The following is a 277,364-nucleotide window of genomic DNA, read 5'->3' as shown; positions in this document are numbered from 1 at the left end:
GTAAGAGAAAGGGAGAAGGGGCAAGGCAAACATTCTGGAAGTATATCTCACCGGGGGCCATCGGAAGCAGATCTTTCTTTCTTTCTTTCTTTCTTTCTTTCTTTCTTCCCTCTTTCTTTTCTTTTTCTTTCCTCTTTCTTCCTTTCCTCTCTTCTTTCTTTCTTTTTCTTTCTTTCCTCTTTCTTTTCTGTCTTTCTTTCCTTTCTTTCCTCTTTCTTTCCTTCTTTTCTTTCTTTCTCTGTTTCTTTCCTCTCTTTCTTTCTTTCCTTCTTTTCTTTCTTTCTTTCCTCTCTTTCTTTCTTTCTTTCTTCCTTTCCTCTCTCTTTCTTCCCTCTTTCTTTTCATTCTGTCTTTCTTTCCTTTCTTTCTTTCCTTTTTCTTTCCTTCTTTTCTTTCTGTCTTTCTTTCCTTCTTTTCTTTCTTTCTTTCTTCCTTTTCTCTCTTTCTTTCTATCCTCACTTTCTTTCTTTCCTTCCTCTCTTTCTTTCTTCTCTTTCTTTCTCTTCTTTGTTTCTTTCTTTCTTTTCTCTTCCTTCCTTCTTCCTTCCTTCCTTCCTTCCTTCCTTCCTTCCTTCCTCTCTCTCTCTCTTTCACACATACACACACACACACACACACACACACACACTACACATGCATGCCCTTTTGGAACTCACTTTCCTCCCCTGTAACCTGAGGCATGTGAACACTGTGGATAAACTCTCTGCAGGGCTGGATGAAGACCGTGGGAGCATCTGGTGAAAGTGTCAGGCATGAGGCAGACATCAGGTTTCCGTTCTGACCTGATGTCAATCTTTATCCCTTAGACTAGACCTATCCTCACCCAAGTACAGTGGAGGCTCTGTGGCCTCGAAAGGATAAAGAAAGAGAGAGAAAGGCTGGGGTGGGGGGGGCAGTCTAGGGATCCTGGGTTCAGTGCCCCAGGGAGAACCTCCGCCTCCCCCCCTGGGGGGCCTGGGACCTGGGGAGCTTAGTGGCAGAGAGAAAGAAGGCCAGAGTTTCTCTGTTGCAGAGTTTGCTTCAGCAAGCCGCACCCAGGGGTCTCTCCTCCTATTTCTATCCAGGGAAACAGGCCCCGAAGCCCTCAGATACACCCAAAGTGGAAAATTTATCAACACACGGAGACATCCCAGGCAGATGATGGGATTTTGTGTGCAGCTGAAACTAAGATTGTCTGGGCTCTTGATTTTACTTGGGGAGAGGAAGGTGCGAGAGAGACGACGAGTTATGTTCTGTGACGGTATCTGTGACAGCTCACCAGCAGGGAACCGGAAGGGCTGAAGCCACCTATGCCCCCAAGGCTCCCCTGCTTCCCTGGGAGAAGGGGAAAGAGAAAGGAGGGGAGGGGGTGGGGCACCTCCCCGGAGACTCCACTTCAGTATGGGGTTACTGGTGCATTCAGGGCACCTCCAGATGGGGTGCTGGGAGTAGAGGGAGAAGGTGGCTGGGGGAGGGAGAGGATGTGGGGGGAGCACTTACCAGGTGTCCCAAGGACTGGACCTGTAAGAGAGAAAAGCAAAGATCAGCCTGGAGTTTAGATCTGATGATTCATCATTACAAAGCATCCCCTCAAAAAAAAAAAAAAAAAAAAAAAAAAAAAAGCCCCCTATGCAAATCCCCTTAACTTCCTTACCCTTGGCTGTCTCTGTATTGTCCCTGTCTTTACTGGTTCAGCTGTGTGTTACTAAAATCACCTACACAAGCAGGCAGATGGATGTTTCTATAAATTTGCGGTCACCATATTCAAAAGGACACTGAACTGTCATTCTGAAATTTTTTTTTTAATTTTCTTTTTTCATGTTTATTTATTTTTGAGAGAGAGAGACAGAGACAGAGACAGAGACAGAGCCTGCGCAGGGGAGGGGCAGAGAGAGAGAGACACAGAATTGAAGCAGGCTCCAGGCTCTGAGCTGTCGGCACAGAGCCGGACGCGGGGCTCGAACCCATGAACCCCATGAACCGCGAGATCACCACCTGAGCCAAAGTAGGGCGCTTAACCAACTGAGCCACCCAGGCGCCCCTCTGACAATTTTCTCCAGTAAATTTGCTCTGCTGCCCAGTAACACTCATCTTTTCTCGCTGCCAAAACTTCCCTGCCCTCTGCCTTGGAACCCTTCTCTCCTAAAGCCCGACTCCTTCCTCCGTAATTCACAGAAAACAAAAGCTGGTAGGAAACCTCACGCCTTCCCCCAGCTCAGTCTGCACCTCTGTCCAACTTCCCTTCTCCCTGTTCTCTGGGCAAAGCCTCCCTGCGTCTCTCCCTGGTCCATCTCCAGGCTGTGTTGTCATCTCTGTCACCCTGGCGAGCATTTCCCTCTCTCTGTTACTCCCATCCTCTTCTGCATCATCAATTTCTCCTTCTCAGCCGGGTCTGGACCGTCAACGTAAACATATCCCAGGATCTTTCATTAAAAGAAAAAAAAAAAAAAAAAAAAAAGCTTCTCGCTTGATCCCACATGCAATTCTAAAAGCGTTGCTCTGCTCCCTTTCAGAGCCAGATTTCTCAAAAATGTTTTTTTCCCCGTGGGCCACCCTCGTTTCTACTCCTTCCATTCACTGTTTCGTTCGCCGCAGCTGGGACTCTGCCGTTGCCGGTTCGCTCTAACGTCTCTCTCCCGTTCTTCCCCCGCGAAAGTGTACGTCTTCACTATCTACCCGGTTAGCCAAGCCTGGAAACTGCAACTCGCCTCTATTCCCCTCCTTCTCCCAAGCCCCCCACCCCCTTTCACATCAGTGAATCTTGTTGATTCTGCTTCCCGCTTAGGCCTGGAGTCTGTCAGCTTCACTCCGTGCCCGTGACTGCCGTGCAGGTTTAGGTCACCACCAGCTAGGCTCAGGTCATGATCTTATGGTTTATGAGTTCAAGCCCCATGCTGGGCTCTCCACAGACAGCTCGGAGCCCGGAGCCTACTTCAGATTCTGTGTCTCCCTCTCTCTCTGCCCCTCCCCTGCTTGTGCTCTCTTTCTCTCTCTCAAAAATAAATAAACATTAAAAAAATAATAATAAATGGGGCGCCTGGGTGGCGCAGTCGGTTAAGCGTCCGACTTCATCCAGGTCACGATCTCGCGGTCCGGGAGTTCGAGCCCCGCGTCAGGCTCTGGGCTGATGGCTCAGAGCCTGGAGCCTGTTTCCGATTCTGTGTCTCCCTCTCTCTCTGCCCCTCCCCCGTTCATGCTCTGTCTCTCTCTGTCCCAAAAATAAATAAACGTTGAAAAAAAAAATAAAAAAAATAATAATAATAATAAAAGTATCAGATCGTATAACAACACTCCCCTGCTTGCAAGCCTTCAAGGGCCTTCCTTTGCTCTTGAAATAAAGTGTACACCTTTATGAGGCCACACAGGGCGAGGGCTCTGCTCCCCTCTCCCCTCCCATCTTGAGGCCCTCTTCCCCTACTCACTGAGCTCCTCTTTAGATTCCTGACACTTGGGGCTTTTGTGTAAGCTCATCCTTCTTCTCTAGATCCTACTTCCTTTTTCTCTTCCAATGGCTAGATCCTTGCTATGCTCAAAGTCTCAGCTCAAGGTCACCTCCTCAGAAAATACTTTCCCTATCATCCTGTTTAAGTGGGCCGCCCTCCCTTCTTCCCCACAAGGATTTTTCTTATAAGAGTCTCCTGTTTACATCTTCACGGCCCTTTCCGATTTATATTTACGCCTCTGTGTTTGCTTACTTGTTGTTTATATCTCCCAGGAGAATGTAAGCTCAAAGAGGGCGGTAGCCATATCAATTGTATTGGCCAAGGCTCTGGAAACCGCTTATTGAATGAGTCTAGGTGGGAAATAAGAGGGGCCACGGTCGTACTGACAATGGGAAGTGAAGAAGATACACACACGAGAGAAATTTAAGAGGCAGAACCGGGGACGGTAATGTAAGCGGATGGCTAGGAGAAAGTTACTCCCGCTCGCACAGGTCTATGTGTTAGGAGGAGGTGTGCATTCGTAAGGAAAAGATGTTAAGTTGAGTTTGAATATGCTTTGTTTCTGAGCTGGCATGTCAACGTGGAGGCGTCCAACCGGCAGGTGGAAATACGCAATTGCAGTTGACGCAAACAAGAGGGATAGGTTTGGAAGCTGTTGACGTAGAGGTGAGAGCTAAAGACCAGCGTGGGACTGGCGAGAGGGACAGTGAGGGACAGGAGGTCAGAAAAAGAAGTAGAGCCCACGAGGAGGGGAAGAGGAGAAACAAGAAAAAGATGAGAAGAGCAGAGGGAAGTCATCGGCCATTTATTCATTCCACACTCAACAAATGGTAGGGAACACACCCTCGGTGGAATCATTGTAAGGGAGACAAAGACCGCGTGCTTTAGGTCAGGAAGGCCGGCTGTCTTATTCATTGGTAGATCCCCAAGTCGTAGAACAGGGCCTGTACATAGTATGTATTTAATGTTTCAACAGGGCAGTTTGTGGAATCTGCGGAAATTCTGCAGGAAACGCAACGTACACATTGCCTGGCTGTAGAGGAAGATCCACTTGGGGCAATGGGAACATGGTTAAGAGGGTAGAATTGGGGCTTTATTGGGGCGCCTGGGTGGCTCAGTCGGTTGGGCGTCCGACTTGGGCTCAGGTCATGATCTCACCGTTGGTGGGTTTGAGCCCCGCGTCAGGCGCTGTGCTGACAGCCTAGAGACTGGGGCCTGCTTCGGATTCGTGTGTGTGTGTCTCTCTCTCTGCCCCTCGCCTGCTGGGTGCTCTGTCTCTATCTCTCTCAAAAATAAATACACATTAAAAAAACAAAGAAAAAAAAAGAAGGGAGGCTTTATTCAGTAGAGCAGCACTGGAGGCGTTTCTGAAGTGCCGTGACTCAGCTGTGGCTGTACTTGAAGAGGTCATGGCCTCAGTGTCAAGCATGGATTCAGAGTAGAGGAGACAAGAGATTCGAGGTGGGGTCAGAGGCCGTTCTAAAAGTTGAGTTATCGAGTGACGAAGACCTAAATGTGGTGGCCCAAGGAAGAACGGGAAAAACGGACCAAACCGTCGGTGACTTAGCAAAAGGACAAACGGGAGAAAACATCAAGTGTCGCCCAGGTGACCTGCGCGTCAGTAGCACTGTCAGCAGAGAAGCATAGCCCCTCTGCAAGCCTGAGCTTCTCCCTGTGAAAAAGGAGACCGCCCAGCGCCCTTTTTACATGCTATGCCCCTTCAGTCCATTTTATCCCGCTCCTGAGGGAACACTCTCTCTTTCTCACCTCCACCCCCTATCCCAGTATCATTCAGCACTGAGGGCCGAGGGCTCCCAGAGATGCCCAGATTTCATTATCAGTCAGAGTCCCTGACTTGCGGGGTCTGGGGCCATCCTGAGGCGTATCTGAGGCTGGAAACTCTAGCAGTTGAGCTTGGAGAGACAATCCCGGCAATAGAGCTCCCCTAGTTGGTCTCCCCCGACTTCTGCCCAGCCGGCACCATCAGTCTTCGGCTCTCCATCTTGGCCTAGGACTCCGGCTTTCTCCACGATCAGACCCAGGACCTAGCCCCGCGCGTGTGTGCAGTACAAAGAGGCATGCGTGGTTTCTCTGGTCCTACGATGGGCGATTCCAGAATTGTCCAGGTTGGGTGTTCTCTGAGCCCCTGTTCCCTGGATAACCCAGACCCTCTTGTGCTCCTTCCCAGGGAGATCTGACACGTGAACAGAAGAGGCTTCCGCTGCCTGAAGTGGTTTCAGGGGCACAGAGAATGGCTATTGCTTCCTCCCTACCCCTTGTCTCAGACAGCCTTAGCCCTCCCGCCTGAGATCTGGTCCCTGGGAAACACAAATTTCTAAGGAAGAGAAACGTGCTGGCCACTCATTAGTCACTCAAATCTAGGTCCCTGGACTTTTCGGGTGTAGTGAGTGGCAGAGCACCAGTGACCTGACTGCCCCGGGGATCCTGGGCAAAAGACACTGAAAACAACCACCAAAACTGCCAGTGTTCTTGTTTGCCAAGGCCAGCCGGGTTGTCCGAGCTTGATCTTCATCAGCGGGCCTTCACCCTCCTCGTTTCCTTGAGGTGCTTCCCGTGCCACCCCTCATCCTCGCCCGACCTCTGCCCAACCAGGGTGGCAGCAGCTGAGGTAGGAAAGTGCACCTGCCTCTGGGGACCCAGACTCACCCAAGAAGAGCAGAGCTGTCCACAGTAGCATGTCGCCCAAAGGGGGGCAGGGCACACACTCGGCTCGGTCCCTACGGGCAGCAGGGAGGGGGCGGGTTGAAGGGATCTGCATCAATTCCTGGCACACGGTGGCCCTGGCAGCGCCGGCGTGGCAGTCCCAGACTTCTCTCGAGGCCTGACCGATTCCACCCCGGGGGAGGACAGACCAATTCTGAAGTCCCAAAGAGGAAGTGAAAAGAAATGTTGTTTTGCCATAGGCCCCTCCCCTTCCACCCTTTTTCCTCTCAACTGTTCCCTCCCAGAAGATTCGGAGCTTCCCAGAATGGATCTGGCCCAGCCCAATTCCAAATTCACAGAAATTTCAGCAACTGGGAAACAACTTCTTCCTCTTCTTTTGGGACACAGCCGGGCTCAGCCTCTGGGAGCAAGAGGGGAATGGCCACCCAAGCTCAGCTCAGACCCTCCTATCTGTTCCCAGGTCTTTAGAAAAAGCAGTGGAAAAGAATGTGGAGTCAGTCTTCTCTGACTTCTAGTTCCATTTGGAGGCCCAGGCGCCCACCATCATTCGATTTTCTTCATTATCCAATCCCTGACTCACTCCTGGATGGTGGAGCAAAGAACAAAGAGGTGTGTCAGGTGGAATCAGGATGATGATCCCCGTCCCCTTATTCCCCTTGGACATGCGTTCTTTTGCTCGTTCCTTCAACAGGGATCTTTTGAGCACCAAGCTGTGCCCTGGTTCTTTATCTTCGCCACCCTCATTCCCATCCCTGTCCCTGTCACTATGGCGAAGCAGCACGGGCCTTGGAGCTAGATAAGTCTAGTTTTGAGTGCTAGGTAGCTTCTCAGAACCTCAGATAGCTCGTCTGTAAAGACAAAGGTAATCAGGGGCACCCGGGTGGCTCAGTCAGTTAAGGGGCTGACTTCGGCTCAGGTCACGATCTCCCGGTTCGTAAGTTCGAGCCCCACATCAGGCCCTGTGCTCACAGCTGAGAGCCTGGAGCCTGTTTCGGATTCTGTGTCTCCCTCTCACTCTCTGCCCCTCCCCTGCTTGCACTGTCTCTCTCAAAAATAATAAATAAACATTAAAAAAAGAAGAAGAAGAAGGTAATCAGGACTACCCTTCAAGCAGAATTTCCCAGGCTCAGTACTTTTGATATTTGGGGCCATACGGTTCTCACGGGGAGGGCCTGTCCTATACATTGTAGAATAATTAAGAGCACCTCTGGCCTCTACCAGCGAGATGCCAGGGGCCACCCTAGTTGTGAAAATCAAAATGTCTCTAGACTTGGACAAATGTTCTCTCAGAGGCAGAGTTGCCCTGGGTTGAGAACCACTGCATCCAAGGTTCTTTTGGAAGAGAAATGAAAATTGGAGGGCTAGCCAAGTGCCTGGTGCATCATGAGTACCCAATGAAGGCTAGTTTCCTTTTCTTGCTTTCTATCACCATCCTCATCACCGTTTCATCCCCAGAACATAAGATTCTCTTCTCAGGGCCCTTTCCTGGGGCCTCTTTCCCAAATGCCCTCACAGGAAGCAAGCTTTAATACTCAAGGAAATAACACCATCACACCTCTTCTCACACCCGTAATTTTCAGAAACCTCAACAGCCTCAGCCCATCAGCTGCAGGCTTTTACTACTGGCTTCATTCAATTCTCCTAACCCCAATCTATTTCCAGCCCTTATCTGATTTTCAGGTGAATTTCTTCCCCGGTGACAAGACACCAATGATCGGACATCAATACTTGAAACATATCATTAGAAACCAATCAGGTTAATTTGTATCTCGAGACTCACAAAATGGAAGCCCCCCTGCCAGTGGCCTGGCCCACGTCACAAAATCTAAATCTAAGTCAGCCTGTGCTTACAGGAAACACCTGTCAAGGAAACTTCATGTACACCAATCACAATCTATCTACGTGGCTTTGGCTAGCTTTCCATATCCTAGAAAAGAGGGAACTGTCGGCCTTATAGGGAAATCTCCAACCTTCCAGCTGATCAGGCCATTTCCTAGTTGCCTCTTCCAATGATCTATAAAACTCACTGTTCCCCCAAATCCCTCAGGAAGAGTGCTCTACTGCTTGTGAGGTCTTGTACTCCCCCAACCCATGGAATGTTTTCCCTTAAATAAAGGACATTGAACTTGTTATTAATTGTTTTAGTTTTGTCATTTGGGGGTCTTGCCAATGAGGATGGGAGCCCAAGACCGTTACTAAGAATCTGGGGTTGGTGCCTAGATGCGGGCGAAGGTCTCCACAGAGCCGTTTTCATTCCCTGCCTCTTTGGCTGCTTTCTGGGATCTCCGGCAAACTTCCTTCCAGTTGAGCTCTGCCTGTTTCATACGCTGAATTCTTCAAGTGTGTTTGTTCTACTCCTTCCAGGAGGAAAATCAGGGTGTGAGAGACCGGATTTTTCACGGTGAGACATAGTGAGCCACCATATTTGGGTTTGGAGTCCACCTCATCTCCAAGGGAAGTGTCTTTCGGAGGTGCTGATAGGTCTCAGGGACGGTGCTCAGGCAGCCTGAGACAGCAAGTCTGGTTGAATTAAGGAGGATTATTTCAACAAGGGAAAATAGTGGGTCTTCTTCAATCAAAGAAAAGTGTGATGGGAGCCATTAGGGGGACGTGCAAAGCCTCAAGGCAAGTCCACAGCATAAAGAGTTGGAGGACTTAAGGAAATAAACAAAGACCAAAAATGTGGACCTTTCTGGTGGACAGCACATCAAAATCTAAGAAGACACAAGCAGACCACTGAAATTCACTAGAGGGGCACCTGGCTGACTCAGTGGGTAGAACATGTGACTTTTGATCTTGGGATTGTAAGTTCGAGTCCCCCATTGGGTGTAGAGATCACTTAAAAATAAAATTAAAAAAAATAAAATCCATTTGAGTGTCTGCCACTATAAAGAAATATTCTTGGAGGTGAAGGTGGGAGGATAATCTTTGTAAAAAGGATAAGAGATCTATTGCTAATGAGAATATTTGAAGCCAAAGCCACAAAATTAGTAGCCATAGGTCAAGGTCTTAAAAGCCATTAGAGCACTTACCACCCAAATCTAAGGTTCCCATGCTAGCAGAAGTTTGGTCATGGAACAGTTTAGACCGACACTAGGTCACCTGCTAACCCAAGAAAATTCCCAAGCACTGATGTCTGCTGGACAACACTACACAGCCCTCAACCCAGTGGCACATCCTTCTCGGTTATTAACTTGGCTCCGAGAGACCCACGCCTTGGCTAACGAAATGGGATCCTCAATTTGCAAAGGATCAAGCATTGTCGCCTGCCAGCACACCTGCGTCTTTGATGTCTGAGAACCACGGTCCTAGAAGCTGTAGACATCTATAAATAATGGCGAAATCTTACTAAAACACACGAGAAGGACCACAGCTATTCCGGGAAACATTCTAATAAGGCAAGAGCACTCATTTAAGAAGTGCTCTTGAGGGGCACCTGGGTGACTCCGTCAGTTAAGTGTCGGACTTCAGCTCAGGTCATGATCTCACGGTTCGTGGGTTTGAGCCTGGAGCCTGCTTCGGATTCTGAGTCTCCCTCTCTCTCTGCCCCTCCCCAGCTCCCCCTGGGTGTGTGTCTCTCTCTCAAAAATAAATAAACATTAAAAAAAAAAAGAAAAAAAGAAAGAAAACAAGAAGTGCACTTAAAAGTAAGGTTTCCAACTCAAACAGAGTGAGCTACCTATTTTTTAATTAATTAGTTTCTTTATTTACTGAAAACTAGATGTTACAGTTCATTCCATCTTCATAATTACAGACCTTACAAGGCAAATAAAGCAAACTCTTCTCCCGTTTAACCAGGTGCAGCATTTGGGCACTTTTCTGATAACACAGGTTGGCCTAATTCATCGGCCTGGGTTGAAAGCTGGCAACCACAAATCTTTGCAACGTAGGATGTTCCTCCACAGTGACTCCAAGGATCTTAACTCCTCAGCTACACTGTGAGCTCTGAAATGGTTTTCACTGCAACATTTTTCAAGCTTTCACATCTTAACCTGAAATCTGACCCCTCGTCTTACGGCAGGGAACTCTGTTCAAGCGGTCTTCCTGTTGGCCAACCCAGCCCGCCAGCGATCTTAACAGTGATTATGTACAAATACAGCCGTGCTCCCGAGCGCTGATTAAAACTTGTGCTGGGATCCCATTTCAGAGCATCAGCTCCCTGAGGGAAAAGAGAGATCCAACCAATTGCTTCCATGAGTCATAACCCCAGTACCGTGTACCTAATGTCCTTTGCAGCAAAACTCAAGAGGTCAGGCAATCTTCATCATCTGACAAGTTTATCAGTGTTTCCATACAAAGGCCATTCGGAGCTGATCCCAGACCAAGCACTGCAACCACCATCCCAAGAAATCATTCCGTTTTAGCACAAAGAGTGCCTGCAAGATGCCAGAGTACGCGAGAAATCATCTCGAAGCAAAGAGTGATGGTTCATCCTCTTACAAGCGAGAGGAAATCCAGGAGGAAAGAAACCTCCTCCCTCCTAAACTCCTCATTCACACTGATGGCTACTTTCACAGCCTTAACTGATGAAACCCAGTGCCCTCTACTTCCTGATTCAAGGAGTCCATTTTTAAGGCGACCGTCAAGGTCAAGAAGAACTGTGATCTATGAATTCTAGTTCTTCAATGGGAAGCTCCTTCTCCATTATCGCTTTCTGAACACATTGCTGGTAGCGCTTGGAGAGGTTGGTGCGAGGGTCCCCAGAGCCGTCCCCGTTGAGGAACCTCTCGGCAAACCAGTGATTAAAGCACTTATCTTACGGGTGCTTCCTGTCCGTGCAGGCCTCCCCTGCGCTGTTCATGGTCATGGCGACGGAAGTGCTGGGCTACCTATTTTAATTGGCGTGAAGAAGCTTCCAAAAGTCTTCAAGATTCGAAAATAACTTCGTTGAGAGATTCACTGCAAAAGGCCAATGAAAAGTTAAGGACATAAGAGGCATCTAAAACAAAAGACTGTGAGACTAGCGTGACTCCCCTTTTTCACTCGAGTATTCACACCCTACTCGTTCCTTATCCGAATTGCCTTCCACTCTGAAAAGACTACAAGGCCATAAACACGAGCCTGACAAGGTAGTGACCTTAAGGACACCTCCCGTATCTACCCTCAGAGGAATTCTCCAGTAAATTGCTATCAGTTATTCCCTTAAATAGCCGAGGGGAAACTAAAATTAAAGTTAGGGGTGTCTGGGTGGCTCAGTCGGTTAAGCATCTGACTTTGGCTCAGGTCATGATCTCAGGGTTTGTGAGTTCGAGCCCCGCGTCGGGCTCTGTGCTGACAGCTCGGAGCCTGGAGCCTGCTTCCGATTCTGTGTCTCCCTCTCTGTCTGCCCCTGCCCTGCTCACACTCGTTCTCTCTCTCTCTCTCTCTCTCTCTCAAAATAGTAAGTAAACATTAAAAAAATTTTTTTTCTTTAAGTTATTTTTAAAAAATTAGTGGAGGGGCACCTGGGTGGCTTAGTCAGTTGAGAGTCTGACTCTTGGTTTTGGCTCAGGTCATGATCTCATGGTTCATAGGATCGAGCCCTATGTCAGACCCTGTGCAGACAGCTCAGAACCTCCTTGGGATTCTCTCTCATTCTCTCTCTCTCTCTGCCAAAATAAACAAACTTTTTTTTTTAATTAGTGGAAAACCTTTCCAAATTCAGATAGATAATGGAGCTACCCTTGACTTTAGATCGCTCTCAGTCTAGAATCTGCAGATGGGATCTTGGGGAAACTGGCAAAAACTGGCCAAGAGTAAGAATTTTTTTTTTTTTTTTTTTTTAGAGAGAGATGTAGGGGCTTGATCTCATGACCCTGGGACCATGACCTGAGCCAAAATCAAAAGCCAGATGCTCAACTGATGGAGCTACCCAGGCGCCCCAAAGAGTGAGAATTCTCATCCGAGTCAGCTCTCCTCCATCTCTGTAGTGCCTGGCCAAGAGAAGAAAATACAATTTTGCATTGTCTTTTCTTTTCTAAATTCAGTCTCCTGTGACTTTGGTTTGGGGGTATCCATTACTTCCCAAATCTTTCTTTCTCAGGAGCATCTATTGCCTTCTTGTTTGTTTTGTGTCCTGAGAACTTCATGTGGCAACTGTAAGGTTGGAGGCCCCCAAAATATGGCTAGACAGAAACATGGGTTGCCCCTGTCTCTAGCTGGGGTCTTTCCAACTGCTGCCAGCTCTCAGAGAATTGTCTAAGTCCTTCTTTTGGCTGTCTTTGGGAGTGGCTCTGGATCTTGGGAGGATTAATACCTTTTGCACCCTCTTTGGGGGTGCCTCTTAGGTCCATGGGATTGTTTAATATTGCAGGAACAATGGGGTGCCTAGGTGGATCAGTTGGTTAACCTTCCAATGCTTGATTTTGGCTCGGGTCGTGATCTCAACAGTTTGTGAGTTTGAGCCCCATGTCAAGCTCCACACTGGCAATGGGGAGCCTGATTGGGATTTTCTGCCTCCCTCTCTCTCTATCCCTATCCTGCTCACTCTTTATCTCTCTCTCTCTCTCTCTCTCTCACTCTCAAAATAAATAAACATAAAAAAAAATACTGCAGGAACATTTACAGTTTGTCCTAGCTGAAACCGGACAAGATATTTAAGTAGCTCTATGATCAGAAGTTGACTAAATTTGAAGCGGATAATCAGAGCCCAGTAGAAACTTTGTTTTTTTCCTAAAGATGATGTATTAATTTTGAAGGAGACAGAGAGACTGTGAGCGGGGCAGGGGTAGAGAAAGAGGAAGAATCCCAAGCAGGATCCCTGCTGTCAGCACAGAGTCCATGCACGGCTCCAACTCACGAACTGTGAGATCATGACCTGAGCTGAACTCAAGAGTCGGACGCTTAACCCACTGAGCCACCCAGGTGCCCCCCAATAGAAACTTTACATACTCAGAGGAGAAGAAAAACATTCCACAACAAAGAACTGTAAATCTAGAACATAGGTTCTTCTGATTTCTAAATTAGTTGAGATCTTTTTCCTGATATAAAGAAGCAAATTGAAGAAAATGTAGTTGGCCTAGTGGGCCAGCCCTTTAAATGTCATTCAGGTTGCAACCCAATTCTCTGAGGAATTAAAAACAGCTCTTTTTGTCTTGTTGAATCTTTCAAGAACAGAAATTCAGCTCTATGAGCAATTCAAAGCCCACCTACCCTTTTGCTGATTCCAAAACTTCCTCTATTTATTTCAAAATGTTTGTGGGTATTGTCGAATTCTAATTTACGGAATGGAAGTCATTCTTGAAGAAACTTGCATTCTTTCCCTGTGCTTTCAAGATAGAAAATTCTACCCACTCTTCTCTAGGAACCCTTATCCGAGCTAGCTCTGTGAAATGTAAGGTTTAGGAAAGCAACTCTTTTTTTTTTTTTTTTTTTTAATTTTTTTTTTCAACATTTTTATTTATTTTTTTTGGGACAGAGAGAGACAGAGCATGAACGGGGGAGGGGCAGAGAGAGAGGGAGACACAGAATCAGAAACAGGCTCCAGGCTCTGAGCCATCAGCCCAGAGCCTGACGCGGGGCTCGAACTCACGGACCGCGAGATCGTGACCTGGCTGAAGTCGGACGCCCAACCGACTGCGCCACCCAGGCGCCCCTAGGAAAGCAATTCTTATCAGAAAAAAAAAAAAAAAAAAAAAAAGAAAGAAAAGAAAGAAAGAAAAGGAAAGGCTATTTGGAAACTAAGCAAATGAAAAATCTTTAAAGTTTTCACAAATATTAAGGAAAAGTTTAGGGGTGCCTGGGTGGCTCAGTGGGTTAAATGTTCGATCGTGATCTCACGGTTCCTGGGTTTGAACCCCACATGGGGCTCTGCGCTGACATTTTGGAGCCTGCTAGAGATTCTCTTTTCCTCTCTCTCTCTGCCCCTCCCATGCATGTTCTCTCTCTCTCTCTTTCAAAATAAATAAATAAACTTAAAAAAAAAAAGTTTCCAGAGGCGCCTGGGTGGCTCAGTCAGTTAAGCGTCCGACTTCAGCTCAGGTCATGATCTCACAGTTTGTGAGTTCGAGCCCTGCATCGGGCTCTGTGCTGACAGCTCAGAGCCTGGAGCCTGCTTCAGATTCTGTGTCTCCTTCTATCTCTGCCCCTCCCCCACTTGTGCTCTGTCTCTCTCTGTCTCTCAAAAATAAATACATGTAAAAAAATTTTTTCCAAAATCTTTTCGGTAACTTGAAATCTTAATGTCGTACTAAGATAAATTAAATGATGGGTATCTGTTGCCTATCCAGATCATTTCTAAATAAACTACTGAAACGTTACTTCCTGAACAGAGGTTTATCCACTTTTGGCTTCCTTTTACAGAGTAAGTACAGGTGTCTGGGTGTAATTAGTAAACATGGTTGGTGCCACATTGAGTGAGGAAGAAAATGCTAGAAATTATGAAATGTGTTTGTAAATTTGCCAGTGCAAAGAATGCTAGCCTAACAGTCCACGATTGTTTACCTCTTAGTTTTCACTAAGAATTAAGGATTCTGAGGGTTAAGAATTCTAATTAATATATGTAGTTAAATCCACAAGAAATAATAAGGGAAACATCTCTAAGCAAGCAAAGTAGTATGTGTTTTTGGTAAGAAGAGGTATGAGAGACAGAGATGTTTTTGTTAAGAGAAAAAGAGAGTAAGCTTGTCCTAATTAAAATAATTGTTCCAAAATGAGAAAGAGGAACAAACAGGACAAACTTTAAATGGAGATAAAAAATGTATAGAAGACTTATGGAAAATGAATCTTGGGAAAGCAATTTTAGGTGTGGTCAAGCCGGCTAAGATTGGAATGGGTCTATTTAAGTTTTGTTTTGTTTTTTGTGTTTTAAGAATTTTAACGTAGGAACACCTGGGGGCTCAGTAGGTTAATCGTGTGACTCTCGGTTTCGGCTCAGGTCATGATCTCACGGTTTGTGAGTTCGAGCCCCACATTGGGCTCTGGGTTGATGGCGCGAAGCCTGCTTGGGATTCTCTCTCCCTCTCTCTCTGCCCCTCCCCGGCTCTCTCCGTCTCTCTCTCTCTCAAAATAAATAAATAAAGTTTAAAAAAGAATTTTAATATAAAAAATACACCGATGCAAAATTAGAATTTGGCTTTCTCTTTGTCGAAAATGTAGCTGGGGTGCAGGTGTACAAGAACAGCAGGCTCTGGGAGTCCCAGACAGACCAGATCCGGCCACCCGCCCCTGACAAAATCCAAAGGCAGAGAGTTGAGTACTGGTAAAAGAAGAAAAGGAATTTATTTCAGTGAGGCCACCACCAGGAAGACAGCAGAGGAACGGCTCGAAGACGGTCTCCAAAGTGCTGAAAATACTTCCAGGTTTATATAAGGAAAATGTGGGACAAAGATGGGGGAGTACATGCATGTGGGCAGTCAAGGTCAGGTGCATCATTGTCTTAGGTTCAATCTCAAGCTGCGTCTTGCTGGCTCGGGGCACTCCTGATTGCTTGAGGGGTAGTTTCAGTTCCCATCACGGGAAGCTTTGCCCGCAAGGTCTTTTGCCAGAGTTGAGTTGGAGAAGCATTTCATCAATTAGAAAGTTTGAGGTCAAAGTGAAGGTGGGTGAAGTCCTCTTTCAAAAGGACAAAGGTTCCTTGGACTCTTGGTCAGCTCCCCCCCTTTTTTTTTTTTTTTTTTTTTTTTGATGGAAGTATAGTTGACACACAATGTTACATTAGTTTCAGGTGTACAACATAGTGATTGGACAAGTCTACACTACGCTATGCTCAGGCAGGTGTAAATACCATCAGCCGCCATACAACACTATTGACTATATTCCCCGGGCTGTATCTTTCATCCACATGACTTATTCATTCCATAGCTGGAAGTCTGTACCTCCCATTCCCTTTCACCGATTTTGCCCTTCCCCCTACTCCCTCCCCTCCGGCCACCAGCAGTTTGCTCTCTAAGGGGTCTGTTTCTACTGTTTGTTCATTTGTTTTGCCTTTTAGATTCCACTTATAATTGAAAGCATCTGATATTTTTGTTTGACTTATTTCACTTAGGATATTCTCTAGGCCCAACCATATTGGTCTGTTCTTGGTAAGAGCTGTGAAAGATTTTTTTTTTTTTTTTTTTAGTTTTGTTATTCTATTTGAGAGAGAGAGAGAGAGAGAGAGAGAGAGAGAGAGAATCTTAAGCAGGCTCCACGCTCAGCAGACTGTGACAAGGCTCCATCCCACAACCCCAGGATCATGACTTGAGCGGAAAGCAAGGATCAGATGTTCAACCCACTGGCCACCCACGCTCCTGAAAGTTGTTTTGTTTTTTGTTTTTTTTTAACCTTTTGGGTAATCTACCTGAAAAGCAATGATGTTGTGTCTTACCAAAATAATTTCCTGTGCTTCGTATTGTCTTTTTCAGGTCTTTGATTACTTAAGAAAATTCAGTCTTCTCAATATTAAAAGAGCTAAGTATTGGGGCCCCTGGGTGGCGCAGTCGGGGGCGCCTGGGTGGCGAGTATTAGCTCTTTTATTATTTTATTAAGCTCAATAATATTTTATTAAGAGCTCATAACTATGTAACCTTCCATATTTGCCTTTAAAATCTTTTATTGTCACTTTCATTAAATAGGTAATTATGTATTATTTCATAATGATCTGTGATTTTTTTTTTCAACGTTTATTTATTTTTGGGACAGAGAGAGACAGAGCATGAACGGGGGAGGGGCAGAGAGAGAGGGAGACACAGAATCGGAAACAGGCTCCAGGCTCTGAGCTGTCAGCACAGAGCCCGACGCAGGGCTCGAACTCACTGACCGCGAGATCGTGACCTGGCTGAAGTCGGACGCTTAACCGACTGCGCCACCCAGGCGCCCCTTTGTGATTTTATTTAGTCAAATGTTCAAACCCTTTGCCATTTTGACAACTTTTCTAAATCATTCTAAATAGAGTCTTTGTGATTTGAGATTTCCTACAGGGTCCCTGGAAACCTCAAAGGACTTATCACCTCTGTGAAGGAGCGATATTAAACTAATCAGGCTTATTTGGTATGTTAAGTTATATGGGAAGCATTGAAAAATAAGAAGTGATGTTAAACCTTCTTAGGTTATACGCATGTGGATCTATTTACTGATTTAGGTATTCCAGAAATTGTTTAAAGGTTCTAGAAATTTGTCAGTAGTCTCATTGTTCAGTTATTACCCTAAATTATTTTTTGCCACAGAAATAACTACACTTGCTTGTGAAATGAACTCTCATCAGATCTTTACCCACGGGCATTTTTAAGTTTTTTGGTCATTTACAGGCAATTACTGTTCCAGTCTGATGCTTTTGTTACTGAACGATCTATCACAGCCACTAACTCAGGAAATGAATGAGTAAGCCCTGGTGCACTGCCCTAGCTAACTGCTCCAACTAGGGGAATGAATCCCAAGGGCCCTGGACAAATCAAGGTCACCTCTCCTGTCTGGGTTTGCCAAGACTGTGTCCTAACAAGCAGCCAAACTCATCACTCAAGAAGACAATAATGCAACAGATGAGGTTTGGGAAGAGAAAGGGGAAAATTGGTTTTGGTGCCAGCAGCCAGGGGAGGTGACAATCAAGCCTTCCCAACCAACTGCTTCACCTACAAGATGGACACCTAGAATTTCATAAGGAGAGGTGGGGGGGAGGGGCAGTACATACAAGAGAGCAGGCCGAGAGCACATGATCATGGGTGGGGGTCAGTATGTGTTCTTGATCATTGACCAGGAAAGGGGTGTATGGGGGTGGTCTTCTAAGCATCTCTTGCTATCAGGGCTTTTCTGGCCTGATGGTTGGAATGTTCTCTGGTCCTTGCAAATACTTTCATCAATGCCTCAAGAAAGTGCAATAAGAAATGAGCACAATGGGGGGCACCTGGCTGGCTCAGTCAGTGAAGCATATGACTCTTGATATCAGGGTCCTGAGTTCAAGCCCCACACTGGGAAAAGGAGCCTACGAAAGAAACAAACAAACAAACAAACAAACAAAAATGCTCAGTTAGAGCATGAATTAAGTAGTCTTATTTGTTTCTGTTTTTAAATGTTGGGATCTACTTTTGAGCAAGAGAGTCCCTAACACTTTTACAAAAGTCAGACTCATAGAAAGAACCCTACTAAGAATTCTTGACTACTAATGATGGGGTTTTGGAGTAGTGGGGGTCCGGAGCTGATGGCCAAGAAAAAAGACGTCTTTGGTGCAAAAAGGTGATTTTATTAAAGCACAGGGACAGGACCCACGGGCAGGAAGAGGGACACTGGGGTAGTGAGGAGTGACTCATTATATACTATGGAGTTGGGGGAGGTAAAGGCCAAAGGGTAGCCTCTACAAGGACTTTCATATGCTAAAGAGGACTCAAAAGATGCCAGGGGTTTTGCTATCGTCAAGCTAAGGTTGTGTTCCCTCTAGGAAGGCATTAACATTACCGCAGTAGGGGGTTCCTGGAGAAATGTTCTCCTCTGTTTTTGCCTCAAGTATTTGTCACTGGGCTGCCAGTTATAAGGAAATTTAATTTCACCTGCCATTTCCTTCTTGCCTTGGTTCCCCATATCACGATGGAAGGGTGAGGTTGGGTTTCTGGAGATTAGGCGATTGATAAGATTGCCTTTTTCTTGTAATTTACCAAGATATTTGTAAACTGATGGAGACCCCAGTGCTCCGTGACTGTGATCTCTGATCAGTTAACCATGTTTTCCCCTTTCCTTTGTTCCTGGGCAGCCAGGAGAGCCTGAGGAACGTCACACCTGGGGTGGGGGGCTTTGTGTTTGCGGGTGACTCCTCGCTGCCACCGTTGCCAAATTACAAAGTGTTGAAATTTGAGTGTATATTTCACAACTGAGGGAGGCCCCACCTGACATCTGGTCCTCTACAAATGCCAGAGACATCAAAATCAAGCTCATGAGAATGAGAACATGCTGACACCACGACAGGGACTTCTTCCGCCCAAGACATACCCAGGGTGGGTTGTCCCACGGCTTCAACGACTACAGAGACGGACACAAAATGAGTAGCAGGCAAAAGCTTATTAGAGTGTAAGGTCAGAAAGTAAGAGTAGGAGGAAAGCTCACTTTACAGTGTGGACATTAGAAAGTGAATGCCCGAGGATCACAGGCCATGGGCCTCGTTTTGGAAGGTTCTGGTCACAACCCCTTTCCCTTCCCCCTTGTTCCTTCTCAGCTCCTACCCTTATTGGCTGGATAACTCTGGGTGCTGGGTTGTCCATTCCTGATTGACTGGTTTCCACTGTAGGAGGAGTGACCTATGGCCATACTTAGGTCTTTCAGTCAAATTCCTGAGGGAAACCTGAGGGGGAGTAGGTGGGGTCTGTTACATTCTTTTTTATTTTTTTTTTAATTTAGTTTTTTATTTTTAAAATTTACATCCAAATCAGTTAGCATGTAGTGCAACAATGATTTCAGGAGTAGATTCCTTAGTGCCCCTTCCCCATTTAGCCCATCCCCCCTCCCACAACCCCTCCCGTAACCTTTATTCTCTATATTTGTGAGTCTCTTCTGTTTTGTCCCCCTCCCTGTTTTTATATTATTTTTGTTTCCCTTCCCTCATGTTCATCTGTTTTGTCTCTTAAAGTCCTCATATGAGTGAGGTCGTATGATTTTTGTCTTTCTCCGACTCATTTCGCTTAGCATGATACCCTCCAGTTCCATCCATGTCGTTGCAAATGGCAAGATTTCATTCTTTTTGATTGCCAAGTAATACTCCGTTGTATCTATATACCACATCTTCTTTATCCACTCATCCATCGGTGGACATTTGAGCTCTTTCCATACTTTGGCTATTGTTGAAACTGCTGCTATAAACATGGGGGTGCATGCGTCCCTTTGAAACAGCACACCTGTATCCGTGGATAAATCCCTAGTGGTGCAATTGCTGGGTCGTAGGGTAGCTCTATTTTCAGTTTTTTGAGGAACCTCCATACTGTTTTCCAGAGTGGCTGCACCAGCTTGCATTCCCATAGGGGCCTGTTACATTCTTAAGAGGAATCTTAAGCCTGAGGGAGTCAGACACTCCCAGCATTGTTCCAAAATAAGTGTTTTTCCCCACCCAGGGACCTCAAATCCTAATCCTTCCCTCTCTGCCTATTTTATCCTATCTTTTCCTATCATAATGCTATCATCTGTATTTCTGGAGCTCTAGCAAAGGGGGTAACCTATATGATTTTTGGGCTTGCCACCAAAGACCACACTTGGTCCACGATGCTGCTGATCCTGTCATTCTGCCCATTAAAAACTTCTCCTTGATTTCCAGTGCTTCAGTTTAATGGACCAAATGAAGCCCTTTCTCTGATGACTGAGCATGAGGCATGCTGAGGGGCCAAAGCACAAACTAGCACCCCACCCCATCCCCACCCCTGGTGGGGTCTGTGTGATGGGCCACTCCTGCTACCCAAGAACAAAGGAAAGGGGTTTAAGTGCTTGCCATGGTGATGTGGGAAACTAAGGCAAATGAAAAATTAAATTCCCTTACTGTCTAGATTCCATTGACAAGTCCTTGAAACAGGCAGAGTGACCTCCCTCTAGGAGCTCAGCTGCAAAAAGGATGACACTTTGCTAGTGGCAGAAGAAAACCTTGGCTTAATACTGTCCCAACCTTGAGGATCCTGTAATTCACTTCCTTTATTTCAACTGCCCCAGGTTATATGCTGGCAATCATGCTCCAAGCTTATGCCCCCCTCCCCCCCACCGCCCCTCATATGCATCTGGAGGGTCTCAAGACTGAGGTTTCATTAAAGGTGATAAATAGTGTTTCTCCACCAACAGCTAGCCCCTCAAGGTCCTGGAATCCTTGCTTCCAAAATTCCTTAGACTTAATCTATCCCTGACCCTCTCCCAACCTGAAGGTATATAATGAGTTACTGTCACAACCTCAGTGCAGCTCTTCCTGTCCACGGGTCCTGTCCCCGTGCTTTAATAAAATCACCTTTTTGCACCAAAGACCTCTTCAAGAATTCTTTCTTGGTCGTTGGCTCTGGACCACCCCACCATCACTCCAAAACTTCATTATTCTCTATCATGTCAGACTCCCTAAAATAAAGGACATCAAACTTGTTCCTTCATTGTCATTTGACAAAATAAAAGCATAGAGTAATATATAGTTAACACATTAAGAGACCAAAACTAATAGTTATGTAAGCATATGAATGCTTACCGGGGAGGAGGGATTTTACACATATTATCCTTAACACAACAATTTCAGAAGGTAAAGTATATCATCCTCTGCACATGAAGAAACAGTTAAAGGATAAACCGAGGCATATTAAAATGTCTTAGTTTATTTGAGCAAAAATCAATTCCTGTTGGGAATCTGGACGTGTTTTGGAGCAGTCCACCGACAGAAGCTTGGGGAAAGACTTCTATAGAGAAAAGGTGATAGCAAAGCAAGGTAATCATTTTATTGGCTCTCGCTTAAGCAGTTGCATTATTTGCAAAAGCCTAGTTGGCTGTTGTTGATTTTTTGTGAAGGGGAGCAGAATATGTCGCTCCAAAACATGCTTCTTTAGCATAAAGATTATCTTGAGCTGGTTATTTTTTTTTTTAATTTTTTTTTTCAACGTTTATTTATTTTTGGGACAGAGAGAGACACAGCATGAACGGGGGAGGGGCAGAGAGAGAGGGAGACACAGAATCGGAAACAGGCTCCAGGCTCTGAGCTGTCAGCACAGAGATGATTTAAAAATCAGGAAGTCCCCCCCCCCACCTCCCCCCACCAAAAAGTCAAGAAATTCCAGTGATTTCAAGCATGGATTTTGGAGACAGACAAACCCAGATGATCAAAAATCTCATCCTTGCTAGCTGTGTAATCTGTAAAAAAAAAAATTTTTTTTTTACACTTTATTTATTTTTGAGAGAGAGAGAGCACAAGTGGAGGAGGGACATAGAGAGAGAGACAGAGACAGAGACAGAATCCGAAGCAAGCTCCAGGCTCTGAGCTGTCAGTACAGAGCCCGATGCAGGGCTCAAACTCACAAACTGTGAGATCACGACCTGAGCCAAAATCGGACGCTTAACCGACTGAGCCACCTAGGGTCCCCGAGCTGTGTGATCTTTGATATGTTATCTGATGAGGAAGCAGAAGGCAAGCTGAGGGCCAAGCACAAGCTAACAACTCCCCACCTCCAGGTAGGATATGTGTGATAGTCCTCTGGCACTCCTGACTGCCCAAGGACAAAGGAAAGGGACAGAAAACCAATGGTTAACTGATAGAGCTCACAGTCCTTCGGAACATGAGACTCCTTCAGTTTATAAATATCTTAGTAATATTACAAGAAAAGGGCAATCGTATCAATAGCCTAATCTCCAGGAACTCCTACTGTGTTAACAATAATGCTTTGCTAGAAGAAAGACAACCTAAGCTTGACAATAGTAAGGTCCCTGGCATTTTATGGGTCCTCTTTAGCATATGAAAGTCCCTCTGGAGGTTTCCCTTTGGCCTTTACCTCCCCTAACTCCACAGTATATAACCAGCCACTGTTCACAACCTCAGTGCAACTCTTTCTGTCCGGTCCCCATGCTTTAATAAAATCACCATTTTTGCACCCCAAAGACTTCTCAAGAATTCTTTCCTGGCTGTCAGCTCTGGACGCCCATCACTCCAAAATCCCATCAGTCATAACTGTCATTAAAGGACCGGGAGAGTCTAGTCTACTGCTTCCAGTGGGGAACATTATCTATGGACCCACTTTGGAAAGGGCCAATTAATGCTATAAACTCCAAGGACCCCAGTGCCAGACACTCTCCGATTCTGGCCACTTGATACAGAAGGTGCTCTTTGCTCTTCTCTGCTTGGCTGGGTTTTGTTTCTCTTCCTCTTAATACTCTGACCACCCTTTTAGTGGATCCCCGTGATTGTTTTATCAGTTCTCTCTAGGGTTTCCTCATTACAGCCACTTCCTTAAGAACTGAGCCACCCTATGCAGCACTACAATCAGCTGCTGATCCAAAAGAAGAGAAAGCCTGGGAGGAAAGACAGCCAGAAGGGAAGAAAGGAGAAAGAATAACTGAGTTATGGAGACTCTGGTTTGAGGTATCTCGGCCAGGTCCCCGCACTAACCTCACCTGTCTACCCCAGAAACTTCCTCTGAGAATTCATGTCTTTGTGCTAAAACATTGTCATCTTTAACAACCTCTTAGAAATGCAAATGCCCTAAGCTAAGTGGGTCATTAACTTCAGAGTATGCATTTGTTTACTGTTTCCCAAGGCAGCAAGGTACTGAAGAATTTTGATGACAGGAGAAGGAACTACTATGACAGAAAGGCTATTTCCCAGGAAGCTGAGAGCCATGACAAAGTGGCGGGGGGGCTTAGACAACAAAAGGCTATCCCTGGGGACCTAAGTTAGGAAGGAAGAGATGAGACCTGATTTTAGACCTACCTTTCCCACTCAGTGGTCTTGGACAAGGCACTTTGCTTCTCTGGACCTCAGCAGAATGAAGGGAATGGACAGGATGCTCTTTATCAGATAGGACTTTTGCAAATATTCTCTTCCAGTCTGTGACTTGTCTTCTGATTCTCTTGACAACATCGTCTGTAGAGCAGAAGTTGCTAATTTTAATAAAATCCGTCTTGGTCGATTCTTTCTCTAATGGAGCATACTGCTGTGTTACATGTAAAAAAGTTATTATATCCCAGGTCATCTAGATTTTTCTCCTTTGTTGTCTTCCAGGAGTTTTAAAGTTTTGCATTTTACATTCAGGTATATGGTCCATTTCATGGGCAGGAGACACAAAAAAACTTCCATGTTGTTCCGCCATCTTGGCTCCTCTCAGGTCAATGGTCCATTTTGAGTTACTTTGTGTGAAGGGTTTTAGGTTGGGGGCTAGATTCACTTCTTTGTAGGTGGGTGTCCAGTTAGTTGTTCCAGCACCATTTGTTGAAGAGACTCTTTTTTTCTCCATTGGATGGCTTTTGCTTCTTTGTCAAACATCGGTTGAGTGTATTTATGGGTCTATTTCTGGGCTCTCTATTCTGTTCCATTGATCTATTTGTCTATTCTTTTGCAAATAACTAGATGTCCCTTAAGAGTTCTTGTTCTAACCAGTTCTTCCTATTCATTGACCTATATGTTAATGAAGATACACGTGGACTTATATTGGGCAGGAAACGTTTCCTCTACCCTACAATATTCTTTTGGTTAGTCTAAGAATTAATTTGACGTGCAACAGATTAACAGGGGAAAATCAATTTAATTGCATTCATACAGGGGCTCCATCAGGATAGGAGGTCCCCAGTCAGTCAGGCAATTAAGTCTTATATGCCATCCAGAGCTAAGGAGAAAGAGGTAAGGGCCTGGAACTTCATTTTTTTTTTTTTTTAACGTTTACTTATTTTTTTTGACACAGAGAAAGACAGAGTATGAATGGGGGAGGGTCAGAGAGAGAGGGAGACACAGAATCCAAAACAGGCTCCAGGCTCTGAGCTGTCAGCACAGAGCCCTACACGGGGCTCGTACTCACGGACCGTGAGATCATGACCTGAGCCAAAGTTGGACGCTTAACTGACTGAGCCACCCAGGCGCCCCGGGTCAATTCATAAGGGAAGGAAGTCAATTCATAAGAAGATGAAAAAGAGTACATGTTTTGTAAACAAATATCTGCTGGACATACAGAAACAATGGAACGTAACTTCCTCCCTGTGTACCCCTAAATCACATCATACTGTAATCCTCTATGGTGTTATGTTGGTAGCTCCCTTTCTGGAGAAGATCCTTGGTCTAAGTTCCTTTAGGCAGTTACTGTAAGATCAAAAGTTCTTCTTGAGCCTTTGGTTTCTTAAAAGTAATTAGCCTACAATTATCCACAGGCCAAAGAGACTCATTTTGGGGCGGTGAATTTTGCTCCTTTGAAACTTCTCCAAAAAGTTTCTTAGTCCAGAGGCTAAGTTGGTAGATGATTTCATCTTGCTGAAAGAGTCTCTTAGTCCTGACAACAAGTCAGTTCAGTTAAACTCATTTCAGAAGGCAGCGATGCAGGTATGCTCCCAAAGTTAGGCCAATGGTTCAAGTAATCAGGTATTAAATAAGAGACATTTTTATGGGGATAAAAGAAAAAAACATTAGTTAATGATTAGAGCAAATTATCAATTCAGCTTCTGAGTGCTGAAGGCAGCCAGTTGAGATGACTTTTACGTGTCCATCTTGAAGCACCTCTAGACAGAGTGAGAGCAGGCCGTGTCAATCTGGCATGAAGATTATCCATACATGAGCTGTTGTGGTGATTTCTCTAAACTTTATGTTAAGTCATTCATATTTCGTTGGTAGGGCTTCAGGTAAAAGAGTAGCTTCATTTCCTGATGATTTCAAGTCAGATGGGTGAGACAAAAATTGAAAGAATTAGTTTGGAGAGTTGTCAACAGACATTAGAGGCCCCTGGTAGAGTCGGGATCTAGTCCAGTTTACAATGAACAGTATCAGAATCTAGTAATCCCAAAGGTGTGCTACTGAAACATTTTTCCCCTCCATAATCACCTCAATTTCTGGCAAAGATAAACAAAGTAAGACCAATCTATTTGCAACATAAGTCTAGTTTCAGCAAAGTTGGCCTTTATTATTTGCATAATTTTATGATTTGCATAATGCTTTATTATTTGCAACAAGAATGGCAGTTAATCATATAGGCTGCAACTTCTCATAAGGAATCTCCGAATTAATCTTCTGATCTCGAGACCAAGAAGCCAAGCCAAATACTTGCCATCAGACTTCACCTGCAAAATTTATAGATTTGGGTTCATTCCTCTCTTCCCAAGGTCCCTGAAATATCCTGAGATTCCTGCACCTGCCAGGAAGTGGCATTCTTTACTCACCTGGTAAGCTGCTGGGAACCCTGTAAGCAAGGTATCAGGCCAGTATTTCCAAAGGACTTCACTGGCTCCATAAAGTCAATCTTAGTTCCTTAAAGCTCTCTGACCACATCTGGGTCTATAGACATCTCTCTCAAAGAAGACATTCCAGTCAAAGCCTTGGTAATATAAGCAGTATTTCCAATCGTGTTCTGTTCCAAGGAGAATAGATTCTCATATGCAAATAAATATATTGGCATAAAAATAAGAATATTCACTAGGTTTTCCAATTCTGGAGGGGTCCAGAGGGAAGAAAAAGATAAATGTTTCCATTCTGCTTACAATTTGCCAAATTGCTATAAGTCATAGTTAGTTTAAGAAGAAAAGTTTTGTTATATCTGAAAAAACAAAAAATTAAAGAACTGTAATGCCTGAAGTTCCAAAACCTCCCACGAAAGACCACCAGAGTCGTAAGTCAAAGCCAAGCGGCAAGGGTCGTTTATTGCAGGTTCGAACCTGGACCTCTGCGCACTCGTTGCTGGTGACGCTAAGAGGCCTCGATCAGGGCTGGTACAGCGTTTTTATAGACAGAGACAAATAGCACAGGTGAGGTTTCAAATTATGAGGGGCCTGATTAGTTGATTTTAAAGTAAGGACATTTGTTGTTCTCTGATTGGGCGTCCTTTGTCTGTCCTTTGGCGGGAAGGCTTTGTCCGTTACTTGTGGCGGGAGGAAAAAAGGGGGAAGGGGGTAGGTGAGGAATGTGCTAAGCAAGCAGGTTTACAGAAGCGAGAAATGCCGGTTAGTTTATGTACAATCACTCATTCCATTACATATCAGACTACGTTTAGGAAGGTTTACAACCCATTCTACTACACAGCGGGTTACATTCAGGAAAGGTCTCACAATGCTCGTAGCAAACAGCAAGCAAAACAGACTTCTCAGCAATTGTATTTCTTATCAAAGATCCATAATAAGCAGAAAAGAGAACCTAGCTTTAAACTAAGGTAGGGCTGTCATTTGGATTGTTCCTTTCAGAACCAACAATATTTGAAACAAAAAGTCATAAAAGTTATAATCATCCTCAGTCTATTCAGTCCCATGTAATTAATTCTTGTTCTCCTTAAATCCATTTTTTCCCCATTATTCCATTTTCTGGAATACTCAGTTCAGTTTCAAGATCTTTTTTTAAAAAATATTTGTTTGTTTGTTTATTTATTTATTTATTTAGAGAGAGAAAGAGAGTGTGGGGGAGGAACAGAGAGAGAGGGTGAGAGAGAATCCCAAGCAGGCTCTGCACTGTCAGCCTCATAAACTGTTAGATCATGACCCGAACCAAAATCAAGAGTTGGATGCTTCACTCACTCAGCCACCCAGGTGCCCCCAGTTTCATAATCTTAAAGGTGTTTTCTAGCAATCCTTATCAAAATAACACCAGCATTCTTCACAGAGTTACAACAAACAATCCTAAAATTAGTATGGAACCAAAAAAGGCCCCGAATAGCCAAAGCAATCTTGAAAAAGAAAACCAAAGCCGGAGGCATCACAATCCTGGATTTCAAGATATATTACAAAACTGTAATCATCAAGACACTGGCACGAAAACAGACACTCAAATCAATGGAACAGAATGGAGAACCCAGAAATGGACCCACAAACGTATGCCCAACTAATCTTTGACAAAGCAGGAAAGAATATCCAATGGAATAAAGACAGTCTCTTCAGCAAATGGTGCTGGGAAAACTGGGCAGCAACATACAGAAAAATGAACCTGGACCACTTTCGTACACCATACACAAAAATAAACTCAAACTGGATGAAAGACCTAAACATAAGACCAGAAGCCATCAAATCTTCCAGGAGAAAGCAGGTAAAAACCTCTTTGATCTTGGCTGCAGCAGCTTCCTACTCAACACGTCTCCAGAGGCAAAGGTAACAAAAGCAAAAGTGAACTATGGGGACCACATCAAGATAAAAAGCTTCTGCATAGTGAAGGAAAGAATCAGCAAAACTAAAAGGCAACCGACAGAATGGGAGAAGATATTTGCAAATGACATATCAGATAAAGGGTTAGTATCCAAAATCTATAAAGAACTTATCAAACTCAACACCCAAAAAACAAATAATCCAGTGAAGAAATGGGCAAAAGACATGAATAGACACTTCTCCAAAGAAGACATCCAGATGGCCATCCAACACATGAAAAAATGCTCGACATCACTCATCATCAGGGAAATACAAATCAAAACCACAATGAGATACCACCCCACACCTGTCAGAATGGCTCACATTAAAAACTCAGGCAACAACAGATGTTGGGAAGGATGCAGAGAAAGAGGATCTCTTTTGCACTGCTGGTGGGAATGCAAACTGGTGAAGCCACTCTGGAAAACAGTATGGAGGTTCCTCAAAAAATTAAAAATGGAACTACTCTATGACCCAGCCATTGCACTACTAGGCATTTATCCATGGGATACAGGTGTGCTGTTTCAAAGGGACACATGTTTATAGCAGCCCTATCGACAGTAGCCAAAGTATGGAAAGAGCCCAAATGTCCATTGATGGATGAATGGATAAAGGAGATGTGGTATATATATATACAATGAAGTATTACTCGGCAATCAAAAAGAATGAAATCTTGCCATTTGCAACTCCACAGATGGCACTAGAGGGTGTTATGCTAAGCGAAATTAGTCAGAGAAAGACAAATACCATATGACTTCACTCATGAGGACTTTAAGAGACAAAACAGATGAACACAAGGAAGGGAAACAAAAATAAAAACAGGGAGGGGGACAAAGCATAAGAGACTCATAAATATGGAGAACAAACAGAAGGTTACTGGAGGGGTTGTAGGTGGGGAAATGGGCTAAATGGGTAAGGGGCATTAAGGAATCTACTCCTGAAATCATTGTTGCACTATATGCTAACTAACTTGGATGTACATTTAAAAAGTAATTAGTTAATTAATTAAAAAATAAAATTAAAAAGAATAAAAAATTTAAAAAGGTGTTTTCTAGGGGTGCCTGGGTGGCTCAGTCAGTTGAGCGTCTGGCTTCAGCTCAGGTCATGATCTCATGGTTTGTGAGTTTGGGCCCCGTGTCGTCGGTCTCTGTGCTGACAGCCCAAAGCCTGGGGCCTGCTTCGGATTGTGTCTCCCTCTGTCGCTGCCCCTCCCCCGCTCAAGCTCTGTCTCTCTCTCTCTCTCTCTTTCAACAATAAACATTAAAAAAAAATTTTTAAAGGTGTTTTCTAGGTTCCATTTCATGAGTATCCCTTAAGATGAAGCACTTTTTCAGGAATTCTTTTGTAAAATCATCTGAGTAAAAAAGTAAATGTCTGTAAATAATAAAAGACTTAAAACTGGCATAAAAGTCTGATTACAGTTCATTATAATGCAATTGCTGAGGAAATTTAGTTATTTCTGTGACATACAATATTTTCAGACAATAATTAGATTTATGACTGATAATGTTATACATATCACATATCATAATTTTAGGAATTTTATAGAATATCTAGAACATTTATATTGATAATATTTACCCACACAGCATAATCTAAGAAGGTTTTACGTCATTTATTTGACAATGTTTCCCATGTAATGTAACATATCAAATAAGCCTACTTAGTTTAATAGCTTTCTTCTATAAAGAGAGAGAACAAATGTTTTGGTTTTTTTTTCAAGGACCCTCTGAAAAAAGTTATTCTCAGGTTTAAAAAAAAAAAAAAGCTTCATTTAGGATTTGATTTTTTGGAACTTTGTGAAAAATATTAAAAAGTTGGGGTGCCTGGCTGGCTCAGTTAAAAGGGCATAAGATGCTTGATCTTGGGGTCATGAGTTCAAGTTCCACACTGGGTGTAGAGATTACTTAAAGATAGATAGATAGATAGATATAAATAAGTAAGTAAATGAACTTAAATAAATATGTGTGTGTGTATAAAAGTTTTAAAAACAATCAAATGGGATCATAAGTTACTATGTAGTACTAATGATACTTAGTTATCCATTTAACCATGGTGACAAAGATTTTGCAGGCAAACACAGAACATTAAATGGCTGTAAGAAGGGAAAACGTAGGTCTTATAATATTGAGAAGATTCAGTTTTCTTAAGAAATCAAAGACCTGATTAAGACCACATGAAGCACCAAATATTATTTTGATAAACAATTTTTTTTTGTTTTCTGGGCACATTACTTTAAAGGCAAAGAAAAACCCTTCATAATCTCTTGATATTAAGAGCAGACCAATAGTCCAAGAAAAGTTTGTCCTCCTAACCCATAGAAAAACCAAATTTGGAGGTGCCTGCTGGTTCAGTTGATAGAGAATGCAACTCTTCATCTTGGGGTTGTGACTTCGAGCCTCATGTTAGGTGTAGAGATTCCTTAAAAATGAAATCTTAAAGCCAAATTTTAATTTTGTACCAGCTTACTTTTGACATTAAAACTCATTACTTTATTAAATTCATTCCAATATTAGCCAGTCTTCGAATTTTATGACCATACATAAAATTTACCTTCAAAGATTTCTTGCCCATAAACCTTCTTCAACTTATTTATTTATTTATTTTTTTTGACATTCAGATTTTGTCCTTTCTCTTTCCCATAACCAGTTTTACTTTAGGACAAGTTTTCTTTCTTTTCCCTCGACAAAACAAATCGATATCTTTTTCTTATCCTACTTTAATTGTACTATTATTTCTAGTAGTTTTAACTACATATATTAATTAAAATTAACCCTTAAAACTGTTTTTAGGTATGTATACTGGTGCGGAGAACAAAGGCAAAACAAATACAGAAGAAGTTAAGGTTTCTTATAACTTACAGCCTAGTGGCGAGTACTTGAGACAGAGTGACCTTCCTCTGAGACTTCAGCTGCCTCAATGTGAATACTTCCCTAAAAGCAAAAGACAACCTTAGCTTGATCTTAGCCCAACCTCCAGGATCCGGTAAGTCTACTTTAACATATGAAAATCCATTTGGAAACTTCCTTTATCTCTACCCCCCAAGATATATATTGGTCATCATCCTCCAAGCATAGGGTCCCCTGATACACATCTGAAGGGTCTCATGACTAAGGGTTTACCAGACAGTAGGAAATGACCTTATCCTAACAACAGCTTGCCCCTCAAGGGGGGGAAACCTGGCTTCCAAATTCCTCAGAGACTCAAGCGTCCCTAACCTCCTCCCAACGTGAAGGTATATAATCAGCCACTCCTCACAACCTCAGTACCTCTCTTTCTGCTCTGGATCCTGTTCCCGTGGATTTTTTTTCCCCCAAAGAAATATGATTTTTAATTGTACTCAGTTTTCATCGTACTCATTTGTTGTGTGTATATTAAGTTCTATAAAATTGTATAACCAGTCTAGTTTCATGCATCCACCACTGCCATCAAAGTACTAAACAGTTCCAACATTAATCGAATCTCTCGTGTTCCCCTTTTGCGACCACACTCATTTTCCTCCTCTGTTCTGCAAGCCATAAACCCCAGCAACTCTTACTGTGTCCTTTTTCCAGAATTTTTTCATTTCAAGAATGTTATATAAATGGAATCATACAGCATGTAACTTTTTGGGATTGGTTTTTTTCATTCAGCAGGATTCTTGGAGATTCATCCAAGCGGTGGCCTATACGGATAGTTTTTCCTGTGGGTAGTATTCCATGGTATGTATTCACTTGTTGAAGGATCTCTGGGCTGATTCCGGTTTTTGGCTATCATAAATAAAGCTTCTGCGAACGTTTGTGTACAAGTTTTCGTGTGAAGATACGTCTTCATTTCTCTGGCATAAATGTCCAAGGTGCGATTGCTGGCTCATCATATAGTTGCATGTTTAGTTTTATCAGAAACTAGATTTGGCTGTACTATTTTGTCTTTCGACCAGCCACAGGTGAGCGATCCAGTCTTTTCATATCTCTACAACTGTTTGGTCTTGTCATTATATTTGGTTTTAGTCATTCTGGTAAGTGTGTAGTGATATCTCATTGTAGTTTTTTTTTAATTAAATTTATTTTTTTAATTTACATCCAAGTTAGTTATCATATAGTGCAACAATGATCTCAGGAGTAGATTCCTTAATGCTTCTTACCCATACAGCCCGTCCCCCTCCTACAACCCCTCCCATCAACCCTCTGTTGGTTCTCCATATTTAAGAGTCTCTTATGTCTCATCCCCCTCCTTGTTTTTAATTATGTTTGCTTCCCTTCCCTTATGTTCATCTGTTTGGTATCTTAAAGTCCTCATATGAATGAAGTCATATGATATTTGTCTTTCTCTGACTGACTACTTTCGCTTAGCATGATACCCTCTAGTTCCATCCATGTAGTTGCAAATGGCAAGATTACATTCTTTTTGATTGCTGATCAATACTCCATTGTGTGTATGTATATATATATATATATATATATATATATATATATATACCACATCTTCTTTTCCATTCATCCATCGATGGACATTTGGGCTCTTTCCATACTTTGGCTATTATTGAAAGGGCTGCTATAAACATGGGGGTGCATGTGTCCCTTCGAAACAGCACGCCTGTATCCCTTGGATAAATACCTAGTGGTGCAATGGCTGGGTCGTAGGGTAGTTCTATTTCTAATTTTTTGAGGAATCTCCATACTGTTTTCCAGAGTGGCTGCAGCAGTTTATATTCTCATCCTGTGCTTTAATAAAACCACCTTTTTTGTGCTAAAGAGTTCTCAAGAATTCTTTCTTGACCATTCCCTCCCAAACTCCAAGATTTTACATCATATGCCACAACATATAATTATTGCTAGAAATGTTCATCTAAAATCTTGTTCTCCTTACATCTATTCAATGTACTGGTTATCAATAATTATCCCTAAATTACCCATGAAGGGACACCTGAGTGGCTGAGTTAGTTAAGCGTCCAGACTCTTGGTTTCGGATCAGGTTATAATCTCGGTGGCTCATGAGTTCAAGTCCTGTGTTGGGCTCCACTCTCACAGTGCAGAGCCTGCTTAGGATTCTCTCTCCCTCTCTCTCTGTCCCTCCCTGCTTGTGCTCTCTCCCTTTCTTTCAAAAATAAATAAATAGACTTAAAAAAATTTTTTTAAATAAATTACCCATGAAAACTTCATGAAACATTAGACAAAATCAGCCATTGTTTTTTGCTTTGTTTTTGGCTGACAATTTTGTAACAGAGATAATGTAGACTTGTAACTGAAGCAATGTGAGTTCACTCCTTGGTGAGTTAGAAACTGCAAGTTGAGGTGTCCCACAAAGAAAACTTTCATTTGCCACAACTAAGGAGATCACAGGGAATGGTTTCCAAAGCTATGACCTTGAGAGAGGGTGAATGGATTCCTTTGTTTGGAGTTAGGATGAATATTTAGATAGGAAGCTTTTGTCATAAGGTTGCCCGTGTACCTTAAAATAATCCTAGATCCTAGAACTTGAATGCATCTGGGTTAGTTTCTAAGTATTGTTAAGATTTAGAAATGCCTAACTTATAAGGTCAATTCAATAGAACTCTTTTAGAATTAATTTTAGCAATACCATCCAGTGGTTTAAAAAAACAACAAAAACCTTGTGGCACCTGGGGTTGCCAACTTAGCAGTTGGCTAAGCTCAGGTCATGATCTCGTAGCTGGTGAGTTCAAGTCCCATATGTCTCTGCTGTCAGCAGGGAGCCTGCTTTGGCTCCTCTGTCTCCCTCCTCCACTAACGTGCACACACATGCTACATTCTCTCTCTCTCTCAAAAATAAACATTTAAGGGGCGCCTGGGTGGCGCAGTCGGTTAAGCGTCCGACTTCAGCCAGGTCACGATCTCGCGGTCCGTGAGTTCGAGCCCCGCGTCAGGCTCTGGGCTGATGGCTCAGAACCTGGAGCCTGTTTTGGATTCTGTGTCTCCCTCTCTCTCTGCCCCTCCCCCGTTCATGCTCTGTCTCTCTCTGTCCCAAAAATAAATAAACGTTGAAAAAAAAAATTTTTTTTAAATAAACATTTAAAAACATTAAAAAAAAAACAACAACCCATATCTATAATGTACATACATATAGACACATACAGAGTTCTTATAGCTTCTGTTTCAAAACAATATAAAACACACTAGCTTATAAGTACTAGTTGGAATAAACATAATTTTACTCACTCAGATGGCTGGTCTTTTACTTTTTGTAGAGAAGACTTTTAAGATTTATATTTGTCTGTGTAAATAATCTTAAGGAGGCTTTGGTGTAAAGTTTGGGCACAACAACCCTTTATACAGTTTGTAGTTTTGAAAATAACTTTTTTCCTTTCCTTTCCTTTTTTAAAATTTAGTCTTAGGTGAGTATGGGCATTGTTTTAGATACTTCTGTCATCAAAATCTAACCTTTATGCTTTGGAGCCAAAATATAAAGCAAAGACAGAGAATGGGTATAAAGAAGGGAGATAGGGACGTCTGGGTGGCTCAGCCGGTTAAGCATCCGACTTTGGCTCAGGTCATGATCTCACGGTTCATGAGTTTGAGCCCCGCATCAGGCTCTCTGCTATCAGCACAGAGCCTGCTTCGGATCCCCTGCACCCCCGTCTCTCTGCACCTCCTCCGTCATTCTCTCTTTCTCTCTCTTGAAAAAATAAATAAACTTGAAAGAAATAAAAAAAATAAAGAAAGAAGAGGGGCACCTGGGTGGCTCAGTCGGTTGGGCGTCTGACTTCGGCTCAGGTCACGATCTCACAGTTGGTGGGTTTGAGCCCCGCGTGGGGCTCTGTGCTGACAGATCAGAGCCTGGAGCCTGCTTCGGAGTCTGTGTCTCCCTCTCTCTCTGCTCCTCCCCTGCTCATGCTCTGTCTCTCTCTCTCTCAAAAGTAAATAAAGATTTTAAAACATAATAATAAAGAAGGAAGATAGTAGGTTGCTTTGCTGGGCAAAGGAGTTTGCAGCAGGCTAAGACTGCTGGAGGGAGGGACTGGGGTTGGGAGGTTTAGAGGGAAATACAGGATCTAGCTGGTTTCAACAGGAATTGTGTGTGTACTGCTAACCTCCTCGGTCCTTTTCAGGGTGGTACTGGGTTCCTGAGACAAAAGGTAAGAGAGGAGGAGGGGAGGCCTGAGGAAGAGAGGGTAAAGTTTACACTAAAACCGTGCTTCACTGAAGGATTCATGCAGCCATTTTGATTTTTGTTCAGCTTTGTGTTTTAAGTGAGAAGGAAAGCTGGTAAATGCGAATAAAAAGGGCCAGCCAGATGTCTGAGGCTTCTGCAATCTTGCTTGTCTCTTGCATAGCCAGCAGCCAGGAACCAGAAGCTTGACTATACTAGTCCCGCCCAATGTGGGAACACATATGTATAAAAGGTCAGTAAAACCCAAGCCAGATGCTCAGCCTTTGGAGGTGACTCCGCTGGGCCGGAACCAGTGCAAAATAAACAGTCTTTTCTGATTCCCCGAGTGCTTGTCGCTTGTCTCTTCCTGGGCACCGAGTATTTGCTATAATATAAGTGGTTTCAACTTCTGGAGTGTTTACATTTCAAAGGTATGGTAACATTTTATATGTTCAAGGACAGAAAAAGAACATAAGTCCCTCCAAGAAGTACTTTGGTTTCCTAAGGTCATTGATTTACAAATCCTTGTGATGAAGTTTTGGGTGATGGTGCGGTCCGTGGGGTCCCGAGCCGAAGGCCAAGAAAGAATTCTTAAAGACATCTTTGGTGCAAAAAAGTTGATTTTATTAAAGCATGGGGAGAGCACCCAAGGGCAGGAAGAGCTTCACTATAAGTGTGGGGGGTAACCAATTTATGGAGTCCAGGGAGATAAAGTCAAAAGGGAGTTTCCAAAAAGACTTTCACATGCTAAAGACTTACTGGAGGCCTTGGCTAAGGTCAAGCTAAGGTTGTTTCTCCCTCTAGCAAAGCATTAACATTAAGACAGTAGGGAGTTCCTGGACTTTAGGCTCTGAGGGGATTGCCTTTTTCTGGTAACCTGGTGGAGACTTTTATCAGTTTGACCATTTGTTTTTTGTCCTTTCCCCTTTGGACACTTAGTTGGGAGTGTCCAAGGAGTATCATGCATGGCCCTCCTGGTGGGGTGGCGGGGTGGGGGTGGGGGGCTACCTTTCACTTTGCCCCTCAGCCTGCCAGATGTTGGACTGCTTCTAGGGCTGCCTTTGTTTTTTGTTTTGTTTTGTTTTGTTTTGTTTTAGTTTTAGTTTTGCACAGCTTTGTAAGATCAGGACAGGTGCTCTCAAATTTCTTTTCTTTTCTTCTTTAGTGCAGGGCAATTGTAGTTCCAATGCCCTGAGTTTGTTTTTTTTTGTTGTTGTTGTTTTTTGTTTTTTTTTTTGTTTTTACAATATCTGCAAATGTCTGAAAGCCAAGAGGAAGGGGTCTGAGTGGACTTCAATTTTTGTTCTATGCCTAATTTCTGTTTTCCATCTTGTTAAGGGAGTCCCTAAGCCCAGCTGTTACACCAATAAGACAATTGTTTAGAATGAGAGCTCTCCAAAAAAATTTTTTTTCTTTCAAATACAGCTAATTTAAAGGATCCATCATCTGGCCATTGGTGAGTAGGATCTTATATCAATCTCAACAAGCCTTTTTATGGCTTAAGCAAAGGTATCCTCCAAGAGAAGGCAAAAATGCCGACTTCACAAGATCCAGAAAGTTCACACCCAAAGATAGTCTAAGAAAGTACAGGCAGTAACTATGAAGGGCCCTATTCTAAACAACTGTTTCAAAACACAGGAAATCATGTGTTTTCCCTCCTTTTGAACAGAATAGAGTGACTAACCAAGTTAAAAGTTCACCACTCCCCCACCCTTTTTTGATTCCCTAAACTTGGGTCCACAACCTATTCCGCTGCTTGCCAGCTGATGGAGACCAGAGAAGATTCTCACTGATCATAAAGTAGACTAAAGAAACCAATGACCAACCCTGGGAGAAAGATCAATAGAAAATATTTACAACAAATTTTTACCAGAGTTGCTGTACCCAAGGAACCAGTTTCAGAAATATTTTCTCTTCCTAATCTAAATTTAGATTTTAAAAAATGTACTCCTACCACTGTCACTTCGATTAGACCCTGCAGGCAAATTTTCAGAAGAGGGCCTTGGTAAGAAGTCTCACCTGAGCAGGTTTTATCAGAAGTCCCAGGATCTCTCCGCTGTAGGAATCTTGGGGCAGTGTCCAGTCAAAGTGTATCCTGGCAACTACACTAACTTTGGGGTAAGGAAAAATAGTCCCCTACTCTACGGTAGTCTTTTGATTGGCCTCAGAGTTACATTGATATGCGACAGATTAACGGGAGAAAATCAATGTAATTACATTAATACAGGGGCTCCATCAGAATTGGTGGACCCCAGGCAGTCAAGAAATTGAGGCTATCCAGAGCTAAGGAGAAGGGGGTAAGGGCCTGGGACTTCAAAGAGAAGGAAGTCAATTCATAGCAAGATGAAAAAGAGTAAATGTTTTGTAGATAAGTGTCTGCTGGACCACACAGAAACAATGAGACATAGGAATTTTAACAAACCAGCTTTGCTAATTTCCTCCCAGTCTACCACCTCTAGTTCATATTATATTGTAGCTCTTTATGGTGATAGGGTGATAGCTCCCTTCTCCAAGAAAATCCTCTGTCTAAATCCCTTTTAGGCAGTTAGTGTGAGATCAAAGGTTCTTCCTGAGCATTCTGTTGTTTTTTTTTTTTTTTCAAGCTTATTTATTTATTTTGAGAGAGAGAGAGAGAGCATGCAAGTGGGGAAGGGGCAGAGAGAGAGAGAGGGAAAGAGAGAATTACAAGCAAGCTCCACATGGTCAGTGTGGAGCTAAGATCCCATGAACCATGAGATCGTGACCTGAGCCAAAAACAAGAGTTGGGTGCTCAACCAACTGAGCCACCCAGGGCACCCTGAGCCTTCTGTTTCTTAAGATTTGCTAGCATAATCCACATGCCAAAGAGGCACATTTTAGGATACAAATTTCATTCTCCTATGATTATTTCCAATTTTACCCAGTACAGATTCCAGACTCAACTTTCTCTTTAACGTTGATTCCCAATTTTCCATAACCTGTCAGGAACAAGAGAGAGCTGGGATCCTAGATCACACCCAGGCAGGCTGCCTTCTGGGGCAACAAACAGAAGGATGGGAACTAAGATATAGTATACTCTAAGTGCTAAATAGGGTGCTGTGCCAGGAGGGAAGATGTATACCACCACCTGGACAGAAAGCAGAAAAGTCAGTAGCTAGAGAGGCTCACTCATGAGGTTTCTAGAGCAGAAGTACTGGAGCATGAAGAATCAGAGACAGATGGAGGTGTGGTGGGTCTAGACTCCGTTTGGAACAAATCTTATCAACACTAAGGCCCCACCAGTCATTTTTCTTGTGCATTGACTAGAAGATTGCTAGGAAAGGACAAATCTTCAAAGGACAGGAATGTAAATGAAAGAGATCTCTCCTGATTATAGCAGTTGAGGGAAGTTGCAAATATGAAACGTATGTTGGGGGCACCTGGGTGGCTCAGTCGGTTGAACATCTGTTGATTTTGGCTCAGGTCATGATCCTAGGGTCATGGGATCAAGCCCCACATGGTGCTCCATGCTGAGTGTGAAGCCTGCTTAATATTCTCTCTCTCTCCCTCTGCTCCTTTCCCCAACTTGTGTGTTCTCTCTAAAGTAAATAAAATAAAATAAAAGGTACATTGTTGCTCATTGGAGACACTTAAGAAAAAGTCCCTCTAGGGAGTCTCAGTTTATTAGTCTAGAAACCGAGAAAAGTCATTTTGTACGAAAAGATAGTGGGAGTTGCCTGCTTAGCACCTGTGCTTTCCTGTGGCCCCTAGTCTCAGCAGAAGCCCCAGAAGAAGAGTTTACCCTGGTAAAGGTACAGAGCAGGTGGAAAGGGTAGAGGGAACTTGTGCCCTGGCAGAATTGCAGAAGTGAAGCTGGTCTTCTGGAACCACTGGAGGGAAATGATACTGAGGCTAGCAATAACACCAAATGCTGAGCAAGGGATAACTTGCCCAAAGGGAAGGGGTTAACTAGAAACTGAGTGACTCAGTTAATACCCAGTACTCAAGCCCTATGATTCTATGCTCATAAAAGAGGTGCGGGAAGGGTGGGAGGGGAAAATGAAGGAATAAAAAAAGACAAGAGTCTCTGTCCTGAGGAATTCTCAGTATAATGGGGAAGAGCTAATACATGCCAGAGACAGATATAAAAACAGCAAAAATACATCCTCTCTTTTACCCGTATTAGCAGAATACAAGGGAACTTTGAGTTTATGACTAAATCAAAAATTGAGGAAAAATATGAGTAATTAGAAAAAAACATGATTATTGATTGTACAGCCAAAGAATTTCATCCAAAGGGTTTTGATTTTGGACACATCTGCAGGTTAGCTGCAAGGTAGGTCTGAGTATCAAGCAGTAATAACATAAATGTGAGTAACACTGAAGAACATGGTAGCTAAGAGAATGGCTTGTGCCATAAAGGGTTGGTGGGGGGAGGGAGTCATAAAATTAACATTATGCTTATATTACAAACAACATAGCCTCAGGGAAAACAAATATCAATATCCCATGTGGTGAGTACTTAGCACAGGAGAGATTTCAAACTGAATGTATAGTGGTGAAAAGAACATATAGAAAAGCCTGCCACCATAGCATGGCTCCTGCTTGCATAACTCCCTAGTCATAGATGGGGAATAACTCTTAGTCACTTTGGATGAGGACTTTGAAAACACACCCTTTCTAGATAGAAACATGAAGAAAAGAACAATGAAGATTCAAAACAACCAGAAGGCAAGCAATAGATGGCAGTAGTAAGTCTTTACGTGTCAATAATTACTCTAAACACAAATAGGTTGAATTCACCAATCAAAAGGTACAGAGTGGCTGGATAGATGTAAACAAAACAACAAAACAAAACAAGACCTGGCTCAGTCAATAGACTATGTGACTCTTGATCTCAGGGTTGTAAATTCAAGCCCCACATTGGATGTAGAGGTAACTTAAAAAAAATAAAATCTAAAAACAAACAAACAAACAAACAAACAAAACAAGACCCAACTGTATGCTGCCTACAGGAGACTCATTTCAGCTCTTAAGACACATATAGGCTCAAAATGAAGAAATGGAAGAGGATATTCCATGCAAGAGGGAATCAAAAGAAAGTGAGCATAAGCATTCTTATATCAGACACAATAGACTTCAAGCCAAAGACAGTAACAAGAGACAGAGAAGGCCATTACATAAGGATGAAAGGGTCAATACAAGAATATATAAGTCATAAATATATATGCAGTCAACATTAGAGCACCAAAATATATTAAGTAAATACCAACAGATCTAAGGAAAGAAATAGACAACCATACAATAATCCTAAGGGACTTTAATACTCCCAGTCAGCAATAAATAGGTCATCCAGACAGAATATCAACAATGAAACCTTGGAATTGAACCATATTCTAGAACAAATGAACTTAACAAGTGTATACAGAGCATTCCATCCAATAGGAGCAGAATATATTCTTCTCCAGTGCACATGGAATATTCTCCAGGATAGATCATATGATAAGACACAAGGCAATTTTAGCAAATCTAAGAAGATGGAAAACATACTATCTTTTCTGAGCACAATGGAATGGAACTAGAAATCAACAACTGAAAAAAATGGAAAGTTACAAATGTGTACAAATTAAACAACATACTTCTAAACAATCAATGGGTCAAAGAAGAAATCAAAAAGAAATAAAATTTATCTCAAAACAAATGAAAATGCAAATACACCATACCAAACTTATGGGATATGGCAAAAGCAGTTCTAAAAAGAAAGTTTATAACAATAAATGCATATATTAAAAAGTCAGAAACGTCTCAAATAAATGACCTAATGTTACACCTCAAGGAAATATAAAAAGGACAAATTAATCCCAAAGTTAGCAGAAGGAAGGAAATAATAAAGATCAGAGTGGAAATAAATGAAATAGAGATCAGAAATACAGTAGAAAGGATCAATGAAACTAAGAGCTGATTCTTCAAAAAGATAAACAAAATTTACAATCCTTTATCTAGACTAACCAACAAAAAAGAGAGAAGATTCAAATAAATAAAATTAGAAATAAAAAGAGACATTACAACTGATACTGCAGACATACCTAAGATCATAAGAGACTCTTATGAACAATTATATGCCAACAAATTAGATAACCTAGAAGAAATGGATACATTTCTAGAAACATACAACCTACTAAGACTAAATTAGGAAGAAATAGTAAATCTGAACAGATCAATAACAAATAAAGAGATTGAATCAATAATCAAAAACCTCCCAAGGCACCTGGGTGGCTCAGTTGGTTAAAAGTTTAATTCTTGGTTTTGGCTCAGGTCATGATCTCACGGTTTGTGAGTTCCAGCCCCACATTGGGCTCCATGCTAACAGTGTGGAGCCTGCTTGGGATTCTCTCTCTCACTCTCTCTGCCCCCCTCCCCCACTCGCTCTCTCTGTCTCTCTCTCAAAAATAAATAAATAAACTTAAAAAAATTAAAAAACAAAGAAAACACACACAAAAAAACCCCCAAAAAAAACCTCCCAAACACAGAAAATCCTAGAACCATATGACTTCACTGGAGAATTTTACCAAACATTCAAAGAACAATTAACAGCAGTCCTTCTTAAACTCTTTCAAAAAGTTGAGGAGAAGGAGATACTTCTAAAGTCATTCTATGAGGTCAGCATTGCCCTATACCAGAGCCAGATAAAGACACAAGAAAACTATTGACCAATATCCCTAATGAATATAGATACAAAAATCCTCAACAAAATATAAGCATACCAAATTCAAGAACACACAAAAAGGATTATACATCATGACCAAGTGGGATTTATCCCTTGGATGCAAGGATGGTCTAACACATGCAAATCAACAAACGTAATATATTGCATTAATAAAATGTAAGATAGAAATCACATGATCATCTCAATAGATGCAGAAAAGACATCTCACGAAAGATAGCATTCTTCCATCATAAAACCCCTCAGTAGATTGAGTAACATACCTCAACATAATAAAGGCCATACATGACAAACCGAGAGTTTACATTCTACTCAATGGAGAAAAAAATGGAAGATTTTCCTCTAAGATGAAGAGGAAGATAAGGATTCCCACTCTTTCCACTCCTATTTGATATAGTACTGGAAGTCCCAACTATATCAACTAGTCAAGGCAAAGAACTGAAAGGCATCCACACCAAGAAGGAAGAATTAAAACTGTTGCTATTTGCAGATGATATGTTTTGTATTAGAAAGTGCCAAAGACTCAACCATAAAACTACTTGAACTAATCAATGATTTCAGTAAAGTTTCAGTATACAAAATCAACACACAGAAATTAGTTGCATTTTTATACACCAATGATGACACATCTGAAAAAGAAATAAAGAAAAATATCCAGTTCATGTTAGTATCCAAAACAACAAATACTTAGGAATAAATTTAACAAATGAAATAAAACATCATTCAACTAAAATTACAAGACTTTCCTGAAAGAAATCAAAGAAGACATAAACATATGGAAAGACATCCCATATTCATGGATTGGGAGAATTAATATTGTTAAAATGTCCGTACTATCCAGAGCCATCTACAGATTCAATACAATCCCCATCAAAATACCAATGGTATTCTTTAGAGGAATTAGAAAAGGAAAAAAAAAATTCTAAAATTTGTATGAAACCTCAAGAGTCCCTAAACAGCTAAAGCAATCCTGAGGAAAACAAAACTGGAAGTATTATACCTCCTGACTTCAAACTATACTACAAAGCTACGGTAATAAAAACAGTACAGTGCTGGCACAAAAAATAGATACATAGACCAAGAGAGTCCAGAATTATGTTTGTATGGTCAACTAATATTCAACAAGGCAGTCAAGAGCACACAACGGAGAAAGGCTAGTGTCTTCACCAAATGATGCTGGGAAAACTGGATGAACACATGCAAAGTGATGAAATTGAACCCCTATCATGCACGCTCCCAAAAATCAACTCAAAATGGCTTAAACATAAGACCTGATAATATAAAACTCCTAGAAAAAACTGTAGAAGTTCCTCAACATTGGTCTTGGCAATGATTTTTTGGATATGACACCAAAAGCAAAATTCAACGGATGGGACTATATCAAACAAAAACTTTTGCACAGCAAAAGAAACAATGGACAAAATAAAAAGGCAACCCACAAAATGGGAGAAAAATTTTGCAAACCATATATTAAGTAAGGAATTAATACCCAAAATATATAAGTAACTCATACAACTCAACGGCAAAAACAAAACAAACAAGCAAGCAAACAAAACAAACAAACAACAACCTGATTACAAAATGGGCAGAAGAACTAAGGAGACATTTTTCCAAAGAAGATATCCAAATGGCTAACAGGGACATGAAAAGATGCTTACCATCACTAATCACCAGGCAAATTCAAATCAAAACCACAATGAGCTGTCACCTCACACCTGTTAGAATGGCTTTCATCAAAAAGACAAGAGATAAGGGTGCCTTGGGTGGCTTAATTGGTTAAGCATATGACTCTTCATCTCAGCTTAGGTCATGATCTCATGATTCCTGAATTTGAGTTCCGCATTGGGCTCTATGTTGATGGTGTGGAGCCTGCCTGAGATTCTCCCACTTCGTCCATCCCTCCCTCATGTGCTCTCTCTCTCTAAAAAAAGTAAATTAATTAAAAAAAGAAGAAGACAGATAAAAAGTACTGCAAGGATATGGAGAAAAGGGAATACTTATACATTGTTGGTGGGAATGTAAACTGATTCAACCATTATGGAAAACAATATGGAGGTTCCTCAAAAAGTTAAAAATAGATTTACCATATGATTGAGCAATGCCACTTCTGGCTAAATACCAAAGGAAATGAAAAAAGAATTTTGAAGAAATATACGTACTTCCATATTTACTGCAGCATTATTCACAATAGCCAAGACATGGGAACAACCTAAGTGCCCATCACTGGATGAATGGATAAAGACGATGTGGTGCAAACACACACAGACATGCGTGTGCGTGTGTGTAAATGTGTGTGCTCATGCACAATGGAGTAATATTTAACCATGAGAAAGAGGACATCCTGCCATTTGTGACAACATTGATGGACCTTGATTGAGCACATTATGCTAAGTGACATAGAGAAAGACAAGTACTGTATGACATCATTTATATGTGGAATTTTAAAAAGCCAAATTTATGAAGACAGACAGTAAAATGGCAGTCACGGGAGTTGGAGGTTGGAGCAGATGTTTTGTTTTGTTTTTTTAATTTTTTTTTCAACGTTTATTTATTTTGGGGACAGAGAGAGACAGAGCATGAACGGGGGAGGGGCAGAGAGAGAGGGAGACACAGAATCGGAAACAGGCTCCAGGCTCTGAGCCATCAGCCCAGAGCCTGACGCGGGGCTCGAACTCATGGACCGCGAGATCGTGACCTGGCTGAAGTCGGACGCTTAACCGACTGCGCCACCCAGGCGCCCCGGAGCAGATGTTATTTAAGGGTACAAACTAGACAGAAATATTGTATTATAATCATCAAACTTGATAAGAGACTAGAACTTAATTATTCCAACTGCTAAGGAAAGGATAATTATGTAATGTGCTAGAGGTGACGATCACCACTATAATGGCAATCATATTACAATATATAAATGTATGAAATGAACATGTTGTATACCTTTAATTTATACAATGCTATATGTCAAATATATTTCAAAATTTTAAATATTTATTTATTTGTTTTGAGAGACTGGGGGAAGGGCAGAGAGGGAGAATCCCAAGCAAGCTTCGGGCCATCAGCACAGAGCCTGATGCAGGGCTCAGACTCACAAACCATGAGATCATGACCTGAGCTGAAATCAAGAGTCGGACGCTTAACTGACTGAACCACCCGGGCACCTCTCTTAGCTTTTTAGATTATCAAGTCCTGTGAGGAACAGATATCCTCACCTAATTCCTGTGCCTGCATGCATCATGCCTGGTCCTTCTGGTGATTTTTCATTTTGGACTTGGTCATTTTGGTTCAGTGGTATAAAAACAGCTTCAAAAACCAGCCACCTTAAATTACTTTAATTAGAAACACACACACACACACACACACACACACAACGCCAGATAAGATTGAGACTCTTTCTTGAACCCTTCAGAGATCTGAGGCAAGAGTTTCTTCCAAACAGAGCTAGGACAGAAGTGCTCACCAGCAACAGAGTGTAGGGGGACGAAGGGGCTGCCATACAAATGGGTTAGAAAAGTTCAACTAAAAGTTTAAACAAATTGCTAAAACCCAGGTGTGGCCAAGAACTGAGAGCTGCTGATGCAAGCGCCATTCACACCCGCTTCCAGGGTCTTCTCTGTGGATTTCACCCGATGCTCATGAAGAGAACAGGAGCAGAGAGGGAAATCAGAGAAAGCCTCTCTGGTGACACACGCCTAGATAACAGGAGCACTGTGGGAAGGGCATGAAGCCCTTCTCCCTGACCCCTTCTCCCTAACGGATGACAGATACCCTTCCATCACTAGAAGAAGGGCCCAGGGCATAGGTGAAAAACCATTACACCTGAGGAGGAGAACAAAAAGAAAACTTCTACCCCTGGGGGAGGGCCTCCAAACCATCCCAGGCCCAGACCGTGAGAAGGCTTCTATCATTGGAAAGGGTGCAGGATTATTGACAGGGTCCTATTCGCAAGATCTAGGGACAGAGAGCTGGCCTAAGACTGAGGCAAGTCCGGCATGACAGAGAAATCCCTGTCCCCACCTCCCAGGCTAACAAGTCCTGAATAAGAAGCAGACACACCCTACTCTGTGGAGAGACCACCTGAGGTGCAGACACGTAGGAAAGCCTAAAGTGGAAGGGGGAGCAGAAACATTGAGAAAAACCCTCCAGGAAAACCAGCCCCGTACCTCAAGCAAAGATGACACTAGAATAGACACCAACCATAGCAACCAGAAAATCCAAGCCCGGGTCTACTCCTGACAATTGCCTCAGTCCTCCACACTTAACAGAAGAAGGGGTGCTCATTTCCAAGCGTAAATAGCATTTACTCCAGTCTCTATGGTCCTATATATGATGTGCAGAATTCAATGAAAAATTATGAAACTCTGAGACGCCCGTGTGGCTCATTCGGTTAAGCGACGGACTTCAGCTCAGGTCATGATCTCAAGGGTTCGTGAGCTCGAACCTGGCACAGGGCTCCATGCTGTCCCCCTCTGTCGCTGCCCCTCCCCTGCTTACACTTTCTTTCTCTCTCAAAAACAAATAAACATTAAGAAATAAAATAAAATGGGGCGCCTGGGTGGCTCAGCCAGTTAAGCGTCCGATTTCAGCTCAGGTCATGATCTCACGGTTTGTGGATTCAAGCCCTGCATTGGGCTCTGTGCTGACTGCTCGGAGCTTGGAGACTGCTTCGGATTCTCCCTCTCTCTCTCTCTCTGTCAAAAATAAAATAAAAACATAAATTTTTTTAATAAATAAAATAAAAATTATGAAACTATATTTGCGCCTGGTTGGCTCAGTTGGAAAAGCATGCAACCCTTGATCTTGGGGTTGTGAGTTCAAGCCCCATGTTGGCTGTAGAGATTCCTTAAACAAATAAAAACTTTAAAAAAATTATGAAACTACACAAAAATACAGCCCTGTCAAAAGACAATGCAGGCAAGAGAAACCATCTTAGAGATGATCCACATGCGATACTATCAAACAAGAAATTTAAAATAACTATATGTGGGGTGCCTGGGTGGCTCAGTGGGTTAAGTGACTGAATCCTGATTTCGGCTAAGGTCATGATCTCACAGTTTCGTGGGTTCAAGCCCTGCGACGGGCTCTGCACACTGAGCGCCTGGAGTCTACTTGGGATTCTCCCTCTCTCCCTCCCTCTCCCGCACTCACGCTCTCTATTGCTCTCTAAATAAATAAATAAATACACTGTAAATAAAATAAAACAGCTATAAGTAGTATGTTAAACGCTTCTGTTACATGCTCTGGTGGAAAACACAACAACTTGCATGGAGAGATAAGGACTTGCAACGGAGAGATAGAAACTGTAAGAACAGTCAAATGGCAACGTAAGAATATTGTGAACACAACAGGAGAGAGGAAGGAATATATTCCACAGGCTCCTTCATGGACTCCATACAGCTGAGAAATAATCGGTGCCTTGAAGATGGGTTCATAGGGGCGCCTGGGTGGCGCAGTCGGTTAAGCGTACGACTTCAGCCAGGTCACGATCTCGCGGTCCGTGAGTTCGGGCCCCGCGTCGGGCTCTGGGCTGATGGCTCGGAGCCTGGAGCCTGTTTCCGATTCTGTGTCTCCCTCTCTCTCTGCCCCTCCCCCGTTCATGCTCTGTCTCTCTCTGTCCCAAAAATAAATAAATGTTGAAGATGGGTTCATAAATACTAGCCAAAGTGAAATCCAAACTGAAATTCAACAGGAAAAGAAAGTAGAAAAAAAAAGAGGTAGAACAGAACGTCCAAGAAATGTGGAACAATATAAAATGGTCTAATATACGTGTCATTGAAATTCCAAAGAAGAGAGAAAGAATGGGGCCGAGGAAACATTTGAAGAAATAACAGATCAAACCAGAGATCTAAGAAGCTGAGAGAACCATAGACAGACTAAGCATATACACACATACGCATGTGCACACGCACACGCACACACATACACACACACCCCAACACATCTGATCCAAACTCCTACAAACCAAAAATAAAGAGAAAATCATTAAAATGCCAATAGACTTTTCTTTTTAAAAATCCTAGAGAGAGGAGCGCCTGGGTGGCTCACTGGGTTAAACATCTGACTCTTGATTTGGGCTCAGGTCATTATCTCATGGTTTTGTGAGCTTGAGGCCCAAGTTTGGAGAATGCTTGGGATTCTCTCTCTTCTCTCTCTCTGTCCCTCTCCTGTTCACACTCTCTCTCTCTCTCCTTCAAAACACAATGAGATATCACTATATGCACAGCTGATGGGCTAAAATTAAAAAGATTGGCAATACCCGTATGTACTTCAATTAAAAACAAAACAAAACCCAAATTGGCTAACAGTTGGGGTTACCCCTCCTCAAAATCCTTCAATGACTTCCCATTGCCTTCAGGATGGGAGTCCTTCAAGATGGACCCTTGTTTTGTTTTGTTTTTTAATGTTAATTTATTTTTGAAAGAGAGAGACAGAGCACAAGTAGCGGAGGGAGAGAAAGGGAGACACAGAATCCACGAAGCAGGCTCCAGGCTCTGAGCTGTCAGCACAGAGCCCGATGCAGGGCTTGAACCCACAAATCAAACTCATGCACCACGAGATCATGACCTGAGCCAAAGTCAGACGCTCAACCGACTGAGCCACCCAGTCGCCCCCAAGATGGACCCTTCTCAATGGCACCTATACCCTTCAGGGTAGCACACATAGTGTGAGACAGCTTATCTATCACTGGTGTCCCCACCCCAAGGCTGTGCTCCACGAATACCAAATGTCTTGTTGTCCCCTCAATCTGCCATGTGTTGCCATGTTTTTGCCCATCCCGTTTTCTGTGAGCAAAGCTATTTTGCCAACCCATACTCCTTCTTCGAGGCCACTCCACGAGTGGCACACAGCTAAATTCTTGTTTGCCAGAGGAGGAGTCATCTAAGAGTTGCAGACTCTCCAGGGGCTTCCCTCCCTTCACAAAGATCTCTCCCGTCCCGTTCATGGATACATGAAGTGTCGTGTGTTGTATTTTGGGACCACTGGGGTCATGGAAACTGACTTTTTTTCTCCGAGCTGAGAAATGTAATCTGTCAGTGGCTCTCTACTGCCCTCTGTTGAAACAAAGTGGACAATGTGAGTCTCTTCTGCCGGACAAAGATCCCCAGTTTTCAAGAAGACTAAAAGATCTGAGTGAATGGTTTGACACCAGTGACAGCCAGCCAAGGGGCCAGGGAAGCAAGAGTGAGTCAGGTTCAGAAGCAAGAAGAACCAACCAGAGGACGCTCTTGCTTTAAGCCACCTGCTCTGCCCTTCTTGAGTGACTCTTGACAATGACATTCAGAAATGGTCTTGCTTTCATTCATCGGCACTCTGGCTTTAGTAGTGAGGGTAGGATTTGAAATTGTAGCAGGAAGCTAGGAGGTAGAACCCAATATTTAAGGTCTGCAACTCAGATAAGCTTTGACCTCCTGCTCAGACCAGCTTGATACAGACTTAACTGTATCAAGTGCACAGGTCTCCAGCGAGGGTGAAGATTCAGGGAGGTAGGAACACCGTCCTAAGCCAAGCATGCTGCGGGCTACTTCTGCAGAGAGTGAATCTGCCCCACTCAGTAGCAAGTAAATACTTGCCCAGAACATTCGAAGCATTGTAAACAAGTTTCTAAGCGGTTCAAAATTATCTTCTCATCCCTGGAAATCCATCTACCTCAAGGCCTCAGCAAATAAGGGAATCACTTCTATGGCTCCCAGTTAATTTCCTAAAGTACAACTCAGCTCAAGTCTCTGCCTCTGGTTCTAGCCCAGCCCTCTCCTTCTAGCCCATTCCGACCACTCACTGGTATGTCCCACAGGCATCCCAAGCCCAGAGTCTCCACATCTGGACTCATCACGTCCCTCCAGCTCCATCCTGGCTAAATTTCTTCCCTTCATATTTCCTACCTCAGGGAATAGCACCTGCTAAGCCAGAAATCTGGGTATCATCGTGGCTTCCTTCCTTTCTTTCAGAACTCGCATCCAGTCTTACCAGTTCTCCTTGCTGACTAGCTCAACCCCACCACCATTACCTTAGCAAAGGAATTCAAAGCAGGATTTTCAAGTGATATCTGTACCCCGTGTTCATTGCAACATTATTCACAATAGCCCAATGCAAATGCCCATCAGCAGAGAGGCAGAGGCATATTCATTCAATGGAATCTTAGGCAGTCTGAAAAAAGAGGGAAATCTTCTCGCATACGACATCATGGATGAACTTCAAGGACATTAAACTAAGCAAGTAAGCGAGTCACAAAAGGACAAATACCGTATGATTCCACTCATAAGGAGTATCTAAAGTGGTTAAAACCATAGAAGCAGAAAGCACAAAGGTGGCTGCTAAGGGCTTGGAAGAGGAGAGAGGGAGAATTAGTGTTTCATGGGTAAAGAATTTCCGTTTTGCAAAATGCGAAAATTCGAGAGATCCGGTATACAACAGTGTGAATAGATTTAATACTACTGAACTCTATACTGCAAAGTGGTTAAGGTGGTAAATTTAATGCTATGTGTTTCTTACCACATTTTTTTCTTAAAATTAGGAGCATAATAAGGTAAGTTGTTAGACCACTGTCAAAACTCACAAATGCGTTTCAGAAGGATCACAGAGTGAGTCACAAGAACCAAGCTATAGGAAGGGCCCTTGGGTGGTTCAGTCGGTTAAGCGTCCAACTTCGGCTCAAGTCATGATCTCGTGTGGTTCATGAGTTCAGGCCCTGCGTCGGGCTCTGTCTGTGTCTCTATCTTTGCCCCTCTCCTACTCATGCACTCTCTCTCTCTCTCTCTCTCTCAAAAATAAGTAAGGAAAACATTTCAAAAAAAGAAAAAAGAACCAAACTATAAGCAACCCAGAATACAATAGAACTGAACAGTGATCAAATTCTCTGAAGGAAGAAAGATTTCTAAGCCTGGATGGCGGGGGGGGGGGGGGGGGGAGGGAGAGGAAAAGATCCTCATAAAACTTTTTTTTTGAGAGAGAGAGAGAAGGAGCAAGTGAGTGAGGGGCAGAGATACAGGCAGGGCTTGCCAGAAGCGGGGATCCAATTCTTGAACTATGAAATCGACTTGAGCCAAAGTCAGATGCTTAACCCACTGAGCCACCCAGGAGCCCCTCCTAAAACTTTTTAAATTTCTCAGTAATACAAAACTAAAACCAGCTCTAAATAAACTACCAATTGCAATCTGGAAAGAAAAAACATTTTAATTAATACCCCAAAGAGGTATTTTTGTTCTATAAGTAATTAAAGAGAAAAACATAGAGTTTCGAGAACTAGGTGGGATGGGGGAGCCAACAGACATCCAAAGACATTTGATTACACAGACATTAAATGCCTAAATGTGCCAGACACTGGCTTAAGTGTTTCCCACCTAATGGAAATATAAAAGAGGAAACACAGCCAATAAAATACACGGGAAATGTTCACTCCTACTAGTCATCACAGAAAGTTAAAATGATGAGATCCCATTTCTTGTCTATGAAGTTACCAAAGATTACGAAAAAGAATGTGAAAACAAATGAAAGCGAGAGAGAGAGAGAGAGAGAGAGAGAGAGAAACCCAGAAACGGATGATACAGAACACACTGCTGGTCACCAGAGGGGAGGTGGGGGGACCGGGGAAACAGGCGGTCGAAATGAACAGCACATTTACCTTATGAGCACTGAGTGATATAGACAATTGTTGGATCGCTATGTTGTAGACCTAAAACTAACATAACGCTGTATGTTAACTATACTGGAATTAAAATGAAGAACTTAATTTAAAAAAGAAAGTGATTGAATGGATTCTCATAGATTTCTGAATGGAGTACAAATGTACAGAATTGTTTTGGGGGCACCAGGGAGGGGCTTCAGTTGGTTAGGCCTCCCACTTTGTCTCAGGTCATGATCTCGCGGTTCGTAGGTTCAAGCCCCGAACCTACGTCGGTTCAAGCTGTCGGGCTCTGTGCTGACAGCTCGGAGCCTGGAGGCTGCTTCGGATTCTGTGTCTCCCTCGCTCCCGCCCCTCCTCCACTCATGCTCTGCCCCTATCTCTCAAAAATGAAAAAAATATATAAAAAAAAAATTTTTTTTTTAATTTTTTTTTTCAACGTTTATTTATTTTTGGGACAGAGAGAGACAGAGCATGAACGGGGGAGGGGCAGAGAGAGAGGGAGACACAGAATTGGAAACAGGCTCCAGGCTCTGAGCCATCAGCCCAGAGCCCGACGCGGGGCTCGAACTCACGGACCGCGAGATCGTGACCTGGCTGAAGTCAGACGCTCAACCGACTGCACCACCCAGGCGCCCCTAAAAAAATTTTTTTAACAAAGGAATTGTTTTGGAAAGAAACATGGAAGCACTATAAGAAAGCATGGAAGTGTGCAGAGCTACGTCACTACGAACATGGCCTTTGGAAATATGCCAAAAAATAAAATAAAATGAAATCTTGCTGCTCTTTGCAGAACTCTTGAGAATACCGAAAACTAGAAACAACCTAAAAATGTACAAATTCTAGCTTTAAGTTAACTGCTGTACAACTACACTAGCTGGAGTCTTCCTAAACACTAAGAGAGAGGTGTCTCTCTGCAAGTGCTAGAAAGTTCCACTCAAATGGCTTAAGCAAGAAAGAAATCTTTTATGATCTCACATGTCAAAGTTGTAGGAAGATGGGGCATTTCCAGCGTTGGTTACGCTATAACTCAGTCATGTCACCAGTAACCCAGATTCTTCCCTCTTTGCTTTGTTATCGTTAGCCTGTCAGCCACTTCCCTCCCTCATGGGAGCAAGACAGCAGCAGGTGTACCCAGCATCACACCCACAAACATCATCATATCCAAAGACTGACAGAGAATTCATTGCTTCTTGTGTTCCACGGTCCCCCCAGCAGGTTGCCTCCGGAGGGTTCATTGTCCAGAACTACGTCACATGTTCGGTCCTACGTCCATCACCGGCAGGGGGAGTGGTTCTCAAAGTGTAGTTCTTGAATCTGCAGGGTCAGCATTGCCTGGAAACTTATTAGAAATTCAAGCTAAGGGGCGCCTGGGTGGCTCGGTGGGTTAAGTGTCCGACTTCGGCTCAGGTCATGATCTCACAGTCTGTGAGTTTGAGCCCTGCATCTGGCTCTGTACTGACAGCTCAGAGCCTGGAGCCTGCTTCAGATGCTGTGTTTCTCCCTCTCTCTCTGCCCCTTCCCCACTTGTGCTCTGTCTGTCTCTCAAAAATAAAATAAAAACATTTTTAAAAATGCAAGTTAAATACAGGGGCGCCTGGGTGGTGCAGTCGGTTAAGCGTCCGACTTCAGCCAGGTCACGATCTCGCGGTCCGTGAGTTCGAGCCCCGCATCGGGCTCTGGGCTGATGGCTCAGAGCCTGGAGCCTGTTTCCGTTTCTGTGTCTCCCTCTCTCTCTCTGCCCCTCCCCCGTTCATGCTCTGTCTCTCTCTGTCCCAAAAATAAATAAATGTTGAAAAAAAAAATTTAAAAAAAAAATGCAAGTTAAATACAGAAAACAAACTGACGGGTGATGGGGGAGGCAGAGGGGAGGGGAAAATGGGTGATGGGCATTGAGGAGGGCACTTGTTGGGATGGGCACTGGGTGTTGTATGTAAGCAACGAATCATGGGAATCTACTCCTGAAACCAAGAGCACGCTGTATCCACTGTATGTTAGCTAATTTGACAGAAAATTACATTTAGAAAAGAAAAAGAAAAAGAAGGCAAATTCAGGGCTCCTGGCCAGCTCAGTTCACAGAGCATGCAACTCCTGATCTCAGGGTCGTGTGTTCAAGCCCTAGGTTGGTGTAGAGATTTTTATTTTTATTTATTTATTTATTTTTTAAATTTTTTTTTAACGTTTATTTATTTTGGAGACAGAGAGAGACAGAGCATGAACGGGGGAGGGTCAGAGAGAGGGGGAGACACAGAATCCGAAACAGGCTCCAGATTCTGAGCTGTCAGCACAGAGCCTGACGCGGGGCTCGAACTCACGGACCGCGAGATCATGACCTGAGCCTAAGTCAGCCGCTTAACCGACTGAGCCACCCAGGCGCCCCAGTGTAGAGATTTTTTAAAAAAATAATAAGCAGAGGCACCTGGGGGGCTCAGTCGATTAAGCATCCAGTTTCAGCACAGGTCATGATCTCACAGTTCTCTAGTTCAAGTCTCGCGTCGGGCTCTGGGCTGACAGCTCGGAGCCTGGACCCTGCTTCAGATTCTGTGTCTCCCTCTCTCTCTGCCCCTCCCACGCTCTCTCTCTCTCTGTCTCTCTCTTTCTCTCTCTCTCAAAAATAAACATTAAGAAAAAAATTTTTTAATAAATAAGTACAAAAAAAAAAGAGAAAGAAATGCAAATTCCCAGGCCCCACCTCAATCAGAAAATCTGAGAGTCAGGCCTACTAGTTTGTATTTTAACAGGACAGCCAGATGACTCCGATGTAGATCAAATTGGAGAAGTACGACTTGGACTGATGAAAAGTCACCTCCTGAGGCTGGTAAGAGGTTGAGCTTCCCCTAAAGCTCCTGGCCTTCGTATTTCTGAACAAAATCATGTTCTGTTAGCAAGGGAGAAACAGCGGTGGGGCTGGCCGACTTCTTACCAGAGAAATCCCGTTCTGGTGCCCATGATGAACTGAGTCTCTTAGAAATAACAGGTCAAAGTAGTGACACTGCCTCTTCCTTTCCACACATCCCTCAAAAATATTTTTGTAGCATTTTCCCCCTCCCACTACCTAGTAGGGTGTACCTATGTATATGTGGAATTACTGTAAAAAAATCTAGCATGTAATACAATATGTAAACAACATCAGCAAAAATGAACAAAATATAAATATATGTAGGTAGGTCTGCGCCTCCATGAATCTGAATGCACAGGGAAAGTTCTGGAAGAACACAATAGACGTCTGAGTGGTTGCCTCTGAGGAACGCGGTACAGGTCATTAGAAGTCACTTTCACTTTTGCTTTCTTACCTTCTGAATTGTTTTGCTTATCCCGCAGCAAGAATATATTATAGCTTCGCGTGCATATTTTCCAGCAGAAAATGTTTAAAGCAAACAACGACCAGACACATCGTGGAGAGGGACAGGGACTGAATCCCTGGGGATGGTTCTGGGCTCTGCTCACACTCCTGTGGATGCCTCCAACCCCCCCTCATCTCCAAAGGGATGGCACCCAGTAACCAAACAAAACCATTTCCATTTCTTTTTCCAAAACGTTTCTTTTTTGGTGTCGCCTTTTGTTTTCCTAGGTAGTGACTAGTGCGTGGGTGAGCGAAAGCATGAGTTCAGTTTTTGTAACTAATTTTTAAATCTTAGAGGTATTAATCTGTTAGCTTTGCTAGAAAATTCCCTTAGCTCCTAAAAGTTGTCCAGTGGCCTTTGTTACGATTTTTTTTTAATGTTTATTTTGAGAGAGAGACAGACAGCGTGAGCAGGGAAGGGGCAGAAAGAGGGAGACACTGAATCCGAAGCAGCTCCAGGTTCCGAGCTGTCAGCACCAAGCCCGACACAGGGCTTGAACCCATGGATCATGAAATCTTGACCTGAGCCAAAGTCCAGAGGCTCAACCCACTGAGCCACCCAGGCGGCCCTCCATTAGGGTTTTTAGAAGCCAAAGCCTGCTGCATTCTGCGGTGTCTGGAAATCACATGGGAAGCCAGCATATTTAAGATAGAAGAGGGCTAGACATAATCATTACCTCATTTGAGGAAACAGAGGTTTAGGGAAGAGAAGTGGCTTGACAGCCAGCAGTGGTCATGCTGAAACCGAAAACTAGATTTCCTTCCTCCTTGGCTAATGTCCTTCCCATAACACGGCAACGCCTTCTTTTGAAACTTTAAATGTACAGGGGGACTCTAAGCATGTTCTGACATCGGATGAGAAGGTAGGGCATTTATAAGTCACTCTAGCAGATAACATCGAATTTCTGGGACACTCTTTTATGTCAATAAGCTATATTATTAAAAAAAATTTTTTTAGTTTATTTACTTTGGGGGGGGGGAGCAGAGAGAGAGAGGGAGAGAGAGAGAGAATCCCAAGCAGGCTCCACACTGTCAGCGCAAAGCCCAATGCGGGGTTTGATCCCATGAACCGTGTGATCATGACCTGAGCTGAAGCCAAGAGTCGGATGCGTAACCGACGGAGCCACCCAGGCGCCCCAATAGGCTATGTTATTTATTTTTTTTCCAACGTTTATTTATTTTTGGGACAGAGAGAGACAGAGCATGAACGGGGGAGGGGCAGAGAGAGAGGGAGACACAGAATCGGAAACAGGCTCCAGGCTCCGAGCCATCAGCCCAGAGCCCGACGCGGGGCTCGAACTCACGGACCGCGAGATCGTGACCTGGCTGAAGTCGGACGCTTAACCGACTGCGCCACCCAGGCGCCCCAAGGCTATGTTATTTTAACGCGCACGGCCAAAGTAACAGGCTGTAGCCTAAGGTCGCGCCACAAAGTTTTATTTCCTTGTGGCTTCCCCCTGCCCTTGCATCGATGACTTCCTGTTGTTTGGAGGTGACCCTTACCTTTCCCATGACTTCTTGTATGTGTCTCTGTAGGTGTGTCCGATTCCAGGCCTCTGTGTGCCTGTCCTGTTATGTGTGTGTTTTCCGTCTACATTTGAGACTCAGTGTCTGTGAACTCAGGTAACTTTCCTGCCACCTTTTACCTCTCCAGGCTGTTTCGTTACCTTCTGTTCCCATGACATGTCTTCCCACCGCACTCTCTGCCTTTCCCCTCCCTTCTCTGAGTCTGCCCTTCTCTGAGTCTGCCAGTTTCCTTTCCTATTTCTTTTCCTAACTTTTCCTAACTTTGTGGGACGTGTAACGGTGAATATTTTCTTTTTTTTAATTTTTTTTTTCAACGTTTATTTATTTCTGGGACAGACAGAGACAGAGCATGAACGGGGGAGGGGCAGAGAGAGAGGGAGACACAGAATCGGGAGACACAGAATCGGAAACAGGCTCCAGGCTCTGAGCCATCAGCCCAGAGCCCGACGCGGGGCTCGAACTCACGGACCGCGAGATCGTGACCTGGCTGAAGTCGGACGCTTAACCGACTGCGCCACCCAGGCGCCCCTTGTAACGGTGAATATTTTCATTAAATGACTTTGATGTCTATTGCAGTCGTAGTTCAGAGATTACTGTATTTTGCTATTAAAATGAACCGGTAGAATATTTCCTTAAAAGGCCATTAAATTTCCTTTTGCCTCTCTGTGGGCTTTCATTGTTCATTTCTTGGCAGACCAGGGATGCTTAACAAAAAAGTGAAGGAGTCATCTTTCCTCTAGTTGACGCTCATTAAGACGGAATCCTTTAGGGGCGCCTGGGTGGCGCAGTCGGTTAAGCGTCCGACTTCAGCCAGGTCACGATCTCGCGGTCCGTGAGTTCGAGCCCCGCGTCGGGCTCTGGGCTGATGGCTCGGAGCCTGGAGCCTGTTTCGGATTCTGTGTCTCCCTCTCTCTCTGCCCCTCCCCCGTTCATGCTCTGTCTCTCTCTGTCCCCAAAATAAATAAAAACGTTGAAAAAAAAAATTTAAGACGGAATTCTTTAACCAGAGGGGCTCTTGGCAAACATATAATCTACGTTCTTAGCTCATGGACCTCAGAGACTGAGATCTGGTAAGATTCAGTGCCTTGTTCCAGGTCACATAAACAAGGTCCACAACTCCTGGCTTCCCTGTGAATAGTTTCTCTTCTTCCTTAAATGCCAAGTTTTCTCCCTTACTAATTAGGAGGTCTTTCCAGAAAAAGAGGGGTTTTTTAACGCTTATTTTTGAGAGAGAGAGAGAGAGAGAGAGAGAGAGAACACGCACATGCATATGCAAGCAAGGGAGGGGCAGAGACAGGGGGACAGAGGATCCTAAGTGGACTCCAGGCTAACAGCAGGGAGTCCAATATGGGGCTCGAACTCACAAACTGTGAGATCACGACTTGAATAGAAGCCGGATGCTTAACCAACTGAGCCACCCAGATGTCCCTCTTCTTTTTAAATGTTTATTTATTTACTTTGAGAGACAGAGAGAGAGAGAGAGAGGGAGAGAACAAATCGGGGGAGGGGCAGAGAGAGACAGGGAAGGAGAGAGAGAATCCCAATCTCAAGCAGGCTCCACGCTGTCAGTACAGAGCCCAATGTGGGGCTCGATCCCATCAACTGTGAGATCATGACCTGAGCCGAAATCAAGAGTCGGAAGCTTAACGGACTGAGTCACCCAGGCACCCCAAGAAAGAGAGTTTTTTATTCTTTTAGTTGGTACTCGGCAAATACCTGCGTGTCCATTAGGATACCTTCCTCTGCAAGCAACAAGCCCTGACTTAAACAGGCTTAAACAACAAGGAAATGTATCTCAGATTATGACAAGTCTAAATTGGTTGCTTCGGAAGTTCAGCGATGTCACCAAGGCCACATTCTATCCCTCCCCTCCCTCCTCTCTGCCCTCCTTGGTATTTTGGCTTTGGCCTCATGCTCGCTATCCTCACAGTCTTAACAACAGCTGCCAGCAAAACTTAAGACATCATGGGTCCTCGTTCACAGCCAGTGGAAGAGAGACACCCTCTCTCCCAAATATGACATAGAAAAGCCATTCCTTTCTGCCTGAATGGATCTTTTGGACAGTGTCCCCTCTGCCCCCACTTAACCAATAAAAGCCAGGAGAACGCTACACCCTCAGTGGCTTAGACCAGTCGGGAGACACCTCTGCGTACGGGGCGATGCCAGTTCCTGAATAAAATCAGCACTGTATCGGGAAGGAGGAAGGATGGCTATTGGGTAGTTCTACCCCCTCACTGTACGTTGTATTAGACTTGTGAAGTCAACTGACTCAGAGCGATTTTTGAGTGGCAAAGAACTCAGAGGTTACCGTGGATTCAAGTTCAAGACGTCCTTGTTCCCTAGATGTCTCAGCATCGTACTGTAGCCCCGAGATAAGACAGTGCTATGACACACACTATTTCTTTGCTGCTATAATCTTCCCCAAACTTTTGAGTCTGGGACGAGAGTCATGGATAATGTCTGTCTGGCTTTCTTCTTTCCAGTTCACATCGACTACCTCCCTTCTTCCTGTGACTATTCTTTCTTTTAAATTTTTTATTATTTTTTTTCCAAAAAAAAATTTTTTTTTTTTACATTTATTCATTTTTGAGAGGCAGCGAGAGACAGAGTGTGAGTGGGGAAGGGGCAGAGAGAGAGGGAGACGGAATCCGAAGCAGGCTCCAGGCTCCGAGCTGTCAGCACAGAGCCCGACGCAGGGCTCCATCCCACAAACTGCAAGATCACGACCTGAGCGGAATCATGAAATCGGATGCTGAACCAAGGAAGCTACCCAGGCACCCTGGGAGAATCTTAAGCAGGCTCCATGGAGCCGACTCAAGGCTTGACTTGAGCCCCGGGGATCATGACCTGAGCTGAAATCAAGAGTCGGACACTCAACCGACTGAGCCACCCAACCCTCTCTGTTTTAAATATTTCCACTTTAATCACCAGACCCTCGAAGGATCAGGAAATCCCCAAAAAGTTACTAAAGCGGCTGGTTGCGACAGTATTGAAACATCGCTACAAATTCTTTGACACTCTTTCCATCGAGAGGTGGGATCTATAGCCCCTACCCTTGATTCAGGATGGGCTTTTAACTGGTTTTGTTGACAGGTGAACTGGGGAGACTCCAGGCTCCGGGGCTCACCCCAGCCTGTCCCAAAGATGTCGCTGAAGGTTTTTGGTCTCTTCATGAGAAAAAAATTCAAGGACAGACACACCAGTGAATGAGTGACAAAATGGGGACAGTTTATTAAAGTGAAAAAAGTACACTCTCAAGGTGTGAGAGCCGGAGAGCTCGAGAAAGAGAGAGCTGCTCCCCCTGGGGTTGAGTTTCTATCTTTTACTGGTAGTTGTTAACTAGGGGCTAGACTATTCATTTCTTGGTGTGTGTGGTGCAAGGTTTGACTATTTTCTTCCTTATTTGGTCAGGGGTTTTCTGCCGTGGCACCCGCTATCTGGGGCTTGTCTGGTTTGACCCGGCTTCCTGGGGAGTACTTCGAGCCTCTGACTTTCCCCCCAACCATTCATCATAATGGCCATTAAGAAACTTAAGTGGCCTGTATACGAGTTTGCCGGAAGCCGAGCTATCCAACCAGCCTGATGGCGGGGCCCGGGCGGGTGGACGGATCGGGACTGTATGCCGCCCACCGACAGCGAAGCTTCTTATATTCCTGCTTTTATGTAATTTGGCCTTAATAAAAGTACCTGGGGAACTGTCTGTTGGAGAATTGCCCTCCACAGGCCCCCTGGGAAAAGAACCATCGGGGAAAGAAAATAAAGTTCCGCAAGGAAATTGCGCGGCCCTACATTTAGCCCTTGCCACCCCCTATAAAGACTCCTCTACCTGAAGGAAGGATAGCCTCCTACATTTCCCAGCCAAGGAAGGAACAAATAAATGGATTTGAAAGCCCCACTCCCGCAACAAAGGAGTGTATCTATGGGCACAAATTACTCCAACCCCTAGGCCCACTTGGCCCCCAGGAGGCATTCCAGATGATGACTGAACCTAGTCAGTACAGAATGGTACATTAGTTCCTAGGTGCATTGTCTCTCTGAGAGTGTGTAAGGCGTGGGTTCCTAAGGCCCTCTTGGCCCCCTTCTAGCACCTTGGACCCAGGCGAACACTTTTGTTCCCCAAACCACCAATGGTTTGGGGAAACAGCTAAGAGGTCATGGCCCCGTAACTGTTCCACTTGAGGTGTTGAGAGATAGATGACCTTTCATGAAAACAGCAAAGCAAATGCTCTATAGATTATGGGTAAACGTAGATACATAATGAAAATAATGTAAGAAATTAATCAATAAGCAAAGGGCAGGAGGGAACCTTATGAGAAAATAACCACGTTATTCCTTAAGGGGTGATTACACATAGGAACATTTTTAGAATTAGGTAACGCCAGAAAACACAGATGACGCACGCTACAAGGAAATTGCTAACAACTATAATGCCACGTTTGCCACAATAAAGCGGCCACTCTAACCCGCTGCTGTGGTCTGTGTCCATTTTGTTTTTGTTTTATTTCATTTTCACTTTTCCGCCGACGCCGTTCATCCTTCGGGAACCCCTGGCCCCACTGGAGCTGGCCTCCAGCACAAATTCAAGTCTTTCACTTCAGGCAACAAAACAAACGAACAAAAACAAAACTCCTTGTCTTTCCTTTCTTTGATCCCCTCTAGTTACCATCTTCTGGTCCTCCTTTCCTACCGTATCACTCAGGACTCTTGACTGTAAGCAACTGCATCAGAATCTAGACATACTAAGGAAAGGAAAGGAATTTATTGGATGGCAACCGGAGGCAGGTCAGCCTGTCCCACCGCTGTGATGATTAGGACCCAACCGTCTCCTTCCCTTAAGAATGCATCTTCCCGACACGTGAATAATGTCACGTCTTCGGGATTCAGCATCCCAGAAGAGACAGGTTGGCGAAGCCTACGTCACAGGTCTGCTCTTTGACTTCCTGTATTAGTCAGCTCAGGCTGCTATAATACATATATGGTCTGTAAAAATGCCACAGGCTGGGTGGTTTACACGGTTCTGTTTATGCCCACAGAAGGCATCTGTGGGAGGAGGGAACGCTTTAACTGGATCACAGAAGGTAATTGCATGTTCAGCAGGCAGGTTTGGAGGGAAATAGGCATTTCAGGCAAACAGAGAAGCGTGACCACAGATGGAAGGAAAAAGGCTGGCGTGTTCACAGAGCTGGGTACATACAGTTCCACGAGGTTCGTGAGTCCCACAAAGGAGAAGTGCAAGTGGAAGGGCGCCAGGTTTCAGATGAGTCTGGGATAGAATCTCAACTCCCTCCCTTACTTAACCCTTCTAGGGCCTCGGTTTTCATATCTGTAAAAGGGGGCTAACAATAGCGGTGGTAACTCCGAGGTGAAGCCTAAATGAAAGCCTAAATGAAACAATGTCTTCAAAGGCACTGGTTCCATATCCGGACGCGTATCTACTGATTGCTATTAGAAGTGCAACATGGAGGTTGGGGCCGTCCCTGGTGATCTGAATTAGGATGACACCCTCGTCCCTTCTCCTTTAAAAGCCCGCGCTTCTCCTTTGTGGTACTCATAATACCTGTGAACCGTAAGGACTCTGAGGGCAGGGAAACTGTTCCTCTTTGTTTGTATTGTATCCTCAGCATTTAGTGCAGTGACTGAATCATACTAGGCACTCGGTATTCATTGGGTGATCATGGAGGACTTCGTCACGGTGAACAGTCTATACCTTCTTAGATTGCTGCCAGAATAATGTTCTTAAAATGAAACGCCAGTCATCAACACTCAAAGCTGGGGAATGACATGATCAGTTTCACGTATTGTAACATTTACTCTGGGGGCATCTGGGGGGCTCAGTCGGTGAAGCTTCCGATTCCTGGTTTCCGCGCAGGTCATGATCTCTCAGTTCCTGAGTTCGAGCCCCGAGTCGGGCTCTGTGCTGATAGCTCAGCTCCTGGAGCCTGTTTCAGATTCTGTGTCTCCCTCTCTCTCTGCCCCTCCCCTGCTAGCACTCTCTCTCTCTCTGTCAAACAAATAAACAGTAAAAAAATTTTTTAAAAACATGTAAAAAATATCCTGATAATAGTCCAATAAATAGATTGGAGAGGAGAGAGATTGAAGGTGGAAGGAAAAGTTGGGAAGTTATTTTAACAGTTTAGCTGAGAGGAGATTCGCCATTGACGTAGTGGAAATGCAAGGGAAGCATGCAAGACAGGTGTGAAGAAGGTAGAATGGACAGGATTTGGACAAGGGATTGGCTGTGAGGGTAATAGACAAGGAGGGGTCTGGGGGTGATGCTCAGTCAGCTTTTTGATCTGCCTGATGAGGAGGAGGGTGGTACATTTCATGGACCTAAGAAATAGAGGAAGAGGAGTAGGCTTTGGGTGGGGAGATAATGACCTCAGCTTTTGACATTGTTGAACTGGAAATAGCTGTGAGTTTAGGTGGAGACTCCCAGCAGGCCGTTGGACACACGACCCTGCAACTCAGGAGGCAGGTCTGGACAAAACACAAGGTTTATGAGGCACCAGCATGGTGTTTTACACTTTTAACAAGAGCTTCAATCCTTTACCTAAGAAAAAATGCAAATAAGTATACACATAAATTTCCTTGTGATTTAAGAAGTCCCATGTGAAGCCCATGCAGAGATCCTAGGTTAAGATAAAGTAGGGGTAAGATTTCTCTGATTATCAGAGAGAGAAAAAAGGGGAGCTTCAGGGAGGCAAGGAGGGAGATGGGAGAGGAGGGGCAGGAGATAAGGGGAAACAATGAGAGAAACTTGGCACAGCAACTTTCATAGGGTGAAAAGGAAGAAAAGCTGACAAAGGAGATTGGGTAGGAGGGGCTAAAGAAGAGAGGAGAACAGGGAAGCCGGGGCTTCCGTATTAAGGGAGAAGTCAACCATATTAAGTGCCGTAGAAAGCTCAAGAAGCTCTTTCAATGAGGCAATCCAGGAACTATTCATGACCTCTCCCTGAATAATTTCAGGGGCTGGGGTGGGGGGACAGACACTTGATAACTTTTGGTTGAAGATTGAATAGAAGTGAAAAAGTGTGTGTGTGTGTGTGTGTGTGTGTGTGTGTGTGTTTATTTATTTTGAGAGAAGTGGGGGGAGGGGCAGAGAGAGAGAGAGAGAGAGAGAAAATCCCGAGCAGGCTCTGCATTGTTAGTGCAGAGCCTGACTCGGGGCTTGATCTCATGAACTGTGAGAGCATGGCCTGAGCTGAAACAGAGTCGGATGCTTAACCTGCTTAACCTACTGAGTCACTCAGTTGCCCCTGAAAAAGGGTTTTAATGAATTGCTACTCCCTTTAAGAATCTCTGCTATGAGGGCACTTGGGTGGCTCAGTCGGTTGGGCCTCTGACGTAGGCTCGGGTCATGATCTCACACTCCGTGAGTTCGAGCCCTGTGTTGGGCTCTGTGCTGACAGATCAGAGCCTGGATCTTCCTTCTGATTCTGTCTCCCTCTCTCTCTGACCGTCTCCTGCTTCTACTCTGCCTCTCTCTCATATAAATAAACATTAAATTTTTTTTTAAAAAGAATCTCTGTTATAAAGGCATCATGGACCTTTGTCCTGACTGTCCAGGGTCCATATCAGCATCTTATCCCCCCCTTGAGGAAGCTCCCACTTCAAGTAGTCTTAATAGAAAGTGGAGACTGGTTTCTACTGCAGAAACCAAACAGGCCACATCCCCCTTTTCCCTACTTGGACCAGTGTTATGTGCTAAACTGTGTCTCCCAGAGATTTATATTTTGAAGTCCTAATCCCCCAGTACCCAAGAAAGTGACGGTATTTGAAGATAGAAACTTTGAAAGGTGATTAAGTTAAAAGGAAGTCATTAAGATGCATCCTAATCCAACATGACTGGTGCCCCTATGAGAAAAGGAGATTACTGGGGTGCCTGGGAGATGCCGTCGGTTGAGTGTATGACGTTTAATTTTGGCTCAGGTCATGATGCCAGGGTGGTGGGATTGAGCCCCGAGTCAGGGTCCACGTCGAATGTGGAGCTTGCTTAAGATTCTCAGTCTCCCTCTTCCTCTGCCCCTCTCCCCTCTCCCCTGCTCATGCTCTCTCTCTCTCTCTAAAATAAAATAAAATAAAATAAAATAAAATAAAATAAAATAGGGGCCCCTGGGTGGCTCAGTCGGTTGAGCATCTGACTTTGGCTCAGGTCATGATCTCTCAGTATATGAGTTCAAGCCCCATGTCGGGCTCTGTGCTGACAGCCTGGAGCCTGCTTCGGATTCTGTGTCTCCCTCTCTCTGCCCCTCCCCCGCTCATGCTCTGTCTCTCTCTGTCTCAAAAACAAATAAGCATTAAAAAAATTTTTTTTAACAAAATAAAATGAAGAGGAAATTAGGACACAGACATGCACAGAGGGAAGACCATGTGAAGACATAAGGAGACGATGGTCACCTACAAGCCAAGGAAAGAGGACTTGGAAAAAAACCAATCCTGTCTACACCTTGATCTCAGACCGCTGAACTCCAGAGCTATGAGAAAATAGATTTCTGTTGTTTATAGTCCCCGTGGCGCATCTGGTGGTCTCCCCCTGAGAAAATGTGAGTCCTGGGGTGGGGGTGGGGGGATGATAACTGATTGACCTCGGTAATCTCAGAACCTTGTGCTGTGGCTGGCGTTTCAACGTTGAAGGCAAAGTAAGGGAAGAGAAGAAGCCGGAGAGGAAAGAACGAAAGGAGAAAAGAAAAGGCAAAAAGATGAGGACAAACACTCGAGTGTAAGAGATCCCAAGACTATCTGTGCTTAAAAAAAAATGTGCATTCTACCCACACCATAAAAGTAGCCCTTACAACCTCAGGCTGGAGCTGAGGCTTGTTCAACGAGTGCTTCATGCAAACCTGCAGACCGCTTCCCACTCTTGCGGTCCTCCTGTGCTCTCTCCTTCCTGTCCAGCCCATTTTCTGCAGCTAGCAATTCATTCCTCCCTCCATTGGAAGACCACGGACAGAAGCTGAGTCAGAGGCGAAAATGCAACCGCAAAGAAGGAAAGCTACAGTGAATGCCGTGCGCCACGACTCACGTGCCCGAAAGCCACTCCGACAACTATGAGGAACAGAGCGCGCGCGTGGAGGGTGTCCCCTTCGGCCTGGGAAGCCTTCCGCGGCCCTGAAGGCACTCTCTGCGGTGGGTTTCCCAGATAAGGACCTGAAGTGCCAGGAGAGGTAGCTAGCTGGATACTAATCTGGATTTTGCGAGGTGTAAATGTGGCACCTGAAAGGGAGCACCAGACCTGCTGCCTGGTGCGTTTTCACTGTTGATGCTAAGCACACATCGAATCCCAGGGGCCTGCGGCGGAGAGGTTGCTGCAGAATGCGTGAAGGGGGCGGGTGGATGGGAGGGCGGCCCCAGTAAACTCCACCTGGGAGCAACAGGAAACGAAAATCAAGTCCTGAGAAGTGGTTTTTAATACGACTTTGGAGCGGGGAGGGGCACTGGTCCAAAGCAGAGGTCACAGGCTCCTGCGCCGGCCCCGCCTCCACGCCACCCCTGTCAAACATCGTATCTGTCTGCTGTTCACCTCCCAGGCTTTCCCGCGGCTTTTAGACGCGAGCCCTGTCCCAGATGTCCAGGAACCCCCTGGGGCCTTGGCACTGCTAAGCAGAGCCATCTGATGCTGTGTCTGGGACCAGGATTTAAGCGAAGCGGGGGTGGGAGGGGGAGGGCACAGAGGTAGGCACGGGTGTTGGGGGTGGGGCGCGCTCGGGAAAGCAGAACAGGTTAGCGATCTCACGACTTCCGGGCCACAGCGCCTCCACCTTTTCCAGGCAGGAGCCCTGGGAAGGTGGCTACAGGCTCCCAGAGCAGCCCAGAGGGTCCCTGACGGGCTAAGCTCACCTGAGCTGCTGTGACTCAGCCCACCCCTGGTGTGGTAACGGTGGGTTGAAGGTAAACAGCTCCCGGCCTCCTCTCCTCGCTGCTTTCCCGACCGGTCCGCCTTTCCTGCCTTCCCTTCAACCAATCAGTGGCGTCTCAGGGCCCCGTTTCTGTCTCACCGCCCAGGTTTCCTTTAACAGAAGGTGTGAATCTCATGGTCAAATTCACCCTAAGAAGCGCATTACAGACCCCAAGGCACATGCTTTTTGAATTTTGAAAAATACGTCAGTAGAGAGATCGCTGGGGGGACCGACACACTTCTAGGGGTCTGACGGTTTAAATGACTGCTTCCCGTAGGCAGGCAGGTCCAGGCTGGCTGGAGGCAGGTCTGGGCCAGGCGGGAGAGTGACAAGGTCTGAAGTAGAGCACCAGATCCCTCAATGAATGCCCTCCCTCTTGAGTCTCATCCCCAGGGTCACGACATCTTGTTCTTGGCACGGAGTAGATCCAAACCTACCAGGTGGGGGAAAAGCCTTGAGATTTACTGGGGCGCGTTCGGACAGACCCTGTGTCACTAGACGCTTAGCTGTAGACCTATGTGGGCCAAAGGGGGAGCCTCCCTCAGCTCCCCTTCCAGGCTCTTCTCCTCCTCTTCCTGCCCTATCTTGGGGCTCACTGGTCAGAATTCAGATTCAGAAATCAGATGACTTTCTGGGAAAAGGAACCTAGAGAGTAATGAACTGGGAGTGTGGGGGAGGAGGGTGAGGGAAAGACTGTTTACTTCCTCTTTGAGTCAGCTCTATCCCTTCAGAGCTCAGCGCATCTGCAGTGACTTGTTCATTCTACCGTGGCAGCATGTGGCGGCTGCTGTCCCCGACAGCCCTGCTCCTTCTGGGTAAGTCAGAGTCACCTTCTGGGTAAGTCAGGGCCACTCTGGCTGATGGAGAAGCTCAGGACGCCCTGGGTTCAGCAGATCTCACTTCTCAGGTCAGGGAAGGGAGCCCTCCCAAGGAATAAGACCCCTTACCCCATCTCTAGCACTAGATTTAGTTCCCAGGGCAAACATTTGGGGGCTAAACATGGGAGCCCTCTGAGGTGGGCATAACCAGGAAGTAGAGGGGGCCTGTGAGGTCCCCATGCCCTCACCCTGTGGGGTCTCAGCTTCCCTATCCGTAAGATGAAGACTGTGGACCAGATAGATGCTCTTTAATTTCTGTCTCTTCCACTCCGACATTCTGGGCTTGCCCGCTAAGACTTTTAATTTCCACCCTTTTGGCGGGGGACATGGGTTGAGGTTGTTTCTATGGCTTGATTCAGGGAAATTCAGGCTGTACCCTTATTTTGGGAGTTTGACTAGGGACTAAGGAGTAAGGATACGGTGTTGAAGACAGGGACTTGGCTGGAGTGGAGAGCAGGGGGCACAGACACGGGAGAACAGAGGGCGGGCAGCGGGACAGCTAGCCATGTATACGCCTTGATTCCTGGCAACACTGGACTCTCAGGAAAGGGATGGGCTAGGGAATCTACACCCGCTCCGGCCGCCCTGCTCTCTGCCTCTGCTCAATATTTGTTTCCCTCTTTTGTCTTGCAGTTTCTGCTGGCACGCGAGCTGGTGAGTTGGCTTTGTGCCCTTGGATTGATCAAGCGAGGCACATATGTGGCGTGTAATGGCCACAGGGTGTTGGGAAATGCCTTCCGCCTGGGAAGCTGTTGAGGGTTGTCAGGGGCACTTCCCCCCGCGCAGTGGGGCTTGGCGCTAGGCTTCTCTGGCTACTTTTCCTCAAGATAAGGAGAGGCCAGAAATGGGACTAAGCGCCCTGAAGCCAAGATGCTCCAAGTCTGAGTCACAGGCCAAGGCTGAGTCGCCAACGGTGGGTTTGCAATGGGCTCCCTCTGGCTCCGAGCATCCCCGGGGAGTGCCAGCGTAGGGCCTGCTCACCTCCTTGCCCTGACCCACCTTCTCCTCTCCTGGCTCCTCAGCAGACCTCTCGAAGGCCATGGTGGTCCTAGAACCTGAATGGAACAGGGTACTCGTTTTGGACAGTGTGATTCTGAGGTGCCAGGGGGCCTACCCCCCTGGGGACAATTCCGCACAGTGGTGGCACAATGAGAGCGTCATCCCCCATCGGGACCCCAGCTACTCCATCGAAGCTGCCAGAAGTGAAGACAGTGGCGAGTATAAGTGCCAGACGGGCCTCTCCGAAGCCAGTGACCCGGTGCAGCTTGAAGTGCACACTGGTGAGTAGGGGAAGGGAAAGGAGGGAATCTCCAACAAAGGGTGAAAGGGGAGATGCTGAACGACTCGGGGAGAGCCAGAAGATGTCATTCTTGAGGGTTACAACTGAGATGAGAGCATCTGTGGTCCCCCTGAATGATATCAGAGTTGTGGTTCTAACCATAAGCGGGCCTCCGGCAAAATGTCAAAACCTGGGGGGTCATGGGTACGGGACCGCTGCGGGGCACAGTCCCAGCCACTACGGCTCACGTAGGACGCGCCCGGTACCCATGGTGTCCTCCGAAGGTCGGCACCTGACACCGGCGCTTGATAATAGTTACTGAATAAAGTGATGAATCTGTTTTCCTGTGAGCTCCATTTCCTTCTTTTTTTTTTTTTTTAAATTTTTTTTTTTCAACGTTTATTTATTTTGGGGACAGAGAGAGACAGAGCATGAATGGGGGAGGGGCAGAGAGAGAGGGAGACACAGAATCGGAAACAGGCTCCAGGCTCTGAGCCATCAGCCCAGAGCCCGACGCAGGGCTCGAACTCACGGACCGCGAGATCGTGACCTGGCTGAAGTCGGACGCTTAACCGACTGCGCCACCCAGGCGCCCCAAGTTTTTGTGTCATCTTAATGCTTTCTTTCCTTCTTAATCATGGAACACTTTACTTTTAGCTTTATTTTTGTGAAGTTGTCCAATTAAAAAAAAATTTTTTTTTGATGTTTATTTATTTTTGAGAGAGAGAGAAAGAGCAGGGGAGGGGCAGAGAGAGAGGGAGACACAGAATCGGAAACAGGCTCCAGGCTCTGAGCCATCAGCCCAGAGCCCGACGCGGGGCTCGAACTCACGGACCGCGAGATCGTGACCTGGCTGAAGTCCGACGCTTAACCGACTGTGCCACCCAGGCGCCCCGAGCTCCATTTCCTTCTGACTCTCAGACACACCGCGCCCTAAGCTCTCCTCCTAACCTTCCTAACCGCCTAGGGTCATATCTAGCCCCTTCCACCCCCCATCAGGGCCCCCTCTCTCACTCACTCTTCAGCGCAAATCACCTAGTGGAGATACATGTACACTGAGCATGGCATGAAAGTCTTTGTGTGTTGTTTACAGCGTCCAGGCATTGGAAGCAGGTGAGGGGAGGTATTTCCCAGGGATCTGTCCTGGTGGCCCTGGAATCACACTACCTAGCCTGGTGCCTGCAGTGTCGCCTCGCAAGCCTGACTACTTCCGAGGCTCAGTTGCCCACCATGTGTGGATGGAACAAGGCTGGAGGGGGGAAGGAGGGCCTGACGGAGGTGGGCTCGCAAAGCGTTTCACGGAACTGGGCCTCTGGAACTGATTTTGTTTTTAATTTTTTAATGGTTATTTACTTTTGAGACAGAGACAGAGCACGAGCCGGGGAGGGGCAGAGAGAGGGAGACACAGAATCTGAGGCAGGTTCCAGGCTCTGAGCTGTCGGCACAGAGCCCGATGTTGGGCTCAAACCCACGAACCGTGAGATCATGACCTGAGTCAAAGTCAGACGCTCAACTGACTGAACCACCCAGGTGCCCCTGGAGCTGATCTTTGTGGTTCCTTAGCCCCTGCCTGTCACGCAGCTGACATGGTCGTCACACTACAGAATTACAAGGAGGCATGTCTCTTACTAATGAGGTGAGAGGTGGCCTCCATAGACCAAATAAAAGGGGGAATTATCAACAGGACGTAAGAGAAAAACCAAGTCTGAGAATTATAAATTTGCCTTGAACCTTGATCTAGAAACTGGCTTTAGAAGGCCCGTCAATGAGGGGCACCTGGGTGGCTCAGTTGGTTGGGCGTCTGACTTCAGCTCAGGTCATGATCCCACACAGAGTTCGTGAGTTTGAGCCCTGTGTCGGCCTCTGTGCTGACAGCTCAGAGCCTGGAGCTGCTTCAGCTCTCTCTCTCTCTCTCTCTGCCCCTCTCTCTCCCTCTCTCTGCCCCTCCCCTCTCTCCCCCTCTCTCTCTGCCCCTCCCCCACTCACACTTTGTGTCTCTCTCAAAGATAAATAAACATAAAAAAAAGGCCTGTCAATGAGGACCATATGAAAATGAGACTATGAGCATTAACTTCACCAGGCCAACTCTTGATTATCATTGATTGTTATTACTCCACTTACCTCCTCCTCTGATAAGTCCTCTTTACTTTTTTGGAGATCACCAGTCTCTCTCTCTCTCTCTCTCTCTGCACACAATTAGATATACACACATATATACGTACATATTCTTATAACCATAATCTTATGATAATAATGATGTATCTCTTCACCGAAAAAGTAAATGGATATATGGGTACATCGTCTTTTGATAAATATCTCTTGATAAGTAATTAAGGTTACTTTCTGTTCGGCAAATCTCCCAAGGAGAGAATTTTTGTGTTCTACCAATTTTGTGTAGCGTAAGGCAGCAGACTCTTTTTTTTTTTTTTTTTTTTTTTTTTTCAACGTTTATTTATTTTTGGGACAGAGAGACAGAGCATGAACGGGGGAGGGGCAGAGAGAGAGGGAGACACAGAATCCGAAACAGGCTCCAGGCTCTGAGCCATCAGCCCAGAGCCCGACGCGGGGCTCGAACTCACGGACCGCGAGATCGTGACCTGGCTGAAGTCGGACGCTTAACCGACTGCGCCACCCAGGCGCCCCTCTTTTTTTTTTTTTAATTATAGGAACTTTTATTGTCCTGTTCTTATTACAAAAGTCGTTTGGGTTCAATCTCAAAACTATGTAAAAGAAATGAAAATAACCGTAGTGCCATCCCTCAGAGGAAACCCCTGTTAATATTTCAGCGCATTTTCTTTCTTTTCCTTTTTTCTGTGCTTCTGTGCTTTTGTATTCTGTCTTTTTCACTTAGCATTATCTCGTGACTGTTTTCTTGTGTCATTTTAAAATTTATCTGCAATGTCATTTTTCATTATTCAGGTCAACCTCCTGGCTGTGACTGTCGTGTTCTCTCTGTGTGAAATCTGGTTACTTGGTGACAGAGTTGTGAAAACAAGTATCCTGGTGATGTAAAAATTTTCTCTCTAGCAGGCTGTGCTCAGTGATGAGGGCCCTGGGGCCCTTCAGAAAGTAGCAGTTACCATGAGCACTACCATTCATGCCCCTCTTTCCCCTCCTTGACTTTTTTTTCTAAGCTATTTGAGCTTTTATTTTAATTTTTTTAAGTTTATTTATTTTGAGAGAGAGAGAGAAGTCACGTGTATGCAGGTGCGCGTGTGAGTGGGGGAGGGGCAGAGAGAGAGAGGGAGAGAACGAATCCTAAGTGGGGTCTGTGCTGTCAGTGCAGAGCCTGATAGAGGTAGGGCTCGATCCCACAAATCCTGAGCCATGATCTGAGCCGAAGTCAAGAGTTGGGCACTTAATGGGGCTCTGGGTGGCTCAGTCGGTTAAACGTCCAACTTCAGCCCAGGTCGTGATCTCATAGTCCATGAGTTCGAGCCCGTCATCGGGCTCTGTGTTGAGGCCTGGAGCCTGCTTCAGATTCTTTGTCTCCCTCTCTTTCTGCCCCTCCCCTGTTCATGCTCTCTCTCTCTCTCAAAAATAAATAAACATTAAAAAAAAAAAGAGAGAGAGAGTTGGGCACTTAACCAACTGAGCCACCCAGGCGCCCCTCCCTTCCTTGACTTTTATTTTGAGTTCTCCTTCACGATTTCTGTAGCAACTCCCGTGGCCATCCAGTGACCTCACTCCTGACTGGCAGGAGTCTTCGAATATTCCTATAATTATCTATCCTTTCTGAAATCTACCTTTCCTTGGATGGGGCAAATCATTACGTTCAAGTGCAACGTTTACTCTTTGATCTAAAGCCTACGGCGGCTGCTTATCAGCTGCCATAGCAAACCCCAGCACAGGCCTTAAGGACCCTGTGGATAGCTCCTCACCTACCTCATCACTTAAGTCCCTCAGCTCTAACCTTACGGTTTGACGTGTGCGTCTCTCTTTCCCATTGGACAGAAAGTCTCGGTGCGACTTGAGTTCTCCTGCGGGGCCCAGTGGCCTTTTTCCCAAAGGGAGCTCTGCAGGGATGGCTCCCAGTCTGGCCCTCCGTGACGTCCCAGGATCTGGGTGGTGTCTCCTTGGGAAGGTGTTTGCTCTCATCGCTGAGGCCTCCGGGGCCTGTGGTCTCGATGTCTTTCAGGCTGGCTGCTGCTTCAGGCCCCCCGCTGGGTGTTCCAGGAGGGAGACACCATCCAGCTGAGGTGCCACAGCTGGAAGAACAAGACGGTACAGAAGGTTCAATATTTCCAGGACGGAAGGGGCAAGATGTTTTTTCATAAGAATTCCGACTTCTACATTCCGAAAGCAACGAGCAAACACAGTGGCTCCTACTTCTGCAGGGGGCTTATCGGGAATAAAAATGAGTCATCAGAGGCTGTGAACATCACAGTTCAAGGTGAGGCTGTGCAGCCCTAAGAGGGCCCAGAGCCCCCTGTGCGTGGGGTCTGCATTCACCCTGGGAAGACGAGTTCAGAGGATCCTACGCTTTTTGCTTTGCGTCCTGATTATTGCCGAGGCTTCTTTACGAGGGGTGCTGAGGGGCGTCATTCACTCTGCAATGTGACGGCAGGAACGGAAACCGCGTTTCCTTCCCCATAAATGCACCTGTCCTCACTGACGCCAGTCAAACCATGCCCGCAAGGGTATGTGTGCACATGACGCTGGCCATCTTGACCTGCCTTCCTGTCCTCTCCAAGCCCAAGGCTTAACCAGGAGCCCACCTGGTGGGAGCCTCTCACCCCCTCATGGAGAGGGCCTAGAGACGGGGTTCTGGTTTTGTGGCTCATTCGTCGTGTGACAGTGGGCAAGCCACTTAGTCTCGCTGAATGTCAAGTTCCCCTTCTGTAACAAGGGCGAGTTGACATTTATTGGGCAACTTCCGGTGTGTTGGACACTGTGCCAGGTGTTTCCTCACAAGCACCCAGTGACTCTTGACAACAACGTTAGGAGATCACTAGCTAGTTTGGAGTCTACTTTACAGATGCAGAGACTGGGGGGAAAAGGAGCAGGGGGGGGTGGGGGGAGGTGGTGGTGGTGCAGGGAGCGGGAATAATGAACTTTTCTCCAGGATCATCCCCAAGATTCAAAACCTATGTAGTTAACCACTGGACGAAATGAAATAATTGGACAGACACCAAACTTCTGCCTTAACAACTGTCATCTTTCTCACCCCTGTGCTTCTCCCGTTAGGTCCACCAGTTCCCTCCACCTCAGCGTTCCTTCCACATTGGTACCAAATCGCTTTCTTCCTGGTGACAGCGCTCCTATTTGTAGTGGACACAGGGCTGCATGTGGCTGTGCGGAGAGACCTTCAGGGCTCCGTGAAGAAGTGGAAGGACGGCAAAGTCACGTGGAGCCACGGCCCGTAGGACAAACAGGGGCAATAAAATCAGCACCCCCGAACCTCTCTCTGGATTCACAACCTCGTCGTCCCCAACAGGCAGCTCTGGGGGCAGCGTCCGGGCTGAGGGTCCCTCACCCCACCCACTCCATTTTCTCTCGGTCTCCGCTGGGAAGGCAGGGCTGGCGACCTTCAGGTGCCCACAGTGACGCCCCAGTGAGTAGCCGCATCCCTCAGAACTGAAGTCTCAGAGCCACCCAGATGCTCTCTCTGCACGACTGCCCTGTCACAGCGATGCGACAATGCAGAATCTGGATGGTGACCCAACATGCGAACGTTGTTCTTAAATAAGCGAATATGTAGGTAAGAGAATTATGGCCGAGGGCCAGCTGGCTGATGGTCTACATTTGTTGTAGGCACACTAAAACTCCTTCCAGACAGATCGTGGGGGCTGTGGAGGGTCTAGGGGAGACGGCAGAACCAGCGAAGTGGGTGACTGAGAAAGAGCACGGCAGTCCAGGACAGATCAGAGAAGACCCCTGTCTTCCGAGGATATGAGCCATGGTGTGGGTGGCAGAAAGATCACAGAGGTGGTATAGAATTGAGTTTTTCAGGGGGGCCCATGCCAGAATTGGGATGGTCTGTGAGCATATAATGATGGACCCTCTTGATGTCATGAGTCGAAGATGGTCCTGGAAGGAGGTTGGGGATTGGAGGGTGTTGGAAAAGAAAGCACAGAACAATCCCTACGTCCGCAGGAAGGAGGGCAGCATGGCTGTCCCAGATTGAGCTCAGTGAACAGAGCTATCTCGGGTCTGAACGGAGAAAACATGGCAGGAAAGAGTCCACTACAGCTGCTCAGGAGGCAGGACATTTGGCCAGGATAAGCCACAGAGAGAGGAGAGGCAGGGAACAGCGAACCAGCTTTCTGCTTCAGTATCTAATTCAGGTGCGGTTTTGTTTGCATCACTCACCAAACAAACCTTGGCTAAGCGATACTCTATGCACTCAGGTCTGCTGAGTTAAGCTAGGAAAGTTTGAAATCCCTCCGCCTGTCAGTGACAATTAGTAAGGGTGGGGTCACCGGCATTGCTTGTGGAAGAAAGCTTAGCGATCTTATTTCTTTGTACAAGCTTTAAGCACATTTCTTGATTCCAATAAAGCATTTTACAAGATGTTGCGCGCTACTCTCAGCCAGAAGATGGAAAAACCGTGGTAATAAGACCTGATAATAAAAACCCATTTTCCCTCCTGTTGTCCGACATTCTACCAGGGATTAGTGTCTAAACTAATCATGTGTCTAAACTAAATCATGTCACTGCAGCTCATGTGAATCAGCCAGTGGCAAATTCACCAGTCCTGCTGAGGCAACGGGCACAGGAGACTTTTATAGGTGGTGTGGGATGGGAGTAGGGGAGGGGGGAAAGTTAGAAGCAGTTCCAGAGCAGGTGCTGGGCAGGAGAAGGCACCCCTGGGAAGGAGCCAGGGGCCTGGACAGAGGTATAGGGGCAGCCTAATTGTTATGAGCCATATGCCATAGCTCATAACTGAGTGATGAGCTATAGGTCAAGTTATGAGCTATAGGTCAAGACGACTCAAGCTTGATGTATGAATATCGGATGAGATTCAGACATAAGGCAGGTGCACTGGGAAACTCTGGACGTCCACCTCACATCTCTTTAGGGCCTACGATATGCCCAGCTTGAGTCCAAGTGCTGGAGACAGAGATGCAGAGCACAGGGTCAGTCCCGGGAGAAGTCTCCATTCTAGGGAGAAAAGCCTTGAGGAGAGAGTGGAGAAAAGGCTGCAGTGTTCTTGTGGTGGTGAAGGAGGAGTTCGCCAGGCAGGGAGGAGGAACGCTGAAGATCCGTGGGCAAAGATTCCAAAGCCAGATTAGGGTTCAAGAAGGCGGTTCGGCTCTTTTCCAGTGTAAAGAGCCAGTGAGGGAGAAGAGGGAGTTCAGGGGCCAGATCATCAAAGGCACGGCCTTCCAAGCAGAGGAGAGCGCCTCCGGGCCCCCAGCCAGCTTTGGAGGGATTTCAGGCAGAACGAGTTTTAGGAAGCCTCTCAGGCAGTTCTGTGCAAGGAAGGGAGAGGGGAGTTGAAGACAGGAAACTGCCTAGAAACCTAGGTAGTTGTTGCAGTAACCCAAGGGGCGGTGGGGGTGGGGGGTGGGGGACTAGATAGTGAGGAAGTAAGTGGCAGCGAGGCTGGAGACGCAGGTGCCTATTTTAAAGATATTTAGAAAGCAGACTCTCCAAAAACTGGCAACCAGTCGGACGCGGCATGACTAGGGGCCCAGGCTCCGGACGAGCCCGTTTGATGTTAGGCAATACAAGGTCAAAGGCGAGGCAGGCACAGGTTTGGTCACGAACTCACCTTCGGATTACCAGTGCTGGCTTCCTTTGGTCGCCATTTTTAGAACAATTTCACGAGGCAGTTTTCGTAGAACTGAAGTCAAGCGGCTAAAATTCTCACTCCTGACCGCAACCCTACCCAGGCGGACCTCCTGCTAGGAAACCCGGGCCACAGGGGCGAGGGACGAGGGGCGAGCGAGAACCTGGCCACGCGGAGGATGCCCTGCGGCTTCCGGGAAGAACACCCACGCCCACGGTTCAAAAGGGTCAGGCCCCGTCCCTGGGTGGGCTCGAACCACCAACCTTTCGGTTAACAGCCGAACGCGCTAACCGATTGCGCCACAGAGACAGGCGGAAGCCAAGGCCTCTGCCAACCCAATTCACCGAAGGAAAAAAACTCGGCCGCGCTTTCTGCTTCGCCCCGAAGCGGTGCTCGGGGCTGGTGTGGGAACCCGGGGGGCGGTTCCCTTCCGGCGCGCCGGCTGGCCCCAGCCAAGCAGGCCTTTCCCCCGCGCTGCGGAGGCACCTGCCTAGACCTGGGACAGGCCTCGGTGTGCACCCAGATGATGCTGAGAAGCCGCAGCAGCCCAGCTCCTTGGGCAGTCCAGAACGAAGTCTCTCTGTGCGCTCGCGAGTTCACTCGGCTTTGCTCCCGGAGGTACAGTCGACTTTCCTGCTGATCTAGACGATTTATGCGCTCGTGCCTGGGCGAGTGCTAACTCACAATCAGCTTGCTATTGTGAATGTTTAAAATACCGTATCACGTGTCCAGTCACGCCCGGCGAAATGTAACGTCTAAGCAAGGAAGCCCAGTAGAACAAGACTAATCTCCAAGCCCAGCTGCTTTTGAAAGGTTTCTACTCGTGCATTAGGCACCGGGACAGAACACAGAGTTTGTAACTGCCTGTCATTTAAAGACTCTCACACTGGCAAATCCAGATCTAAATATACGAGGGCAGAGACCCCTCATCCAACATCACCAGCACAGGGATCCTGGTCAGTGCCTGGCCTCTTCTCTGCAGCCCGGAGGGAAGCTTCTCTCTTGTTCTTGGGTCATTTCGCAGCCCCAGGCTTCCTGAGTCACATCACCTCCGCCCCTGGCCCCCGAACCCCTCTACCAAGCCACACCTCTGACGCACCCAGGCACCCACAGGCAGCCCTTCTCTGTGGTGCCAAGTCCCCACCCTCCGCCCAGAACCTTCTCTTCCTTCTACACCTCTGCGCCCTTCTCAGTGGATTCCAGTTTGGGTGCAGGTCGGTGTCCAATGCTCTTCAGAGAATGAGAATACACAATACCCATATAGGCCCAAATTATGTGTGTGTGTGTGTGTGTGTGTGTGTGTGTGTGTGTATCTCAGAGAAGTTTGCCAAAAGAATTTTATATTGAGATTACCTTTTTTTACACTTTTAAGTTTGTTTTAAAATGTTCCTTGTTTTATACAAAGCAGTGTCTGCGGTTGTTTTATTAATTTCCTAATTCAGCAAAATTAAAAGTTGGCAATTCTATATTGGTCACCAACATTTTAGGGGAAATTCTACTTATCTGCAAAGTCCAAGTTTGGGAACCGCTACTCTCACCTTCACCTGTTTTTTGGATTGGCAGAAGAAATTAAAAATTACTTTCCAGGGGCGCCTGGGTGGCGCAGTCGGTTAAGCGTCCGATTTCAGCCAGGTCACGATCTCGCGGTTCGTGAGTTCGAGCCCCGCGTCAGGCTCTGGGCTGATGGCTCAGAGCCTGGAGCCTGTTTCCGATTCTGTGTCTCCCTCTCTCTCTGCCCCTCCCCCGTTCATGCTCTGTCTCTCTCTGTCCCAAAAATAAATAAACGTTGAAAAAAAAAAAAATTAAAAAAAAAAAAAAATTACTTTCCAGTTTATTCTAAACACACATACATTTCCCATGTTTCGCTTTGCAAGTACAAGACAACAATCTAAAAGAATGCAAAAAAAAATACAAGAAAAACTGAGTTATTAAAAAAGAAAGTACAGGGGTGTCTGGGTGGCTCAGTCGGTTGAGTGACTGACTTTGGATCAGGTCGTGATCTCACACCTCGTGAGTTTGAGCCCTGCATCAGGCTCTGTGCTGACAGCTTGGAGCCTGGAGCCTGCCTCAGACTATGTGCCTCCCTCTCTCTCTGCCTCACCCCACTCGCATTCTGTCTCTGTCTCTCTCAAAAGTAAATAAATATTAAAAAAAAAATAAAAAAGAAAGTACAAAATGGGATGATGAAATAAATCCAAATATATCAGTAATCACAATAAATATAAATGGAGAAAATTTGCCAGTGAGAGTGGATTTTTTAAAAATATATTTTATTCTGTTTTAGGAGAATGACATTAAAACAGAAAAAAAAAAAAACACAGAAAGACTGATTGGAAAAGAATGGAAAAAGATATGACAGGAACAGTCTAAAAGAAAGTTGGCACATAGCTAAGTAATACCAGACAAAATAAAGTTCAAGAAATAATGCATCATAAGGGATAAAGATGTCGCCACATGATGATTCAAGATTAAACTATGATAAACATATAACAATTCTAAATACATATGTATCTAATAAAATGGATGTTAAAACATAGAAGCAAGAATGATTAGACCTCTGAGAGAAAACTGACAAATTCATCTATAGTTGATTCTTTAAATTCTACAGTGAGAGAATTCAACTTACTATTCTCAGCATTCAATAGGTCAAGCAGGGGAAAAAAAATTAAGCATATGAACACAATTAACAAGCTTGGTTGAAAATATATATATTTAGGGGCGCCTGAGTGGCTCAGTTAGTTGGGCCTCCGGCTTCCGCTCAGGTCGTGATCTCGCTGCCCGTGGGCCCAAGCCCTGCATTGGGCTCTGTGCTGACAGTTCAGAGCCTGGAGCTTGCTTTGGATTCTGTGTCTCCCTCTCTCTCTGCCCTTCTCCCACTCGTGCTGTCTCTCTCTCTCAAAAATCAGTAAACATGAAAAAAAATTTAAATATATATAATTAGAAGTCTGCAACCAATAATTTTTGGCTACATAGTCTTCTCAAACATTTGCAAAAATTCACTTTATTATATGAAGCCATAAAACATGGCTTCATGGAATTGGCACTATTTAGAACACATTCTTTGAACATAACGGGATTTAACTTAGAAAGCAACTACAAAAAAAACCCTTTTCAAGCCCTCATATATGTGGAAAATTTTCAAACGTACGCTTTAAAAATAATTCATGGATCAAAGAGAAATTGAGTGGAAATTGAAAAATGCTTAGATCCGGTCGCCTGGGTGGCTCAGCCCGTTGAGCCACTGACTTCGGCTCAGGTCATGACCTCATGGTTTATGAGTTCAAGCCCTGCGTCCGGCTCTGTGCCGACAGCTCGGATCCTGGAGCCTGCTTCAGATTCTGTGTCTCCCTCTCTCTCTCCCCTCCCCCGTTCATGTTCTGTCTCTCTCTGTCTCAGAAATAAATAAACATTAAAAAAAAAATTAAAGAAAAGAAAAATGCTTAGATGGAGTAGTAACAAATATATAACATACCCAAACTGTTGATTGTTCAGGGTTTTACATGTGCACCAGGGAAAAGGAATGCTATACCGACCTTCGATGCTTAGCATACGTATTGCACGGGATCTACGGGTCAATAAATCTGCTAGAAAAACAACAACGACGACAACAACAGAAAACTTTTGGAAGACAGTTAATCCTGTGACAAGGAGGGAAATGTATAGACGGTAACATTCTGATCGGTCAGTGCCATACCCGTTAACTCCCCCTCAGAAAGAATCGTCGTCTGGGTTCTGCTTTGGCTGTCCCTAGACTCCAGAAAGCCAGTCCCCATGCCACTGCTGGCCGACTCTAAAGAATTCTACATGAGCATTGCCAAGAGGCAGCTCAATGCCTCCCAACCTACGGGTCCAATTTAAGCCAGCCTACTGCAAGTCCTGGTGATAGGACTGTCCCGTCCCAGGACAGGGCCACCCGAACCCTGGTCCAGTTAACAAAGGCCCAGTGTCAGTTTGGCTCCCCGGCACTGTGGCTGTATGCTACCACTCATTACTACTCAGTAGTCACCCTTGCCTGTGGCCACTTGTGGGAACCACAGCCTCCACCCAAACTTGGTACCGAGAGTCAGGAAATAACAGAGACAACGGGCAGGCAGTAACGGGTCACACAAAGTATCAGCCACATGTTGTGGCCTCTGCTGGCCGTCCTGTGATAGGATGGAGACTGGGACGCAGACTGGAACATAGGGGAAATTGGGGGCTAACAGGGGACGGAGGGGCAGGTGCCCCTTTCCCCCATCTGTATTGTGGTTCGCCTTCATTTCATGGAACAGGTTTGTTTGTTTTTCAAACCCCAAACATCCTCCCACCGCGGGTAATTGTTTTAGTAATAAAGAAGATAATTAATGCTTGCTCATTGCCAGACACCATTCTAAACACTTTTTAACTCATCTGAGAATTATAATCGTCATCATTACCCCCTTTTTCATATGAGGAAACTGAGAGAAGGGAAGCCAAGTTCAAACACGGGAAGCACAACAGAGCCCACGTACCTCACAATCCCGTTAGTTGCCTCATCCAGCCTGATGACACATATCATTCCAATAAATGACTATTGTGTGATAGAGAAAACAGATCTAAACAACCCTCAAACAGTATTTCAAGGGCTGGAAAAAAAAAAAAAAACTTATCACGATTGCTGTTAGCTTAACAGAAGATGTCAAAGGATTCAGTATCCTAATTTTAGGAAAAAATTTTCAGCTCACACAGGTCACTGCATGACTATCAATGTATTGGACAGAAAGTGGGGGAATTTGACGCAGGTAAAGCAGGGTTCAGATAGAGGCATCATTTAGCCAGTGACAGCTGTATCAAACAAAACCAACAATTATTAAAAATCAAACAATTTGGAGATGATTTGAAAGGTTAAATAGGATTTGCACGACAACTTACGTTGCCTGGAAATCGGTTTTATGAGACGCGTAAACACACAGATCTATACGTGCAGTTAAGGACTAGTGGGGAACAGTTGAAATACAGAATCCTCCTGAAATACAGAGTCCTGAAGAAACAGACTCTAGGCTAACTTCCAGGAATTGCTCCCCAAACTATTCTGTATATCGGGCTACCACACTACCCAGCAAAACCTGCTATAAAACAAATTAAAAAGCTTCCCCAGTCTCCGGTCTCTGGCTCCAGAACACGGGCTGCGTTGGCCACTATTTACACCACCCAAATTGTATCCCCGTGTCTCTCCCATGTAACTCAGTTACAAATCAGATCTCTCTAAAGTACATCTGGTTGGTGGAACGTAAATCCTAACCAGAACCCCCGCTGCAAAGGAATCTAGGAAATGTAGATTTTAGCTTCCCAGCCTCAATAGCACAGAAAAGCAAACCAGAATGGTACGGGACTGGGTGCTGAGCAAACCAGGGGACATATCCACTACAGTGAATAAACTGAAAAGCAAAAATAAAATAAAACCAACTCCAAATTAAAACAAAAGCAGAGGGGGGGTGGCGCAGTCGGTTGAGCGTCCGACTGCAGCCAGGTCACGATCTCGCGGTCCGTGAGTTCGAGCCCCGCGTCGGGCTCTGGGCTGATGGCTCAGAGCCTGGAGCCTGTTTCCGATTCTGTGTCTTCCTCTCTCTCTGCCCCTCCCCCGTTCATGCTCTGTCTCTCTCTGTCCCAAAAATAAATAAACGTTGAAAAAAAAATTAAAAAAACAAAACAAAACAAAAAACAAAAGCAGATAACGTTTCCACCTCCACCTCTGATGCGGGACTATTAGTTACTGAGGGGATGAAACGATCTAAAGAACTATGTAGTCTTGGGCTACAGTTGTGGGTATATTGTGATAATATATACCTTGCCACCAAGGATCTGTGCAGCTTTTTGTTCTTAAAAGACAACCCGGGTGCGGGAGGAGGGAGGGGTTCCAGGTCCCTGTGTTGGACTCTTCCCAAATTCCTGTGGAAAAGATCCCAACAGTGGAACAGAGAAAAGTTTATACCATCCCGTTGATCCACGATACCTAAGACAAAGCATGCAATCTACTGGGTTCGTGATAAACAGCTCATAATCCAAGATGGAGTCAAAACTGTCTTGGAAATCAGATCGGGGCACCACTCACATAGCCAAATATCAAAAACATGAACAAGAAGAGACAACAAGGGACAGCAGCCTAAGGGACTGTAAGCCATTGACACCCAGTCATTCACAGTATCCGGGAGGAAGCTTGATATCTTCTGGTTTCACGTTTAGCTCATGGACCCAAGCTGGGACTGGAGTCAAGTGTGTCCCAGAGTTTTTGTGTTGTCTTCTTTGAGAGGGATGGACGAGTTAGTACCCATCAATGATGTCATTTCAAATCAGTGGTTGAGGGGTGGGCTATGCAATGAATTGAATGGAGAACCACCAGGTGGAGGGATGGGAATAGAGTTATACTTACCCATGTTACATCTCAAAATGGTTTCAAAAAGAATTAAAGGGATAATACCAAAAAAGCAAAAGGAAACACTTAAGAAAATAAAGCTAAAAACTGATCTGGTATTGGGGTGGGTGAGAGTTTTCTACTTATGAAAAAAGTTAAGAAACTACCAGGGAAAGTGTTTGTCTCCATAAAAATTAGAAACCGCTGTTCAAAAACACTATGAATACAATTAAAAAGTAATTCCTTTCCATACTGGTGGGGGAGTTTGTGTGGTACTAACCACTGTGCTCATAATAATTATAAACTCTGGACAAATTAAAAAAAAAAAAATCTATAAGGCACTGGAAAGCGATCAAAGGAGATCGAAAATAAAGAACATTGTATATGTTAACTAACTTGGATATAAATAAAATTTAAAAATAAAAAAAAAAGAAAAGAGGATTCAAGCTATGGAAGGAGGAATCATAAGGGCAGGATCCTCGTTCTGAGGGCACTCTCCAGGAAATGAGACTCGGGCACATAAATTCAGGCAGAAAACCAGTCTTATACCTGATGCATTGAGGCAAAGTTGAAGGCTGCTGGACTGGCTGGATATTGAAGGAGCAAATCTCAGAGAAGAGATAGCCTGATTCCGGAAAACCAAATCTGCAAATAAATCTCTCCTATCTCTGGCTTACCCTCCAACCAAGTATCTACCCAGCATAGATTTCAGGGAGGCCATGGTGAAAATCATAGCCGGAGGGTAAAAAGAGTACCAGGCAGAGATTCCAAGAGCTCCTCCACCAGAAGAGAGAAAAACTGCCACAACAGAAATGTTCAAAACTAGGAGATTCGTTGAAGAAGCTATAATGTGGCCATTTAATATAGCACAACGAAGCCATTAAAGTAACGTTTTAGACTAACATTCAATGAATATAGAAATATTCAGATTTTTAAGTAAACACTCAAGCAGGTTAAAAAACAGTACGCACACCGTGATTCCAACTTGGCATTTAAAAAATGCCAAAGGGGGCGCCTGGGTGGCTTGGTCGGTTAAGCGTCCGACTTCGGCTCAGGGCATGATCTCACGGTCTGTGAGTTCGAGCCCCGCGTCGGGCTCTGTGCTGGCAGCTCAGAGCCTGGAGCCTGTTTCGGATTCTGTGTCTCCCTCTCTCTCTGCCCCTCCCCTGTTCATGCTCTGTTTCTCTCTGTCTCAAAAATAAATAAACGTTAAAAAAAATTTAAGTGCTCGCTTCGGCAGCACATATACTAAAAAAAATTTTTAAAAAATAAAAAATGTCAAAGAGCTAAGCACACAGCAAGAAATTAACAATGGGGATTCCCTGGGTGATGGAAATATGGGTGCCTCTTAGTCTTTTGCGGTTTGCTTATTTCCCATATTTTCTAGAAGGACTATATATTACTCTCATATGCAGGAAAAATGTTGTCTTTTCTAAAAATGAGCACATACTGTGCCCCAGGTGCTCCGCAGGGCACTACATCAAAGGACTTGAGAGCCGCAAAGGGTCTCAGAAACTGTAGCTTGGCTTCTTCACGTTACAGATGAAGAATCCGAAGCCCCGAGAAAAATGGCTTGCGCAGAAGCACACAGCTTCTTAGTGACAAAAGAGCAGGTGTTCTGATTGTCAGGCCAGTGCTCCCTTCTGTGGGCACAAGTTGGTCGTAGTAAGGCGGCGCAAAGAGTGCGAACTTGAGAACGCTAGCTGGCCACAGCTGACTAGCAACAAGCCCGGGAGGAAGAAAGCAGGAGCGCCTCCTGAGTCCTGGGTGCGGGAGACCGCAAGGTGGAGAGTGGACATTTGGAATACAGAGCTCAAGGCACAGCCTGGATCCCGGGGTTCTCCTCCAGCGGGCAGCCCGAAATTACGCGGATGGGAGAAAGTTACACCCAGTGGGAAGCCTCTTTCAGTGGTAGATCAGGTGGAAACTCGCTTCCAGAGTGAAGAACCAGGGTCAAAATAACCGCAGGACCCGTACTCTTGCCCATCAGCCACGAAATTCGCATGTGACGAGCATACTTTTGGAGAGAATCTGAAATCATTTAGGAATAACTTCTATTTCTCCAGTAAGAGAGAGTGTAGAAACAAGGAAGTGGGGTGGGAAGGAGGAAAAAAAAAAAAAAAAAAAAAAAGGTTCCATAGTCTCCCCGTCGGGGAATCGAACCCCGGTCTCCCGCGTGACAGGCGGGGATACTCACCACTATACTAACGAGGAAAACCGCAAAGTGGGTTCCCAAGTCATTGTTTACAAACTTACTTCTAACTTGCCAGGACAATTTCTTCCGTGAAACGTTACTGGCTGCTGGCAACGCTATGCCTTTTTTACTGCCTCGATTGGCGCGTCGCAACCGACGCATGCCGAATGCCCTACATGCAATCTACATTTTCTTGCAGCCACATTAAAAATTAAGAAACGGTGGCTTTTAATACCACATCTCCTTTAGCCCAAGATCTCCAAAATATTGTTTGGACGTGTAACCAATATGAAGATATTAGAATTTTTTCATACTTCGTCTTCAAACCAGTATGTATTGGACACTCAACAGACAGCAGGTTGCACACTCGGGCGTTAAATTTTCATCGGAAAAACTGGATGCGTACTTAGATTTCATAACGTTTACAGTTGAAAAAGGGGATTCATATGCCCAAGTTGCTCCCAGCGTACTTAGACTTTCTTTCTTCAGTGGCTGAACTGGGTGTCCATTTATTGACTTCTAATTATTTAGTTTACTGTCGTACCTGCATGCGCAGTTCTCCCGACGCACGCGCAGGGCAGCCGCACGGACCTCGCGCACCTGCACGCAGGGCCCTCCGGAGACCCGGCTCCCGGCGCTCGGCACTCGGTACCTGGCACCCGGCGTCGCGCAGGTTCCTCCAGAGGTGGCAGCGGGGAAAGAAAGGAGGGGAGGAGCGGCAGACAGGAAAGAAAGCCTTCCGAGTCGGACACTGGACCCAAACGCGGCTGGGAGGAGAAGGGGCTCCGCAGCGACAGATGAGTCCGGGAGAGAAGGCAGTGCCCGCGGTTCCTAGTTTGGGTTTAGGATTTAAAAAAAAAAAAAAAAAAAGCATCCCGTGTGGCTTTTCTCGGGAATAGGAAAAGAGTTGCGTTGGCCGGGAATCGAACCCGGGTCAACTGCTTGGAAGGCAGCTATGCTCACCACTATACCACCAACGCTGACGTTCGCAAGTCCTGAAAATTTTCTATATAAGGCAAATGGAGGCCGTGGCTTCTCGGACCACTGTGTTTCACGATTCTGAAGTGCGTGGAGCTTTCCCTTAGCGAAAATGGACCTCGGCCTTACTCCTAGTCTATCCTCCAGCTACGGACAGGGACTGGAGGCCGGGGCAGCGCGGAGCCCAGCAGGAAAGTAGACGCCTCGCTCGGCCCAGGGATTTTTCCCGCCCCCTGCTCTCGTCCGCGCTCCCAGCTCTGCCACTGGGCTCGTCCCAGCGCTGGATCCGCGGGGCGTGGGATTCGGTACCGACGATTTGGGACGGAGGGTCTGAAGGAGACCGGCCGGCAAGGGGCCCACCCTGGCGAGATTCCGCCGCGCTAGAGGAGTGATTGGAGGGCTCAAAAGGGCGAAAGTTAAAATGGATCCTTACTGTTTAGGATGGTGAAGTAGGAAAGAGGAGTCGGAGACAGTTTTATTTTCCGTGCTTTGACAAGGATCCCATGGGGAGTTCTAATTTTATATAAAACAATAAATACAGCTTTGATGTATGTTAATGGCATGATACAGTACTGTAGAATAATACTAAAGGAAAATAAGACAGTAAGAGACGCGAAGTCAGGATGGCCGAGCGGTCTAAGGCGCTGCGTTCAGGTCGCAGTCTCCCCTGGAGGCGTGGGTTCGAATCCCACTTCTGACAAAGTGATGCTTTTACTTTTTTTTCCCCACCAACAAATAGAATTGAATTCACGGAGAAGGGAGTATTGATTAATCGACACCTCTTTGTCCTGAGTATCTACGTATGAATATTATGCTTCATTGTAAATATGAAACAATCTATTTTTTTCTGTTATAGGCAGGAGACTGGTCTAGGAAATCAGGAAACAATTGACACTAAGATCTATCCCTAACTGAAAAAAAAAGTGTTTCTGCCTTAGACTCCGTCCTCTTGGTACCTATTTATCCACTCCTTTATCTAACAACAATATATTGAGCCCTTCCTATGTGCCAAGCATATTAGGGCAGGCCGTTCATCTGTCGCAGGGTGGACTGGGGAGACCCCTTGGCCCTGAGGCCTCCGCGCAGCCCCTCCCTGGGATGTCACCGCAGGCTCTTAGGCTCCTCCCAAGAGAAAAATCCAGGAACAGACCAGACACTGGTTGAGCAGTGCTGGAAAAGAGATCGTTAAAGGGAGAGAGAGTGCACTCTCCAGATGTGAGAGCAGCCCGCTCAAGGGAGAGCAGGGCCCAGGGTTTGGGTCTCTATCTTTCATCGACAGTTGTTTACCAGGCGGTGGAATATTATTTGGGGAGGGAATTTCTTTGGGAGCAGGGTTGCAGGCCTTCTTTGTCTTGGGCCTGTCTGATTTGATTTGGCTTTCTTCCGGCTTTAGTTTTGGGATGTTGCCAGGACAGGTATCTGACTTTCCCCATAGCTGACCCTGACTCCTCCCTTGCTGGCGTCCAGACATGGGGTTGAAACCCGACTACCTGCTTGCGCTAAAACCACCACCAACTCTAATTCAGTAGGTTTGCTGTGTCACCAAAACCCAGGAAAATAAATCAACAGAAAAAATCTGGGAAAGTAATACAGAGGAAAGTAAACTTGTGGAGTTGGGTGTTTCGAGAGCTCCTTTTTCCTGAAGGTCACAGATAAGATGCTTTCTGATAGGAGGAGGAAGTGGCTATGAAAAAAATCTTGTTGCCCTTTTGGGAAGAGGGACGGGCTGTCAAGCTGAATGTGTGAGGTTCACAGGTGTGAGATTGGAAGGATCTCTAGGTCAATCGGTGAAATTGGTGAAACTTTGCCAGACAAACTGCATTCTTTGTTATTTACTAGACCAGACCGTGACCTCAGGAAGCTGCCAGCAGTATAGTAAGTACACTGAGCTGGTGGGAGGCTTAGGTGAATACCTAGGGGCTTATTAGAAATGCAGGTCGCAGGCCACAACCTCAGACCCACCAAATCCAAAGTTCCTAAGGTCTCCAGGTGATGCACACGCATCGGAAAGCTTGAACAGCACCGATCTAATTTAGGTGCCTTTGCACAGGCTGATCTTGAACTTGGACTACCCTTTCCCTTGCTTCTCACCAAGGCAGTTTCAGATGAGCACTCACACTATGTCAGACACCGCGCTTAGAACAGAAGGTGTCTACGCTAAAGCCAATGGCAATGCATTCAGACATGTAAAAAAACAAAGTGTAACCTTAACCATGTGATCAAGGTCACAGTCCCACTGATCGAATTCATGGAGATGGGCACTTCTTTTTTTTTTTTTTTTTTTTATTATATGAAATTTATTGTCAAATTGGTTTCCATACAACACCCAGTGCTCATCCCAAAATGTGAGATGGGCACTTCTTAAAAACCTCAGTCTAATCATGAAAGAATATCACATAAACCCAAATCGAGGGACAATCTGCCAAATACTGACCAGTGCTCTTGGAAATGTCAAGGTCATGAAACACAAGGTTGGGAAACTGTCACAGATTGTCGGGAATGATGTACAAAACAAAGGCAAAAGAAAAAAATTAAATGTCCTTACTACCTACAGCCCATTGATAAGGCCTTGAGACAGGCAGAGTGACCTTCCTCTGGGAGTTCAGCTGCCTTGAAGTTGACACTTTGCTAGCGGCAAAAGGCGACCTTAGCCCAACCCCACAGGATCCTGTCTAACATATAAAAATTCTTTTGGAAACTTCATTTTCGCTGCCCCCCAAGATACATGTTGGCAATCATCCTCCAGGCATGTGGCCCCCAGATATACATCCGAAGGTTCTCACGACTGAGTTTTTTTTTTTTTTTTTTTTACTAAACAGTAATGAATGACCTTTTCCTAAAAATAGGTAGCCCCCCTCAAGGTCCTAGAAACCTTGTTTCCAACATTCCTTAGAGACTTCTGCTATCCCTAATCCCCTCCCAACTTGAACTTACATAATCAGTCACCTGTCACTACCCCAGGACAGCTTTCTGCCCACGGGTCCTGTCCCCATACTGTAATAAAACCACCTTTTTGCGCCAAAGATGGTTCAAGGATTTTTTTCTTGACTATTGGCTCTGAACCCCAACATTTTCCACTTCAGGGAAGATATGGTATCCTGGATTGGCTTCTGGAAAAAAAAAATTAGTGGAAAAACATGAAATCTGAATAAAGTCTATAGTTCACTTAACTGTATTGTACCAATGTCAGCTTCTTGGTTTTGGTAAGTGCACCATGGTTACGTAAAAATCTTAACATTAGGGGAAGCTGGGTGAAGGATATATAGTAACTTTCTTAACTGGCTGAGCCACCCAGGCACCCCTGGATATATAGTAACTTTCTGTAGTATCTTCCCAACTCTCTGTCAATCAAAAGTTATTGCACAATAAAAAGGCCCTAAAAAACAAACAAACAAACAAAAAAAAACCCCGAAACAAAAAACACTTGAAAGTGGCTGCCTGTGAGGAATTGAGAGTAGGGCAAGAAAACGCTGTTTTTACATTAGAGGGATTGTAGCAAGATTTCATTTCCAAGTACTGGGCATGTATTTTGATTTAATTTGTTGTAATATTTTTGGGGAGGAACTGGGTGACATGGTTGTTATTACACTAATCAAACTATGTTAAAAAGAAAACGACAGACCCAAAAACAAATAATCCAGTGAAGAAATGGGCAAAAGACGTGAATAGACACTTTTCTAAAGAAGACATCCAGATGGCTAACAGACACATGAAAAGATGCTCAACGTCACTCATCACCAGGGAAATACAAATCAAAACCACAATGAGCTCTCACATCATGCCTTTCAGAATGGCTAAAATTAACAACTCGGGCAAGGACAGATGCTGGGGAGGATGAGGAGAAAGAGGAACATTTTTGCACTGGTGGTGGGAATGCAAGCCAGTGCAGCCACTCTGGAAAACAGTATGGAGGTTCCTCAAAAAATTAAAAATAGAACTCCCCTAAGACCCAGCAATTACACTACTAGGTATTTATCCAAGGGATACAGGTTTGCTATTTCGAAGGGGCACATGCGCTCCAGTGTTTATAGCAGCACTATCAACAATAGCCAAAGTATGGAAAGAGCCCAAATGCATCCACGGATGGATGAATAAAGAAGATGTGGAATGAATAAAGAAGATGTGGCACGTATATACAATGGAGTGTTACTCGGCAATCAAAAAGAACAAAGTCTTGCCATTTGCAACGACTTGGATGGAACTGGAGGGTATTATGCTAAGCGAAATTGGTCAGTCAGAGAAAGACAAATATCATGTGACCTCACTCATATGAGGACTTTAAGAGACAAAACAGATGAACAGAAGGGAAGGTAAGCAAAAGTAATATAAAAACAGAGAGGGGGACAAAACATAAGAGACTCTTAAGTATAGAGAACAAACTGAGGATTGCTGGAGGGGTTGTGGGTGGGGGATGGGCTATAGGGGCAAGGGACATTAAGGAGGACACTTGTTATATGTGGGGGATGAATCACTGAATTCTACTCCTGAAATCATTACTGCACTATATGCTCACTAATTTGGATGTAAATTTCAAAAAAAAAAAGAAAAAAAGAAAAAAAAGAAAAAATCAACATACATCAAAAGAAGAAAGAAAGAAAGAAAGACAGACAGAAAGAACAGGTCCAAGGTGGAGCCACTTATGCTGGGCCAAGTCACCAAACTGGGGCTTAAATTCTAACCTAATTGCAGTTTAAACCTCTCCCTGAAATTTAGTCTTAACCAGTCAGTCAGGAATTTTCCAGTCTGCACCAATTAGGGTAAGAAACCCCGCCCTTGCCCCTAAGGGAGGGTGACCTTATCTGGAGCAATCCTTTCTTTTCTTTTGCTAATAACTTGTCACCCCACCCTCCTGCCTATAAAAACCTTCGATTTTTTTTTTTTTTTTTTTTTTTTTTTGTAAAAGGCCTCAGAGTTCCCCTTGACTTGCTAGAATGGACATTGGCCAATTCTTGAATCACTTACAAAAGCCAATTAGATCTTCAGATTTACTCAGTTAAAATTCTGTCCTTTGACAACTATATACAATATAGAGATGTCTTATCAAGGATGCCTGAGCGGCTCAGTCGTTTGGGCCCCCGACTTTGGCTCACGTCATGATCTCACTGCTTGTGAGTTCGAGCCCCTCTAGGGATCCGGTGACAGCTGAGATCCTGGAGCCTGCTTCGGATTCTGTGTCCCTCTCTTGCTCTGCCCCTCCCCCGCTCGTGCTCTGTTCCTCTCTCTCTCAAGAATAAATTTTTTAAAAATTAAAAAAAAAAGATGCCTTACCAGGCATACAAGAAATAGTCCCCAAAGAAACTAAACCATTAACAACAGTCTCATTCAAAAGTAGATGAAGTAGTGTGTTTAAATCCCTCTATGGAAAAATAGATCCCATACAAATGAGAGGATCTGAAATGTTTTCGCAACACAAGACAATTTTCCTTCTTACACCTTGTATATGTTTTAAAGAGAGAGAGGGAATATGTTGTTGGAATGCTAAGAAACTATCTTAACCCTGTGAGTGTTAGAATAGGAAGTTACTTAAGCTCTGACAGGATACCTGGAGGCCAGCAACCAAGAAGCTGTGGCAGGCTGTGCGAAGGTCAGAGGCCTGTCCAGGCAGCACTCCACAGGAAGCCCCATCAAAGCAACAGGCCCAAGATAGCAGATACCATAACAGGAAATCCCTGACCAAATTAGGAAGAAAAAGCGGGAAACCCTGCTTCCTGCCCCAAGTGATAAATATTCTGCCCCCTAGTTAACAACTGTCAATAAAAGATAGAAACCCAAACCCCACCTCTAGAAGGCACTAGCTCCCTCTCTCTGTCTCTCTCTCCACCCGCCCTTGCTAGCCTGCTCTCAAATCTCAAGAGTGTACTTTTCGCTTTAATAAACTTTCCCACTTGTGTCACTCGACCTCTGTGTTGCATGTCTGTCCTTGGATTCATTCTTGTGACAAGACCAAGAACTTTTGGTGACTCCTTCAGGTCTGACTGGGTCAAGGCCCCAGGGCCCAGGGTCTCCCCAATTCACCCAGCAACATGGGTATCATTCCTCTTGGGAAGTCCAAGTTGGAAGTTTGGAGGAAATTCTGGGAAGGGAAAGTGTAATATAGAATGTGTATGTGATGTCATCTTTCCTGGGCAAGTTCTCTCAGTGTGAAACCAGCATGGCCAGCACTAAGCCCAGGTGCAGGAAAAGAGAGCAGTTAAAAATGGGAAGTGACAAGTATGGGGCCAAGTGGGTTGTTCTGCAATCTCCTCGTCACCCGCAAGAGGCGCCCCTGAACCAACTGTAATGCAGCCTTGCTCTGGCCAAACCTGCCTGCAGTTCTGAGATAAAAGTCTATCTTCCCGTTGCTCACAGGAGAGACCCAGTGTGGACTGGGTTAATTGGGAACTAGCTGATGCAAGTTTATCCTTGCTCTCATATCGGCATTTGCTCAACTGGCAGTAAAATTGAGCCCGAAGATACTTCCCAGCTTCAGCCACGTGCTATAAAAAACATGTATCAGTGAATAATATAACTAATAAATAAAATATATACCTTTTCTCTCCAACTGTGTTCTAAAGGAATAACATAGCCAATTTCACGACATATTGGGAAGTTTTGATAACAAGTAGAGTCATGGCCTGTTTGTGAGGTGACAAGGCACAGGCTCTAGAATCAGGCAGGACGGGATTCTCAATTCCAACCTGCCCCTCCCCCACAGTTAACAGCTATGCGACCTTGAGTAAATTGCTTAACCTCTGTGAACCTCAGAATCCTCATCTCCCCAAAGAAATAAAACCCTGTGATGTTGCCGTGAGGATTAAATTAGATTGTGTATGTCAAGTACCTGCTACATAGTTGACACGCAACTAAAATAATTAGTAATAGCTAATATTTGTTGCTCATATGCTGTATGCATAACTTTCTTTATCATTTGTTACATGTACTAATTAACTGAACCCTCTTACCAATCCTGAAATAGGTCCTATTTCATCATCATCCCCTCTGTATAGAAGGAGAGACCGAACCTCGGAGAAGTGGGGTTTTTTTTTTTATGTTTTTTTATTTGGGGGTGGGGGGGAAGAGAAGAGAGAGAGACACAGAATCCGAAGCAGGCTCCAGGCTCTGAGCTGTCAGCACAGAGCCTAATGCAGAACTCGAGCCTATGAACCATGAGGTCATGACCTGAGCCGAAGTCAGACACTTAACTGACTGAGCCACCCAGGTGCCCCCAAACCTTGGGAAGTTTCACTTCCACCAGATATAAAGGAACAGAGCTGAAAACCTAAGCAATCTGGTTTCAGTATTGCTATTATGATACAGGGCTGGCATCATTATTATTATTATTAATCATCACCCTTAGGGCCCATCAGCAGAAACCAGAAACCTCTCACACACAAGATCAATAGTAACTTTAATTACACCCCTAGATGTACTCTCCAGAGACAGGATACTCTACATTCCAGAGTCCAGGACGTGGGGTTTATTCTCTAACACAACATAGATAGGGGCACGTAAGGGTCTCAGTCAGTTAAGCCTCAGACTCTTGATTTCAGCTGGGGTCATGATCTCACAGTTCTCATGGTTCTCATGGATTGTGCGTTCAAGTCCCAGCATAGGGCTCAGCAATGTCAGTGTGGAGCCTACTTGGGATTCTCTCTCCCTTGCTCTCTATCCCTCCCCCACATGCTCACGCTCTCTCTTTCTCTCTCAAAATAAATAAACAAGCTTAAAAAAGGAACAATGGATAAAGTAACTCGATTAGAGCCAGCTAATTATCATATAAACTATCTTGTCAGTGTATTAGGACATACAGACAGACAAACTAAACTAGAATCCCAATACAGGATTTTTTTTAATCTTAGGGACACACATGGGAACCTTGCTGGGACTTAAAGTTTCTCTCCATTCTCTGCTTTTCCAACTCTCATCTCCTTTCCTCTTGCAGCAGATAACTCACAGCTCGCTCCTATCAGCCCTCAGACTTCAGTACCCACTAGACATGTCTGCCTCAAACTCTCCCTTAGCCTGTTTTCCCCTGTGGAAATCACACGCACAGGCTTGTGAGTTTTCTTCACTTCCTTCCTTCAGCACCCACCCTGACATTTTCTGCTTCTGAAAGCCTTGCCTCTTTATGTATTTAACTGGACTGAAAACTAAGGAGGAGTTTTAAATGTTTATTTCCATGTATGTTTCACAAAAAAACCCATATATTAACAAAATCCATACATGCAGGTAACAACAGCACCAAAGTAGGCAAAAGCAATGTTGAAGTGCCACACAAATGTTAATAATGATGACTTCTGCCCGTCTGAAATGGGAGAGAAAAGGATTTTAACAAGCGACACGGGCACAGACCTCAGTGGTACACCACTGCGAGAAGAAAGCTCCCTGATTGGAAGATTCCTCTGCACTCCCATTCTTCAAGTTCAGGGCAGGATCACAGAAGACAGAGGTCCCACAAGCCCAGGCCTTACCATCACAGATGACCTGCCAGGAGGGACCATTCAATCAACCTGCTCAGTGAGGAGGCCACTACGGGGGGGGGGGGGGGGGGGGGGGAGGGGGGGGAGGCTCCCCGGCCAGTGTCAGTTCCACAGCGGCTACCCCCAGGGACACATAGGGCCTGGGGAAGGTGGGGTGACAGACTTTGCTCCAGCTCCCTCTTCTGATTCTCATAGTCCTCCTTCTCTGCCAGCTGGTTGTGCTCCGGCCAGGCAAGGACTTCCCGACACTTGTATTCTGTGCCTGTCCTCTTGGGAAATCTTCCCGTGATTCCGTCGGAACTCCTTCCCAAGGCGGCTCACCAACCTGTCGTCGAGCCCTCCCCACCCAGTCTCAGGAGCCTCGAAGACACCCGCGTCGACAGCGAGAATGCATACGGTCGAAGGTGCTCCCACCCAGGTCGAAAATGAGCGCATTTTGCTCCCCCTCGCCGCGCTGATCAGCCCGTCTGAAATGGTGGCCGCCGTGGCCTTGTTGATGATCCGCAGCCCGTGGCGCCCCACGATGGCACCGGTGTCCTTGGTGGCCTGGAGCTGCGGGTCGTTGAGGTAGGCGGGCACCGTCACCAATCTCCTGCACCTGGCCCAGCACCATGGAAGAGACCTCCTGGGGGTAGGAGGACGTCTCCTGCCCCCGGGGGGGACACGCGCACCCAGGCCTTGCCACCCTCCCTCGGCCCCCTGCAAGGGTCAGTGCTTCAGGTCCGCCAGCACCGCCGGGACCGCGAACCTGCGCGCGTGGTGTCCAGGCAGGTGGTGCGCCGGCTTCTTAGCTCCGCGCGCACCAGCCGCGCGCGGTCCTGAAGGCCACCTAGCTGAGCGCTGGGCGCGTGCCCTGGTCGTGGGTGACTGGCAGCCGCCACCCCGCCTCCCTGCAGCACGCCGACCCACGAGCACGTGGGGCTAGGGTCGGTGCCCACGGCCACTTCGCTGGTGGTTTCTCGAGGGCCGCATCGGACGCCTGAGCCCTTGGGACTCCGGGCTGCTTGGCTCGGCCTCCAGGAGCCCTTCATCCCGCGCCGTCGCGCCGCCTGCAGGTTACCCGCTCCTGGCTCGGCGTGGAGGGGAAAGTTCCAGCTCCTCCCCGCCGGCCCGAAGCGAGATCCGAAACCACTTCAGGTCGCAAATCCCCACGAGGACAAATGCGCCCCCTGGATGGTTGATGAGCCGGGAGAGCCGAAAGCGTGTCATCGTCATGCCAATAGAGCCTCAGAGTCAGGACTTTAAATAGCTTATGTTGTTGTTGTTCTTTTTTGAGTCCTAACGTTCTCTGTCTTGGAACATAAAGACAATATTTTCAAACTGGTGACTCAGCGGTGACTCAAGAAGGAGCCTGATTCACATCGTGGAACGGAGCTCGGGACAGAGATGAAGCTAAAGGATGCCACCACCGAACATCAGCAAAGAGCATTGGTGGTTCAGTGGTAGAATTCTCGCCTGCCACGCGGGAGGCCCGGGTTCGATTCCCGGCCAATGCAACGCAGCCTTTTGTTTTCTGATCCAGTCGTTTTAATTCAGTCTTTTTCTATTCTAGGATTTGCAACACTGAAATAACCGAAACCAGCTAGCTGAAGCCTGCATTGATTGGATTTGAATCCCCTCGTTTATCAAGTCCCTTTCCTCTGACGGGCGAGGGCGGGAGCAGGGGCGGGGCCGGGGAGGGGGAGGGGCGGCCGGAAGGAGGATGTGCCTGAACTGTGGGAACGCCCTCCTCTTGAGCCACGTCCTTGTCGCTGGCGTCCCGAGGGGCATCGTCCCAGAGGCCTGCTGGAAAGGCTCTGCATGACAAAAGGAGGAGACTTTTCGAGACGCGAGGGTAGAAATGGAGGAAAGAAAACAAAATGTCCTTGTCATTTGCCCGACGGCGAATGGAACCTGACTGTCCCAGGTGGCAGGCAGAGACACTAACGGCTACACTAAACAGGCGCAGCGTCTCAGGGCTTTAAGCTTCAGTAAAGTTGGCTGTTTTGCAATATATTGTTATTTGCCTAACTCAAAGGAAACCAGTTTTTTAAAAAAGAGAAACCGAAAACCTGTGTCCCATAAGTGGCTATTTTCTCCTCAGGCCCGAGAACCCTGTGGAAAGCTCAGGGGGCCCTTGGAAGGAGGTGGGAGTCAGGATGCAGAGGTCAGTCCAGCTTCTGGACGGGGTTTCTTAGTCAACCTTCTCCCGGTGCAGTGCTGCGAAGGAGCAAGGTTTGCTGCTGGAGAGATCAGCTATACTGGGATCAGTCCAGGTGATCGGTCCAGGAAAAAAAGGGAATGTGGGAAGAAGTGTGCAGTGAATGCCTCCCATAGTGGAAAAATCAAACCATCCTCAAAAAGGAGAAAGCTAGTCTATAGCCCCGGAAGAAAGAAGCCGTCAGCTTTAAGTTCATTCCCTCTTAGAGTCTAGGCCGGTCCGGCCTGGCTGTCACACTCTGGACACTTGTAGCCAAGGGTCTGCAAGAGGGGCGCCTGGGTGGCGCAGTCGGTTAAGCGTCCGACTTCAGCCAGGTCACGATCTCGCGGTCCGTGAGTTCGAGCCCCGCGTCAGGCTCTGGGCTGATGGCTCAGAGCCTGGAGCCTGTTTCCGATTCTGTGTCTCCCTCTCTCTGCCCCTCCCCTGTTCGTGCTCTGTCTCTCTCTGTCCAAAAATAAATAAATGTTGAAAAAAAAAAAAAAAAAGGGTCTGCAAGAGAAGGGTCCTCACCTCAGAAGGAAAGGTGGCCTGGCTTGGGATCTCTGTCCTGGCCTGTTCAGGGACTGTCTTGTCCAAGTTCCTCCAGCATTCTCTCCCAGCCCTCAGCAACTCAAAACCCCACCCACCCACCCCCCAGAGTTCCAGGTGTAGGCCTAAAGTAAGCACCTCTGTACCTGGACATGACCCACACAGTACATCACAGGTACTCTTCCAAAGTCATTTCACGTCTTTACTTTTTAATTCAGAAAAATTTCCAATATAGAGGAGCGTATGTTGCTGTGCTGTCTTCCCCCATGCACTGAAATATATCCACTTAACGTTTCGTAACTTAGCTTGAGTGTCTTTAGACGTAGAACAGATTTTTTAAGCAATAACTTACCTGGACATCATGAAGTGGAGGGATGCTTGTGATACTGAGCGCACTATCAATACTGAGCACAAAAAGCAAGTTGTCGGGGTGCCTAGGTGGCTCGGCCTGTTGAGCGTCCGACTTCAGCTCAGGTCAGGATCTCATGGTTTGAGCCTCGCGTCGGCGAGGAGTGTGGACTATATCGTTTATACAGGACTTTCTAGGTTTACATTTCTGATGTCAAACGCTGAAGAATTTTTATTGAGTGCTTTATCATGTGCCAGACACTCTAAGGCATAAGGCAGTGAGCAAATTCAAAGGCCCTGCTCTCCTGGAGCTGTCGTTCTGATGGGAGGCAGGGTAGTCAGGCAATACACAGCTAGACAAGGGAACATAGGGTACATCGGTTGGCAGGAAGTACAATGAGGGAAAATAAAGCAGAAGACAGGGATTAGGAGATGGTGAAGGGGTGGGTTGGAGTTCTAGTGAATGATCAGGGAGGCCTCCCTGATAAGGTGACATTTGAATCAAGGCCATGACGAAGCATGATGTGGATATCTGTAAGGAAGAACATTCCAGAAACAGAAGTTAACATAAGCCCTGAGCAGAGGTCTAATTGGTATGTTCAAGGAAGAGCAGTAGATGAGGTTAGACAGTGAGGTCAAGATCATGGATCACGTCGTGGAGCCCTGCAAAGCTTTAGCATTTGTTCTCAAGTGCAGGGACAAGCTCTTGCTTAGTTTAAGCAAGGAAGCAGCAAATACAACGCACATCTTAGAAGGACCACTTTGGCTGTCGTGGTGAAAGCAGACTGTAGGGTGGCAAGGGCGAGTGTAGGGAGACCGGTCGGAAGCCTGTGCAGTAATCCGAGGGAGGGACGACAGTGGCTTGGACCCACTTGCTGGTGGTAAGTTTGCTGGACTTATTTTGAAAGCAGAAGCAGAATGTACTGAATTTTCATCTATTTGAGGAGCCTCTGTCTAAAATCTGTGAAAATACATTTGCCGTGAGTCCTTACAGAACTGGGTGGGCTGAGACCATGCCTTGATCTTCAGAAACCCAGTGAAGGTGGGGCCTGTTACCGGTTAGGTCTGGAGATCACAGGCTCTTTTTTTTTTTTCCTCTGGAGGCTAATGGGTGGTGGAAGGCTCCTTAGCCAGGTTGCTGTCAGAAGAGGGGCTAGAGGAGGAGGAAATCTATGTCCTGAACAGATGCTTCTACTGATGAGGGACGATGGGGCAGGCTGGGGGCAAAGTACAGGCTCGCACGCACCCCCTTCCAGGTGGGATGCTTGTGACGTTCTGCGGGCACTCCTGGCTGCCCCAGGACAGGGGAGGGGATGGAGAACAGATGGTTGGATGATAGAGTCTCCATCAGTTTACGGGGATCTTGGTGGATTGTGAGAGAGGGGCAATCTTATCAATGACCTAATCTCCAGAAACCTATAGACTCAGTTTCCTGGAGCCCTAACATCACCCTCCCCTCCACGGTGGTGTGGGAAACCAAAGCAGGAGGAAATGGCAGGTAAAATTAAATTTCCTTATAACTTGCAGTTCATTGACAAATACTTGAGGCTGGCAGAGTAGAACATTTCTCCAGGAACCCCTACTGTCTTGATGTTGATGCTTTGTGGGAGGGAAGGGCAGCCATGACTTGGCAATGGCTGGGCCTCCAGTGATCTGTGGGTCTTTGACATGTGGGGACCCCTTTGGAAACTTACGTTCTGGCTTTGCCTCCCCCAAGTCCAGAGTGTAGGGCCAGTCACTCCTCATAACTCCAGAGCAGCTCTTTCTGCCTATGGGTCCTGTCCCCGTGCTTTAATAAAATCACCTTTTTGCACCAAAGATGTCTTCAAGAAATCTTTCTTGGCCCTCAGCTCCGAATTCCACCCTCACCCTAAAACCCCATCACGACCAGTGCTGTTATACCTTGAGAGGAGAGGCCGTTTGCCCTGAGGGCCCTGGCTCCATTTGACTTTACAATTTCTCCAGTTTCCCTTTGAGCTTTGAAAGTCTCTCTGCACAGAAAAAGATGGTTCCGTGTCCACTGCCACTGCAGAAGTCCCATCAGCAAGCAAAAAGTGATTTGACACCAAGGTGGAAAAATGAATACAATTGCTAGACCTCACAGGGGAGGGATGGGGAAAATGAGTTATTCAGTCAGAGATTTGGAATAAACAGGTCCCCTGTGGGGGAACCTTTGTGAAGTCACTCAAGCCAGGGGCTAAGGCCAATGCCAATGGCATTCAGGGAGCCCAGGATGTCTTCAGAGGTTCTCTTCTTCTCTCTGACTTCCCAAATAAAGCACTGGGTCAGCATTTCCCAAAGGGTGACAGTGGGCCACATCTGGTCTGAACGACACTGATAAAAGTTACAGAGGAAAAAAGATTTTGTGGTTATCAAGGTTTGGCAAATGCCTTATAAAATTTAGTTTGAAAGTTCTCTTTGCAATAAGGCTTCTTGAAGCATTTAATGGGCATTATGAATATACAAGGAGAGGAACAGTGTATGCAGAATGTCTGCATTATTTTGACCACAGAGCCCTTCATTCTGAAAAACCTCTCTCAAGGAGTTATGTGGCTGGGGAACAGCTTTTGGAAAACACTGAATTAGGGAATCCAGACCAAATCTACAGATATTCACTTGCCACGTCCTCTGAGCTCAGGACTGGGTGGTACTCACTGGCTAACACTGGTGAGAAAAAAAGACCCCAATGATTAGACAGCAACAGCTAACAAACAAGATGGACTCCCTCCTGTCAAGGGAAAGCACCTAAAATTGTAATCAGGCCAAACGACTGTGGGAAACAAAGCCAGTCACCGTGTTAGAGTAGGCAGTTAGTTAGGTTCTAGCAGGATGCCTGGACGTCTGCAACAAGAAAGTCGTGGCCAGCTAGGGGGAAAGTCAGAGGCCTGTCCTGGCAGCACTCCACATGAAGCGGGATGAAAACAAACAGGCCCAAGATGGCCGATACCACGGTAGGCAACACCTGCCCAAATAAGGAAAGAGAGGCAGAAACCCTGCATCCAAGAAATTCCTGCCCCAAGTAATGAATATTCCACTCTCTAGTTAACAAGTGTCAATAAAAGAACGCCCATCCCCACCCCACCAATGACTCCTCCCATATACTAAGAGAGCCCAGGGTTTTTTGTTGGTTGGTTGTTTTTTTGGGGTTTTTTTTTTGGGGGGGGGGGGTTGGCTTTGGGTTTTGGGTGTTTTGTTTTGCTATTAGGAAATGAAGTCAATGGAATTGATAAAGAACCTATGAAGATTGGTTGTTTTTGCAGCCTTCTGGGACAGACTTTGCAGAAGCAGAGCTCTTGACATGACAGTGTAGAAAGTAAAGAAACTTGCTCTTTGGCCTCAAGTAGAACTTTAAAGGTATATGTGCTAAATTCAATGTGTAAGTGTGTGATGAGCAGAGGAAGAGAGATCTATCCCTTCCAGAAGATCCAGAGCCTTTATGTGCACATATCTCCTAGAGCCTTGCTCTGTTGCCTCAGATTAGACAGAACTGTGTGTATCCTGGGCTTGAATTTTTTTTTTAATTTTTTTTAACGTTTTATTTATTTTTGAGATAGAGAGAGACAGAGCATGAATGGGGGAGGGTCAGAGAGAGGGAGACACAGAATCAGAAACAGGCTCCAGGCTCTGAGTTGTCAGCACAGAGCCCGACGCGGGGCTCGAACTCACGGACCGCGAGATCATGACCTGAGCCGAAGTCAGCCGCCCAACCGACTGAGCCACCCAGGTGCCCCATGGGCTTGAATTTTTAATAATGCCTCCTATAAGATTTCCTGGCCACCTACCCCAACACATTTATCGGAACTTATAGAAAATTCTATTCAGCATTCCAAGGTTGGGAGTGGCATTTCTGAGGCATCAGAGAGCACTCTGTCTATGCAAGATCTACAGTGGTTTGAGGATTAAGACAACCTGTGAACAAGGGCAGGAATACAGGTGGTGTGGTTCATGCTCATAATAAGAGATACAATATCTTCCCCCATTTCAGAAAGTTCGCGAATGTTCGGAATTTTCTCTGAGGTAGGAAAGTTGAAATGTCTGAGCATGATTGTTTGTCCATGGAAAGGAGTATCTTTTTTTCCTACGATATATGTAAAAAAAAAAAAAAAAAAAAAAAAAAAAGGAATCATAAGACTAAAGAGTTAAAGTCCAACCCTTCATTTGTGTAAGCGAGGAAACCATAGTCCAGACAAGGGCTGTGAGTTGACCCAGGGCATCGCTCTCTCTTTTTTTTAATGTTTATTTATTTTTGAGAGATACAGAGACAGAATGCAAGTGGGTTGGGGCAGAGAGAGAGGGAGACACAGAATCTGAAGCAGCCTCCAGGCTCTGAGCTGTCAGCACAGAGCCCGACACAGAGCCCAATGAGGGGCTTAAACCCACGAGCTGCAAGGTCATGACCTGAGCCGAAGTTGGACGCTCAACTGACTGAGCCGCCCAGGAGCCCCCAGGGCATCTCTCTCTTCAGCGCTAAAACCTAGGTCCCCTGATACCTCCCTGTCTCATTCTCTCATCTGCACTTACCACTTATAGGTTATTCTGTCCATTTCTCTAATTGTCTCTTTCCACAACTCAAGAGTAACATCAACAGACTGAATTCTCCAAGGCAGAGATCCTAATAGATACGTAACACTTATTTTAGCTGAATTACATAATGGTAATAAGATGCTCTCTATAATTCCTAGAACAATGTCATTGTTCATGATTGAATAATATGGCATCTGTTTAATTTTCCTAAAGCAAAATCAAGCACACCTGCCCAATAGGATAGCTCCCATGGGATCAGGATGTGCGAATAACCATCCATGTTGCCAGCAAAAATGTCTACGGCTAGAAGTTTGTGGATTTGAAGGGCAGATTTAAAAACGTGCTCAGGAGAGAGTATCAAGTGTCAAAGTCAGAGAGTTCTTCCAAATAGATCATCAAGAGGACCTGAGTTTTGAGAGCTAGATTACATATAAATGGGAGAGTGTTCTAGGTAAATATCAAAGGCAGGACCAGTTGCTGTTTGCTAAACAGAGATTGACTTTCCGTATTTACTAGGGATGTAGTAGTAAATGGGTGGAGTAGATAGGCATCACCAGATAAAGGACTAGGAGCAGAAGAAACAGCTCTCCGGTAAACCTGATGGGATCCATTTGTTGCTAAGTATACCCCTAGAGCAATGTTGTCCAGTAGAAATGTAATGTGAGCCGCACATTTAAATTCACATATATAATAGAGCATTTTGAAAAGTAAGAAGTGAAAAAAGGAAAGGTAAAAAAAAAAATCATCTCTTCCCTAATGGGGATGATCTCTCTAGCATTTATGAAATTGTAAGTATATACTTTTTACAGTATTTTTCACAATACATCCAGACCCACGGGGGACAATAGGTAATGTCAATATCTATTTTCAATAGGTAACGTCAGCAGAAACCTGACACGCGTGCTCCACTCCCTGCGCCCCGCTCCTAGATAGAAGAGACAGCCCTCTGTCTTGCAGGTTGGAAAAGCCCTCTCCTAACTCCTTCACTCTCCTCCCACCTCAGGGCGGCCAGGGCCTATCATTACCCAGGAAGGAGGGAGCTCACGTGATGACCAACGACCAATCAGATGCTCTTTGAAATTGAACCGCGTTGCAAAAGCTTTAGGTAGGTTACGGCAGGTCTTTAATTGAAAGAGCTTTTCAAATCATCCACGTTAGGTCATGTGAAAGTAAAACAAGCCATCTGAGAGAAGGAGACGGGAAGGATTGGAGGACGGAAAGGGGAGAGAGTGAGAGAGCAAGAGAGAATGAGGGAGTTGGTCGAAACTGGAGAGAAGTAGAGAAACAAGCGAGTGGTCACGTCTTCGAATCGTGGCTTGCCAAACACACTTCCAGTCTCGCTTTCAGCCGGCTCACGTCATGCTTTTTCTCCCGTCTTTAAATAGCTTTGAGGTTTCCTCTCATTGGCTTACAGTCGCTATTTAATCTAGTTCGAGTGGGTTTCGTTTTCTTATAACCAACCTTCATCCCTAGCTGAGGACAGTCATTTAACACCACAGGGAGAATCACCTTCTCAGGCTGGTGGTTTCATCAGAGGAGACAAAGATCCAGGATGCTGGGAATGCCAGCAATTAGGGAGAGGGCCAGTGAGAAGACAGGGCAGCTCAGGGAAGGGTTGGAAGGAGAGTAATAAAAAGCAATTAACTGACAATTTTGCTGAGGGCTCACCTCATACGTTTGATGATTGGATAGCTATTTCCTTCTTCTTCAGAGAAGAAGTCAAATAAATGATTTATTCTTACAGACTTTTGTGCTACAGTTCACCTCCACCGTAATTCTTTACTGTGATCTCATCACAACTCCTTATGTGGTCACAATACACACTCCAGAGGGGCAAGGGTAGGAATAGGTATCCGTTCCATCATAGGTGTGGGGAGCTTGATTCTATTCTTGTTGCCTTAACTGTGGAAAAGTTTCCTCTGGGGGTCTATATCACCTTAGCCGCCATGCCACAAAATAAGGAATGTGCTTGTTGTTTTGTTTAAAATGGGATTGCTTGATTTTTCAGAAATTTGTACATCTGTTCTGTAGGGTGTTTGAAGAGGGCAGATTCAGGGCCTTCTCCAAAAGGGAGTATTTAAAAAAAGGCACATATAAAATTAATTTATAAAATTTTAATGTTTATTTTTGAGAGAGAGACAGAGACAGAGAGCAAGCAGCAGAGGGGGCAGAGAGAGAGGGAGACACAGAATCCAAAGCAGGCTCCAGGCCTCTGAGATGTCAGCACAGAGCCTGACACAGGGCTCGAATTCACAAGCTCGAGATCATGACCCGAGCCGAAGTTGGACACTTAACCGACTGAGCCATCCAGGTGCCCCTAAAATTAATTTAATAACATATTTTTTGAATCCAATGTATTAATTTTTTACAAAGTTTTTAATTATTTTGAGAGACAGAAAACAAGCTAGGGAGGGGCAGAGAGAGAAGGAGAGAGAATCCTAAGAAGGCTCCTCAAGGTCAGTGGAGAGCCCTACGTGGGCCTCAAACCCCCAAACCATGATATCATGACTTGAGCCCAAATCAAGAGTTGGACGTTTAACCCACTGAGCCACCCAGTCGACCCCAACATATTAATTTTAAATAGCTGCCATAATAAAATACCATGAACTGACTGGCTTGACCAACATAAATTTATTGTTTCACAGTTTCAGAGGCTGGAAGCCAGATCAAAGTGTCATCAGGGTCATGCTCCTTCTGAAGATACTAGAGAAGGATATGTTCCAGGCCTCCTTCCTAGCTGCTGATATTTCCTTGCTTGCAGCAGAACTCCAAACTTTACCTGGTGTTCTTCCCCCCTGAGTATGTCTGTGTATTTGAATTTCCCCTTTTAATATGGGTGAGTAGCATCCATATTGATGACGGGTGAGTAGCATCCACATTGTATTAGCAGCCCACTCTACTGCAATCTGACTTCATCCTCATTACATAGGAGAGAGACATCCTATTTCCAAATAAGCTCCCATTCTGAGGTCCTGGGACTTAAGATTTCAATATACAGATTTTGAGGGGACACAATGTAATCCATAATATCCAATATACCCCATACAATGCTAATTCAATGTATAATTGGTATAAAAACATATGGATGTTTTACACTCTTGTCTTCATATTGAGTCTTTGAAATTGAGTGTGTATTTCACACTTACAGGATTTCTCAGTTTGGACGAGCCTCTTTTCAAGTGCTCAATAGCTGCATGTGACTAGTGGCTACCATCGTGGAAAACACAAATATAAAACATTTTTATAATCGCAGAAATTCTAGCAGACAGCATGCTCTAGAAAACAAAAGTACTCAGTGGTGGCAGAAAGCAAACCAGTTGTTGCCTGGAGGGGACAAGAAGGGGGAGATTACAGAGGGATGTGAGGAAACATCAAACCTTACCAAATAGTGCACTTTTTAAAAAAATTTTTTTAACGTTTATTTATGTTTGAGACAGAGAGAGACAGAGCATGAATGGGGGAGGGTCAGAGAGAGGGAGACACAGAATCTGAAACAGGCTCCAGGCTCTGAGCTGTGAGCACAGAGCCCGACGCGGGACTCGAACTCACGGACCGCGAGATCATGACCTGAGCTGAAGTCGAAAGCTTAACCGACTGAGCCACCCAGGCGCCCCCAAAATAGTGCACTTTAAATGTGTCCATTTTATTGCATGCCATTTATACATCAATTTAAAAAATTAATGGTAAAAACATTTAAAAACATTTTTAAAATAAATTTCATTTATTTTGAGAAAGAGAGAGAGCATGAGCTTGGTTGGGGCAGAGAGAGAATCCCAAGCAGGCTCTGTGCTGTCAGCGCACAGCCTGACGTGGGACTTGATCCCACAAACCACAAACCATGACCCCGTTAAAATCAAGATGCGGACCCTTAACCGACTGAGTCATGTAGGCCCCCTAAGCACCTTTATTTATTTATTTATTTATTTATTTTTTAATTTTTTTTTTAATGTTTGTTTATTTTTGAGACAGAGAGAGACAGAGCATGAACGGGGGAGGGTCAGAGAGAGGGAGACACAGAATCGGAAACAGGCTCCAGGCTCTGAGCTGTCAGCACAGAGCCCGATGCGGGGCTCGAACTCACGGACCGCGAGATCGTGACCTGAACCGAAGTCGGCCGCTCAACCGACTGAGCCACCCAGGCGTCCCCCCTAAGCACCTTTAAATAAGACTGGGGGACAAATGAAATGAGCCCCTACTTGCCATATTATTGTATTTTGAATTTCGAGAGCTTCTATGAAAATAATTATATGATTTATGATTTTTCATGATTTATCATTTTTCATATTATAAATTCACTATGGTACAATTTACTTTTTTAGCATGTAATTTGTATTAGTTATCTGCAGACAACTGATATATCGTTAGCTTGTTCTCTACGGAGCACATGTTATATTACTCCAAACCTTAGCAGCTTCAAAGAAGAAACATGTATTATGTCACAGCTTCTGGAGTGAGGAATCCAGGAACAAGTTAGCTTCAAGGTTTCTGCTTCCGCGTCCTCGTGAAGTCGCTGTCAAGCCGTTGCCTGGGCCTGCAGTCACCTGAAGCTTTAACTACAATGGGGGGCCCAATTCAGAGCTCGTGTGGGTGGTGGTTCACTTAAACCCTGTTCCTCCCTCTTTGGGCCACTCCTAGGCTGCCTGTGAATCAGCGCAAAATGTTCACTGGCCTTCCCCAAAGAAAGTTATGAGAGAGAAAGAGAGAGTGAGAGAGAGCCCAGGGTGGAAACCATAGCGTTTTCTAAACAAATCTTAGAAGTGACATACTTACATTTTGGCTATGTTCTGTCATTCACAAAGACAAATCCCACTACAATGTGGGAAAGGACTGTGGCGGGTTTGGAAACCAGGAGGTGGTGATCATCAGAAACTATCTTACAAGCTGACTACCACAAAAGTATAACGAATATATGTACTTACCTACTGACTCTTTTAAACAGTTATATTGTGTTGTATATTTCATAAACAAGTTCTTAGCTATGAATATGGGGAATATTGCCTAGTTTTCTAGGACACCAATAATGAAGTAATGAACAGACAACTTTGCCCACCGGTGCAAATATTAAGATAAATTCCCACAGTTGAACTGCTTGATAAATGATAAACACATTTAAAATTTACATAGATCCAAATTTTTCTCTAAAAACTTTGTACTATAATTTGACTTCCAAAAGACTGGGTGATATGGACCACTTCCTCGAATCCTCACCAACACTCTTTCTCAAATATTGCAAATATTCAGATTCTTCTCTGTGTCCCTTCGCCTTGCAAGATAAAAATGTTCCTTTCCTCCGCGTACAAGGAGGGCACATTTCACAGGAGGGTTTTACTTTATTTTAGCTTTATGCCCAACAGGCTAATATTCATTACCCTGAAATTGAGAGTCATGTGCTCTACTGGCTGGGACCGCCAGATGCCCCAACAAATATCGATAAAAGCTAACAAGGCTAAAAATATGACAAGCCAGAGACTGGCCATATAGAAAGGCATGAGGTCAAAGATATAACGTAGAATATTAATTCCAAGACCTAGATGGCAATTACACAAATGATATTTAATTCCTAGGGCTTCCAAAAATATTAATCACAGTGAGACCTTAAAACAACAGAAATTTCATCCCACACAGTCTTAAAGGGCTACAACTCAAAAATCAACGTGTCAGCAGGAGCATCCTACCTCTAATGTTCGGGGAAAAAATTATTTCTAGGAGCGACCAAGCTTTGGTATCACCCACGATTCCCTTGGCTGTTAGAATTTTAATTTATGTATGACTCGATAATCAATTTCCCAACCTGATGCATGATTGTCTGTGGTGGAAATGTCTCTTTACAAAAAAACTTGAACATCAGGAGAAGATATATACATGACTGAGGAGAGACTTGGAACATATCCAGGCTGGGTGTAAGGCAACGTGGGGAGAGGCAACTGTTAAAAGTGAAACCAGGGGTTGGGTGGGGGGGGGGGGTGTGCTGCTGATTGGGGGTAGCGCAACACAGGTGGAGGAAGCTATTTCTGGGTACCACGCTGGCAACGGTGCCATAGGATGGAGAGTATGGGGCCTCAAATTGAGTAACACCATAGATAGAGGACCTCCCTGTCCCCAGGGGTCTCTGCCCCCTCCCACCTGCGTGGCCACTGGGTTTTCCCCCTCCATTCCCAATGTCTCACTCTCTCTCACCTCAACTGCCTGTGTGCTGGCAAACCGCCAGTGCCAACATTCCCTTTCCCTCCACCAACTACCTGAGCCCAGGGTCAAGCTCTGCGATTCAGCCAGGCCTAAGACCACCGAGAGATGGGGACTGATGTGTCAGGAGAAAGACTGAGGTGTGCAATGGACTTGGGAGGCATCCACAGAAGAGGACGGGTACAGGGGTAGATAGAGGGACTAACGGCGCCTATCATGGCCAGGCGCACGCAACGCGGGATGGGAAACTAAAAAGTGCAACTGTGAAGAGTGAGCTTGGGGCGCGGGGGGGGGGGGGGGGGGGGGGGGGGTTGGGAGGGGGTGGGGGGGGATGGAGGACGACGCTCATCGGGTTGGGGGTGGGGCGTGGAGGTGAAGAAAGGGACCTCTGGGTAACAAGCTGGCCCCTTTGCCATAGGATGGAGGTGACCGACGTGTCCTGCAATTGGAATAAGTTAGCGACAAGTGCGCCCAGTCCCCCGGGGTGCCTCGACCGCCACCCACCTGCCTGGCTGCTGGGTTGTCTTCCCCCGTGGCTCCCACGGCACCTCCCCGCTGTCTCACCTCCATTGCCCCGGGGGGGTGGGAGGGTGGGGGGGTCCGGGCCGTGCCCGGATGCCTCTTCCCTCCTCCACCTCCCGGGCACGGCGGTCGGACTCTGCGCTTGCATCGGCGCCCAAGACTAGCGTGCCCGTGGGGTCCGCCCTCCGTCGCCGGGGAGAGACGCAGCCAGCCAGGTCGTGGCGCTCCCGCCCCGCGTGGGGCAGGGAAGCCGCCCGAGAGGTCGCAGGCCCGAGGGGGGCTCGGCCAGGTGACGGGACTCAGGGCTGCGCGTGGCTCACCTGACCCACGCGCCCGGCACCGTCACCGCGGGCACCTCAGGAGGGAGGACAGGATGGCTCGTCAGCCTGGCCAGCTAGGAGCGCCACCGGAGGGGGCGGTGGGGGTCCCAGCACACTCGGGGGGCAGGGGCGCCTGCGCACACTGGTGGTCCCGGCGGGGGACAGAGGCCGCCCCGGCCACTCGCGTCTCGGGCTGTGGAAGCGAAGGTGCCAGGCGAGCGCGTGCGCGGGGGGCGAAGGGGAGAGGCGATGCCGAGGGCCTCCGGTGGGCCAGCCAGGCCAAAAGGCTCGGAGGGGCCGAGGTGGCAGGGCGAGGCTGGGGCCGCCCGTCGGGGCGTGGCAGGTGGCCTTGTGTGCACCCCTCCATCGTGGCGGCGGGGCCCGCGACAAGCTAGCCAGCTCTGGCCTGGCGTGCTGGCGTGGGCTAAAAGGGGGTGGTGCGGGTGCACTGGGGACGGGACGGTGGGGGGCTCGGCTCGGCAGGCCGGCCGGCCGGGAGGGGAGGCCCCGGAGGGCCAGAGGAAGAAGAAAGGCTTCCCTGACCGGGAATCGAACCCGGGCCGCGGCGGTGAGAGCGCCGAATCCTAACCACTAGACCACCAGGGAGCGACAGGCTGCGCGCCTGGCCTGCACCCCCTGGACCCAGCGCCTCCATTCCACCCACGCGGCTCCGCTTGGGCCCCGAGGCCCCTGCCTCTGCACGTCCAGCCGCCCGCCGGCCCGCTGGCAGCACCCGCAAAACGCTGCGCGCCGGCCGCCCTCGCACCCGCACGCCGCCTCGGGCCACGTGCCCAGCGCCCAGCGCCCAGCGGGCCGGCACGCCGTCCCCCACCGCCAGCGCCCGGCGGGCCTGGCCAGGAGGGCCCCGGAGCGGCGCAAAAGGTCGGCCGGCTGCGTTGGCCGGGAATCGAACCCGGGTCAACTGCTTGGAAGGCAGCTATGCTCACCACTATACCACCAACGCTGCACGGCCCGGGCCGGCCCGACGCGGCCGGCCCAGGGTGCGCTCCGTCGCCTTCTCGCCTTGGCGCTCTCTCGTCGTCGCCGCCGCCGCCGCCGCCGCCGCCGCCGCCCGGCGCAGCCCTGCCCCGACGTCCCGCCCGGCCGCAGCTCTGCCCGGCCACCACGGGCTCCGGCCACCCGGCGCCCCAGCCTCGCCCCTCCGACTCAGCTGCGCCGGCCGGTCGCCGGGCACGCCCGCCCGCCAGCCCACCTGCCGGCCCTGCGCCCCGCGCCCGGCGCCCACCGCCGCCCGCCTCTGGAGGGCGCTCTGGCCGCCTGGCCGCTCTCGGGCCCTCGGAGGCCGGCTGGGGGGCCCCGCCACGTCCCCGGCCCGGCGTCTTCCGCGTCCTCCGCGGCCCGCAGCTAGCGGCCCGGCCCGGCCCGGCCCGGCGCGGGAAGGAGCAGAGGGGGCGGGCGCCAGGCCACACCACCTCCCGCATCCAGACGGGACCGGACCCATCTGCCTCCCACCCGAGCGACACCCACGGCGGCTGCGCGGCTGGGCGGCACGTCGCCCAGGAGCTCGCTGTGGCTGCCGCCGGGACCACACGAGGCCCCGGCTGCGCGGTGGCGACCCAGCGTCCGGCCTCGAGCCACGCAAAGGGCTGGGGCCGGTGGACCGTGGGCAGGCCGGGCACGCGCCGCCGGCCGGACGACGGACGGCCGAGAAGAAGCGCCCCTGCCCCTCGGGAGCAAGAGGCGGCACCCAGAGCTGCGCAGGCCACCAAAAAGGGCGTCTTGCCTCCCCGTCGGGGAATCGAACCCCGGTCTCCCGCGTGACAGGCGGGGATACTCACCACTATACTAACGAGGACGGCGGCGGCCGGCCACCCGGGCGCCCGACCCCTCTCCGGCTGCCTCCCCACGCCTGCCCCTGCCTGCCCTCGACGCCCTGCCCTGCACGGGCGCCCGGCACGGGCCACGCCCCACCCGACCCCAGCCCCGCTTCGGCCCCCTCTCCCGCACGGCAGCCCCCGGCCCCGACTCGGAGTCCGCCGGGACCCGGGCCCACACACGGACCCGGACGGCGCTCAGTACTCCCAACGAGCGCTGCCTCTCTCTCGTCTGCCAGGCGGGCATCGCGCCGGGAGAAACGGCCCCAGACGGCAAGCGGGGCTGCGAGGGCGAGGAAGGCGGGGTGGGGAGCAGGGCAAGGGGCGCCGACGCTGGACGGGGCCTGCAGGGAGCTGGGGGTGGGGGTGCGACAGCGACGGGAGCCGCGCTGGCGGCGGCGGCGGCGGCGGCGAGGCGGCTGGCCGTGCTCCTCCGGGGCCGCCGCGCGTGTCTCGCCCCTTGCGCACCCACACAGCCGCCAGCCGGGCGCCATGACGGCCAAGGACACCAGCGTTAGCGCCGCGTCCCAGCCAGGCCAGCGGCGACGCGCCCACACCCGCCGTCAGGATGGCCGAGCGGTCTAAGGCGCTGTGTTCAGGTCGCAGTCTCCCCTGGAGGCGTGGGTTCGAATCCCACTCCTGACACGCCCACCTTTTGGCCCGCCCCATCACAGCAGCCACGCCACCCGGGCCTGGACCACACCCTCTCGCGGCCGCGGCCCGCCTCGCACCCGAGCACACGCTGCCCAGGACCGAGCTCCAGCCCCTCCACCCTCGCCGCCTCGGGCTCTGAGCGCGCGCGCGCGCGAGCGCGCGCACACACACGCACGCACTCCCCGGCGACTGGAGCGCCTTTCCCACACCCGCAGGCTTCGCTGACTTCGCACCTGCTGCTTTCTGGAGGCTCTTTGGTCCTCCTTCTCGCCTATTCCCGCCCCTGCCCTCCTCACCCCGGCACTCGCGGACCAGCCCAGGCTGCAAAGCTCCCCGCGCTTCCCGCTCCCACTTGTGGCCGCTGGACAGCGCCTGGCTCTTACAGCCAGCCGTCCGCTTCCGCCGCCCCCGGGAACACGCACCCACCCCACCGTCACCCCGTGCTTTTCCCCCGGCCCTAGTCCGTTCTCTGCACACCCTCCCGAGGCGGCCCACACGATTCTCCACCTGGGGGTCTTCCCCTGGCCACACCTACCTGCCTGCCTGTCTGCCTCCCGGGAGCCATACAGCCCAGCCGGCTGCTGGCCAGGCGGCGGCGTGGACCCCTCCCTTCTGTGGGCCTGACTCACGAGTCCAAGCCGGGAAGGTGGGTGGAGGGAGCAGTGAGCGGAAGCCCTAGACCCCCCCAGGCCATCCAGCCGGGCGCCACAGCGCATCTCCTGGCTCCGGGAGGCAGCCTGCCGGCCACTCCGCCCCAGCGTTCCTCCCGGATCCAAGATCGCCCTCCTGGCTCCCAACCTGTCAAGGCACCGAGCCGGACCCCTAGGGAGAGCCGCCGGCCAACGCGCTCAGGCCTTTGCTCTCTTGGCCCGAGACGCACTCAGAGGCGCCGGCGGGGCTACCTGGCCTCTAACTCCGACAGACGCCGGCGCGAGCGCAAACACACACACACACACACACACACACACACACACACACAAAGACACACAGCCCACCCATCTCCGCCCCCGGGCCCCACGGCTCCACACACGAGAGGTCCGTTCCCCACCCCGTCCGCCGGGACACACACTGCACGCGCGAGAAAACCATCCGCCAAAGGGACTTTGGCTCGGGGCTGGGAGCAGCTGAAGGCAAGGTCCCTCGCCTGCCTGCACCTGCCACAGATGGCTCCGGCTGTTTGGGGTTCGGGCGCTGGCCAGGCTGGGTCCGGCTCCTGGCTGCCTCTGGGGACACGGGCAGGCTGTGGCGGCGGCCCTGGACGAGGGACAAAGCACAGGATGAGCCCAGTCCGCCTCCGTGCCTTCCTCTGCCCGGACGTCCGCGCCGCGCCGCGCCGCGCCGCGCCCCAGGGGCTGGCTCTCCGCGTGCCTGGAGCCTGTCTTGCAGACTGCCCGCCTCCTGCTCCCACGGAGAAGACGCTCACGCTCACGCTCACGCTCACTACTGGCGGGGACCGGCAACGGAGGCGGCCGGCGCCGCTGGGGAAGCCCTCTGTGGGCCACGTCCGTGGGTGCATGGGTGGTTCAGTGGTAGAATTCTCGCCTGCCACGCGGGAGGCCCGGGTTCGATTCCCGGCCCATGCAACGCGCCATCCCCTTTTGGCCCCGCAGCGCCAACTACGCGCTACGCTTCCTCTCTCCCACCTTCAGAGCCCCTGGCCAAAGCCACCTCTGCTCCTCTCTGGGGGCCCGCCCACGCCCCATCCCGTCCCCGCCCCTGCCGCACAATCCCTTCCTCCTCCCTGGCTCGCTCGCTCGCCCTGGGGACAAAACTCCGCCCGCCCGCCCGGGAGCCAAGGGCCCATCCGCGCCCGCCCAGACACCTGCCTTGCCCTTCTCTTTAACGACGCTCGCCTCGCTCCAGTCTCCCGATTCGCTGCAAGGAACGCATCCACGCACCAACTCGCGCTGCCACCCACACGCTCCTCCCCTTCCCTCGGCACCACCTGGCGCCCCCGCCCCTCCCACCAGCCCCTCCCCCCCCCCCACACACACACACGCTCTGTCTCACTCTACCCACACTCCAGAAATCCTCCCCTTTTGCACAACCGGCAGAAACCAAGCTGCCACGCCTAGGTGCGCTATACAGCCCATCCTGCGCGAGGGTCGCTCACAGACTCCAGGTGGCACCGGCACCCGCACCCGCAAGACCCCAGCGTGCCTAACGTCATGGTCGCGCAGGCCCTTGATTCTCTGCCTCCCGCTTCGCCGCCGCGGTACCGTGCCAACGCGGCTTCCTCTTCCACCGCTAGAACCACCCACGGCACCAAAGGCCACCACCGTCCTCCATCCCTCTCCCACCCCGACCTCCACCTCTCCTCCCCTCCACACACACCCACACGCGCACACACACACACGCAAAAGCAAGGACTCCGAGGAAACTTCCCGTGGGCACGGCCGCCCGCGGCTCCTCCGCACCGCTGCAGGGGGCTTGTCCGGTTGAAGCGAGTGTGCCCCAGCAGGTGTACGCGGCGCACCGGCTGACCGCTCGGCCTCCAGAGGGGACACCTCTGATCACAGAGCAAATCCCCGGCGGACAGGGGTGTCCAAGTTGGGGCGGGAAGGAGACTGAGGTGTGCGATGGACCTTGGGAGGCATCCACAGAAGAGGAGGGATACAGCCAGGGGTGGACAGAGGGACGGACGGCGCCTATCATGGCGAGGCACAGGGCGAGGCGGGATGGGAAACTGTGCAAAGTGCAACTGTGAAAAGTGTGCGTGAGTTGGGGGGGGTGGTGGAGGACGCCCCTCATCGGGGGTGGGGCGCGGAGGTGGCGAAAGGGACCACTAGGTGACACGCTGGCCCCTTTGCCAAAGGATGGCAGGGACCGACGTGTCCTGCAATTGGAATGACAAGTTGGCGACAAGTGCGCCCAGTCCCCCGCGGTGCCTCGACCGCCACCCACCTGCCTGGCTGCTGGGTTGTCTTCCCCGGTGGCTCCCACGGCACCTCCCCGCTGTCTCACCTCCAGTGCCCCGGGCGGGGGCGGGTTCCGGGCCATGCCCGGATGCCTCTTCCCTCCTCCACCTCCCGGGCACGGCGGTCGGACTCTGCGCTCGCATCGGCGCCCAAGACTAGCGTGCCCGTGGGGTCCGCTCGCCGTCGCCGGGGAGAGACGCAGCCAGCCAGGTCGTGGCGCTCCCGCCCCGCGTGGGGCAGGGAAGCCGCCCGAGAGGTCGCAGGCCCGAGGGGGGCTCGGCCAGGTGACGGGACTCAGGGCTGCGCGTGGCTCACCTGACCCACGCGCCCGGCACCGCCACCGCGGGCACCTCAGGAGGGAGGACAGGATGGCTCGTCAGCCTGGCCAGCTAGGAGCGCCACCGGAGGGGGCAGGGGCGCCTGCGCACACTGGTGGTCCCGGCGGGGGACAGAGGCCGCCCCGGCCACTCGCGTCTCGGGCTGTGGAAGCGGAGGTGCCAGGCGAGCGCGTGCGCGGGGGGCGAAGGGGAGAGGCGATGCCGAGGGCCTCCGGTGGGCCAGCCAGGCCAAAAGGCTCGGACGGGCCGAGGTGGCAGGGCGAGGCTGGGGCCGCCCGTCGGGGCGTGGCAGGTGGCCTTGTGTGCACCCCTCCATCGTGGCGGCGGGGCCCGCGACAAGCTAGCCAGCTCTGGCCTGGCGTGCTGGCGTGGGCTAAAAGGGGGTGGTGCGGGTGCACTGGGGACGGGACGGTGGGGGGCTCGGCCTGCCGGGAGGGCAGGCCCCGGAGGGCCAGAGGAAGAAGAAAGGCTTCCCTGACCGGGAATCGAACCCGGGCCGCGGCGGTGAGAGCGCCGAATCCTAACCACTAGACCACCAGGGAGCGACAGGCTGCGCGCCTGGCCTGCACCCCCTGGACCCAGCGCCTCCCTCCATTCCACCCACGCGGCTCCGCTTGGGCCCCGAGGCCCCTGCCTCTGCACGTCCAGCCGCCCGCCGGCCCCACGCAGTCCCCCCGGCCCGCTGGCAGCACCCGCAAAACGCTGCGCGCCGGCCGCCCTCGCACCCGCACGCCGCCTCGGGCCACGTGCCCAGCGCCCAGCGGGCCGGCACGCCGGCCCCCACCGCCAGCGCCCGGCGGGCCTGGCCAGGAGGGCCCCGGAGCGGCGCAAAAGGTCGACCGGCTGCGTTGGCCGGGAATCGAACCCGGGTCAACTGCTTGGAAGGCAGCTATGCTCACCACTATACCACCAACGCTGCACGGCCCGGGCCGGCCCGACGCGGCCGGCCCAGGGTGCGCTCCGTCGCCTTCTCTCGCCTTGGCGCTCTCTCGTCGTCGCCGCCGCCGCCGCCGCCGCCGCCGCCGCCCGGCGCAGCCCTGCCCCGACGTCCCGCCCGGCCGCAGCTCTGCCCGGCCACCACGGGCTCCGGCCACCACGGGCTCCGGCCACCACGGGCTCCGGCCGCCCGGCGCCCCAGCCTCGCCCCTCCGACTCAGCTGCGCCGGCCGGTCGCCGGGCACGCCCGCCCACCTGCCCGCCCTGCGCCCCGCGCCCGGCGCCCGGCACCCACCGCCGCCCGCCTCTGGAGGGCGCTCTGGCCGCCTGGCCGCTCTCGGGCCCTCGGAGGCCGGCTGGGGGGCCCCCGCCACGTCCCCGGCCCGGCGTCTTCCGCGTCCTCCGCGGCCCGCAGCTAGCGGCCCGGCCCGGCCCGGCCCGGCGCGGGAAGGAGCAGAGGGGGCGGGCGCCAGGCCACACCACCTCCCGCATCCAGACGGGACCGGACCCATCTGCCTCCCACCCGAGCGACACCCACGGCGGCTGCGCGGCTGGGCGGCACGTCGCCCAGGAGCTCGCTGTGGCTGCCGCCGGGACCACACGAGGCCCCGGCTGCGCGGTGGCGACCCAGCGTCCGGCCTCGAGCCACGCAAAGGGCTGGGGCCGGTGGACCGTGGGCAGGCCGGGCACGCGCCGCCGGCCGGACGACGGACGGCCGAGAAGAAGCGCCCCTGCCCCTCGGGAGCAAGAGGCGGCACCCAGAGCTGCGCAGGCCACCAAAAAGGGCGTCTTGCCTCCCCGTCGGGGAATCGAACCCCGGTCTCCCGCGTGACAGGCGGGGATACTCACCACTATACTAACGAGGACGGCGGCGGCCGGCCACCCGGGCGCCCGACCCCTCTCCGGCTGCCTCCCCACGCCTGCCCCTGCCTGCCCTCGACGCCCTGCCCTGCACGGGCGCCCGGCACGGGCCACGCCCCACCCGACCCCAGCCCCGCTTCGGCCCCCTCTCCCGCACGGCAGCCCCCGGCCCCGACTCGGAGTCCGCCGGGACCCGGGCCCACACACGGACCCGGACGGCGCTCAGTACTCCCAACGAGCGGTGCCTCTCTCTCGTCTGCCAGGCGGGCATCGCGCCGGGAGAAAAGGCCCCAGACGGCAAGCGGGGCTGCGAGGGCGAGGAAGGCGGGGTGGGGAGCAGGGCAAGGGGCGCCGACGCTGGACGGGGCCTGCAGGGAGCTGGGGGTGGGGGTGCGACAGCGACGGGAGCCGCGCTGGCGGCGGCGGCGGCGGCGGCGGCGAGGCGGCTGGCCGTGCTCCTCCGGGGCCGCCGCGCGTGTCTCGCCCCTTGCGCACCCACACAGCCGCCAGCCGGGCGCCATGACGGCCAAGGACACCAGCGTTAGCGCCGCGTCCCAGCCAGGCCAGCGGCGACGCGCCCACACCCGCCGTCAGGATGGCCGAGCGGTCTAAGGCGCTGCGTTCAGGTCGCAGTCTCCCCTGGAGGCGTGGGTTCGAATCCCACTCCTGACACGCCCACCTTTTGGCCCGCCCCATCACAGCAGCCACGCCACCCGGGCCTGGACCACACCCTCTCGCGGCCGCGGCCCGCCTCGCACCCGAGCACACGCTGCCCAGGACCGAGCTCCAGCCCCTCCACCCTCGCCGCCTCGGGCTCTGAGCGCGCACACACACGCACGCACTCCCCGGCGACTGGAGCGCCTTTCCCACACCCGCAGGCTTCGCTGACTTCGCACCTGCTGCTTTCTGGAGGCTCTTTGGTCCTCCTTCTCGCCTATTCCCGCCCCTGCCCTCCTCACCCCGGCACTCGCGGACCAGCCCAGGCTGCAAAGCTCCCCGCGCTTCCCGCTCCCACTTGTGGCCGCTGGACAGCGCCTGGCTCTTACAGCCAGCCGTCCGCTTCCGCCGCCCCCGGGAACACGCACCCACCCCACCGTCACCCCGTGCTTTTCCCCCGGCCCTAGTCCGTTCTCTGCACACCCTCCCGAGGCGGCCCACACGATTCTCCACCTGGGGGTCTTCCCCTGGCCACACCTACCTGCCTGCCTGTCTGCCTCCCGGGAGCCATACAGCCCAGCCGGCTGCTGGCCAGGCGGCGGCGTGGACCCCTCCCTTCTGTGGGCCTGACTCACGAGTCCAAGCCGGGAAGGTGGGTGGAGGGAGCAGTGAGCGGAAGCCCTAGACCCCCCCAGGCCATCCAGCCGGGCGCCACAGCGCATCTCCTGGCTCCGGGAGGCAGCCTGCCGGCCACTCCGCCCCAGCGTTCCTCCCGGATCCAAGATCGCCCTCCTGGCTCCCAACCTGTCAAGGCACCGAGCCGGACCCCTAGGGAGAGCCGCCGGCCAACGCGCTCAGGCCTTTGCTCTCTTGGCCCGAGACGCACTCAGAGGCGCCGGCGGGGCTACCTGGCCTCTAACTCCGACAGACGCCGGCGCGAGCGCAAACACACACACACACACACACACACACACACACACACACACAAAGACACACAGCCCACCCATCTCCGCCCCCGGCCCCACGGCTCCACACACGAGAGGTCCGTTCCCCACCCCGTCCGCCGGGACACACACTGCACGCGCGAGAAAACCATCCGCCAAAGGGACTTTGGCTCGGGGCTGGGAGCAGCTGAAGGCAAGGTCCCTCGCCTGCCTGCACCTGCCACAGATGGCTCCGGCTGTTTGGGGTTCGGGCGCTGGCCAGGCTGGGTCCGGCTCCTGGCTGCCTCTGGGGACACGGGCAGGCTGTGGCGGCGGCCCTGGACGAGGGACAAAGCACAGGATGAGCCCAGTCCGCCTCCGTGCCTTCCTCTGCCCGGACGTCCGCGCCGCGCCGCGCCGCGCCCCAGGGGCTGGCTCTCCGCGTGCCTGGAGCCTGTCTTGCAGACTGCCCGCCTCCTGCTCCCACGGAGAAGACGCTCACGCTCACGCTCACGCTCACTACTGGCGGGGACCGGCAACGGAGGCGGCCGGCGCCGCTGGGGAAGCCCTCTGTGGGCCACGTCCGTGGGTGCATGGGTGGTTCAGTGGTAGAATTCTCGCCTGCCACGCGGGAGGCCCGGGTTCGATTCCCGGCCCATGCAACGCGCCATCCCCTTTTGGCCCCGCAGCGCCAACTACGCGCTACGCTTCCTCTCTCCCACCTTCAGAGCCCCTGGCCAAAGCCACCTCTGCTCCTCTCTGGGGGCCCGCCCACGCCCCATCCCGTCCCCGCCCCTGCCGCACAATCCCTTCCTCCTCCCTGGCTCGCTCGCTCGCCCTGGGGACAAAACTCCGCCCGCCCGCCCGGGAGCCAAGGGCCCATCCGCGCCCGCCCAGACACCTGCCTTGCCCTTCTCTTTAACGACGCTCGCCTCGCTCCAGTCTCCCGATTCGCTGCAAGGAACGCATCCACGCACCAACTCGCGCTGCCACCCACACGCTCCTCCCCTTCCCTCGGCACCACCTGGCGCCCCCGCCCCTCCCACCAGCCCCTCCCCCCGCCCCCGACACACACACACACACACACACACACACACACACACACGCTCTATCTCACTCTACCCACACTCCAGAAATCCTCCCCTTTTGCACAACCGGCAGAAACCAAGCTGCCACGCCTAGGTGCGCTATACAGCCCATCCTGCGCGAGGGTCGCTCACAGACTCCAGGTGGCACCGGCACCCGCACCCGCAAGACCCCAGCGTGCCTAACGTCATGGTCGCGCAGGCCCTTGATTCTCTGCCTCCCGCTTCGCCGCCGCGCTACCGTGCCAACGCGGCTTCCTCTTCCACCGCTAGAACCACCCACGGCACCAAAGGCCACCACCGTCCTCCATCCCTCTCCCACCCCGACCTCCACCTCTCCTCCCCTCCACACACACCCACACGCGCACACACACACACGCAAAAGCAAGGACTCCGAGGAAACTTCCCGTGGGCACGGCCGCCCGCGGCTCCTCCGCACCGCTGCAGGGGGCTTGTCCGGTTGAAGCGAGTGTGCCCCAGCAGGTGTACGCGGCGCACCGGCTGACCGCTCGGCCTCCAGAGGGGACACCTCTGATCACAGAGCAAATCCCCGGCGGACAGGGGTGTCCAAGTTGGGGCGGGAAGGAGACTGAGGTGTGCGATGGACCTTGGGAGGCATCCACAGAAGAGGACGGATACAGCCAGGGGTGGACAGAGGGACGGACGGCGCCTATCATGGCGAGGCACAGGGCGAGGCGGGATGGGAAACTGTGCAAAGTGCAACTGTGAAAAGTGTGCGTGAGTTGGGGGGGGGGTGGTGGAGGACGCCCCTCATCGGGGGTGGGGCGCGGAGGTGGCGAAAGGGACCACTAGGTGACACGCTGGCCCCTTTGCCAAAGGATGGAAGGGACCGACGTGTCCTGCAATTGGAATGACAAGTTGGCGACAAGTGCGCCCAGTCCCCCGCGGTGCCTCGACCGCCACCCACCTGCCTGGCTGCTGGGTTGTCTTCCCCGGTGGCTCCCACGGCACCTCCCCGCTGTCTCACCTCCAGTGCCCCGGGGGGGGGGGGGGTCCGGGCCATGCCCGGATGCCTCTTCCCTCCTCCACCTCCCGGGCACGGCGGTCGGACTCTGCGCTCGCATCGGCGCCCAAGACTAGCGTGCCCGTGGGGTCCGCTCGCCGTCGCCGGGGAGAGACGCAGCCAGCCAGGTCGTGGCGCTCCCGCCCCGCGTGGGGCATGGAAGCCGCCCGAGAGGTCGCAGGCCCGAGGGGGGCTCGGCCAGGTGACGGGACTCAGGGCTGCGCGTGGCTCACCTGACCCACGCGCCCGGCACCGCCACCGCGGGCACCTCAGGAGGGAGGACAGGATGGCTCGTCAGCCTGGCCAGCTAGGAGCGCCACCGGAGGGGGCAGGGGCGCCTGCGCACACTGGTGGTCCCGGCGGGGGACAGAGGCCGCCCCGGCCACTCGCGTCTCGGGCTGTGGAAGCGGAGGTGCCAGGCGAGCGCGTGCGCGGGGGGCGAAGGGGAGAGGCGATGCCGAGGGCCTCCGGTGGGCCAGCCAGGCCAAAAGGCTCGGACGGGCCGAGGTGGCAGGGCGAGGCTGGGGCCGCCCGTCGGGGCGTGGCAGGTGGCCTTGTGTGCACCCCTCCATCGTGGCGGCGGGGCCCGCGACAAGCTAGCCAGCTCTGGCCTGGCGTGCTGGCGTGGGCTAAAAGGGGGTGGTGCGGGTGCACTGGGGACGGGACGGTGGGTGGGGGCTCGGCTCGGCAGGCCGGCCGGCCGGGAGGGGAGGCCCCGGAGGGCCAGAGGAAGAAGAAAGGCTTCCCTGACCGGGAATCGAACCCGGGCCGCGGCGGTGAGAGCGCCGAATCCTAACCACTAGACCACCAGGGAGCGACAGGCTGCGCGCCTGGCCTGCACCCCCTGGACCCAGCGCCTCCCTCCATTCCACCCACGCGGCTCCGCTTGGGCCCCGAGGCCCCTGCCTCTGCACGTCCAGCCGCCCGCCGGCCCCACGCAGTCCCCCCGGCCCGCTGGCAGCACCCGCAAAACGCTGCGCGCCGGCCGCCCTCGCACCCGCACGCCGCCTCGGGCCACGTGCCCAGCGCCCAGCGGGCCGGCACGCCGTCCCCCACCGCCAGCGCCCGGCGGGCCTGGCCAGGAGGGCCCCGGAGCGGCGCAAAAGGTCGGCCGGCTGCGTTGGCCGGGAATCGAACCCGGGTCAACTGCTTGGAAGGCAGCTATGCTCACCACTATACCACCAACGCTGCACGGCCCGGGCCGGCCCGACGCGGCCGGCCCAGGGTGCGCTCCGTCGCCTTCTCTCGCCTTGGCGCTCTCTCGTCGTCGCCGCCGCCGCCGCCGCCGCCGCCGCCGCCGCCCGGCGCAGCCCTGCCCCGACGTCCCGCCCGGCCGCAGCTCTGCCCGGCCACCACGGGCTCCGGCCACCACGGGCTCCGGCCACCACGGGCTCCGGCCGCCCGGCGCCCCAGCCTCGCCCCTCCGACTCAGCTGCGCCGGCCGGTCGCCGGCACGCCCGCCCGCCCACCTGCCCGCCCTGCGCCCCGCGCCCGGCGCCCGGCGCCCCGGCGCCCACCGCCGCCCGCCTCTGGAGGGCGCTCTGGCCGCCTGGCCGCTCTCGGGCCCTCGGAGGCCGGCTGGGGGGCCCCGCCACGTCCCCGGCCTGGCGTCTTCCGCGTCCTCCGCGGCCCGCAGCTAGCGGCCCGGCCCGGCCCGGCCCGGCGCGGGAAGGAGCACAGGGGGCGGGCGCCAGGCCACACCACCTCCCGCATCCAGACGGGACCGGACCCATCTGCCTCCCACCCGAGCGACACCCACGGCGGCTGCGCGGCTGGGCGGCACGTCGCCCAGGAGCTCGCTGTGGCTGCCGCCGGGACCACACGAGGCCCCGGCTGCGCGGTGGCGACCCAGCGTCCGGCCTCGAGCCACGCAAAGGGCTGGGGCCGGTGGACCGTGGGCAGGCCGGGCACGCGCCGCCGGCCGGACGACGGACGGCCGAGAAGAAGCGCCCCTGCCCCTCGGGAGCAAGAGGCGGCACCCAGAGCTGCGCAGGCCACCAAAAAGGGCGTCTTGCCTCCCCGTCGGGGAATCGAACCCCGGTCTCCCGCGTGACAGGCGGGGATACTCACCACTATACTAACGAGGACGGCGGCGGCCGGCCACCCGGGCGCCCGACCCCTCTCCGGCTGCCTCCCCACGCCTGCCCCTGCCTGCCCTCGACGCCCTGCCCTGCACAGGCGCCCGGCACGGGCCACGCCCCACCCGACCCCAGCCCCGCTTCGGCCCCCTCTCCCGCACGGCAGCCCCCGGCCCCGACTCGGAGTCCGCCGGGACCCGGGCCCACACACGGACCCGGACGGCGCTCAGTACTCCCAACGAGCGCTGCCTCTCTCTCGTCTGCCAGGCGGGCATCGCGCCGGGAGAAAAGGCCCCAGACGGCAAGCGGGGCTGCGAGGGCGAGGAAGGCGGGGTGGGGAGCAGGGCAAGGGGCGCCGACGCTGGACGGGGCCTGCAGGGAGCTGGGGGTGGGGGTGCGACAGCGACGGGAGCCGCGCTGGCGGCGGCGGCGGCGGCGGCGGCGAGGCGGCTGGCCGTGCTCCTCCGGGGCCGCCGCGCGTGTCTCGCCCCTTGCGCACCCACACAGCCGCCAGCCGGGCGCCATGACGGCCAAGGACACCAGCGTTAGCGCCGCGTCCCAGCCAGGCCAGCGGCGACGCGCCCACACCCGCCGTCAGGATGGCCGAGCGGTCTAAGGCGCTGCGTTCAGGTCGCAGTCTCCCCTGGAGGCGTGGGTTCGAATCCCACTCCTGACACGCCCACCTTTTGGCCCGCCCCATCACAGCAGCCACGCCACCCGGGCCTGGACCACACCCTCTCGCGGCCGCGGCCCGCCTCGCACCCGAGCACACGCTGCCCAGGACCGAGCTCCAGCCCCTCCACCCTCGCCGCCTCGGGCTCTGAGCGCGCGCGCGCGCGCGCACACACACACACGCACGCACTCCCCGGCGACTCGAGCGCCTTTCCCACAGCCGCAGGCTTCGCTGACTTCGCACCTGCTGCTTTCTGGAGGCTCTTTGGTCCTCCTTCTCGCCTATTCCCGCCCCTGCCCTCCTCACCCCGGCACTCGCGGACCAGCCCAGGCTGCAAAGCTCCCCGCGCTTCCCGCTCCCACTTGTGGCCGCTGGACAGCGCCTGGCTCTTACAGCCAGCCGTCCGCTTCCGCCGCCCCCGGGAACACGCACCCACCCCACCGTCACCCCGTGCTTTTCCCCCGGCCCTAGTCCGTTCTCTGCACACCCTCCCGAGGCGGCCCACACGATTCTCCACCTGGGGGTCTTCCCCTGGCCACACCTACCTGCCTGCCTGTCTGCCTCCCGGGAGCCATACAGCCCAGCCGGCTGCTGGCCAGCCGGCGGCGTGGACCCCTCCCTTCTGTGGGCCTGACTCACGAGTCCAAGCCGGGAAGGTGGGTGGAGGGAGCAGTGAGCGGAAGCCCTAGACCCCCCCAGGCCATCCAGCCGGGCGCCACAGCGCATCTCCTGGCTCCGGGAGGCAGCCTGCCGGCCACTCCGCCCCAGCGTTCCTCCCGGATCCAAGATCGCCCTCCTGGCTCCCAACCTGTCAAGGCACCGAGCCGGACCCCTAGGGAGAGCCGCCGGCCAACGCGCTCAGGCCTTTGCTCTCTTGGCCCGAGACGCACTCAGAGGCGCCGGCGGGGCTACCTGGCCTCTAACTCGGACAGACGCCGGCGCGAGCGCAAACACACACACACACACACACACACACACACACACACACACAAAGACACACAGCCCACCCATCTCCGCCCCCGGCCCCACGGCTCCACACACGAGAGGTCCGTTCCCCACCCCGTCCGCCGGGACACACACTGCACGCGCGAGAAAACCATCCGCCAAAGGGACTTTGGCTCGGGGCTGGGAGCAGCTGAAGGCAAGGTCCCTCGCCTGCCTGCACCTGCCACAGATGGCTCCGGCTGTTTGGGGTTCGGGCGCTGGCCAGGCTGGGTCCGGCTCCTGGCTGCCTCTGGGGACACGGGCAGGCTGTGGCGGCGGCCCTGGACGAGGGACAAAGCACAGGATGAGCCCAGTCCGCCTCCGTGCCTTCCTCTGCCCGGACGTCCGCGCCGCGCCGCGCCGCGCCGCGCCCCAGGGGCTGGCTCTCCGCGTGCCTGGAGCCTGTCTTGCAGACTGCCCGCCTCCTGCTCCCACGGAGAAGACGCTCACGCTCACGCTCACGCTCACTACTGGCGGGGACCGGCAACGGAGGCGGCCGGCGCCGCTGGGGAAGCCCTCTGTGGGCCACGTCCGTGGGTGCATGGGTGGTTCAGTGGTAGAATTCTCGCCTGCCACGCGGGAGGCCCGGGTTCGATTCCCGGCCCATGCAACGCGCCATCCCCTTTTGGCCCCGCAGCGCCAACTACGCGCTACGCTTCCTCTCTCCCACCTTCAGAGCCCCTGGCCAAAGCCACCTCTGCTCCTCTCTGGGGGCCCGCCCACGCCCCATCCCGTCCCCGCCCCTGCCGCACAATCCCTTCCTCCTCCCTGGCTCGCTCGCTCGCCCTGGGGACAAAACTCCGCCCGCCCGCCCGGGAGCCAAGGGCCCATCCGCGCCCGCCCAGACACCTGCCTTGCCCTTCTCTTTAACGACGCTCGCCTCGCTCCAGTCTCCCGATTCGCTGCAAGGAACGCATCCACGCACCAACTCGCGCTGCCACCCACACGCTCCTCCCCTTCCCTCGGCACCACCTGGCGCCCCCGCCCCTCCCACCAGCCCCTCCCCCCCGACACACACACACACACACACACACACACACACACACACGCTCTATCTCACTCTACCCACACTCCAGAAATCCTCCCCTTTTGCACAACCGGCAGAAACCAAGCTGCCACGCCTAGGTGCGCTATACAGCCCATCCTGCGGGAGGGTCGCTCACAGACTCCAGGTGGCACCGGCACCCGCACCCGCAAGACCCCAGCGTGCCTAACGTCATGGTCGCGCAGGCCCTTGATTCTCTGCCTCCCGCTTCGCCGCCGCGCTACCGTGCCCACGCGGCTTCCTCTTCCACCGCTAGAACCACCCACGGCACCAAAGGCCACCACCGTCCTCCATCCCTCTCCCACCCCGACCTCCACCTCTCCTCCCCTCCACACACACCCACACGCGCACACACACACACGCAAAAGCAAGGACTCCGAGGAAACTTCCCGTGGGCACGGCCGCCCGCGGCTCCTCCGCACCGCTGCAGGGGGCTTGTCCGGTTGAAGCGAGTGTGCCCCAGCAGGTGTACGCGGCGCACCGGCTGACCGCTCGGCCTCCAGAGGGGACACCTCTGATCACAGAGCAAATCCCCGGCGGACAGGGGTGTCCAAGTTGGGGCGGGAAGGAGACTGAGGTGTGCGATGGACCTTGGGAGGCATCCACAGAAGAGGACGGATACAGCCAGGGGTGGACAGAGGGACGGACGGCGCCTATCATGGCGAGGCACAGGGCGAGGCGGGATGGGAAACTGTGCAAAGTGCAACTGTGAAAAGTGTGCGTGAGTTGGGGGGGGGTGGTGGAGGACGCCCCTCATCGGGGGTGGGGCGCGGAGGTGGCGAAAGGGACCACTAGGTGACACGCTGGCCCCTTTGCCAAAGGATGGCAGGGACCGACGTGTCCTGCAATTGGAATGACAAGTTGGCGACCAGTGCGCCCAGTCCCCCGCGGTGCCTCGACCGCCACCCACCTGCCTGGCTGCTGGGTTGTCTTCCCCGGTGGCTCCCACGGCACCTCCCCGCTGTCTCACCTCCAGTGCCCCGGGCGGGGGCGGGGTCCGGGCCATGCCCGGATGCCTCTTCCCTCCTCCACCTCCCGGGCACGGCGGTCGGACTCTGCGCTCGCATCGGCGCCCAAGACTAGCGTGCCCGTGGGGTCCGCTCTCCGTCGCCGGGGAGAGACGCAGCCAGCCAGGTCGTGGCGCTCCCTCCCCGCGTGGGGCATGGAAGCCGCCCGAGAGGTCGCAGGCCCGAGGGGGGCTCGGCCAGGTGACGGGACTCAGGGCTGCGCGTGGCTCACCTGACCCACGCGCCCGGCACCGCCACCGCGGGCACCTCAGGAGGGAGGACAGGATGGCTCGTCAGCCTGGCCAGCTAGGAGCGCCACCGGAGGGGGCGGTGGGGGTCCGAGCACACTCGGGGGGCAGGGGCACCTGCGCACACTGGTGGTCCCGGCGGGGGACAGAGGCCGCCCCGGCCACTCGCGTCTCGGGCTGTGGAAGCGAAGGTGCCAGGCGAGCGCGTGCGCGGGGGGCGAAGGGGAGAGGCGATGCCGAGGGCCTCCGGTGGGCCAGCCAGGCCAAAAGGCTCGGAGGGGCCGAGGTGGCAGGGCGAGGCTGGGGCCGCCCGTCGGGGCGTGGCAGGTGGCCTTGTGTGCACCCCTCCATCGTGGCGGCGGGGCCCGCGACAAGCTAGCCAGCTCTGGCCTGGCGTGCTGGCGTGGGCTAAAAGGGGGTGGTGCGGGTGCACTGGGGACGGGACGGTGGGGGGCTCGGCCCGGCCGGCCGGGAGGGGAGGCCCCGGAGGGCCAGAGGAAGAAGAAAGGCTTCCCTGACCGGGAATCGAACCCGGGCCGCGGCGGTGAGAGCGCCGAATCCTAACCACTAGACCACCAGGGAGCGACAGGCTGCGCGCCTGGCCTGCACCCCCTGGACCCAGCGCCTCCATTCCACCCACGCGGCTCCGCTTGGGCCCCGAGGCCCCTGCCTCTGCACGTCCAGCCGCCCGCCGGCCCCACGCAGTCCCCCCGGCCCGCTGGCAGCACCCGCAAAACGCTGCGCGCCGGCCGCCCTCGCACCCGCACGCCGCCTCGGGCCACGTGCCCAGCGCCCAGCGCCCAGCGGGCCGGCACGCCGTCCCCCACCGCCAGCGCCCGGCGGGCCTGGCCAGGAGGGCCCCGGAGCGGCGCAAAAGGTCGGCCGGCTGCGTTGGCCGGGAATCGAACCCGGGTCAACTGCTTGGAAGGCAGCTATGCTCACCACTATACCACCAACGCTGCACGGCCCGGGCCGGCCCGACGCGGCCGGCCCAGGGTGCGCTCCGTCGCCTTCTCTCGCCTTGGCGCTCTCTCGTCGCCGCCGCCGCCGCCGCCGCCGCCGCCGCCGCCGCCCGGCGCAGCCCTGCCCCGACGTCCCGCCCGGCCGCAGCTCTGCCCGGCCACCACGGGCTCCGGCCGCCAGGCGCCCCAGCCTCGCTCCTCCGACTCAGCTGCGCCGGCCGGTCGCCGGCACGCCCGCCCGCCAGCCCACCTGCCCGCCCTGCGCCCCGCGCCCGGCGCCCGGCGCCCACCGGCGCCCACCGCCGCCCGCCTCTGGAGGGCGCTCTGGCCGCCTGGCCGCTCTCGGGCCCTCGGAGGCCGGCTGAGCGGCCCCGCCACGTCCCCGGCCTGGCGTCTTCCGCGTCCTCCGCGGCCCGCAGCTAGCGGCCCGGCCCGGCCCGGCCCGGCGCGGGAAGGAGCACAGGGGGCGGGCGCCAGGCCACACCACCTCCCGCATCCAGACGGGACCGGACCCATCTGCCTCCCACCCGAGCGACACCCACGGCGGCTGCGCGGCTGGGCGGCACGTCGCCCAGGAGCTCGCTGTGGCTGCCGCCGGGACCACACGAGGCCCCGGCTGCGCGGTGGCGACCCAGCGTCCGGCCTCGAGCCACGCAAAGGGCTGGGGCCGGTGGACCGTGGGCAGGCCGGGCACGCGCCGCCGGCCGGACGACGGACGGCCGAGAAGAAGCGCCCCTGCCCCTCGGGAGCAAGAGGCGGCACCCAGAGCTGCGCAGGCCACCAAAAAGGGCGTCTTGCCTCCCCGTCGGGGAATCGAACCCCGGTCTCCCGCGTGACAGGCGGGGATACTCACCACTATACTAACGAGGACGGCGGCGGCCGGCCACCCGGGCGCCCGACCCCTCTCCGGCTGCCTCCCCACGCCTGCCCCTGCCTGCCCTCGACGCCCTGCCCTGCACAGGCGCCCGGCACGGGCCACGCCCCACCCGACCCCAGCCCCGCTTCGGCCCCCTCTCCCGCACGGCAGCCCCCGGCCCCGACTCGGAGTCCGCCGGGACCCGGGCCCACACACGGACCCGGACGGCGCTCAGTACTCCCAACGAGCGCTGCCTCTCTCTCGTCTGCCAGGCGGGCATCGCGCCGGGAGAAAAGGCCCCAGACGGCAAGCGGGGCTGCGAGGGCGAGGAAGGCGGGGTGGGGAGCAGGGCAAGGGGCGCCGACGCTGGACGGGGCCTGCAGGGAGCTGGGGGTGGGGGTGCGACAGCGACGGGAGCCGCGCTGGCGGCGGCGGCGGCGGCGGCGGCGGCGGCGAGGCGGCTGGCCGTGCTCCTCCGGGGCCGCCGCGCGTGTCTCGCCCCTTGCGCACCCACACAGCCGCCAGCCGGGCGCCATGACGGCCAAGGACACCAGCGTTAGCGCCGCGTCCCAGCCAGGCCAGCGGCGACGCGCCCACACCCGCCGTCAGGATGGCCGAGCGGTCTAAGGCGCTGCGTTCAGGTCGCAGTCTCCCCTGGAGGCGTGGGTTCGAATCCCACTCCTGACACGCCCACCTTTTGGCCCGCCCCATCACAGCAGCCACGCCACCCGGGCCTGGACCACACCCTCTCGCGGCCGCGGCCCGCCTCGCACCCGAGCACACGCTGCCCAGGACCGAGCTCCAGCCCCTCCACCCTCGCCGCCTCGGGCTCTGAGCGCGCGCGCGCGCGCGCGCACACACACACGCACGCACTCCCCGGCGACTCGAGCGCCTTTCCCACAGCCGCAGGCTTCGCTGACTTCGCACCTGCTGCTTTCTGGAGGCTCTTTGGTCCTCCTTCTCGCCTATTCCCGCCCCTGCCCTCCTCACCCCGGCACTCGCGGACCAGCCCAGGCTGCAAAGCTCCCCGCGCTTCCCGCTCCCACTTGTGGCCGCTGGACAGCGCCTGGCTCTTACAGCCAGCCGTCCGCTTCCGCCGCCCCCGGGAACACGCACCCACCCCACCGTCACCCCGTGCTTTTCCCCCGGCCCTAGTCCGTTCTCTGCACACCCTCCCGAGGCGGCCCACACGATTCTCCACCTGGGGGTCTTCCCCTGGCCACACCTACCTGCCTGCCTGTCTGCCTCCCGGGAGCCATACAGCCCAGCCGGCTGCTGGCCAGCCGGCGGCGTGGACCCCTCCCTTCTGTGGGCCTGACTCACGAGTCCAAGCCGGGAAGGTGGGTGGAGGGAGCAGTGAGCGGAAGCCCTAGACCCCCCCCAGGCCATCCAGCCGGGCGCCACAGCGCATCTCCTGGCTCCGGGAGGCAGCCTGCCGGCCACTCCGCCCCAGCGTTCCTCCCGGATCCAAGATCGCCCTCCTGGCTCCCAACCTGTCAAGGCACCGAGCCGGACCCCTAGGGAGAGCCGCCGGCCAACGCGCTCAGGCCTTTGCTCTCTTGGCCCGAGACGCACTCAGAGGCGCCGGCGGGGCTACCTGGCCTCTAACTCGGACAGAGGCCGGCGCGAGCGCAAACACACACACACACACACACACACACACACACACACACACAAAGACACACAGCCCATCCATCCCCGCCCCCGGCCCCACGGCTCCACACACGAGAGGTCCGTTCCCCACCCCGTCCGCCGGGACACACACTGCACGCGCGAGAAAACCATCCGCCAAAGGGACTTTGGCTCGGGGCTGGGAGCAGCTGAAGGCAAGGTCCCTCGCCTGCCTGCACCTGCCACAGATGGCTCCGGCTGTTTGGGGTTCGGGCGCTGGCCAGGCTGGGTCCGGCTCCTGGCTGCCTCTGGGGACACGGGCAGGCTGTGGCGGCGGCCCTGGACGAGGGACAAAGCACAGGATGAGCCCAGTCCGCCTCCGTGCCTTCCTCTGCCCGGACGTCCGCGCCGCGCCGCGCCGCGCCGCGCCCCAGGGGCTGGCTCTCCGCGTGCCTGGAGCCTGTCTTGCAGACTGCCCGCCTCCTGCTCCCACGGAGAAGACGCTCACGCTCACGCTCACGCTCACTACTGGCGGGGACCGGCAACGGAGGCGGCCGGCGCCGCTGGGGAAGCCCTCTGTGGGCCACGTCCGTGGGTGCATGGGTGGTTCAGTGGTAGAATTCTCGCCTGCCACGCGGGAGGCCCGGGTTCGATTCCCGGCCCATGCAACGCGCCATCCCCTTTTGGCCCCGCAGCGCCAACTACGCGCTACGCTTCCTCTCTCCCACCTTCAGAGCCCCTGGCCAAAGCCACCTCTGCTCCTCTCTGGGGGCCCGCCCACGCCCCATCCCGTCCCCGCCCCTGCCGCACAATCCCTTCCTCCTCCCTGGCTCGCTCGCTCGCCCTGGGGACAAAACTCCGCCCGCCCGCCCGGGAGCCAAGGGCCCATCCGCGCCCGCCCAGACACCTGCCTTGCCCTTCTCTTTAACGACGCTCGCCTCGCTCCAGTCTCCCGATTCGCTGCAAGGAACGCATCCACGCACCAACTCGCGCTGCCACCCACACGCTCCTCCCCTTCCCTCGGCACCACCTGGCGCCCCCGCCCCTCCCACCAGCCCCTCCCCCCCCCCCACACACACACACACACACACACACACACACACACACGCTCTATCTCACTCTACCCACACTCCAGAAATCCTCCCCTTTTGCACAACCGGCAGAAACCAAGCTGCCACGCCTAGGTGCGCTATACAGCCCATCCTGCGGGAGGGTCGCTCACAGACTCCAGGTGGCACCGGCACCCGCACCCGCAAGACCCCAGCGTGCCTAACGTCATGGTCGCGCAGGCCCTTGATTCTCTGCCTCCCGCTTCGCCGCCGCGCTACCGTGCCCACGCGGCTTCCTCTTCCACCGCTAGAACCACCCACGGCACCAAAGGCCACCACCGTCCTCCATCCCTCTCCCACCCCGACCTCCACCTCTCCTCCCCTCCACACACACCCACACGCGCACACACACACACGCAAAAGCAAGGACTCCGAGGAAACTTCCCGTGGGCACGGCCGCCCGCGGCTCCTCCGCACCGCTGCAGGGGGCTTGTCCGGTTGAAGCGAGTGTGCCCCAGCAGGTGTACGCGGCGCACCGGCTGACCGCTCGGCCTCCAGAGGGGACACCTCTGATCACAGAGCAAATCCCCGGCGGACAGGGGTGTCCAAGTTGGGGCGGGAAGGAGACTGAGGTGTGCGATGGACCTTGGGAGGCATCCACAGAAGAGGACGGATACAGCCAGGGGTGGACAGAGGGACGGACGGCGCCTATCATGGCGAGGCACAGGGCGAGGCGGGATGGGAAACTGTGCAAAGTGCAACTGTGAAAAGTGTGCGTGAGTTGGGGGGGGGTGGTGGAGGACGCCCCTCATCGGGGGTGGGGCGCGGAGGTGGCGAAAGGGACCACTAGGTGACACGCTGGCCCCTTTGCCAAAGGATGGCAGGGACCGACGTGTCCTGCAATTGGAATGACAAGTTGGCGACCAGTGCGCCCAGTCCCCCGCGGTGCCTCGACCGCCACCCACCTGCCTGGCTGCTGGGTTGTCTTCCCCGGTGGCTCCCACGGCACCTCCCCGCTGTCTCACCTCCAGTGCCCCGGGCGGGGGCGGGGTCCGGGCCATGCCCGGATGCCTCTTCCCTCCTCCACCTCCCGGGCACGGCGGTCGGACTCTGCGCTCGCATCGGCGCCCAAGACTAGCGTGCCCGTGGGGTCCGCTCTCCGTCGCCGGGGAGAGACGCAGCCAGCCAGGTCGTGGCGCTCCCTCCCCGCGTGGGGCATGGAAGCCGCCCGAGAGGTCGCAGGCCCGAGGGGGGCTCGGCCAGGTGACGGGACTCAGGGCTGCGCGTGGCTCACCTGACCCACGCGCCCGGCACCGCCACCGCGGGCACCTCAGGAGGGAGGACAGGATGGCTCGTCAGCCTGGCCAGCTAGGAGCGCCACCGGAGGGGGCGGTGGGGGTCCGAGCACACTCGGGGGGCAGGGGCACCTGCGCACACTGGTGGTCCCGGCGGGGGACAGAGGCCGCCCCGGCCACTCGCGTCTCGGGCTGTGGAAGCGAAGGTGCCAGGCGAGCGCGTGCGCGGGGGGCGAAGGGGAGAGGCGATGCCGAGGGCCTCCGGTGGGCCAGCCAGGCCAAAAGGCTCGGAGGGGCCGAGGTGGCAGGGCGAGGCTGGGGCCGCCCGTCGGGGCGTGGCAGGTGGCCTTGTGTGCACCCCTCCATCGTGGCGGCGGGGCCCGCGACAAGCTAGCCAGCTCTGGCCTGGCGTGCTGGCGTGGGCTAAAAGGGGGTGGTGCGGGTGCACTGGGGACGGGACGGTGGGGGGCTCGGCTCGGCAGGCCGGCCGGCCGGGAGGGGAGGCCCCGGAGGGCCAGAGGAAGAAGAAAGGCTTCCCTGACCGGGAATCGAACCCGGGCCGCGGCGGTGAGAGCGCCGAATCCTAACCACTAGACCACCAGGGAGCGACAGGCTGCGCGCCTGGCCTGCACCCCCTGGACCCAGCGCCTCCATTCCACCCACGCGGCTCCGCTTGGGCCCCGAGGCCCCTGCCTCTGCACGTCCAGCCGCCCGCCGGCCCCACGCAGTCCCCCCGGCCCGCTGGCAGCACCCGCAAAACGCTGCGCGCCGGCCGCCCTCGCACCCGCACGCCGCCTCGGGCCACGTGCCCAGCGCCCAGCGCCCAGCGGGCCGGCACGCCGTCCCCCACCGCCAGCGCCCGGCGGGCCTGGCCAGGAGGGCCCCGGAGCGGCGCAAAAGGTCGGCCGGCTGCGTTGGCCGGGAATCGAACCCGGGTCAACTGCTTGGAAGGCAGCTATGCTCACCACTATACCACCAACGCTGCACGGCCCGGGCCGGCCCGACGCGGCCGGCCCAGGGTGCGCTCCGTCGCCTTCTCTCGCCTTGGCGCTCTCTCGTCGCCGCCGCCGCCGCCGCCGCCGCCGCCGCCGCCGCCGCCCGGCGCAGCCCTGCCCCGACGTCCCGCCCGGCCGCAGCTCTGCCCGGCCACCACGGGCTCCGGCCGCCAGGCGCCCCAGCCTCGCTCCTCCGACTCAGCTGCGCCGGCCGGTCGCCGGCACGCCCGCCCGCCAGCCCACCTGCCCGCCCTGCGCCCCGCGCCCGGCGCCCGGCGCCCACCGGCGCCCACCGCCGCCCGCCTCTGGAGGGCGCTCTGGCCGCCTGGCCGCTCTCGGGCCCTCGGAGGCCGGCTGAGCGGCCCCGCCACGTCCCCGGCCTGGCGTCTTCCGCGTCCTCCGCGGCCCGCAGCTAGCGGCCCGGCCCGGCCCGGCCCGGCGCGGGAAGGAGCACAGGGGGCGGGCGCCAGGCCACACCACCTCCCGCATCCAGACGGGACCGGACCCATCTGCCTCCCACCCGAGCGACACCCACGGCGGCTGCGCGGCTGGGCGGCACGTCGCCCAGGAGCTCGCTGTGGCTGCCGCCGGGACCACACGAGGCCCCGGCTGCGCGGTGGCGACCCAGCGTCCGGCCTCGAGCCACGCAAAGGGCTGGGGCCGGTGGACCGTGGGCAGGCCGGGCACGCGCCGCCGGCCGGACGACGGACGGCCGAGAAGAAGCGCCCCTGCCCCTCGGGAGCAAGAGGCGGCACCCAGAGCTGCGCAGGCCACCAAAAAGGGCGTCTTGCCTCCCCGTCGGGGAATCGAACCCCGGTCTCCCGCGTGACAGGCGGGGATACTCACCACTATACTAACGAGGACGGCGGCGGCCGGCCACCCGGGCGCCCGACCCCTCTCCGGCTGCCTCCCCACGCCTGCCCCTGCCTGCCCTCGACGCCCTGCCCTGCACAGGCGCCCGGCACGGGCCACGCCCCACCCGACCCCAGCCCCGCTTCGGCCCCCTCTCCCGCACGGCAGCCCCCGGCCCCGACTCGGAGTCCGCCGGGACCCGGGCCCACACACGGACCCGGACGGCGCTCAGTACTCCCAACGAGCGCTGCCTCTCTCTCGTCTGCCAGGCGGGCATCGCGCCGGGAGAAAAGGCCCCAGACGGCAAGCGGGGCTGCGAGGGCGAGGAAGGCGGGGTGGGGAGCAGGGCAAGGGGCGCCGACGCTGGACGGGGCCTGCAGGGAGCTGGGGGTGGGGGTGCGACAGCGACGGGAGCCGCGCTGGCGGCGGCGGCGGCGGCGGCGGCGGCGGCGGCGAGGCGGCTGGCCGTGCTCCTCCGGGGCCGCCGCGCGTGTCTCGCCCCTTGCGCACCCACACAGCCGCCAGCCGGGCGCCATGACGGCCAAGGACACCAGCGTTAGCGCCGCGTCCCAGCCAGGCCAGCGGCGACGCGCCCACACCCGCCGTCAGGATGGCCGAGCGGTCTAAGGCGCTGCGTTCAGGTCGCAGTCTCCCCTGGAGGCGTGGGTTCGAATCCCACTCCTGACACGCCCACCTTTTGGCCCGCCCCATCACAGCAGCCACGCCACCCGGGCCTGGACCACACCCTCTCGCGGCCGCGGCCCGCCTCGCACCCGAGCACACGCTGCCCAGGACCGAGCTCCAGCCCCTCCACCCTCGCCGCCTCGGGCTCTGAGCGCGCGCGCGCGCGCGCACACACACACACGCACGCACTCCCCGGCGACTCGAGCGCCTTTCCCACAGCCGCAGGCTTCGCTGACTTCGCACCTGCTGCTTTCTGGAGGCTCTTTGGTCCTCCTTCTCGCCTATTCCCGCCCCTGCCCTCCTCACCCCGGCACTCGCGGACCAGCCCAGGCTGCAAAGCTCCCCGCGCTTCCCGCTCCCACTTGTGGCCGCTGGACAGCGCCTGGCTCTTACAGCCAGCCGTCCGCTTCCGCCGCCCCCGGGAACACGCACCCACCCCACCGTCACCCCGTGCTTTTCCCCCGGCCCTAGTCCGTTCTCTGCACACCCTCCCGAGGCGGCCCACACGATTCTCCACCTGGGGGCCTTCCCCTGGCCACACCTGCCTGCCTGCCTGTCTGCCTCCCGGGAGCCATACAGCCCAGCCGGCTGCTGGCCAGCCGGCGGCGTGGACCCCTCCCTTCTGTGGGCCTGACTCACGAGTCCAAGCCGGGAAGGTGGGTGGAGGGAGCAGTGAGCGGAAGCCCTAGACCCCCCCCCCCCCCAGGCCATCCAGCCGGGCGCCACAGCGCATCTCCTGGCTCGGGGAGGCAGCCTGCCGGCCACTCCGCCCCAGCGTTCCTCCCGGATCCAAGATCGCCCTCCTGGCTCCCAACCTGTCAAGGCACCGAGCCGGACCCCTAGGGAGAGCCGCCGGCCAACGCGCTCAGGCCTTTGCTCTCTTGGCCCGAGACGCACTCAGAGGTGCAGGCGGCGCTACCTGGCCTCTAACTCGGACAGAGGCCGGCGCGAGCGCAAACACACACACACACACACACACACACACACACACACACACACAAAGACACACAGCCCATCCATCCCCGCCCCCGGCCCCACGGCTCCACACACGAGAGGTCCGTTCCCCACCCCGTCCGCCGGGACACACACTGCACGCGCGAGAAAACCATCCGCCAAAGGGACTTTGGCTCGGGGCTGGGAGCAGCTGAAGGCAAGGTCCCTCGCCTGCCTGCACCTGCCACAGATGGCTCCGGCTGTTTGGGGTTCGGGCGCTGGCCAGGCTGGGTCCGGCTCCTGGCTGCCTCTGGGGACACGGGCAGGCTGTGGCGGCGGCCCTGGACGAGGCACAAAGCACAGGATGAGCCCAGTCCGCCTCCGTGCCTTCCTCTGCCCGGACGTCCGCGCCCCGCCGCGCCGCGCCCCAGGGGCTGGCTCTCCGCGTGCCTGGAGCCTGTCTTGCAGACTGCCCGCCTCCTGCTCCCACGGAGAAGACGCTCACGCTCACGCTCACGCTCACTACTGGCGGGGACCGGCAACGGAGGCGGCCGGCGCCGCTGGGGAAGCCCTCTGTGGGCCACGTCCGTGGGTGCATGGGTGGTTCAGTGGTAGAATTCTCGCCTGCCACGCGGGAGGCCCGGGTTCGATTCCCGGCCCATGCAACGCGCCATCCCCTTTTGGCCCCGCAGCGCCAACTACGCGCTACGCTTCCTCTCTCCCACCTTCAGAGCCCCTGGCCAAAGCCACCTCTGCTCCTCTCTGGGGGCCCGCCCACGCCCCATCCCGTCCCCGCCCCTGCCGCACAATCCCTTCCTCCTCCCTGGCTCGCTCGCTCGCCCTGGGGACAAAACTCCGCCCGCCCGCCCGGGAGCCAAGGGCCCATCCGCGCCCGCCCAGACACCTGCCTTGCCCTTCTCTTTAACGACGCTCGCCTCGCTCCAGTCTCCCGATTCGCTGCAAGGAACGCATCCACGCACCAACTCGCGCTGCCACCCACACGCTCCTCCCCTTCCCTCGGCACCACCTGGCGCCCCCGCCCCTCCCACCAGCCCCTCCCCCCCCGACACACACACACACACACACACACACACACACACACACGCTCTATCTCACTCTACCCACACTCCAGAAATCCTCCCCTTTTGCACAACCGGCAGAAACCAAGCTGCCACGCCTAGGTGCGCTATACAGCCCATCCTGCGGGAGGGTCGCTCACAGACTCCAGGTGGCACCGGCACCCGCACCCGCAAGACCCCAGCGTGCCTAACGTCATGGTCGCGCAGGCCCTTGATTCTCTGCCTCCCGCTTCGCCGCCGCGCTACCGTGCCCACGCGGCTTCCTCTTCCACCGCTAGAACCACCCACGGCACCAAAGGCCACCACCGTCCTCCATCCCTCTCCCACCCCGACCTCCACCTCTCCTCCCCTCCACACACACCCACACGCGCACACACACACACGCAAAAGCAAGGACTCCGAGGAAACTTCCCGTGGGCACGGCCGCCCGCGGCTCCTCCGCACCGCTGCAGGGGGCTTGTCCGGTTGAAGCGAGTGTGCCCCAGCAGGTGTACGCGGCGCACCGGCTGACCGCTCGGCCTCCAGAGGGGACACCTCTGATCACAGAGCAAATCCCCGGCGGACAGGGGTGTCCAAGTTGGGGCGGGAAGGAGACTGAGGTGTGCGATGGACCTTGGGAGGCATCCACAGAAGAGGACGGATACAGCCAGGGGTGGACAGAGGGACGGACGGCGCCTATCATGGCGAGGCACAGGGCGAGGCGGGATGGGAAACTGTGCAAAGTGCAACTGTGAAAAGTGTGCGTGAGTTGGGGGGGGGGTGGTGGAGGACGCCCCTCATCGGGGGTGGGGCGCGGAGGTGGCGAAAGGGACCACTAGGTGACACGCTGGCCCCTTTGCCAAAGGATGGCAGGGACCGACGTGTCCTGCAATTGGAATGACAAGTTGGCGACCAGTGCGCCCAGTCCCCCGCGGTGCCTCGACCGCCACCCACCTGCCTGGCTGCTGGGTTGTCTTCCCCGGTGGCTCCCACGGCACCTCCCCGCTGTCTCACCTCCAGTGCCCCGGGCGGGGGCGGGGTCCGGGCCATGCCCGGATGCCTCTTCCCTCCTCCACCTCCCGGGCACGGCGGTCGGACTCTGCGCTCGCATCGGCGCCCAAGACTAGCGTGCCCGTGGGGTCCGCTCTCCGTCGCCGGGGAGAGACGCAGCCAGCCAGGTCGTGGCGCTCCCTCCCCGCGTGGGGCATGGAAGCCGCCCGAGAGGTCGCAGGCCCGAGGGGGGCTCGGCCAGGTGACGGGACTCAGGGCTGCGCGTGGCTCACCTGACCCACGCGCCCGGCACCGCCACCGCGGGCACCTCAGGAGGGAGGACAGGATGGCTCGTCAGCCTGGCCAGCTAGGAGCGCCACCGGAGGGGGCGGTGGGGGTCCGAGCACACTCGGGGGGCAGGGGCACCTGCGCACACTGGTGGTCCCGGCGGGGGACAGAGGCCGCCCCGGCCACTCGCGTCTCGGGCTGTGGAAGCGAAGGTGCCAGGCGAGCGCGTGCGCGGGGGGCGAAGGGGAGAGGCGATGCCGAGGGCCTCCGGTGGGCCAGCCAGGCCAAAAGGCTCGGAGGGGCCGAGGTGGCAGGGCGAGGCTGGGGCCGCCCGTCGGGGCGTGGCAGGTGGCCTTGTGTGCACCCCTCCATCGTGGCGGCGGGGCCCGCGACAAGCTAGCCAGCTCTGGCCTGGCGTGCTGGCGTGGGCTAAAAGGGGGTGGTGCGGGTGCACTGGGGACGGGACGGTGGGGGGCTCGGCTCGGCAGGCCGGCCGGCCGGGAGGGGAGGCCCCGGAGGGCCAGAGGAAGAAGAAAGGCTTCCCTGACCGGGAATCGAACCCGGGCCGCGGCGGTGAGAGCGCCGAATCCTAACCACTAGACCACCAGGGAGCGACAGGCTGCGCGCCTGGCCTGCACCCCCTGGACCCAGCGCCTCCATTCCACCCACGCGGCTCCGCTTGGGCCCCGAGGCCCCTGCCTCTGCACGTCCAGCCGCCCGCCGGCCCCACGCAGTCCCCCCGGCCCGCTGGCAGCACCCGCAAAACGCTGCGCGCCGGCCGCCCTCGCACCCGCACGCCGCCTCGGGCCACGTGCCCAGCGCCCAGCGCCCAGCGGGCCGGCACGCCGTCCCCCACCGCCAGCGCCCGGCGGGCCTGGCCAGGAGGGCCCCGGAGCGGCGCAAAAGGTCGGCCGGCTGCGTTGGCCGGGAATCGAACCCGGGTCAACTGCTTGGAAGGCAGCTATGCTCACCACTATACCACCAACGCTGCACGGCCCGGGCCGGCCCGACGCGGCCGGCCCAGGGTGCGCTCCGTCGCCTTCTCTCGCCTTGGCGCTCTCTCGTCGCCGCCGCCGCCGCCGCCGCCGCCGCCGCCGCCGCCGCCGCCCGGCGCAGCCCTGCCCCGACGTCCCGCCCGGCCGCAGCTCTGCCCGGCCACCACGGGCTCCGGCCGCCAGGCGCCCCAGCCTCGCTCCTCCGACTCAGCTGCGCCGGCCGGTCGCCGGCACGCCCGCCCGCCAGCCCACCTGCCCGCCCTGCGCCCCGCGCCCGGCGCCCGGCGCCCACCGGCGCCCACCGCCGCCCGCCTCTGGAGGGCGCTCTGGCCGCCTGGCCGCTCTCGGGCCCTCGGAGGCCGGCTGAGCGGCCCCGCCACGTCCCCGGCCTGGCGTCTTCCGCGTCCTCCGCGGCCCGCAGCTAGCGGCCCGGCCCGGCCCGGCCCGGCGCGGGAAGGAGCACAGGGGGCGGGCGCCAGGCCACACCACCTCCCGCATCCAGACGGGACCGGACCCATCTGCCTCCCACCCGAGCGACACCCACGGCGGCTGCGCGGCTGGGCGGCACGTCGCCCAGGAGCTCGCTGTGGCTGCCGCCGGGACCACACGAGGCCCCGGCTGCGCGGTGGCGACCCAGCGTCCGGCCTCGAGCCACGCAAAGGGCTGGGGCCGGTGGACCGTGGGCAGGCCGGGCACGCGCCGCCGGCCGGACGACGGACGGCCGAGAAGAAGCGCCCCTGCCCCTCGGGAGCAAGAGGCGGCACCCAGAGCTGCGCAGGCCACCAAAAAGGGCGTCTTGCCTCCCCGTCGGGGAATCGAACCCCGGTCTCCCGCGTGACAGGCGGGGATACTCACCACTATACTAACGAGGACGGCGGCGGCCGGCCACCCGGGCGCCCGACCCCTCTCCGGCTGCCTCCCCACGCCTGCCCCTGCCTGCCCTCGACGCCCTGCCCTGCACAGGCGCCCGGCACGGGCCACGCCCCACCCGACCCCAGCCCCGCTTCGGCCCCCTCTCCCGCACGGCAGCCCCCGGCCCCGACTCGGAGTCCGCCGGGACCCGGGCCCACACACGGACCCGGACGGCGCTCAGTACTCCCAACGAGCGCTGCCTCTCTCTCGTCTGCCAGGCGGGCATCGCGCCGGGAGAAAAGGCCCCAGACGGCAAGCGGGGCTGCGAGGGCGAGGAAGGCGGGGTGGGGAGCAGGGCAAGGGGCGCCGACGCTGGACGGGGCCTGCAGGGAGCTGGGGGTGGGGGTGCGACAGCGACGGGAGCCGCGCTGGCGGCGGCGGCGGCGGCGGCGGCGGCGGCGGCGGCGGCGAGGCGGCTGGCCGTGCTCCTCCGGGGCCGCCGCGCGTGTCTCGCCCCTTGCGCACCCACACAGCCGCCAGCCGGGCGCCATGACGGCCAAGGACACCAGCGTTAGCGCCGCGTCCCAGCCAGGCCAGCGGCGACGCGCCCACACCCGCCGTCAGGATGGCCGAGCGGTCTAAGGCGCTGCGTTCAGGTCGCAGTCTCCCCTGGAGGCGTGGGTTCGAATCCCACTCCTGACACGCCCACCTTTTGGCCCGCCCCATCACAGCAGCCACGCCACCCGGGCCTGGACCACACCCTCTCGCGGCCGCGGCCCGCCTCGCACCCGAGCACACGCTGCCCAGGACCGAGCTCCAGCCCCTCCACCCTCGCCGCCTCGGGCTCTGAGCGCGCGCGCGCGCGCGCGCACACACACACGCACGCACTCCCCGGCGACTCGAGCGCCTTTCCCACAGCCGCAGGCTTCGCTGACTTCGCACCTGCTGCTTTCTGGAGGCTCTTTGGTCCTCCTTCTCGCCTATTCCCGCCCCTGCCCTCCTCACCCCGGCACTCGCGGACCAGCCCAGGCTGCAAAGCTCCCCGCGCTTCCCGCTCCCACTTGTGGCCGCTGGACAGCGCCTGGCTCTTACAGCCAGCCGTCCGCTTCCGCCGCCCCCGGGAACACGCACCCACCCCACCGTCACCCCGTGCTTTTCCCCCGGCCCTAGTCCGTTCTCTGCACACCCTCCCGAGGCGGCCCACACGATTCTCCACCTGGGGGTCTTCCCCTGGCCACACCTACCTGCCTGCCTGTCTGCCTCCCGGGAGCCATACAGCCCAGCCGGCTGCTGGCCAGCCGGCGGCGTGGACCCCTCCCTTCTGTGGGCCTGACTCACGAGTCCAAGCCGGGAAGGTGGGTGGAGGGAGCAGTGAGCGGAAGCCCTAGACCCCCCCAGGCCATCCAGCCGGGCGCCACAGCGCATCTCCTGGCTCCGGGAGGCAGCCTGCCGGCCACTCCGCCCCAGCGTTCCTCCCGGATCCAAGATCGCCCTCCTGGCTCCCAACCTGTCAAGGCACCGAGCCGGACCCCTAGGGAGAGCCGCCGGCCAACGCGCTCAGGCCTTTGCTCTCTTGGCCCGAGACGCACTCAGAGGCGCCGGCGGGGCTACCTGGCCTCTAACTCGGACAGAGGCCGGCGCGAGCGCAAACACACACACACACACACACACACACACACACACACACACACAAAGACACACAGCCCATCCATCCCCGCCCCCGGCCCCACGGCTCCACACACGAGAGGTCCGTTCCCCACCCCGTCCGCCGGGACACACACTGCACGCGCGAGAAAACCATCCGCCAAAGGGACTTTGGCTCGGGGCTGGGAGCAGCTGAAGGCAAGGTCCCTCGCCTGCCTGCACCTGCCACAGATGGCTCCGGCTGTTTGGGGTTCGGGCGCTGGCCAGGCTGGGTCCGGCTCCTGGCTGCCTCTGGGGACACGGGCAGGCTGTGGCGGCGGCCCTGGACGAGGCACAAAGCACAGGATGAGCCCAGTCCGCCTCCGTGCCTTCCTCTGCCCGGACGTCCGCGCCGCGCCGCGCCGCGCCGCGCCCCAGGGGCTGGCTCTCCGCGTGCCTGGAGCCTGTCTTGCAGACTGCCCGCCTCCTGCTCCCACGGAGAAGACGCTCACGCTCACGCTCACGCTCACTACTGGCGGGGACCGGCAACGGAGGCGGCCGGCGCCGCTGGGGAAGCCCTCTGTGGGCCACGTCCGTGGGTGCATGGGTGGTTCAGTGGTAGAATTCTCGCCTGCCACGCGGGAGGCCCGGGTTCGATTCCCGGCCCATGCAACGCGCCATCCCCTTTTGGCCCCGCAGCGCCAACTACGCGCTACGCTTCCTCTCTCCCACCTTCAGAGCCCCTGGCCAAAGCCACCTCTGCTCCTCTCTGGGGGCCCGCCCACGCCCCATCCCGTCCCCGCCCCTGCCGCACAATCCCTTCCTCCTCCCTGGCTCGCTCGCTCGCCCTGGGGACAAAACTCCGCCCGCCCGCCCGGGAGCCAAGGGCCCATCCGCGCCCGCCCAGACACCTGCCTTGCCCTTCTCTTTAACGACGCTCGCCTCGCTCCAGTCTCCCGATTCGCTGCAAGGAACGCATCCACGCACCAACTCGCGCTGCCACCCACACGCTCCTCCCCTTCCCTCGGCACCACCTGGCGCCCCCGCCCCTCCCACCAGCCCCTCCCCCCCCACACACACACACACACACACACACACACACACACGCTCTATCTCACTCTACCCACACTCCAGAAATCCTCCCCTTTTGCACAACCGGCAGAAACCAAGCTGCCACGCCTAGGTGCGCTATACAGCCCATCCTGCGGGAGGGTCGCTCACAGACTCCAGGTGGCACCGGCACCCGCACCCGCAAGACCCCAGCGTGCCTAACGTCATGGTCGCGCAGGCCCTTGATTCTCTGCCTCCCGCTTCGCCGCCGCGCTACCGTGCCCACGCGGCTTCCTCTTCCACCGCTAGAACCACCCACGGCACCAAAGGCCACCACCGTCCTCCATCCCTCTCCCACCCCGACCTCCACCTCTCCTCCCCTCCACACACACCCACACGCGCACACACACACACGCAAAAGCAAGGACTCCGAGGAAACTTCCCGTGGGCACGGCCGCCCGCGGCTCCTCCGCACCGCTGCAGGGGGCTTGTCCGGTTGAAGCGAGTGTGCCCCAGCAGGTGTACGCGGCGCACCGGCTGACCGCTCGGCCTCCAGAGGGGACACCTCTGATCACAGAGCAAATCCCCGGCGGACAGGGGTGTCCAAGTTGGGGCGGGAAGGAGACTGAGGTGTGCGATGGACCTTGGGAGGCATCCACAGAAGAGGACGGATACAGCCAGGGGTGGACAGAGGGACGGACGGCGCCTATCATGGCGAGGCACAGGGCGAGGCGGGATGGGAAACTGTGCAAAGTGCAACTGTGAAAAGTGTGCGTGAGTTGGGGGGGGGGTGGTGGAGGACGCCCCTCATCGGGGGTGGGGCGCGGAGGTGGCGAAAGGGACCACTAGGTGACACGCTGGCCCCTTTGCCAAAGGATGGCAGGGACCGACGTGTCCTGCAATTGGAATGACAAGTTGGCGACCAGTGCGCCCAGTCCCCCGCGGTGCCTCGACCGCCACCCACCTGCCTGGCTGCTGGGTTGTCTTCCCCGGTGGCTCCCACGGCACCTCCCCGCTGTCTCACCTCCAGTGCCCCGGGCGGGGGCGGGGTCCGGGCCATGCCCGGATGCCTCTTCCCTCCTCCACCTCCCGGGCACGGCGGTCGGACTCTGCGCTCGCATCGGCGCCCAAGACTAGCGTGCCCGTGGGGTCCGCTCTCCGTCGCCGGGGAGAGACGCAGCCAGCCAGGTCGTGGCGCTCCCTCCCCGCGTGGGGCATGGAAGCCGCCCGAGAGGTCGCAGGCCCGAGGGGGGCTCGGCCAGGTGACGGGACTCAGGGCTGCGCGTGGCTCACCTGACCCACGCGCCCGGCACCGCCACCGCGGGCACCTCAGGAGGGAGGACAGGATGGCTCGTCAGCCTGGCCAGCTAGGAGCGCCACCGGAGGGGGCGGTGGGGGTCCGAGCACACTCGGGGGGCAGGGGCACCTGCGCACACTGGTGGTCCCGGCGGGGGACAGAGGCCGCCCCGGCCACTCGCGTCTCGGGCTGTGGAAGCGAAGGTGCCAGGCGAGCGCGTGCGCGGGGGGCGAAGGGGAGAGGCGATGCCGAGGGCCTCCGGTGGGCCAGCCAGGCCAAAAGGCTCGGAGGGGCCGAGGTGGCAGGGCGAGGCTGGGGCCGCCCGTCGGGGCGTGGCAGGTGGCCTTGTGTGCACCCCTCCATCGTGGCGGCGGGGCCCGCGACAAGCTAGCCAGCTCTGGCCTGGCGTGCTGGCGTGGGCTAAAAGGGGGTGGTGCGGGTGCACTGGGGACGGGACGGTGGGGGGCTCGGCCGGCCGGGAGGGGAGGCCCCGGAGGGCCAGAGGAAGAAGAAAGGCTTCCCTGACCGGGAATCGAACCCGGGCCGCGGCGGTGAGAGCGCCGAATCCTAACCACTAGACCACCAGGGAGCGACAGGCTGCGCGCCTGGCCTGCACCCCCTGGACCCAGCGCCTCCATTCCACCCACGCGGCTCCGCTTGGGCCCCGAGGCCCCTGCCTCTGCACGTCCAGCCGCCCGCCGGCCCCACGCAGTCCCCCCGGCCCGCTGGCAGCACCCGCAAAACGCTGCGCGCCGGCCGCCCTCGCACCCGCACGCCGCCTCGGGCCACGTGCCCAGCGCCCAGCGCCCAGCGGGCCGGCACGCCGTCCCCCACCGCCAGCGCCCGGCGGGCCTGGCCAGGAGGGCCCCGGAGCGGCGCAAAAGGTCGGCCGGCTGCGTTGGCCGGGAATCGAACCCGGGTCAACTGCTTGGAAGGCAGCTATGCTCACCACTATACCACCAACGCTGCACGGCCCGGGCCGGCCCGACGCGGCCGGCCCAGGGTGCGCTCCGTCGCCTTCTCTCGCCTTGGCGCTCTCTCGTCGCCGCCGCCGCCGCCGCCGCCGCCGCCGCCGCCGCCCGGCGCAGCCCTGCCCCGACGTCCCGCCCGGCCGCAGCTCTGCCCGGCCACCACGGGCTCCGGCCGCCAGGCGCCCCAGCCTCGCTCCTCCGACTCAGCTGCGCCGGCCGGTCGCCGGCACGCCCGCCCGCCAGCCCACCTGCCCGCCCTGCGCCCCGCGCCCGGCGCCCGGCGCCCACCGGCGCCCACCGCCGCCCGCCTCTGGAGGGCGCTCTGGCCGCCTGGCCGCTCTCGGGCCCTCGGAGGCCGGCTGAGCGGCCCCGCCACGTCCCCGGCCTGGCGTCTTCCGCGTCCTCCGCGGCCCGCAGCTAGCGGCCCGGCCCGGCCCGGCCCGGCGCGGGAAGGAGCACAGGGGGCGGGCGCCAGGCCACACCACCTCCCGCATCCAGACGGGACCGGACCCATCTGCCTCCCACCCGAGCGACACCCACGGCGGCTGCGCGGCTGGGCGGCACGTCGCCCAGGAGCTCGCTGTGGCTGCCGCCGGGACCACACGAGGCCCCGGCTGCGCGGTGGCGACCCAGCGTCCGGCCTCGAGCCACGCAAAGGGCTGGGGCCGGTGGACCGTGGGCAGGCCGGGCACGCGCCGCCGGCCGGACGACGGACGGCCGAGAAGAAGCGCCCCTGCCCCTCGGGAGCAAGAGGCGGCACCCAGAGCTGCGCAGGCCACCAAAAAGGGCGTCTTGCCTCCCCGTCGGGGAATCGAACCCCGGTCTCCCGCGTGACAGGCGGGGATACTCACCACTATACTAACGAGGACGGCGGCGGCCGGCCACCCGGGCGCCCGACCCCTCTCCGGCTGCCTCCCCACGCCTGCCCCTGCCTGCCCTCGACGCCCTGCCCTGCACAGGCGCCCGGCACGGGCCACGCCCCACCCGACCCCAGCCCCGCTTCGGCCCCCTCTCCCGCACGGCAGCCCCCGGCCCCGACTCGGAGTCCGCCGGGACCCGGGCCCACACACGGACCCGGACGGCGCTCAGTACTCCCAACGAGCGCTGCCTCTCTCTCGTCTGCCAGGCGGGCATCGCGCCGGGAGAAAAGGCCCCAGACGGCAAGCGGGGCTGCGAGGGCGAGGAAGGCGGGGTGGGGAGCAGGGCAAGGGGCGCCGACGCTGGACGGGGCCTGCAGGGAGCTGAGGGTGGGGGTGCGACAGCGACGGGAGCCGCGCTGGCGGCGGCGGCGGCGGCGGCGGCGGCGGCGAGGCGGCTGGCCGTGCTCCTCCGGGGCCGCCGCGCGTGTCTCGCCCCTTGCGCACCCACACAGCCGCCAGCCGGGCGCCATGACGGCCAAGGACACCAGCGTTAGCGCCGCGTCCCAGCCAGGCCAGCGGCGACGCGCCCACACCCGCCGTCAGGATGGCCGAGCGGTCTAAGGCGCTGCGTTCAGGTCGCAGTCTCCCCTGGAGGCGTGGGTTCGAATCCCACTCCTGACACGCCCACCTTTTGGCCCGCCCCATCACAGCAGCCACGCCACCCGGGCCTGGACCACACCCTCTCGCGGCCGCGGCCCGCCTCGCACCCGAGCACACGCTGCCCAGGACCGAGCTCCAGCCCCTCCACCCTCGCCGCCTCGGGCTCTGAGCGCGCGCGCGCGCGCGCGCACACACACACGCACGCACTCCCCGGCGACTCGAGCGCCTTTCCCACAGCCGCAGGCTTCGCTGACTTCGCACCTGCTGCTTTCTGGAGGCTCTTTGGTCCTCCTTCTCGCCTATTCCCGCCCCTGCCCTCCTCACCCCGGCACTCGCGGACCAGCCCAGGCTGCAAAGCTCCCCGCGCTTCCCGCTCCCACTTGTGGTCGCTGGACAGCGCCTGGCTCTTACAGCCAGCCGTCCGCTTCCGCAGCCCCCGGGAACACGCACCCACCCCACCGTCACCCCGTGCTTTTCCCCCGGCCCTAGTCCGTTCTCTGCACACCCTCCCGAGGCGGCCCACACGATTCTCCACCTGGGGGCCTTCCCCTGGCCACACCTGCCTGCCTGCCTGTCTGCCTCCCGGGAGCCATACAGCCCAGCCGGCTGCTGGCCAGCCGGCGGCGTGGACCCCTCCCTTCTGTGGGCCTGACTCACGAGTCCAAGCCGGGAAGGTGGGTGGAGGGAGCAGTGAGCGGAAGCCCTAGACCCCCCCCCCCCCCCAGGCCATCCAGCCGGGCGCCACAGCGCATCTCCTGGCTCGGGGAGGCAGCCTGCCGGCCACTCCGCCCCAGCGTTCCTCCCGGATCCAAGATCGCCCTCCTGGCTCCCAACCTGTCAAGGCACCGAGCCGGACCCCTAGGGAGAGCCGCCGGCCAACGCGCTCAGGCCTTTGCTCTCTTGGCCCGAGACGCACTCAGAGGTGCAGGCGGCGCTACCTGGCCTCTAACTCGGACAGAGGCCGGCGCGAGCGCAAACACACACACACACACACACACACACACACACACACACACACACAAAGACACACAGCCCATCCATCCCCGCCCCCGGCCCCACGGCTCCACACACGAGAGGTCCGTTCCCCACCCCGTCCGCCGGGACACACACTGCACGCGCGAGAAAACCATCCGCCAAAGGGACTTTGGCTCGGGGCTGGGAGCAGCTGAAGGCAAGGTCCCTCGCCTGCCTGCACCTGCCACAGATGGCTCCGGCTGTTTGGGGTTCGGGCGCTGGCCAGGCTGGGTCCGGCTCCTGGCTGCCTCTGGGGACACGGGCAGGCTGTGGCGGCGGCCCTGGACGAGGCACAAAGCACAGGATGAGCCCAGTCCGCCTCCGTGCCTTCCTCTGCCCGGACGTCCGCGCCCCGCCGCGCCGCGCCCCAGGGGCTGGCTCTCCGCGTGCCTGGAGCCTGTCTTGCAGACTGCCCGCCTCCTGCTCCCACGGAGAAGACGCTCACGCTCACGCTCACGCTCACTACTGGCGGGGACCGGCAACGGAGGCGGCCGGCGCCGCTGGGGAAGCCCTCTGTGGGCCACGTCCGTGGGTGCATGGGTGGTTCAGTGGTAGAATTCTCGCCTGCCACGCGGGAGGCCCGGGTTCGATTCCCGGCCCATGCAACGCGCCATCCCCTTTTGGCCCCGCAGCGCCAACTACGCGCTACGCTTCCTCTCTCCCACCTTCAGAGCCCCTGGCCAAAGCCACCTCTGCTCCTCTCTGGGGGCCCGCCCACGCCCCATCCCGTCCCCGCCCCTGCCGCACAATCCCTTCCTCCTCCCTGGCTCGCTCGCTCGCCCTGGGGACAAAACTCCGCCCGCCCGCCCGGGAGCCAAGGGCCCATCCGCGCCCGCCCAGACACCTGCCTTGCCCTTCTCTTTAACGACGCTCGCCTCGCTCCAGTCTCCCGATTCGCTGCAAGGAACGCATCCACGCACCAACTCGCGCTGCCACCCACACGCTCCTCCCCTTCCCTCGGCACCACCTGGCGCCCCCGCCCCTCCCACCAGCCCCTCCCCCCCCCCCCGACACACACACACACACACACACACACGCTCTATCTCACTCTACCCACACTCCAGAAATCCTCCCCTTTTGCACAACCGGCAGAAACCAAGCTGCCACGCCTAGGTGCGCTATACAGCCCATCCTGCGGGAGGGTCGCTCACAGACTCCAGGTGGCACCGGCACCCGCACCCGCAAGACCCCAGCGTGCCTAACGTCATGGTCGCGCAGGCCCTTGATTCTCTGCCTCCCGCTTCGCCGCCGCGCTACCGTGCCCACGCGGCTTCCTCTTCCACCGCTAGAACCACCCACGGCACCAAAGGCCACCACCGTCCTCCATCCCTCTCCCACCCCGACCTCCACCTCTCCTCCCCTCCACACACACCCACACGCGCGCACACACACACACGCAAAAGCAAGCACTCCGAGGAAACTTCCCGTGGGCACGGCCGCCCGCGGCTCCTCCGCACCGCTGCAGGGGGCTTGTCCGGTTGAAGCGAGTGTGCCCCAGCAGGTGTACGCGGCGCACCGGCTGACCGCTCGGCCTCCAGAGGGGACACCTCTGATCACAGAGCAAATCCCCGGCGGACAGGGGTGTCCAAGTTGGGGCGGGAAGGAGACTGAGGTGTGCGATGGACCTTGGGAGGCATCCACAGAAGAGGACGGATACAGCCAGGGGTGGACAGAGGGACGGACGGCGCCTATCATGGCGAGGCACAGGGCGAGGCGGGATGGGAAACTGTGCAAAGTGCAACTGTGAAAAGTGTGCGTGAGTTGGGGGGGGGGTGGTGGAGGACGCCCCTCATCGGGGGTGGGGCGCGGAGGTGGCGAAAGGGACCACTAGGTGACACGCTGGCCCCTTTGCCAAAGGATGGCAGGGACCGACGTGTCCTGCAATTGGAATGACAAGTTGGCGACCAGTGCGCCCAGTCCCCCGCGGTGCCTCGACCGCCACCCACCTGCCTGGCTGCTGGGTTGTCTTCCCCGGTGGCTCCCACGGCACCTCCCCGCTGTCTCACCTCCAGTGCCCCGGGCGGGGGCGGGGTCCGGGCCATGCCCGGATGCCTCTTCCCTCCTCCACCTCCCGGGCACGGCGGTCGGACTCTGCGCTCGCATCGGCGCCCAAGACTAGCGTGCCCGTGGGGTCCGCTCTCCGTCGCCGGGGAGAGACGCAGCCAGCCAGGTCGTGGCGCTCCCTCCCCGCGTGGGGCATGGAAGCCGCCCGAGAGGTCGCAGGCCCGAGGGGGGCTCGGCCAGGTGACGGGACTCAGGGCTGCGCGTGGCTCACCTGACCCACGCGCCCGGCACCGCCACCGCGGGCACCTCAGGAGGGAGGACAGGATGGCTCGTCAGCCTGGCCAGCTAGGAGCGCCACCGGAGGGGGCGGTGGGGGTCCGAGCACACTCGGGGGGCAGGGGCACCTGCGCACACTGGTGGTCCCGGCGGGGGACAGAGGCCGCCCCGGCCACTCGCGTCTCGGGCTGTGGAAGCGAAGGTGCCAGGCGAGCGCGTGCGCGGGGGGCGAAGGGGAGAGGCGATGCCGAGGGCCTCCGGGGGGCCAGCCAGGCCAAAAGGCTCGGAGGGGCCGAGGTGGCAGGGCGAGGCTGGGGCCGCCCGTCGGGGCGTGGCAGGTGGCCTTGTGTGCACCCCTCCATCGTGGCGGCGGGGCCCGCGACAAGCTAGCCAGCTCTGGCCTGGCGTGCTGGCGTGGGCTAAAAGGGGGTGGTGCGGGTGCACTGGGGACGGGACGGTGGGGGGCTCGGCTCGGCAGGCCGGCCGGCCGGGAGGGGAGGCCCCGGAGGGCCAGAGGAAGAAGAAAGGCTTCCCTGACCGGGAATCGAACCCGGGCCGCGGCGGTGAGAGCGCCGAATCCTAACCACTAGACCACCAGGGAGCGACAGGCTGCGCGCCTGGCCTGCACCCCCTGGACCCAGCGCCTCCATTCCACCCACGCGGCTCCGCTTGGGCCCCGAGGCCCCTGCCTCTGCACGTCCAGCCGCCCGCCGGCCCCACGCAGTCCCCCCGGCCCGCTGGCAGCACCCGCAAAACGCTGCGCGCCGGCCGCCCTCGCACCCGCACGCCGCCTCGGGCCACGTGCCCAGCGCCCAGCGCCCAGCGGGCCGGCACGCCGTCCCCCACCGCCAGCGCCCGGCGGGCCTGGCCAGGAGGGCCCCGGAGCGGCGCAAAAGGTCGGCCGGCTGCGTTGGCCGGGAATCGAACCCGGGTCAACTGCTTGGAAGGCAGCTATGCTCACCACTATACCACCAACGCTGCACGGCCCGGGCCGGCCCGACGCGGCCGGCCCAGGGTGCGCTCCGTCGCCTTCTCTCGCCTTGGCGCTCTCTCGTCGCCGCCGCCGCCGCCGCCGCCGCCGCCGCCGCCGCCGCCCGGCGCAGCCCTGCCCCGACGTCCCGCCCGGCCGCAGCTCTGCCCGGCCACCACGGGCTCCGGCCGCCAGGCGCCCCAGCCTCGCTCCTCCGACTCAGCTGCGCCGGCCGGTCGCCGGCACGCCCGCCCGCCAGCCCACCTGCCCGCCCTGCGCCCCGCGCCCGGCGCCCGGCGCCCACCGGCGCCCACCGCCGCCCGCCTCTGGAGGGCGCTCTGGCCGCCTGGCCGCTCTCGGGCCCTCGGAGGCCGGCTGAGCGGCCCCGCCACGTCCCCGGCCTGGCGTCTTCCGCGTCCTCCGCGGCCCGCAGCTAGCGGCCCGGCCCGGCCCGGCCCGGCGCGGGAAGGAGCACAGGGGGCGGGCGCCAGGCCACACCACCTCCCGCATCCAGACGGGACCGGACCCATCTGCCTCCCACCCGAGCGACACCCACGGCGGCTGCGCGGCTGGGCGGCACGTCGCCCAGGAGCTCGCTGTGGCTGCCGCCGGGACCACACGAGGCCCCGGCTGCGCGGTGGCGACCCAGCGTCCGGCCTCGAGCCACGCAAAGGGCTGGGGCCGGTGGACCGTGGGCAGGCCGGGCACGCGCCGCCGGCCGGACGACGGACGGCCGAGAAGAAGCGCCCCTGCCCCTCGGGAGCAAGAGGCGGCACCCAGAGCTGCGCAGGCCACCAAAAAGGGCGTCTTGCCTCCCCGTCGGGGAATCGAACCCCGGTCTCCCGCGTGACAGGCGGGGATACTCACCACTATACTAACGAGGACGGCGGCGGCCGGCCACCCGGGCGCCCGACCCCTCTCCGGCTGCCTCCCCACGCCTGCCCCTGCCTGCCCTCGACGCCCTGCCCTGCACAGGCGCCCGGCACGGGCCACGCCCCACCCGACCCCAGCCCCGCTTCGGCCCCCTCTCCCGCACGGCAGCCCCCGGCCCCGACTCGGAGTCCGCCGGGACCCGGGCCCACACACGGACCCGGACGGCGCTCAGTACTCCCAACGAGCGCTGCCTCTCTCTCGTCTGCCAGGCGGGCATCGCGCCGGGAGAAAAGGCCCCAGACGGCAAGCGGGGCTGCGAGGGCGAGGAAGGCGGGGTGGGGAGCAGGGCAAGGGGCGCCGACGCTGGACGGGGCCTGCAGGGAGCTGGGGGTGGGGGTGCGACAGCGACGGGAGCCGCGCTGGCGGCGGCGGCGGCGGCGGCGGCGGCGGCGAGGCGGCTGGCCGTGCTCCTCCGGGGCCGCCGCGCGTGTCTCGCCCCTTGCGCACCCACACAGCCGCCAGCCGGGCGCCATGACGGCCAAGGACACCAGCGTTAGCGCCGCGTCCCAGCCAGGCCAGCGGCGACGCGCCCACACCCGCCGTCAGGATGGCCGAGCGGTCTAAGGCGCTGCGTTCAGGTCGCAGTCTCCCCTGGAGGCGTGGGTTCGAATCCCACTCCTGACACGCCCACCTTTTGGCCCGCCCCATCACAGCAGCCACGCCACCCGGGCCTGGACCACACCCTCTCGCGGCCGCGGCCCGCCTCGCACCCGAGCACACGCTGCCCAGGACCGAGCTCCAGCCCCTCCACCCTCGCCGCCTCGGGCTCTGAGCGCGCGCGCGCGCGCGCACACACACACACGCACGCACTCCCCGGCGACTCGAGCGCCTTTCCCACAGCCGCAGGCTTCGCTGACTTCGCACCTGCTGCTTTCTGGAGGCTCTTTGGTCCTCCTTCTCGCCTATTCCCGCCCCTGCCCTCCTCACCCCGGCACTCGCGGACCAGCCCAGGCTGCAAAGCTCCCCGCGCTTCCCGCTCCCACTTGTGGTCGCTGGACAGCGCCTGGCTCTTACAGCCAGCCGTCCGCTTCCGCAGCCCCCGGGAACACGCACCCACCCCACCGTCACCCCGTGCTTTTCCCCCGGCCCTAGTCCGTTCTCTGCACACCCTCCCGAGGCGGCCCACACGATTCTCCACCTGGGGGCCTTCCCCTGGCCACACCTGCCTGCCTGCCTGTCTGCCTCCCGGGAGCCATACAGCCCAGCCGGCTGCTGGCCAGCCGGCGGCGTGGACCCCTCCCTTCTGTGGGCCTGACTCACGAGTCCAAGCCGGGAAGGTGGGTGGAGGGAGCAGTGAGCGGAAGCCCTAGACCCCCCCCCCCCCCAGGCCATCCAGCCGGGCGCCACAGCGCATCTCCTGGCTCGGGGAGGCAGCCTGCCGGCCACTCCGCCCCAGCGTTCCTCCCGGATCCAAGATCGCCCTCCTGGCTCCCAACCTGTCAAGGCACCGAGCCGGACCCCTAGGGAGAGCCGCCGGCCAACGCGCTCAGGCCTTTGCTCTCTTGGCCCGAGACGCACTCAGAGGTGCAGGCGGCGCTACCTGGCCTCTAACTCGGACAGAGGCCGGCGCGAGCGCAAACACACACACACACACACACACACACACACACACACACACACACAAAGACAAACAGCCCATCCATCCCCGCCCCCGGCCCCACGGCTCCACACACGAGAGGTCCGTTCCCCACCCCGTCCGCCGGGACACACACTGCACGCGCGAGAAAACCATCCGCCAAAGGGACTTTGGCTCGGGGCTGGGAGCAGCTGAAGGCAAGGTCCCTCGCCTGCCTGCACCTGCCACAGATGGCTCCGGCTGTTTGGGGTTCGGGCGCTGGCCAGGCTGGGTCCGGCTCCTGGCTGCCTCTGGGGACACGGGCAGGCTGTGGCGGCGGCCCTGGACGAGGCACAAAGCACAGGATGAGCCCAGTCCGCCTCCGTGCCTTCCTCTGCCCGGACGTCCGCGCCCCGCCGCGCCGCGCCCCAGGGGCTGGCTCTCCGCGTGCCTGGAGCCTGTCTTGCAGACTGCCCGCCTCCTGCTCCCACGGAGAAGACGCTCACGCTCACGCTCACGCTCACTACTGGCGGGGACCGGCAACGGAGGCGGCCGGCGCCGCTGGGGAAGCCCTCTGTGGGCCACGTCCGTGGGTGCATGGGTGGTTCAGTGGTAGAATTCTCGCCTGCCACGCGGGAGGCCCGGGTTCGATTCCCGGCCCATGCAACGCGCCATCCCCTTTTGGCCCCGCAGCGCCAACTACGCGCTACGCTTCCTCTCTCCCACCTTCAGAGCCCCTGGCCAAAGCCACCTCTGCTCCTCTCTGGGGGCCCGCCCACGCCCCATCCCGTCCCCGCCCCTGCCGCACAATCCCTTCCTCCTCCCTGGCTCGCTCGCTCGCCCTGGGGACAAAACTCCGCCCGCCCGCCCGGGAGCCAAGGGCCCATCCGCGCCCGCCCAGACACCTGCCTTGCCCTTCTCTTTAACGACGCTCGCCTCGCTCCAGTCTCCCGATTCGCTGCAAGGAACGCATCCACGCACCAACTCGCGCTGCCACCCACACGCTCCTCCCCTTCCCTCGGCACCACCTGGCGCCCCCGCCCCTCCCACCAGCCCCTCCCCCCCCCCCGACACACACACACACACACACACACACACGCTCTATCTCACTCTACCCACACTCCAGAAATCCTCCCCTTTTGCACAACCGGCAGAAACCAAGCTGCCACGCCTAGGTGCGCTATACAGCCCATCCTGCGGGAGGGTCGCTCACAGACTCCAGGTGGCACCGGCACCCGCACCCGCAAGACCCCAGCGTGCCTAACGTCATGGTCGCGCAGGCCCTTGATTCTCTGCCTCCCGCTTCGCCGCCGCGCTACCGTGCCCACGCGGCTTCCTCTTCCACCGCTAGAACCACCCACGGCACCAAAGGCCACCACCGTCCTCCATCCCTCTCCCACCCCGACCTCCACCTCTCCTCCCCTCCACACACACCCACACGCGCGCACACACACACACGCAAAAGCAAGCACTCCGAGGAAACTTCCCGTGGGCACGGCCGCCCGCGGCTCCTCCGCACCGCTGCAGGGGGCTTGTCCGGTTGAAGCGAGTGTGCCCCAGCAGGTGTACGCGGCGCACCGGCTGACCGCTCGGCCTCCAGAGGGGACACCTCTGATCACAGAGCAAATCCCCGGCGGACAGGGGTGTCCAAGTTGGGGCGGGAAGGAGACTGAGGTGTGCGATGGACCTTGGGAGGCATCCACAGAAGAGGACGGATACAGCCAGGGGTGGACAGAGGGACGGACGGCGCCTATCATGGCGAGGCACAGGGCGAGGCGGGATGGGAAACTGTGCAAAGTGCAACTGTGAAAAGTGTGCGTGAGTTGGGGGGGGGGTGGTGGAGGACGCCCCTCATCGGGGGTGGGGCGCGGAGGTGGCGAAAGGGACCACTAGGTGACACGCTGGCCCCTTTGCCAAAGGATGGCAGGGACCGACGTGTCCTGCAATTGGAATGACAAGTTGGCGACCAGTGCGCCCAGTCCCCCGCGGTGCCTCGACCGCCACCCACCTGCCTGGCTGCTGGGTTGTCTTCCCCGGTGGCTCCCACGGCACCTCCCCGCTGTCTCACCTCCAGTGCCCCGGGCGGGGGCGGGGTCCGGGCCATGCCCGGATGCCTCTTCCCTCCTCCACCTCCCGGGCACGGCGGTCGGACTCTGCGCTCGCATCGGCGCCCAAGACTAGCGTGCCCGTGGGGTCCGCTCTCCGTCGCCGGGGAGAGACGCAGCCAGCCAGGTCGTGGCGCTCCCTCCCCGCGTGGGGCATGGAAGCCGCCCGAGAGGTCGCAGGCCCGAGGGGGGCTCGGCCAGGTGACGGGACTCAGGGCTGCGCGTGGCTCACCTGACCCACGCGCCCGGCACCGCCACCGCGGGCACCTCAGGAGGGAGGACAGGATGGCTCGTCAGCCTGGCCAGCTAGGAGCGCCACCGGAGGGGGCGGTGGGGGTCCGAGCACACTCGGGGGGCAGGGGCACCTGCGCACACTGGTGGTCCCGGCGGGGGACAGAGGCCGCCCCGGCCACTCGCGTCTCGGGCTGTGGAAGCGAAGGTGCCAGGCGAGCGCGTGCGCGGGGGGCGAAGGGGAGAGGCGATGCCGAGGGCCTCCGGTGGGCCAGCCAGGCCAAAAGGCTCGGAGGGGCCGAGGTGGCAGGGCGAGGCTGGGGCCGCCCGTCGGGGCGTGGCAGGTGGCCTTGTGTGCACCCCTCCATCGTGGCGGCGGGGCCCGCGACAAGCTAGCCAGCTCTGGCCTGGCGTGCTGGCGTGGGCTAAAAGGGGGTGGTGCGGGTGCACTGGGGACGGGACGGTGGGGGGCTCGGCCTGCCGGGAGGGGAGGCCCCGGAGGGCCAGAGGAAGAAGAAAGGCTTCCCTGACCGGGAATCGAACCCGGGCCGCGGCGGTGAGAGCGCCGAATCCTAACCACTAGACCACCAGGGAGCGACAGGCTGCGCGCCTGGCCTGCACCCCCTGGACCCAGCGCCTCCATTCCACCCACGCGGCTCCGCTTGGGCCCCGAGGCCCCTGCCTCTGCACGTCCAGCCGCCCGCCGGCCCCACGCAGTCCCCCCGGCCCGCTGGCAGCACCCGCAAAACGCTGCGCGCCGGCCGCCCTCGCACCCGCACGCCGCCTCGGGCCACGTGCCCAGCGCCCAGCGCCCAGCGAGCGGGCCGGCACGCCGTCCCCCACCGCCAGCGCCCGGCGGGCCTGGCCAGGAGGGCCCCGGAGCGGCGCAAAAGGTCGGCCGGCTGCGTTGGCCGGGAATCGAACCCGGGTCAACTGCTTGGAAGGCAGCTATGCTCACCACTATACCACCAACGCTGCACGGCCCGGGCCGGCCCGACGCGGCCGGCCCAGGGTGCGCTCCGTCGCCTTCTCTCGCCTTGGCGCTCTCTCGTCGCCGCCGCCGCCGCCGCCGCCGCCGCCGCCGCCGCCCGGCGCAGCCCTGCCCCGACGTCCCGCCCGGCCGCAGCTCTGCCCGGCCACCACGGGCTCCGGCCGCCAGGCGCCCCAGCCTCGCTCCTCCGACTCAGCTGCGCCGGCCGGTCGCCGGCACGCCCGCCCGCCAGCCCACCTGCCCGCCCTGCGCCCCGCGCCCGGCGCCCGGCGCCCACCGGCGCCCACCGCCGCCCGCCTCTGGAGGGCGCTCTGGCCGCCTGGCCGCTCTCGGGCCCTCGGAGGCCGGCTGAGCGGCCCCGCCACGTCCCCGGCCTGGCGTCTTCCGCGTCCTCCGCGGCCCGCAGCTAGCGGCCCGGCCCGGCCCGGCCCGGCGCGGGAAGGAGCACAGGGGGCGGGCGCCAGGCCACACCACCTCCCGCATCCAGACGGGACCGGACCCATCTGCCTCCCACCCGAGCGACACCCACGGCGGCTGCGCGGCTGGGCGGCACGTCGCCCAGGAGCTCGCTGTGGCTGCCGCCGGGACCACACGAGGCCCCGGCTGCGCGGTGGCGACCCAGCGTCCGGCCTCGAGCCACGCAAAGGGCTGGGGCCGGTGGACCGTGGGCAGGCCGGGCACGCGCCGCCGGCCGGACGACGGACGGCCGAGAAGAAGCGCCCCTGCCCCTCGGGAGCAAGAGGCGGCACCCAGAGCTGCGCAGGCCACCAAAAAGGGCGTCTTGCCTCCCCGTCGGGGAATCGAACCCCGGTCTCCCGCGTGACAGGCGGGGATACTCACCACTATACTAACGAGGACGGCGGCGGCCGGCCACCCGGGCGCCCGACCCCTCTCCGGCTGCCTCCCCACGCCTGCCCCTGCCTGCCCTCGACGCCCTGCCCTGCACAGGCGCCCGGCACGGGCCACGCCCCACCCGACCCCAGCCCCGCTTCGGCCCCCTCTCCCGCACGGCAGCCCCCGGCCCCGACTCGGAGTCCGCCGGGACCCGGGCCCACACACGGACCCGGACGGCGCTCAGTACTCCCAACGAGCGCTGCCTCTCTCTCGTCTGCCAGGCGGGCATCGCGCCGGGAGAAAAGGCCCCAGACGGCAAGCGGGGCTGCGAGGGCGAGGAAGGCGGGGTGGGGAGCAGGGCAAGGGGCGCCGACGCTGGACGGGGCCTGCAGGGAGCTGGGGGTGGGGGTGCGACAGCGACGGGAGCCGCGCTGGCGGCGGCGGCGGCGGCGGCGGCGGCGGCGAGGCGGCTGGCCGTGCTCCTCCGGGGCCGCCGCGCGTGTCTCGCCCCTTGCGCACCCACACAGCCGCCAGCCGGGCGCCATGACGGCCAAGGACACCAGCGTTAGCGCCGCGTCCCAGCCAGGCCAGCGGCGACGCGCCCACACCCGCCGTCAGGATGGCCGAGCGGTCTAAGGCGCTGCGTTCAGGTCGCAGTCTCCCCTGGAGGCGTGGGTTCGAATCCCACTCCTGACACGCCCACCTTTTGGCCCGCCCCACACAGCAGCCACGCCACCCGGGCCTGGACCACACCCTCTCGCGGCCGCGGCCCGCCTCGCACCCGAGCACACGCTGCCCAGGACCGAGCTCCAGCCCCTCCACCCTCGCCGCCTCGGGCTCTGAGCGCGCGCGCGCGCGCGCGCACACACACGCACGCACTCCCCGGCGACTCGAGCGCCTTTCCCACAGCCGCAGGCTTCGCTGACTTCGCACCTGCTGCTTTCTGGAGGCTCTTTGGTCCTCCTTCTCGCCTATTCCCGCCCCTGCCCTCCTCACCCCGGCACTCGCGGACCAGCCCAGGCTGCAAAGCTCCCCGCGCTTCCCGCTCCCACTTGTGGCCTCTGGACAGCGCCTGGCTCTTACAGCCAGCCGTCCGCTTCCGCCGCCCCCGGGAACACGCACCCACCCCACCGTCACCCCGTGCTTTTCCCCCGGCCCTAGTCCGTTCTCTGCACACCCTCCCGAGGCGGCCCACACGATTCTCCACCTGGGGGTCTTCCCCTGGCCACACCTACCTGCCTGCCTGTCTGCCTCCCGGGAGCCATACAGCCCAGCCGGCTGCTGGCCAGCCGGCGGCGTGGACCCCTCCCTTCTGTGGGCCTGACTCACGAGTCCAAGCCGGGAAGGTGGGTGGAGGGAGCAGTGAGCGGAAGCCCTAGACCCCCCCAGGCCATCCAGCCGGGCGCCACAGCGCATCTCCTGGCTCCGGGAGGCAGCCTGCCGGCCACTCCGCCCCAGCGTTCCTCCCGGATCCAAGATCGCCCTCCTGGCTCCCAACCTGTCAAGGCACCGAGCCGGACCCCTAGGGAGAGCCGCCGGCCAACGCGCTCAGGCCTTTGCTCTCTTGGCCCGAGACGCACTCAGAGGCGCCGGCGGGGCTACCTGGCCTCTAACTCGGACAGAGGCCGGCGCGAGCGCAAACACACACACACACACACACACACACACACACACACACACACAAAGACACACAGCCCATCCATCCCCGCCCCCGGCCCCACGGCTCCACACACGAGAGGTCCGTTCCCCACCCCGTCCGCCGGGACACACACTGCACGCGCGAGAAAACCATCCGCCAAAGGGACTTTGGCTCGGGGCTGGGAGCAGCTGAAGGCAAGGTCCCTCGCCTGCCTGCACCTGCCACAGATGGCTCCGGCTGTTTGGGGTTCGGGCGCTGGCCAGGCTGGGTCCGGCTCCTGGCTGCCTCTGGGGACACGGGCAGGCTGTGGCGGCGGCCCTGGACGAGGCACAAAGCACAGGATGAGCCCAGTCCGCCTCCGTGCCTTCCTCTGCCCGGACGTCCGCGCCCCGCCGCGCCGCGCCCCAGGGGCTGGCTCTCCGCGTGCCTGGAGCCTGTCTTGCAGACTGCCCGCCTCCTGCTCCCACGGAGAAGACGCTCACGCTCACGCTCACGCTCACTACTGGCGGGGACCGGCAACGGAGGCGGCCGGCGCCGCTGGGGAAGCCCTCTGTGGGCCACGTCCGTGGGTGCATGGGTGGTTCAGTGGTAGAATTCTCGCCTGCCACGCGGGAGGCCCGGGTTCGATTCCCGGCCCATGCAACGCGCCATCCCCTTTTGGCCCCGCAGCGCCAACTACGCGCTACGCTTCCTCTCTCCCACCTTCAGAGCCCCTGGCCAAAGCCACCTCTGCTCCTCTCTGGGGGCCCGCCCACGCCCCATCCCGTCCCCGCCCCTGCCGCACAATCCCTTCCTCCTCCCTGGCTCGCTCGCTCGCCCTGGGGACAAAACTCCGCCCGCCCGCCCGGGAGCCAAGGGCCCATCCGCGCCCGCCCAGACACCTGCCTTGCCCTTCTCTTTAACGACGCTCGCCTCGCTCCAGTCTCCCGATTCGCTGCAAGGAACGCATCCACGCACCAACTCGCGCTGCCACCCACACGCTCCTCCCCTTCCCTCGGCACCACCTGGCGCCCCCGCCCCTCCCACCAGCCCCTCCCCCCCCCCCCCCCCACACACACACACACACACACACACACGCTCTATCTCACTCTACCCACACTCCAGAAATCCTCCCCTTTTGCACAACCGGCAGAAACCAAGCTGCCACGCCTAGGTGCGCTATACAGCCCATCCTGCGGGAGGGTCGCTCACAGACTCCAGGTGGCACCGGCACCCGCACCCGCAAGACCCCAGCGTGCCTAACGTCATGGTCGCGCAGGCCCTTGATTCTCTGCCTCCCGCTTCGCCGCCGCGCTACCGTGCCCACGCGGCTTCCTCTTCCACCGCTAGAACCACCCACGGCACCAAAGGCCACCACCGTCCTCCATCCCTCTCCCACCCCGACCTCCACCTCTCCTCCCCTCCACACACACCCACACGCGCACACACACACACGCAAAAGCAAGGACTCCGAGGAAACTTCCCGTGGGCACGGCCGCCCGCGGCTCCTCCGCACCGCTGCAGGGGGCTTGTCCGGTTGAAGCGAGTGTGCCCCAGCAGGTGTACGCGGCGCACCGGCTGACCGCTCGGCCTCCAGAGGGGACACCTCTGATCACAGAGCAAATCCCCGGCGGACAGGGGTGTCCAAGTTGGGGCGGGAAGGAGACTGAGGTGTGCGATGGACCTTGGGAGGCATCCACAGAAGAGGACGGATACAGCCAGGGGTGGACAGAGGGACGGACGGCGCCTATCATGGCGAGGCACAGGGCGAGGCGGGATGGGAAACTGTGCAAAGTGCAACTGTGAAAAGTGTGCGTGAGTTGGGGGGGGGTGGTGGAGGACGCCCCTCATCGGGGGTGGGGCGCGGAGGTGGCGAAAGGGACCACTAGGTGACACGCTGGCCCCTTTGCCAAAGGATGGCAGGGACCGACGTGTCCTGCAATTGGAATGACAAGTTGGCGACCAGTGCGCCCAGTCCCCCGCGGTGCCTCGACCGCCACCCACCTGCCTGGCTGCTGGGTTGTCTTCCCCGGTGGCTCCCACGGCACCTCCCCGCTGTCTCACCTCCAGTGCCCCGGGCGGGGGCGGGGTCCGGGCCATGCCCGGATGCCTCTTCCCTCCTCCACCTCCCGGGCACGGCGGTCGGACTCTGCGCTCGCATCGGCGCCCAAGACTAGCGTGCCCGTGGGGTCCGCTCTCCGTCGCCGGGGAGAGACGCAGCCAGCCAGGTCGTGGCGCTCCCTCCCCGCGTGGGGCATGGAAGCCGCCCGAGAGGTCGCAGGCCCGAGGGGGGCTCGGCCAGGTGACGGGACTCAGGGCTGCGCGTGGCTCACCTGACCCACGCGCCCGGCACCGCCACCGCGGGCACCTCAGGAGGGAGGACAGGATGGCTCGTCAGCCTGGCCAGCTAGGAGCGCCACCGGAGGGGGCGGTGGGGGTCCGAGCACACTCGGGGGGCAGGGGCACCTGCGCACACTGGTGGTCCCGGCGGGGGACAGAGGCCGCCCCGGCCACTCGCGTCTCGGGCTGTGGAAGCGAAGGTGCCAGGCGAGCGCGTGCGCGGGGGGCGAAGGGGAGAGGCGATGCCGAGGGCCTCCGGGGGGCCAGCCAGGCCAAAAGGCTCGGAGGGGCCGAGGTGGCAGGGCGAGGCTGGGGCCGCCCGTCGGGGCGTGGCAGGTGGCCTTGTGTGCACCCCTCCATCGTGGCGGCGGGGCCCGCGACAAGCTAGCCAGCTCTGGCCTGGCGTGCTGGCGTGGGCTAAAAGGGGGTGGTGCGGGTGCACTGGGGACGGGACGGTGGGGGGCTCGGCTCGGCAGGCCGGCCGGCCGGGAGGGGAGGCCCCGGAGGGCCAGAGGAAGAAGAAAGGCTTCCCTGACCGGGAATCGAACCCGGGCCGCGGCGGTGAGAGCGCCGAATCCTAACCACTAGACCACCAGGGAGCGACAGGCTGCGCGCCTGGCCTGCACTCCCTGGACCCAGCGCCTCCATTCCACCCACGCGGCTCCGCTTGGGCCCCGAGGCCCCTGCCTCTGCACGTCCAGCCGCCCGCCGGCCCCACGCAGTCCCCCCGGCCCGCTGGCAGCACCCGCAAAACGCTGCGCGCCGGCCGCCCTCGCACCCGCACGCCGCCTCGGGCCACGTGCCCAGCGCCCAGCGCCCAGCGGGCCGGCACGCCGTCCCCCACCGCCAGCGCCCGGCGGGCCTGGCCAGGAGGGCCCCGGAGCGGCGCAAAAGGTCGGCCGGCTGCGTTGGCCGGGAATCGAACCCGGGTCAACTGCTTGGAAGGCAGCTATGCTCACCACTATACCACCAACGCTGCACGGCCCGGGCCGGCCCGACGCGGCCGGCCCAGGGTGCGCTCCGTCGCCTTCTCTCGCCTTGGCGCTCTCTCGTCGCCGCCGCCGCCGCCGCCGCCGCCGCCGCCGCCGCCCGGCGCAGCCCTGCCCCGACGTCCCGCCCGGCCGCAGCTCTGCCCGGCCACCACGGGCTCCGGCCGCCAGGCGCCCCAGCCTCGCTCCTCCGACTCAGCTGCGCCGGCCGGTCGCCGGCACGCCCGCCCGCCAGCCCACCTGCCCGCCCTGCGCCCCGCGCCCGGCGCCCGGCGCCCACCGGCGCCCACCGCCGCCCGCCTCTGGAGGGCGCTCTGGCCGCCTGGCCGCTCTCGGGCCCTCGGAGGCCGGCTGAGCGGCCCCGCCACGTCCCCGGCCTGGCGTCTTCCGCGTCCTCCGCGGCCCGCAGCTAGCGGCCCGGCCCGGCCCGGCCCGGCGCGGGAAGGAGCACAGGGGGCGGGCGCCAGGCCACACCACCTCCCGCATCCAGACGGGACCGGACCCATCTGCCTCCCACCCGAGCGACACCCACGGCGGCTGCGCGGCTGGGCGGCACGTCGCCCAGGAGCTCGCTGTGGCTGCCGCCGGGACCACACGAGGCCCCGGCTGCGCGGTGGCGACCCAGCGTCCGGCCTCGAGCCACGCAAAGGGCTGGGGCCGGTGGACCGTGGGCAGGCCGGGCACGCGCCGCCGGCCGGACGACGGACGGCCGAGAAGAAGCGCCCCTGCCCCTCGGGAGCAAGAGGCGGCACCCAGAGCTGCGCAGGCCACCAAAAAGGGCGTCTTGCCTCCCCGTCGGGGAATCGAACCCCGGTCTCCCGCGTGACAGGCGGGGATACTCACCACTATACTAACGAGGACGGCGGCGGCCGGCCACCCGGGCGCCCGACCCCTCTCCGGCTGCCTCCCCACGCCTGCCCCTGCCTGCCCTCGACGCCCTGCCCTGCACGGGCGCCCGGCACGGGCCACGCCCCACCCGACCCCAGCCCCGCTTCGGCCCCCTCTCCCGCACGGCAGCCCCCGGCCCCGACTCGGAGTCCGCCGGGACCCGGGCCCACACACGGACCCGGACGGCGCTCAGTACTCCCAACGAGCGCTGCCTCTCTCTCGTCTGCCAGGCGGGCATCGCGCCGGGAGAAAAGGCCCCAGACGGCAAGCGGGGCTGCGAGGGCGAGGAAGGCGGGGTGGGGAGCAGGGCAAGGGGCGCCGACGCTGGACGGGGCCTGCAGGGAGCTGGGGGTGGGGGTGCGACAGCGACGGGAGCCGCGCTGGCGGCGGCGGCGGCGGCGAGGCGGCTGGCCGTGCTCCTCCGGGGCCGCCGCGCGTGTCTCGCCCCTTGCGCACCCACACAGCCGCCAGCCGGGCGCCATGACGGCCAAGGACACCAGCGTTAGCGCCGCGTCCCAGCCAGGCCAGCGGCGACGCGCCCACACCCGCCGTCAGGATGGCCGAGCGGTCTAAGGCGCTGCGTTCAGGTCGCAGTCTCCCCTGGAGGCGTGGGTTCGAATCCCACTCCTGACACGCCCACCTTTTGGCCCGCCCCACACAGCAGCCACGCCACCCGGGCCTGGACCACACCCTCTCGCGGCCGCGGCCCGCCTCGCACCCGAGCACACGCTGCCCAGGACCGAGCTCCAGCCCCTCCACCCTCGCCGCCTCGGGCTCTGAGCGCGCGCGCGCGCGCGCGCACACACACGCACGCACTCCCCGGCGACTCGAGCGCCTTTCCCACAGCCGCAGGCTTCGCTGACTTCGCACCTGCTGCTTTCTGGAGGCTCTTTGGTCCTCCTTCTCGCCTATTCCCGCCCCTGCCCTCCTCACCCCGGCACTCGCGGACCAGCCCAGGCTGCAAAGCTCCCCGCGCTTCCCGCTCCCACTTGTGGCCTCTGGACAGCGCCTGGCTCTTACAGCCAGCCGTCCGCTTCCGCCGCCCCCGGGAACACGCACCCACCCCACCGTCACCCCGTGCTTTTCCCCCGGCCCTAGTCCGTTCTCTGCACACCCTCCCGAGGCGGCCCACACGATTCTCCACCTGGGGGTCTTCCCCTGGCCACACCTACCTGCCTGCCTGTCTGCCTCCCGGGAGCCATACAGCCCAGCCGGCTGCTGGCCAGCCGGCGGCGTGGACCCCTCCCTTCTGTGGGCCTGACTCACGAGTCCAAGCCGGGAAGGTGGGTGGAGGGAGCAGTGAGCGGAAGCCCTAGACCCCCCCAGGCCATCCAGCCGGGCGCCACAGCGCATCTCCTGGCTCCGGGAGGCAGCCTGCCGGCCACTCCGCCCCAGCGTTCCTCCCGGATCCAAGATCGCCCTCCTGGCTCCCAACCTGTCAAGGCACCGAGCCGGACCCCTAGGGAGAGCCGCCGGCCAACGCGCTCAGGCCTTTGCTCTCTTGGCCCGAGACGCACTCAGAGGCGCCGGCGGGGCTACCTGGCCTCTAACTCGGACAGACGCCGGCGCGAGCGCAAACACACACACACACACACACACACACACACACACACACACACACACACAAAGACACACAGCCCACCCATCTCCGCCCCCGGCCCCACGGCTCCACACACGAGAGGTCCGTTCCCCACCCCGTCCGCCGGGACACACACTGCACGCGCGAGAAAACCATCCGCCAAAGGGACTTTGGCTCGGGGCTGGGAGCAGCTGAAGGCAAGGTCCCTCGCCTGCCTGCACCTGCCACAGATGGCTCCGGCTGTTTGGGGTTCGGGCGCTGGCCAGGCTGGGTCCGGCTCCTGGCTGCCTCTGGGGACACGGGCAGGCTGTGGCGGCGGCCCTGGACGAGGGACAAAGCACAGGATGAGCCCAGTCCGCCTCCGTGCCTTCCTCTGCCCGGACGTCCGCGCCGCGCCGCGCCGCGCCGCGCCGCGCCCCAGGGGCTGGCTCTCCGCGTGCCTGGAGCCTGTCTTGCAGACTGCCCGCCTCCTGCTCCCACGGAGAAGACGCTCACGCTCACGCTCACGCTCACTACTGGCGGGGACCGGCAACGGAGGCGGCCGGCGCCGCTGGGGAAGCCCTCTGTGGGCCACGTCCGTGGGTGCATGGGTGGTTCAGTGGTAGAATTCTCGCCTGCCACGCGGGAGGCCCGGGTTCGATTCCCGGCCCATGCAACGCGCCATCCCCTTTTGGCCCCGCAGCGCCAACTACGCGCTACGCTTCCTCTCTCCCACCTTCAGAGCCCCTGGCCAAAGCCACCTCTGCTCCTCTCTGGGGGCCCGCCCACGCCCCATCCCGTCCCCGCCCCTGCCGCACAATCCCTTCCTCCTCCCTGGCTCGCTCGCTCGCCCTGGGGACAAAACTCCGCCCGCCCGCCCGGGAGCCAAGGGCCCATCCGCGCCCGCCCAGACACCTGCCTTGCCCTTCTCTTTAACGACGCTCGCCTCGCTCCAGTCTCCCGATTCGCTGCAAGGAACGCATCCACGCACCAACTCGCGCTGCCACCCACACGCTCCTCCCCTTCCCTCGGCACCACCTGGCGCCCCCGCCCCTCCCACCAGCCCCTCCCCCCCCCCGACACACACACACACACACACACACACACACACACACACGCTCTATCTCACTCTACCCACAGTCCAGAAATCCTCCCCTTTTGCACAACCGGCAGAAACCAAGCTGCCACGCCTAGGTGCGCTATACAGCCCATCCTGCGCGAGGGTCGCTCACAGACTCCAGGTGGCACCGGCACCCGCACCCGCAAGACCCCAGCGTGCCTAACGTCATGGTCGCGCAGGCCCTTGATTCTCTGCCTCCCGCTTCGCCGCCGCGCTACCGTGCCCACGCGGCTTCCTCTTCCACCGCTAGAACCACCCACGGCACCAAAGGCCACCACCGTCCTCCGTCCCTCTCCCACCCCGACCTCCACCTCTCCTCCCCTCCACACACACCCACACGCGCGCACACACACACGCAAAAGCAAGGACTCCGAGGAAACTTCCCGTGGGCACGGCCGCCCGCGGCTCCTCCGCACCGCTGCAGGGGGCTTGTCCGGTTGAAGCGAGTGTGCCCCAGCAGGTGTACGCGGCGCACCGGCTGACCGCTCGGCCTCCAGAGGGGACACCTCTGATCACAGAGCAAATCCCCGGCGGACAGGGGTGTCCAAGTTGGGGCGGGAAGGAGACTGAGGTGTGCGATGGACCTTGGGAGGCATCCACAGAAGAGGACGGATACAGCCAGGGGTGGACAGAGGGACGGACGGCGCCTATCATGGCGAGGCACAGGGCGAGGCGGGATGGGAAACTGTGCAAAGTGCAACTGTGAAAAGTGTGCGTGAGTTGGGGGGGGGGTGGTGGAGGACGCCCCTCATCGGGGGTGGGGCGCGGAGGTGGCGAAAGGGACCACTAGGTGACACGCTGGCCCCTTTGCCAAAGGATGGCAGGGACCGACGTGTCCTGCAATTGGAATGACAAGTTGGCGACCAGTGCGCCCAGTCCCCCGCGGTGCCTCGACCGCCACCCACCTGCCTGGCTGCTGGGTTGTCTTCCCCGGTGGCTCCCACGGCACCTCCCCGCTGTCTCACCTCCAGTGCCCCGGGCGGGGGCGGGGTCCGGGCCATGCCCGGATGCCTCTTCCCTCCTCCACCTCCCGGGCACGGCGGTCGGACTCTGCGCTGGCATCGGCGCCCAAGACTAGCGTGCCCGTGGGGTCCGCTCTCCGTCGCCGGGGAGAGACGCAGCCAGCCAGGTCGTGGCGCTCCCTCCCCGCGTGGGGCATGGAAGCCGCCCGAGAGGTCGCAGGCCCGAGGGGGGCTCGGCCAGGTGACGGGACTCAGGGCTGCGCGTGGCTCACCTGACCCACGCGCCCGGCACCGCCACCGCGGGCACCTCAGGAGGGAGGACAGGATGGCTCGTCAGCCTGGCCAGCTAGGAGCGCCACCGGAGGGGGCAGGGGCGCCTGCGCACACTGGTGGTCCCGGCGGGGGACAGAGGCCGCCCCGGCCACTCGCGTCTCGGGCTGGGGAAGCGAAGGTGCCAGGCGAGCGCGTGCGCGGGGGGCGAAGGGGAGAGGCGATGCCGAGGGCCTCCGGGGGGCCAGCCAGGCCAAAAGGCTCGGAGGGGCCGAGGTGGCAGGGCGAGGCTGGGGCCGCCCGTCGGGGCGTGGCAGGTGGCCTTGTGTGCACCCCTCCATCGTGGCGGCGGGGCCCGCGACAAGCTAGCCAGCTCTGGCCTGGCGTGCTGGCGTGGGCTAAAAGGGGGTGGTGCGGGTGCACTGGGGACGGGACGGTGGGGGGCTCGGCCTGCCGGGAGGGCAGGCCCCGGAGGGCCAGAGGAAGAAGAAAGGCTTCCCTGACCGGGAATCGAACCCGGGCCGCGGCGGTGAGAGCGCCGAATCCTAACCACTAGACCACCAGGGAGCGACAGGCTGCGCGCCTGGCCTGCACCCCCTGGACCCAGCGCCTCCATTCCACCCACGCGGCTCCGCTTGGGCCCCGAGGCCCCTGCCTCTGCACGTCCAGCCGCCCGCCGGCCCCACGCAGTCCCCCCGGCCCGCTGGCAGCACCCGCAAAACGCTGCGCGCCGGCCGCCCTCGCACCCGCACGCCGCCTCGGGCCACGTGCCCAGCGCCCAGCGCCCAGCGGGCCGGCACGCCGTCCCCCACCGCCAGCGCCCGGCGGGCCTGGCCAGGAGGGCCCCGGAGCGGCGCAAAAGGTCGGCCGGCTGCGTTGGCCGGGAATCGAACCCGGGTCAACTGCTTGGAAGGCAGCTATGCTCACCACTATACCACCAACGCTGCACGGCCCGGGCCGGCCCGACGCGGCCGGCCCAGGGTGCGCTCCGTCGCCTTCTCTCGCCTTGGCGCTCTCTCGTCGCCGCCGCCGCCGCCGCCGCCGCCGCCGCCGCCGCCCGGCGCAGCCCTGCCCCGACGTCCCGCCCGGCCGCAGCTCTGCCCGGCCACCACGGGCTCCGGCCGCCAGGCGCCCCAGCCTCGCCCCTCCGACTCAGCTGCGCCGGCCGGTCGCCGGGCACGCCCGCCCACCTGCCCGCCCTGCGCCCCGCGCCCGGCGCCCGGCGCCCACCGCCGCCCGCCTCTGGAGGGCGCTCTGGCCGCCTGGCCGCTCTCGGGCCCTCGGAGGCCGGCTGGGGGGCCCCCGCCACGTCCCCGGCCCGGCGTCTTCCGCGTCCTCCGCGGCCCGCAGCTAGCGGCCCGGCCCGGCCCGGCCCGGCGCGGGAAGGAGCACAGGGGGCGGGCGCCAGGCCACACCACCTCCCGCATCCAGACGGGACCGGACCCATCTGCCTCCCACCCGAGCGACACCCACGGCGGCTGCGCGGCTGGGCGGCACGTCGCCCAGGAGCTCGCTGTGGCTGCCGCCGGGACCACACGAGGCCCCGGCTGCGCGGTGGCGACCCAGCGTCCGGCCTCGAGCCACGCAATGGGCTGGGGCCGGTGGACCGTGGGCAGGCCGGGCACGCGCCGCCGGCCGGACGACGGACGGCCGAGAAGAAGCGCCCCTGCCCCTCGGGAGCAAGAGGCGGCACCCAGAGCTGCGCAGGCCACCAAAAAGGGCGTCTTGCCTCCCCGTCGGGGAATCGAACCCCGGTCTCCCGCGTGACAGGCGGGGATACTCACCACTATACTAACGAGGACGGCGGCGGCCGGCCACCCGGGCGCCCGACCCCTCTCCGGCTGCCTCCCCACGCCTGCCCCTGCCTGCCCTCGACGCCCTGCCCTGCACGGGCGCCCGGCACGGGCCACGCCCCACCCGACCCCAGCCCCGCTTCGGTCTCCTTCCCCGCACGGCTTTCCTGGCCCCGACTCGGAGGGGACCCAGATCCACTCACCGACCGCTTTGGCGCTCGGTACTTCCAACACCCTGCCTCTTTGCGGCAAAGCGGGCATCGCGCCGGAAAGGAGGACGCGGTGTGTGGATGAAGGATGGCGGTGGTGTTGGTTCCGGGGCGGCGGAACCAGCGGTGGCAGAGGTGGAGTCCTCCCTGCGGCGATTACTGTGTCCCACGGGAGAGGTGGGTTGGGGGAATGGGAGAACTGAGACCGGCCGTGGAATCCGAACCTGGATGTGAAAAGCAAATTCTCGCCAAGTCCCTTCATTGGGACCATCATGCAATGAAGGTGAGAGAGCACGCACATACAGGTGGAGCCGGTGAGGAAGATCCAACCCCAAGCAGGTGGGAGCCTGTGCATCACACGGGAGGACGGAGTGGACTTCTCGCGTGCCTGTTTTTCCAGTTGCGTGACCGATACCCTCCATCATATGGCCCAGCGGCCAGCGTTTTACCCAGAAGTACCGTCCTCCCCCTCCTCTCCCCACCCCCGTCCCTCAACCCCCTTGCCCACCACCAAGATTTCACGTTCACTAGTTTCCCATTCCTGTCTTACCCTACACCTAGCCAGGATCTTCCCGTTCCTTCTCACCAGCTCCGCACCGTTCTTCTCTGGGTGCTCTCCAAGGTGAATCGCACACTCCTGCGTTGTGTGCAACTTGTATCCCAGTGCGACGTGCATTACATTAAAACTATTTAATATATCCTCCTTATACTAGCTTGTCTTGACTTCTTTAGTTTTTCCTTTCTCCGAAGACCTTTTATTTTGATTTTTTTTTTCCCTTTCTGAGAACTCTTCCCTCTTGCCAATCTTTTTCACACCATTTGATTCCCCCACCCCCACCCCCACCCCAAGGCGTCCTGGCTATATTGCAAATAGTGCCTCATATTGTTTCTGATCCTGGGAAATCCGTTCTGTGCTCTGTGTTTTCTGTATTTTCTTCCTAGGCTTTTTAGCTTCTGGTCCTATGGGAAAGCTGGCTTTCATTTCAGTACTCATGCATTCTCTGAAGCTCCTGGGCTTTCTTCCTTGGTACAGGACGTGGATCCTCAGAGCCTGGTAAGAAAATATATGGGTGGGAAAACGCCCCTCGGGTCTGTGGACTCAGCCATCTGCCATGGCCCCTGCACCTCTAGGTAACTTGGCCTGTGAATTTTTACAAAATGTTTTGAGTCCACTGAAGATGTATCCCTGAGGAACCAGTGTGTTTCAGTCATATCTGCTTTGTTGTCTAGCAGAGAAATGGCATGCTAACATTGTCTACTTCGTGAAGATGACTCTGATCTGGTTTTACAAGCAGCTGAGGTTTCCACCTGTGTACATCTAGAAGACTAACTATATGAGGTGTACCTGTACTCGTGTTTTTCTGAGCCGGAGTCTGTGCAACGAACGATCTGTGTTTCTGTAGCCAGGAATTTCTGAGTCATGCTATCTACCCCTGGAAATGCCAGAGGGTTTCGCCAAATGCCCACAGGCTCTACAAAATTCTGAAAATGTGCCTGGTCTTAGAATTTCATCCAACCCGTCAAATTACGTTCATTACTAAAACTTATTTTCTTGATTCAAAGTAACTCGCAGATTGGTTTCAGTGTAAAACATTTTGATTGTATCAAAACCACAATGAGCTACCACCTCACACCTGTCAGAATGGCTCACATTAAAAACTCGGGCAACAACAAAACGTTGCCAAGGATGCAGAGAAAGAGGATCTCTTTTGCACTGCTGGTGGAAAGGCAAACTGGTGCGGCCACTCTGGAAAACGGTACGGAGGTTCCTCAAAAAATTAAAAACAGAACTACCCTACGACCCAACAATGGCACTACTGGGCATTTATTCAAGGGATACAGATGGGCTGTTTCAAAGGGGCACATGCACCCCAATGTTTATAGCAGCGCTATCGACAATAGTCAAAGTATGGAAAGAGCCCAAATGTCCATCGATGGATGAATGGATAAAGAAGATGTGGTATATATATATATATATATATACAATGGAGTGTTACTCGGCAATCAGAAAGAATGAAATCTTGCCATTTACAACTACGTGGGTGGAACTGGAGGGTATTATGCTAAGTGAAATTAGTCAGAGGAAGACAAAAATCATATGACTTCACTCATATGAGGACTTTAAGAGACAAAACAGATGAGCATAAGGGAAGGAAAGTAAAAATAATACCAAAACAGGGAGGGGGACAAATCATAAGAGACTCTTAAATATAGAAAACAAACAGGGTTGCTGGAGGGACTATGGGGGGGGGGGGTGGCGTGAGCTAAATGGGTAAGGGGCATTAAGGAATCTACTTTTGAAATCATTGTGGCACTATATGCTAACTAATTTGGATGTAAAATTTAAAAATCAATTAATTAAAAATAAATTTATTAAATTTAAAAATGTTTAAGAAAAAATGTAGTTTTACTTATTATAAGTTACTAAATTCTCTACCGAGAGCCAGGGCCCATTGGCGATATTTTTGAACCACAATTGTGAGTGGAGGGAGGAGTACTGGGGGAAGTGTTCAACCTAGTCTGTATGTCCGGTCTCTAGAGATTGTCTTCCCTCCCCCTTGGAATATTCACTATTACTTGAGAATCACATTCAGGAAGAGCTTTGAAGATCACTCCCCTTTTGAAGTTACGTTTTTAAATAAACGCTCGGCATCTGGGTTTTATAATTCAGAGAGAGGTAATGTAAGTGGGTTTCATAGAAGTTTAGCGAAGTAAGAACATCAGGCTGATGTCCCAAGCAGGGATGTCAGTTCAAATCAGCAGCAAGCTGTTTCCCCAGCACTCATTAATCCCTGCTTGGTTCTCCGCTCCGTCCCGCCATTCTCCATTTCCTCCGGAGGTGAATCTGGTCTTAACTCGTGTCCAGATCTCCACTTGGGGAGAAAAAGGACGTCGCTTCCCGCTGGTGCTAAGAGATTGGGAAGAAAGGAAGCAAGGATTCTACTGTGGTATGACAGGGATGGTTTAATGTTCCGGCTTTTAGAGTCACATAACTTGGAACCTACTTGCAATCTCAAGTTGAAGAAACGAACCCAGATGGCGGAACGCTAGTGTTTGGTTAATGGTCTACACATACATAGGATGTGCGAAATATTGCTAGGGATTGTGGGTAGTCTCTGTGGCGCAATCGGTTAGCGCGTTCGGCTGTTAACCGAAAGGTTGGTGGTTCGATCCCACCCAGGGACGCCTGAAGTGATAGCCTCACTTTTTTTTTTTTTTTCCTTCATTTTAAAAATCAGAGTTCCATTTCCAATCCAAAATTCCGCGAATTACTTGTCTACTAAGAGAAATTCTCCGAGTGCCACATCTCAGGATCAGGAGCTTTCTATGGAGAAACTAGAGGTACCTGTACTTCCCTTTCCTCTAAAATCAAAACCTTTTTCGAGCTGCTTTTTTTGCAGAATTCCACAGCAAGTGGGCCTTTGCAAATGAGCACTGCTAGTACAGAAAACAGTTAAGGCTCTTTTGAGTTCAGTTAATTCTTGTAGCAGATGGCAAGCCCCTGGAGAAACCCAATGATCTCTGGCCGCGTTTAAAAGGAATTAAAGTTTCATTTCCTGCATGAATGTGCTCTCACGTTTATCCTGCTACTTAGAACGGACACTGCTCTTAGATATAAGGCTGCAGTGAAGGTCCTAGAAATAAACCTTCAAGGCTTTGACTGGGGCTCCAACGCTTCTCGTTTCATATTGTGCTCTCTTTTGGTGATCTTGTTGACTTTCAAATTTGTGTCTCCAGAACCTCTCTGAGTTCTAAACCTACCCACGCCTCCACCTGCCTGCTTCACATGACCCGTTGCCCTCAGGGTTATCCTCTCCCAAGCTGAGTTCATCTTCTCCTCATCCCCAAGGCGTGAGAGTCTTTTCCAGTGTTTCCTCTCTTAGTGAATGGCATTACCACCACCTTTAGGGAAACAAGCCAGATGGGAAGGGGAATTCCTTCAAGTCTTTTTCCCTCACCCAGCAAATCCATCCATCGTCGAGTTCTTCTAATGTGACTTCTCTGCCTTCCATTCCTGTTAGCCCACTGCCAGGTTCCCTCGGGGACTGGACCCGGGTCACCTTGAGAAGTCCTGTTATAGTGCAAGGAATGTGTTGCCAGGACTCCTGTCTGTGTGTTCTCATGCCAGGAATTCCTGTGAGCTGGACCTTCCCCTCAGCCAAAGCTGACTCTTCATCTCTCAGATGCCCTTCTTAGCTCAGAAGTCCGCAGACAGGAAGACCACGGAAACGAAACTGTTGGCTAAATCAAACTTTCTCCCTGAAGGCTTTTCGAAAAACACAAAATCCTGGCTTGTCCCTAGTCTCTAAATATGTACCTGTTATTCATCTATTTATTCATGCACACATACATTCATTCAACAAACAGATATTGACAACTCTTATATGCCAGGCACTCTGTAAAGAGCTGTAAATAAAATGATGAGTGAGAAAACAGGTACAGTTACCATGCTTTTTCAGTTCATAACCTACCTTCTGAAACTCCTACCAAGATCAGTGTGATCCAACTGTGCCCCCTGGGGGAATTTCCAGAACAAATGGGGCACCATGGTCCCTAAATCTTTCTCCTGCCATTTACAAAGCCATGGAGGCTCCAAGGCTATTCTATGTACTCGCCCCATATTGGCCGAAAGAACTTGGCTTCTGGAATCATCCAAATCCGTTGTACTGCCAGGTGTTCAGACTCAGGAGAGCAGGGCAGGGTCTCTGACTGCCTAGAGTTGAACTCCCCAAAGTGCTGCACCCAGGAGCTGGCAGTTAACCCAGGAGTACCGTCTGGTGTTTGGCCACAAATTATTCAATAGGAAATGCCAGCCCATGGACTCTGCCTGATCTTTGTAATGAGTTAGACTTTCTGCTGTTAGGTTAAAGCTTGGTGGTTCACAGTCCACCCAGAGACTGCTGTCCTTTGAGCCACAAACATGCTTCCTTTGCCTGCAGAACTCCACGTCTCCCCTCTCTTCATAAGCTCCTTATCTCATTTCTGAGTTGTTCCTGCTATACCTGAGGCCCCGTGAGTAGTTTCTTCTTGGTCAAAAGACTTTTGAGTGAAAGAATAAGTTATCCGGCCCCCACATCTCCAACATACAGTGTTGGGACAGGCATGGGTCAACCTCTGTCGACACTCCCATTCGAAAGAGAGAAATTGAAGACCACTGGTCCACATCAACTCTGACATCCAGTCAGATTCATGTGGCCAGTTCCTTGATTAAGCCCCATTACTACTCCCTGGGAATTCCTCACTTCTGCTTCCTGAATTCTGCTTACTTTTCCAGAGGAATAGTCGGTGTTCACAGCTGATCATTTGCTCAGCCTGCTTCCTGCTCATAGGAGTTTGCAGGTCCAAAGGCTTCTTTTAATTTTGTACTGCCTCTGTCCCTTTCGGTCCAAGCTGATATACTTCCTTTAAAAGCTTGAAGAGTTTCTTATAAATATATCAATGTATACTTCACTTATTAGGCAAAAGCCACACTCACAAATCTCTTTGAGATCAGCCCTTTTCTACATTGGGCCCCTGGTAAGGTTGCTGTGGGTCAATGTCCTTAAGGTCCTTAAATAACCTTCTTAACAGGAAGGGTCTCTGAGGCAAGCCCTCAAGATTCATAAAAGGCCTTCTTTCTTTCTGAAAAAGTCTAGGAGGCACTCCTTCAATCTTCTTGAGGTGTAAATAAAGACTTCTGTAGATACAGATTTAGGTTCCTCTTTCCCCTGGACCATGTTTCCTGACAGCACTTGGGTTTGATCTCCTTGGCTCCCCCCTTTCTTCCTGAAGCGTTTGCTGGATGGAAACTGTCCCAAGCCTTACATTTTGTCCAAATTCCAGCTGAAAACTGAATACTCAGTCCTTACTTCATGTCTCCTTTCTAGTGTTTCATTATAGGCAGTGTAGAGGAGGAAAAATTCTTCTTGGTTCTTTTAGCGATAAGGTACTTCCCCAGATTCTGATTCAATGATGTGTAGACTCATAAACAGTTTAGAATTCCTTTATCCAGGAAGTCAAAGCTAGCAGGCAGTTTTGACAGATTCTGTAGTTTCCTTCCCAGACTCTTTCTTTGGCATGAGTTTGGCTATATTTCTGGCCTCCTAGCTCCCCTTTGGTTATTCCCTTTATCTGAGTCTGGTTGTTAATTCTCATAAATCTATGACTGCCCAGTGATCTCTCAATTAATTCCTTTTCTGCTTCATTTGCTAAAGTTTATTTATGCATTTTCTATCCAAGACCACTAATATTTAGACATCAGTAACAGAAAAATATGGGTATCCGAAATAGGTGAAAGGGCTTTGTTGGCTGGAAAGCAGGCAAGCTATTTTGAATACTCTGGAAAGGGAGTCTAACAACCCGAGAACTGCTGTGTAGCAGCAAAGGGTATCTGTTGCCATCTGGGAACCTGCATTGCTAATGACTTAGGACTTTGTCACAGGTGTGAGAAATTTAAAGTCTCCGAAAGTCTCCTTTTAAAACAGTCTTAAAAAAAGAGAATGGTGTAATCAGTCCCCTACATTTTCAATTCATGGCACCGTTTAAAATGAAGAGACTTTAGTGACCTCCAAAAGGTATGTGTAAAACTGTTTGGCTTTGTTTCCTTTTTTTGGTGTTTTTTTTTCTTCCTGAGAGAGAGAAAGAGAGAGCCCACACAAGTGGGGGAGGGGCAGAGAGGGGAGAGAAAGAGTCCCAAGCAGGCTCCGCGCTGTCGGTGAAAAGCCTCACGTGGGGTTCCATCTCAGGAACCCGTGAGATCATGACCTGAGCCTAAATCAAGAGTCAGATGCTTAACTGACTGAGCCACCCAGGCACCCCTCACCTTGTTTCTTTCTTTTTTTTTTTTTGAACACTTTAGTATTTAACATACAACCAACTGCCCATATTTAAATATATAATAAAGGAGCACCTGGGTGGCTCAGTTGGTTGAGTGTCCAACTTCAGCTCAGGTCACGATCTCATGGTTCTTGGGTTTGAGCCACATTGGGCTCTGTGCTGACAGCTCAGAGCCTGGAGCCTGCTTCCGATTCTCTGTGTCCCTCTCTCTCTGCTTCTTCCCTGCTTGTTCTCTGTCTCTCTCAAAAATAAATAAACATTGAATAAATAAAAATAAATAAATAAAATATACAGTATGATGTTTTGACATATGTACGTACTACTGAAGCCATGATTACAATCAAAATAATGAGCGTACCCATCATCCCCAGAAGTGTCCTTATAGCCCTTGATAATTCCGCCCTTCTGCCCTTTGCTAAGTCACGTCCCCACTGACCTGCGCATCTCGAGCGATTACGGATCTGCTTATTGCCACTGTAGATTAGTTGGCATTTTCTAGATTTCACATAAATGGAGTCATACCGAAGGTCCTCTTTTTCCTTTGGTATCACGAATCTTGTTAATTTTAGTCATTCTAGAACACATGTGGTGTTAACTCCATACCCACTAAGATTGCTGTCACTTTAAATACAACAACAACAATAGAAAATAGAAAGTGTTGGCAGGAAGGAGAAATGAGGACCACCAAACACTGCTGGTGAGAATGTAAATGACCCCACGATTATACTTACTAGGTATATACCCAGAGTAATTAAAACCAGGGGCACCGAGGGGCGCCTGGGTGTCTCAGGTGGTTTGAGCCCCGTGTCAGGCTCTGTGCTGACAGCTCAGAGCCTGGAGCCTGCTTCAGATGCTGTGTCTCCCTCTCTCTCTATCCCTCCTCGGTTCTTTCCTCCTGCTCTGTCTCTGTCTCTCAAAAAATAAATACACGTTAAAAAAACAAAAACAAAAACAAAAAAAACCTAGATACTCAAACTAGTCCTTGCATGTGAATGTTCACAGCGCCGCTACTCACAGCGGCCAAGAGGGAGAAACAACCAAAAGTTCCATCAGTGGGTGAATGTATAAACATGTCGCATATACACACAATGAAATGTTAATCAGCCATAAAAAGGAATGGCATTAACATTTAAATGATACATGTCGCAGCTTGAAGGAACTCCAACCACAAGCTAAGTAAAAGAAGCCACAGACAGAATGTTGCCTGTTGTATGATTTCGTGTAAATGAAATATCCCGAATAGATAAGTCCACAGGAACAGAAAGCAAGATGATGGCTTCCAGGAGGAGCGTGTATCGAGGAGTAATTGCTTCATGGATGTGGGGCTTTATTTTGGGATGATGAATATGTTTTAGAACTAGATAAGGTAGTTACACAAAGTTACTTAGTACATTGTTAATGTACTCAGTAGTACATGAGTAGATGTAATGAGTAGTACTCAGTAACTGAATAGTTCCACTCTAAAATAGTTAAACTTATATGCATTCCACTTAAAAAACAAAAACAAAAAACTCAGCCGCAGAGTCCCTGAAGTCCAATGGTCAGCTGGTTTGACCATAAATCAACATATTGGTGGTTCGAGTCCCCTGGGGGAGGTGTGTTGGTAACCTGCTATTCTCCAGCCCTGCTGTTGCTCCGTCAGAACGGACTTTTTCTTTTTAATTCATCTTATGTGACCGGCTGAAAGCAACTTTGCACTATATCCAGAGAGAGCAGAGGCTAAAGTGCTCTGAAGAAGCAACCATCCTACACTGAAGCCTAACCAAGGCAGATCTCTCTTCTGTGTGTTTAGTATAAGGCATCACCTTCTAGGATGTTTAATTATATGTGTCTACCTGACTGGGTTATGGGGTGCCCAGATATTTGGTCAAACATTATTTGGAGTGTTTCTTTTTTTTTGTTTTTAATTTTTTTTTTAATTTATTTTTGAGAGAGAGAGAGAGATGGGGAGGGACACAGAGGGAGACACAGAATCGGAAGCAGGCTCCAGGCCATCAGCACAGAGTCCAACGCGGGGCTCGAACTCACGAACGTGAGATCATGACCTGAGCCGAAGTCGGAGGCCTAACCCACTGAGCCACCCAGGTGCCCCTGGAGTGTTTCTGTGCGGATGTTTTTGGATGGAATTAACACTTAAGTCAGTAGACTGAGTAAAGCTTATTGCCCTGGCTAATGTGGGTGGGCCTCATCCAATCAGATGAGAGAACTCCTCCTGCCAGACTGCCTTTGAACTAGGATATTGAGTTTTTCCTGCTTTTGGACTTGGACTGGAACACCAGCTCTTCCTGGGTCTCGAGCATACTGGCCTTGGTCTTTGGACTTGAACTACACCGGCAGCTTCCCTGGTTCTCAGGCCTTCAGACTCCAACTGGACCCACCAACTCTCCTGGGCCTCCAGCTTGCCAGCTCACTTTGCAGACCTCGACACTCCATGATCATGTGATCTTCAGATACAGAAACATATATAGATATAAAGATACAGATATACATATAGGAACAGATATAGACAAAGATACAGATATACATGTAGGTACAGGTATAGATATAGATACACACACAGACATAGATACAAGTTACCTGCTAGCCCACTACCTTAAACCACACGCGGGCTGCTTGAGCTGCTGAGGTGAAAATACCCCCCAAAGAACTTGGCAGTGTCCTCACCAGAGGGAGAGCCACAGAGGTTAAAACAGAAAGGACCGTACGTTCAACGGATATGGTGGGTGGAAAAGGTTCTGGGCTTATTTCCAAGGGTGCTGCGGGGGTGGGGCCGTGGGAAAGGTTCCTGGTTGGGGGAATGGAGGAAGATGACTTAGTTTGGGGGAGCATGACTTTAGAGCCTCCCAGTGGTGGGGTAAGGAGCTGAGAGCTCTGTTGGGGGTGGGCCTGGAAGGTCAGAGAAGCACTGCAAAGGGAATACAAAAGGGAATAGCCCAAAAGACCCTCCATTAGTGCCTCATATTTGTGATTGCGGGGAACAGTACAAATGGAGGGCCACATACCATATGTCTGGGTGTTTTAAATTGATCAATTAAGCTCATAAGCAGTAACGTACAATAAGAGCTTTCCATCTACATTGACAAAAATATGTTCTTAAGGACCTGTGGGTCCAGATTTGCATTTAGAATTGTGAGACTCCTCATAGTTCTGCCTGACCACCGTGGCCCAGGAAAGACCCTCTCCTCTCAATTCTAGCTCCTTCCTGCACTGAGAGGGGTCCTGTGCCGGTGTATGGGCACCAGGATCTGTTCAAACCCCTGCAAACAGCCTTCCTTTGGCCACCTGTCGATCCTTACTTGCACGCACCGGAGGCTAATCCACTTCCACCACGCGGGTGGGGGAGAGGGGCGCCCTAACCAAACGTCAGCCATTTGTGCAGGTCACTCTACGTCCCCAATAACAGAGCCTGGCCGGGGAGAGGGGTGCGGCTCCCGGTGGGCATGTCCCCTTGGCCCTGAATGTTCCTCCCTCTGCACAGGGGAGGGCCATAATCGGAGAAGATCAGGAACAGGATCCTTTTTGGGGGGGTGAGGGAGCAAAAGAGAGACATGGGTTTCCTCAATCAACCACGGGGAAACTAGAAGTGAGAGAGGCACAAATATTTTAGGAATGAAGAGGGGGGAAAAAGAAAGAAACACGAGCAAGCCCTGCGGTCAGAGGGAGTCGGTGACAAAAATGTAGGAAAAAGTGTCCTCTTCCCTGGCTTGACTTGTGACAGTCTTTTTTGCAACTTTTCTGCCACTAAAGTTTCCTGCCACCCTCTGACCCACGTGGCAGTCGCTGCATCCAGCACCACACACCCCCCTACAGAACATTCTCCAGATGTCTCTAAAGGCCCCTAACAGGTGGCTGCATCATTCTTAAGATCTTATTCTAGGAGTTGCTGTTCAGGTATGTCAAATACCTCTCCCTGGTGGTCTAGTGGCTAGGATTCGGCGCTTTCACTGCTGCGCCTCGGGTTTGATTCCCGGTCAGGGAAGTTGGTCCTAACCCCTTCCTTCTTTTTTTTTTTTTTTTTTTCCTCCTTTCTATCCACCACTGACATTTTGCTACTGTTACGGCTCCTGAGCCTGGTTACCCCCAAGGCCGGTTGCACGCAGCCTTGCAGGCCAGCCAGTGCTCCCGTGGCTCCCCACTCCTGCCCGCCAAGGCCAAGCTCACGGATCCCCGGATTAAGACGATGCCTCGCAAAATCTGCCTGCCTCTCAAGCTTTTCCCAGGTGATGCTGAAATCAGTGCTGAGAACCGCAGGACAAAGTCACCAGGGAGCCAAAGACTGGTGTCATATGAGTTGCTATCCATCTTTGTATTATAGTACCTGTCTTACAGGTAAAATGAACTAATCAACATATAGAAATGTATTCTTGCGCTTACAAAAGACCAAACGGCCCCAGATCTGGTTAAATCACCTGAGCTGTCTACACCTCTCGCATGTACCTTAGGGTTTCAATGAACAGAGAAAAAATTACATCCATTACTAAAACCGTACCTATGCCAATCAAACCGTAATAGATGTGAGTCTATTTGATAGAACTCGTTTCATGTAGAAATTTTCTTAGATGGAAAAAACAAATCCATAATTCCCAATAGAGTGAGGCAGAGGCGAGTTTGGCTAGGCTTAGAGAAAGTTTTCATTCTTCACATACACCCCGTGTACCCCATTCCCGTGATATTGACACACCTCGGGACAGGATGGCACGTGAGGTGCGCGCACGTGAGCCTTGGTCAAAACCGAGTTGTTGGCCGCAACGGCAGAATGTCGGTGGTGATCAGAAAGAAAACAGGCTTCCCTGACCGGGAATCGAACCCGGGCCGCGGCGGTGAAAGCGCCGAATCCTAGCCACTAGACCACCAGGGAGCGGTGCTTAGCGAACGGAAGTAGCGCCTCCTGGAAAAGGAGCTTAGAACTGATTCTGTCTCTTGGTATTTGTGGGGGAGGTCCGGGAAATGTCCTTGAAATTTTAAATAACCTTTAAATGTGGGTTTCGTAACAGAGTCCATTGGAACTAGGGCGCCTGCGTATGAGCAGAGAAGACACCAGCAACATTCGTGTCCACCTTCCTCGTGGCGCATTTGTACCTAGCATTTGCTACCTTTGGTGAACACAGAATTCGGGATGGACCCACTGCCACAATGGGAGTTCAGAGACTTAAGGCGAGTGCACAGTAAGCACGTTGTCTTGGTGACAGAATAAACTGACCTGCCAGCCCCGAGGCCACCCTTTCCATTCCAAGCAGAATTTGCTTCAAATGCAAAAAGAAGGTGATGGCATTCTAAGCAAAAAGACCAAAGACCAAATAATCCTATCATATCCTTTCTTCCCTTACTTCCTGTATTAGCCAACTGCTTAGGGGGGAAAGGATGACACAGAAGGAAAGGTGAAGACAGCACAAGCCAGAGTTCCTTTTCCTTCCAGTCCTTCCTTCCATATCAGCAAGCTGAAGGCAGACAATGGCGGTAGGATGGGCATATTCAGGAGTAAAATAAAAGCAGTTGAGTTAAGTCTGTGCAACGTGTTCTGGGAACGCGGGGACAGGGGACCCCTCTTATACTGCCGGTGGGAATGCCAACTGGGGCAGCCACTCTGGGAAACAGTATGGAGGTTCCTCAAAAAGTTAAAAATAGAACTACCCTGACCCAGCAATTGCACTACTAGGCATTTAGCCACAGGATACAAAAATACAGATTTGAATGGGCACATGCACCCCATGTTAATAGCACTGTCAACAACTGTGGAAATTATGGAAATTTCCAAATTATGGAAAGAGCCCAAATGTCCATCGACAGATGAATGGATAAAAAAGATGTGAGATATGTGATATATATGTGTGTGTGTATATATATATATATATATATATATATATAAACAATGGATTATTAGTCATCAAAAAAATGAAATCTTGCCATTTGCAAGGATGTGGACGGAGCTAGAATGTATTATGCTAAGTGAAATAAGTTAGAGAAAGACAAATACCGTAGGTTTTCACTCACACGTGGAATTTAAGAAACAAAATGGATGAACACAAGGGACGAGAGGGGAAAAAAAGAGAGGAAGGCAAACCATAAGAGACTCTTAAATACAGAGAACAGACTGAGGGTTGCTGAAGGGAAGGTGGGGGGTGGGGATGAGCTAATTGGGTGATGGGTACTAAGGAGGGCCTTGTGATGAGCACTGCGTATTGTATGTAAGTGATGCATCGCTAAATTCTACCTCTGAAACCAATATTGCACCATATATTAACTAACTAGAATTGAAATAATTTTTTCTTTAATTCATGTGCGTGATTCTGGTGATTCTGCCTATGAGTTAAATGCTTTTGTATTTGCACTGCCAACTAAAACCAAATCCGGACTTAGTTAAGGAGAGACTTCTCAAAAAAGACTACTGCAATAGAGAGAATGCTCCAATCTCAGAAATCTGCAAATATCTCAAAATCAAACAGTAAAGGGCGTTTCTGTCATAGGGTGAGGTAAGCAGAGCTTAGCAGAAACTTTTAAGGGGAAGTTGAGGCAGCAAGGGAGAGTGAACAGAACATGATGATGCTGCAGTTTCCCAGGAAATGTGTTTCCCTTTGGTCACCCGATTGTCAGGATCAGCTAGTAAATGGGACATGTTCTGCATAGGGGTGCCTGCTCAATCTTGGGGACATGTCAAAGTCCAAGGACCTACGGGGAGGAGAGAAGCTTGACTATAGGAGCTCAAGATAAAGCAGAAGAGGGGCGCCTGGGTGGCTCAGTCGGTTAAGTGTCAAACTTCAGTTTAGGCCATGATCTCCTGGTGTGTGAGTTCGGGTCCCGCGTTGGGCTCTGTGCTGACAGCTCAGAGCCTGGAGCCCGCTTTGGATTCTGTCTCCTCCAACTCTCTCTGCCCCTCCCATGCTCATGCCCTGTCTCTCAATAATAAATAAATGTTAAAAAATTTTTAAGAAAAAACCAGATAAAGTAGAGGATAAGAAATGGGCCTTGTACAATATAAAGATGACATGTCACATTTGTGCGAATCATTTTAATTTTTCTTCACACAGAACGACATTAAATAACAAGTAAAAACGACACCACGACAGGTTGGGAGGGAGGCCATGGAAGAAAGGGAAAAGCTTTATATTTCACTACCTTTCACAGCCCTTTTCCTGCCGCTTTCTGCACAAGGCCTAAGAGCTCAGGAAGCCCAGGCTACAACTCCCAGCCAGGCGTCAGGCTGGACCCTGGACCCGGTTAATCGCTCTTTTTGCTTCGCCTGTAGGATAGACGCCAACAGAGGGCTCCTTGCGATCGCTTACTCCCCTCTCCGCCGGCAGGAGCCAGGCAGGCAGGCCTCTGGCCCGAGCCCGCGGTTGGATTTTGCTGACCCACCGCTTCCGCAAGGCCAAGCCTCTGCTCTGCTCTGCCCACTCCCACACGTGGGCCCCACACCCCCCAGGCCACCTCTTCATCCCCAGTGGGAAGAGGGGCTGTCTATGACCACCTTCCACAACCTTGTGGACTTGGGAGGGGGTAGGGTGGAAAGCCCACAGTGTTTCTGGCATTTCCACCTTGTGTGACTCCTGTGCTGGTCTCTCACTCTCTCCGGCCGCCGGCAGGGGACTGGATGCTGGTGGTCACCAGGGAGCTATGGCACAAGAGCAAACAAAGCCCTGTAGGTAGTTGGACCCAGAGCAGAAGGAAGATATAGAGAACCAATTGGATGAAAAGTGCCATTTCCTTCCTCATTAGTATAGTGGTGATTTATTCCCATCCGTCATAGAAGAATAGGACTTAATTCACCGTTCATTTAACCAATCTGTTACCACATCACTTTGGCTTATTCATCTTATTTCCTGGCTCACAAGTAAAATCAAGCAGTGAGTTACCATAGAGAAATACATTCCTATTTTGCAAGAAATCCAAAGGGATTAAGTGTGACTTTCCTGACTTTGCAAGTCCAGGAAATGCGTTACATGACTCTGGGCTTCCCTATATGGCACCCTGAGGGCCTGGCGGCGGCCACCAGTGGAAAGAGCAAAAATGTAAAATTACTGGGCGGCCTAGAACTCTAATTGTAACTACTTTTAGGACTTCAAAGTGAGAGAAGGTTTTATCATTAATAATGCTGTGCGTCTATTGACATAACCTTTCTAGATTTAGCAGATATCTGAAATACTGTGCACGTGTCAGTATCAAAGTTTAATCACAAATCAATGATTCTCCACGGGGCGGGGCGCATGTTGGAACTACTTGAAGGACACCTTCACTCTTCACAGCCTCCCTGCCCCGCAGGTGTCGATGGACCTAGCAGCCGGATGTTGGATGCTGCGCTTTGTTTCTTTTGAGAATTACAGTTAGGGAGACTAGGAGCTCACTGCCATTCTTCATTTACACTTTCGAGTAAATGATCAGCATTTTTACTTTAAATTTTTTTAAAGTTTTATTTTATTTTTTGAGAGAGAGAGATCGAGCAGAGGAGGGGGGCAGAGTGAGAGGGGGAGAGAGAGAATCCCAAGCTTGAGTCAGACACTTAGCCAACTAAGCCACCCAGGGCGACCCTAAAAGTTTTTGTACTGTTTATTTACTTATTTTGAGAGAGCGTGCACGTGAGCGCAAGCAAGGGTGGAACAGAGCTAGAGGGGAGAGAAAGAATCCCAAGCCGGCTCTGTGCTGCCAGCACGGAACCCAATGCGGGGCTTGAACCCACAAACCACAAGATCATGACCTGAGCTGAGACCAAGGGTTGGGCGTTTAAGCAACTGAACCACCCAGGTGCCCCTACCTTTAAAATATATTTCAGGGGCACCTGGGTGGCTCAGTTGGTTAAGCGTCCGACTTCAGCTCAGGTCATGTTCTCACGGTCCATGAGTTCAAGCCCCGCGTTGGGCTCTGTGCTGACCGCTCAGAGCCTGGAGCCTGCCTCAGATCCTGTGTCTGTGTCTCCCTCTCTCTCTGACCCTTCCTCATTCATGCTCTGTCTCTCTCTCTGTCTCAAAAATAAATAAACATTAAAAAAATTAAAAAAAAAAGATATATTTCAGAAAGAAGTAATGAAACTAGCTTACAGAAGAGGTTGCCGAGAAGCCGTTATCATCAGGCTGAGGGCTGGTGGATGGGAATTCCCTCCCCCGCCCTGGCACCCCCCTCCCTCAGTCCAAGGGAAGGGTCCCTTCAAGCCAGCACAGGGTCCAGCCTAGTTCTCGACCTGGGTCTCGACTGTGGGTAAAAGAAAGAGTGGCTTTCAGCTGGAGTGGGGCTTTGGGAGACATGAAGCGAAGTGCTGGGCTCCCGAAGGTGGAGGTGATGATTTCCACGTCTGGCTTTTGCAATCACCCGGGTCCGTCCTGCTACCAGGCTCTGGATCGCAGTGCTGGGCCCCGGGCGGTGGCGAGGGCCGGTGCTGGGCCCAGCAGGGCCGAGCGTGAGGTACAGCTTTCCCTCTCTGCGGCGAGCGCCTGAACGAGACAAGACCTACCTGGGAAGCCCTGCCCGCGACCGCCCGTGGCACCGTTGGCGGCCACCTTCAGCTTTGAACTCAGGTTGGCGGGTGCGATCCTGTCCCTGGACAACCTTTTCTGAGGTGACCATCCTGTAACCTCATCCTGAGTTGGCCTGCCCCCTACGTTTCAACCTGCCTTCGTTCGTTCTCCAACTTTCTGAGTCTTAGTTTTGGTCTCGGCCGAGGGCCCCAACTCCTTCCTGGCCCCGAGTGAAAGAGAGAGAAGGTGCTAGCATCTGTCTGACTTAATAGTCAGTGTTATAAAATAATGAGGCCCCGCCCAAATGCGTAGGCAATGTGATACTGTGCCATAACGAGAAATGTATACTTTGGTCTTCATCCCAGGCTCCGGGCCAGAGCTCCTAAAACTCTTGTAATTTCCTAAGAAAGAAAAGTGCTAGGAAAACAAACAAACAAAAAAACCTGCTTCGGATTCTGTGTCTCCCTCTCTCTCTGCCCCTCCCCTGCTTGTTCACTCTCTGTCTCTGTCTCTCTCTCAAAAATAAACAAACATTTAAAAAAAATTCTTTTTAAAGGTGCTAGGAGCATCTTTTGTTCTAACATTTGCTCTTTGACCTGGTTCCTGTCACAGAGCTCCTAAATCCCTTGGAATTTCCTAGAGAGGCATGTGTCATGTTTTAAGGGGGTGATTCTTGGTGGGCTCCTGGATAGTCTCAGGATGGGGGTCCAGTCACCAGAAAAACCATTATGATTAAAAGTTTGGACATTTCAGTGACCCCCCCCCCCCCCCCACCACCACCACCATCACCACTCTGGAGAGAGGCTGGAGACTGAGTTAATAATGGGTCATGCCTCCTTGATGAAGTCTGCCAAAGATCCCTTAGGTAGGGGGTTCAGGGAGCTTGGGGAACACAGGGAGGGCCCAGAAAGGGCAACAAAGCCCCTATCTATGCCCCTTCTCCCGCACCCCGCCCTATGCATCTCTTCTGTCAGCCTATTCCTGAGTTGCATCCTTTTATAATAAAGGGACACTCTGGTAAGTAACCTGTTTTCCTTAGCTCAGTGAGTCATTCTAGCACATTGTCAAATCCCAGAAGGAGGTGGTGGGGACCTCCGGTTTATAGCTGGTTGGTCAGAAGCACAGCTGACAACGTGCCCTTGTGATATGTACCTGAAGGGGGGCAAGGGGTGTCAGGTGGGACCGAGCCCTTAACCTGGGGGATCTGACGCTGTCTCTGCGATCATCGTGTCAGAACTGAGCTGCTGTCCCAGGCTGGGCGTGGGGAGGCCTCCCACCCAGGTGGGGAGCGGACAGGAAGTGTTTGAGCAGAAATGAGACTCACAGGAGGAAAGACATAGGAAAGAGAAAACGGAGTTTTCCTGCCTAAGTGCCTTCTAAGTTGCGTGCTGGGCGAACATCAAGTGTATTTGTATTGTTTCGAATAGAAGCTGGCTTTCCTTACCCTGGCCAAGTCCGTCACCTGTCCCTTCCCACCTGTAGTTACCGCACGTCGCCAGCGCGGCCAGCATCTGCGGGGCCCTGGCCCGCAGACTGCGACTCTCCACCCCGGCGACACCTGCCGGGGCCCGCTGGGCCGGGGGCTCCCCGGGGAGGCGCGCTCGGGTTCACCGCGGCCGGCCGGCCAGCGGCTCCCAGCCGCAGAGCTTCAAGGCGGATTTCCAGGGGCCCGCTGCCGGCCGGTTTCCGTAGTGTAGTGGTTATCACGTTCGCCTCACACGCGAAAGGTCCCCGGTTCGAAACCGGGCGGAAACAACCGTACTTTTTTTTTTTTTTTTTTTTTTTTTTTTATACAAACCCTCACCCCCGTCGGGAGTCCTGCGGAGGAGTCCGCCGAGCCCGCGGGGGAACTACCGGCGCCGGGGAGCCGGAGGCGGGTGGGCAGGTGGCTCGGCCCCGCGCGGGTCAGCAGGCACCGCCGCAGCCCTTCGGCGCGCTCCGCTGCGGGGTCCTTTTCCGGCCGGGAAAGGGAGAGCGTTCTTGGCTGCTCAGTGAGCGAAGCCCCTCGGTTCCTTTGCGGACCCCCGATGAGCAGGTTGTGCTTCAGACTCTGCTCGGTTCCGCCCCCTTCGGCTGGGGCCGCGGCGGTCGCACCTCCTGCGGACAATCTGCCAAAGCTGTGCGGGGACCCAGCCAGTGCTTGGCGACGGTCCGGCTCTCGGGTGCCGGGATCCAGGAGCCGGGCCCCCAGCCCAACCTGCCTTCACTGGGCTCCCTCCCCCATGTCCGCTGCCCCCACCCCGCCGGTTCTCAGTCGACGACAGCGATCTCCTCCCTCCCTCTTCTCTGCCCCTCCCCACGGGGATCCTAAGGCCCCCGGTTCTCAACCAGGTGAAAATGAGACATTTTCTTCTCATTAAAGAGTTATGCTTGCAATCCAACCCCTCCCTCAGACACCTCACCAGAGAAGACAGAGGAGTAGCAAATGCTCACACGAAAAGGTGTTCGACGTGGTTAACCAGAGAAACGCAAATCAAAAACACGCTGGGATTTCACTAGACGCTGTTATTAACGCCTGCTGTATCAGGCTGTCCAGGATGCAGAGGAATCGATACACTCATACGTGTTGTTATGAATGTAAAAGTCCACTTTGCAGTTTCTTTGAAAGTTAAACTGCTAAAATACGACTGAGCCATTCCAATCCTCGGTATTTACCAAGCAAAAAGAAAATAAATGCCCATATGAAGGCTTGTCTACAAATGTTCATAGCAGCTTTATCTGTAATAGCCAGAAACTAGAAACAACCCAAATGCCAATGAGCAGATGAAGGTAAATTGTGGTATCCCCATGCAAAAGAATACTCCTCAACCCCTCCGCAAAAAGGAATGAACTAGTGATACAACATGGACCTCAAAATAATTATGCCGAGTGAAAGCCCAACCAAAAAAGAGGGTTATAGGAGTCCATTTGTGTAAAATTCTAGAAAATGAAAACTATAATGACAGAAGCAGATCAGAGGTTGCTTGGGAAATGGGAGGATAGCAAGTGATAAGGATTAAAAGGGGGCCCAGAGGTGCCTAGGTGGCTCAGTCGATTAAGTTTCAGACTCTTGATTTCAGCTCAGGTCATGATCTCGCGGTTCATGGGTTCAGCCCTGCATCAGGCTCTGCACTGTTTGGAATTCTCTCCCTCCCTCTCTCTGCCCCTACCTCTCTCTCTGTCTCAAATGTATTTTGTGTATTTTTATTACTTTTTTGATGTGTATGTATTTCTTTCCATTTTATTTTTAGGTTTATTTATTTATTTTGAGAGAGGGAGAGGGAGCACATGAGCAGAGGAGGGGCAGAGAGAGGGGGAGAGAGAGAATCCCAAGCAGGCTCTGTACTGTCAGCACAGAGCCTGATGTGAGATCATGACCCAAGCTGAAATCAAGAGTCCAAAGCTTAACTGATTGAGCCACCCATGAGCTCCAAAATAAATAAACTTTAAATACATAAATAAAAAGGGGCCCACAGAAATTTGAAGGGGGTGATGAATATGCTCATTGTCTTAACCGTAGCAGATCGATATTGTGACTTTCATTGGCCATAGGCACCTGGACGTTTGTAGGCCACTTCCTTCATAAAAACTATTTTTTTAAATATTAAAAACCTTTTGGGGTGCCTGGGTGGCTCAGTGGGTTCAGCATCTGACTTGATTTCGGCTCAGGTCCTGAGCTCCGTGCTGAGTATGGAGTCTGCTTAAGATACTCTCTCTCTCTGTTTCTCTCTCTCTCTCTGCCTCTTTTACCTGCTCATGCGGTCTCATTCTCTCTCTCTAAAATAAACCAAACAAAAACAAGGGGCACCTGGGTGGCTCACTTGGTTGAGCATCCAACTTCAGCTCAGGTCATGATCTCACGGTTCCTGAGTTCCAGCCCCGCGTCGGGCTCTGTGCTGACAGCTCGGAGCCTGGAGCCTGCTTCAGATTCTGTGTCTCCCCCTCTCTCTGTCCCTCCAATGCTCATGCTCTCTCTCTCTCTCTGTCTCTCAATAATAAATAAAAAAAAAAAAGTTTGTATGAAACAAAAATGTATATTCACAACATTAATTAGTTCTTGGGCGGACCTCAGGTACAGTGTTAATGCTAGGACAAACAATGCCATCATACATTCTTTATTAAATAAATATGTATAGAGTGTCTAAGTGCCAGGTACTGTTCTAACCCCTGGGGATTCGGTAATGACAACGAGAGACAAAAACAAATCCCTGCCTGCATGGAGTTTACGGCCCAGTGGGTGAGACAGACAATGACAAGATAAAATATATGGTATGCTCAGTGATAACAAATACTAAGAGGAAATAAAGAGGGCAGCAGAATAGGAAGTGTCAGCGATATGCGTGTGTGCGTGGGGGGGGGGGGAGCATGGGAAGTTTTAGACAGCACGGCCAAGGAAGGGGTCCTGAGAATGTGACTTTTGAGTTAAAACCTACAAGAAGTGAGGAAACTAGCCCTGTAGATATCTGGGTGCCCAGCTTCCAGCAAGCGCAGCAGCAAGTGCAAAGGTCCTGTGGCAGGCGCTACTGTATTCCGGAAATAGCAAAAAGACCCCTGTGACTGGATCAGCGTGAGCTAGGGGGCAGTAGAATTCCCTGTGAGACATATTAAGAAGTTTGGCTTTTGCTTTGCAAGCTTGGGAAATGCGTGTCCCTGCAATGCACAATAGGGCAGAGAATGGATATACGGCCATTGCGGCTGTACATGGCGAAACAGCAGCCAAACAGCAGCACGGAAGGAATAACTACAGCTCCCTCAGTGGCCCTGCTTTCTTCTCTATCCTGAGCCCAAAGTGGTCGACTGCTCTTCACCCTTGTTCCAGACCAACTAACCTAGCATTCCTAGGTTACCCATTCCGCTAGCTGCTTTCTGAGTAGACGCCAGAAACCTGGGCCAGTCGGGGAAAAGGGCAAATTCCTCCGCGCTTTGTGCACCTTGAAATGAGTCCCTCCCTGTTGGTCAGAATATTTCAGGGCTTTATGGAGAGCACAAAGAATTAGTAGGGTGATAGGCCTGTGCTACCCAGACTGGTCAGCATCTTCCGAAGTCTGATCCTTGATGGAATGCAGAAGGGAAATTCGGGGGGCAGGGACACAGACCTTCTTTGCGGGAGCAAACAAGTCCCCTCTCTGCCGTCGGGCAGAACCCCGGCTGCTGTCGCCCCAGGTCCGAGGAGAAGTGTGATGAGACTTCTGCGGAGTTTCAGGATAGAATCTGCGAGGCTTGCTTAGAAATAAGAAAATGGCTGGGTCGCGTGTGTTTTGGGCCTGAAAAGGGTAGTCTGCAGGTCAGCATAGACAGTTAGTTAGGCTCTGACAGGACACCCGGGGGCCAGCAATAAAGAAGTCGTGGCCAGCTGTGGGAAGGTCGGAGGCCCGTCCGGGAAACACTCCCCAGGAAGCCGGATCAAACCAGACAGGCCCAAGATGGCGGATGCCAAGACAGGAAACCCCTGACCAGATTACAAAGCAAAAGTGCAAAACCCTGTTTCCCACCTCAGGCAACAAATATTCCATTCCCTAGTTAACAACAGTCAAAAAAAAGATAACGAAACAACTGATGTGGGGAACAAAGGCAGAAAGAAATGCAGATAAATTAAATTTCCTTATAAAGGCCGGCAAAGTAGGTCATTCCTCCAGGAACTCCAAACTGTCTTAATGTTAATGTTTTGCTAGAGGGAAAAACCACCTTAGCTGGACCCTCGCTGGGCCTCTTTAGCATATGAAAGTCCTTTTGGAAACTTCCCTTGCCTTTCCCTCCTCCAACCCCCAAGGATAGAATCAACTGCTCGTTACAATCCCAGGGCAACTCTTTCTGCCCACAGGTCCTGGTCTTGTGCTTTAATAAACCACTTTTTTTGCACTGAAGACATCTCAAGAATTCTTTCCTGGCCATTGACTCCAAACCCCAACGTCTTCCACATCACAACCACCAAAGGCACGCAGCTCTCTCTCTCTTGAGCTTGGCCTCTCTCCAATCTCAAGAGTGTACTTTTCGCTTTAATAAACTTTCCAGCTTGTGTCACCCATCCGCTGTGCTGCGTGCATGTCCTTGACTTCATTTTCATGATGAACCAAGAACCTTCTGTCGTTGCCTAAATGGGGTGTCTGTCCGGTTGGATGGGGGCCCCCAAATGTGGGGTAATGATGGGCCGAAGCTGGTGGCATGAGAGGTGAAAGATTTCACCTGAGGCAGAACAAAGGAGATTTTTATTGAATCCACCACAGGAGAGTGGTGGGCAGGACAGCGGAGGAGACTCTGTCTGCAAAGAGAGTGGGAGGGGGGCTTCTTTTAAGCAGGGAAAGCGAGGGGCACCTGGGTGGCTCAGTTGGGTTGAGCATCTGACTCTTTTTTTTTTTTTTTAATTTTTAAAAAACATTTATTTTTTGAGAGACAGAATATGAGTGGGGGAGGGGCAGAGAGAGAGGGAGACACAGAATCGGAAGCAGGCTCCAGGCTCTGAGCTGTCAGCACAGAGCCCAACGTGGGGTTCAAACTCACGAACGCAAGATCATGACCTGAGCCGACTTTGGATGCTTAACCGACTGAGCCAGTCAGACGCCCCAAGCATCTGACCCTTGATTTCGGCTCAGGTCATGATCCCAGGGTTGTCGGATCAAGCCCGTGTCGGAGCTTGCTTGGGATCTCTCCCTCTGCCCCTGCCCTGCTCATGTGCACATGCGCTCGCTCTCTCTCTCTCTCTCTCTCTCTCAAAACAGTTATTTTTTAACATTTTTTTTACATTTATTTATTTTTTGAGAGACATAGAGAGAAAGAGCACAAGCTGGGGAGGGGCAGAGAGAGAAGGAGACACCGAATCCGAAGCAGGCTCCAGGCTCCGAGCTGTCAGCACAGAGCCTGACGTGGGGCTCGAACTCACAAACCGTGAGATCATGACCTGAGCCGAAGTCGGACGCCCAACCGACTGAGCCACCCAGGCGCCCTCAAAAAGTTTTTTTAATGTTGAAAAAAAAAAAGGGGGGGAAAGTAAGGAGGTATGGTGACTTTTGGAATTTTCCCTTTTTTGGTAACAGTGCCTAGTTGTAAATCGTCCATTGGTTAGTTTTTGGTAACAGTGCCTAGTTGTAAATAGTCCGTCCATTGGTTAGTTACGGCCTATGAATACTTTGAGGGGGTTATTTTGAAGTGGGTTGCCTGACGGGCCTGTTTGTATTCAGCTAAGTGCTAACCGTGGGCCCTTTCCATATTCCGTTGCTCTAGCCTGTCTGCCTGAACGTGGCCTCCGGGCAACAAGCATCACCAGTACCTATTTGGTGAGGCCCCAGGGAACCCCCACTGATGCAAAAGCAGCCTTGGCTTTCAAAGAGGCCACTCTACACAGGCCAGTAGTTCTACTCAAGTTTTGGTGCTTCAGGTAAGAGCCGCACACATGCTGGGGGGATGGGCTCCACATGGCGGAGTCAGGAGTCTCAGGCATCACCATCCTGCCCAACTCCAGTGAGAAGACTAAACAAACCTTTTCCCTTTGTTTAGGAACAGCCGGTGCATGGCAGAGGCCAGAAATGCCTCTATAATTCCCATAGCTGGGACTCCTGCCTAAGTTGTCAAAAAGCTGAAAGCACGTTAAAGCCCAACCATAGAATCTTGCATAGCGCTTCACTTTTGGACTCGTTCAGGGGCTCCAAGTTATGTTAATTGAAAGACTCGGGTACAGAGCCATGTGTGTAATATGTGGTGTTTGGGGAAGGAAAAATGGAGGACATGTATGTAAGTGATGTGGAGAACAAGGCAAAAGAAACTAGAGATAAAATTAAATTTCCTTATACTTAAAGCCCATTGACAAATACTTGAGACAGGGAGAGTATAACATTCTTCGAGGAACTCGTCTTTATGTTAATGCCTTGCAAAAGGGAACAATCTTAGCTTGACCCTAGGCAGGCCTCCAGATTCCTCCAAATCTTCTCTAAGGTCGGAAAATCCTTTTGGAAACTTCATCTGGTCTTTACCCACCCCACCCCCAACTCCAAAGTATAAAAATCAATTGCCTTCACGATCCCGGGGCAGCTCTCTCTGCTCAGGGGTCCTGTCCCCCTGTAATAATAGAACCACCTTTTATTATGCAAATGTCTCAAGAATTCCTTCTGGGCTGTTGGCTCCTGAGCCCTCCTTCAAACCACATCATATGCATAGAGAAATATACACATGCGTAGATTATCTGTGCAGTACCTACAAGACCCTGGTAACTGGTTGCTTCTGGGAAAGGGAATGGGGAACTGAGGGCAGAGGTGGAAAGATTTACTTTTCCTTGCATGTACTTTAATGTTTGAACTTATTGTTTTTTTTAAAGCCATTTGTTTAAAAAAAAAAAACAAAAACTGGTTTGTCAAACCACATACACGAGCAGATACACAACTACCAAAGTGGCCCTGTAAGAGACACCAGGGGGGCGTTCACCACGCAGTACCTGAAAAATACAGCTGAAAAAGAGGAGTCCGTGGAGTATTGAGTTTCAGATACCTACTGGACTCCTTGTTGAATGGCTTTAAGGTAGCATATAGTGAATGAGAGGTAGAGTCCCAAGTATAATAGCTGATGCCTCAGGGCTCCATTTAAAAACCATTTTCCCCTTCGCACCAGGGAAGCCTATCCTATTTTTTTTTTTTTTCCTTTGTGAAAACGGAGGCCAAGTTTTCTCTTAAGTGGTTCCGCACTCCCATGAACTTATTTTTATCACGTTAACATAGTATCTACCAAATGACAAACGTTCGTAAAAGAAAGGTCAGTGCAACCCGAATTGCGAGTACGGTAAAAAGACGGGCGGCATCATGTCAAATGAGCCAGGAAGAGGAAGAGCCAGGAAGAGTCAGGCAGAGGCGAGATTATGAGTACCTTTTCATTACAAAGACAAACAGGGCCACATTAACGCTTATTTCCCCAAAATTTATTCGTCACGTGGTGATTTCGCCTTCCTACTTCTGGGGGCGTCCGAGTTGCGCCTAATCCCTGACCCCTCTCCCCCAGGCTCAGGGCGGGTGCCCGCAGTGCGCCAGCCACACGCACGTGCCCAGGGACACGGAAGTGTCTTCTCCGGGACATCGACCCAGCACATCGGCCAACCTCGCCAGCCTCATCAAACATCCCGGGGAATCCAAATCCCAGATGAGACCCTTGAGGCCCGAGAAAATGTGAGCCAGCGTTCCCCGGGAGCCCGAGGACGCCCAACGACCGCGCCCACCGAGGTCTCCGCCCGCACGCCCCGCCCCCTGCCACGCCCGGCCCCGCCTCCTGCCCGCGGATGTCCCACCTCCCTAGCCTCCGGTCACGTCCGGCCCCGCCTTCCGCCGGCGGACGTCCCCGTTCCCCCGCCCCCGGTCATGTCCGGCCCCGCCTCCCCCTGGCGGACGTCATCGCTCCCCCAGTCCTCGTGTACGTCCGGCTTCGCCCGCCTGTCTTCCGCGAAAGTCCCGGCTTCCGGGTCCGTGGTCACGTCCAGCCCCGCCTCCCGCCCGCGGTCACGCCCGCGGACGCCCCCGCCCCCGCTCGTGTGTCCGCCCCGTCGGTCGGGAGGCTTCCCGCCTGCGAGGCTGAGTCACTACCAGAGGGTGGGGAAGGGCTGGTGTCGTTTCCCGGCAGTGCCGGTAACACGCCGCGGAAGGGAATCGGAGCAGAGCCGGGGTGTCGCGGGTGGGGGGTCATCCAAATCCGCCGCCCTTGTACCCAAGGCCAACACAGCTGAGGGCAGTAAGGTCCCAGAGGCCAGTCACAGGGACCTGAGGTTGCCTCCTTTTCTCTGCTACCATGGTAGTTCCACACTCACCTAGGTGCCACCTTGAGTGGCATTAGGGAGTGTTCTAATGATCTGCTGTGTAACAAACCACTACAGGGTCAAGAGTTTGGAAGGAGTAGAAACAGCATTTGTCTGGTCCAAAATCTCTGGGACTCCATCTGGGAAGACGGAGGCTTAGAGGTGACTTGCCAGGTCGGTGCTGGAATCATCCGGAGTCACTCGTTCACTCCTCCGTTGTGCTGGCTGTGGGCTAGGATCTCAGCAGGAACACCTACAGGCTGCCTCCCCATAGGGTCTCCCAGCTTCCACACATCAGGGTGGCTGGATGCCAAGAGAGAGGCTCCCGAGAGAACCAAGCAGAGGAGATCATCTTTTTTTAAAACTTAGTATCACTTCCACCTTAGCGATAGGCACCCCCAAATTCAAGAGGAGAGAATATAGACTCCAGCCCTCAATGGGAGGAGTGTCCGCATCACATTTAAGAACAGCACGTGTTGTGGAATATCTTGTTACAGTCTTCATGAAAGATTTAAAGGAATGACGAGAGATCATTTACCAAGAACGACTGAGTTAGCCTCCACACACTATGTTTTGATTCTTTCTACATAACCACTTCAGAGTTTAGTGGCTTGAAATAATTAACCATTTGTCGTGGTTCTTTTGTTTGGCTGGGGCTTAGGCTGGGCTGTTCTGATGGGAGTTTGGCTTGAGCTGGAACGATCAAAATAGCCATTGGCCTCTCTCCACGATGGCCTTGATCTCTGGCAAGGTGACTGGACATGGAACTGACTTCCAAGAAGAAACGTTCCAACCAAAAGAGACAGAAGCTGCAGGTCTGTTAAGGCTTGCACCCCAGAAGCTACATGTTAGTGCTTCCATCCGGTTCTATTGGTCAGAACAGGTCAGAGGGCTAACCCCCATGCAAAGGGAGAGGAAGTAGACTCCATCCGTTGAAGGGTAATTGTCTAGGTCACATTGCAAAAGAGCTTTTGGGAGGGGAGATATTGATGTGGTCATCGTTGGGAACACAGTCACCACTACTGTGCAAAACAAGAAAAAACAGAGATATTTAATTGGGCAGTTAAATTTTCCCCTATTTCTCCCCATCTTGTGGGACAGAGGCTTAGGAAAAAGATCAGTTGTAAATATGCCACTTTTTCTCCCCTGCATATTTGAGTATAAAGAGTAAATTGGGGGAAGGGGGGGGCGCCTGGGTGAACCGTTGGTTACGCGTTCGACTTCAGCTCATGTCATGATCTCATGGTCTGTGAATTCAAGCCCTGCATCGGGTTCTGTGCTGACAGCTCAGAACCCGGAGCCTGCTTCAGATTCTGTGTCTCCCTCTCTCCCTCTGCCCCTCCCCCACTTGCACTCTGTCTCTCTCAAAAATAAACATTAAAAAATTTTTTTTTAAATTGTGAGCCACTACATATGTCAAAATACTAGTATGCATTAGAAAGAGTCTTGGTCTTAAGAAATCAAACTGGATAACAAATTTGGATCAGGATGGGAAATAGATTAATTTTGGTTTTGATGCTAAAGCTTTTATACCTGCATCTATCCATCATTTCAGCACTTGCCGTGATTTAACAAACACCTTAAGGTGGATCAAAAGATCAGGTGAGACTTTTAAGCCTCATTCACTTGTTCTTCATTTCCTTTGCTCTCATCCTGTTTCAGTCTTCCACCATCCCTCACTTAAACTACCGCAGACCCTCCTAATGAGTGTCTGCACCCACAGCTGTCCTCTTCCAACCCATTCTCCATTTATGCATCTTTAAGATACATATTTAAACACTTAATCCTAAGAATATGCCTTTACTACAAAAAGAAATTTAAATAACTTTCTGGTTAGGGATTTTGCTGTAGTATTTTCAGATCCTTAACACTGGAAGGGAACGTACAGACCAACTCTTTCATTTTAGGGATGAGGCAAGTTAATCTCACAGAAGTTAAATAAATTGCTTAGAAGTGTACCGCTCAGTAATTGGCCTAAGATGGAACATGAGTTCCTAATGTAGTGATCTTTTTCCTCACCCCATTACCTTTCAAGTAATGAGGGAGTACATGTTAATAACATTATATTTTTATAACCCTTATTGACACTTTTCAAGCCTTTATTTTTTTATTTTATTTTATTTTTTTAGAGAGAGACAGAGCATGAGAGGGGGAGGGGCAGAGAGAGTGGGGAGACACATAATGGGGAGCAGGCTCTAGGCTCTGAGCCATCAGCACAGAGCCCAATGTGCTGCTCAAACCCACAGACCGCGAAATCATGATCTGAGCCAAAGTTGGTCGCTTAACCGACTGAGCTACCCAGGCATCCCTCAAGCCTTTACTTTTTTTTAATCTCATCTTATCTTTATAGTGACCCTGTGAAGTCAGCAGGGTGGTGCTATTATTCTCAGTTGGTAAAACTAACACAAGGAGATACTGAGAGGCGTGGTGAGTTGTCTGAGGCTGTAACTAGCTGGTAATAGATTTGGGTCTAAAAATACAAGTCTTGGGGCGCCTGGGTGGCGCAGTCGGTTAAGCGTCCGACTTCAGCCAGGTCATGATCTTGCGGTCCGTGAATTCGAGCCCCGTGTCAGGCTCTGGGCTGATGGCTCAGAGCCTGGAGCCTGTTTCTGATTCTGTGTCTCCCTCTCTCTCTGCCCCTCCCCCGTTCATGCTCTGTCTCTCTCTGTCCCAAAAATAAACCTTGAAAAAAAAAAAAATAAAAATAAAAATACAAGTCTTCAGGATATTCTCTCATGGCTTTTACATTTTTTCCTTTAAAAAAATACATATAGGGGCGCCTGGGTGGCGCAGTCGGTTAAGCGTCCGACTTCAGCCAGGTCACGATCTCGCGGTCCGTGAGTTCGAGCCCCGCGTCGGGCTCTGGGCTGATGGCTCAGAGCCTGGAGCCTGTTTCCGATTCTGTGTCTCCCTCTCTCTCTGCCCCTCCCCCGTTCATGCTCTGTCTCTCTCTGTCCCAAAAATAAATAAACGTTGAAAAAAAAAATTAAAAAAAAATACATATATAATTTTTACAAAAGTAACATGTGCTTATTGTAACCAGTCAACACAGAAATGAATGATAAAACTTTCTTAAGAATAACAAAAACAGAGAAGCCACAAAGGAAAAGACATATTTAACTACCTTAAAAAAAATTAAGCCAGGGGTGCCTGGGTGGCTCAATCAGTTAAGTGTCTGGCTTTGGTCCAGGTCATGATCTCAGAGTTCGTGGGTTCAAGCATATCATAAATAGAATTTAAAAACCCAAACAAACAAAAAACCACTAAAAACATGCTCTGAGAAATAACCCAACACATACGACTAATAAAGAGTATCTCTAATACACATAGGGTACCAACAACTTGATAAGAAAAAGGAACAAAACAGGTCGCCTGGGTGGCTCAGTCAGTTAAGCATCTCTTGATTTCGGCATCAGGTAGGTCATGATCTCACAGTGTGTGAGTTCGAGCCCCATGTTGGGATTCCCTGTTTGGGATTCTCTCTCCCCCTCTCTCTCTCTGTCCCTCCCTACACCCCTTGCAGGACTGCTATCGTGCTCTCTCACACACTCTCTCTCAAAATAAACATTAAACAAAAAGGAACAAAAGAAAAATGAGCAAAGGATGGGAATAGGCAAACCATCAAAAAGGAACTCCGTGTAGCCAATAAACAATATGAAAAGGTGCTAGTAGTCAAGAAACCAGAAATCAAAAGAATACTGATAATGTCATTTTTCACTCATCAGATTGATAAAAAGAGTGATAATATTCAGAAACTGAAAGGATGGAAGCAAAAGGCACTTTTGTATCTTGCTGGTGGGAATCTAAATTACTGTATATTTTAAAAAGTAATCTGGCAACATATACTAAACATAGACACAACATATTCACAGTTGTCCAGATCCTCCACTTCTAAGAATCCAGCTTACTGAAATAAAACCTTAAGTACATAAGGTCAAATGTACAAAGATGTTTGTGAAAACACTAGTAGCAACAAAGTGGAAATATCTTAAATGCCCATCAACAGGGCAACGACTGAATAAATTACACTATGTCTCCACTACAGAATATTAGACAGCTATTTTTTTAATGTTTGTTTATTTTTGAGAGAGAGTGTGTGCACAAGTGGGGGAGGGGCAGAGACAGAGGGGGACAGAGAGAGAGGGGGACAGAGGATCTGAAGCAGGCTCTGTGCTGACAGCAGAGAGCCCAACGCAGGGCTGGAACTCACAAGCCATGAGATCATGACCTGAGCCAAAACCAAGAGTCGGATGCTTAACCAACTGAGCCACCCGGTGCCTGACAGCTATTTTTTTTTAAGCTTATTTATTTATTCTGAGAGAGAGAGTGAGAGAGAGAGAGCACAAGTCGAGGAGGAACAGAGAGAGGGAGAGAGAGAAAATCTCAAGAAGGGTCTGCATAGTCAGCACAGAGCCGGATGCGGGGCTCAAAGTCACGAACCGTGAGATCATGACCCGAGGTAAAACCAAGAGTAGGACGATTAACCAACTGAGCCATCCAGGTACCCCTAGACAGCTATTTAAAAGGATGTGACAAATCTATATATACTCACGTGGCTCTATCTTACTGAGCAGCTGTGATTCCATTCAACTATTGAGCATCTGAACCTACTTCCTATGTTTGGGGGACTACTACCCACCTCTACCTTAGAAGATACAGTTTTCCTCCCACCATAAAAGACTAGATATTCATTCTTCTAGCTCCATTGTAGCTGGAAAACCTGCAGGTTAGAAGCAGGGGCCCCACATCTTGAATTGGAAACAGGGGAGGGAGAGCGGCATGGAAGGAATGCATGAATGCATCCTGGTGAGGGTTAATGACAACAGGGGCAACTTCGTCCCATTTCTAGAGGTGATAGTGACTCTAATAGCAGGCACCCAATGTCCAGAACCCAGGACTGACTGCACGATTTGCAGGGCCCAATGCAAGATGAAAATGCGGGGCCCCTTGTTAAACAATTATTAGGAATTTCAAGATGGAAACAGCAGAGTATTCAACCAAGAGCATGGCCTTTCCAAGTGCAGGGCCACAGGCGATCGCACAGGTCATGTGTCCATGGAGCCAGCCGAGAGAGTACCAGTGAGTCACACGTGCAAGATGCAGTGGTTGTGCCCAGTGGCAGTGGCAGTTCAGGGTAGCCATTTTGGAGGACAATCGGGAATAACCTAAAATCTAATAATCTAAAATCTAATGCTCCTACTTTCCAGAAATTGTACGAACTACACAACGGCCTTTAATAAGCTACTTTTCTGCTGAATTAGCCAGATTTAGTTTGTGTTTCTTTCTTTCTTTCTTTCTTTTTAGATGTTTGTTTATTTATTTTGAGAGAGAGCAAAAGACCAGTGGGGGAGAGGCAGAGAGAGAGAGAGAGAGAGAGAGAGAGAGAGAGAGAGAGAGAATCCCAAGCAAGCTCCACACTCAGCACAGAGCCCAATGTGGAGCTTGATCTCCAAACCATGAGATCATGACCTGAGCTCAAATAGAGTCAGACGCTTAACCGACTGAGCCACCCAAGCACCCCAGTTTGTGTTTCTTTCATTTAAAAAAAATTTTTTTGGGGGGCGCCTGGGTGGCGCAGTCGGTTAAGCGTCCGACTTCAGCCAGGTCACGATCTCGCGGTCCGTGAGTTCGAGCCCCGCGTCGGGCTCTGGGCTGATGGCTCAGAGCCTGGAGCCTGTTTCCGATTCTGTGTCTCCCTCTCTCTCTGCCCCTCCCCCGTTCATGCTCTGTCTCTCTCTGTCCCAAAAATAAATAAACGTTGAAAAAAAAAATTTTTTTTTTTAATTTTTTTTAAGCTTTATTTATTTTTGAGACAGAGAGAGACAGAGCATGAACGGGGGAGGGTCAGAGAGAGAGAGACACAGAATCTGAAACAGGCTCCAGGCTCTGAGCTGTGAGCACAGAGCCCGACGCGGGGCTCGAACTCATGGACCACGAGATCACGACCTGAGCTGAAGTCGGATGCTTAACCGACTGAGCCACCCAGGCGCCCCGTTTGTGTTTCTTTCAACTAAGGACTCCGTTATCTCAATGATATGTTAAATGAAGAAGGCAAGTTGCCAGTAATGTATATAGTACAAGAAGACGTAACAATTTGAAAGAATACATAACAAGCACTTCAGATTATTTAGTGCCAACCCGAAACTGTAAAACTCCCAAAAGAAAACTTCAGGTGGTAAACTCCTTACCATCAACCTTGATGATAACTTCTTGGATCTGATTCCAAAACCAAACACAACAAAAGTAAAAAATAAGCAAGGTGGAAATACAGCGGACTAAAAAGCTTCATCCTTGCAAAGGAAATCATCAACAAAACGAAAAGGCAACCTAGTAAAGGGGAGAAAATATTTGCAAATCATACATCTGATAAGGGGTTAATATCCAAAATACGTAAAGAACTCATTCAACCCAATAGCAAAAAACCCAAACATTCCAATTAAAAAATGGGCAGAGGATCTAAGAACAGACATTTTTTCCCAAAGAAGACATCCAGATGGCCCACAGGTACATGAAAAGATGCTCAGCATCACTCATCATCAGAGAAATGCAAATCAAAATCACGATAAGATACCACGCCACACCTGTTAGAATGGCTGTCATCAAGAAGACCAGAGATAACAAGTACTACTGAGGATATGGGGACAAGGAAACCCCCCTGCACTACTAGTGGGAATGTAAGTTGATGCAGCCACTGTGGAAAACGGTATGGAGGTTCCTCAAAAAATTAAAAATAGAACTGCCGTATCATCCAGCAATTTGCTTCTGGGTATCCAAAGAAAACAAAAACACTTAATTTGAAAGGATATATGGGCCTTCATGTTGATTGCAGTATTACTCAATAGCCAAGACATGAAAACAACCTAAGTCCCCATCGATGGATGAATGGATAAAGGTGAGTGTGTGTGTGTGTGTGTGTGTGTGTGTGTGTCTGTGTGTGATGGAACATTACTAAGCCATTAAAACAAATTAAATCTTGGGGCGCCTGGGTGGCTCAGTTGGTTGAGCATCCGACCTAGGCTCAGGTCATGATCTCATGGTTAGTGAGTTCTAGCCCCACGCCAGGCTCTGTGCTGACAGCTCAGAGCCTGGAGCCTGCTTCAGATTCTGTGTCTCCCTCTCTCTCTGCCCGCCCCCCACTCAGGCTCTGTCTCTCTCTGTCTTAAAAATAAACATTAAAAAAATTAAAAATAAGTAAAAAGAATTAAATCTTGCCATTGTGACAACATGGATGGACACTGAGGGCATTATGCTAAGTGAAAGGAGTCAGATAGAGAAAGGCAGACATCATATGATATCACTTATATGTGGAATCTAAAAAAACAAAAATAATAAACTAAGCTCATAGATACAGAGAAGTGATTGGTGGTTGCCAGAGGTGAGGGTTAGGGATGGGCAAAAAAGGTTAAGGAGATCAAAAAGTACAAACTTATCATCATAAAATAAATAAGTTCTCGGGATATGATGTACTGTATAGTGAGTAAATAATACTGTATTGTATATTTAAAAGTTGCTGAGAGAATAGACCTTAAAATCCTTATCACAAGAAAAAAATTTTTCTCAGGCGCCTGGGTGGCTCAGTCGGTTAAGCATCTGACTTTGGCTCAGGTCACGATCTCACGGTTTGTGGGTTCAAGTCCCGTGTCGGTCTCTGAGCTGACAGCTCGGAGCCTGGAACCTGCTTTGGATTCTGTGTCTCCCTCTCTCTCAAACGCAGTGTTGCTTATTACACTGTTTAACGATGCAAAGTTTTGCAAAATTGCAGCCGGGAGAGTTCGTTGAGATGCTTCGTGAAAAAGAAGCCCAGTGGTCAAACAGGTTGAAGTGACGCTGCATAGTATAGCCCTGTCCCACCCTTGAAGTGTCCGCGTGCCTTAGGAAATTAAGCATCTGAGAAGCCTGTTTCCCTTCAGTAGCCCAATCAGATTCAAGGAGGGCTAGAGCGTCCAGATTTCAGAGTCTGGACTTTCAGGGCCAGGCCAGTCCAGGAACGTGAAAGCTGGTTCTGCGTCTTCCTAACTGTGCTGCTGTGGACAAAGTATTTAACCTTCCTATGCTTCCGTTTTCTCCTATGTAAAATGTACTAATGCTATTCTCTTTCTCTTGCGGGATCATTGAGCGCTGCAGTCGGGAAAGAATTCTTGAGACACCTTACCGCCCAACTTAGTTTATTTCAGCACGTAGCACGGGGACAGGAGCCGCGGGCTGAAAGAGCCACGCTTTGGCTGTCTGAAGCTGGTGGTCATACGCTCAAGCGGGAGGCGCCAGACATACAGAAGTATTGGATCATAAACATTTCTCCGAATTTCTACTCCTAAAACCACTTTTGCAAGATGTCTGTGGTGCCTATCATTCACCTCGAGGTTAACTATCGGTGAGAGGCACGGGCAGTCATGAGACCCTTGAAGAACGCAGCCCCCGGCACTCACTTGATCCTTATCGCGACGACGCAGGCTGTGGGTCAGTCTTCTGGGCTAAAGGTGAACATTTTTCTGCTTCTCTCCACCAATGTTTCATGGGGTTGTTGGAAAAGGAAGTTAAAACACTGGCATTTTGTAATTGCTCAAAAACTGAGGATTGATAATGAGGAAAGTAGTCTGATCTAGAGTTTTTAGGAAATGACTGACTGTGCCCAGTTCGTTGACAAATAAAAAGGAAAGGGTAACATTTGGGAGTGGTTTGAGGCCAGATGTTTCAGACAAGGGGCCTGAAGGATGACTGTGTGATCAATGCACGTGGAAGGAAGGAGACGGAGGCTCTGGAGAGAAGGGCTCCTGCTGGCGCTGGGTAAAGTGAGGCGAGAGAGCCTCTGCCAGCATCGGGCCCTGGTACCCTCCCTCGGTACCCCTGGCAGCCTGCAGTGAAGCTCACAATACTCACCGCTTGTTTTTCTTCGACTTTTTTATTGTGCTAAAATACACATAACATCAAACTTACCATCTTAACCGTTTAAGAAAAATGTTTAGTGTTTCTTTATTTTGAGAGGGGCAGAGAGAGAGGGAGACAGAGGATCTAAAGCGGGTTCCGCAAGGACAGCAGAGAGCCCTAAGAGGGGCTCAAACTCACAAACCGTGAGATCCTGACCTGAGCCTAAGTCAGATGCTTAACTGACTGAGCCACCCAGGCTCCCCCCATCTTAATGTTTAAAAAAAAAATTTTTTTTTTAAACATTTATTCATTTTTGAGAGACGGAGCAAGTGGGGGTGGGACAGAGAGAGAGGGAGACACAGAATCCAGAGCAGGCTCCAGGCTATGAGTTGTCAGTGCAGAGCCTGACGCGGGGCTTGGACCCACGAACCACGAGACCATGACCTGAGCTGAAGTCAGGACACTTAACCGACTGAGCCACCCCTTAACCCTTTTAAGTGTATAGTTCAAAAGCATTAAAAACAAAAAACAAAAAACCCAAAAACAAAAGCATTAAGTACGTTCATATTGCTGCATATCAGTCACGTCTTTCCATCTCCAGAAGTCCGGTCGTCTGGCAACACTGACCCTCCGGACCCATTAAACACCACCGTCCATCCCCCTCCTCCCAGTAGAATGGCCACCACCATTCTACCTCCCGTGTCCACGGTTTTGACTAAGTTCCTCATATAAGTGCAATCATCCACTATTTGTCTTTTTGTGTCTGGCTTATTTCACTTAGCATAATGTCCTCAAGGTTCATCCATGTTGTGACATGTGCCAGAGTTTCCTGCCTTTTCAAGGCAGAACAACACTCCTTCGTATAGCGTTCCTAACACTTTTTGTTATATTAAAAACTACCATCTTAAAGAGAATTATGATCTGGGGGCTGTCCTTTAGCGACATGCTCAGGGAAAGAAATACCCTTTCTCCATCGGCTATCTTCCTTGTCAATGGACTCCTAGAGAAATATGTTGCATTTTGCACCCCAGAAGCATTGCCACAGCTAGTTAGTCCAATTTTTTTCCCTCCAGAATTTCAGTGTCTGGAAGCTCACCTTTTTTTTTCTTAAAATGTTTAAGTTTATGTATTTATTCTGAGAGAGAAACGGAGAGAATGGGCGGGAGAGGGGCGAGGAGAGAGGGAGAAAGAGAATTCCAAGCAGGCTCCCCAGTGTCAGTGAAGAGCCCGCCGATGAGGGGCTTGAACTCACCAACAGTGACATCATGAACTGAACCAAAGCCAAGAGTTGGACACTCAACCAAGGAGCCACCCAGGAGCCCCTGGAAATTCACCTTTTAAAGAGAAGAAGTGGGAGGCGCCTGGGTGGCTCGGGCCGCCGAGCATCTGGCTCTTGACTTTGGCTCAGGTCCTGCTCCCAGGGTCTTGGGAGCGAGCCCCACCCAGGTCAGGCTCCGTGCTGAGCCTGGAGCCTGCTTAAGAGTCTCGCTCTCCCTCCGGCCTTCTCTGCTGCTCACGTGCTGCGTGCTCTCTGTCTCTCATAAAAATAAAAATGAAGAGAAGCGCAGGCAGGACAAAGAGAGGTGCAGGAATGGGCAGAAATAACTATTCCAGGGTGGCTCCCCGGACGGGCATTCTCCAGCTAGCTATGCAAAAGAGCAAAAGAGCCGAATTGAAGAGCTAGGTTTTGTAGGACCAGCAGTCGAACTTGGGAAACCAGACTGTCTTCCTTGCTTCTAGTATTGCGGTTGAGAAGTGCAAAGGGGACTGGAGATACACGCACTGACGTGGCAGCCCCCAACGTTCCCCACCAAGGGGAGGGCCACAGTGTGACGGAATGTGGAAGCCTGCGTACCTAAGTCTTAGAGACCGGAGTAGACGCGGGGCGCCTGGGTGGCTCAGTTCGCTAAGCAGCCCACTTCTGCCCCGGCCCCACGCGGAGCTCGCGATGACCACATGGAATCTGCGTGGGATTCTCTCTCCCTCGCTCTCTGCCCCTCCCCCCACCCGTGAACCTTCTCTCCAAAGAAATAAATTAAAAAAAAAAAAAAAGAAGGGGAAGAAGTTCCACGTAAAGGCTTCCCTGCTGAGGGAGTTTCCAGCCGGGTAGTTTCCTGGAGGTGAGGTCAGATGAGAGCTAGGGTAGCCAGGACACAAGGGCCCTCCCATCCCCCTCCCCACCCCCCCCCCCCCCCCCCCACCCCCCCACTTTCAGGGTGGGCCAGGCTCTGCCCTCCCTGCCAGGAACCGGAGAGGCCGTGCCACGGCCTTTCCCCCCATCAGTCTCTGGGAAGGCAAAGCGTTCACGCCTCTGATCCTCGCGTCACTGGGGCTCTGGGGGAGTCCGGAGGGACGGCGGGGACGCCGGGAATTCATCCCCATGACGCCTAACCTGGCTCCTGAGAATCCCTACCCGCGCCGTCCACTTCTCCCCAGAAAAGCTATTGCCCCAGAGCACAGTGACGTCAGCATGTTAATCACCTCCTTCTGGCCCGAGGCGGTGGGAAACCTCCACCCACCGGAAGCTCAAGTTCCTCCTCCCCCCCCCCCCCCCTCAAGTCATCAAGGCTCTTAGAGCCTCTCCGGTTAGTTCCTCGTCCCCCCGCCCCGACCCCTACTTCCTTCTAAAACTTGACTCAGCCCCTGACTCTTTGCTCAGTACCCCGCACCACGTCCTCCTGCTGGACAGTCTGCTACCGACGTAATTTACAGACGGGGAGGCAGGGGAAAGTGGGCAGATTTCTTCCTTTGTGGCGCGGGGTGGCCGGGACTAGTTGTAAAACCAGCCTCCACTAGGGGGAGACTTCGCCTCACGAAAGACAAGGTGGAACTTCGTACCCAGGGGAAGCAGAGGTGTTAACTTGTCTATACAGCTTTTGTACTGTAGACACCTCTCTTTAAAACAAAACAAAACAACAACAACAAAAAAAACCTCTTCTGTTAATGCAACTCATTTTTTTTTTTTAATTTTAGGAGTTGCTTTCGCTTTTAAACTTAATTTTATAATTATGTAATTACATGGTTCCATGTAATTACATGTACCTTATGTGATTACATGGTACCTTCTCTGCAAAAGAAGGTACAAAGTTTATCTTCTATCCCTGTCTTTTCCACCTTATTTCTTCTCTCTCCCCGGTCATCACTCTTTAATTATACTGTTTATTTTCCATCATTTTTATGTTAGAAATACTATTCACATGTCCGACACCTTGCTTTATTCACTTAGAAGTATTTCTTGATGATCATTCCATAGTAGCCTCTGCCTCCTTACTTTTTAAAAAAATTTTTTTAATGTTTATTTTTGAGAGAGAGTGACAGAGAGAGAGAGGGGGGGAGAGACAGCGCGAGTGGGGGAGGGGAAGAGAGGGAGGGAGACACAGAATCCAAAGCAGGCTCCAGGCTCTGAGCCGTCAGCACAGAGACCCACACAGGCCCAAACTGCCAGATCATGACCTGAGCCAAAGTTGGAGGCTCAACTGAGTCAGCCAATGAGGCGCACCTCATTGCTTTTTTTTTTTTTTTCTTAAGTAAGCTCTACACTCAAGGTGGGGCTTGAACTCAAGACCCCAAGATCAAGAGTTGCATGATCTACCAACGGAGCTAGCCCCCTCTTTGCTTTTTTACAGTTGCATAGTACAGTAGTTTAGGTTGTTTCCAGCTGTTACAAATAATGCTGTGTTTAATAGTGCCCACTTCTTTTCATATTTTTTGCTGGAGTATCGTTGGGACAGATTTCTCGAAGTGGCATTGCTTAATAAGAAGGTATTGCTGGCTGTGGTCAGCCGGCCAGACATCGCCCAACTCCCTGTGATGGAGGCTGTACCAGTTTGCATTTCCACACCCACCGTATCAGAGAGCCTGTTTTCCTCACAGCCTGGCCGGCAGAGCGTGCTATCTACATTTTGGATTTTGGATTTATGCCAATCTCACGGGTGAGATATGATATCTCCATGTAGTTTTAACGTGCATTTTTTACAGTTGTAAACAATGTTGAACATTTTCATATGGTTCACAGCAATTGCTTTCTTTCTCTGTGAGATGTCTGATTGTATCTCTAGCTCGGTTTTCTCTTAGGTTATCAGGGTCTTTCTCTTCTGATTTTCTTCTCTTTTTCCCAGAGATGTTAACTCTTTGTCTATAATTTATACTATTTTTCTCAGTTGACTTTTCACTTTGCTTTTTGTTGTTATTATGTATTAAAATCTGTCCTTCTGCATCTGTGGAGATGATCATATGTTTTGGTTCACTTTGGATCAATTAATAGGATAGATATTAGATTTCCTAATTTGATTGTCCATTTAAAAAAAATTTTTTTTTAATGTTTATTTTTGAGACAATGCAAGAGACAGAGTGCAAGCGGCCGAGGGGCAGACAGAGGGAGACACAGAATCCGAAGCAGGCTCCGGGCTCTGAGCTGTCAGCACAGATCCCGACGTGGGACTCAAACTCACAAACCACGAGATCATGACCTGAGCCGAAGTCAGCCGCTTAACCGACCGAGCCACTCAGGTGCCCCTGATTGTCCATTCTTGCATTCATGGAGTTATCCATTTGGTCATGATAAATATATGTGTGTGTGTGTGTGTGTGTGTATATATATATATATATATATATATTTTTTTTTTTTTTTTTAATGTGCTGTTGGATTCTGTTTGCAACGTTTTATATAAGATTTTGGGGGGTTTGTGTTTTTATTCTTATTTTAGAGAGAGAGAGAGTGCAAGCGGGGGAGAGGGACAGAGGGTGAGAGAATCTTAAGCAGACTCTGCATAAACACAGAGCCGGATGCGGCATGGGGCTCGATCCCACGACCCTGAGATCATGACCTGAGTGGAAACCGAGAGTTAGAAGCTCAACCCACTGAGACACCCAGGCGCCCCTATATATGATTTTTGCATCTGGGCGCCTGCTGGCTCAGTCAGAAGAGCGTGAGACTCTTGATCTTGGGGTCGTGAGTTAAAACCCCATGTTGGGTGTAGAGATTACTTAAACAAAACTTTTAAAAAAGGTTTTTGCATCATTATTAATAAGTGAAATGACCTATACTGTTCTTTTTTGTTATAGTCTTTGTCACGGTTCCAAAATTCAGGTTTGGGAATTCATAACTCACTTCATAACATCAATTTGGGAGTTTTCCTTCTTTTATCATTCTCTAGAATAGTTTAAGAAGGTTTTATTTTTTTATAGTTTGATAGAATCCCCTAGTGAAACTGTCTGAACCTGTTTTGTTATGTAGGAACTCTAGCTAGTAATTTTTTTTTTAATGTTAAATAGTCTGTTTAGACTTTCTGTCCCCACAGGGGTCAATTTTGTTAAATTGGATTTTTCTACAAAATTGTTCACTTAATGTAGATTTTCAGGGGTGCCTGGCTGGCTCAGTCAGTGGAGCGTGTGACTCTTGATCTCAGGGTCATGAGTTCAAGCCCCACGTTGAGTGTAGAGATTACTTTTAAAAATAAAACCTTGGGGCACCTGGGTGGCTCAGTTGGTAAAGCATCTGACTTTGGCTCAGGTCCTGATCTCATGATCTCATGGTCTGTGGGAGTCTGTGGGTTCGAGCCCTGCATCGGGCTCTGTGCTGACAGCTCAGAGCCTGGGGCCTGCTTTAGATTCTGTCTCCCTCTCTCTGCCCCTCCCCCACTCATGTGCTGTCTCTCTGTCTCTCAAAAATGAATAATTTTTTTTTAATTTTAAATAAAATTTTTATTTTAAAAATTTTATAAAGAATTAAAATATTGAAATTAAATTTTGAAATATTAAAACAATATTTTCAAATATATTTACAGAGAATATTTTTAAAATTTCCTCTTCTATGTCTCATCATTTCTAATTTCATGTATATGTGCTGTCTCACCTTTTTCTTGAGTAGTTTAGCTCAGAAGTTAATTTTATTGTTCCCAAGAAACTGCGTTTATTAGTGTTACTTCCTGTTGCTGTTGCTTTCGAGCCCATTAATCTCTGCCTTTCTTTTTACTTATTTCTTCCTTCTGCTGTCATGGGTTTACTTTTTTTTCTAGTTTCTTGAGTTGTAATGTTTATTCATTCCTTTTTACTTTGATCCATATAGGTATTTAATGTCATAAATATTTCTCTGATAGCTGTTTTAACTATTTCCCAGAGATTCTGGTTTTCATTGTTACTATTTTCAAAAAGAACTCTACAATTTGTGTTGCATTTCCCCTTTGACCCAGGAGTGGTTTCACAGCATGTTTTTACATTTCCTGTTAGAAGAGCCTCTTGGGTTTTTTGTTGTTGATACCTTGTTATATTACACTGTGGCCAGAGACTACGATTTTTTTTTTTTTTTTTTCCCCTTTGAAATTCACTGAGATTTTCTTGATGTGAATGTGCTACATTCTTGTGGATTTTGTGAATGCCTGAGAATGCATTTGGGGAAAAAGTGTATCCTGTATTATCAAGGTTCAGAGTTTCATGTACATTAAATCTTACTTATTATGTTATTTAGGTTTTCTACACCCTTACTAATTTCGTGCTCGCTGCATCTGAGAAGATTTGTTAAAATCTCCAATTATTGGTATGCCTATATTTCTCCCTGTGTTACATCTAATTCTTTCTCCTTTTTTAAAATTGTGGTAGAACTTTCTCTCTTAAAACATTTTAGTCAGAACTCTCTTTTCCTGGATAATTACAACTGTAATCCCTGCTTATGTTAAAAAAATATTCTGGCCTGTTTTTGTTTTTGTCATTTATTTGTAGCCTTCCTGATTTTCCTCATCTCAGATGTGTTTCGTTTACACGGCATACTGTTGGATTTTGTTTCGTTACTCGACGTGAAATCATTTTCCTTTGATGGGCATGGTGGACTTGTTAATATATTTATTAACGTGATCAATACGTCTGACTTCAGATCTGCCTTACTGTGTTACATTCGTTATATATTTTAGTCTTATGCCATGGGATCTCTTTCACTTGTTTCCTCCTCTCCCTCCTCCCCCACCCGCCTTTTTTTTAACATACTTTCTGGCATTTAGGAAGAGTTTATCTTTTTGTTCTAATGGTCACCTTGATCCTAAAACTTTTATATAATACGTAAGTTCTCTCTCTTTTTGGCTACTGTCTGTGTCAGAACATAGAAGAAATGGATATATTGGTCTCGGCCCCTCCCGTCCCTGTTCCCAGCACGGGGCTCCTAAAACCCTTGTAATTTCTTACGTGATAAGGGCACTAAGAACATCTTTTGTGCCAATAGGTGGTCTCTGACCTTAGTTCCGGACACAGGGCTCCTAAATCCCTTGGAATTTCCTGGGGAGTAGGAGTGTCTTTTGTTCTAATGAGGCGACTCTGGGTGGGCTCCTGGGTGAGGGGCTGGTCACCAGAAAGACAGAGCCAAGATTAGAAGCCTGGAATTTTCAGGCCCACCCCCATTTCCCAGAGAGGGAGGAAGGGCTGGAAGTGGAGTTAGTGATTGATCATGTTTACGCGATGAAGCTTCCATCAAGGTCCCAACAGTACAGGGTTTGGAGGGCTCTCCAGGTTGGCGAATACGGGGAGGTGCCGGTGAGGGGCCTGCCTGGAGAGGGCGGGAAGCTCCACACCCCTTCCCACATCCCTTGCCCTAAGCATCTCTTCATCTGGCTGTTCCTCTGTGTCCTTAATCATATCCTTTTACGGGAGGCTGGTAAACAGTAAGTAAACAGCTTTCCTGAGTGCTGTGAGCCGCTCTACCAAATTAAACTCAAGGAAGGCGTCATGAGAACTTCTCACTTATAGCTATCAGGTGACAATCTGGACCTTGCAACTGGCACCTGAACTGGGGGTGGCTGGCGGGGCGGGGTCTTGTGGGACTGAGCCCTTCGCCTCAGGGACCTGATACAATCTCTAGGTGGACAGTGTCAGAACTGAGTTCAATTGTAGGGCACCCAGCTGGAGGAGCCACAGATTTGCTTGGTGTGGAACCCACACACACATCTGGTGTCGGCAGTGCTGTGAACGTGGTAGCAGTGTGTTTGAAAAACTCCTAATATGGAGAAACAGCAAACCCATCTAGGAGTCTCTCCTTTTAAAAAAAAAAAAAAAAAAAAAAAAACGTCTTGCTGAGGGGGGGGTGCCTGGGTGGCTGTCGGTTAGGCCTCCGACTTCGGCTTAGGTCTTGATCTTGAGGTTCCTGAGTTCAAGCCCTGCGTTGGGGCTGTCAGCACAGAGCCTGCTTTGGATCCTCTGCCCCTCCCGGCTCACGCTCCCAATCTCTCTTTCAAAAATAAGGAAACATTTAAAACATTATAAACAAATAAAAAGATTAAAAATCTCTTGGGGCGCCTGGGTGGCGCAGTCGGTTGGGCGTCCGACTTCAGCCAGGTCACGATCTCGCGGTCCGTGAGTTCGAGCCCCGCGTCGGGCTCTGGGCTGATGGCTCAGAGCCTGGAGCCTGTTTCCGATTCTGTGTCTCCCTCTCTCTCTGCCCCTCCCCCGTTCATGCTCTGTCTCTCTCTGTCCCAAAAATAAATAAACGTTGAAAAAAAAATTAAAAAAAAAAAAAAATCTCTTGCTGAGTACTTTTACACCTGCTAGTCCTAGCTGACATCTGTACCTGACAATCAGGACGTAGTCCACTTCTTACATACTCTCCCCGAACTCTCCTCGCTGATGGCTGTGCTACATTTACGGGGTTACGAAACCTGACATAAAAGAATACATATTAATGGTTTGTGGAGATTACATTTCAATACGCTGGAGAATAATCGTATCTGTTCTCAAAGGTAGGGCCACCCCGCGTGCTGTCCGAGCACATGGCTTAGCACATGCCACACTGTGTCCATCACAGCCGTCGCTATTCTCAGTTGTGCAAGGACACGTAAGTTTAACTCTCACCACTAGTGACACATATTGGTGTCTCCTCATGTTGGTTGCGCACGGTTTGTTCTCTAGATTCCTCATGAAGGGTTCTGATCAACAATATTCTTTTCCGGTGTGTGTGGGGAGATGTAATAGTTTCCAACAGAGGGAGCCTTAGATTCCTCACAGGAAGAAAACAGAATTGGCAATTTGTAATCTATAGAAAAACTTCGAAATAGCTTCTGTATTTGGGCCCTCCATTTCTTCTGTGCTGTGTCTAGAACTGTACTATGTCTGGAACTCTGAGGGAATATACAGAAGCCAGGGGAGATAGATAGTTCAAGGTTGGGCCAGTACTCGGTGGGATAAGGTCCTGTTAGCCCAGGAAAATAGCCACAAGCCAGGTTTCTCATCTAAGACTCACCACCATCTGCCCCAGTAAAGTAGCATGAAGGTACCCTTGGAACTATCTGGAAGAAACCTTCGAGAGCTGATGGTAGGACCAGAGACAGTGATTCAGGAGGTCAAATCGTAATAGATAAGATGCCCAAAGTTTTAGTCATAAGGGGTTACTAATGATTTTTTCTGATTTAAAAAATTACCGTGGGGAGGGGGGATACATGAAAAGTATAAGTTGCTGACTTTTGGCTGTTATAAATTAGAAAGCACCAAATAAGGGAGTTTGTCTAACAATGCAAATTTTTGAGAAGTTGCTCTAGATCCCTTTAATTTCTGGGAAGGAGTATGGGGTGAAAGGAAACAACGTGGGAGATCTGATCAATCTATCAAGATCCCAAAATTTGCCTGAGAACTCTGACACATTGCTGGAGGGAGTGTAACCTCTTTGGAAGACAATTTGGCAATGTCTATCAAAATGCAACACCCTTTGGGCACCCGGCTGGCTCAGTCAGTGGAGCATCCAGATCTTGACCTCGGGATTGTGGGTTCAAGCCCCACGTTGATGGGGAGAGTACCTCAAAATAAAATCTTAAAAAAAAATGCAATACCCTTTGACTTTATAATTTCACTTCTATAAACATATCCCACAAATATACTCAGAGATGCAAAACAACACAAGTACAAAGTTATTCATCTCTGCATTGTTGTAATAGCAAGAAACAAACTAAATGTTCAATAATAGGACACTGATTAAAGTGTAATATATCATCCATGTAATACTATGCAGTTATAAAAAAAGCAAGGAGGCTCTTGATGCACTAATATGTAATGATATTCAAAATACATTTCTTTTAGGGGCGCCTCAGTGGCTCAGTTGGTTAAGCTTCCGACTTCGGCTCAGGTCATGATCTCATGGTTTGTGGGTTTGAGCCCCATGTCGGGCTCTGTGCTGACAGCTCAGAGCCTGGAGCCTGCTTCGGATTCTGTGTCTCCCTCTCTCTCTGCGCCACCCCCCCCCCCCACTCGCATGCTGTGTCTCTCTCTCCCTCTCAAAAATAAATTTTACATTTCTTTTCAAAATGTTTCTTAAAAAAAAATATATTTTTAAGTAATCTTCACACATAACGTGGGGCTCAGACTTACAACCCTGAGACCAAGAGTCGCATGTTCCATCAACTGAGCCTGCCTGGCACCCCAAAAATGTATTTCTTTCTTCCTTTCTTCCTCCCTTCCATTTTTTCTTTCTTTCCTCTTTCTTTTCTTCCTTCTTTCTTTTCCTTTCTTCTTGAAAGTGCAAGCAGGGGAGAGAGAGAAAGAGAAAAGGAGAGAGAGAGAAAGAGAGAGAGAGAGAGAGAAAGAGAAAAAAGAGAAAGAGAGAGAGAGAAAGAGAAAAAGAAAGAGAGAGAAGGAGAGAGAGGAGAGAGAGAGAGAGAGAAAGAGAAAAAGAGAGAGAGAGAAAGAGAGAGAGAGAGAGGGAGAGAATCTTAAGCAGGCTCCGTGCTCAAGCATGGGTCCTGACTCAGGGCTCATTCCCACAACGCTGGGATCATGATTTGAGCCTAAATCAAGAGACAGACGCTCAACCAACTGAGCCACCCAGGTGCCTCCTAAATATATTTCTTAATCTTAAAAGTAAGTAGTATAGCTTGCTATAATTATTGTAAAAGATAACAGTGATGAATAAAATACATGTTTGTATTTATTATTTCTAGTTTTTGTGTAGGCACAAACTACAAAGTGTAGTTTGTAAAACTATGCAAGAACTGATCATTGGTTTTGGGAAAGCTATTCCTTGTTTTTAAATTAATTAATTAATTAATTTTCATGTATTTGTTTTATTATTTATTTTTTTAATTAAAATTTTTTATCACTATTTTTTTTTTAATTTAAATTCCAGGTACTTTTTTTTTTTTTAAGATCTACTGGTTCAAAGCAAAAGCAGGAAATTTTCACCTTCTATGGTCTCTCTCCACTTAAACTGACCAGTATTCTTTTTCTTCTTCCCAAATTCTAGGACATTAGTTAAGACTCTTACTAGGTTGCAAGAAAGGTACAAGCCCAGGGTGCCTGGCTGGCTCAGTCGGAAGAGTGTGTGACTCTTGATCTCAGGGTCACGAGTTTGAGCCCCACATCGGGTGTAGATATGACTTAAATAAATAAAACTTTAAAAAGAAAGGTAGGGGCGCCTGGGTGGCGCAGTCGGTTAAGCGTCCGACTTCAGCCAGGTCACGATCTCGCGGTCCGGGAGTTCGAGCCCCGCGTCAGGCTCTGGGCTGATGGCTCAGAGCCTGGAGCCTGTTTCCGATTCTGTGTATCCCTCTCTCTCTGCCCCTTCCCCGTTCATGCTCTGTCTCTCTCTGTCCCAGAAATAAATAAACGTTGAAAAAAAAAAAATTAAAAAAAAAAAAAAAAAAAAGAAAGGTAAAGCCTATGTTATTTCAGGATGATGGCTGCCAACGAGGGAACGCTGGCTTTCAGAGAGGAAGAAAGCACTCCAGGGAAAAACACAGATGGAGGAAAAGCAATCTCTTGTCATGACCACGTTCTACCTTCTGCATTCTAGAACCCTTTAAGACCCAAACATCTGCTATCTGGGCATATCAGATGTGTCTACCGCTCAAAACGAAGACTCTCCCCAGTTCACACCACAAGGGAACTGAGACACAGAAAGATGTCGTCACTGTCCAAGGTCACGTGTTTAGGCAAAACCAGAATTTAAACCAGGCAGTTTGACTCCAGGGTCCAGGCTGGTGGTTACCCTCAGCTAGAAACAATTTACACATTACCTACAGATACAAAGCAAACTTGTAACTCCACAGCAGGTGATCTGAATCCAAATGAAAGATTTCCTGAGGTCTGATTTCAGGCATCAGAGAACTGAAGCAAACAATGAAAATATCTTGAGGCATATTTTGTGACTGGGACCCTTATGGGGCCTTCCAACTTTGAAAGAGTTAAATCTGGTCCAATGAAAGACCATCTCCTGTTCCGGAAGTCAACCGATCAATCTGAAGAAAGACTAAAATTTCAGTACAATTTTATGAGAAGCTTGAAAATTGCCTGTTATTATTTACAATTTCCTAGTCTTTGTGAAATTCTAACTGGAGAGTTGACACGGGTACAAGCCCGGATTGGATTTTAAAGAGACAACCTAAAATGGTTACCCTTCCCCCAAGAACAATAGGTTAGAGGATCCAGAAATAGACCTAAATAAATTAGGAAATAAAATAAAGGTGGCATTTCAAGTCAGCAAGGAAACCATGGTATATTCAATGAATGATTCCAAGACAGCTAGTTAGGCATCTGGGGCCTGATCTCAGTCTAGTCACCAGAATAAATTCCAGGAGGAATTTAAAGCTAGGGGCACCTGGGTGGCTCAGTTGGTTAAGTGTCTGACTCTTGGTATCAGCTCAGGTCACGATCTCACGGTTCATGGGACTGAGCCCACTTTGGGCTCTGCGCTAACAGCATGGAGCCTGTTTGGGATTCTCTCCCTCTCTCTCTGCCCCTCCCCTACTTGGTCTCTCTCTCTCTCTCAAAATAAATTAAAAAAAAATTAAATATAAAAAATGGGGGGCGCCTGGGTGGCGCAGTCGGTTAAGCATCTGACTTCAGCCAGGTCACGATCTCACGGTCCGGGAGTTCGAGCCCCGCGTCAGGCTCTGGGCTGACGGCTCAGAGCCTGGAGCCTGTTTCCGATTCTGTGTCTCCCTCTCTCTCTGCCCCTCCCCCGTTCATGCTCTGTCTCTCTCTGTCCCAAAAATAAATAAACGTTGAAAAAAAAAATTAAAAAAAAAATTATAACTCTTTAAAAAAAATATATATATATATAAAAAATGAAACTATGAATTATTTTTTTAAACATTCAAATTTACAAAAAGCCATTCAAAGCTTAAGATACAGAAGCACAGAAAGAGTAATCAATTTGACTATGTAAATATTAAAAACACATCCATGGCCAAAAAAAAAAAAAAAAAAAAAAGCCCACAACAAAAAATTAAATGACAAGCACACTGGCAGGAAATGTTTGCAATGTTTGCAGCATATTTGGCAAAAGAACTAATTTCCTTAATATATAAAGAGTTCAAGATTAATAAAAAATGATCAACAGCCCAATTGCAAGTGGCAAAAGACACAGAAGGTTATTTTCAGGGGAAAAAAATATGAGAAATAAAAAGGCTAATAAACATATGGGAAAAAATCATAATTGAAGAAATGCAAATTTAAAACAATGATAAGCCATGGTTTGTTCTTCTTTTTAAGTTTATTAATTAGAGAGAGAATAAGCAGGAGCAGGGGAGGGACAGAGACAGAGGTAGAGAGAAAGAATCCTGAGCAGGCTCCACTCTTTCAGCCCAGACCCTGATGCAGGGCTTGAACTCACGACCTGTGAGATCATGATCTGAGCTGAAACCAAGAGCTGGACACTCAACCGACTGAGCCACCCAGGCGCCCCCAATGATTTACCGCGGTTTACCTCCAACTTTAAGAGATAATATGGTGGAAGTGGTTAAAACTGATGGCTGTCGAGTCAGAATACCTGGGATGAAATCCTGGCTCTACTCCTTCCTGGGTATGCCCCGGTTTCCTTGGCTGGGGTGGTTACGAGAGCCAAGTAAGAAAATGTAATAAAAAGCAATTAAAACCGTGGCTGGTACATAGTAACTATGCTCGTTATTGTCAGATTGACAAAAACAGGAAAAACATTAGTAATAGTGTTAGAAAGAGAGTGGAGGACTAGCCGTCTCATGCACTTCCAGGAGATGTACAAACTGGCATAGTATCTTTGGCAACGTGACACTGTCTACTCAACGTTCTAAATGCACAAGCCTTTTGACTTTCCGATTCACGTTTAGGAACGTATCCTATCAATCCCGTACGTTCGTAAGAATACATACAGGTCTGTCTATATCTATTCATAAAGATATATATGCATATATAGATTTTCATTGCAAGCACGTCTATAACAGCAAAAGGCTGGAAATAACCTAAATGGTCAAGTAGTTACGACAGCAATAGTAACAGTAATTGCCTCTGAAGAGCAAGACTGGGAGTTGAAGCCAGGTGGAGACTTGACATCCTTCTGTAAAACTGGACCTCCCCCCACCCCCAGTACATTACTTCTCCCATTAAACAACAACTAGTTAATTCTCAAAAATAAGAATGCGGTCATCAGATAATTACAGCTCTATCAGAAGAGTGAACCAGCTGAAGGCAGAAGTTCCATGAGAAATGCAGTTGCTTAACTGTCACTGTGCTTTCAGGACCACGAAGGATACCCCAGAGCCCAGTCCTTGGTTCTTAATGGTATCACCCTAGGGTGTTGAGGACCGCAGGGAATGAGCACACACGTCCTTTCCAGACTTCAGGTTATCCCGGGGTTAACTGCCAGAGCCTACAGAACCACGGCTCTTTGTACCTCCAATTCTAGGAGCGCAGGAGTGTTCTTATACCCGGTGTGTTGGTTGGGGTGATGACTTGGGTGGGGGTGGGGGGAGAGGAAGGGAGAAGGGACTGACGACTCTCCCTTATGACGCTGTCTTCGTTCTCCATCATTTCTTTGAGCAACTGACTTTTTTCATCTTAACATCTCATGTATAAACAGACTTGACAACTTCTGTGGCAGTGCCACTTTCTCATGAATTCTGACAACCCAGTAAATGGATATGCTGATGCCATTTTACAGGAGTCTCAGAGGGCTTGCCCAGTCCCACAAACATTAGGTTTGTGCCCTGGCACCACCACTGAATTCCCCAAATCTGGTGCCTTCCACACCATGGTTTTCTCACCATCCCTGCCCGATCTCCCCCCACCGGCTCCCGATCCTACCCCATCCCTGCCAACACCAAGTGTCTGTGTTCTTAAGCCCTGAGATTCTGAAGTGATGGAGGAGACAGGAGCCATTTAAGGACAAAGGACAAGAGATGCTTTTTCCTTCTGGGGATAAATCTAAGTCGTGTTATAAAACATTATTTCTCTGTCTGAGAAAAGGAAGTAGGGGACCTATAAACAGTTGCCCTAGTACTGAGTACCTCCCATGCAATGACACTTTTTAGACACTTTGCACTTTATCTCATTTACCCTGTAAAGGGAGGCCCTATTATCTTCACAATACAAATGAGTCTACCCGAGTTTAGAAGGGAGGGTGGTGCCTGGGTTGCTCAGTCGATTAAATACCCAGCTCTTAGTTTCGGCTCAGGTCACGATCTCATGGTTCAAGGGGTTCGAGCCCCATGTCGGGCTCCGTGCTGATAGTGCAAAGCCTAATGGGGATTCCCTCTCTCCCCCTCTCTGCCACTCCCCTGCTCACTGTCTCTCAAAACAAACTTCAAAAAAACGTTTTTTTAAAGAAGAGAGAGGACTGCTATTTAGCTATTTTTTTCATGTTTATTTACTCTGTCTCTCACATCCCTAAAACGAAAATGAACCTAAGTGTCACGGGAAAGGTTGGAGCAGTGTCATCCGAGAAAGCGAAGAACAAGTAGGAGGGACCGGCAGTCCCGGAAGGTCAGCCTTCTGCAGTTGCCAGGCAACAAAGGTAAACAGAGAAAAGTGGCAGGATCATGGCCACCAACTACAGTGCAAACCAGGTAAGCTCTTTTCCCATCTCTAACATTTCATCTTGCCTTCCAGACTCCAAGTTTGGACTGACCCTCCCATGGATTCTGATTACTGAATGGACAACTGAAAGTGGGGTGAGACTATTTTTCACCTCCTTAGCTCCTCAAAAGGTGTTTCAGGGTTAAGTTTGTAGGATCTAAACAAGAGGTCAGCAAGTCTTTTTTTCTGTAAAGGGCAAAGGGATAAATATTTTATTTTTAGGGCCAAGAGACACAATCAGAGATATTATGTGGGTACTTACATCAGCAAAATATTTTTCCATAAAATTTTGACAAGATTGAAAATATAGTAACTGTATTTTTTTGGTAATACTAATGAAAAAATGATTTTTTTTATAGATCGTGTTTATTTTTTTTAAGTTCGAGAGAGACTGAGGCAGCACCAGCGGGGTGGGGGAGGGAGAGAGGGAGAGAGGGAGAGAGAGGGAGGGAAGGAGGAAGGGAGGGAGAGAAAGGGAGAGAGAGAAAATCCCAAGCAGGCTCCGCACTGTCAGCACAGAGCCCAACATGGGGCTGGAACTCATGAACTTGCAAGATCATGATCTGAGCCGAAACCAAGAGTCGGGTGTTAACTGACGGAGCCATCCAGGAGCCCCGAAAACAATGGAATTCTTATGGGATGAGAAAACATTTTAGTTAATTGGGATACAAAGCTAGTGTTACCTTTTATCATATCAATCGCAAATATTCATCTATAAAAACCATTCTTGGGGCGCCTGGGTGGCGCAGTCGGTTGAGCGTCCGACTTCAGCCAGGTCACGATCTCACGGTCCGTGAGTTCGAGCCCCGCGTCGGGCTCTGGGCTGATGGCTCAGAGGCTGGAGCCTGTTTCCGATTTTGTGTCTCCCTCTCTCTCTCTGCCCCTCCCCCGTTCATGCTCTGTCTCTCTCTGTCCCAAAAATAAATAAACGTTGAAAAAAAAAAATTAAAAAAAAAAAAAACCATTCTTAGCTTTCTCAGGTCATCCCAAGACAGACTGGAGGATGGATTTGGCCCACGGGCCAGTTTGCTGACCCCTGTTCTAGACCAGGGGTCCCCAGTAAAAAGATAATGCGAGTCGCAATGTAATTGAAAATTTTCTAGTAGCTACATGAAAAAAATTAAAAAGAAATCAAATTAAGTTTTATTTTGAGAGAGAGTCTGTGTGTGTGTGCACGCATGTGACCAGGGGAGGGGCAGAGAGGGGCAGAGAGAGGATCCCAAGCAGGCTCCGCACTCTCAGCACAGAGACCAATGTAGGGCTCCATCCCACGAACCAGGAGATCATCACCTGAGCTGAAATCAAGAGTAGGATTCTCAACTGCCTGAGCCACCCAGGTGCCCCCGAAATAAAATAAATTTTAATGATACACTTAGTAAGTCCAAAATATTATTTTAATGTTTAATCAATACTTTAAATGTCTGCATTCTCTTTTTTGTACTGTCTTCATTGTATTTTCTATTTCCAAAGCACCTCCATTCAGACTAGTCACGTTTCAAGTGTCCACTAGCCACATGTGGCTAGTGGCCCATGTTGAACAGCACACATGCAGACCAAGAGTACATCCCTTCTACAGTGAGTTAAAAGCCTTCAGGTCTTTGGTCCTCCGCTCTCAAGGACTCGCCTAGTTATCATTTCCTGGGCATGGGGCCTTTGAGCCTCACAGAGATTCTCGTCTTTCTCTCCACAGTATGAAAAAGCTTTCTCACCCAAGTATCTGCAGAACTGGTCTCCCGCCAAGCCAACAAAAGAGGTATTCATGGGCAGGGCTCCCGCAAGGCTGGTTTCTGATTCTTTACCCCATGTTCTCTGTCACCGACTGGCACCAAACTCCTTTAGCCTGTTCTAAAGTCTAAGACCCTCCTCTCCCTCAGCCCTTACCTCAAGCCCCTAGGACACCTTCTCTCTTTTCCACTCCATTTTCACAAACGCTTCTCTCCTCACTTCTACCCTAGAGAATTTCTTCCCACGAAGGCTACACTCAGTTTATCGCCAATGATCGTGGCCATCTGCTGCCTTCGGTGCCCCGTTCCAAGGTGAGATACTGATCTCCATTCCTACTGAGAAAGGTAAAGAACTGAGGCACAGAACTGGGGTGACCGAGACTGGAGGTTTGCAATCTAGCACAGCCACTATCTGGAAATTAAAATTCCATCTAAATCCCCACTGCAACACGACCACCCCCAAACTGCCAGTTTATCCAACATGACAGAGTTAGCACCCAGAATTCCTTACACTGATGAACACCTTCACGTGATGATACTTATGCAGTGGGCACTCTGCCAGACTTAGCCCAAGGACACAGGATTTAATTTAGGCCCTCAGAGTTAATACGCTGAAAAAAATAAGAGTGGCCTAAATGAGAAAGGGGGTAAAGCGAGGGTGGGGAGGCTGTGTCTCGGCCTGATTTCATTGCCACGCCTCCCGAGGGTACAGGGTGGAAGGGAGACAACAGACCTGCCAACAGGTGCGGTACTGGGAGTGGGGACCCTGCCGCAGGACCGCGTTGTCTTCCTTTTAGGCAAGTCCTTGGGGATCCTTCATGGGCACCTGGCAAATGCCTCTGAAGGTGCCCCCCGCCCGGGTGACCCTGACCTCCCGTACAGTGGCTGGTGCTGCCTCCCTCACCAAGTGGATACAGAAAAATCCGGATTTACTCAAGGCCTCCAATGGGCTGCGTCCTGAAATCTTCGGCAAGGTATCTATTCCTCCCACCCAACCTCAAATCCTATTATCCCCTGCTTCTTTTCAACCTCAAAAATGCCTCTTGTTATGGCATCACTATCCCAGCAGGGGGAGCCTCTAACCAGCTCTGTCTTAGCCTGTCTAGTCCCCGTCTTCTGACACCTAAGGAGAGGAGCTAATGACATTTTACGCCCTCCCCGCCCCCTCCCCCCCCCCCATGTAAAATGACCTGATCTGACCTTTTATCCATGGTAGGGGGAGAAAGGGAGCTAGAATTCTAAGGATTCTAAGGACCAGGAACGATCTAGGCCTGACCAGAAACATAACTCTTGCATTCAACCCGACAGCCTCACGACCCAGACAGTCAGAGGAAACTCGGGAAGTGGATCACAAAGACCATACAACAAGCACCAAGTCCCACCATCATCCCAAACTCCCCAGCTGTAAACCTCAGTTCCCCAGACCAACCCCAAAGCTCACACCCCTCTGCAGGTCACACTCCAGGCCCCCAAAGCCCAGCCATCTCTCCCAAGAGCCCACCTGGGAGCCCATGCATGCCGGAGCACTGGGCAGGTCGTAATTTAGCTGAGGTCCAGACGTACAAACCTGGGACTCCAGAGACACCCAGGGACCCCACTGAGAAAACCTGTCTGGAGACTGAGTGAAGGAAGCAAGACCCCTGGTGAGGGATATAGAACGGGGAAATTTCAGGGTGGGAATAAAGGTACATTTGGAAAATAAACATCATTTGTTGAATCTTTTAGTGACTTGGATGTTTTCCTCCTGTTATGGTTGCCCCCGGTAACCCGTTAGTAGGAGGAGGGTTGGAGGAAACAGAATAGGAATAAGAACATGACAGTGGCTTGAGGTGGAATACGTTTTTACACAGGTTGAGTCACTTATACTCCAAAAGTGACCAAGAGTAAGTTGGTCTGAATCGTAGCAAAAGAAATCTCAAACCACCAGTCCCTCACTGCCACCCCTCATTTTTCACCCCGCGCATTCCTACTACAACTTCTGGGTCAGAAGTATAGGCGTTGAGCAGAGGCTGCATGCGCGTGTCTGGAGAAGATGGGGAAGAAAAGGTAAGGAAAGCCAGACACGGGCAGAAGACACTACCCTTGTGTAAGACTTCACACCTGAGGATGGTGAACACACCAGGAAGACAAACTAGAGAGAGCTATAAAAGTGAAACTCAAGCAAACGTACAGCCATAGTTTGAAAACTGAAGATACAAAAGTGATTAGAAGAAAAAAAAACAACCCTAAAAAACAAAGAGAGATGGTAAGTAGGAATTGAGGGCAGAATAACAAACTTGATGACCACTGGAGCCCAACCCCAACCAGTCAAATGGTTAAGAAGCCACCAAAAAAGTTAAGATCTGCTTTCCGCCTTCTAACACCTGTTTACCATTCTCCTGTTCTGCATCGTCCTGGTGCTGACTGTTCAATGCAATGCCCTTGCCGAACCTTTCCCAGTTCCGATGCCAAAACCTTCCCTCATGGACATTTGTCCCTCACTCCAAGGACAAGGACAAAGGACATAGGGTTTAAGCGGAGGAAGGCTACAAAGACTCTTCAGGGCTAGTTCCACAAAAAGGGAGAAGCAATCAGCGTGGAAAGCCAAAGACCCCTTGGGGGCCGGGAGGAAGACTCTTGTGGCAGCAGGTCCCTGCGGTCTTGGCTTAAGTGAGGTCTGCTGCCCAACGGCCACCAGTTACACAGTCCCTGTTCCTCCTCTCCAACCCACAGCATTAACCAGTTGGCCAACAAATCAGACAGACAAGACAGATGTTACCCCTGAGTTTCCAAAGAATATCAAAACAGCACTCCCACCAAGGGAGTTAGGGACCCAAGAGCCTGGCTCATATGGATTTTCAGAGCAGCAAGTCTTCCCATTAAATTACAAATTTTTGCCGGGTCTTGAATAATCCCTCCTGTCTCGTCTCTGCCCCCCTTTCTCTCCCAGTCTATGTACCCAGCTCATGATCCCTCAGCTGCCACCTCTGGGGCTCTGGCTCCCTTCCTGGCTCACAGTGTGTTGAACTGCACCAGGAGGTTTATAAGCAGTTCTCAGCGGGATTCTGGAGCCTGTGGTAACGCCGAGCTTCCACATGCTAAGCTTCCTTTCTCTTGCTCCTTCCGTCTCTGAGGCTTCTGTATGATATTCGATCTCTGGCTACTTGCATTTGATTCCCTAAAGACTGTTCCAGTGGTCAGTGGCAGAGGGACGAGCGGTTTCCCTCCTGTGAAAGGTCAGATTGGGGGATGTGAACGCCTGAGAGCAGAGGGAGTGGGGAGGAAACTGGCTCCTCCCCGACTGCTGTTCTCTGGGTTTCTCTCAATTTCAAGGAGAGTCAAAGACAAAACAATTTTTTTTAATTCCGTTTCAGAAAAAGATGCTCTATGAACTTGGAATAGCAAAGAGGCTCGTTTTTCCAGAAATGCAGGGGGGAAAAAATAACCCTTCACAGGTTCAGCGATAACTTTCTGGGTCTTCCTTTTGCATCAAGAGCTGTGTATCTCCCCCCCAGAGCACCTGCTTCAAGAGTCAACTGACTCTCTTTATCTCCCTCTAGCTGGGACAGGCTAATTCCCCGCCACCCCCACCCCTCTGCTTTCGGTCATGCTGTGTGGGCGCTGAAGACCCTGGGCTCTGACCAGTGAACAGAACTGTCCTTTAAGCTAGCAACCCACAGGCGGTGGCGCCCACAGCCCCACTCCCGGTCCCCGTGGCAGAGGCCACAGAGCTGGCATTGTTTCCACTGTCTCAGGAAGAAGGAGCCAAAAGCTGACCGTCAGCACAAATCAAGGCCCAATATGGACAGAGAATGAGGGCTCCCAGGCCCGGAGTAGGCTGTAGGCTGGGGGCAGGAAAAGGGAATTTTTGAGTCATTCCATCTTTAGAAACGAGGGGAAACTGGGCCCTTTCCCACTGCCATGGCTCTATAAGGTATCTACTGCTACTGAGCGCCAAGGGGATTGTGAGCACAAAGGGTCTGAGGAAATCAGGAGAACTGCGCCTCGGCTGGAGAAGAGAGTCACCAACAGGAAGACAGGTCAGTGAATCATTTATGGGAAGACAATGCTGGGAACTTCACTCTTCACATGGCTGCCAGCCCTACAGAGGACAACACAGTAAGAACCAAGACAGCCACTCCAGACTGGTACAGCTGGGGGATCTTCAGACCTTTCCCGAGGTCCCACATCTGCAGAAAAAAGAAGAAAAAAAAAAAAAAAAAAAAAAAAAAGAAGGAGAAGAAAGCAAGCAAGAAACGATTTCAGCAATCAGGGTCCTGGCTACTGTCCGGAGCCCCACCTCATGGAGGGCAACCGCCCTCAGCCCGGGTCAAGGGGGAAAGCACTTGTCTCACACCCGACCCACCTCCACCTTTCTCAAAGCCCGTGCGACATGGCACCCACCACCCCCTTCTCCCGGGGACAGGAAAGGCATCCTCGGCCCCTACATACAGAAGCTTCCAGACTGAAGAGCTGTAACTTTCCCTCGTGACACCACCACCAAATCAGTGTTTCCCCAAGTGTGTCCCTCCACAAACTAGTCCCTCAGAATGCTGAAAGTTACTGCACGAGAAAACTTCTATGGTCAAGTGAATTTGGTGGCCGTTTAGCTGCAAGACTTCTGAAACAACTTATTGACGTACAGCGCGAAGCTCCACAACGGGGCGCACTACACGTGATTCCTCAGACACGGTGGCTCACGGGACCCCCGCTGAGAAGTCACATCTGTCAGAGAACCAGTACCCTAAGAAAATACTCTGGGATCTAGACCACGACGTCTCAATTCTGTTTGTCAGTATATTATAGCGAAAGTTCACGAAAGAATAAGCGATATTTACCATTAGCGTGTGTGTGCCACATTCTGTATGCCGCATCCTACTAAATTCCTGTTTTGTTGTTTTTTTAAGAACCTCTATGCCCAATGTGGGGCTTGAACCCACGACCCTAAGACCAAGAGTCGCACTCTCCACCGACTGAGCCAGCCGGGCACCCCTAATTTCTGGTCTTGTGGGTAATAACCCACTAACCTGATTTTCTACCCATTGCAACAAAAACCAGGGGGTTAAAAACACTGATCTCGGCTCTCTTGCACCCCAGGGACACTAACATACTCTACTCTGAGTCACTAAAAGATCCCCTAGGGCAAAAGCAGACTTTCTAGGTTCTACACTTTCCACACTTGGCTGCCCCCTGCACAGCACCAACGCCCACACTCTGGGTTAAGCTAAGTCAGGAGCACTTCAGAGAAAAGTCAGGGAGAGCCCAGCGCAGGGTCAGGGAGTAGGAGTCAGGCCTCTCTCTACCTGGATCAGATTAGGAGTCAAGCAGATTCCACATAGAGCTGTTCTGCTTACATAGGAACGGTGTTTTACAAAAAAAACCCCAAAACAAAACAAAACAGAAAAAAGGAGCCCTCCTGGCTGGTAGTGATGGAGGGACACTCTCAGAACGCCAGAGACCCTGTCACTTCTCAGTCTCCTACATCAATGCCACTGACCACGCCCCATCAGGTCTTCAGGGAAGGCAGCTATCAGGCTCAGAGAGGCTCAGAGAGGCTCAGAGGGCGAGAGCTGGCACTGCCGTGCAGAGTAGACCAAATCCTGTCCCACACTCAGAGCCAGCACCGGCCACAAGAAAAAAAATAAAAGCAGATTTAAGGGCTTAAGAAAAGCCTTTAGGCTCCCCACTGTGTCAACAAAGAGATTACCATTACAGGCAGGAACCAGGGCAGAAAAACCTTGACTGCATTCTGAGATTTTGCAAGACCTCTTCCCCTAACCCCCCCTCTTACTGAGACCAAAGCAGATACATGGCAAACCCCGCCTGAGCCAGGATGTGACCAGAGGAAGCTGATCGGCTGATTTTCATTAGAGAGATCTGTTCTGTGGAATGAGAAGTCATTAATGGAAATGCCCTCCTTCCCTATCCCCTCCCAGAGGGCAGTGAAGTCATTGTGAATCAAACTGAACACCACCCCAGGGAACAGTTGATAGATACACTTAATTAAATAGGTCATTCAGTCCGTCACTTTTCTGATTCCATTAAAGTGTCTTTTGGACCAGAATGAAATTTAGAAAGTGCTTGTCTCTAGACTCTGATGTGGAAGGTTTAAAGGTCACATTAAGGCAAAAGTATCCATCTGGCAGATGACTCAGGTTCAGAAGGAAGGAAGATGAGAAACAATGGAATCAAAATTGTCTTCCTGGGAAAGAAAGCAAGGCTGGGGTAGGGAGATCACAAAATCTTAAAACACTGGAGGAGAGACTAATCTCTGACCCGGGGCAGGCGTGATTAAGCTTTAATCCCTTTATAAAATAGAGACGGAAACACTAGTTTTGAACTGACCCAAAGGTCACACAGGAGGCAACACCAGGACAGCTTTTAGGCCATCAACAAATTTTTAACCCCAATATTAAAATCTGGGATCCTAGCTACCCAGCTGCTGTTAAAGGTGGCCCCATTCTCTCTAACAGCTCAACAAAAGACCAAAAACAGTTCGGGCATCTGAGTGGCTCAGTCGGTTGGGCGGCCGACCTCAGCTCAGGTCATGATCCTGCGCTTTGTGGGTTTGAGCCCCGCGTCGGGCTCTGTGCTGACAGCTCAGAGCCTGGAGCCTGCTTCGGATTCTGTGTCTCCCTCTCTCTCTGCCCTCCCCCACTCACACACACACTCTATCTCTCTCAAAACTAAACACTAAAAAACAAAAACAAACAAACAAAAAAAAACAAGCACTCCACCCCTTATCTCCAGTTAAAAAAAAAAAAGTCAACGCGATCCGATGTTAAGATAACAGAAGTTAACAGAACCTGTCACCTGGATTGACAGGAATCAGCAATCATCTAGCTCATAACTGAAACCCCAGCCTCTAGAACAGAGGCTGACACACAGTAGGCGCCAGTTAATTACGCGTGTACTAAGTACGCCTCCTAGGCCAGAGGGACGTCCTGGCTTCAGGGGTCTCTTGTAGTGACGTGCCTCACACGTCACACGGACGAGTTCGCAGTGAGACCAAGCAAGGGTCTGGCTGGCCTACACCCAGTGCTCGGCGGGGCTGCCGAGCAGGGCACGGGACCCGGGGACCCGTTGAGCTTTCCCCAAGAGGCCCCCGGGCAAAGGTCAGCACAACTAACTTCAGGGGCAGCACCAAACCCAGGCAACAAAAGAGAGAACCCTACGTTCCCCTATATTCCCTTCACCCAGAAAGCGCGTAAACAATGAACTTACCAAGTGTCGGATCCCATTCCAGGTGTGATACATGAGAGGGAAGACAAGAGCGAACTTGGCTGTGTAGATCAGCGATGGCCCCAGACACAGGGACTTGACAAGTTCCAGATGAGACTCAAAGTTCCCAGGGACCAAGAGGGCCGACAAACCAAACAGAGAGACCCCTGAGGAGAAAACCAAATAAGCCCATTAGAGCTGCCCACCAGCTACGGCTAACATAACACACAAAACTGGTTCTACGACAGCCCCTGGCACCTGTCGTACAATTCTCACCCATTTTGAAACGGGCAAGATTTAAACTAATGCTCGCGTCTGTGGTGAGCGGGAGGCTGCCTGGCACCTGACCCTAATCTCTGAAATCTGCCACACACGTTAGCACATTATTCCTCCTGTCAACATCCCTCTCTACGAGAGCGACACCTGCCACTCCAGAAGTCACCTTCTGACTGCATCTAGATTATCATCTCCGGAAGGAAAAAATAAAAACAGGATATTCAGTCCTATGTCAAGACTGAGAAACATTTTTTAAGCCGTTCAAATCTCTACCACACACACACACAAAATGTAACTCAAAATGGATCAGAGAGCTAAATGGAAGAGCTAAAACAGTAAAACTCTCAGGAAATCACGGGAGTAAATCTTTATGACCCTAGATTAGGCGCTGGCTTCTTAATATGATGGCAAAACCATCGGTGACAAAAGAATAAATTGGGCTTTATCAAAATTAAAATTTTTTTTGCTGTGAACCATGTCACCAACAAAGTCAAAAGACGATAAAAGGATAGCATGGGGAATAAAGTCAATGACACCGTAACAGCGACGCAGCCACGTATAGTGACACGTATAGCTACACTTGCAGCGAGCACAGCATAATGTACAGAGAAGCTAAGTCAGTGTTTGTACGCCCGAAACATGCAACGCTGTGTGTCAACTACACTCAAAAGAAAAAGTAGGAGAACACAGAAGCTGTTTGTAAATCGTCTGTCTGATAAGGGACCTGTATCCAGAATACATCAAAGACTCTTACAGCTCGATAATAAAAAGACAACCCAGGGGCGCCTGGGTGGCTCAGTCGGTTAAGCGTCCGACTTCGGCTCAGGTCACGATCTCGAGGTATGTGAGCTTGAGCCCCGCGTCGGGCTCTGGGCTGATGGCTCAGAGCCTGGAGCCTGTTTCGGATTCTGTGTCTCCCTCTCTCTCTGACCCTCCCCCGTTCATGCTCTGTCTCTCTCTGTCTCAAAAATAAATAAACGTTAAAAAAATTAAAAAAAAAAAAAAAAGACAACCCAATTTAAAAACAGGCAAAGGAGGGGCACCTGGCTGGCTCAGTCAGAGGAGCGTAAGACTCTTTATCTCAGGGTCAGGAGTTCGAGCCCCACACTGCTAACAGAGATTACTAAAAAAGATAAAAAAATAGGCAAAGGATCTAAATAGTAAAGATAAAAAATGGCTGATAAGTACGTGAAAAGATGCTCAACACCATTAGCCATTAGGGAAACGCAAACCAAACCCATAATGAGCAGCCCCTGGGTGGCTCAGTCAGTTAAGTGTCCGACTTTGGCTCAGGTCATGATCTCACAGTTGGTGAGTTCAAGCCCCACACTGGGTTGTCTCTGTCAGAGCCCACTTCAAATCCTCTGTCTCTGTCTGCCCCTCCCTCTCTCTCTAATAAATTTTTAAAAATCTTAAAAAAACATCACAGTGAGAAGCTACTTCACACCTACTAGGATGCTATATCTAAATATAAAATTACGTGCACCTTTATATAAAATATGCACATTTATATAAATCTCAAAAGCGTTCAGTCTGTCTTTAGTAACATAAATATAAAAAGACAGATAATAACAAGTGTTGGCAAGGATGCAGACAAATTAGGATCTCAAACACTGTCGGGGGGAATGTGAAATGGTGTTACGGTCACCTTGGACAACAGTCTGGCGTTCCTCAAAATGGTAACAGAATTAACACATGACCTAACAATTTCACTTCCAGGTATACACACAAAGGAAATGAAACAGAAGTCTACTCAAACACTTACACACAATAGCAGCATTACTCACGGTAGCCAAAAACTGGGAACAACCCAAATACCCATCAATCGACGAATGAGTAAATTAAACACAGTCTAGCCGTATACGGACACATGCTACAACACGGAGGAAATTTGGAAATGTTATCCTAAGTGAAAGACACCTGTCACCGAGGACCCCGTATTGCAGAATCTGCTTATATGAAATGTTCCACACAGACAAGTCTACACAGACCGAGTAGGTAAGTGCCTGCCTTGGGCTAGACGATTGGGAGGGAAATGGGGAGTGATAAATGATATGGGGTTTCCATTTGTAATGATCAAAACGTTCTAAATCTTCATTGAGGAGGGCACTTGCACTGGGTGTCGTATGTAGCGATGAATCATGGCAATCTGCCCCCACAACCAAGAGCACACTGTATACACTGTATGTTAGCCAACTTGACAATAAATTATATTAAAAAAAATATGTTCTAAATCTTATCGTGGTGATTGTTACACAACTCTGGGAATATACTAAAAACTGAATTCTACACTTTAAATAAGTGAATTGCATGGTGTATGAATTATGTCTCAATAAAGCGGTCATAAGAAACAATCTCTACTCCAATAGCTGCCACCTAGTTCCCACCCCTACACATTTCCACCGGTAACTGTGGCTCATTACAGAGTGATTCCCAACAGCACGGTGAAAGGCTATTAACTTTATTTTAACAAGCATCTAATTTTCCATCTCCACTCAAGGTAGAAGAGGGACCAGAACTGTGGCAACTGAGCACCAGAAGGAATCTTGTGCAAGTCAGGCTATTGGGATGGCTATGCAAACTCTTTCCAAGAAGATCTGTTTTTCTTCGAGCGAGCAAACAAGGGAGAGGGGGCAGAGGGAGAGTGAGAATCTTAAGCAGGCTGCACGCTCAGCATGGAGCCCAGTGAGGGGTACGATCCCACAACCCAGGGATCGTGACCTGAGCCAAAATCAAGAGTGGACACTTAACCGACTGAGCCACCCAAGCGCCCCTCCAAGAAGATCCTAAAGAACATGAAATATTTACAGCGGCAGGAGTTGGAAGACAGCGTGCAGGGAGTGTAACTTCTAGAAGGCCATTCTACTCCACTCTTGTCAAGTGTGGCAAACACACACGCTTCCATTTCACAGACACTTACGAAAAGCATCCTTTGTACTAAATCTGTATGAAGCTTGCAGACAGAAAAATGAAGACCTGGTCTTTGCCCTTAGGAAGCTTAGTGTCCAGCTTTTTTTTTTTTTTTTTTTTTTTTTTACTTAGGGAAATCAATCCACAGGACCAAGTAAGGTGCTAAAGGGCACCAGCCCACAACCAGCACACACAACCTGTGTGCACAGGGCACTAAGGAACTCAAAGACAACAATCAAGATCCATCTGGTGGGAGGAGCAGAGTACCCTGAAAAGCTTTTTCGCGGAGGTGCATTTAAGCTAAGTTCAAAAAATCTTTTGTTTAAGTTATTCATTTATTTTTGAGGGAGGCAGAGACAGTGTGAGCAGGGGAGGGGCAGAGAGAGACAGAGAGAGGGGGACGGAATCCCAAGCAGATGCTGCACTGTCAGCACAGAGCCTGCCACAGGGTTCAACTCACGAAACCTGAAGATCATGACCTGAGCTGAAACTGAGTCAGGTGCTTAACCGACTGAGCCAACCCGGCGCCCCTGAGCTGAGTTTTGAGAAAACAGATAAGGGGACAGCAAAGTGGGGAGTGGCGGGATACATCAAAGAGGGCCTTACATGCCAGACTACAGAGTTTAAACTTGATCCTGCCAGTCGAGGATGACAGATTTCAGGGGTGCCTGGGTGGCTCAGTTGGTGGAGCGTCTGACTTCGGCTCAGGTCATGATCTCGCAGTCCGTGAGTTCGAGCCCCGCGTCGGGCTCTGTGCTGACAGCTCAGAGCCCGGACCCTGCTTTGTCTGTGTCTCCCTCTCTCTCTGCCCCTCCCCTGCTCGCACTCAGTCTCTCTCTCTCTCTCTCTCTCTCTCAAAAATAAATAAAAACATTAAAAAAAAAAAAAGGATGAGATTTCATCCTGGTACCAATCAAACGCAGTTCACCTCAGCGCCAATCCGTACCAATTAATAATGACTGTCTCAAGTGTTACAGTAAGACACGCAGACAGCCAACAGGCACAGGAAGAGATGCACGCCAAGGGTCACCTGGGAAACGCAAATCAAAACCACAAGGACGCATCACCTCACACCTGTCGGAATGGCTAGTATCAAAAAGAAAAGAAATACCAAACGTCAGCAAGGATGTGGAGAAAAGAGAACCTTGCGCACTGGTGATGGGAATGTAAATCGGTGCAAACACTGTGGGAAACAGTATGGAGGTTCCACAAAACATGACAAACAGAAATGACATATGATCCAGTAATTCCACTACTGGGTATTTACCCAAAGGAAACAAAAATCTAATTCAGGGCCACCCGGCTGGCTCAATTGGAGGAGCATGTATCTCTTGACATCAGGGTCATGAGTTCAAGTCCCACATCGGGTGTAGAGATTACTAAAAAAATAAATAAATGAACTTAGGGCCCCTGGGTGGCTCAGCTGGTTAAGCGTCCGACTCAGCTCAGGTCATGATCTCACGTTTCATGAGTTCAAGCCTCGCTGTGCTGACAGCTCAGAGCCTGGAGCCTGCTTCAGATTCTGTGTCTTTCTCTCTCTCTCTCTCTCTCTCTCTCTCTCAAAAATAAATATCAAAAAAAAATTTTTTTAATAAATGAACTTAAGAAAATTCACTAACTCAAAAAGATATATGTACCCCTATGTTTATGGCAACATTATTTACCAATGGCCAAGCTATGGAAGCAACCCAAGTGTTCACTGGTAGGTGAATGGACAAAGAAGATGTGGTGTATGCACCCAGTGGAATACTACTCAGGCATAGAAAAGAATGAGACCTGGCTATCTGCTACAACATGGCTGGAGTGAGAGGGTATTATGCTGAGTGAAATAAGTTAGAAAAAGACAAATAGCATATGATTTCACTCACACGTGGAATCTAAAAAACCAAACAGACTCTTAAATACACAGAACAAATTAGTGGTTGCCAGCGACGAGGTGGATGGGGGAAGAGGTTAAATAGGTAAGGGGGATTAAGAGGTACAAACTTCTGGGGCGCCCGGGTGGCTCGGTTAAGCGTCCGACTTCCGCTCGGGTCACGATCTCACGTTCGTGAGTTCGAGCCCCGTGTCGGACTCTGTGCTGACAGCTCAGAGTCTGCAGCCTGCTTCAGATTCTGTGTCTTCTTCTCTCTCTGCTCCTACCCCGCTCATGCTCTCTCAAAAATAAACATTAAAAAAATTTTTAAGAAAAAAAAGAGGTACAGGGGCGCCTGGGTGGCGCAGTCGGTTAAGCGTCCGACTTCAGCCAGGTCACGATCTCGCGGTCCGTGAGTTTGAGCCCCGCGTCAGGCTCTGAGCTGATGGCTCAGAGCCTGGAGCCTGTTTCCAATTCTGTGTCTCCCTCTCTCTCTGCCCCTCCCCCGTTCATGCTCTGTCTCTCTCTGTCCCCAAAATAAATAAACGTTGAAAAAAAAAAAAATTTAAAGAAAAAAAGAGGTACAAATTTCCAGTTATAAAATAAACAAATCACAGAAATGAAAAGTACAGCACAGGGGATATAGTCAGTAATACTGTAATGACATTGTACGGGGACAGGTGGTGACTTCACTTATACTGAGCACTGAGAAATGCAGAGTTGTCAAATCAATATACTGTACACCTGAAACAACCAACCAGAAAAAAGGTGTTGTAGTGAGAAGGACTGTGAGGCTGTATCACATACACAAACACTGATCTGCCCTCGGCTCAGAAGGAGGAGATGTTTACTTGAGCCAAAACCTGCCATTCTTTTTTTTTTTTTAATGTTTATTTATTTTTGAGAGAGAGAGAGACTGAGCATGAGCAGAGTAGGAGCAGAAAGAGAGGGAGACACAGAATCTGAAGCAGGTTCTAGGCTCTGAGCTGTCAGCACAGAGCCCAATGTGGGGCTTGGACCCAGGAACCACAAGATCATGATCTGAGCTGAAGTTGGACACTTAACCAACTGAGCCACCCAGGTGCCCCAAATCCTGCCATTCCTAATGGGACTGATAAATCCTCAAGAGTTTTAAACTGGACAGTAATATGGGCACATATGCCCTTTGAGAAGGTCAACCTGGCAGCCACAGGGGGACAGAGGAGAGTAATCACAGGGGAGGCAGGAAGTCTGAACAGGAGGCTGTGGGTAAATCGGGTCTTCGGTGGATGAAGGCGGTAGCCTGACTGAAGACAGTAACAGAATAAAGAATGGACAACTAAAAAAGATATAAGGAGGTAAGATCTGGGGACAAGGGGCAAATGAGGGAAGTCAAGGGTGGTGGTTTGCATGAGCGACTGATAATGCCCTTTACCCACACAGGGAACGAGGGAAACACATTCAGGTTTGGATTGTCAGAGGACTGACGTTGATACTCTGGGAAGGGAAAGAAGGGTTCAATTCAGAGGACACCTAAGGTGGAGGTACGGGAGGAACGTCAAGGTTGCATATGCAGTAAGCAGCTGGATCAAGGTCTAAAGCTCTGGCCTGAAGACACAGGTTTGAGCATCATCCCAAGGTCAGTGATAAGTGAAGTCTGAAGTGTGGATGCGGCAACTGGGGGAGGGAAATCCACCTGGCGATGAGGTCCTCAAGAGCAAGGGCCATGACTTACTCATTTCTGTAACCACAGCATTTCACACAGTGATCGGCACAAACCAAGGTCTCTACGCGACTGGGTCGAGGAGTACAGGTGGCAACCTGGGACTTGTGACTAGAGCCCGAAGTGGGGGACCATCAGCCCGAAGGGCTGAACCCTTAACCTGTGAGGTCTGCACTAACTCTGAGTGGTGAGTATCACTACTGAACTGAATTGGAGGACACTCGGTGCACGGACAATTGAAAAATCTGTCGTTAATGGGAAAAATATGAATTTGGTGTCAGAGCGTTGTGTGTAAAACAGTTCAGAAAAGAGCCCCTGTTTTTTGATGTCTATTTATTTTTGAGAGAGCAAGCAAGTGTGCATGGGTGTGTGCGTACAGGCGAGGGGCAGAGAGAATGGGGGGACAGGGGATCCGAAGCGGGTTCTGTACTGACAGCAGAGAGCCAGATGTGGGGCTCAAACTCCCAAACTGCAAGATCGTGACCTGAGCTGGAGTCGGACGCTTAACTGACTGAGCCACCCAGGCGCCCCAGAAAAAAAAAGCCCTTTTTAAAAAGAACAGAAAGGCAGCCAGCCAACACAGTCTCTCCTCTGATTATACACAGACTGGAATTTGTGTGGCGATCCCCAGATCTCCCTGACCTCTCAGAAACGTCACTTAATTTTTTTTTTCTGATTACAAAAATACATCGCAAAGAACTACAACATTATAGAAGAGTATGGTTTACAAAGGTTCCCCATAATCCCACTACTCAGAGATAACCATTTTGTGTATATCCAGAGACACTGTGTCATCTCATGTCATTTTCCTATCAGAAAAACGCCACCTGCGGCAAATACAATTACCGCTACAGCCATCGTTCACTGAAAACTTACATAATTATTTCATCCTCCTGACCATCTGAAAAATTAGCACCATCTCCACTTAGCGGTGAGTGAAATGAGGTTCAGAAACATTAAGAAGCGTGTCCAAGTTTACTGAGCATCAAGTGAACGGGCTGGGATTTGAACACAAAACTCAGATCCTTTCCGCTAACACCACACTTTTTTCTGAAGCACTTATAAACTCCTGACTTGTAATTGTTTTTTTAGACTTGCTGGTGTTTCCATTGTTTAAAAAATACTGATCTTGAAAAAACTGGCTTGGGGTTCTGGAGGAGAATGGTGTTGAGAACAACTGATTTATTTTGAGACATTTGTTTGCTTTTGAATTAAGCTGACAAAATTCTATGACATTCATAGAAGCAAAGGCCGAAGACGTTGCTGTTCACATCCCAGGATTTCCATTAGTTTTGACTCTGGAAGGTTATCCCAGAGTAGGTGGTGTTATTCTAAGATGAGGCAGCCTGACCAGTCTGGTCTTCTGGGAGGGGAGTGTTGCTATGAGCGGCCATTCCTGGGACTCAGCAGTTAGACTGCTGTCACATGGGGTGCACAGATCAGAGTGGAGTCTGTCTGGATATCTTAGGCATATGTGTGCCTATCAAAGTTTCGGATGAAGGTTTGCACTGAAATTCCAAGAACAGTGGAGGACGGGTCCTCTGACCTTCTAACTTTCTATCTATCCAGACCAAATCTATCCAAAGATCCTTGAATCCTCTTGGGTCATATCTTCTTCTCAAATCTTCTCAAACTCTCTCAGTTCATGGTACCTCAGTGTTTTCGGTAATTTTTTTTAAGGGTACCCCTAAGCCAAAAGAGATACCTAACAGTTTTATTTCTTAACTAATTAGATCCAAACAACTCAAGTATTTATGTCCTGACAATTTAACAGCCATCTGGAAAAACAAAAAACAAAAAAACTATTCACATAATGGCAAGAGGAATTTTCTTTTTAATTTCAGTTGTCAATAACCACAATGACTTACTAATGGGATGTATACACTGTTGGATACTGCACAACTTCTCCAACCCCGGCTATCAGACTGGCCGTCACCATCATCATTTCCAGGTCCACAGATTCTCACACAGGCCAGGCTGAAGGATCAGCCTTTCAGTGACAGACTGCTTGCATACATGGGCAAACCTCTGCTCAGGCAATCAGCTTCCTTTCTGGAAAAGCCAAAGGCCTTACGTACAGACCTATAGGTAATCAGTGGAACTCTGAAGTGGCCGCTTTTCTCTTCTGGGCTTGGCATGAGAGGGAAGGGACATCAGTCACTGACTCTCAAATGTGGCGTGTTACGGACACGGCAGGAATCCTGACCACTGAGGCGGCGTGGAGAAAGCAGCAGCACAACCTGGGCAGTAAGACAAAGGAGTCCAGTTCTTACTGTCACTAACCAGCCACTTACTCCTCACTTCCCTTTCTGCTTGTATTAATGCCAGTTAGGATGGTGAGAATTAAATTAAATACTAGACGTGAATTTCCTAATACAGGCCTGGTGGCGATTATTATTTCTGTGAATGCTTGGGATACTTCCGCACCGTTCAGAAAATGTCTCATCATCTGTGGCTGAAGAGCTTGTTCTCAGCCTTTCCTACTCACAAGTGCTACGGTTCTGTCCTCGCATTACCAGGATGAAATGGCCTGGCAAAATCGATGGTCTCCAGAAGAGCAAATGCTTCTCCGAAGGGTTTTACTTTTTCTCAGTGCAGGAACACTCCTGCCGCCGCCCCCTCCAGAGGCTGCAGGGAGGCCGACAGGCACAACGGGACACGATGAGATTAGTGTGCGAGCACTTCGGATACAAGAACAATCAGGTGCTGTCACCGGGGCTGGGTGAACCATCACGTGGACGGCTCCGGCAAGGCTCTTGCACAGGTTTCCGTTCTCATCTGCAGGGACATCTGCAGGGCCGTGCTGGGAAGAAGGGTCTGAAAGGGCTTCGGATGGCTTCTGGAAGTGGCCACAGGACTTGCTGCCAACCTGCCGGGTTCTGTATGGAGCGCTTTACTGCAGTGCAGCAGGCCAGAGCTGGTCCCCACAGCCCAGGGAAAGCACCACTTAATTTGTCTGACTGATTAGATGGGACAACTTCAGTGGCTTTGTTTTCGTAATTTACGTTGTTTAGCTGTTAGAGGAGCCCCCCCTTGGGCACTGAGGTCATTGGAGGAGAGGCTATCACCAGCTTCCTGGTATACTAGGCATCAGAGGGGAATTTGGGAAATCGCATATTTGGTTTCCTCTCATTTTTTTTCACTTGTAATGAGGAAAGCTTTGGCCAAAGTCACTTTTGACTGAATTAACTGATTGATATTCCTTGTTCAAAGATGTGCTATGGTAAGAAATATATATTTGGTCTCTCCCCCTAGTTCCTGGCACACCAGTCCTGACACCTTTGGAACTTCTAGAGTGGGAAGAGTGTCTTGGGATGACCGGTGGCTGGGGGCCCCTAGACAGCTTCAGGACGGGGGCTAGTTGCCAGAAAGACCAAGGCAGGGATGGAGGGCTGGAACTTCCATCCCCACCCCCTCCTCCCCGTCCCCACCCCCCACATCTCTGCAAAGGAGTGGCTGGTGCTTGAGCTAATATGGCCAATAATGTGATCAATCCTGCCTAAGTGAGAAACCTCCATAAAACCCCCTGAACGACAGGTTTTGAGCTGCTTGCAAGTTGTTGAACACATCAGGTGCAGAAAGGGTGGTGTTAGAAAAACCCACAGGCCGACCATGGTGACGCTTAGGGCAAAGCAGCAAACCTAACTTGATACCTAAGCTAACTGCAATTTCAACTTCCCAGCAGTGTAACCAGTCAACATGGAATTTCCTGGTCAATCTGAGTAAATTTACTGATAGGAAATTTACTGATAGATACCTTCCATGCCCCTCAGGAGGGCAACCTTGCCTAAACAATGCATTCCTTGCTACTAAATTCCTTTCCTTCCTTTCCTTTTTTTTTTGAAGATTTTATTTTGGGGGCATCTGGGTGGCTCAGTCGGTTAAGCATCTGACTCTTCATCTCAGCTCAGGTCATGATCTCACTGTTCGTGGGTTCAAGCCCCGCATCCGGCTCTGTGCTGACAGAATCCCTGCTTGGGATTCTCTATCGCACTATCTCTCTGTCCCTCCCCTGCTCGCTCGCTCTCTCTTCTCTCTCTCAAAATAAATAAATAAACTTAAAAACATGTTAAGATTTTATTGTTAACTAATCACTATACCCAATGTGGGGCTCAAACTCACAACGCCAAGATTGAAAGTCACATGATCTACCCACTCAACCAGCCAGGCGCCCCTCTTTTTTTTTTTTTTTTTTTTTATGCCTTCTCTCTACCTTTAAAAACCTTTCTTTTGTTTAGCTCAGCAGAGCATCTCCTTGCTAAAAGGGATGCTGCCCAATTCATGAATCAATTCATAAAGCCAATCAGATCCTCACTTTTACTCAGCTGAACTTCGGTGTTATTTTAAATACACCAGAGAGGGCACGGGAACTCCACGCACACTGACAGCCGTCCGTCCACCCCTATATGTTGTCCTACATTCCTCTTCCATTTGGCTCTTCTGAGGGGCATCCTTCATTTAAAAAAATCACTAAATGTAAGTAAAGTGTTTTCAGGAGTTCTGATGAGCCGTTCTAGCAAATTATCAAGGGAGGGGTCATGAAGACTCTGATTTACAGCCAGAACTTTCTATCTAGTGTTTAATTCCCACAATCCTAACTAGGCATTAATACAAGCAGGAAAGGAAGTGAGCCTATATAGTACCTGGTTAGTGACCCATTGGGAACCGAACACAGATCTGCCCTACTCCCAAAGTTTACTCTTGTTACTTTGTCTCCACTGCCTCAGTGACTAGGATTCCTAACACATTCGAGAATCAATGACTAATGTCCCATCTCATGACAAGCCCAGAAGAAAAAAGCAGTCATTTTCAAGTTCCATTAGTTACTTTAGAAATCTGTAAGGCCTTTGGCTTTTCTACAAAAGAAACGGACTGCCTGAGCAGAAGGCTTGTGTATGCATTCAGGCAATCTCTCACTGAAGGTCTCTGACCTGACCCGTATTTACTAACAACCCCAGACCTTCAGGACCATTCCCACACCCCTCTGAGGTCACTGTAAGCTTCATTTGGAGTTGCAATTCCTCTGAATACCTGCTATTTTGCACCCGCCCGGGCTTCTTCTAAACTCATGGGGTTTCCGGTGGTGTTGCCGCATCCTGACTGCCTCCCCCAGCCTCACTCTTGCTGCAGCTTCCGCTACCTGCCACTCTCAAGGGACTGACCTGATGGCATCAAGACTGTTATACCATCTGTCACTATGAAAAGCCATGAGTGTTTTACTCCCTACAGCATCTAAGCAATGGAAGAGTATTACTGGCCATCTCTTCCCATATTTTAAAGGATTGTTTACGAAGTCCCTTTGCAATAAATTCTATTTAAAGTCAAACTAGTGTCATCACACTTTTTGGTTCAACATGCTTTTCACAATTTACATATTGGCTGCAAAATCTCTACAGTGGATTTGTCCCAGCCAGCCTGTCCTATTACTGGAATGAGAACAGGAACTTTTCTTTCTTTCTTTCTTTCTTTCTTTCTTTCTTTCTTTCTTTTAATGTAAAGCTCTATGCTCAATGCGGGGCTTCAACTCACAACCCCAAGATCAAGAGTCAAGTGCTCTACTGACTGAGCCAGCCAGGCACCCCGAAAACAGGAAACTTTTATGACTTCCAAAGATCTACAGGATCAAGTTCCAACTTCCCCACACAGCAGTCAAGGTCCTTCACTGTCTAGCACATTTTCCAGTCTTACCTTCTGCCACTTCTCCCGTAAACACTACTCTCAAACAACCAGACCCAGTCATCACCATCCAGTGACTCTGGACACTTCCCAACCCCTTGGCCATAAGGTAGTTTCTCTGTTGGAATGTCCTCCTCTACCACCTCTTAATGAACTCTCCTCCTCATCCTTCTCTCAAGCTCTCCAACTCCTTCACAGATGGTGTCTCCTCAGGGACCCCATATTTCTGTTAAAAAGTTATTGCAGAGCATTATATATATTTATTAATCTTACTCCTTAGACTCTTCTGCCCTTGAGGGTAGGGGCCATTACTATCACTATTTAATGTCTAATGCAAGCAGGAGATGAACTAGAAGGCAGGAAAAATGAACATTTCTGAAATGACCACCATGAGCAAAATGACTTAGATGGTTGTATTCATTTAGTAAACGGAGATCTACTAAGCACCTACTGCGTGTCTGCCAGTGGGTATGGAGGGTAAAGAAGGTACATGCAGTCCCCACTCTCTGTAGAGTTAGCAGTCTAATAAAAGAGACAGATTTATAAAAAGTAAGCAAACAAAAGAATTACAAATATGTAATAAAAGCTCTGAAAGAGGCGACCAGTGCAATAAGAACTATGAAGGAACAGTGCTGGAAACAGAAAATTAACAAAAGAACTAGAACTGGAAACTCCTTAATTAGAGATGGTGGTAGGCAAAGTACTTTTTTTTTTTTTTTTTTAGGGGGGAGAAAGAGAGGGAGGGAGGGAGGGAGGGTGGAAGGGAGGGAGAGGGAGAGAGAGAGAAAATAAATGAAATAAATGAATCCCAAGCAGGCTCCACACTCAACACGGAGCCCGATGTGGGGCTTGATCCCATGACCCTGGGATCATGACCTGATGATTCTGGTCAATGCAATCATGCAATGATTCTGGGGTGAGAAAGGCTTTTGCTCATTCAAAGGAATTCAAAGACCAGTGTGGCCAGAGCACAGGAAGCAAGGGGAGGCAAGGCCAGACGAGGCAGGGCACTTCATGCCATGGTGGAGATTTGAATTTTAATCTAAGCGCAAAGGCAAATGCAGTGATAGGGTGACTCTAAGTGTGACATGATTCAATTTATTTTCATAAGGTTTTGTTTCTCCTGCGGTTAAGTGAAGAACAGACTGGAGGAGAGCCACAAAAATGCAAAGATCACAGATGCTGGGACTGACTTCATTTCAGGCCAAATTCACCATCTGGTCCAGTGCACTTCATCTTCTAAGAGACCGCTGCCATTAAATTTATCATACTTCTCATTCCTGTTTTTTGTAAGTCAACATCCAGAGTGTGGTTTCTTGAAATCCCATCAATTCTGGGAGAGGCATTAATAAGATGCTCATTTTAACAAGGAATAAAACTGAGGTTTAGAGAGCTGACCGGGTTGCCTACGTCACCCACCTATTGAAAATAGGTTCCCTTCCAGTTTTGAATGGACCTTCAGCATTTGAGGGAAACGGGAGAACTACTACCATATATACAACAGCCACTACGTTCCATCCTGGAATTAGGGGAGAACGTTAGGGATAAACTGGATACGTGCTGATGAATACAAGGTCTTTCAAGGGGGTAAAGATAGGAAAGAAGTAAGTTACTGCTAAGTACGGTTGTGAAAAAAATATGTATCACCGTTAGCTATGTTTGGCAAACGAATATTTTTTCATTAGTATGGTCTATGAAAGAGTCAACATCCTCTGTCTCATTCGGTGGTGATAAATACACTGAGATGAAAAGGGAAACTAAAGCCTGATAAACTGCTCTTGTTCTTTCAATGATTTTTAGGATTAAATTTGCTCATCAACACCACCAAACTAAGCATAAAGAATCAATCTAGCAATTCTAAGATTCAAAGTAGGCACAAAGAAAGTAACTGTGAATTTACAGCTAGCATAACCTAATCTTGAACTCTGTTATATTATTTTCAGTCCAAGTGGGTTAAAAACCGGAAACTATACACAGATTCCAAGACAATAGCAATCATCCTTCTACCTGGATTCCATCATCCCTTTACCAACCAAAGGAATGATAAGTAGGGATGATAATATCCGATCTTAGGTAGGAGTTCCTATCCCTACTTGATTACCAACAAAACAAATGTGACTTTGAGCGGCAAAGACACGGCATTAGCTAATTTCTGCCAATGTCTTAGCAGCAGCTGCCTAAATACAGGGTCCCTACACTTGAGCCAGCAGTCCCGCTGAGGAGCACTTCTGTAAAAACACAGTCTACAGGAGTCCAGGGGGGTGGTCCCTGAAGAACATCACAGAAAACGAAAATATGTCCATATTTCCTGTACCAGCCAGGGAAAAATTTAAAATACAGATGATCCTCTTGTAAAGTATCTCTCTATTGTAGAAAGATGCATCAGATCCCAAAACCTGATTAAAATCTGCATCCTTCCTGCCTGTAATAAGCCTGACTACCTGAAATGGATGCACTAAGACCAGCATACAATTCATACCACGTGAGTAAATAAATAGACATTCTGGGCCGTAAACCAAGATTTTGCGAGACTGGAGAAGGACTTGGTTTTTTGGGCCTAATCAATTCTAGGTGATACAGAATGGGTGCTAAAGCTGAGTTTCTGGAAGAATAAGGTTGATGACTAATCTTGGACGGAGTTTGGTCAATGTGTAGTCGGCCCACACATCTCTATGACATTTCTACCTCTGTTCTCTGTAATTTCAATAAATATATAATAGTGTGTTAGGGATAGGGGCGCCTAGGTGGCTCAGTCGGTGAAGTGTCCGACTCTTGATTTCAGCTGAGGTCTTGATCTCAGGGTCGTGAGTTCAACCCCATATTGGGCTCCTCGCTGGGTGTGAAGCTTACTAAAAACCAAACAAACAAAACACCTGGCGAAGGAAAGAACATAAGCTTACTAAGAACTCATGATGAATTGTTAAAGGAACAAATGAACAATAAGCTTAAATGGACTCGTCATTTTCTCCAAATCAAGTCGCTGATTTGCATAGGAGGGGGTGCTAAGAGACACAGAAACAGCAAAGTTCTTCAAAGTGCGTGTGCCGGTGTGCGCGTATGCGTAAATACACGTGTCCATACCTGCACTCAAGGCCATACCAGTACCGCGGTGGCAAATGGACATCGCCATGGGAAGCGACCAACTGCAAAGAAATACACAAAGGCAATTAAAAAAAGGAAAATATGACACAATAGAGAGTTCATTTTTAACAAAAATTTTTTTTAATGTTTATTTATTTTTGAGAGAGAAAGAGAGAAAGAGAGAAAGAGAGAGACAGAGCTCAAGAGGGGAAGGGTCAGAGACAGAGGGAGACACAGAATCTGAAACAGGCTCCAGGCTCTGAACTATCAGCACAGAGCCCCATGCGGGGCTCGAACTCATGAACTGCAAGATCATGACCCGAGCCGAAGTCGGACGCTCAACCGACTGAGCCGCCCAGGGACCCCAATACAGAGTCCATTTTGGCGAAGAGAAGTTAAACTACTTGGATATAGGCACTATTTACATATAAAAAAAAAAAACAGCTTTTGCATTCTTGTTTCCACTTTCTAGTTTGAGTACATGAAAACTGATTTATTTCAGGAGAGGCATCCCTCCCTTTCACCAGAAGGAAACTCCTCCTTTCCTAAGAAGGAACAATGTGGGTGGGTCAAAGACGCCAATTAAAGTTGCATCAAGTTAGAAAATAATCACTAGTCTACAACCACCTGGGTCTTCACTTGCTCTAGTCACAAGATTGGAGGAAAAGGAAAACCAAGTGAGTTTTGTTTATCTAGTTTCACAGAACACACAGTCACCCCTGAACTCTTACTATGTGCCCGTAAATATTCAAATTGAGCATACCATTTACTCCCTGATAAGTTACCTATCCCAAATTTTTAAATCCAATTTTCCTGGATTTAGTATATGTTTCCTAATCCACGGTAGTTTTGAAATACTTTGTCATCAAACCCCTTTCTAAATCACACTCTGAATCATTAATTTGCCAAAGCGTTTCCACAGAAGGACAACTAACACTGCTATATTCTGGACCTGGTTCTCATGCTCGAGAGAATTGGTTAGTGAAATGGAAAGAACAGAAGTCTTTGGATAAAGTGAACATTCACCCTAGAAAGTCAGCTTAGATAGGAAATGCTGAGCCTACTCAGACCATATTTTCAACACTCTAGAGGGAAGGTACCCAAGTTGAAAAAAATCTCAAAAAGAAATTCTAACTATGTAATGAAAATGGTCACAGTAAGAAAGGAGTAATGTCCAAAGAAACCAAAAAAACTGGCTAGACACCACTCTGCTTAACTCAGACTTAACAGGATAAATATAAAAGGCGGAAGAAGAGCCACATAACAAAGGACAAGCGGAGAACAATGACATAATTTGGTTAGATAAATCAGGAGACTAAAACCCAGAATGAGCTGAGGCTTGCAAAAATGTCAAGGACAACAAAAAGGGGCTTTTAAAATTGTATTCAGGGAAAGAAAGCCTCCTAACCGGGATGGACAATTTTATGTTAATAGATGACAGAGTACAAAGCAGATTGCTCAACTATTTTATTTGTCAAAGAGAATGATTATCAGACTGAAAAAGACAGAACAAATATTGATTTGAGAGAACTGAAAAAAACAGAGGTGGGGAAATTGTAAGACACTGCTTAGCATTCCGAATGCACTTAGGGCCCATGGCCAGTGAATGAAATCCCATGACTGAAAGAGCTACCCGATAAAACATGTGCACTGCTCTGGTATTTAGACATACTGAAGTGGAAAATGGGAGTGATAGGAGAAACTGCTGAAGTCAAATGTTACCCTAATTTTCAAAAATGGTTAAAACCATAGCCTGGGTTAGCTTAGTGCTGAGTAGGTAAAGGAGATTTTATTTCCCAAACAACCACAGTCCTATTTCCAGTTTCACGTGACCTTCCAGAATCTTGTCACTCCTTATAACTCCTTGTAACTCAGGCAAGTAAGTGTTTAGCCCTTTGAACCTTCATGACTGACTGCCTCAAGAAACAGAATGTAGCAGAATGGACATTGCGTGACTTCCAGAACACACTCTCTCCTGCTAAGAGGAAGCCGAAATAGCCTATGCAGAGAGATCACGGAGAAAGACTCAGGTGGAGAGAAAATGATGGTGCCTTTAGAAGCCAAAATCAACCCAAGACATAGGAGTGAATGGATCTTCAGATGAATTCAGCCCCGGCCTTTGTGTTTTCTAGTTGAGGCCTAAATATCACAAAGAGGAATCATTTCCACGATTTCCTGTTCACACATTAGGTAAGAGTCTAGTATAGAAAATCAAGATTGCTTTAATTCACTTACAGAAAAGATAATCACTAAGAGCCACTAAAATTTTCCCTTAGGAAAATTTTTTTTCAGGACATGAGATCCCTTTGCACACAGATGATATCTTATTCATCTCTGTATTTCCAACTCCTAAAAGAGTATCAAGCACACTGAGCAATCAACAAATACCTGATTTGAAATGTATTCATTTTATTTCCTTTTTGGACTGCTAATAGAATGCTAATCAAGGAAAAGCTAGAGACCTAGGATATATGAGTTTCAGCATGTGACTTAACAATCGTGCTGCAAATAATACCATCGACAAAGTAAACAACTTTTCTCCAAGGAAGATATACAAATGGCCAGTTAGTGTACGAAAAGATGCTCATCGTCACTAATCATTAGGGAGACACAAATCAAAATCACAATGAGATATCTCTTCACACCCGTTAGGATGACTATTGTTAAAAACAAACAAACAAAAACAATAAAGAATGAGCGTTGGTGAGGATGCAGAAAAATTGGAACCCTCGGGCGGTATTGGTGGGAACATAAACCAGCGCACCTCCCGTAGGAAACAGTATGGCGGGTTCCTCAAGAAATTAAATCATTACCATATGTCCTGGCGGTTCAATTTCTGGATATATACCTACAAGAACTGACAGCAGGGATTCAAAGAGGTATCTGTACACCGATGCTCATTGCAGCATTATTCCCAATAGCCAAAAGGTAGAAGCCACACAAATGTCCGTGGACAGATGAATGGATAAGCAAAATGCAATGTATACGTACACCAAAGCATCTGCTCAGCCTTAGAAAGGAACGGAATTCGGACACGTTCTACAATATGGATGAACCTAGAAGACATTGTGCCAAGTGAAAGAAGCCAAGCACGAGAGGACAAACATTGTATGATTCCATTTTACGAGGCACCCAGAGTAGTCTAATTTAGAGAGACAGAAACTCAGTGGTTAGGGGTTGGGGCTGGAGGCAGAGAATGGGAATTATTGCTTAATGAGTATGGAGTTTCAATTTAGGAATATAGGGAAGCCTGGGTGGCGCGGTCGGTTAAGCGTCCGACTTCAGCCAGGTCACGATCTCGCGGTCCGTGAGTTCGAGCCCCGCGTCGGGCTCTGGGCTGACGGCTCAGAGCCTGGAGCCTGTTTCCGATTCAGTGTCTCCCTCTCTCTCTGCTCCTCCCCCGTTCATGCTCTGTCTCTCTCTGTCCCAAAAATAAATAAACGTTGGGGAAAAAAAAAAAAAAAAAGGAATATAAAAGGATTCTGGAGATGGTTTGTACAACAATGGTGAAGACATTTAATGCCACTGAACTGTATACTTAAAAATAGTCAAAATGACAAGTTTTGTATATTATGCATATTTTACCGCAATAAAAAAAAAATGTTAAAGAATAAGACAACCCAATTAAACAAATGAGCGTAGGATTTGAATATTCCTTTCTCCAGAGAAGACATACAAATGGCCAATAAGCACATGAAAATCAATAAATGGATGTTGGAGAAAAAGTGTGCTTGGATTTATTTCACATGACTCAAGGTAAAACCAGAGCCACTGGATAGAAGATATAAGTTGTAGCGACTTCTGCAGTGCGTGGGTGGGTGGCTCAGCCATCCTACTTTGGCTGGGATCATGATCTCATGGTTTGTGGGTTTGAGCCCTGCGTCGGGCTCTCTGCTGTCAGTGCCCTGTCTCCCTCTCTCTCTGCCCCTCCACTGCTCACTCTCTCCCTCTCAAAAATAAATAAACATAAAAAATTTAAAAATATAATAATAAGTTGCAGCAACTTCAATAAAAGAAGGGTCTTTCTGATAAACAAAGAAATTCCCAAACTGGAAAAGGGCGGTAGGGAGTTCCTTGTATGCTAGAGGGGTACAAGCCCAGGCAGAGACAACCACGTGAAAATAACGCAGAAGAGATTCACTCATCAGGTACAACCGTGACTTTTAAACTTCTTTTCTGGTTTTTTTTGGTGAGCAGCACCTTTCTTAAAATGCAAAAACCCAATACGGTGAAGCCTTGGATTGCGAGTAACTTATTCTGCGAGTGTTCCGCAAGACGAGTAAACATTTCCAGTAAATTTTAACTTCATAAACGAGCGATGTCTTGCAATACGAGTAGTATGTGATGTGGAACATCACATGATTCCAAATGAGCCAACGGTTCCTCTCTCTCTCTCTCTCTCTGCAGGATTGTGAGTGATAGTCTCCCATGCTCGGATGCTCAGTCTCAGGCCACGGTGTTTGGCAGAAATCAGTAATTTTTTTCAGAATGTTGGAAGGTGCCCACTCTGGCACTTGTGTATTTTTTGTCACTCCAAAGCACCTATGGGCAGTCCTTTGCTTTTCCATCCAAGAGTAAGCTTAGGAATGCTTTGCTTCATTCTAGGTCAGGCTGCCTGCAGATATAGACCTTTTCCTCTGCTGCCTTATTGCCAGTTACGTTAAATACAGAACATGACTCGAGTTTATTAATACTGTACTGTAGGGGCGCCCAGGTGGCTCAGTCGGTTGAGTGTCCGACTTCGGCTCAGGTCATGATCTCACAGTTCGTGAGTTCGAGCCCCACATCTGAGCTATCTGTGCTGACAGCTCAGAGCCTGGAACCTGCTTCAGATTGTGTGTCTCCCTTTCTTTCTGCCCCATCCCCACTCATGCTCTGTCTCTCTCTGTCTTAAAAATAAATAAAACATTAAAAGAAAAATTTAAAAAAAATACTGTACTGTAGTCAACATCCATTGGTGATAGTGAAAGACGTCCTACACAATAACCCACCTCTCTCTTGTCTCCTTCCCACCAGCCATGGTTTTGAAAGGAAAGTGCAGGTTAGTTTATTTTTCTTTATACTTTGTATTTTCTTTATTATTTGGTATTATGTTACAGTATTGTAATCATTTCTTTATGAATATTTTTGGGCTGTAGAACAAATCATCTGAGCTTCCATTATTTCTTATTGAGAAATTCGCTTTGATATACAAGTGCTTCGGATTACAAGCATATGTCTGGAACAAAGTATGCTTGTAAACCAAGGTTTTACTGTATGTAAAACAGATCAAAGTGAAGTTGCTTTGGTTACCCAGGGCCGGGACCCATAGCTGCATGTTGGCCAGCCACACACAACTACCCGCAGAGGCTTAGTGGCATATCCAAAGTCCCAAGGAACATTCTTAAAACAGTGAGGTTGGGGCTCCTGGCTGGCTCAGTCAGTAGAGTGGGAGACCCTTGATCCTGGGGCTGTGAGTTCGAGCCCCACGTTGGGTGTATAGATTCCTTAAAAAGTAAAATCTTAAAAAACAAAAACAAAAAACACCAATGAGGTTGATGAGGAAATTAAATGTTATGGCCCCTTTCATCTCTAAGTTTCAACCCTAAGTTTTAAAAAGTTTTCTAACATCCTTTTCAGTGGCTCTTGTTCTCCTGATAACTTAAGCCCTGTATACATTTTTGCTTTGATAAATTGATGCAATTTATTGACCATTTATTCCCTCCCATGCCTCCTCCAAAAAACTCTAAAGAAGTTAGTAATAGAAAATATGATTCCATAAAACATAAATCAGACATCTTTCCTGGACATATCACCTTGGAAGCAGCCCCATGCTCTCTCATGCTTTTTCCCCCCCACAAGTATGTCTAGAAGGCAGTGAAAGACTCACGCCACCAGCTTACTAACATTCGTTACGTGACCCAAGCAAAAAGGCCAGGGCTTTAAATACAGGTTCAGAGTAATTTGAGAAGTTCTTCATCATTATAATTTTTCCCCAAATATTTTCTCTCTTAAAAAAAAAGTTCCACCAAGTTGCAAGGATTAAGATCACCTATTAGTCTCCTTCTGTTTTAGTAGAATGCCCAATTTCTGCAATCAGAATTATTTCTGGAATCTGGCTTGGAAAAAATCTGAAGGGTTGTGGTATTTGCGGAGGTGGTAAAGAAACGGCCAGCCTTCCTGGCAGGAACCCAAGTAGAGAGGGTAGCGGGGCTCCAGCTGCTTTGCTGCATGAACTGGAAAGGAGCAGATCTACAGGGGTTTTTCTTTGAAGGCACCAGCTTACCAGTTATCGATGCTACTTCCGAGGACAACGGATGAACAGCTACAGATGCATCTGTGTATATGTATACACTCACATACCTACACAGACACCTGTGTTTGCATCCACACATATCCTAGCTCTGTCTACTGAAAAGGCCCTACAAGCAATGACATCCTGGTAGCAATGAGAACATCCAGCACCCAGATCTTGATTTCGCAGGAGCCTTCTTGAAGCACTCCCACCGGCTAAGTGTGGGACAATCTGAACATCAAAATAAAGGAGAGTAACAGTGTAACCCTTTAGGCAGAATAGGCACTGGGAAATAGTAAGAAATATGTATCTACACTGTCTCTCTTCCTGGTTCCTGACACAGAGCTCCTAAAACCCTTATCAACTCCTTAGAGATAGGAGGGCTAGGAACATCTTTTGTTCTAATATTTGGTCTTTGACCCTGATTCCTGACACACAGTTCCTAAATCCCTTGGAATTTCCTGGGCGGGAAGAGCGTCCTTGGCTCTAATGAGGTGACTCTGGGTGGGGGCTGGTTACCAGAAAGACCAAGCCACGGTTAGAAATTTGGAACTTTCAGGTCTACTCCCTCTTTTTCCAGGAAGGGAAGAGGGGCTAGAGATTGAGTTAATAATTGATCATGCCTACGTGATGAAGCCTCCGCAAAAATCCCAAAAGTAAATGGTTCAGTGTCTCCAGGTTGGTAAACACAACCACATGTCACGAAGGTGGTGTACCTCAACTCCGTGGGGACAGAAGCTCCTGTGCTCAGAACTTTTCTGGACATAGAGGTGCGTCAAAGGGTACCTTATGGTTTATCTGTATCATCTGTAGTACCCTTTATGACGAACTAGTAAATGTTAAGTAAATGCTTCCAGGTTCTGAGAGCAATTCTAGCAAATGATTGAACCTAAGGAGGGGGTAGAGAGAACTCCTGATTTATAGCTGGTCAGTCAAAAGCACAGGACTTGCAAACAGGCATCTGAAGCGGGGGACAGCCTGGGGGACTGAGCCCCTAACCTGTAGGCTCTGCACTAACTCCACACAGTAAGCGTCATGACTGGACTCCCGGATACCCAACTGGTATCCAGAGAGATGGAAAACTGGTTGGTGTGGGAAAAACCTCCACACATTCGATGTCAGAAGTATCCAGAGCAGAGAGGAAAGGAGGTTGTTTTTCCTTTAGTTGGTGTCATCACAGTAGAAAAGAGTTTTTCCTTTTAGGATTCCTTGAGTCTGCACCGATAAAGTATGCTTCATCCTATTAATTTATTTATTACAAATAAATCTAGAAGGGATGATGGAATTAGAAAAATTACAATCCGGCAACCGTCACAGTAATAACTCATTGTAATAACTAATAAATGTTGATGATAAGTACCATCAACAGATGGTGGTAAAAGTCTCTCCACAAAATAATGATCAATTAATAAGCACACTATCTTTATTCATTAACTTTATAGAGAAACCGAAGCAGACACATTTATTTATTAATGTTTATTTATTTTTGTGAGACAGCGAGCACACACGCACTCTCAAGTGGAGGAGGACAGAGAGCAAGAGAGGGAGACACAGAATCCGAAGCAGACTCCAGGGTCCGAGTTGTCCGCACAGAGCCCAACGTGGGGCTCGAACTCACAAGCCGTGAGATCGTGACCTGAGCTGAAGTTGGACGCTCAACCAACTGAACCACCCAGGTGCCCCTGGTGATATAACTTTTATCATTAGTTAAAATGTGTCTGCTTAGGGCACCTGGGTGGTTCAGTTGGTTGAACGTCCGACTTCGGCTCCAGTCATGATTTCATGGCTCGTGAGTTCGAGCCCTGCGTCGGGCTCACTGCTGTCAGCATGGAGTCTGCTTTGGATCCTTCGTCCCCCTCTTTCTCTGCCCTTTCCCTGCTCATGATATCTCAAAAATAAATAAACATTTAAAAAAAAAAAAAAAAGTTGACATCACCAGTAACGGGATAAATCATCATGATGTTTATCCCTGGCCCCACACACTGAGAAGAGCACAGCATCACGTTAGAGGCATTCCTGCCAAAAACATCAGGCAAACAACCCAAGCTGAGGAACATTCTAAAAATGTTAAGGTCATAAAAGATAAGGTAAAGACTCTTTCCTTACCAAAGGAGATTAAAGAGTTAAAGAGATAACTAAATGCACTACATGATCCTGGGTTGGATCTTGGACCTATAAAGGACAATATTAGGACAACTGACAACACTTGAATGAGATCTGACGATTAAATGGTAACATAGGGTCAAAGTTAACTTTCTGATTGTGATGGTTGTACTACAGAGTGTCCTTGAATTTATGAAACATGCACTCAAGTATTAAGCCTACTTGAGTAATGAGTAATGATCCTCCTAAAGATGTCCGCATTCTAATCCCCGAAACCTCTGAGTATTTTACCTTAAATGGCAGAGGAGAATTAACAGTTGCATATGAAATTAAGTTTGCTAATAAACTCACCTTGAGCTAAACAGACTAGCCCGGATTATCTGGATGGTACCAACATAATCACAAAGGTCCTTAAAAGTGGAAGAGGCTGGCAGAAGGGAATCAGAGAAGAAATGTGACAATGGAAGTAGGGCGGAAGTGGTGGGAGGGAGAGGGATGTCACCCATCACTGCTGGTTTTAAAGATGGAGGGAGGAGGCCACAAGCCAAGGAATTCGAAGTAGCCTCTGGAAACTAGAAAAGGCAAGGAAACAGATTCTTCACTTGAGCCTCCAGAAGAGAATGCAGCCCTCCCAACACCTTAATTCTAACCTAGTGAGACCTGTCAGACTTCCGCCCCACAGAGCTGTAAGATAACAAACGTGCTGTTTTAAGCCACAAAGTTTATGATCACTTGTTACAGCAGCATAAGAGCTAACACAGGAGTAATGGGACACGATCATCTCTGCACTTGACCTTAAATCACTTGGACACGTTCACAAATTGGGAATGTGCACAACAGTATGCAGGAATTGAGTGTATTGTTTTTGCAACATCTATATAAATTTGAAATCATTTCAAAATACTGGTTTTCGACTAATAGAAATTACATTTTGACTTGCCATTTTCCAAATGGTAGTTCTTCAGGACAGATTACCCTCTAAGGCCAGAAGGCAAAAAAGAGTCGTCTTCTTATAAAAAAGGCCTGAGCGAAATAATCAGGGGCGCAATGGCCCAACCTCCAGGACCTTCACCCATTACCTCTAGATTCCCTGGTTCCACAGAGCTCACCTGTAGATAGTGATATGAGGAGACAGAGGACGGTTTAAACCAGCGTTCTTATTCCAGAACCTCTCCATCTCTTCTTTTGCTGTGGTTCCCAAAGGAACAGCACTAAAATAAAACCAGAAGATGGAAGACTTTAAAATGATTAGAAATATACTTGTCTCAAGATTTTACATAACAAAAAGTAAAAATAAAAAAAGCTAAGCTGGGCTGGATGAACCCATTGTATAAAGAAAACATGTCTGTCCAATCCTCTTATCTTTAGGCCAAGTTTGACTCAGTTATTAACAACCTCAATCACCCAAGGAAGTCCTAGCAGAGGAAAACTCTTCTTTCCAATTCCCCACCACGCAGGTCCTGCCACAGAAGCTCTGCTTCTTTCGTGCCAGGCAGCAGAGCAAGTACAATATTTCAAAATCATTTATATAAATGGATCATCCTTTCCCGAGGGCACGGGTGTGGTCTCATACATCAGCACCACCTGCTCTCATCTGGTGTGTCAAGACTCCCTTTCACATCCTCAAAAATCAAGACCTCAGCACCTCGGAACAGTTTCTTGGGTTCCCCTTGTCAATGGGGTGGATGGAAGCTAAGTGTTGAACAGCTACGTCCAATAATTTATTACATGCCTGTATTAAATACATTCTATCCCCCTCAAGAAAATATAACCTATGCACAGATGACCCATTAATTATAAAAAAAGAAAAAAACCAATAACTTCATAGTGGAAAAATACCTAGCAGACATTCCATTATTCAAATGATCAAAGTTAAAATCACTGGCAATGGGGGGCGCCTGGGTGGCGCAGTCGGTTAGGCGTCCAACTTCAGCCAGGTCACGATCTCGCGGTCCGTGAGTTCGAGCCCCGCGTCAGGCACTGGGCTGATGATGGCTCAGAGCCTGGAGCCTGTTTCCAATTCTGTGTCTCCCTCTCTCTCTGCCCCTCCCCCATTCATGCTCTGTCTCTCTCTGTCCCAAAAATGAATAAACGTTGAAAAAAAAAAAAAAAATCACTGGCAATGGGACAAATGGCATCACATGCCCTTGATGTGAATATAACCAGGAATATAACATACTTACATATTACTCCTGCCCAAAATGGGTAACCTGACTCTAATCATAGCAAAGAATCATACAAGCCCAACCTGAAAGGCATTCTACAAAACAACTGGCCCGTATTCTTCAAAAACGTCAGTAATGGGGTGCCTTGGGTGGCTCAGTTGGTTAAGCATCTGACTTTGGCTTAGGTCATGGTATTGTAGTTCGTGAGTTCAAGCCCCGTGTCGGGCTCTGTGCTGACAGCTTGGAACCTGGAGCCTGCTTCGGATTCTGTGTCTCCCTTCTCTCCCTGCCCTTCCCCTGCTGACACTCTCTCTCTCTCTCTCTCAAAAACGAACAAACTTAAATTTTTTCTTACATAAAAAATATAAAAAATAAAATACATAGAACTCTAAGTAAACATAGCAAATGTCTTCCAACTTTTCTGAAAGTATAAAATATTTCCCAAATTTAAAATATTCTAATCCTTCCTTCTTCTACTACCAGATGAGAAAAATAGTGACCACGATCACTAAATTTTCAGCCAACCATCTACAACTATTTTCTTCCACACATACCCCCCAAATCTAAACAACAACCCATTGCTGTTCCCAAAGGAAAAAATGTTAAGTCATAATAGCCTCCACAAATTTAGAAACTTACTTTCTGATACAGAGCTGAGGACTAAGGTGGGCACGGAGGCAATGACGGCCAACCTGTCTGCAAGATAAGAGAAGAAGGAGTCAATGGAGGGCACCTGGCTGGCTCAGTCAGTGGAGCATGTGACCCTTGATCTTGGGGTTGTAAGTTCAAGTCCAATGTTGGGTGTAGAGACTGCTTAAAAATAAAATCTTAAAAAGAAAAGAGAGAGAGAATAAAGAGCAACACACATTTCGAGATCAATTTCAGTTTATCAAGGTCTCTATTTTTGTACCATGTTAGACTTAGGAGTGAAAGGAAAAATTAAGAATAAGATGAAAACAATGACAGTATCACTGTCCTTGAAATGATTTTTTAGTTGGAAAGCTACAACTTTAAATAACTTGAGAATAATCAGAAATACAACCTACAAATGCAAAATAAAGTTTTAGCCCAACACAAATAATACAAGGTAAAAGAAAAATGAGCGTTGGTAACGTTCACCAGAGAAATATAGAATGTGATTTATTTTTAAGCGAGGTTTTAAAGGAGGTCATGGTTAAAAGATAGGGGTTGGGGCGCCTGGGTGGCTCAGGTGGTTGAGCATCCAACTTCATCTCAGGTCATGATCTCGCAGTTTGTGAGTCTGGGCCCGCCTCAGGCTCACTGCTGTCAGCGCACAAAGTCAGCTCCGGATCCTCTGTCTCCCTCGTTCTCTGTCCCTCCCCCACTCACACTCTCTCCCCAAAATAAAAATTAAATGTTAAAAAAAATTTTTAGAGAAAAAAAAAGATTGGGGTAAAGAAGAAGAACAAGAATACAGCTCAGTTAACTGCTGCAAAGGGAGGAACTAAGAAGACTGAAGAATAAGGGGTTTGTAGAAAGAGGGTCTTAAACATTAAGCTGTCATTTTAGGAACTACCATCAAGTTCCCGACAACACAGATGAATTTCAAGTCAAAAAGTCTGTAATAGGGGCGCCCAGGTGGCTCAGTTAAGCACCTGACTCTTCATCTCAACTCACGTCTTGATCTCAGGGTCCTGAGTTCAAACACTGCATTCATAGAGTCTACTTAAAAAAAAAAGTCTCTAATAGTGCAAAAAGTATGGGAACGCAAAGATTTCACGGACCACGTGAAGAGTTGCACCAAGAGGATACACAAGTTTTCTACTAAAAAGTTGCTATTTTCGAAATGCATCAAAACAGTACCAGAACTGCTCCTCAAGCCTAAAACTAAGATGTGCCTGGGCATTCTATGTAAAGAGAGTTTAACTGATCCAGAGAGCACACACGAACTGAAAAATACGACCACTAGGCCCCTCTATTCACATTATCATATCAAATCTTTCCAGAAGTATTTAAGAAAGGTATCAGAGTGAAGCACTGGGATTAAAATGAAAAATATGTTGCTTCCACAAAAGTTTACTGTATATCCCCTATGCGCAAGGCACCGTGGGGAAATAAAATCGCACTGAGGTCCGATGACCTTGTAAAAAAGCTCACGGTGTCCATCACACCATCGATATTAGAGGCACAAACGTTGCAAAATCCCTCTGCTTTACACTAGGACAGTGGAAGGGTCCGCTATTTGAAGGTAAAATAATCCAGCCAACACTTCCTTCAGCTCCTCTCTCTCTCCAGCCCTGGAGACAAGAGGTGAATGCAGACATTGTGTACCCCAGGCTCCCAGAAGGAAGTGGGAACAAATCTCTTTAATCAATTGAAGTAATTGTGGTTCTGAAGTTCGCAGGACATGCATTCCGCACACCAGGCTAGGTCCAGTCACTCGGCTGCCCAGCAAGAGTTTGCAGATGTGGGCTGGAATCTACAGCACTCTGTCTAATGCTATTGTTTCCCAGACAAATACCAACGTAAGCTTTCCACAAGGCCCTCACAGAAACTAGGTGCACAAAGTCCACAGCCTTATTTGAAACAGGACCAAAGTAGGTATCGATCCTTGCCTTTTGTGGGAAACCAGGAACTCTGGCAAGTTCCACCAAGGAAGTGGCAAACCAGGAACTCTGGCAAGTTCCGCCAAGGAACTTGGTGTTCTATGTTATGGCCAAAAAGTAATCGTACTTTGTTTTCTTTTTAATGAACAAGCCAGAACTTACCATTCTAGTTAGCACTGTCCCTTTCTAAATGCATTATACATGTGTACCCAAAAAATGTAATCGCTGTTCAAATCATTTGTGAAACTCTTCTCTGGACTGGGGTGACAACAGCGACACAGGAAGAATATTAAAGTAAAAACTGGAATTCCGGTTCTGCATAAATCACGTAACTTTAGGGGACCACTGAGCTTCAGCTTCTTTATTTGTAAAATGGGACTGAAAAGACCTACCGAATAGGCTGCTGGGAGGATTACGTAAGAAAATGGCCAGAAAATCATTCTCCAAACTGCAATTCGGCCCACATGTATAAGATACGACCAGTATTTCACTGGTTTCCCCCAAGGTCTTTAGAATTCACATCACATTCTTTTTAAAACCATCAGTGGTGATAAAAATATTCATCTGCTGAAAATGGGTTTGACTTTTGGGGGGAAAAAAAGTTATTCAAAGCCAAGTCTATGGGATCAAACTAAATAAAACCATTTTTGGTCCAAAACAAGATGCGACTATAATATAATGAGTTTCTCTTATATGACCTCTAAACTTGATCTGATGATATGCCAAAAAGTTTCAGAAATATCTGGGGTAAGAGCAACACTAAAATAGACGTATAACCTCGAAGAACAGGATGAAGAGAAATCACTTAAAGACAAAAATTCTGATTCATGACTGTTAGCCCCCACCCACTCCCATAGGACAACAGAAGTCATCCTTGATTTTTTTTCTCTCACCCCCATATATACGTGAGGCATCACCCAGTCCTATCAATGCTATCCAGGACTTCAGTCCATTGTTTTAGTCCTTATCCTCTCCATTTCTCACAAAGAGAACTATAAGAGCAGCTCCTGAACTGATCTCCCTACCATCAGTCTCTTCCCAATCATTCAATATTACCAAAGCTAACTTACTGAAAAATAAAGCTGATTTCATTGGTCTTCTGCCCAAAGTCTTTTAACAGTTCCCCGTTGCTTGTAGTGTAAGGTCCACACCGTAGCCAAACAAGGCCCCTCTCAACACGGCCCACTCCAACTCTCTGGACCCATTCTCCTCCAAATTCCCGTCAGCCCCTTATATGTCTGCCACACTGAATATTGCACTACACCCAGACAGAGCAAGCCCTCTTAGGACTACATGCCCTCGCTCATGCTCTTCTCTGATTGGAACCTCCCTCACAGTCTGATTAAACTCATCCTTGAAAACCCAACAACTCCTGGATGGCAACTTCAGTTTCTTTCGCCTTACTTGCTGCCCCTGCCATGCCTCACACCGCTTCTTCACATCTCTATAGCAACACATATTATGGTGCTTAATAATTAATCTATTTATCGCCTCTACTAGACTTTGAGCTCCTCAAGGATAAGACTGGAATGCTCTGTGTCTGTAACACTTATGATAATGTCTGACACATAGAAGAGGCTCAAAAAAAAAAAAAAAGGTTTATAAATGAGGTATGCTTATTTTAAGAAGCAGTCTTATATATTTAAAGTTAAGCCTTATTTTTAGAGGTGTTTCACGGGTAGTATTTTATATAATGAGCAACGTGCACATAGTTAACAACTCTTGGCGACTTTGTGCCTAAGCGGCATGAACTTTATTAGACAGAAGCCTAGCTGTTCTTTGCTTAGTTCTCCATCTCCGTCTTGGCTTTGGCAAACCATTCCTTGACTAAATGCCAATGGCGTTGCATTACTCAGCTGGTTATTCATTCCTGGCTAGTCTGTGAACTGTTTAGGGAATATACAAAATATAGAGCACTATTTAAAAGCCATGATGTACGGTACTTTGAAAACTAATCATTTTTAGTTAGCCAATTAGCCAACGTTAAAAATGTTTAGCCAATACTTCTCTTAAGTGGGTCCAAGTTATTACTATTTTCATTCACAAATGAGGATTGATGACCTTGACTTGTCCAAAATAAATGGAACTAGTGACACTAGAACTAGAATCTAGCTCCTAGGATTTCTTAGAAGGTATTTTTCGGGGCGCCTGGGTGGCGCAGTCGGTTAAGCGTCCGACTTCAGCCAGGTCACGATCTCGCGGTCTGTGAGTTCGAGCCCCGCGTCGGGCTCTGGGCTGATGGCTCAGAGCCTGGAGCCTGTTTCCGATTCTGTGTCTCCCTCTCTCTCTGCCCCTCCCCTGTTCATGCTCTGTCTCTCTCTGTCCCAAAAATAAATAAACGTTGGAAAAAAAAAAAAAATTTTAAAAAGAAGGTATTTTTCTTTGAGGCTAAGTTAGCACGTTATAAACAGTTCCAAATCCCTCTAGTGAAATGGAATTAGACTCAGAATTTCAATCAGAAAAAGAAATTGTTGTTGTTTTTTTAATTCCCTATGCCCCCTCCTAAGAAATCCCTTGTGAAAAAAGAAGAGAGAGGCGCCCTTCCCATGAGCTTCAGATTAATACTAATGAAAAAGAGGTCTATTTCTTGGCATTGAATCCTAGCGGTGACGGTCGTACACATCTCAAAATGATACTGTCTGGACATATTTACTGAGTATGATAATTGTCACCTTCCAAACAAAAATCCTGAAACTCCTAAAACGAACTGTTTAGAACCAACATGACCATTTCAAGCTAAACATGAATTCTACCAAAAGGCCCCCGACATCCACCAAAATACATCAAGGATTCAAAATCATTCAGTTATGGTAAAACTACCTGGAATAAAGAGTGCAGTTCTGGCAAGACTGGGGCTGGCAACACCTTAGGAAAAAAAGATACACTTGGAAATGAGAGGGAAGGAGGAAAATGATGGATTAAGATAACCCACTCCTGATCTCAACTCCGAAAGGAATCGTTCTGTCACAGAGAAAAACTAAAGTCCCTCTATTTTTATACTGGGTGTACTGCTGTGAAAAGAGAAATAAGAAGGCATTTGGGGAAATCAGGAATTAAATCTCAACGACATGAAAACTAACTTTCCATAACAAATAGTTTCCAAAAATAGGCCTGGCACGAAACTATGCTGGGATTTGTACCGGGAGTGTCTAAAGTCACTCGAGTTGCCGCGTCTAGAAAGGCTCTGGGTGGAGAATGAGGTCTAGACAGTGGACAGGACAGAATAGAAGAAAATCTAGGATACTTCTCCGGGCGGCGAATGACCTTGTATAGAAAAACTGAGACATCCACTCCCTACCCCACATAGAAAGATAAATTGAAACTGAATTCCCAGGGCTGCTTTAGGACAGTAGAGCGACCGCTATGGGTGCTATTTCTAATCGCCGGCGCAGTAGGGATCCAGGACTCCTGTCCCCTCCCCCAGGGGCCCGTTAGGAACTCAGTGGCCACTCGTTGCCAGCAACTAATGTCTGCAGGAGATCGAAGCAAAAGCGAAGTACACCAAGATCTCTCTTCCCGAGGCCCGAATAAGAGCTCGAAGTCGTACGACCGACGGTCCGCTGACCTCGAAGTCCTAACTATTTACTCTCTCGGAGCGTGGCTCTGGGTGCAGCCCCGAAGGCAACCTGGGGGGGAAAGTATTGAAGCTGGGGGAAGGAGAAGGAGCGACAGCCGCGCGACCCCTCGGTAGGGAGTTCAGGAGGAGATAACGGGCCCGTGACCCCGGGGACCGGAGAGGCTGGGGGGAAGGGAAGGGGCCCTAGGACGCCAGGGCGCGCGACCCGCGCACCCACGGGCCCTTCCCCCGCCCCGGGACGGTGCAAACAGTCGTCAGCAAGACAGGAGGAGCAGCGCAGGCCTCCCCAGAGCCGCGGACACAGACTCCCAGCCCCGGGATAAAGTCACCTCAACAGGAGCGCAGCCATCTTGAGTTCCGGCCTGGACGGAAGTGACGCACAACGTCTCCGCCACATGGGGGGGCGGGGCTATGTCACGTGACGCCTCCGGCTCTTTAAAAGGCTCGCAGGCGGTCAGCCTCAGCGTTGTTCACGCTTGATTTTTTCTGGTTTTGTGTGTCTGCACGGCTTCCCTCGGCTGGCTTCTGCTAGAATTTGCCAGGGGGTCGGCAGAAATGGCGCTGACTCAGACTCTGCGGTCTGCGTTTCACTTGTGAACATATTCATTTTGCTTCGCACCACTGAACTTCTGACTTGCCCTGATTCTTCGCCAGGGACTCCAGAATAGTTTCGCTCTCCCTCTTTCCCAGGTAGGCCGGCCGAGGCTCCCAGGGAAACGGGCTCCATCCGTTCTGATGGGAAGCTCCACAACAGAGTACAGAGAACACGAGTTGAGGCCCAAGTTGAGGAAGGATCGTGAGAACTACGTAGACCACCATCCCAAGGCCTGGGAACCTCGTCTAACCACCTGGATCAGCTCTGTGCCCACAATTCCTGGGCTTGAGCTGCCGCCTGAGCTGGACGCCCACTAGCCAAATACAACACTCCTTTGTTCCTTGTTTCAAGACTGTGTGGGTGACGCCCACAGCCAGAAGAACCTGGAGTGGGGGAGAACTCGCTTTGATTTATACACACACACACTCACACACACACACATAAATGGTTTTGAGGAACCCAAGCACTGCAATCAATTGCAGAGCATTTGTGACTTAAGGAAGAAAAAGGGAGACAGGAATAGAAAATTGAAAAAGTTCTTGAGTCTTTTTGCGGGCGAGGGCGGGGCAAAGAGAAGTGAAGGAGACAGCCTAGAGCACCTCCTATTCTACAATAAAACATTCAGCTAACATTACTATTCAGATCTCATTTATATTTAGCACTCCTGCACTTTCAGGATTTAAATAGCACACATTCACTTATCTCTGCATCAAATGAAAATTCTGTTGTGCATTTCAATAATACTTGACAAAGAAAGCACTTTTATAGACTTTTGGACTGTTAAGAGACCTTAGCGGCTCTCTAACTTTAGTTTCTATTCAGTTCAGGGATCTCCTATACAACATTGATGGCCACTCATCTTCAGCACTCTAACACATTCGGTAAAGGTTACCTCAAAACACAAGTTGTTTTTTTTTTTTTTTTTTTTTTAGTAAACTGCTTAATCATTAGAAAGTTGTTACATTCAAATAAAGTTTTCTGGGGAGCCTGGCTGGATTAGTCAGTGTAGCATATGACACTTGATCTCAGGGTTGTGATTTCGAGCCCCACATGGGTGTAGCAATTACTTACAAGTAAAATCTTTAAAAAAATAAAATACAGTTTTCTGCTATTGAACTTCCAGTCATTGGGGTGCCCGAATAGCTCAGTCAGTTAAGCGTCCTACCCTTGATTTTGGCTCACATAGTGATCTCACAGTTCATGGGTTTGAGCCCAGGATTGGACTCTGCACTCACAGCACAGGAGCCTGTTTGGGATTCTCTCTCTACCCCTCCTCTACTCACTCATGCGTGCACACATAATAACAATAAATAATAATTAATTATATATATAATGAATTTATTTAAAGAGCTAAGTACAAGAGGCATATACATATATGCCTATATATATGTGTGTGTGTATATATATATATATATATATATATATATATATATATATATAAACTTTTTGTAGAGGATGTGAAAGTGCTTCAGGGGATTCAAAAACACAAACATAATTGTCCTCAAGCAGCTTATGCCTTAGCAGGATCAGTAAGTAAATACAACAAAGAAAGTAGCAACCCCTTGAAAGAGGTATAGGTAAAAGGGGAAAAGCAGATGAAAGCAGAAAGTGGGTCATTTGCAGCTGGGGAGACGTGGTTAGGGAGGTGTAATTGACTACAACATCCCGTGAACATTTACTGATAATTTTGCCTGTGGAGTTTATGATCAAGTCCCACATTTAGAGTTCCACAGTTCAAATCCAATACTAATCATGGAACCCTCCATCTCCTGTGTAAGGAGATGACCGGTAGGCACCAGGAGCCTGTGGCTTTACAGGTGAACCTGCAGTGGTCCCAATCGCAGGAAAACAGTGGCCTCTTCCCTCAAATTAACCCTGTAGGGCTCACAACTGATTGAAATTAATTACACTGAAATTCAAACAAGGTATTAAGTCAAGCCCCTTATCACCAGGGTTTATCTTTAAAATAAGCAGGAGAGAAAAGCAGGGTCTATCCAAGGCCTGAGATCAGAGAAAGAAAGGGGGGAAAAGAAGGGAAAACATTTCAAATGGAAGTATGAGAGGTTCAGTGAAAAACAAAATCATTTCAGATAATCCCAAGAAGGGAAACAAAGGAGACAACAATTAGGAGAGCTCTGGTGGGAATGATTTTTTTAAGCCAGGTTTGCCTTAAAACTCAGCTCTGACCATGTGGACACTCCCATCTCTAACCCAAAATATCACCCTCAAACCATCAGGAAATTCTTATGATGAACCAATGAAGCCCACCCTCTTTCATTTGCCGTTTAATGCCTTTCACCAATTGGCTTCAACTTTCCTGTACAGACTTGTTCCCTATGATGCCCCTCATGTTCCCCTAAATCAAGTCAAAGTGGAGGCCACAAGATCTGGCTTGAATATCCTCAATACTTCAGAAACCTACACACACACACACACACACACACACACACACACACATTTTCTTCTGTCTTTGTTTTTGCTCTTGCTATATCTGCCTGGATGACTTCACTACCCATTCCTTGTCTTCAAAATGGCACACATCCTTCCAAGTTGGTCCATATCTAAAGTTGCCTTCTAGACACAACTCCCCCGCCTCTGAACTTCATTTATTAAATGGTTTATTTTTGTTTTTAACCCTCCGTTACTAACTTAATCTCCCGGATGTTTGTGAACGACTGCGCATGTTCAAGCAGATCTGGTTGTGCCCTCCTTGGTATACTAAGCCCTTCGTTCATCACGCTGCTATGGCAAGCATGATGGTTGATCATGTTGGGTATTGATGGATTTGTCCTTTGATCCTCCCCTCTCTGCCCCCCGCCAACTAGATTTTAAACTCCTTCAAGGAGAAACTTAATTTTTATTCCTCTTTCTGTTACCCACAAACCCATACTTTACATATAGCTGGCATTCAATACAATTTTGTTGCCTTGTCCTAAATCGCAATGGACTTAAACTGCAGCATGAGGCATTGGAAGATTCACTGACAAAGAGGGAAAGCTCAGGGAAATTATTTCCTGGATATTTTCCAGTGGAGAAAGCTTCTATCAGGGAAGAATCACCCAGGATGCAGAGAGATGGGGGTGGGGGGAAGGACTCCCAAATGACCTGGTCATCTCAAGAAGCCTATAATGCAACCAACAGTCATCGAAAAAATTAAAAATTAAAATTAAAAAAAAAAAAACAAGGGATATCCCATTTTCAGAGTTCTCTGGGGGAGCCATTCTCTGGGAAGGAGGCTATAGAGAAATTCCCTCTCATGGCCTAAGGATTCAGGTTCCCCTGCCCATCTATCCCTCGGAGAAGTGTGTTTATGTCCCTTTTTCTGTCCCTCTCCCTCACCTCCCCCCCCCCCCAGGCATTCCAGCCTAGGGCAGGGGGAGGCCATCAGACACAAAGCCCTCTGTGTATGGGGTGGTATGTGTCCCCCCACCCCTCCACCGAGAGGACACAATGCCCCTTCTGCTCCCTGTACTCTTCCCCCCTCCCCACCACCTCTCAACTGCACATGCCAGGCTGCAATTGGTTACTGGCTCAGGACAGCCCCCTCATACTGGGGCCCCAGGGGATTTTAAGCGGATTCCAGGAACCCCCCGCTCAGTTCCTTGTCCCCCACTCTCCCATCCCCACAGACGCTCCGAGCCCTTGCCCCTGCCCCAGCTATGGCTCCTGGGGCTCCCTCGTCCAGCCCCAGTCCTATCCTGGCTGCGCTGCTCTTCTCCTCTTTGGGTAAGTGGAGCCACCCCAGTCTGGGAGCCCTGGAGCTCAGCTTGCCTCTCAGCAACCTTCTCCCTGCCTTCACTGCATGCCCCACCGCCACCAAAGAGTGAGCAGGAGCAGGAAGGTGATATTATAGTCGGAGAAAAAATATATATAACTTAGAGGGAGACAATCAAGGTATTCTGTGAAGGGAGAAGGTAAAAGAGCGTAGAGAGCTTCCCTGAGGTGGGCCTGCCTGGACCCAGGTTGGAAGGTAGTAACATGCCCCCAAAGCCATGCTAAGCACCTGGTGGGAAGCAGTGTTATGGTGTGGTAAGGAACAGGACAGACACCTGGGCCGGGTACCTAATCATTCCCTAGCAGTGCCTGAGGTACTTAACCTTAGTTCCCCTGAATAGGGAGGTCGGGGAATGTGATCTAAGGAAAGAGCCCAAGGTCTGCGGTCCCAACTCCTCAAATCCTTTGTCTCTTGGTGCCTCAGTTTCTCTCTGTGGATCCATTGTCTATTATGCAGGCAAAAGGAGTAGGAGGGAGGTTCTATGAGATTCTAAGATCTTGTCCATCTAAAGCAGTCTTCCTTTATAAGGTGACCAAACCCTTTCTCACCCCATGGCAGATGTTGGGTGGGCAAGTGAAAGCCAAAAGTAGGGATATTTGAATGGACAGTTCCCTTCTCCAAACGGCCCCAAAGCCTACCACAATAGAAGAGTAGTAGGCAAATTGGGGGTCGGGGAGAAGTGCTCAGAATATCAGCTCTTTGAGTCCTAACCCCAGAATGCAGACCCTTCTGGGTGCTGTGCTGGACTAGTCTGGGACACCCAGAGAAAATGTTAAAGATATGGAGTTGGAGAAGGTCATAGTGAGGGCAATGGGGAGAAGGAATGTTGGAGAGTAAGGAAGAGGGTTCTGTTCTAGCACCTGTCCCTCTCATAGTACCATTGAGCAGGGCTGAAGGGCAGTGGTTGATGTTAGAACAGGAGGAATAGAAGTTAGATCCAATGAATAACCTTCGTTGTTGCATTTGGGATTCCCAAGAGACCTCTAAGGACAAGCGGGTCACTGATCTTGCATGCTGAGGTGGGAGATTTGAGACTATGGAGCAGGAGTGGGGGGTGGTTATGGGGTCTGGGGATGGCAGGAGCCCCCAACATTGGTCAGACAATGGGTCTCTGTTTGTTTGGTTGCTTCCTCCCCCTCCCATAGAACAAAAGGGTCTACAGTTGCCCCCACCCCGGGCCAGCCCACACACATAATCTCCCTGGAATGGCCTTCCTTGTGTGGGTGAGTCTTGGGAGTGGCACTGGGCCAGCATGGCCAAGAGGAGGGTGACAAGGGTCAAGCCACAGAGGGCTCACATGCAAAGTCATCTGAGCTCTGAGCTTGGGATCTTCCTCTGTATCCAACTTCCCCTGAGAAGCTCCCTGACCTCCCAGTCGACAGCAAGCCATATGGCAACCAGGGATTCAGCAGCGAGGACAGTTGGGCCGGGAAAAAACAGTCTTAATTATCTTCATTTTTTTTTTTTCTGTGAGAAATTTGAATGTGTGATGCTGTGAAATACTACGCAGCTGTTAAAAATAAGATTGATCTCTATGAATCAACATGGGAAGTTCCCTCAGACACATAGGCATATTATACATCCTCTTAAGTGAAAAAAGCCAAGTACAATATAATGCAATGTATCTCGAAAAGGAAAGAAAAGCTCCATAAGACAAAACTATTTCATGTTTTCAGTTTGTCGGGTTTACACTGCACTTGATGCATAGAAAACGGTTACTTACTAAACTGATTGACAGTGGTCATATTTGGGAGGGGACTACAGGAAAAGCATTTGTTGGGGGAGGCGTCAAGAAAGACTTCAGCGGGGTGCCTGGGTGGCTCAGTCGGTTGAGCGTCTGACTTTGGCTCAGGTCATGATCTCGCCGTTGGCTCAGGTCATGATCTCGCCGTCTGTGAGTTCAAGCCCCGCGCCGGGCTCTGTGCTGACAGCTCAGAGCCTGGAGCCTGCTTCTGATTCTGTGTCTCCCTCTCTCTCTGCCCCTCCCTGACTCATGCTCTCTCTCTGTCTCAGAAATAAATAAGCATTAAAAAAAATTTTTTTTAAAAGAAAGACTTTAGCTTTATCTCTATTTGAATGGTTTCTAAAAAAGAATGCAATATGTATTACCATATAACTTATAAATTAAAAATTTTTTAAGCCTGCATCTTAGGGGTACCTTAAGAGTTAAATACTGACCCAAAGGGAAAGGGAGACTTGGAGACAGAATCCACCTTCTGGAAGTCCTCAAGAGAGTTCTGTTACTGCTGATTTCATTTCCTCTTATGAACACACTGAACTTGAACCCAATGCAGCGTTTCTGCCTAACTCTTCAGCTGGCCCAGAGAAATCCGGGCTTGACGGTGGATCATTTCTGCCCCAGCTTTGCTATGGTCTCTACTCAGCCCTCGGCTTCCTATTGGTCTCACTTCCTCTGGATCCCTTAGTGGGTCCCGGGCGCCCATCTGACTCCCCTCTCTGCTTGCAGTGCTCCCCCTGGCCCAGGCCATTGTGGTTTACACGGACAAGGAGGTCCACGGCGCTGTGGGCTCCAAGGTGACCTTGCACTGCTCGTTCTGGTCCAGCGAGTGGATCTCAGATGACATCTCCTTTACCTGGCGCTACCAGCCCGAAGGGGGCCGCGATGCTATCTCGGTGAGTGCCTGGGGGCGTCCTGGGATTGGATAACCAAACGGTGCTCCGAAGAACAACAGAAAAGAGCACTTGGGCAACTGAGGGGACATCCTTTGAGCCCTAACCCTAACTGTGGCAAGGTAAGTAGCTGTCTGACTAGGGCCTCTCTACCCTGTCTCCCCCACCCCCGACTACCCTCTCCAGCCCAGGAGCCCTTACCCTGAGGCTAGACCCACATACTTCCCCTCATTCCTCATAGATCTTCCACTATGCCAAGGGACAACCCTACATTGACGAGGTGGGGACCTTCAAAGAGCGCATCCAGTGGGTAGGGGACCCTCACTGGAAGGATGGCTCTATTGTCATCCACAACCTGGACTACAGTGACAACGGCACTTTCACCTGTGACGTCAAAAACCCACCAGACATAGTGGGCAAGACTTCTCAGGTCACACTCTATGTCTTTGAAAAAGGTGTGAGAGGAGATGGCCCAGGGGGTCTGGCAGTACAGGGAGGACTGGGGGCGGGGGGTTGTGGGGGGGAGGGAAGGGCTGGGGGAAGAGGCAAAAGACCTGGGCTAATGCCCTTCAGGCTCTGGGAGGGCGGGCAGAAGACAGCCGTGGCTGAGCGCTGTACCTCTGAAACAGCAGGGAATGGGTGTGGGGCTAGGAACCGAAGGTGCGTGGCCCCGCTCACCCCTTTACTTGTTTTCCCTCCCCTCCTAGTGCCTACGAGGTATGGGGTGGTGCTGGGAGCCGTGATCGGGGGTGTCTTGGGGGTGGTGCTGTTGCTGCTGCTGCTTTTCTATGTGACCCGATACTGCTGGCTACGCAGACAGGCGGCCCTGCAGAGGAGGCTCAGGTAAGGGGAGCCTGGCGACCCTCCCTTTAGTTTTTATTTAAAAAAAAATTTTTTTTTTAACGTTTATTTATGTTTGGGACAGAGAGAGACAGAGCATGAACGGGGGAGGGTCAGAGAGAGAGGGAGACACAGAATCGGAAGCAGGCTCCATCCAGGCTCTGAGCCATCAGCCCAGAGCCCGACGCGGGGCTCGAACTCACGGACCGCGAGATCGTGACCTGAGCTGAAGTCGGACGCTTAACCGACTGAGCCACCCGGGCGCCCCATGGCGACCCTCCCTGTAACCCCACTGTTCCCCATCGGGGCAGAAACTTCTTGGGGGGCGGGGGGGGGGGGAGTGGCAAAGGGAGGAGGAAGCTATAGCTGCTCTCCAGGGGGGCCCGGGCCTGGAGCGGGGCAGACCCACAGCACCGCCTTTCCCTGCAGCGCCATGGAGAAGGGGAAATTGCACAAGGCTGCGAAGGACTCGAAGCGCGGCCGGCAGGTCAGTGGAACTCGGGGCCTGGACAAGGCGCGGAGCTACCTGGCAGCAGTAAGGGATGGGCTGGGACCAGGGTGGGGCTGGGCCCCCCCAGGAGGGTGACTGAGGTGTGACCCCCTCCCTGCAGACGCCAGCGCTGTATGCCATGCTGGACCACAGCAGAAGCACCAAAGCTGCCAGTGAAAAGAAGGCCAAGGGGCTGGGGGAGTCTCGCAAGGATAAGAAATAGCGGTTAGCGGGCCGGGCGGGGGGTCGGGGGTCAGGGCGGGAGCCCACCAAAGGCTCTCAGGTGGTGGTCATAGAGATGGAACTGCGGAAGGATGAGCAGAGCTCGGAGCTCCGGCCTGCGGTCAAGTCCCCCAGCAGAACCAGCCTCAAGAACGCCCTCAAGAACATGATGGGTCTGGACTCCGACAAGTGACCACCCCCCTGGGCCCTCCCAGAGCAGGGGGACCTAGGCTCCTCTTCTTCCCCCCGTCTAGGTGCTTTCCTCCTTAACTCCCCAGCCCTGCCCCGCCCTCAGCACCCTTTGAGATGTAAGTTTCATTCCAAAGTTCATGCCCCAGGCCCCTCCCATCTCCCCCCACCTGCACGCCCCCCCCCCCCCCCCCCGGCTTTCTGGGAACCCAGGGGCCTCACCCTCCCCTTCACCGGCCCCAAGGACTGTGTGTTTGGTGCCTGTCCCTCTGGCACCGAGAAGAAAGGGACCTTGATACCCCGTGCCTCAGCTCCAGGCCACCTGGCGTTCCCATCCCTTGCGGCACCCAGCCTGTCCCTCCTTCTTTTCTTTCTGACCCTCCCTCCCCTTCATCAGGTGGCCCAGCTCCATAGTCTGTCCTCCCGGCTAACACCCAGAACATCCAGATCAGACTCTCCTTCAGGGTTTATTTAGGTGGTTAGTTATTTTTTATTTTTTAATCCAGTCTTGTTTGTTTGTTTGTTTACCGGCGCCCTCCCCCCATGACTGAGTACCAATGACGTCATGTGGTTTTTGCATTTCCCCATCCCCCCCTCCCCATTAAATCCTTCATGGAGAGCTAGCCCAAGCAGAGGGGCCCCTGGTCCTCAATCCTCAGCTACAGGACTGGTGCCCCTGACCACTTTAGGGCACTGTTCTGGGACTCGAGGTCATGGGGAAGGAGAGACAGAGAGAGGCAAAGAATCCTCACAGGTCAGGGCATTGAGGAAGGGGCAAATAAGCCTTAAGAAAGGGCTTTAAACAACCAAACAGAAAGGAAAAATAAACGGGAAATGGGGGGGAGGGGAAGGCTGCACTCCCAGCCACAGGGGACTCTTAGGATTTTTCTACATTCTGTATATTTCTTCTCAAACTCCCAAATGTCCTTAAATGTTTAATAAACACTGACATTTCCAGAAGTGCTGCCTCCATCTCCAACTTCCTCATTCTCCTGGGAATATCCCTGCCCCCTATTCCATCCCCAGCTCCCTATGTTCCCCCATCCTTCCCCTCTCCCAGTCCTCTTCCTCATCACCTGGTTTCGGTTGTTAAGAATTTGGCTTTATGTTACGGACCTTCCATAGCACAGTGGAAAGAACTCTGAAAAAGGCTCACAAGACGCCTTCAGCAAATATCCAGTGAGTTTATCCTATGTGCTGAACTGTGTATCAGCCTCTGTGTTTACATGGGTTAGAACACAGACTCCCTCTTTACCAAGATCTGAGTTTTTAAAATATGCCCGCCCATCTGTGTGGCCCATGGCTGGTTATTTGACTTTCCTGTTTCTGCCTTTGTACATTGAGATGATACCTGCCCTGCTTAATTTTTTTGAGAAGCAAATGAGATCCTGTACATGGAAACCTTTGTAAACCATAAATGGATATGCAACTAAGATATTAAGGATCAGTCTTTTAAAGATGTTTCTACAGGGGCGCCTGGGTGACTCAGTTGCTTGAGTGTCCGGCTCTTGATTTCGGCTTAGGTCATGATCCCAAGGTCATGGGATTGAGCCCCACAGCAGGCTCCTCACTGATCATGGAGCCTGCTTGGAATTCTCTCTTTCTCTCTCTTTCTCTCTCTCCCTCTCCCCCCCTCTCTCTCCCCCTCCCCACTGTCTCCCTCTCTAAAAAGATTGCTTGAAGATATTTCTACATCTTGCCTAAAGGATTACACTTTACAAATTAGCATAAATCCCATTCCCCCTACCAACACAGGCATGTGTAACTTTAGTTGGTGCACCATTTTAGCTATGCTATTAATACCTCATTATCTAGTTTGTTGGTATGCTAACGTAGGTACACCATTAATGGCCTGGGATACTAAGATGATTGTGGAAAGATATATATAAAATTTTCCTGGGGGGGTCACTGATGGCAAAAAAAAAACCCAAGACTCCTGCAAGTTATTTCTTCACCTTATTAAGAGGTTAAAGATAAGGTTTTTTAACACCGGCTTTGCCCAAATCCAGAGTGCTTTCATTTATTTCAAGCCATGTCTTCTGCTTTTTTATTTTTTTATTTAAAAAAAATTTTTTTTTTATTTTAGAGAGACAGTGTGCACAAGTGGGGGTGGAGAGGAGCAGAGCAAGAGAGAGAGAGAGAGAGAGAATCTTAAGCAGGCTTCATGCTCAGCCCAGAGCCCCCAACACAGGGCTAGATCCCATAACTCTGGGATCAAGACCTGAGCCTGAAATCAAGAGTTGGACGCGCAACTAACTGAGCCACCCGGGCAGCCCGGTCTTCTACTTTTTTATAAAGAAAAATTAACCCAAATTCATTTTAATACAAAAGCTAATAGATTTCATTGGATAAATGCAAATCAAAACTACAATGAGATAAACCACTTCACACCCATTAGGATGGCTCCTATCAAAAAACCAAAACAAGGGGCACCTGGGTGGCTCGGTTGAGCATCCGACTTCGGCTCAGGTCATGATCTCACGGTCTGTGAGTTTGAGCCCCACGTTGGGCTCTGTGCTGACAGCTCAGAGCCTGGAGCCTGCTTCGGATTCTGTGTCTCCCTCTGTCTCTCTGCCCCTCCCCCACTCATTCTCTCTCTCTCTCTCTCTCTCTCTCTCTCTCTCTTTCTCTCTCTCTCTGTCAAAAATAAATAAACATTTAAAAAACCAACAAAACAAAACACAATGACAAGTGCTGGAGAGGATGTGGAAAAATTAGAAGCCCTGTACCCTGTTGGTGGGAATGTAAAATGGTACAGCCCCTGGGGAAAACAATATGGAGATTTTTTAAATAACGAAATATAGAATTACCATATGATTCAACAATTCAACTTTTGGATATATACCCAAAAGGATTGCAAGCAGGGCCTTAAAGAGGTATTTGTACAGCCCTGTTCACAACAGTATTATTCACAACAGCTAAAGTGTGGAAGCAACCCAAATGTCTGTGGATGGGTGATCAGAGAAGCAAAATGTGGTATATGCATACAATTGACTATTCTTCAGAAAGGAAGAAAATTCTGACTTATGCTACAACATGATTGAACTTGAGGACACTATGCTATGTAAAATAAGCCAGTCACAAAAAAGACAACTATCGTGTGATTCCACTTATAGGATATGTACTTAGAGTAGTCCCAATCATCCAGACAGAGAGTAGAATGGTGGTTTCCGGGGACTGAGGGAAGGGGAGACAGAGGAGTTATTGTTTAATAGGTGTAGAGTTTCAGTTTTATAAGACAAAGAGTTATGGTGACGGAAAATGGTGATGGTTGCAGAGTATTACAGATGTGCGTAATACCGCTGAAGTGTACAAAAAAAAAATGGTTAAGATGGTACATTTTTTAAGTGTATTTATTTCTTTTATATTATAAACACATATTTATTTTGAGAGAGAGAGTAGGGGAGGGGTGGAGAGAGAGGGAGAGAGAGAATCCCCAGCAGGCTCCACACTCTGAGCACAGAGCCCATTGCGGGGCTCTGTTCCAGGAACTGAACCATGAGATCATGACCTGAGCCGAAATCAGGAGTCCGGATTCTCTACCGACTGAGCCACCCAGGTGCCCCAAGATGGTGGATTTTATGTTAAGTGTATATTATCACAATGTCAAAAAAATGGAAAATCAAAGCTAATAGAGGCCATATAGCTTTTTTAGGGGGGAGAAGAAGTTTAGTCACAACTCAATGAAGTTGAGAGTCTGAGCTGAAGAGTCCTTACCAGTGGAGCAGGCTACAGAGTCCAGAAACATGCAAATAAGTGTGAGGCTATATTCTATTATGAAAGTAACATTCTAGTTCAGTAGTAAATAAATGGATTATTTAATAAAAGATATCAGCATAATTGACACGTGGGTCTGGAAGAAAACAAAGTAAGATCTTTATCGTTTTGTATTCAAAATTAAAATCAAATGTAAAATATATATATATATATATATATATATATATACACACAAATATCAAAAGTGGGGGGGGAAGCAATATTCAACTTAAGATGATTGTTGACCTGTGACCATCATATGTAGCTTTAATTTAGATAAACAAATAACGCATCATGTATAAGAATATTTGTTTAATCTCCAGATGAGGAAGTCCTTTAAGCAAGTCAGGAAGTTCAGAAATCTTATAATAAGCACATAAAATCTTCAACCACTTTAACGGAACAATATATTAGAAATGAAACTAGGGGTGCCTGGGTGACTCAGTCAGTTGAGGAACCAACTTTTGATTTCGGCTCAGGTCATGATCCCAGGGTCGTGGGATCGAGCCCTGCATCGGACTCCATGATGAACGTGGAGCTGCCTAAGATTCTCTCTGTCTCCTTCCACCCCTCCCCCACTTGAGTGCACGAGCGCTCGCGCGCTCTCTCTCTCTCTCTCTTTCTCTCTCTCTCTCCCTCTGCCCCTCCTCCCCTTGTCCCACCCCTCCACTCCCCAGCCCCCACCCCCCCACTCATACGCACCTGTCTCTCAACATTCAACATTATCAACCGCTTCCTCTTTCTGGTACCACTCTAATTCTTGGCTTCCTTGAAACACTATCCTCGTGTTTCTCCTCCCTATTTGAGAAATCATGAATTCGTCCTAAAGTAGAGATTGAAGCAACCCGGGGGCACCTGGGTGGCTCAGTCGGTTAAGCGGCCGACTTCGGCTCAGGTCATGATCTCACGGTCCGTGAGTTTGAGCCCCGCGTCAGGCTCTGTGCTGACAGCTCAGAGCCTGGAGCCTGTTTCAGATTCTGTGTCTCCCTCTCTCTCTGCCCCTCCCCCGTTCATGCTCTGTCTCTCTCTGTCTCAAAAATAAATAAACATTAAAAAAAAAAAAAAAAAAAAAAAGAAGCAACCTGGAAGACATTTTTTGTTTGTCCCACATGATGTGTTATTTGTTTATCCAAACGAAAGCTACATTTGATTGTCACAGGGCAACAATCATCTCAAGTTGAATATTGTTTCCCCTCCCCCCACTTCAGGTGAGGCCTCCATACTCACTGCTCACTTCCCTACCTGCCTGACGACTCTTAGTGTGTGAATTTGCTACCCTGCCTTAAAACACCTAAGAAATTGGACAACTATTCATGTGTGGAGCGAGGGTGGGGTAGGGAGGCTGCAGTCAGACTTACACACACAGACTTACACACACACGCAGACTTACACACACTCCTCACGGCTCCTCAAACAGGCCATCCGTCACGATGCTCATCTGGCTACGTTAGTTACTCCTCAGAATAAAATGCCTAATTTCGACCAACACATATCTAAAACAAGCAAATAGAAAATGTGTCACATCGCTATAGTCCTCATTTCTGTGACTGATCAAGAAGCCATAATTGATATCTATGAACCGCTTCCCCCATTCATTCCGTATTTTCCCTGCCCTCAGCCAGAATCTCAGATAGTCAAGGTTCTTTCCCTGGTAAAGTGACCCAAACTTCCATTTCCGGCTCAAGGTCTGAGCCCTCAATTGTCCTGCCTTTTTTTCCGCTGCTACGTTTTTCCATTAACCTTTACTATTAGGCATGGAAGTACTAAGTGGTGCCCAGAGAATCCCCTGGGTTCTCCGAAATAGTTCTTGCTGCTCCCAGTGGGCAGCAGCAACCCAAATTCCCCCAGGTTATCAGGACCAACCACACCAGCCAGCTGAGTAATCCCTGGACCTCTTGGTTCAGTGGTACATGGAGTCCCGAATGGCCAGGTGACAGTCTCATCTTCCAATTCAATGGAACCATTGTGTTCACTGGTGGAAACATTCTCCGTTTGGGAACAAAGTCCTTCAAACCAACAGAGCCCGAAGTTGCCGGGAGAAACAAAAATTCTGTGAGGGGGTTATTAGGTGTAACAGTGAAAGAACCACCCCACTTCCACCCCTGACTTCTGAACCACATACTCTGCTGTAGGGGAGACGACACCATATAATGGTCTCTGATTCAAAGCGTAGGTTGCGTCTTGTGAGACAGAACTCCATTCCTTCGGTGTTGTCTCCCAACCGTTGCTGTGGTCTTCAGTAAGCCCTTCCATGTTTCAAACAGGTACCGGCTTCCAGGTGATGGGGGATATGGTAAGACCACTTCATTCCAGATGGTAGGGTATGTGGTAAGACCACTGAATTCCACCTAAGTCCCATTACCGCACCTTCCTTTGCTATGCAGTAAGTTCCTCGATTAGACACAATGCTATAGGGAATGCTACAACCATGGGTAAAGCATTCTGTGAATTCACCAATCGTGGTGCTGCCAGAAATATTACGAGCAAAGAAGGCGAATCCACGTCCAGAATATGACTATTCCAGTGAGGACACATGTATACGCTACCACCCCCCCACCCCCCCATGATGAAACAAGTCCAGTATAATTAACCGGCCATCAGATGTCTGGCTGGTTCCCCCAGGGAATGGTACATATCAGGGACTCAGTGTTGGTCTCTGCTGTTGATATATTGGCATTCAGCAATAGCGTTAACCAGATTAGCCTTGGTAGAGAGAAATCTATGTTTTTGAGCTCATTCATAGCCTCCATGTCTGTCTACATGGCCACTTTATTCAAGAGACCATTGAGCAAGCACCGGGGTGAGCAAGGACAGAGGCCCTTGGTGGACACACACAGTCTGAGCCCATTCTCAGCATTCCATTGGAACATCTCTTCCCCAGGCTTCCTTGCCACCAGTGTTAGAACCCTGTGCTTTCTGGTCTCTGACCATCCAGCCAAACCATTAAGTAACTGCCCTTGAATCAGGGCAGATCTATACCTCTGGCCATCGCTCACTGCCGACAGTGAACAACCAAATGTACTGGCCACCAAGACTAGTCTTTTTCCTTCACTGAGAGAATTTTCCTTTACCATTGTCCTTCAGTGTCACTCCTGAGTGGGGCTGTAATGGTATAGCTCTTCCCTTTTGAAGATTTTTTTTTTTTAAATAATCTCTACACCTAATGTGGGGCTCAAACTCATGACCCCAAGAGCAAAAGTCTCATGCTTTTCCAAGTGAGCCAGCCAGGCACCCCTATAGCTCTTTGCTTTGGGGCACTACCAGCACATATAAACCAGGCTGAAGTTTGTTTTTAATTCAGTCAACTGGTCGAGCATTGAGGAAGAGAAGCAATACAGCAGGAACAGTGTGAAAGGATCTTGAACCTCCTGCTCATACAACTTACCTTCTGGAGGAAAAAAAAAAAAGCTTGTTTTTTTTATATATAGTTTCCATTAATGGTAATCTGATATTGTGTATACCCAATCTTATGGCTAAGTGGATTAAACAACACTTGGTTCAGGGTGACTGGGTGACTCAGTCGGTTAAGCGTCCGACTTCAGCTGGGGTCATGATCTTGCAGTTTGGGAGTTCGAGTCCTGCTGTCAGCACAGAGCCTGCTTCAGATCCTCTGTCCCCCTCTCTGTCCCTCCCCAGCTTGCACTGTCTCAAAAATAAACTAACATTAAAAACAAAACAAAACAGGGGCGCCTGGGTGGCACAGTCGGTTAAGCGTCCGACTTCAGCCAGGTCACGATCTCGCGGTCCGTGAGTTCGAGCCCCGCGTCGGGCTCTGGGCTGATGGCTCAGAGCCTGGAGCCTGTTTCCGATTCTGTGTCTCCCTCTCTCTCTGCCCCTCCCCCGTTCATGCTCTGTCTCTCTCTGTCCCAAAAATAAATAAACGTTGAAAAAAAAAATTTAAAAACAAACAAACAAAAAACTACAAGGAGAGCTTCTGGGTTGGGAAACCCTCGGAAGTGTGGGGACAGTGGTGCACTTGGCAAGGGCACAGAAGCTCCTTGTCCCTTCCCCATACATTGCCCCGTGTATCTGTTCTACCTGGCTGTTCTAGTATGATGTTTTTTTAGAATGAGCCAGTAATCTAGTAAGTAAAATGTTTCTGAATTCTGTGAGCTGCTCTAGCAAATTAAATCCAAAGAGGAGGTTATTGAAACCTATGACCTATATAGCAGGTGGGTCAGAAGCCCAGGTAAAAACCTTGAACTCCCAACGGGCATCCGAAGGGGGTAAGGAGCAGTTTTGTAGGACCAAGCCCATAAACTGTGGGTCTGACATTATCTCCAGGTAGACAGTGTTAGAATTGAGTTGAATTGTAGGATGCCCAGCTAGTGTCAGAGAATTGCATGGTGGTGTGGGAAAATCATACACACACAAAAACAAACCCTCTGGAATTGGGAACAGAACCCGTACAAGAGATGTACTGAATGTCAGATTACTAGATTGGTGTTAGAATGAAAGGAATTATGGCCTAAATCAGAAAAGCCTTCCATAATAGCTTCTTTCCTTAGAAAGTGCTTTGGAGTCATCTAGAAGGTTTTATTTATTTATTTTAAAGATTTTAGTTTTTAAGAATGTTTATTCTTGAGAAAGAGAGAGAGAGCATGCACCGGGAGGGGAGGGGCAGAGAGAGAGAATCTCAAGGAGGCTCTGTGCTGCCAGCGCAGAGCCCAACCCAGGGCTTGAACTTACTAACTGTGAGATCATGATCTGAGCCAAAATCAAGAGTTGGACGTTTAACCAAGTGAACCACCCAGGTGCCCCTAAAGATTTTATTTTTATTTATTTTTTAATTTATTTATTTATTCATTTTTAAATTTACATCTAAGTTAGTTAGCATATAG

The 277,364-nt window shown here is 51.5% G+C and overlaps 6 protein-coding genes and 61 non-coding genes across 75 annotated transcripts in view; 28 read left to right on the top strand and 39 right to left on the bottom strand.

Moving 5' to 3' along the window:
• Positions 1 to 6,327, bottom strand: part of FCGR2B (Fc gamma receptor IIb) — a 15,693-nt gene extending 9,366 nt beyond the window's left edge. Inside the window, exons 1-2 of one of the 3 annotated variants that reach the window (XM_045455392.1) lie at positions 6,090 to 6,327; positions 1,480 to 1,500 (exon numbers count right to left, since the gene is read on the bottom strand). In XM_045455392.1, the coding sequence (XP_045311348.1) occupies positions 1,480 to 1,500; positions 6,090 to 6,201 (133 nt within the window). In that variant the 5' untranslated portion in view covers positions 6,202 to 6,327. The remainder of the gene's footprint in view (positions 1 to 1,479; positions 1,501 to 6,089) is intronic. The other 2 variants (XM_045455393.1, XM_045455394.1) reach the window with 2 other exon arrangements.
• Positions 6,328 to 66,626: 60,299 nt separating this feature from the next.
• LOC123586325 (low affinity immunoglobulin gamma Fc region receptor III-B-like) lies at positions 66,627 to 74,602 on the top strand. 4 transcript variants are annotated; one of them, XM_045455389.1, is made up of 5 exons: positions 66,627 to 66,747; positions 67,444 to 67,464; positions 67,836 to 68,090; positions 72,228 to 72,482; positions 73,277 to 74,602. In XM_045455389.1, the coding sequence occupies exons 1-5, from the start codon at positions 66,708 to 66,710 to the stop codon at positions 73,453 to 73,455; spliced, it is 750 nt and encodes a 249-aa protein (XP_045311345.1). In that variant the 5' UTR covers positions 66,627 to 66,707; the 3' UTR covers positions 73,456 to 74,602. The 4 variants fall into 4 exon arrangements, with proteins under 4 accessions (XP_045311345.1, XP_045311344.1, XP_045311347.1 ...); XM_045455388.1 differs by having other exon boundaries at positions 66,629 to 66,747; positions 67,833 to 68,090; XM_045455391.1 differs by lacking the exons at positions 66,627 to 66,747; positions 67,444 to 67,464 and adding an exon at positions 67,477 to 67,723.
• Positions 74,603 to 76,059: 1,457 nt separating this feature from the next.
• Positions 76,060 to 76,133, bottom strand: TRNAN-GUU. Its single transcript has one exon. It is a non-coding gene; the product is annotated as a tRNA-Asn (tRNA).
• Positions 76,134 to 84,336: 8,203 nt separating this feature from the next.
• TRNAD-GUC lies at positions 84,337 to 84,408 on the bottom strand. Its single transcript has one exon. It is a non-coding gene; the product is annotated as a tRNA-Asp (tRNA).
• Positions 84,409 to 85,296: 888 nt separating this feature from the next.
• On the bottom strand, positions 85,297 to 85,368 carry TRNAG-UCC. Its single transcript has one exon. It is a non-coding gene; the product is annotated as a tRNA-Gly (tRNA).
• Positions 85,369 to 85,983: 615 nt separating this feature from the next.
• TRNAL-CAG lies at positions 85,984 to 86,066 on the top strand. Its single transcript has one exon. It is a non-coding gene; the product is annotated as a tRNA-Leu (tRNA).
• Positions 86,067 to 95,250: 9,184 nt separating this feature from the next.
• On the top strand, positions 95,251 to 95,321 carry TRNAG-GCC. The gene has a single exon. It is a non-coding gene; the product is annotated as a tRNA-Gly (tRNA).
• Positions 95,322 to 108,984: 13,663 nt separating this feature from the next.
• Positions 108,985 to 109,056, bottom strand: TRNAE-CUC. The gene has a single exon. It is a non-coding gene; the product is annotated as a tRNA-Glu (tRNA).
• Positions 109,057 to 109,342: 286 nt separating this feature from the next.
• Positions 109,343 to 109,414, bottom strand: TRNAG-UCC. Its single transcript has one exon. It is a non-coding gene; the product is annotated as a tRNA-Gly (tRNA).
• A 780-nt stretch (positions 109,415 to 110,194) lies between these two features.
• TRNAD-GUC lies at positions 110,195 to 110,266 on the bottom strand. Its single transcript has one exon. It is a non-coding gene; the product is annotated as a tRNA-Asp (tRNA).
• A 581-nt stretch (positions 110,267 to 110,847) lies between these two features.
• TRNAL-CAG lies at positions 110,848 to 110,930 on the top strand. The gene has a single exon. It is a non-coding gene; the product is annotated as a tRNA-Leu (tRNA).
• A 1,286-nt stretch (positions 110,931 to 112,216) lies between these two features.
• Positions 112,217 to 122,308, top strand: LOC123585817 (collagen alpha-1(I) chain-like). Its single transcript, XM_045454297.1, has 5 exons — positions 112,217 to 112,432; positions 114,844 to 116,581; positions 118,038 to 118,157; positions 120,485 to 121,702; positions 121,860 to 122,308. The coding sequence occupies exons 1-5, from the start codon at positions 112,217 to 112,219 to the stop codon at positions 122,306 to 122,308; spliced, it is 3,741 nt and encodes a 1,246-aa protein (XP_045310253.1).
• On the top strand, positions 112,452 to 112,522 carry TRNAG-GCC. The gene has a single exon. It is a non-coding gene; the product is annotated as a tRNA-Gly (tRNA).
• Positions 114,666 to 114,737, bottom strand: TRNAE-CUC. Its single transcript has one exon. It is a non-coding gene; the product is annotated as a tRNA-Glu (tRNA).
• On the bottom strand, positions 115,040 to 115,111 carry TRNAG-UCC. The gene has a single exon. It is a non-coding gene; the product is annotated as a tRNA-Gly (tRNA).
• TRNAD-GUC lies at positions 115,926 to 115,997 on the bottom strand. The gene has a single exon. It is a non-coding gene; the product is annotated as a tRNA-Asp (tRNA).
• Positions 116,582 to 116,664, top strand: TRNAL-CAG. The gene has a single exon. It is a non-coding gene; the product is annotated as a tRNA-Leu (tRNA).
• TRNAG-GCC lies at positions 118,164 to 118,234 on the top strand. Its single transcript has one exon. It is a non-coding gene; the product is annotated as a tRNA-Gly (tRNA).
• Positions 120,424 to 120,495, bottom strand: TRNAE-CUC. The gene has a single exon. It is a non-coding gene; the product is annotated as a tRNA-Glu (tRNA).
• On the bottom strand, positions 120,798 to 120,869 carry TRNAG-UCC. Its single transcript has one exon. It is a non-coding gene; the product is annotated as a tRNA-Gly (tRNA).
• On the bottom strand, positions 121,697 to 121,768 carry TRNAD-GUC. Its single transcript has one exon. It is a non-coding gene; the product is annotated as a tRNA-Asp (tRNA).
• Positions 122,309 to 122,352: 44 nt separating the features above from the next.
• On the top strand, positions 122,353 to 122,435 carry TRNAL-CAG. The gene has a single exon. It is a non-coding gene; the product is annotated as a tRNA-Leu (tRNA).
• Positions 122,436 to 123,955: 1,520 nt separating this feature from the next.
• TRNAG-GCC lies at positions 123,956 to 124,026 on the top strand. The gene has a single exon. It is a non-coding gene; the product is annotated as a tRNA-Gly (tRNA).
• Positions 124,027 to 126,226: 2,200 nt separating this feature from the next.
• TRNAE-CUC lies at positions 126,227 to 126,298 on the bottom strand. The gene has a single exon. It is a non-coding gene; the product is annotated as a tRNA-Glu (tRNA).
• Positions 126,299 to 126,603: 305 nt separating this feature from the next.
• Positions 126,604 to 126,675, bottom strand: TRNAG-UCC. Its single transcript has one exon. It is a non-coding gene; the product is annotated as a tRNA-Gly (tRNA).
• An 801-nt stretch (positions 126,676 to 127,476) lies between these two features.
• On the bottom strand, positions 127,477 to 127,548 carry TRNAD-GUC. Its single transcript has one exon. It is a non-coding gene; the product is annotated as a tRNA-Asp (tRNA).
• Positions 127,549 to 128,138: 590 nt separating this feature from the next.
• On the top strand, positions 128,139 to 128,221 carry TRNAL-CAG. The gene has a single exon. It is a non-coding gene; the product is annotated as a tRNA-Leu (tRNA).
• Positions 128,222 to 129,742: 1,521 nt separating this feature from the next.
• TRNAG-GCC lies at positions 129,743 to 129,813 on the top strand. The gene has a single exon. It is a non-coding gene; the product is annotated as a tRNA-Gly (tRNA).
• Positions 129,814 to 132,022: 2,209 nt separating this feature from the next.
• Positions 132,023 to 132,094, bottom strand: TRNAE-CUC. The gene has a single exon. It is a non-coding gene; the product is annotated as a tRNA-Glu (tRNA).
• Positions 132,095 to 132,399: 305 nt separating this feature from the next.
• TRNAG-UCC lies at positions 132,400 to 132,471 on the bottom strand. Its single transcript has one exon. It is a non-coding gene; the product is annotated as a tRNA-Gly (tRNA).
• An 804-nt stretch (positions 132,472 to 133,275) lies between these two features.
• TRNAD-GUC lies at positions 133,276 to 133,347 on the bottom strand. The gene has a single exon. It is a non-coding gene; the product is annotated as a tRNA-Asp (tRNA).
• A 593-nt stretch (positions 133,348 to 133,940) lies between these two features.
• On the top strand, positions 133,941 to 134,023 carry TRNAL-CAG. Its single transcript has one exon. It is a non-coding gene; the product is annotated as a tRNA-Leu (tRNA).
• Positions 134,024 to 135,547: 1,524 nt separating this feature from the next.
• TRNAG-GCC lies at positions 135,548 to 135,618 on the top strand. Its single transcript has one exon. It is a non-coding gene; the product is annotated as a tRNA-Gly (tRNA).
• A 2,210-nt stretch (positions 135,619 to 137,828) lies between these two features.
• TRNAE-CUC lies at positions 137,829 to 137,900 on the bottom strand. Its single transcript has one exon. It is a non-coding gene; the product is annotated as a tRNA-Glu (tRNA).
• A 305-nt stretch (positions 137,901 to 138,205) lies between these two features.
• TRNAG-UCC lies at positions 138,206 to 138,277 on the bottom strand. Its single transcript has one exon. It is a non-coding gene; the product is annotated as a tRNA-Gly (tRNA).
• Positions 138,278 to 139,084: 807 nt separating this feature from the next.
• On the bottom strand, positions 139,085 to 139,156 carry TRNAD-GUC. Its single transcript has one exon. It is a non-coding gene; the product is annotated as a tRNA-Asp (tRNA).
• A 599-nt stretch (positions 139,157 to 139,755) lies between these two features.
• On the top strand, positions 139,756 to 139,838 carry TRNAL-CAG. Its single transcript has one exon. It is a non-coding gene; the product is annotated as a tRNA-Leu (tRNA).
• A 1,522-nt stretch (positions 139,839 to 141,360) lies between these two features.
• On the top strand, positions 141,361 to 141,431 carry TRNAG-GCC. Its single transcript has one exon. It is a non-coding gene; the product is annotated as a tRNA-Gly (tRNA).
• Positions 141,432 to 143,623: 2,192 nt separating this feature from the next.
• Positions 143,624 to 143,695, bottom strand: TRNAE-CUC. The gene has a single exon. It is a non-coding gene; the product is annotated as a tRNA-Glu (tRNA).
• A 305-nt stretch (positions 143,696 to 144,000) lies between these two features.
• TRNAG-UCC lies at positions 144,001 to 144,072 on the bottom strand. Its single transcript has one exon. It is a non-coding gene; the product is annotated as a tRNA-Gly (tRNA).
• Positions 144,073 to 144,873: 801 nt separating this feature from the next.
• On the bottom strand, positions 144,874 to 144,945 carry TRNAD-GUC. Its single transcript has one exon. It is a non-coding gene; the product is annotated as a tRNA-Asp (tRNA).
• A 590-nt stretch (positions 144,946 to 145,535) lies between these two features.
• On the top strand, positions 145,536 to 145,618 carry TRNAL-CAG. Its single transcript has one exon. It is a non-coding gene; the product is annotated as a tRNA-Leu (tRNA).
• A 1,527-nt stretch (positions 145,619 to 147,145) lies between these two features.
• TRNAG-GCC lies at positions 147,146 to 147,216 on the top strand. Its single transcript has one exon. It is a non-coding gene; the product is annotated as a tRNA-Gly (tRNA).
• A 2,204-nt stretch (positions 147,217 to 149,420) lies between these two features.
• On the bottom strand, positions 149,421 to 149,492 carry TRNAE-CUC. The gene has a single exon. It is a non-coding gene; the product is annotated as a tRNA-Glu (tRNA).
• Positions 149,493 to 149,797: 305 nt separating this feature from the next.
• TRNAG-UCC lies at positions 149,798 to 149,869 on the bottom strand. Its single transcript has one exon. It is a non-coding gene; the product is annotated as a tRNA-Gly (tRNA).
• Positions 149,870 to 150,673: 804 nt separating this feature from the next.
• Positions 150,674 to 150,745, bottom strand: TRNAD-GUC. Its single transcript has one exon. It is a non-coding gene; the product is annotated as a tRNA-Asp (tRNA).
• A 590-nt stretch (positions 150,746 to 151,335) lies between these two features.
• On the top strand, positions 151,336 to 151,418 carry TRNAL-CAG. The gene has a single exon. It is a non-coding gene; the product is annotated as a tRNA-Leu (tRNA).
• A 1,526-nt stretch (positions 151,419 to 152,944) lies between these two features.
• Positions 152,945 to 153,015, top strand: TRNAG-GCC. The gene has a single exon. It is a non-coding gene; the product is annotated as a tRNA-Gly (tRNA).
• A 2,192-nt stretch (positions 153,016 to 155,207) lies between these two features.
• TRNAE-CUC lies at positions 155,208 to 155,279 on the bottom strand. Its single transcript has one exon. It is a non-coding gene; the product is annotated as a tRNA-Glu (tRNA).
• A 309-nt stretch (positions 155,280 to 155,588) lies between these two features.
• TRNAG-UCC lies at positions 155,589 to 155,660 on the bottom strand. Its single transcript has one exon. It is a non-coding gene; the product is annotated as a tRNA-Gly (tRNA).
• An 801-nt stretch (positions 155,661 to 156,461) lies between these two features.
• TRNAD-GUC lies at positions 156,462 to 156,533 on the bottom strand. Its single transcript has one exon. It is a non-coding gene; the product is annotated as a tRNA-Asp (tRNA).
• Positions 156,534 to 157,123: 590 nt separating this feature from the next.
• Positions 157,124 to 157,206, top strand: TRNAL-CAG. The gene has a single exon. It is a non-coding gene; the product is annotated as a tRNA-Leu (tRNA).
• Positions 157,207 to 158,720: 1,514 nt separating this feature from the next.
• Positions 158,721 to 158,791, top strand: TRNAG-GCC. The gene has a single exon. It is a non-coding gene; the product is annotated as a tRNA-Gly (tRNA).
• Positions 158,792 to 160,995: 2,204 nt separating this feature from the next.
• Positions 160,996 to 161,067, bottom strand: TRNAE-CUC. The gene has a single exon. It is a non-coding gene; the product is annotated as a tRNA-Glu (tRNA).
• Positions 161,068 to 161,372: 305 nt separating this feature from the next.
• Positions 161,373 to 161,444, bottom strand: TRNAG-UCC. The gene has a single exon. It is a non-coding gene; the product is annotated as a tRNA-Gly (tRNA).
• An 801-nt stretch (positions 161,445 to 162,245) lies between these two features.
• TRNAD-GUC lies at positions 162,246 to 162,317 on the bottom strand. The gene has a single exon. It is a non-coding gene; the product is annotated as a tRNA-Asp (tRNA).
• A 578-nt stretch (positions 162,318 to 162,895) lies between these two features.
• Positions 162,896 to 162,978, top strand: TRNAL-CAG. The gene has a single exon. It is a non-coding gene; the product is annotated as a tRNA-Leu (tRNA).
• A 1,530-nt stretch (positions 162,979 to 164,508) lies between these two features.
• TRNAG-GCC lies at positions 164,509 to 164,579 on the top strand. The gene has a single exon. It is a non-coding gene; the product is annotated as a tRNA-Gly (tRNA).
• A 2,171-nt stretch (positions 164,580 to 166,750) lies between these two features.
• TRNAE-CUC lies at positions 166,751 to 166,822 on the bottom strand. The gene has a single exon. It is a non-coding gene; the product is annotated as a tRNA-Glu (tRNA).
• A 305-nt stretch (positions 166,823 to 167,127) lies between these two features.
• On the bottom strand, positions 167,128 to 167,199 carry TRNAG-UCC. Its single transcript has one exon. It is a non-coding gene; the product is annotated as a tRNA-Gly (tRNA).
• Positions 167,200 to 167,984: 785 nt separating this feature from the next.
• On the bottom strand, positions 167,985 to 168,056 carry TRNAD-GUC. Its single transcript has one exon. It is a non-coding gene; the product is annotated as a tRNA-Asp (tRNA).
• A 3,313-nt stretch (positions 168,057 to 171,369) lies between these two features.
• Positions 171,370 to 171,443, top strand: TRNAN-GUU. The gene has a single exon. It is a non-coding gene; the product is annotated as a tRNA-Asn (tRNA).
• Positions 171,444 to 179,859: 8,416 nt separating this feature from the next.
• On the bottom strand, positions 179,860 to 179,931 carry TRNAE-UUC. The gene has a single exon. It is a non-coding gene; the product is annotated as a tRNA-Glu (tRNA).
• Positions 179,932 to 186,198: 6,267 nt separating this feature from the next.
• TRNAV-CAC lies at positions 186,199 to 186,271 on the top strand. The gene has a single exon. It is a non-coding gene; the product is annotated as a tRNA-Val (tRNA).
• A 32,506-nt stretch (positions 186,272 to 218,777) lies between these two features.
• CFAP126 (cilia and flagella associated protein 126) lies at positions 218,778 to 222,361 on the top strand. Of its 2 annotated transcripts, XM_045455320.1 has the most exons (6): positions 218,778 to 218,905; positions 220,386 to 220,490; positions 220,606 to 220,668; positions 220,871 to 220,951; positions 221,437 to 221,613; positions 221,948 to 222,361. In XM_045455320.1, exons 2-6 carry the CDS (start codon positions 220,446 to 220,448, stop codon positions 222,263 to 222,265), a joined length of 684 nt encoding a protein of 227 aa, XP_045311276.1. In that variant the 5' UTR covers positions 218,778 to 218,905; positions 220,386 to 220,445; the 3' UTR covers positions 222,266 to 222,361. The 2 variants fall into 2 exon arrangements, with proteins under 2 accessions (XP_045311276.1, XP_045311277.1); XM_045455321.1 differs by lacking the exon at positions 220,386 to 220,490 and having other exon boundaries at positions 218,788 to 218,905.
• Positions 222,362 to 224,653: 2,292 nt separating this feature from the next.
• Positions 224,654 to 260,434, bottom strand: SDHC (succinate dehydrogenase complex subunit C). 3 transcript variants are annotated; one of them, XM_045455323.1, is made up of 7 exons: positions 260,355 to 260,394; positions 259,269 to 259,313; positions 254,521 to 254,577; positions 252,826 to 252,927; positions 243,340 to 243,401; positions 227,843 to 228,006; positions 224,654 to 224,808 (listed from the first exon to the last, which is right to left on the bottom strand). In XM_045455323.1, exons 1-7 carry the CDS (start codon positions 260,372 to 260,374, stop codon positions 224,704 to 224,706), a joined length of 555 nt encoding a protein of 184 aa, XP_045311279.1. In that variant the 5' UTR covers positions 260,375 to 260,394; the 3' UTR covers positions 224,654 to 224,703. The 3 variants fall into 3 exon arrangements, with proteins under 3 accessions (XP_045311279.1, XP_045311278.1, XP_045311280.1); XM_045455322.1 differs by lacking the exon at positions 259,269 to 259,313 and having other exon boundaries at positions 260,355 to 260,434; XM_045455324.1 differs by lacking the exons at positions 254,521 to 254,577; positions 259,269 to 259,313 and having other exon boundaries at positions 260,355 to 260,401.
• A 3,770-nt stretch (positions 260,435 to 264,204) lies between these two features.
• MPZ (myelin protein zero) lies at positions 264,205 to 269,727 on the top strand. The gene is given in 6 exon segments (XM_045455319.1): positions 264,205 to 264,346; positions 266,863 to 267,029; positions 267,268 to 267,481; positions 267,734 to 267,869; positions 268,296 to 268,353; positions 268,478 to 269,727. Coding segments are annotated over 6 exon segments (936 nt in total). The 5' UTR covers positions 264,205 to 264,279; the 3' UTR covers positions 268,772 to 269,727.
• Positions 269,728 to 277,364: the final 7,637 nt, after the last annotated feature.

This window comes from Leopardus geoffroyi, chromosome C3 (assembly GCF_018350155.1).
Source record: "Leopardus geoffroyi isolate Oge1 chromosome C3, O.geoffroyi_Oge1_pat1.0, whole genome shotgun sequence".
Taxonomy (NCBI): Eukaryota; Metazoa; Chordata; class Mammalia; order Carnivora; family Felidae; genus Leopardus; species Leopardus geoffroyi.
This window is presented reverse-complemented; position numbering and strand designations above follow the sequence as displayed.

Excerpts from the sequence above, each read along its gene's own strand:
- SDHC (XM_045455322.1), bottom strand. The coding sequence starts at position 260,422 with ATGTGGCGGAGACGTTGTGCGTCACTTCCGTCCAGGCCGGAACTCAAG. Across the intron at positions 252,928-254,520 it reads CCTCAGCTCTGTATCAGAAA|TGCTGTTCCTTTGGGAACCA; the intron begins GTAAGTTTCTAA and ends GTTTTATTTTAG. Across the intron at positions 224,809-227,842 it reads GGAATGGGATCCGACACTTG|ATGTGGGACCTCGGGAAAGG; the intron begins GTAAGTTCATTG and ends TTTTTTCTGCAG.
- LOC123585817 (XM_045454297.1), top strand. The coding sequence starts at position 112,217 with ATGAGCCCAGTCCGCCTCCGTGCCTTCCTCTGCCCGGACGTCCGCGCC. Across the intron at positions 112,433-114,843 it reads CGCCGCTGGGGAAGCCCTCT|CCGCCCGCCGGCCCCACGCA; the intron begins GTGGGCCACGTC and ends CTGCACGTCCAG. Across the intron at positions 121,703-121,859 it reads AAAGGGCGTCTTGCCTCCCC|GCGCCCGGCACGGGCCACGC; the intron begins GTCGGGGAATCG and ends TGCCCTGCACAG.
- CFAP126 (XM_045455320.1), top strand. The coding sequence starts at position 220,446 with ATGTTGAACAGCACACATGCAGACCAAGAGTACATCCCTTCTACA. Across the intron at positions 220,669-220,870 it reads CCGCCAAGCCAACAAAAGAG|AGAATTTCTTCCCACGAAGG; the intron begins GTATTCATGGGC and ends CTTCTACCCTAG. Across the intron at positions 220,952-221,436 it reads CTTCGGTGCCCCGTTCCAAG|GCAAGTCCTTGGGGATCCTT; the intron begins GTGAGATACTGA and ends TCTTCCTTTTAG.
- LOC123586325 (XM_045455388.1), top strand. The coding sequence starts at position 66,708 with ATGTGGCGGCTGCTGTCCCCGACAGCCCTGCTCCTTCTGG. Across the intron at positions 66,748-67,443 it reads GACAGCCCTGCTCCTTCTGG|TTTCTGCTGGCACGCGAGCT; the intron begins GTAAGTCAGAGT and ends TTTGTCTTGCAG. Across the intron at positions 68,091-72,227 it reads GCAGCTTGAAGTGCACACTG|GCTGGCTGCTGCTTCAGGCC; the intron begins GTGAGTAGGGGA and ends GATGTCTTTCAG.